The sequence below is a fragment of the Mus caroli genome, unplaced genomic scaffold (genome assembly GCF_978045245.1).
Source record: "Mus caroli unplaced genomic scaffold, Mus_caroli_1 scaffold_4, whole genome shotgun sequence".
In the NCBI taxonomy this organism is placed as follows: Eukaryota; Metazoa; Chordata; class Mammalia; order Rodentia; family Muridae; genus Mus; species Mus caroli.
The window spans coordinates 33,810,217-34,060,842 of NW_028227259.1; the positions used below are offsets into that span (position 1 = coordinate 33,810,217).

Sequence of the window (250,626 nt, forward strand, 5' to 3'; positions counted from 1 at the left end):
AATCTGAGAATGACCACCAGATCATTAGATATAATCCTTTAGTTATATCAATGGACATGCCATCTTCCAGAAATATAGAAGTTAATGCAATTCAGGTAGAAACCACTTTACAGAAAAAGGATCCAAAGCACGTGTTAGGGTTGAATATAGAGCAGAGGGTCATAGGTCTTCCAGAAGAAAGGATGAAGTCACATAAGGCACAAGGAATTCATGCAAAGCTGACACCCAAGCCACCATGTTCAGCCACAGACAGAATAAAGGTCACTCCGATGGCATTGCTTCAGGTTATGGATTCAATGGGAATAATCCCAGATTCACATTCAGAGGTATCAGACCCTGTGAGGAAAACAAATGATAAGACTGACTTATCACAGCCATCATACCAAGCTCAAAAAGTGAGTGTACCTCCCAAGTCATGAAATCCAGTAATTAAATCCATAAACGTAGTAAATCCTGAGTATCAAACAAGGGAACTAAAGATTACTAAACCATCAGGAATGAGTATGTATGAACATGCAGCAAGTACCAAATTGACATGGCCTGATGTTGATAATACCCAGGGGAACATTGTAGAATCATATTCAGAAATGGGATCTCAGGGGTTGAATCTAGAACCAAGAGTGCAAATTGAGGAATCAGAGTCATTGGTAGAAAAAAATCACTGAACCATCTGGACTAGGTGTAGAACCTATAGAGTTAACTACAGGACCCACACCACATATTATAGATGTGATCCCAAGACCACAGCTCCACAATGTAAAGTCTATGCAAATAGATAAAGGACTAGAGTTACAAAGTGATCTGAGGATTTAGTACAACAGTCATCTCTAGGAGTGTTAGATTCTGAAAAGGCAAAACCAGAGCCAGTTCTTCAGAGTTTATCACCAAAAGAGTTGGTTGAGGGGACACTGATTCCAACTGTGAAATCTGTGGATTTGAATTTGGGCCAAGAGCAGCCAGTTGTCAAATCACCATTGATTCCAGGGCCACACCTGCAAAGTGTCAGATTTCCAAAGTTATATCAAGGGCAACTTCTTCAAGGGGAAAATCCGGCAAATTCTATCTCAGGCTCCCCACATTATAATTTGAAATCTGATGAAGCAATATCATATTTCCCAGTACAAGAAATCAGGTCATCTGGTTTTATTACAGGGCCAGAGGTTCTAGAACCACATCTACAACATGGGAAATCTACTAAAGTAAGTCTAGGGCCATGTTTGCAAGATGTGAGATTTTCTGAGTCGATGCCACCATGGCTTCAAATATACACAGTTCATACAAAGTTTTCTGCTTCAAGAGAGGACATCTCAGGGATTTATGCCATAATCATTTTGGCCATTAAGCCAGGAGCCAAAGTTCAAAGATAGGAAGCTTGCTCTGCCTACACAAGGATCAGATTTTCACAACATGAAATTTACAACACAAGCCTCTGAACTACAGCATCCACATGTGATATCTGAGGACGTCAGCACAGGACCTCGAGAACAAGATACCAAATTTTCTGAACTGGCTTCAAGACCGAGACTTCAAGAGGTTAAATTTGGGGAGCAAATCTCAGAATTGATGTGTGATAGTGGAAGTACTATGACTCTAGAGTTAGGGATGCATGACCCCAAATTAGCAAAGATGATGACTGTAGGACTACAAGATACAAGGCAAGTGAGTTTTAACTCAGAGCCATAGCTTCAAGATGTCAAATTTTTGGATGTAATACAAAGAACTCCACTTCAAGGTGTGAAAACTTCAGAGCTAAACTCAGGGCCACATTTAGAATGTGTAAAAAATTTTGAATTGACAACACAGCCAGAGAGGCAGGGGATGAAGCCAGAATTGATAGGACAAGAGTCCCCATTTCACGATGTAAAATATGTCACAAGGAATCAATCAAGTACCAAGCTTTGAAGACAAAATGTCTAATAAAGTGGTATCTGAGACACAGGTGCAAATGGTGGAAACAATGAAATTGGCTCCTGGGAGACACTTAGGAAATGCAGATCATTCTGAGTTGATCAGAAGACCACAGACCCAAGGCAGAGCATCTTCTGATTGATAGAAGGACAACTTTTGGGACATATAAAGCCTGTGGAGAAGAACACAGTCTCAAAGCAAGAAGCTCTGACATCTGTGGCATTAACACCAGGGCTACATTTGGGAGACATTACATCTACAAAGTTAAAATCAAAGTCAGAGCTGGAGCATGTCAAATCTATGCTGTCAACCCCAGGGATGCAGGCAGGAGATAGGAAAGTTGAGGAGCTGCCTCCAGGCTCCAGCTTGAAGGGTTTAAAACATAGGTTACTTCCTTCAAGGTCAAAAATAGAAGATAGGAAACCTGTGAACGTAACTGTAGAAGAGTGTCTCAAGAGGATAAAATCTACTGTGGTATCCCCAAGTAGTTCACTGAGAGGAGATATGAAATCTGTGAATTTGATTCCAGGTTCAAGAATTCAAGATTTGAAAAACAAGGGGTTGGCCTGTGGTACACATGTTCAAGATGTAAATGCCATGGACTTGAAACTTGAACCAAAGAAGCAAGAGGAGAGTCCTGTGACTTTTGTACCAAGGATGCTGTTTCAAGAGAAGTTTAAGGAGGTGTTTCCAGGGCCTCAACTGCAAGGTGTAAAACCCAAGGAACTGACTTCACAGCCACAAACGCAAGATAGGAAACCTGTGATCACCCTATGTTTGAAACAGCAAAGTGTGAAACCTGTAACTGTAGCCAAAACGAAATCAAAGCCTGCAAATATGAAACCCGCAGATGAAATGAACTCTAACTTACAATTCAAAGGTGCAACCTCATTTGAATTTGTTACTGATCCAGTTGTTCAAAGTGTAAAACCTGAGAAGTTCCAAACAGGTAACTGTAGCCAAACACAAGGGATCCAAGGAGTAAATTCTTTTGTATACACTGCAGGGCAAAATCCTCTGTGTGAAAATTCTAATAGGTATAATCTTGGGCCACTTTTTCAAGGTATGAATTTTTGTACATTTCCATCACCACAAATTCTGTGTGTAAATCCTGTTTGGTGCAATACTAGAATACATTTGCAAGATATAAATTCTTCTGCATGTACTCTAAGTCAAGAATCTCAGTCTGTAAATTCTATTGGCTACAACCCTGGGTCACATTTACAAGCTCCAAAACTTCAACAACAACACTTGAAAGATTTGAAGTCTGAATTAACTCCAGGGTCAAACAATTTGGGTATAGCACCTATGGAATACAACCCTGGTCCACAAAGTCAAGATATGAATTCTTCTGGGTTTAATCCTGAGTCAAAACCTCAGTGCATAAGTTCTGTAAAGCCCAGTGCAGGGCCACAGTTGCAAAGCATAAAGTCCTTTGAGTTGACCCCTGACTCAGAGTCTCAAAGTACAAAATCTGTTCTGTTAAACTCTAGATCACCTTCTCAAGGTGTGGGTTCATCTAACTTAATGCCAGGGGCAAAGTTTCAAAAGAACCCACTTTTGAAGAACCAGCGTGGGTCATGGCAGCAAAGTGCACAACCTATATTAAGTTTGAGGCCTCAGTCAAATGGTGTGAATTCTTTGGCTTTACCAAGGTCACCACCTGAAGATAGAAAGTTTCCAGAGAGGAGCACACAAATACCGTTTTGTAAAAGTGCTGTAGAACTGACAACTAGCTGTGGTCTGAACAACTTGAGCAAGAAGTTGTTTTTTCCAGATCCTTGTTTTCAAAACCTTCAAACTGTGCAGTTGAAGCCAGTGCCACAGTCTCAAAGGGTGAGTTCTTCAGAATTGATGCCATGCCACAGTTCACAACATCTATGTCTTCCCTTGCACCAAAGCCATGTTTTCAAGATACAAACCCTAAGGAGCTGATAATAGGATCCAAACAGGAACATCTGAATTGCCAACTCTTTTCTTCAGAGGAGAAACCAATGATGGTATTGGCACCACAGTCCACCAGGAAGCTCTTAGCAAGACCAGCACTGACTAGTGTCAAATTTTCAAATTTGTCACTGAAATCACAGCAGCAAAATACAAAATCTTTGGCATTTACTTCAGAGCCAAAATGGCAAGGTGTAAAACAGGTAAACTTGTCATCAGTGTCTCTGCCAGAACCAGGAAAATCTGTGGAGTCACCACCAAAGTCAATTCTTCAAAACATGAAACCTGGGAACCTAATGCCCCAGACAATTGATTCTGTCACAAAATCCACTAAAGTCATATATAGACCAGAGCGACAGGTGGTGGACTTTGCAGGGATGAGCATGGATGAGCATGAAGCCTAGGTGTCAAGTCCCTAAATAAGCGAATTTTACTTCACCACCAACAGCCAGAGAAAGAATTTCTTAGAATGACTCCAAAGCCAGTAAATAGACAACCCGGATTTGTAGAAAAATCTCCAAGGCCATGTCCTCAAGACTTAGGACCTCTGGGGGTGGGCTCTAAGAAAAGATCTCAAAGGGAACAATCTGTAGTATCAACACCAAGGCCATTCTGTCACATCCCAGATTTTGTTTCAGGAATAACACCAGGGCCAGGAACTCAGATTCCCAAATCTAAAAATTTGGCCCCTATGCTGTGGCTGCAAAAAGAATTCTCTGAGTTGTCATGCAAGCAAACCAGTCAAGTTGAGGGAAATACAGACTCTGTAGAGCTCACCTTTGGTACAGGGCAGCCAGGAGAGGTAGCAGCTAAGCTAACAGAACCTCAGAATCTGAGCCTGGAAAGTGCAAGCATCACTCCAATAGAATCACTGGATCAAATGGCAAACTTTATAGGCATTAATCCAAAGCCAGGAGATCAAGTGACAGAATCTGCAAAGACACCCCTTCCAGTTCCTCAATCAGTTGCCCTCCCCAAAGTTTCTGCAAACGTGGAAGAGATTCCTGGACCACCACTTCAAGTTGTAAAGTCTGTGAAGATTCCAGAGAGTACCCCTCAAAAGTCAAAATACAATGATTTGACTCCCAGAATACATGATGTGATAAGTTCAGAATTTGTTCCAAGCCTTTGGCTACAAAATGTGCAATCCAATAAATTAACCCTAGCACCAACACATCAGGTTTTAGAAATAAAACGACAACCAGGCTTTCGAATTATAAAGACTGTATTAAATCCCAAACCACTGGTTCTGATTGTAAAATCTGAAGAAGTGGCATCAGGACTCACCATGAGATCAAGCATTAAAATAAAGGAGTGTTTGAGTTTATACCCAAGACCACATCTTCAAGGACTGGTAAAACTTGCAGGGTTAACTCCAAAGGCAGATATTCAAGTGACTTCTGCAGAATTAATATTTCAGCAAACATCCCCCCTTAACGAACCTACATTGTTAACTCATGAACAAAGGCTTCAGGCTGAAAAATCTCTAGGCCTCAAACCAGAATCTCGTAAAGTAATGAAAACCGAGGATTCAAATCAGAATAAAGACTCAGAGGTGATCACATCAGTACAATTACAGGCAGAGAATTCCTTATCTAGTTTCATACACTGTTGTGTCAGACCAGCAGATCACAGCCTGGGTTCGAGCCTGGAAAGGCATTTTGGAAACCTGGAAGAGAAGAGGGGCTTGGCGGCGAGAGAAAGAAATGTAGCTAAGACAACATTCTGATCAAAGCTCAATTTGACTTTTTTAGACACTCAGTTATAAAGGAAGGGGGAGGGAACCCAATTTCTCACCAAGTAACCCGGGGTCCAGTAGCAGGAATGAACACGTGTGTGTCTCCAAGCAGCAAAGCGACAGGGTATAGCATTGGGCGTGGCAGAACGAATGAGCAGGAAACTCCACCCTTGAGCAAGCAGGTACCAGGGTGGGGGAAGAGAGACCACATCCTCCCATTAGTTAACAAAAAAAAAAAAAAAAAGAAAGAAAAGAAAAGAAAAGGCTGGCCTGAGGCAGAAAAATTATCTATGCTCAATAGTTCTGCCTGAGTTCTTAGGGCCAAAGAAAAAACCTGTTTCTGTGGGATTCCCTATCTTTTCTTTTCTTTTCTTTTCTTTTTTTTAAAGATTTATTTTATTTATTATATGTAAGTACACTGTAGCTGTCTTCAGACACTCCAGAAGAGGGCGCCAGATCTCGTTGTGGATGGTTGTGAGCCACCATGTGGTTGCTGGGATTTGAACTCTGGACCTTTGGAAGAGCAGTCAGGTGCTCTTACCCTCTGAGCCATCTCACCAGCCCCTTCCCTATCTTTTCTAATGGTAAACTCTATCTGGCTAAGACTGTCCTTATTATCCTAGTAAACCACTAACAGAATAGCGCTGAGCTGTAGGCTCTGACTGTATAATGCTAATTAGTGCTGAATAGGTAACTTCCTGGTTGCATTTTAAGTAGGGCGTTGGAACCCTGGCTAAGTTTGACTGAACAAATTTGAAATACGCTTTATTAAGAATAACACTGAGTTGATATTCCTCCGCAATTTTGGATGACAGGCGGGGAAACAGGGAGAAGGGGTAAGACCGGCTCCTTAGTACAAGGCCAATTGGCTTTTTTATTCGGGTGGGAGGCAGTGAAGGGCTTGCCCTTTCGACAGTACGGTCTCCAACCTCTCTCCCCCGTATTAATTAAGTTTAAATAAGGCAACGCTTAACTGAGGTGATCAAATGATTTTTTCATCCGTAGATGAGTGGGCCTTTAACCTTGGCTTGGGTGGACATTGACCCAATTTCTCCCGTGGGTGTTGTCATGACCCACTTTTGTGGCTCTTGGTAAGAAACTAAGAGGCTGTGCACTCGCTGCTTTTTCTTAAAACGAACATTTTTTCCAGCACGGGCCCTCCTGCCACGTGTCTGGTTCTTGGCTGAAACACGTGGCAGCTCTTGGCTTTGCAGATAAAGTTTTTTCTTTTTATACCATCTTTATTATCTAACATAAAACATATAACATTTATTCATACAGACTGGACACGAACATACATGAATTGAACACGAGAACAGATTGGTGCACCAGACATTAAACAAGACACAAAAAGGGGACAGAGTACTCCTGCGTTTTGGGACAATTTCCTCCCTCATGATGCAGTTTTTATAACTGCGGCAATCCATCTGATTATTAATTTCCTTTTAATAAACCCTTTTTTTTCTCACACCTAACAATGTAGCTTTTGCGAGCCACGGCCTACCGCCTGTGCCTAGCTCTTTTTAAGCTTTACTATTGAACCTAAGTGAACCAGCGCTCGGGTTTAACGCTGTCTCAGCTTAGCCCATACCTTCTCTGGTATGAATTTCCTTTATTTTTTAATTATTCCATGGAGCTCTAAACCAGCAGTGTTTCTTTTAAAAATCTTTTGTCGTTTTTTTTCAGCCCCACGTTGGGCGCCAAATGTTGTGTCCGGCCAGTAGATCACAGTCTGGGTTTTAGCCTGGAAAGGCATTTTGGAAACCTGGAAGAGAAGAGGGGCTAGGCGGCGAGAGAAAAAAATATAGCTAAGACAACATTCTGATCAAAGCTCAATTTTACTATTTCCAGACACTCAGTTATAAAGGAAGGGAGAGGGAACCCGATTTCCCGCCAAACAATCTCGGGGTCCAGTAGCAGGATGAACACGTGTGTGCCTCCAAGCAGCAAAGCGACAAGGTTCAGCAGTAGGCATGCCAGGACAAATGAGCAAGAAGCTCCACCCTTGAGCAAACAGGTTCAAGCAGGTGGGAGAAGGGAGACCACACTCCCCTACAATAATAGGCCTTGGAAGTCTTTAATTTTGACTACCTCCCTTTTTCATTTATTGTCCGGTATTTTAATTCTAACTTTAAAATTTTTTAATTACATTTATTTACTTGTGTGTATGTACACACACACACACATTCACAGATACCATGGCATGCATGTGGAGGTCAGAAGACAACTTATGTGAGTTTACTCTCTCCTTCCACCATGTGGGTACTGGCATTGAGTACAGGCCATTAAGTGCCTTTACCCCTTGAGCCATCTCTCTAGCTTTTAGTTCTAATCGTTGCTGCTGCTGCTGCTGTGCTGGGACCAAACCCACGGCACTAGGCATAATGTGCAAGCAAGCATTTACCACTGTGCTTTTAAATTACATGCAGTGGGGTTCTAGAAGTAAGCCTTTAGTTTAGTTTTTTTTTTTTTAAGAAAAGATTTATTTATCTTATGTGTATGTTTGTTTTACCTACATGTATGTCTGTATACCACATGCATGCCTGGTACCTGTGGAAACCAGAAAAAGGTTGGGTCCCCTGGAACTAGAGTTACAGATAGTTATGAGCTGCTGTGTGAGGGCTGATAACCAAACCCAAGTCCTTTGTAAGAGCTAACCAGTGAGCTCTCTCTCCAGCTTCAGCTTTGAGTCTTTCAGTCTATAGTCCAGCTGCAAGCCCTTGATAGTCTTGAACTGTCTACACTCCTGCCTTTGCTAAGTGCCTCCATGCTGAAATTACAGCCACCATGCCTGGCTCATACACTTTTTTTTTTAATTCCCAAAATAAGCATCATTCATGTTCGTTTTCTTGCTCTTTCTCCCCGCCTCCACCCAATAACCTAGAACTGGGACTTGTTATGTAGCTCAGGCTAACCTCCTGCCTCTCTCTCCCTCCCTAAGTGCTGGTATCACAAGCCTGGGCCACCAGACATGGCTTGTGCATTGCATTGTTATTTTTTATGGACAGAACTTGGATTCATCACCAGCATGTTTGCTTCCTACCTTTCCTTCCTATGCTGTCGTCTCCCCTCGGAAATGACTTTTCTTCTTGAGAAATCAATTAGCAATCCCTTAGGTGAGAGTCTCATTAGCAGAAAATGAAAACCTTTCAGTTTTTGATGATCTGAACATGCTTTTGTTCTAAAAACAGATTTAGACTCAGTACCTAAGTTTAGACCAACAGCTAACTTTTCCTAGTGTTTTGTAACATGTTATCCCAATAATTCATGGGCTTGTTCTGAGAGACTTATTAGCAGCTTTTTTCTCTTTACCTGCTTTGAAGATTTTTTAAAAAATTTCTAATTGTGTGTGTGTGTGTGTGTGTGTGCATATACATGCACACAAATGAGGGCAGGTACCTGCTGAGACCAGAGGAAAGCATCAGATCTCCTAAGCTAGAATTACAGGAAGCCCTGAGCTGCCCGTCTTAGGTTCAGGGAACCAAACTCAGGTCCTCTGCCAGAACGGTGCACACTCTGAGCCCTCTTCTCAAGCCCTCTTTGGTTGCTTTTAAAACTAGTTTTCTTAGGTGTTTTGACACTATACTATATCTTTTCTACATAGTATTTTTTCCTTGTGATGGCTTCTTGCTATATAGGACAGAGTGGCCTCAAATTCCTGGGCTCAGGCAATCCCTGCCCTGGCCACCTGAGCGTCAGGGACTGTAGGCACAGGCCACTTCATCAGATTAGAGGTTTGGGGTCTATCTAGTGGATGGCTAGCAACTGCTCCTATGCATTGGAAGTAAAATCTCTAGTGCTGAGATGTACCTCTTGCCTTTATATATACATTTAAATGTTATTCCATTCGCCATATGCTGTGTTTCCTGTAACTGTGAACACAAATAGCCTCCACATTCTTGGGAACTTGTCAGCCATCCTCTCCCAGCATTCTAACCAGGCGTATGGAGCACTTCTCCTTCTGTCTCGTTTGCCTTTTCAACCTCTTTTGTGTTTCTTTCTTCTTGCTCGTGAACATTCTGGGTGATATCTTTAGCTCCATCCTTCAGTCAGTTCAGTCTTTACACTTGTGTGCTACTCCAGCCACCACTGAGGCTTTACTCCAGGAGCTAAAGCTAGGCTGGGAACTTGTCCATGCTCAACACCACAGGTTTCACTTTATAAAATTTCGTTTGATTCTTTTCCCAATATGCCCAGCCACTCCACAGTGTTTCCTTACTTAATTTCCCATGTCATCTCCATATCTTTAAACACGTAATATGTAATCTTACAGCAACACATTGCTTATTCTTTTTTTAAAAAAGATTTATTATTTAAATTTAGATATTTATTTTATGTATACGATAGGTGCTCTGTCTTCATGCACACCAGAAGAATTAGATCCCATTACATATGATTGTGAGCTAACATGTGCTTGCTGGGAATTGAACTCAGGACCTCTGGAAAAGCAGTCAAGTGCTTTTAACTGAGCCATCTCTCCAAACCCCATAACTGCTATTCTTAATACCTAAAATTCTTAAAACTCTAAAATTGCTTATAGTTAAAATTTATCCTTTCATACTGGTTGTAGTGTGTGTGTGTGGGCGCACATGCATGTTCACACTCCTGTTATTCTCACTGCATCTTCTGATATGATTTTAGAGCCCCTGAGAAATGACACTCAAGCTTGTCTTCTGGCTTTCTCATGTGGACATGCAGTCACCTGTGTACATATGCAGTCTACAGTCACACGAGTGTACACACACACACACATACATACACACACACACACATACATACACACACACACACACACACATCTTAGTCATGTAGTACTGCTGAAGAGCTGGATGCCACTCTGTTAGTATCCCTCCAGGCACTAGAGCTGACATCCATTAACTTTAGCCCAAGGATACTGCACAGCTCAGGCATTTTTATCAGCCTGGGAGACATACAGTGATAGGACACACTGTCACTGTCATTCCCTCGGTATGAAACCCAGGCTAGGTGAGAGCAGGCCTGCTCAGTAGCTGGGGGCATGGAAGTGCTAATCTGGAATTGGGTGGTGGGGTGGCCTGTTTCAGGGTGATGTTGTCGGTCTGGAGCGAGGTGGTGGGAAGACAGAGGTCATGGTGACAGAAGGCGTGACTACTGTGGCCTACACCCTGGACGAGGGCCTGATTGAGTTTGGAACAGCCATCGATGATGGCAACTACACCCGGTGAGAAGCTGCTGACAGCCAAATGGTGGTGAGCGAGTGTGGGTCTAGGGGACACCTGCAGTGACCCCTTAAACTGCCATGGCTCATGGGGTCATGTGATTTTAGGAAGACCCTAGACAAGAAGGGCAAATACCTGTGGCCTTTGTTCCTCCCCTCTTCCTACCCAGCACCAGTGTGCCCTGGCTTCTCTCTGTCAGATCCACCTTCACCCCTGCACTTTGCTTGCCTTCTTCTCCAGGGCTACAGCCTTCTTGGAGACCCTGGAGATGACTCCCGAAACAGAGGCAATGTGGAAAACCTTGAGCAAACTGGCCCTGGCGGCAAGGCAGCTTCACACTGCTGAGAGGTAAGAGCGGCGTGCATCTGAGATGCTGATAGCTAGGAGGCTTCTGAGTGCTCATCTGTGGGCTGTTCCTGCCCCGTGTGCAGGCACTGCCCCACCCCACCCCACCCCACCCCAGCCCCACTGCAATGCTATGAGCCCTCCTTGGTGTGCCCACCCTAGATTTGAAGACTATATCTTTTAAAAAATAGTTTTAAATTTTGTGTATAAGAATGTCAGGGTGTTGGTCTGTGCACAGGAGTGCAGGTGCCCACCAAGGTCAGAAGAGACTGTTGGATCCCCTGGAGCTGGAGGCTCAGGAGGTTGTGAGCTGCCTTGATGAGGTCCTGGGAATCAAACACCAGTCCTCTACAAGAGCTCCACACTTTGTTATCTGCAGAGCCATCCGTCTAGCTTTGAATATGCCTTAATATTTTTTCTTACTTTTCTTTGCAAGGTTCCCCTTTAAGAGGTTGGTTGTTAGCTGGGCAGTGGTGATGCACACCTTTAATCTCAGCACTCAGGAGGCAGAGGCTGAAGAATCTCTGAGTTCAAGGCCAACCTGGTCTACAGAACGAGTTCCAGGACAACCAGGGCTATACAGAGAAACCTTGTCTCCCAAACAAACAAACAATCCCAAGTACTGAGACTAAAGCCCTGTGCTGCCACTACCACCTAGCTAGTTACTCTTAATTGGGTCTGCATTAGTCACTTTTGTGTTGCTATGATAAAACATCATGACCAAGGCAGCTTATAAAAGATAGCATAAAATATGCTTATAGTTCCAGGGGGTTAGACTCCATGATGGTAGAGTGAAATCATGGTAGAACCAGCAAGCAGAGAGCACTGGAGTTGGCTAAAAGCTTTTGAAACTTCAAAGCTTCACCCCTAGTGACAACACCTCCTAATCCTTCCCAAACAGTTCCACCAACTGGGGACCAAGTCTTCAAGCCTCTGAACCTGTGGGAGGCATTCTCATCCAAAGCACCACAGTGTGTGTGAGGGCCTGTGTGTACGTCTTTCCACATGAGTGCTGGTTCCTGCAAAGGTCTGAGGTATAGGTTCTCCTAGAGCTAGAGTTAAGGGCAGTTGTGAGCCTCCTGATGTAGGTAGTGAGAATTGAACTTAGGTCATTGAAAAAGCAGTATACCCTCCTAACCAACTATTAAGCCATCTCTCCAGCCTGCCCAAGAATTCCTATCATGCCTTCCATGTCTGTCCTGGTTGTGGTACACAGGTAATAGACAGGTTTATGACTTCAGAGTCCTTCAGACAGACCTTGGCTCCACTTCCCAGCAGTGATGATGTCATTACCATGTAGCATGTAGCATAAGGAAGTGTGGCAGTGGTGATGGTGATGAAGAACAATAAGAGAATTAGTCCAAACGGCTTATGGGGATGTAAGTGCTCAGCACATATCAGCTGCTTCTAGAAAGTGACCTCCAGCTTTCCCATCCTCTCCCGTCCCCCCTTGCAACCACACAGGCCATCAGCAAGTCCTAAGGGCCCCATCTTATCTGTTCACTTTTTACTTTTTAAGGTGTATTTATTTTTATGTGTATGTCTGGTTTGCTTGCATATATATATATATATATATATATATATATATATATATATATAATGTGCCTGGTACACATGGAGGCGGCATCAGGTCTCCTAAAACTGGATTTACAGATGGTCGTGAACCTCCTTATGGGTCCTGGGAACCAAACCCTAGTCCTATACAAGAGCAACAAGTGCTCTTAACTGCCAAGCCATTGTTCCAGCCCTGATTTTGTTTTTATAGCTCAGGCTAGCCTAAATTGCATATGTAGCCATGAGTGACCATAGAATTCTGATCCTCCTGCCTCTACCTCTTAGAGCTAAGATTACAGGCTTGCACCACCACACCCTGTTTATGCAGTACTGGGTGATGTGTGCCACCAACACCTGGCAAAAACTTTCTTAAGATCATCAGTTAGAAGGCTAGAGATGTCCCTCAGCCAGTAGAGTACTTGCCTAGCATGCCTAAAGCCCAGGATTTGATTTCGAGTCCCACCTGTACCAGTCATTGTAGCACATGCCTATAATTTCAGCACTTGGGAGGTGGAGGCAGGAGGATCAGAAGTTCAAAGTTATCCTTTGACTATATAATGAGTTCAAGACCAGCCTGGGTTCCATGAGACCCTGTTTATAAAACAACAACAACAAAACATTGGTTTTTTTGCCCAGAATTTTCCAATAGCTTACTGTTATATTCAATATAAAATCCAGACTGCTTGCCATGGCCAGTGGCCCTGCAGGTATTTGCCTCAGCTTCTTTCTTAGTCCCGTTATCTGCTTGGTCTCTAGCCACACTGTAACCTTTGGCTCTGAGCATGCCCTACTCATCCTTGCTGGGAGTACTGCATGACCATCCCTTCCATCCCATCTTGCCAAGACTAATTCTCTTAAAAATGTTTCTATTTGCGTATATTAACCATGCGTGCTGATGGGTTTCCTTATGGTGCTGTAATGTGCTTTTTCATAGTCACCCCATCCCCGTCTTGTCTCTCCCTCGCACTCTGTCTGATCCCCTTCTTCTGAGATAGTCCCTCTTCTACCTTAATCTCTCTTTTTAATGATTCAGTGAGTTTCACTAGTGTCTCTTACAGGAGCACAGGCACCTTACCAGTGGCTAAAACCATGAAGAAATTGTCTCCTCCCCTAACCCCCACCATTAACGGCCCAAAGATCCTGAGGGAGGGGCAGGGTCTTTTGAGTGTCTATATCCCCATAACAGGATATTAATGGTCCCCACATGCCACAGCCATGTGGCCTGGAAGACAGCATCCCACAGCACACTGCGCTTTCCTCCAACTTTTGCATTCTTTCCAGTCCCTCCCCCAAGATGTTCCCTGACCTTAGTGGGGTACGTGTGTCCCACTCAGCGCCACACAGCAGCAGTCTCATCCTCGGCACCCTGCCCAGTTCTGCTTCCGCACTTATGTCTGCCCACTTCACAAAGCTGCTTCCTGACTAAGGCTGATGGCAGTGCTGATTGGTGGGCATAGCCTCAAGTATTTAGAAAGAGATCGAATGATAAATCATGTCCATTTTGCAAAAATAACAGCAGTGGCTTCCCCACTAGGGCCTGTGACTTCCCCAGTCAAGGACTTGGCCAGGTTTGCAGCCCCTGATGTGGATTCCCTGTTGTGGAGCAGGCCTGAAATCTAGCAAGAAAGTTCCTGGCCACCCCCTTAACAGAGTTCCACTTTGTAGCAATGACCATATTTTTGTCTGGCCAGGGAGGAGCTTCTCTTTGTGGTCAGATGCCAGCCAATGTCAGGGGCCTCCTCAGCCACTGGTGGCAGTGTCACCATTGCTCGTTTCACTTTTCATTCTCCCCCTCTTTGTCCGTTTACAATTATCTATCTCAACTGGAGTGGAAAATCCCAGAGAACAAGGCTTTCCTCTCCCTTGTCCCTCTCTGGGCTTTCTGTGACTGTAGCAGTGCGGGTGATGGTGACACACGAGATGCTCCTTACATGTTTGTCCAACGATGTTGCAATGGCAGTCCTGTGATACTATAACTGCTGTATTATTGCCTCCCTGCTGTAGGTGCTTCTCTGCTTTAGGTCATGTGGCCAAAGCACGGTTCCTGCATGAGACCAATGAGATTGCAGATCAGGTGTCCAGGGAATATGCAAGTATCATTTCTTGACTCCTTCAGTCTCCCAAGTTGTAACTTTGTTAGTTTTAGTCCCATGAGTTCTTGGTTTGTAGCCTCCCTACCTTCTTCTGCCCTGCCCACTCCTCATCCCTAAAGTTGGACCACTTTGGAATTGCGTGAAACCTCAGGCTGCTAAGTCCCTTAAAATCTTTAGCTTCCCAAGTCTGTTAACCTCCATGTCCTCCTGGCCTTCCTGTGTCTGCCTGTACTGAGTGAACAAACCTCGTTTTTTCCCTGCAGGGTGGAGAAGGAACAGACTTCTATCAAGTCCGAGCTCGTCTCGCCATGCTGGAGAAGAACTACAAACTTGCTGAAATGATCTTCTTGGAACAGGTAATGGGAGAAAGGGGACCAGATGGAGGAGGGGCTCCTGGGAGGAAAAAACAAAGAAAGACTGCTAGTCTGTGAGTCTAGGGAGAACTTTTAAGCTTAGAGAGTTTATCCCATGCCTTTCTTAGGTTCCTCCTCTGTGTTATCTTTATCTAGGCAAACATCTTCCTTTGGACTTCAATTTTTTTCTTCTTTTCAGAATGATGTCTCAGCTTCTCTCTACTCCAGAATCTGTCTTTGCAATCCTTGTACATAGGGTAGATCCAAGTTTTTATGAAACTCCAAACTTATATAGTCTGAGGAGCCTTTAAGCTTCTTATAGTTTATAGTAAATCCATCACTGGAGCCAGGAGTGTAGCTCAGTGGTTGAACATGGGCTTAACATGTGCAAGGCACTCAATGCAAGCATGAGTGCGCATACGCACACACATATACGCGCACACACACACACACACACGCATGCACACACATCTTAGCCAGGCTGAGCAGGCTAAGACTATTATTATTGACCCTCTGCCTTCCTGGTCTCCTTCCTGCTGCGTGGCACCCCTAGAATGCTGTTGAGGAGGCCATGGACATGTACCAGGAGTTGCACCGCTGGGAGGAATGCATCGCTGTGGCTGAGGCCAAGGTGCTGTTTGTGTCCTCTCATCATAAGGGTTCAGAATTAGGCCTCACCAATCCCAGAAATCTTCCCAAGGAAGCCATGGGATCTGGGCTTCAGGCTGAAAAATCTCTAGGCCTCAAACCAGAATCTCGTAAAGTAATGAAAACCGAGGATTCAAATCAGAATAAAGACTCAGAGGTGATCACATCAGTACAATTACAGGCAGAGAATTCCTTATCTAGTTTCATACACTGTTGTGTCAGACCAGCAGATCACAGCCTGGGTTCTAGCCTGGAAAGGCATTTTGGAAACCTGGAAGAGAAGAGGGGCTTGGCAGCGAGAGAAAGAAATGTAGCTAAGACAACATTCTGATCAAAGCTCAATTTGACTTTTTTAGACACTCAGTTATAAAGGAAGGGGGAGGGAACCCAATTTCTCACCAAGTAACCCGGGGTCCAGTAGCAGGAATGAACACGTGTGTGTCTCCAAGCAGCAAAGCGACAGGGTATAGCATTGGGCGTGGCAGAACGAATGAGCAGGAAACTCCACCCTTGAGCAAGCAGGTACCAGGGTGGGGGAAGAGAGACCACATCCTCCCATTAGTTAACAAAAAAAAAAAAAAAAGAAAAGAAAAGGCTGGCCTGAGGCAGAAAAATTATCTATGCTCAATAGTTCTGCCTGAGTTCTTAGGGCCAAAGAAAAAACCTGTTTCTGTGGGATTCCCTATCTTTTCTTTTCTTTTCTTTTTTTTTTTTTAAAGATTTATTTTATTTATTATATGTAAGTACACTGTAGCTGTCTTCAGACACTCCAGAAGAGGGCGCCAGATCTCATTGTGGATGGTTGTGAGCCACCATGTGGTTGCTGGGATTTGAACTCTGGACCTTTGGAAGAGCAGTCGGGTGCTCTTACCCTCTGAGCCATCTCACCAGCCCCTTCCCTATCTTTTCTAATGGTAAACTCTATCTGGCTAAGACTGTCCTTATTATCCTAGTAAACCACTAACAGAATAGCGCTGAGCTGTAGGCTCTGACTGTATAATGCTAATTAGTGCTGAATAGGTAACTTCCTGGTTGCATTTTAAGTAGGGCGTTGGAACCCTGGCTAAGTTTGACTGAACAAATTTGAAATACGCTTTATTAAGAATAACACTGAGTTGATATTCCTCCGCAATTTTGGATGACAGGCGGGGAAACAGGGAGAAGGGGTAAGACCGGCTCCTTAGTACAAGGCCAATTGGCTTTTTTATTTGGGTGGGAGGCAGTGAAGGGCTTGCCCTTTCGACAGTACGGTCTCCAACCTCTCTCCCCCGTATTAATTAAGTTTAAATAAGGCAACGCTTAACTGAGGTGATCAAATGATTTTTTCATCCGTAGATGAGTGGGCCTTTAACCTTGGCTTGGGTGGACATTGTCCCGATTCCTCCCGTGCGTGCTGTCACGACCCACATCTGTGGCTCTTGGTATCTTTTGGGGAGGGGAGGCAGAGCCTTAGATATTTTTTGTTTTTTAGCTGGAATCAGATACCAACCTCCTTCAAACCAGGTGTGTCGCACAGGGAACTCAGAAACGGTCAAGCTGGACCTTCCCCCGCAGTAATCTCCTGCGCCAAGCGGTAGCCATACTGTATTCGTATGATCACGAACCAGTATGCGCAGTTCTGAGTCCTGCGCAGTCTCTAAAGAAGACTTGTCAACCTCAGATTTAGCAAGGCCTAGACAAGAATTATGTCATTAGTAACACCACGAATTGTGGCTAAAATAGGAGCTGGAAGTCTTTCCTCCTCATCCCTGTTATTCCCATAGCCTGAGGAACTAAGGACACCTTGCAGTAATAGCAAGGGTGAAAAGCCAGAGGCCAGCTAAGGGACTAAGCCCGTCTATCAAAATAAGAACTAATCTCTGTAAATATTTGAAATTTCTACTTCCCTAGCTCTCTTGGTAAATCTAAATTCTATTCAGACTGAAAGCCACATGCTGGAATGTCCTTGGAAGGAATATAATAGTAGCCACCTGTGTGCTCTTGGGGGAGGGGAAGGTATGCCTGCAGGTCCGGCCAGAGAATGTAGATTGACCTGCTTGAAAAAAGAAAGAGATCTAGACAATGAGAGAGTAGCAATGCAAATTTTCTTTTTGGAGAAGTCCAGGTACTTTATTCAGATGCAAATTGTAAAGCTAAAGCTAGTCTCTGGCCTCCTGTAGGGGATTTGGCTCAGAGGAAAACAGCGTTTCTGGGAGCTTCCATTCCCAGCTGAATTCTAAGCACAAGAGGAATTTTAGTCCTCAAGGTGATACTTATAAGAAGATTTGGAATGTGTGTTCATCTGACTAATTAATCTCTCTGGCAGCCACCGTGCTCTATCTTTATCTCTTGAAAAAACACAAACCGAGCCCCTTCCCCAGATTAGAACCGGATCCGGACCCTTCCATTCGTTAGTCAGGGGGTCCTTCCATTTTACCAACGGATAAGAATTAGAAGTAACTGGATGCCAGTGGCAATCCGCTGCAGACTGACCTTTAATATCAGTTTGCAAAAAGTTTAGGACAAATAAGGCAAGATGAGCCTTTGGTGACCTTGGGGGATATGCTCTGAATTAACTTTGCTAGGTAATTTAGAATATAGGAATCTCTAATAATTGGACTGAATATTAGACCAGTCTAAGATTGAGTTAGAATGGCTGGTCACACTGAAGAAAAGTGAAAAATCATTATGACTCTATTAAATGACTAATTTTACTAAGTCTGAATATACAGTCTCTGATGTACTATTGCCATAAAGTTAAAAGGCTAGAAGCTAGTCTAAACTGGAAAAATGACAAGCAAGGATGGATCTAAAACATGAATTTAATCTTTTAGTCCTTTTAATCAGGACACTGAGTTAACTTACCTGTCAGCTCGGCACTCGAATTACTAATATGCTTCTGTAGCGTTCTGTGGAGAGAACCTGTTTTTTCCTTTCCTAATAAGGTAGCTGTTTTAGGATCAATCTATAAGCCAATAAGTAGACCCTTTTAAGATACTAAAAAACATTTATTAAATTTGACATTTTAATCTCAAATTTTGAAAATAAAGGTATGTTTTAAATAGTGTGCATGGAAATGCACTAAATAGTATATATGGGGATACAATTTCTCTCTTTTGTCTTTTAAGAGGTTAAAGTTTAAAATTTTACAATATCTAACCTTTTGAATTAATAACTTGTTGGACAAAACATTTTAAATACTTGGCTGTAAAGGGGCAGTGACTAATTGCACTTTCAATCATTTTTCTTAAGGAACGGTTGTAACTAGAAAGCTTGAAAAGTTATTAAGAGTCACACGTGTATAATTTATTTATTAACTAGAAATATGTATAAGCAATTGTAAATTTGAGAATTAATAGTATCTGAGGGATGAACAATTTTAAGTAATTATGAGCTCAGAGATATAGCATTGACTATTAATATACAAATTAAGGTTTGATTGTTCAGCATTTTAAAACACCATCTACAGCACACAACCAGATTATTTGTGCTGGAATAGGGGTAACTGTGTGTCTTAAGACTTTGTCCCACAGCAGCTAGTTGGGCCCACGTGGGCCAATGATCGGCTGGGAAGATGAGAAAAATGACTTTACAATAATGTTTTTTCTGGCCAAGGAATTGTCTTGGGCACAACTAATTTTTAATTACCAATTAATAACAATTATAAAAGCTTTCTTTATTTTTTGTAAAACCTTTTGTAGTAAACTAAAACACTAAGTAATAAAAGGATATTGTCTCTGAATCTTTTGGGTGAGAGCAAGGATTTAAGGTAAACTTCCCTTGAGAAGCATTAGTTAATAAAATACTTTCCTCTTAGGAAACAATATATACTGAAAGATTAAAACTTTTGGCTTCTTGTATAGAAGCAGAGACAATAAAAATTTTTCTTACATAATGTAAAGCTATATTAGCCATACCTAGAGGCAAAATTTTCTAGTGATTACCGGTTTACTAGAAGCAAAAATCTTTGAATTTAAGCATTATTCTAAACATCTGAATAGATCTGTAACACTTTTAAAAAGAAATTTTCTTGAACACAGGGAAAAACTTTTTCAGGCATTGTTTGCAAAACAAAAGAAAGGCCACAAGCCGCTCTGGGGCTGCCCAGAGCCCTGTATTGACTCAAAGGTAAAATACTTTTTAATCTGAGCATCAATCTTAAATTTGCAATCAAACTGCAAGCTGCAGTCAATGGAACAATGGCAGTTTTAACCATAATTTTTAAGTTTTTTGTGCAAGGTTAGGATAATACCTACAACTTTGGGAAAGCAAAACCTAAGTTTAAAACAATTTATCATTTTTAAAATCAATATTAGAAGCATTACTATCATATTACGAAGTTTGGATGTCAATTAATACCTATGAATACCTATTAAAGCAAGCTTTAACGCTTTAATAAAGAGGCATTGCTTTAAATCTTATCTTAAATTTTACTATTTAGGATAGGAATCACATTAGTTATTATTTAAACTAGAAATATCTTTAGAGACCCAGCCTCTAGGGCTGCCTTAGGCCAAGTGTCAGAAGGACTCTAAACTTGAGTTATCAAATTTAACATTAACCATCTGTAGCAATGTAACAATTATTAATCTTAACCAACAACTTATGAGCTGAATGTGAAAACATGTAGAGCACATTTTCAATAAAAAAAGAACCAAATGAAACAGTTAATTTTAGACCAATCAGAGAATATTAATTTTTGTAGCTACAATCATAGAATAAAAAAACACTTTACCATTGTCAAACACATTAATCATGAACCATTTATCAGACTTTTTACTCCGAAACTAAGAGGCTGTGCACTCGCTGCCTTTTCCTAAAATGAATAGTTTTTCCAGCAGGGTCCCTCCTGCCATGTGTCTGGTTTCGTGGCAGCTCTTAGCTTTGCAGATAAAGTTTTTTTTATAACATCTTTATTATCCAACATAAAACATAGAACATTCATTCATACAGACTGGACACGAACATACATGAATTGAACACGAGAACAGATTGGTGCACCAGACATTAAACAAGACACAAAAAGGGGACAGAGTACTCCTGCTATAAGGCCCAGAGAGAACGAAGTATGGCACTCCTGAAATTTCTCTCTGCTTTTTGGGACAATTTCCTCCCTCATGATGCAGTTTTTATAACTGCGGCAATCCGCCTGATTATTAATTTCCTTTTAATAAACCCTTTCCTTTCTCACGCCTAACAATGTAGCTTTTGCGAGCCATGGCCTACCGCCTGTGCCCAGCTCCTCTTAAGCTTCACTGCTGAACCTAAGTGAACCAGCGCTCGGGTTTAACGCTGTCTCAGCTTAGCCCATACCTTCTCCAGTATGAATTTCCTTTATCCTTTAATTATTCCATGGAGCTCCAAACCAGCAGTGTCTCTTCCAAAAATCCTTTGCCGTTTCTCAGTCCCGAGTTGGTTTGCCAAATGTTGTGTCCGGCCAGCAGATCACAGCCTGGGTTCTAGCCTGGAAAGGCATTTTGGAAACCTGGAAGAGAAGAGGGGCTAGGCGGCGAAAAAAGAAATGTAGCTAAGACAACATTCTGATCAAAGCTCAATTTTACTTTTTTAGACACTCAGTTATAAAGGAAGGGGGAGGGAACCCGATTTCCCGCCAAGTAACCCGGGGTCCAGTAGCAGGAATGAACACGTGTGTGTCTCCAAGCAGCAAAGGGTCCAGCAGTGGGCGTGGCAGAACAAATGAGCAGGAAACTCCACCCTTGAGCAAGCAGGTTCCAGGGTGGGGGAAGAGAGACCACAATACACAGCCCTTCAACCCCATTTCTTTCAAGCATTGATAAAACAACCGAATTAGGGCACCTTCAGGGTTCTGGGGTGCCTAAAGATTTAAGAGATTTTGATATGGAAAACCTTGGTTTGGGCATTTTGCAGTCTTCAAAGTCCTACACAGACACTATTATAATAAAATCTTCAGTTCTTCCCTTGGTCCTTCCAAATCTACCCTCTGATAAGACAGGGGACACCAAGGGAAACCCATATCCTGAGATCTGGAGTATGAATGTCTTATCTAAGGAAGGAATTGAAAAGGGCCAAATGGAGGAATTCCAGAGGTATTCTTCATATTCATTCAAACTAGTATCAGAGGAGTTTCAGGCTGGATTAGGGGCTCGAAGAAGCTCTATCCATTCTTTCTTGGGCATACAACAAAATGTCTGGGAATGTCATGTCTGTAGGCAGCGACTACCTAGGAAATACCTCTCCAGTATGCTAATGCTGGGGAATGTCCTGGGATCCATTATGGAAAGGAAAACTTGTTCTCAAGTCATTTTTAACAGAAGGATCCACTATGAACATCTGCCAGTCTATTCATAATTTATTTGGGGTTCCAGCTGAACTAATGGAATTTTCTCAAAGCCTGCTAGAGATGGTTCCAAGGACTGTTTCTCAGACTTCAGTGGTTAAAACCTATATTCAGAGACATATTTTATGTCACAGTAATGAGAAAAGAATGCCTTTAATGATGTGGACACGTGGCTCCACATCTTCCATAATACAGCAATACTCTGGTAGAAGGCTGGGAGTCAAGAAAGCAAGCTCAAACCTCAGCAATATACTCCAGGATGTCACTGAGCATGTGTCTGTCTCATGTACTGGGGCCAGGTTTCCTGCCTTGACGAAATCAGAGTCTAACTCTGAGATACTTTACACTAGGGAAGGTTCTCTTTCCAGGGAGCAGAGTAAAATTTCACCATGTGAAAATTTTACTAGGACTTCTGAGTCTCAGCATTCCCTCAGGACAGGTTCTTTCTCCCAGTCCAAGACAGATATCTCAGAACAGTCCCAACTGCTAAAAGAACTACAGGGAAAAATAGCAGGAAAACTCCTAAGAAGTCAAATACAGCACAAGATCCCTCTTCCTCTAGCGTCAGGTCTTGTCCTAAAGTATCCCATCTGCTTACAATGTGGTCGATGTTCAGGATTTAATTGCTGTCATCATTTACAGTCTGCTTTTGGACTGTACCTTCTCATCTACCCACAGCTCCACCTTTTAAACACCCCTGAGGACCATGGTAGTGAGATTCAGTTGCATCTTAGATTTAAATTACAAACTAGGAAAAGACCTAAAGTCTCAAAGTATCATGCAAGAAACCAAGCAGATCCATGGAAGGGTGCTGCATCACCATCACGAAGGAAAGCCAGACTCTCTACACCAGCATCCAAGAGTCCTAGAAGAGATTTCCAGTCCAGTTCTTCCCTGTCTCCTACTTCTGTACAAATCCACACTCAACAAAAGCAATGGTGCAGCCGTAATATGGCAGGAAACACAGCCAAAGACTCTGTGTTCTGTCAGTGTCATGATTTATCAGAGAGTGAGTACAGAAGCAATCTGGACGAAAGATCTGTTAAATCAAGCCCAAGAAAGACTTCTGTCTCAAAACATCCAATGAAGAAAATCATCAAGGGACTTCAAACACAAAGCACAAGGCTCTACAAAATCAGTACAAGCACAAAAGGCAGTCATCCTAGAACATTGAGGGGTCTATCAAGAAGCAAAATGGAAAACACCCAAACAAGCACTTCCAAGAGACAGCCTAAGAAATCCTCCCAGCCCAAATTTATCCAATTGTTTTTTCACAGCCTAAGGCAGGCATTCCAAGCAGCACACACAACTGTGAATTTTATAGGACAGAAACTTCAGTACAAGATGAGGCCAGATAAATTGTGGTCAATCAAAAACTTGCACCCCAAACAAAGATCTGAGGATTGTGACTTAATGGGAGATATCCATGGAGCCAGGACACCAGTTGTCAGGTACAGGTCATCAAGATCAATGCCTAAGCAAAAGGACAAGTTTCAGGGAGCAAGTGAGTGCTGTAGACAACCTCAAAAGCCCAAAGAAGCAAGCTCTCTCCTACCCAGACCCTTGCAATTGCAGAAGATCTTGGCTTGTGGAAGAGATGTCTTTAACCAAGCTACTTCCATCCCAGAACCTTTGAAGAGAGTTCAAAATGTCTACAGTATGGCAACAAAAAGCTGTAGTGATGAAATATCCAGTCGAGAGTCCAAGAACGGTTCTAAAGTAGGAGCCAAATTTCAGGCCCAAGAGAGGATTGTATCTAATCCTCTCTTGAAGGGAACCCTGCAGAGTCACTTGGGAAAGAAACCCATTAACAAGGAAGAACAACAAGGCTTCTTCATGGAGAGAACCCTATGTAATAAGCCACCTGAAAGGATCCATTGCAGGCTTCCTCAGAGAATTCACTGGCAAAGTCCTTATGAGAGGAGGCAACACAGTCCTTCTTGGAGAAGGCATAGTAGTCCCACTGACAGAACCCTTAGAAGTCTTTCTGAGAGGTGTCATCACAGTCCCTCCCAGAGAAAGAGTCTTAGCTCCTCTCTAAGAACCTACCACAGACTCTCTGACAGAATTCATAACAGTCCCTTAAGGAGGATCCCTCACAGTCACTCACGGAGGACCCCATGCAGTCCCTCAAGGAGGAGCCCTCACAGTCCCTCAAGGAGGACCCCATTCAGTCCCTCAAGGAGAACTCCTCGAAGTTCCTCAAGGAGAAGTCATCACATTCCCTCAAGGAGGCACGCTCAAAATCCCTCTGGAAGTAGCCATCACAGTCGCTCAAGGAGTAGCCATCCAAGTCCCTCAAGGAGGAGCCCTCACAGTCACTCACAGAGGACCCCATGCAGTCCCTCAAGGAGGAGCCCTCACAGTCCCTCAAGGAGAACTCCTCAAAGTTCGACAAGGAGAAGTCATCACATTCCCTCAAGGAGACATGCTCAAAATCCCTCTGGAAGTAGCTATCACGGTCACTCAGGGAGTAGCTGTCCAAGTACTGCAGGGAGAAGTCACTCCAGGAGGTGCCCTTGCAGCCCTCAGGGAAGATGCTGGCATCAGGACCCCTGAAACCTCTAACATCACATAGGCACAACCTCCACACCTGTTGCCAAAGTAACAGCCACCATATTCCCAGAATCCACTTGGATCATGTCCCACCTTTTGCTATGACTACGTCACCATCCATATATAAAGAAAAGCCCCCTTGATCTCTCTTTCTCTCCATCCCCTCCTCTTTCCACCACCACCTTGCCCCTCTTTCTCTCAATAAACCTTACATGGAACTGTTTGGCCTGGTGTGGTCCTTCTGAAGCCTGGCCAAGATCACAACATTTTCAGTCATGGTGTTTCAGAACCAATGGGGGCTAGATATCCTGATAGCTAAAGAAGGTGGTCTTTGCCTGTTCCTCCATGAAGAATGTTGTTTCTACGTCAACCAATCCAAAATAGTGATAAAATCCAGGAGCTCCAGTCAGACATAAAGAATTTCAGGGAATGTGAGACCTTCAGTTCTGGGATTTTTGAAAACCCTATATGGAAGTGGATATTTCTTTTGTAATGCCTTTTCTTTTTTCTTTTCTTTTTTTTTTTTTTTTTTTGACCAGACCCAAAATATTTACTTCTCAGCAAACTTCAGTACAGGCAGAATGGCCACTTGCAGCAGAAACTATGTGGGTTTATATTGAACTGAATTCTATTACTATTGAATATTATTATTTTTTATATTTTTTATGAGGTATTTTCCTCATTTACATTTCCAATGCTATCCCAAAAGTCCCCCATACCCTCCCACCCACCCACTCCCACTTTTTGGCCCTGGCGTTCCCCTGTACTGGGGCATATAAAGTTTGCAAGTCCAATGGGCCTCTCTTTCCAGTGATGGCCGACTAGGCCATCTTTTGATACATATGAGCTAGAGTCAAGAGCTCCGGGGTACTGGTTAGTTCATAATGTTGTTCCACCTATAGGGTTGCAGATCCCTTTAGCTCCTTGGTTACTTTCTCTAGCTCCTCCATTGGGGGCCCTGTGATCCATCCAATAGCTGACTGTGAGCATCCACTTCTGTGTTTGCTAGGCCACGGCATAGTCTCAAAAGAGACAGCTATATCTGGGTCCTTTCAGCAAAATCTTGCTAGTGTATGCAATGGTGTCAGCGTTTGGAGGCTGATTATGGGATGGATCCCTGGATATGGCAGTCTCTAGATGGTCGATCCTTTTGTCTCAGCTCCAAACTTTGTCTCTGTAACTCCTTCCATGGGTGTTTTGTTCCCAATTCTTAGAAGGGGCAAAGTGTCTACACTTTGGTCTTCGTTTTTCTTGAGTTTCATGTGTTTTGCAAATTGTAACTTCTATCTTGGGTATTCTAAGTTTCTGGGCTAATATCCACTTATCAGTGAGTACATATCATTTGAGTTCTTGAGGTGTTTGGGTTACCTCACTCAGGAAAATGCCTTCCAGGTCCAACCATTTGCCTAGGAATTTCATAAATTCATTCTTTTTAATAGCTGAGTAGTACTCCATTGTGTAAATGTACCACATTTTTTGTATCCATTCCTCTGTTGAGGGGCATCTGGGTTCTTTCCAGCTTCTGGCTATTATAAATAAGGCTGCTATGAACATAGAGGAGCATGTTTCTTTCTTACTAGTTGGAATATCTTCTGGATATATGCCCAGGAGAGGTATTGTGGGATCCTCCGGTAGTACCATGTCCAATTTTCTGAGAAACAGCCAGAGTGATTTCCAGAGTGGTTGTACAAGCTTGCAATCCCACCAACAGTGGAGGAGTGTTTCTCTTTCTCCACATCCTCGCCAGCATCTGCTGTCACCTGAATTTTTGATCTTAGCCATTCTGACTGGTGTGAGATGGAATCTCAGGGTTGTTTTGATTTGCATTTCCCTGATGATTAAGGATGCTGAACATTTTTTTCAGGTGTTTCTCAGCCATTCGGTATTCCTCGGGTGAGAATTCTTTGTTTGGCTCTAAGCCCCATTTTTTAATGGGGTTATTTGATTTTCTGGAGTCCACCTTCTTGAGTTCTTTATATATATTGGATATTAGTCCTCTATCTGATTTAGGATAGGTAAAGATCCTTTCCCAATCTGTTGGTGACCTTTTTGTCTTATTAACGTTGTCTTTTGCCCTATAGAAGCTTTGCAGTTTTATGAGGTCCCATTTGTCGATTCTCGAACTTACAGCACAAGCCATTGCTATTTTATTCAGGAATTTTCCCCCAGTGCCAATATCTTCGAGGCTTTCCCCCACTTTCTCCTCTATAAATTTCAGTGTCTCTGGTTTTAGGAGGAGCTCCTTGATCCACTTAGATTTGACCTTAGTACAAGGAGATAGGAATGGATCAATTTGCATTCTTCTACATGATAACCACCAGTTGTGCCAGTACCATTTGTTGAAAATGCTGTCTTTTTTTCCCACTGGATGGTTTTAGCTCCCTTGTCGAAGATCAAGTGACCATAGGTGTGTGGGTTCTTTTCTGGGTCTTCAATTCTATTCCATTGGTCTACTTGTCTGTCGATATACCAGTACCATGCAGTTTTTTTTTATCACAATTGCTCTGTAGTAAAGCTTTAGGTCAGGCATGGTGATTCCACCAGAGGTTCTTTTATCCTTGAGAAGAGTTTTTGCTATCCTAGGTTTTTTTGTTGTTCCAGATGAATTTGCAGATTGTTCTTTCTAATTCGTTGAAGAATTGAGTTGGAATTTTGATGGGGATTGCATTGAATCTGTAGATTGCTTTTGGCAAGATAGCCATTTTTACAATGTTGATCCTGCCAATCCATAAGCATGGGAGATCTTGCCATCTTCTGAGATCTTCTTTAATTTCTTTCTTCAAAGACTTGAAGTTCTTATCATACAGATCTTTCACTTCCTTAGTTAGAGTCACGCCAAGGTATTTTATAATATTTGTGACTATTGAGAAGGGTGTTGTTTCCCTAATTTCTTCCTCAGCCTGTTTATTCTTTGTGTAGAGAAAGGCCATTGACTTGTTTGAGTTAATTTTATATCCAGCTACTTCACCGAAGCTGTTTATCAGGTTTAGGAGTTCTCTGGTGGAATTTTTAGGGTCACTTAGATATACTATCATATCATCTGCAAAAAGTGATATTTTGACTTCTTCTTTTCCAATTTGTATCCCCTTGATCTCCTTTTGTTGTCGAATTGCTCTGGCTAGGACTTCAAGTACAATGTTGAATAGGTAGGGAGAAAGTGGGCAGCCTTGTCTAGTCCCTGATTTTAGTGGGATTGCTTCCAGCTTCTCACCATTTACTTTGATGTTGGCTACTGGTTTGCTGTAGATTGCTTTTATCATGTTTAGGTATGGACCTTGAATTCCTGATCTTTCCAAGACTTTTATCATGAATGGGTGTTGGATTTTGCCAAATGCTTTTTCCGCATCTAACGAGATGATCATGTGGTTTTTGTCTTTGAGTTTGTTTATATAATGGATTACATTGATGGATTTCCATATATTAAACCATCCCTGCATCCCTGGAATAAAACCTACTTGGTCAGGATGGATGATTGTTTTAATGTGTTCTTGGATTCGGATAGCGAGAATTTTATTGACTATTTTTGCATCGATATTCATAAGGGAAATTGGTCTGAAGTTCTCTATCTTTGTTGGATCTTTCTGTGGTTTAGGTATCAGAGTAATTGTGGCTTCATAGAATGAGTTGGGTAGAGTACCTTCTGCTTCTATGTTGTGGAATAGTTTGTGCAGAACTGGAATTAGATCTTCTTTGAAGGTCTGATAGAACTCTGCACTAAACCCATCTGGTCCTGGGCTCTCTTTGGTTGGGAGACCATTAATGACTGCTTCTATTTCTTTAGGGGATATGGGACTGTTTAGATCGTTAACCTGATCCTGATTTAACTTTGGTACTTGGTATCTGTCTAGAAATTTGTCCATTTCGTCCAGGTTTTCAGTTTTGTTGAGTATAGCCTTTTGTAGAAGGTTCTGGTGGTGTTTTGGATTTCTTCAGGGTTTGTTGTTATGTCTCCCTTTTCATTTCTGATTTTGTGAATTAGGATGCTGTCCCTGTGCCCTCTAGTGAGTCTGGCTAAGGGTTTATCTATCTTGTTAATTTTCTCAAAGAACCAGCTCCTTGTTTGGTTGATTCTTTGAATAGTTCTTCTTGTTTCCACTTGGTTGATTTCGCCCCTGAGTTTGATTATTTCCTGCCATCTACTCCTCTTGGGTGAATTTGCTTCCTTTTTTCCCTAGAGCTTTATGTGTGTTGTCAAGCTGCTAATGTGTGCTTTCTCTAGTTTCTTTTTGGAGGCACTCAGATCTATGAGTTTCCCTCTTGGAAATGCTTTCATAGTGTCCCATAAGTTTGGGTATGTTGTGGCTTCATTTTCATTAAACTCTAAAAAGTCTTTAATTTCTTTCTTTATTCCTTCCTTGACCAAGGTATCATTGAGAAGAGTATTGTTCATTTTCCACATGAATGTTGGCTTTCCAATATTTATGTTGTTATTTAAGATCAGCCTTAGTCCATGGTGGTCTGATAGGATGCATGGGACGATTTCAATATTTTTGTATCTGTTGAGGCCTGTTTTGTGACCAATTATATGGTCAGTTTTGGAGAAGGTACCATGAGGTGCTGAGAAGAAGGAATATCCTTTTGTTTTAGGATAAAATGTTCTGTAGATATCTGTTAAGCCCATTTGTTTCTTCACTTCTGTTAGTTTCACTGTATCCCTGTTTACTTTCTGTTTCCACGATCTGTCCATTGATGAAAGTGGTGTGTTGAAGTCTCCCACTATTATTGTGTGAGGTGCAATGTGTGCTTTGAGCTTTGCTAAAATTTCTTTAATGAATGTGGCTGCCCTTGCATTTGGAGCATAGATTTTCAGAATTGAGAGTTCCTCTTGGAGGATTTTACCTTTGATGAGTATGAAGTGTCCCTCCTTGTCTTTTTTGATGACTTTGGGTTGGAAGTCGATTTTATTCGATATTACAGTGGCTATCCAGCTTGTTTCTTCAGACCATTTGCTTGGAAAATTGTTTTCCAGCCTTTCATTCTGAGGTAGTGTCTGTCTTTTTCCCTGCGATGGGTTTCCTGTAAGCAGCAGAATGTTGGGTCCTGTTTGTGTAGCCAGCCTGTTAGTCTATGTCTTTTTATTGGGGAATTGAGTCCACTGATATTAAGAGATATTAAGGAAAAGTAATTGTTGCTTCCTATTATTTTTGTTTTTAGATTTGGCATTCTGTTTTGGTGGCTGTCTTCTTTTTGGTTTGTTGAGGGATTACTTTCTTGCTTTTTCTAGGGCGTGGTTTCCGTCCTTGTATTGTTTTTTTTCTGTTATTATCCTTTGAAGGGCTGGATTCGTGGAAAGATAATGTGTGAATTTGGTTTTGTCGTGGAAAACTTTGGTTTCTCCATCTATGTTAATTGAGAGTTTGGCTGGGTATAGTAGCCTGGGCTGGCATTTGTGTTCTCTTAGTGTCTGTATAACATCTGTCCAGGATCTTCTGGCTTTCATAGTCTGGTGAAAAGTCTGGTGTAATTCTGATAGGCTTGCCTTTATATGTTACTTGACCTTTTTCCCTTACTGCTTTTAATATTCTATCTTTATTTAGCGCATTTGTTGTTCTGATTATTATGTGTTGGGAGGAATTTCTTTTCTGGTCCAGTCTATTTGGAGTTCTGTAGGCTTCTTGTATGTTCATGGGCATCCCTTTCTTTAGGCTTGGAAAGTTTTCTTCTATCATTTTGTTGAAGATATTTGCTGGCCCTTTGAGTTGAAAATCTTCATTCTCATCTACTCCTATTATTCGTAGGTTTGGTCTTCTCATTGTGTCCTGGATTTCCTGGATGTTTTGAGTTAGGATCTTTTTGCATTTTCCATTTTCTTTGATTGTTGTGCCGATATTCTCTATGGAATCTTCTGCACCTGAGATTCTCTCTTCTATCTCTTGCATTCTGTTGCTGATGCTTGCATCTATGGTTCCAGATTTCTTTCCTAGGTTTTCTATCTCCAGCGTTGCCTCACTTTGTATTTTCTTTATTGTGTCTACTTCCCTTTTTAGGTCTTGGATGGTTTTATTAAATTCCATGACCTGTTTGGTTGTGTTTTCTTGCGATACTTTAAGGGATTTTTGTGCTTCCTCTTTAGGTCTTCTACCTGTTTAGCAGTGTTCTCCTGTATTACTTTAAGTGAGTTATTAAAGTCCTTCTTGATGTCCTCTACCATCATCATGAGATATGCTTTTAAATCCAGGTCTAGTTTTTCGGGTGTGTCTGGGTTCCCAGGACTGAGTGGGGTGGGAGTGCTGCATTCTGATTATGGTGAGTGGTCTTGGTTTCTGTTAGTAAGATTCTTATGTTTGCCTTTCTCCATCTGATAATCTCTGGAGTTAGTTGTTCTAGTTGTTTCTGGTTAGATCTTGTTCCTCAGGTGTTTATGTTAGCCTCTATCAGTAGACCTGGGAGACTTGCTCTCTCATGAGTTTCAGTGTTCAGAGTACTCTCTGCAGGTAGGCTCTCCTCTTGCAGGGAAGGTGCCCAGATATCTGGTGTTCGAACCTGCCTCCTGGCAGAAGTTGTGATCCACTCACAGAGTTCTTAAGATCCCGTGGAGGGTCCGGTGTATACCTTACAGGTGTCAGCCGACTCCGTGCCCTGGCTACCCTGGTGCTGGCGGGACCGGAAGGCCTGTTTCTATTTCTTTAGAGGATATGTAACTGTTTAGATAGTTAAACTGATCCTGATTTAACTTTGGTAACTGGTATCTATTTAAGAAACTGTACATTTCATCTAGGTTTTCCAGTTGTTTTGAGTATTGGCTTTTGTTGTAGGATCTGATGATTTTTTTTGGGTTTCCTAAGATTTTGTTGTTATGTCTCCCTTTCTAATTTTGTTAATTAGGATACTGTCCCTGTGCCATCTAGTTAGTCTGACTAAGGATTTGTCTATTTTCTTGGTTTTCTCAAAGAACCAGCTACTGGTTTGGTTGAAACTTTGTATGGTTCTTTTTGTTTCTATTTGGTTGATTAGAGTCCTGAGTTTGATTATTTCCTGCTGTCTACTCCTCTTGGGTGAATTTGCTTCTAGAGCTTTTAAGTGTGCTGTCAAGCTGCTTGTGGAAGCTCTCTCCAGATTCTTTTTGGAGGCACTCAGAACTATCAGTTTTCCTCTTAGGACTGCTTTCATTATTTCCCATTAGTTTGGATATGTTGTGGCTTCATTTTCATTAATTCTAAAAAGTCTGTAAATTCTTATTTCTTCCTTGACCAAGTTATCATTGAGTACAGTGTTGTTCAGCTTTCACAGGAATGTGGGTTTTCTATTTATGTTGTTTTTGAAGATCAGCCTTAGTCCGTGGTGATCTGATAGGGTGCATGGGATTATTTCAATATTTTTGTATCTGTTGAGGCCTTTTTTGTGACCAATTATATGGTCAATTTTGGAGGAGGTACCATGAGGTGCTGAGAAGAAGGAATATCTTTTTGTTTTAGGATAAAATGTTCTGTAGATATCTGTTAAGCCCATTTGTTTAATAACTTCTGTTAGTTTCCACGTGTCTCTGTTTAGTTTCTGTTTCCAAGATCTGTCCAATGATGAGAGTGGGGTATTGAATAGTCTCCAGTATTATTGTGTGAGGTACAATATGTGCTTTGACGGGGCCTAGCAAACACAGGAGTGGATGTTCACAGTCAGCTATTGGATGTATCACAGGGCTCCCAATGGAGAAGCTAGAGAAAGTACCCAAGGAGCTAAAGGGATCTGCAACCCTATTGTCGGAACAACATGATTTACTAACCAGAACCCCGGAGCTCTTGTCTCTAGCTGCATATGTATCGAAAGATGGCCTAGTCGGCCATCACTGGAAAGAGAGGCCCATTGGACTTGCAAACTTTATATGCCCCAATATAGGGGAATGCCAGGGCCAAAAGAATGGGAATGGGTGGGTAGGGAAGTGGGGGGCGCTATGGGGGACTTTTGGGATAGCATTGGAAATGTAACTGAGGAAAATATGTAATAAAAATATTAAAAAAAAACAATATGTGCTTTGAGCTTTACTAAAGTTTCTTTAATGAATGTGGCTGCCCTTGCATTTGGAGCGTAGATATTCAGAATTGAGAGTTCATCTTGGATGATTTTACCTTTGATGGGTGTGAAGTGCCCCTCCTTGTCTTTTTTGATATCTTTGGATTAGAAGTCGATTTTATTCGATATTAGAATGGCTACTCCAGTTTGTTTCTTGGGACCATTTGCTTAGAAAATTGTTTTCCAGCCTTTTACTCTGAGGTAGTTTCTGTCTTTTTCCCTGAGGTGGGTTTCCTGTATCCAGCAAAATGTTGGATCCTGTTTTTGTAACCAGTCTGTTAGTCTACGTCTTTTTATTGGGGAATTTAGTCCACTGATATTAAGAGATATTAAGGAAAATTAACTGTTGATTCCTGTTATTTTTGTTGTTAGAGTTGGAATTTTGTTCATGTGGCTATCTTCTTTTAGGTTTGTTGAAAGATTACTTTCTTGCTTTTTTATAGAGCTTAGTTTCCCTCCTGGTGTTGGAGTTTTCCCTTTATTATTCTTTGAAGGGCTGGATTTGTGAAAAGATATTGTGTGAATTTGGTTTTGTCCTGAATATTTTGATTTCTCCATCTATGTTGATTGAGAGTTTTGCTGTGTATAGTAGCCTGGGCTTGCATTTATGCTCTCTTAGGTTTTGTATGACCCTGACCAGGATCTTCTGGCTTCATAGTCTCAGTTGAGAAGTCTGGTGTAATTCTGATAGATCTGCCTTTATATGTTACTTAGTATCTAGTTTGGCTAGTGGTTTATCTATCTTGCTGATTTAAATAATCAGCTTTTGGTTTTGTTGATTCTTTGTATTGTTTTCTTTGTTTCTATTTGGTTGATTTTCTCCATGAGTTTCAATATTTCTTAGCTTCTATGTTTCTTGGGTGAGTTTGCGTATTTTTTTTCTAGAGCTTTGAGGTGTGCTATTAAGTTGTTAGTGTAAGCTTTCTCCAGTTTCTTTACCAGGACACTTAGTGCTATGAACTTTCCTCTTAGCTCTGCTTTTATTGTGTCCCATAAGTTTGGGTATGATGTGTCAACATTTTCAATAAATTCCAGGTAGTCTTTAATTTCTTTCTTTATTTCTTCCCTAACCGTGTTGTCATTGAGTAGAGAAATTTTCAGTTTCTACATGTATGTGTGCTCTCTGTAGTTTTTGTTGTTATTGAAGATCAGCTTTAGGCCATGGTGATATGATAGGATGCGTGGTATTATTTCAATCTTCTTGTATCTGCTGAGGGTTGTTTTGTGACAAATTATATGTTCGATTTTAGAGAAGGTCCTACGAGATGCTGAGAAGAAGGTGTATTCCTTTGTTTTATGGTGAAATGTTCTGTAGATTTCTGTTAAATCCATTTGGTTCATAACCTCTTTTAGTTCACTGTGTCTGTGTTTAGTTTCTGTTTCAATGACCTGCACATTGTTGAGAGTGAGGTTTTGAAATCTCCCACTATTATTGTGTGGAGTTAAATATGTGTTTTGAATTTTAGTAAAGCTTCTTTTATGAATTTGGGTGCTCTTGCATTTGGGGCATAGAGGTTTAGAACTGAGACTTTCTTTTGGTGAATTATCCCCTTGATGAATATGAAGTGCCCTTCTTCATCACACTTGATAGCTTTTGGGTGAAAGTTTATTTTATTGGATATTAGGATGGCAACTCCTGCTTGTTTCCTGGGATCTTTTGCTTGGAAGACCTTTTTCCATCCTTTTTCTCTGAGATAGTGCCTGTCTTTGTTATTGAGGTGTGTTACTTGTATGCAGCAAAATGCTGGATCTTGTTTGCGTATCCAGTCTGTTAGCTTATGTCTTTTTATAGGTGATTTGAGTCCATTAATATTGATGGCTCCTGATACGTTTGTTTTTGTAGGTGGCTTTATGTGCTTATGGCTCTCTGCTTTTGACTTTGTTGTGAGATGCTTAATATCTTGTCCTTTCTTTGGTGCAGATATCTTCCTTGTGTTGGAGTTGTCCTTCTATGATCCTCTGTAGGGCTAGGTTGGTAGATAAATACTGTTTAAATTTGGTTTTGTCTTGAATATTTTGGTTTCTCCATCTATGTTGATTAAGAGTTTTGCTGGGTATAGTAGCCTAGGCTGGCATTTGTGTTCTCTTAGAGTCTGCATGACCTCTGATCATGCTCTTCTGGATTTCATAGTCTCTGTTGAGAAGTCTGGTGTAATTCTGGTAGGTCTACCTATGTATGTTACTTGGCATTTTTCCCTTGAAGCTTTTAATATTCTTCCTTTACTCTGTGCATTTAGTGTTTTGATAATTATGTGATGAGAAGATTTTCTTTTCTGGCCCCATTTATTTGGTGTTCTATTTGCTTCTTGTACCTTTATGTCCATCTCTTTCTTTAGGTTGGGGAAGTTTTCTTCTATGATTTTGTTGAAGACATTTTCAGGTCCTTTGACCTGGGAATCTTTGTTCTCCTCTATTCCAGTTATTCCTAGATTTGGTCTTTTCATTGTGTCCTGAATTTCCTGAATGCTTTGGGTTAGGATTTTTTTTTTTTATGTTTTGAATTTTCTTGACAGTTGTGTCAATCTTTTCTACCATATCTTCTACACCTGAGATTCTCTCTTCTATCTCTTGTATTCTGTTGGTAATACTTACATCTGTAATTCCTGACCTCTTTCCTAGGTTTTCCATTTCCAGATTTGCCTCCATTTGTGTTTTCTTTATTGTTTCTACTTCCACTTTTAGCTCTTGGATTGCTTTATTCAATTCCTTCACCTGTGTTTTCCTGTATTTCTTTCAGTGAGTTATTGATATCCTCCTTAAAGGACTCTATTATCTTCATGAGATAGGATTTTAGGAAAGATTCCTGATTTTCAGGTGTGTTGGTGTATTCAGGGCTTGCTGTAGTGGGAAAACTGGGTTCTGATGATGCCCACATATTTTGGCTTCTGTTGCTTATAGTCTTGTGCATGCCTTTCACCATCTTGATATCCTTATTGTTTGTTGGTCTGGGTGACTGTATGGCATCTGCCTCTTTTGTCCCTGGGTTGTTCAGGTCTCCCGGTAGGTCTGCCACCTTGGCTATATCAAACCACCTGTGGGGCCTTCCAACTGAGGGCTCTTCACAGGGGCAGAGAAGCTGCTGATCTGTTGACCTGGCTGCAGTAGATCTCCTTGGAGGTCTTCAGACAAATGCTCTTGGTGCAGCAGGTCCTCTAGGATGGATCAGGATATGGAGTCTTCATGGGAGCAGACCAACTAGTGGTAATTTCTACAGTAGTAAGAAGTAGCGCAATTTCAGCTGGATCCATTCTGACTAATTGTCGAAGTCTCGCTTTTCCTTTTAGTATCAATTCAGAGACTTTCTCAATGTAGGTTTTTAATTTCTTACTCTGTTTATGTGCAAAAAAATCTCCATTCTAAGATATAATCTTCCCTCTACATAAGAATTCCTGTAGGGGAATGAGTAGAAGGTAAGATGACTAAGATGCAGGACATCTTTGGATCAATACAATCTAGATGTGTACCCTTCAACTTCCTTTCTACTAAAGCTAACTCCACTCAGCCTCAGCTGAAAGTGTTCTTAAGCCATTTAAATTGTTATCACCATGTAAGGTTTGAAATACATTGCTTAGCTCTTCAGTGGCCAAACCAATTGCAGGCTGCAGCCAGTTAATATCTCCCAGTAACTTCTGAAAATCATTAAAGGTCCTTAATTGGTTTCTTCTGATTTGCACCTTTTGTAGCCCAACCCTTTGCAGACTTGTTTTATCCCCTAGATAACTAATAGAATACCCTCTTTGTATTTTTCTCAGAGGTGATTGTCTATCCCCAGGAAGGCAAGGTTTGTTGTTGTTGTTTAACTTCATCAAATATTCTTTCCACAATATTTTTATCTGGATCAGTCAATAAGATGTCATCCATATAATGATAAATAATGGATTGGGGAAATTGTTTGCAAATCATCTCCAATGTCTGTTGTACAAAATATTGGCAAAAGGTAGGGCTATTTAACATTCCTTGTCACAGGACCTTCCAAAGATATCTTTTTATTGGGCAACCTCTATTGAAGGTAGGTACTGAGAGAGCAAACCTTTCCTTATCACATTCATGTAGAGGAATGGTAAAGAAACAGACTTTTCAGATCAATCACTATGATAGGCCATTCCTTAGGTAAAAAGGAAGACAATGAGATCCCAGGCTGCAAGGAACCCATTGGCTGAATAATCTTATGAATCAATCTGAGATCTGTCAACATCCTCCATTTGCCAGATTTTTTTTTTTAAATGACGAATATTAGAGAATTCCAAGGGCTGGTAGACTCCTCTACATGCTAAGCCTTCAGCTGCTCCTGGACTTGCTATTCTAATACCTGTAGTTTTTCTTTTGTCATAGACCATTGATCAAATCAAATGGGTTAGACAGTCAACCACCTTAGTGTCTTGGCAGCAGTGGTTCCTTTGGGTATAGCTAAATTGTCAGCCTTTGCTGTATCTTATTTATGGACAGTGTGGACAGTCTGTAACTGCCTTTGATAATGTTCTCTAACTAATTTAAGATGTTTATTAGGAGCCTGACAGGTTTCAAGGCTAGACACTGAAACTGAGGGGATATTAATTTGGGTTTTCCACTGCTATAATAAATCTCTTCCCCTTAAGTTAATGGCTATATCAGTCACATATGGCCTCAATTTTCCTACCAGATGTTCTGGTCTTATACATTTAAGCCATCTGGTACTTTACTTATTTGGGATAAGGGTTCAACTCCTTGAAATTGGATGTCTACTTCTTGAAGTAGCCAACTTACAGGCCAAGACTTTGGAGAGATAATGGTTACATCTGCTCCAGTGTCAACCATTCCTTCAATCTCAACATTGTTTACTAGCATTCTTAGCTTTGGCCTTTGATACTCTATAGAAGTTTGACAAAATACTGGTTTTGGGCTCCCTTTGAGGCCTTTTGAATTGTCTACAGAACTTGCCTCAGCCTTGTCTGGCCTTTGAACACCTCTTTCTGAGGCAGTAATTTTAATTTTCCTGAGGAAGCAAATTCTCCCTGCCTGGCATTGGGGCCTGCGAGAGGCCCCCCTGGGAGTTTTTTGGCAGGGTGTTGCCCAATTTGTCTGTTGTTGCTCTACATTCCCTAGTCAAATGTCAGCCTTTGCCATACCTTTGACATATTCCAGAAGGAATAGGCCCCCTTTTGGTATTACTGCGATTTTTCCTGCAGTCATTTCTAAGATGACCTCACTCATCACAATTAAAACATTTGAAATTGGGGCTAGCGAGATGGCTCAGTGGGTAAGAGCACTGACTGCTCTTCCAAAGGTCCTGAGTTCAAATCCCAGCAACCACGTGGTGGCTCACAACCATCCGTAATGAGAACTGACGCCTTCTTCTGGCGCGTCTGAAGACAGCTACAGTGTACCTGAGCGAGCAGAGTGGGCCAGAGCAAGTGGGGCTGATCAGAGTGAGCAGAGGTCCTAAAAATTCAATTCCCAACAACCACATGAAGGCTCACGACCACCTGTACAGCTTCAGTGCACCCATATACATAAAATAAATAAATAAATCTTTAAAAAGAAATTTGAAATCTTGGGTGATTTCTAGGTGTCTAGGGGGCAGGTTCTCTTATTACAGTCATATCAGGTAATTGAGATCCAACACCAGTTGTATATCTAATCCACTCATCTATTGATGCTGACCTTGCCCTCTGTGGTCTGATTACTTCCTTACATTCAGCATTTGCATTTTCAAAGGCTAGAAACTCTATTACTGCCTTTCTTGCTGATGAGTCTGATATACTCCTTTCCACAGCTGAGGTTAGCCTTTGTAAAAAGTCAGGGAAGGTTTCTTGTGGACCTTGTATGACTTGAATAAATGGTTCAAGTCTTTTCCCTGATTCTGCAACTTTGTTCCAGGCCTTTAAGGCTGACAAGTGACACAATACCAGAGTTTCTTCATCATATACAGCCTGCAGCTCTATCACAGCAAAGTGACCGTCACCAAGTAGTTGGTCCGTGAAAATCTATCTACCCTTGGCTCTATTTTGTTGTGTTAGCTCCCTCAGCTTGTCTCTCCAACATGTGAACCATTGTAAATTTGCAGCAGGTTCTAGTATTGCTCTTGCCATATCCTTCCAGTCTTGGGGAATTATTCTATTTTTAATAGCCCAAGAAGTCAGAATTTGTTTTACAAATGGCCATTGCATTCCAAATAATTGACACCTCCCTCAAATTTCTCAGATCTAACACATCCACAGGTTGCTGTTCAAATTCCTGATAACCTGTGAATAATCATTGTCTGGAGGTCTTTGTTGTATATTAACTGGATAGACTAAAGTTTGTTTTCTAATAACCTGTGGTTGGCTTTCTCTAACTTTATCTTCTGTCCCTACCTGAGTATTTTCCTTAATTGAAATTTTAAATTCCTTCCTTAATGTTCATGCTTCCTATCTCTCCTTTTGTCACTTCCTATTCCTTGAGCTCCTGTATTCTCTGTTCAAGGTTCTGCCTCCACGTTTTGATTTTTTTTCTTTAGATAGCAATTCTGATAGTCTGCTGCCCATTTTATTTTGATTAATTAATTTTAAAAGGTTATTCTCCAAGTCTAGTTTCCAATCCTCATTATTTTCTCTTTGCTGCTCATCCTGATCTGTGAGCTGCTGAATCCTTTGTTCTAGAATCTTTTCTAGCTCCTGTCTCCCACCTTCATTTTAATCTTTCTGTCTCTTATTCTGATCTATAATTTCCTGTGTCTTCAATTCTAGTGTTTCTTCTAGGCCACATTGCCAAATCTTAAATTTCTCTATTGTTCATGATATTCTATAATTTTCTGTATCTTCCATTCTAAGCCCTGCTTCCATAATTTTAGTTTCCCTTTACGTTGTAAGGCTAATATTGCAGCATCTACCTTATTTTGATTTGCTATCTTCAGTAAATTATCCTCTAGACTTTGATTCCAAATTTTATCTCTATCTCCTTGCTGTTCAGTCTGATCTGTGAGCTGCTGCATTGACTGCCAAGAACTCTGACACACCCAGAATCTCAATATCACAGGATCCCAGAATCACAGGATCACAGAGAAAGCTGGACTCGGAGGAGTCCTGAATCAACTGGGATTACAGGAAGGATAGGCTCCAATCAGATATATATCGAGTGCAGGGAACACTTGAGATAATCACATGGCAGGAGGCAAGCTTAAGAACAGAAGCAACAGAAACCAAGGTTACTTGGCATCATCAGAACCAAACTCTACCACCAGAGCAAGTCCTGGATACATTATCTAAATTAACTAAATCAGAAATGAAAAAGGAGACATAGCAACAGAACCTGAGGAAATGCAAAACATCATCAGATCCTACTACAAAATGCTATACTCAACAAAACTGGAAATCCTGGATGAATTGGACAATTTCCTAGACAGATAACAGGTACCAAAGTTAAATCAAGATCAGATTAATGACCTAAACAGTTCCATATCCCCTAAAGAAATAGAAGTAGCCATTATAGTCTTCCAAACAAACAAACAAACAAACAAACAAAAAGGACCAGGACCAGATGGATTTAGTGCAGAGTTCTATCAGACCATCAAAGAAGACCTAATTCCAATTATCCTAAAATTATTCCACAAAATAGAAGCAGAAGGTACTCTACCCAATTCATTCTATGAAGCCACAATTACTCTGGTACCTAAACCACACAAAGATCCAACATAGAAAGAGAACATCAGACCAATTTTTCTTATGAATATCAATGCAAAAATACTCAATAAAATTCTCGCTAACCGAATCCAAGAACACATCAAAACAATCATCCATCATGATCAAGTAGGCTTCATCCCAGGGATGCAGGGATGGTTTAATATATGGAAATCCATCAATGTAATCCACTATATAAATAAATCCAAGACAAAAACCACATGATCATCTTGTTAGATGCTGAGAGAGCATTTGGCAAAATCCAACACCCATTCAAGATAAAAGTCTTGGGAAGATCAGGAATTCAAAGCCCATACCTAACCATAATAAAACCAATATACAGCAAACCAGTAGCCAACATTAAACTAAATGGAGAGAAACTTAAAGCAATCCTACTAAAATCAGGGACTAGACAAGGCTGTCCACTTTCTCCCTACCTATTCAATATAGTACTTGAAGTCCTAGCCAGAGCAATTAGACAAAAAAAAGGAGATCAAGGGGATACAAAGGGGATACAAATTGGAAAGGAAGAAGTCAAAATATCACTATTTGCAGATGATATGATAGTATATCTAAGTGACCCTAAAAATTCCACCAGAGAACTCCTAAACCTGATAAACAGCTTCAGTGCAGTAGCTGGATATATAATTAACTCAAACTAATCAGTGGCCTTTCTGTACACAAAGGATAAACAGGCTGAGAAAGAAATTAGGGAAACAACACCCTTCACAATAGTCACAAATAATATAAAATACCTTGGTGTGACTCTAACTAAGGAAGTGAAAGATCTGTTGGATAAGAACTTCAAGTCTCTGAAGAAAGAAATCAAAGAAGATCTAGATCTCCCATGCTCGTGGATTGGCAGAATCAATATAGTAAAAATGGCTATCTTGTGGAAAGCAATCTACAGATTCAATGCAATCCCCATCAAAATTCCAACTCAATTCTTCACTGAGCAAATTCATCTGGAATAGCAAAAACTATACTGAATGATAAAAGAACCTCTGGTGGAATCACCATGCCTGACCACAAGCTGTACTACAGAGCAATTGTGATAAAAAAAATTGCATGGCACTGGTATAGTGACAGACAGGTAGATCAATAGAATAGAATTGAAGACCCAGAAATGAACCCGCACACCTATGGTCACTTGATCTTTGACAAGGGAGCTAAAACCATCCAGTAGGAAAAAGACAGCTTTTTCAACAAATAGTACTGGCACAACTGGCAGTTGTCATGTAGAAGAATGTGAATTGATCCATTCTTTTTTTTTTTGATTTTTAATATTTTTATTACATATTTTCCTCAGTTACATTTCCAATGCTATCCCAAAAGTCCCCCATAGCGCCCCCCACTTCCCTACCCACCCATTCCCATTCTTTTGGCCCTGGCATTCCCCTATATTGGGGCATATAAAGTTTGCAAGTCCAATGGGCCTCTCTTTCCAGTGATGGCCGACTAGGCCATCTTTCGATACATATGCAGCTAGAGACAAGAGCTCCGGGGTTCTGGTTAGTACATCATGTTGTTCCAACAATAGGGTTGCAGATCCCTTTAGCTCCTTGGGTACTTTCTCTAGCTTCTCCATTGGGAGCCCTGTGATACATCCAATAGCTGACTGTGAACATCCACTCCTGTGTTTGCTAGGCCCCGGCATCGTCTCACAAGAGACAGCTATATTTGGGTCCTTTCAGCAAAATCTTGCTAGTGTATGCAATGGTGTCAGCATTTAGAAGCTGATTTTGGGACGGATCCCTGGATACAGCAGTCTCTAAATGGTCCATCCTTTCATCACAGCTACGAACTTTGTCTCTGTAACTCCTTCCCTGGGTGTTTTGTTCCCAATTCTAAGAAGGTGCACAGTGTCCACACTTTGGTCTTCATTCTTCTTGAGTTTCATGCGTTTAGTAAATTGTATCTTATATCTTGGGTATCCTAAGTTTTGGGCTAATATCCACTTATCAGTGAATACATATTGTGTGAGTTCTTTTGTGATTGTGTTACTTCACTCAAGATGATGCCCTCCAGGTCCATCCATTTGGCTAGGAATTTCATAAATTCATTCTTTTTAATAGCTGAGTAGTACTCCATTGTGTAAATGTACCATAATTTCTGTATCCATTCCTCTGTTGAGGGACATCTGGGTTCTTTCCAGCTTCTGGCTATTATAAATAGGGCTGCTATGAACATAGTGGAGCATGTGTCCTTTTTACCGGTTGGGACATCTTCTGGATATATGCCCAGGAGAGGTATTGCTGGATCCTCCGGTAGTACTATGTCCAATTTTCTGAGGAACCGCCAGACTGATTTCCAGAGTGGTTGTACAAGCTTGCAATCCCACCAACAATGGAGGAGTGTTCCTCTTTCTCCACATCCTCGCCAGCATCTGCTGTCACCTGAATTTTTGATCTTAGCCATTCTGACTGGTGTGAGGTGGAATCTCAGGGTTGTTTTGATTTGCATTTCCCTGATGATTAAGGATGTTGAACATTTTTTCAGGTGTTTCTCTGCCATTCGGTATTCCTCAGGTGAGAATTCTTTGTTCAGTTCTGAGCCCCATTTTTTAATGGGGTTATTTGACTTTCTGGAGTCCACCTTCTTGAGTTCTTTATATATATTGGATATTAGTCCCTTATCTGATTTAGGATAGGTGAAGATACTTTCCCAATATGTTGGTGGTTTTTTTGTCTTATTGATGGTGTCTTTAGCCTTGCAGAAGCTTTGTAGTTTCATGAGGTCCCACTTGTCAATTCTCGATCTTACAGCACAAGCCATTACTGTTCTATTCAGGAATTTTCCCCCTGTGCCCATATCTTCAAGGCTTTTCCCCACTTTCTCCTCTATAAGTTTCAGTGTCTCTGGTTTTATGTGAAGTTCCTTGATCCACTTAGACTTGACCTTAGTACAAGGAGATAGGAATGGATCAATTCGCATTCTTCTACATGTTAACAACCAGTTGTGCCAGCACCATTTGTTGAAAATGCTGTCTTTCTTCCACTGGATGTTTTTAGCTCCCTTGTCGAAGATCAAGTGACCATAGGTGTGTGGGTTCATTTCTGGGTCTTCAATTCTATTCCATTGGTCTATTTGTCTGTCACTATACCAGTACCATGCAGTTTTTATCACAATTGCTCTGTAGTAGAGCTTTAGGTCCGGCATGGTGATTCCACCAGAGGTTCTTTTATCCTTGAGAAGAGTTTTTGCTATCCTAGGTTTTTTGTTATTCCAGATGAATTTGCAGATTGCACTTTCTAATTCGTTGAAGAATTCATTTGGAATTTTGATGGGGATTGCATTGAATCTGTAGATTGCTTTTGGCAAGATAGCCATTTTTACAATGTTGATCCTGCCAATCCATGAGCATGGGAGATCTTTCCATCTTCTGAGATCTTCTATAATTTCTTTCTTCAGAGACTTGAAGTTTTTATTATACAGATCTTTCACTTCCTTAGTTAGAATCACGCCAAGATATTTTATATTATTTGTGACTATTGAGAAGGGTGTTGTTTCCCTAATTTCTTTCTCAGCCTGTTTATTCTTTGTGTAGAGAAAGGCCATTGATTTGTTTGAGTTAATTTTATATCCAGCTACTTCACTGAAGCTGTTTATCAGGCTTAGGAGTTCTCTGGTGGAATTTTTAGGGTCACTTATATATACTATCATATCATCTGCAAAAAGTGATATTTTGACTTCATCTTTTCCAATTTGTATCCCTTTGATCTCCTTTTGTTGTCGAATTGCTCTGGCTAGGACTTCAAGTACAATGTTGAATAGGTATGGAGAAAGTGGACAGCCTTGTCTAGTCCCTGATTTTAGAGGGATTGCTTCAAGCTTCTGACCATTTACTTTGATGTTGGCTACTGGTTTGCTGTAGATTGCTTTTATAATGTTTAGGTATGGGCCTTGAATTCCTGATCTTTCCAAGACTTTTATCATGAATGGGTGTTGGATCTTGTCAAATGCTTTTTCCACATCTAACGAGATGACCATGTAGTTTTTGTCTTTGAGTTTGTTTATATACTGGATTACGTTGATGGATTTCCGTATATTGAACCATCCCTGCATCCCTGGGATGAAACCTACTTGGTCAGGATGGATGATTGTTTTGATGTGTTCTTGGATTCGGTTAACAAGAACTTTATTGAGGATTTTTGCATCAATATTCATAAGGGATATTGGTCTGAAGTTTTCTATCTTTGTTGGGTCTTTTTGTGGTTTAGGTATCAGAGTAATTGTGGCTTCATAGAATGAGTTGGGTAGAGTACCTTCTGTTTCTATTTTGTGGAATAGTTTGTGAAGAACTGGGATTAGATCTTCTTTGAAGGTCTGATAGAACTCTGCACTAAACCCATCTGGTCCTGGGCTTTTTTTAGTTGGGAGACTATTAATGACTGCTTCTATTTCTTTGGGGGATATAGGGCTGTTTAGATCATTAACCTGATCTTGACTCAACTTTGGTACCTGGTATCTGTCTAGGAACTTCTCCATTTCATCCAGGTTCTCCAGTTTTGTTGAGTATAGCCTTTGGTAGAAGGATCTGATGGTGTTTTGGATGTCTTCAGGATCTGTTGTTATGTCTCCTTTTTCATTTCTGATTTTGTTAATTAGGATGCTTTCCCTGTGCCCTCTAGTGAGTCTGGCTAAGGGTTTATCTATCTTGTTGATTTTCTCAAAGAACCAGCTCCTTGATTGGTTGATTCTTTGAATAGTTTTTCTTGTTTCCACTTGGTTGATTTCACCCCTGAGTTTGATTATTTCCTGCCGTCTACTCCTCTTGGGTGAATTTGCTTCCTTTTGTTCTAGTGCTTTTAGGTGTGTTGTCAAGCTGCTAATGTGTGCTCTCTCTAGTTTCCTTTTGGAGGCACTCAGAGCTATGAGTTTTCCTCTTAGAAATGCTTTCATTGCGTCCCATAAGTTTGGGTATGTTGTGGCTTCATTTTCATTGAACTCTAAAAAGTCCTTAATTTCTTTCTTTATTCCTTCCTTGACCAAGGTATCATTGAGAAGAGTGTTGTTCAGTTTCCACGTGAAGGTTGGCTTTCTATTATTTATTTTGTTATTGAAGATCAGCCTTAGTCCATGGTGATCTGATAGGATGCATGGGACAATTTCAATATTTTTGTATCTGTTGAGGCCTGTTTTGTGACCAATTATGTGGTCAATTTTGGAGAAGGTGCCATGAGGTGCTGAGAAGAAGGTATATCCTTTTGTTTTAGGATAGAATGTTCTGTAGATATCTGCCAGATCCATTTGATTCATAATTTCTCTTAGTTTCTCTGTGTCCCTGTTTAGTTTCTGTTTCCATGATCTGTCCATTGGTGAAAGTGGTGTGTTGAAGTCTCCCACTATTATTGTATGAGGTGCAATGTGTGCTTTGAGATTTACTAAAGTTTCTTTAATGAATGTGGCTGCCTTTGTATTTGGAGCATAGATATTCAGGATTGATAGTTCCTCTTGGAGGATTTTACCTTTGATGAGTATGAAGTGTCCCTCCCTGTCTTTTTTAATGACTTTGGGTTGGAAGTCAATCTTATCAGATATTAGAATGGCTACTCCAGCTTGTTTCTTCATGCCATTTGCTTGGAAAATTGTTTTCCAGCCTTTCATTCTGAGGTAGTGTCTATCCTTTTCTCTGAGATGAGTTTCCTGTAAGCAGCAAAATGTTGGGTCTTGTTTGTGTAGCCAGTTTGTTAGTCTATGTCTTTTTATCGGGGAGTTGAGTCCATTGATATTAAGAGATATTAAGGAAAAGTAATTGTTGTTTCCTGTTATTTTTGTTGTTAAAGTTGGCATTTTGTTCTTGTGGCTGTCTTCTTTTAGGTTTGTTGAGGGATTACCTTCTTGTTGTTTTTAGGGCGTGGTTCCTGTCCTTGTATTGGTTTTTTTCTGTTATTATCCTTTGAAGGGCTGGATTCGTGGAGAGATAATGTGTGAATTTGGTTTTGTCGTGGAATACTTTGGTTTCTCCATCTATGTTAATTGAGAGTTTGGCTGGGTATAGTAGCCTGGGCTGGAATTTGTGTTCTTTTAGTGTCTGTATAACATCCATCCAGGATCTTCTGGCTTTCATAGTCTCTGGTGAAAAATCTGGTGTAATTCTGATAGGCTTGCCTTTATATGTTACTTGGCCTTTTTCTCTTACTGCTTTTAGTATTCTATCTTTATTTAGAGCATTTGTTGTTCTGATTATTATGTGTTGGGAGGTATTTCTTTTCTGGTCCAGTCTATTTGGAGTTCTGTAGGCTTCTTGTATGTTCATGGGCATCTCTTTCTTTAGATTTGGGAAGTTTTCTTCTATAATTTTGTTGAAGATGTTTGCTGGTCCTTTGAGTTGAAAATCTTCATTCTCATCCACTCCTATTATCCGTAGGTTTGGTCTTCTCATTGTGTCCTGTATTTCTTGGATGTTTTGAGTTAGGATCTTTTTGCATTTTCCATTTTCCTTGATTGTTGTGCCGATGTTCTCTATGGAATCTTCTGCACCTGAGATTCTCTCTTCCATCTCTTGTATTCTGTTGCTGATGCTGGTATCTATGGTTCCAGATTCCTTTCCTAGGGTTTCTATCTCCAGTGTTGCCTCATTTTGGGTTTTCTTTATTGTGTCTACTTCCCTTTTTAGGTCTAGTATGGTTTTGTTCATTTCCATCATCTGTTTGGATGTGTTTTCCTGTTTTTCATTAAGGACTTCTACCTGTTTGATTAGGTTATCCTGTTTTTCTTTAAGGATTTGTAACTCTTTAGCAGTGTTCTCCTGCAATTCTTTAAGGGATTTTTGTGCTTCCTCTTTAGTGTCTTCTGCCTGTTTACCAGTGTTCCTTTGTATTTCTTTAAGTGTGTTATTAAAGTCCTTCTTGAAGTCCTCTACCATCATCAGGAGATATGCTTTTAGATCCGTGTCTAGCTTTTCCGGTGTGTTGGGGTGCCCTGGACTGGGCAAAGTGGGAGTGCTGGGTTCTGATGATGGTGAGTGGTCTTGGTTTCTGTTAGTAAGATTATTACGTTTACCTTTCACCATCTGGTAATCTCTGGGGTTAGTTGTTGTGGTTGTCACTGTTTAAAGATTGGAGCAGAAGCTGTGTTCCACTCACCAGCAGTCTCAAAATCCTGTGTCGGGTGTTGTGGGTAGCTGGTGAGTGTCCTAAATTAATTTTTTAAAAAAGATATCAAGTTAGGCAACAATATGAGATTTTACTTTTAATCCCATACCAACATTGATGTCAGTCAATATTATATGTGAGATGCCATCAATTAATTGAGCAAGTGGCATTATTTTTTAATTATTAATTTATTCATTCTTTATAGTCCAATGTCAGCCTTCTCTCTCTCCTCTTCCCAGTCTCAGAGAAGGGGAAGCCCCTCTTAGGTACCATCCTACCTTGGAACATCCAGTTCCAACAGGACTAAACACATATTCGCCACTGAAGCCCAACTAGGCAATCTAGTTAAAGGAAGGGGATTATGATGGTTTGTATATTCTTGGACCAGGGAGTGGCACCATTTGGAGTTGTGGCCTTGTTGGAATAGGTGTGACCTGGTTGGAGTAGGTGTGTTACTCTGAGTATGGGCTTAATACTCTCACCCTAGGTCAGTCTTCCACTAGCAGTCTTTGGATGAAGACATAGAACTCTCAGCTCTGCCTGTGCCATGCCTGCCTGGATACTGCCATGCTCCCTCCCACCTTGATGATAATGGACTGAACCTCTGAACCTGTAAGCCAGCCCCAATTAAATGTTTTTTTAAGACTTGCCTTGGTCATGGTGTCTGTTCACAGCAGTAAAACCCTGACTAATACAGAAGTTGGTACCAGGGACTGGGGTATTGCTGTGATAGGCCTGACCATGCTTTTATTTGAAAGAATGTGGACTTTGGGACTTTGGATTTGGAGAGCAGTGGAATGCTTTAAATGGGGCTTAATGGGTCATCCTAGTAGTGAAGACTCCGAGAGGAGCCCTTCGCTCAGGCCTCAGGACAATAGCAGACACCCAAGAACTCACGATAGACTGAGCTTGTTGCAAACCACATGAGGCTTTATTCGGGGAAAGCCAGAGCTCTGGGGATGACTCATATCCCACGCAGGGGTAGAGGAGTCCACCTCAAGAGGAAAGAGGTCCCAGTTTTTATAGGCCCTCAGGGGAGAAAGGAGAAGGGGGGGAGTAGGGGATTTCCAGATTTAAACAATGTCTATTCTCAAGAAATGGGTATGGGAGGGGTACAAGGAAAGAGTCTGGTGCAGGTGTAGCAACTCAGGATTGGTCGGGCTGTGGTTGCTGGGGAGATTTTCTGACTCTTTCTCAGCAACCAATATCACAAACACCTGGCAATGGGCTTCATCAGTGGGCACACACATGGGTCAAGGAATGGTCAAAACATTGGCAGACACACAGGTTCAAGGAGTGGCCAGAGCATTGTGCACCTCTATTTTTCTAAATCAGTGAAGCTAGTTCTGCTAACACTGACATCTATCTTGCCAATTTCAGGGCTTCTGTGCCCTTTTACATTCTGTCAGGATCTTTCAGTAGGAATATGGAAGACTTTGTTGCTGGGAGTAATTTGAATTGTGTTGACCTGGCCCAAGAGATTTCAAAGGAGAAGAATTTCAGAATGTGGCATAAAGACTGTTTTTGTGGCATTTTGGTGAAGAATGTGGCTAATTTTTGCCCTTGTCTGAAAAGTCTGCCTGAGGCTAAGGTGAAGAGACTCAGATTAATTGCATTGTCAAAGGAAGTTTCAAAAATCCCAACAGAGACTTTGTTCTCTGGTTAAGTCTTATGAAGAGAAGTTTGAACAAGCATAACAAGCTTAGAAAGGGAAAATATAAAATATATGGTTTGAGTATTAAAGGGGTACCAGGAAGTGAAATGGAGCAAAACTCTGTGTTCTAGGAGATAACAGATTAAGGGAGTGGGACCTTGGGGCAAGATCCTACCCAGCTAAATTTAGATCCAGGCATGGTGGTACACACCTTTAATCCCAGGAGACAGGCATGCTGATCTCTCCATTCAAGGTCAATCTACAGTGTAAGATCCAGGATAGCCAAGCTTAGGCAGTGAAGGATTTGGAAAACATAAGGCCAGTGATAATGTGATAGTACAAGGGAGTCATGTTCTAGTTTCTGCAAGCAGCAGAACTCGGCAGCTTCAGCCATGTGGCTCTGGCTCTAGAGTTAAGAATGGAAGGATCTACTGGTATAATTGATTATGGTCAGCTGGAGGTAAGAAATTAGCAATGATTAAGAAGAGACCAGCATCACTGAGGTGAAATCTTCTGGGAGCACAAAGAAGCTGTGTTCCAGAGATAGCCAAGGTTGTACCTCATGCTGCAGCTGGACTTGGTAATGTGTGAGAGTCACCCAGGTGGTACTGGTTTTGAAGGCATGAAGGTGTCATGAAGAACAGCTGAGGCTTGGCACTGTGAGAGGTCGTGGAAGGCCATTGGAGAAGGTGTAGCCTCAGCTATAGTTGATGGCCTATATGTAAGCCAGCCCCAATTAAATATTTTTTTATAAGACTTGCCTTGGTCATGGTATCTGTTCACAGTAGTAAAACCCTAAGACAGTGATCCAATGGCAGGTAACAGAAAAAAGACAACTCCTACTCTAATTGTTAGGGCAACCACATGAAGACAAAGCCACATATATGTGGCTAGGTACTAGGTCCAGCCCATGAATGCTCTTTGACTGGTGGTTCGGCCTTTGTGAACTCCCATGAACCTAGGTTAGTTGACACTTTAGATTATTCTTGTGGTGTCCTTGACTTTATTTCCTTGATGCTTCCTCAAGTTTTCACAAACTCTACCTGATTGATGTTCAGCTGTTATTCTCTGCATCTGTTTCCATCAACTGCAAGAGGAAGCCTGTCAGGAGATAGCTATGATAGCTGCTTCTTTGCCAGCATAGCAGAGTATCACTAATAGTGTCAGAATGTTTCCTCTCTTCCTGGGGATGGATCTCAAGTTGGGACAGTATTTGGTTGGCCAGTCCCTCAGTTTTTGCTTAACTTTTATCCCTGTTTATCTTTTATGCAGGAAAAACTTGAATTTGAAGGTTTTGTGGGTGGAAAGATCTCCCATGCTCATGAACCAATAGGATTAACATAGAAAAAAAATGGCCATTTTACCAAAAGAAATCTATAGGTTCAACACAATTCTTATTAAAATCCCACCACAATTCTTTACAGACCTTGACAGAGCAATTCTCTACTAAATATGGAAAAAATAAAAATGCAGAATAGCTAATGCAATCCTGAACAAGAAAAGCACTTTTGGAGGTCCATCTATGATTTCAAGCTATACTACAGAGCAATAGTATTAAAAGCCACATGTTATTGGCATAGGAAAGACAGGTTGATCAATGGAATATAATTGAAGACCCAGAAATAAACTCACACACATATGGACACTTGGTATTTGACAAAGAAGCCCAAACCATACAATACAAAAATGAAAGTAACTTCAACAAATGCTGTTGGTGGATATCTACACATAGAAGAATGCAAATAAGCCCACACCTATCATTCTGCACAACAGTATGGTAAAAATGATCAGAAAATGAGATACACTAAATGTAATAGAAGAGAAATTGAGGGACTGCCTTGAACATATTCGCACATGAGACAAATTCCTGAACAGAACACTCAGACACTAAGATCAAAAATTAAAATGTTGGGCCTCATAAAACTGAAAAGCTTTTGAAAGGTTAAAGACACCATCAATAGGACAGAACAGCAACCTATAGTTTTAGAAAATATCTTCAGCAACACTACATCTGACAACAGACAGAAATTATATAAAGAACTCAAGAAATTAGACACCAACAAACTAAAAACCCAATTGAAAAATGGGATGCAGAGCTAAACAGAGAAATCTCAACAGAGGAATCTCAAATGGATGAGAAACAGTTAAAGAAATGTTCTGTGTATTTAGTCATCAGGGAAATACAAATCAAGGTGACTCTGAGATTCCATCTTACACCCATCACAATGGCTAAAATCAAAATCTCAATGAACAGCACATGCTGGCGAGGGTCTGAAGCTGGTGGAGGTGCAAACTTGTACAACCACTTTAGAAATTAATTTTGTGGTTTCTCAAAAAACTGGAAACAGTTCTACCCCAAGACTCAGCTATACCACTCATGGGCATATAGTCAAAAGACGCTCCACCATACCACAAAGATACTTGCTTATTGATGTTCAATAGCAGTAGGTACCCAGAAACTGGAAACAATCTAGATGTCCCTCAATTTAAGAATGGATAAAGAAAATGTAGTTCATCTACACAATAGGATACTATTCAGCTATGAAAAACAAGGGCATCATAAAATTTTCAAGTAAATGGATAGACCTAGAAATTATCATTCTGAGCGAGGTAACCCAGACCTAGAAAGATACAGATGGTATGCACTCACTTATAAGTGGACAGTAGGTATAAAGTGCAAGATAACTGTGCTACAGTCTACAGATAAAAGGAAACTAAGAAATAAGGAGGGCCCAAAGAGGATGTGTGAATGTCATTCAAAGGAGAAAACAAAATAGTCATTGGAGGAGGATAAAGCGAGAGAGCTAAGTAGGGGAGGAGGTGAGGAGGTAAACTGGCATGGGGATCAGATGTGGGAAGAGCTGGGCAGGAGACGGTTGGGAGTGAGAATAGAAATTGGTGCAAGGCATCTCTGAGCAAGTGGGTTTTTAAATGACTATGGATAAAGATAGTGTACTCAACTGCTTTGGACAAGACATCAATTTTGTGAAGGTTTAAATTTACTTCTACTTCAACAGAAATGTAAAGATTCACATAACAGAGATTAACATAAAGTTAGAGTAAATGTTATTAATCACTAATAATCAAGTAGTTGGCTTAAACTTTGTATGCAATTTATATAAGAAACTTCTGAGGAGCGCAACAGTTTGGTCATTAATCTAAAATTGATGCTATCACTAAGACGGTCAAAACATCTTTGTTCATGTGAAGGGGTTAATGAATTCAGTGCTCCCCATAAAGACAGTCTTATTTGGAACTGGAGGACACTAAAGAGCAGAGCTTCTGTGAAAACAGTCCACTATGCGATGCTCTCAGCTGCACTGCAGTGAACATGACCAGCACCTTGTGTGCGTGCCCACTGTGAGGCTGCTGATCCCTTGGAGTCTGCAAGGGACTTCATCAGGTCAACTGGCCAATGAATGTCTACTTTAATAGTTATACATGAGAAGGCTCCTAGGATGAAAGAATATGGAAGAGGCTCTTTGTGCCCAAATACTGGATAATCATAGAAATGATGGAAAACGCCCATGCTAGAATTAGATTCTATAGGAGAAAAAAAGTAAGGTTCTAGTTTTTTTTAAAAATATCAGTCTAGTAATAACAGAATATGGGATCTTTTGTAACATATACTGTTTTCTAACTAATTGTCTATTTGATTACATTATACAGAACAAATTGTAAACAACATCACCCTATAAATTTCTATAAATCCTTAAATAAAGCGGTGAAGAATGCTAGAAAAATCTACCCCTGGAGATCCTTCATGTAACTTTGCAGCCAGACATGTCTTTCCTGCATACATTTATATTTCTCTCCTCTATCGAATCCATGTTTCAAATTATAACAAGTTGACATTTGGGTAAAGATGAATTCCAATGATGAAAAAGGCAAATTTTTCTGTTTTGGGAAATGACTGTTTATTTCCCAAATGGATGACAGCGAATGTCATCAAGAATAGCATTGGATTTCAGGGATGGAGAAGATGGACTCTCCATCAAACCTGAACCAGCTAAGAAACTTAGTAACCCAAAGGCTACCTCTATCCTGGACACTTGATCTGTGATGTGGTGTGTTTTGTTTTGTTTTGTTTTGTTTTGTTTTGTTTTGTTTTGTTTTTGTCTCTAGTGAATTCTTCTCTGCGTGTTGTCTTTACAAATGCTTCTCTGTGCGTCTTAATAGACACTGACAAGTTAGTGCTTTGTAATGAGATTTAGTTGGAAACCCTAACTGCACAGTGTTGAATGGGGTCTCAGAAATGGACTTGCTCTGGGGGAAAAGAAATGAACACACAAATAAGCCTGTCAGTGAACATTGCGGTATATTAGGAAAGTGTCTGAGGTTCTGTTCCCACTGATGAGTGGTGGTATATGCATCAAGGTTGCATAAGCAAGGGGCTGGCTAGAAGAAATCTCCAATGCAATTTTGGTCCATCAGAAAATTATTCTTTCCATATTGGGCAAAAATGCAGAGACAGACTTATATTACACAGCTATATGTTGTTCTGGCAGGCTAGAGTGCAAAATAAAAGTTGCTAATACCATCAAATAAACAAACAATAGCAAAAGCAACCAAATCACAATCAATTCCTTTGAGGAAGTTTACACAACATCTATTATAACGTATTACTATTGTTAACATCAATTCCATTCCCAAAAGGATAAAAATTAATTTTAAGATATTGTATTCAATTTCTTAAAATGGAGACATCATGTTTTCCTTACATTATACAGGACAGAAAACAAGTTAATGGGATAATTCCTCACAAGAAAAACTACTGATAATTATACCAATTGTTAACTTGACACAATCTAGGAAAAAGGCACAGTGAGGGATTTCTACACTGAATTAGCCCATGACTAGATCTGTGTGGGATTGTTTTACATTGATTTATGTGGGGAGACCAGCTCACTTTGCTTAGCACCATTTCCTAAACAAGGGATCCTGAACTGTATAAGAATGCAGAAGTCCATCTGAGCACAACAAGCAATCACCTCTCGTTCTTGTCTGTGTTGTTATGTGACAACTCCACTAAGTTTCTACCTTGACTTCTGTGTAATGATAGACTGTAACCTGGAGTTGTAAACTTAATAAACCCTTTCTTTAAAACAAAACAAACAAACCCTGCTGGGTACTGAGTGACCTAGAAGGACGTGTGAGACTTTGTATTTTCTTAGTAATTTTTGGATTGTTTTTTTTTTTTTATTTGTTGCTTGCTTTGTTTTCCAGAGAGGGTTTCTCTGTGTATCCCTGGCTGTCCTGGAACTCACTCTGTAGACCAGGCTGGCCTCGAACTCAGAGATCTGTCTGCCTCTGCTTTCCAAGTGCTGGGATTAAAGATGTGCACCACTACTTCCTGGCTCAGTAGTTTTTCTCAGTGAGCAGTGTGATTCCTCCGCTCAGAAGAGAAGGGGAGTGGGGGAAGGATTGTGGGAGAGGGTGACCCGGAGAACAGAACAGAATGAGAGAAAGAAAGAAAAACGAAATCTGAGTCCAGCTGTTAGGGGATGGTTTATTACATGGTCTATTCAGATGCTGATTTCTGTGCCCAGAGATCCCATTGCATCTCCCACCTCAGTGTTGTGGAAAGATTGTTTTCTATCACCTCTGATTGGTTAGTAAAGTGCTGATCAGCCAATAACTGGGCAAGACTTCCAGTCCCATTTGGGGGTCCCTGAGAGATGAAAGAGACAGAGACAAGACACACAGACTGATGGACAGACAGACAGGCACAGAGAGAGGATAGGTATGGAGGGACCAGGAGGAGTCACTATGAGGATGCATATGGAGCAGAGTCAGCTGATGAGCAAGACTCAGATTCAGATTGTGGGTAAGGGATCATGGCTGAGAAGCAGCCAACATTGCATAGTAGTGTGGGGTGCGGGTTGTGGGCAAATAAAAGGTGTGGGAGAGAGGACTCCTGTCTGGCCATAGCTCAGGGGCCCAGCATAAAAGGGGCTGCTTGGCCCCTCCTCTCTAGCCCTCTTGCTCCCTCTCTTTCCCTCCCTTCTCCCTGCAAACCACAGCCTATCACCTTTCATCTAGACTCACCATGCTAGAGTGATAGGGGAATAGGCCTTCCCCTAAAGAGCTGCATCTAATCTTTCCCAAGAAGGCCTCTCAGCAATTCCAGCCACCAGACTGGATCACCCAGTGTCTTCTCCCCTGCCCCTTCTCCCTTCGCCCTGGGGCTGACTTAACCCCGGGCTCCTACTTCCTTCTCAGCTCTTCCTCAGTGTCCAGTAACAATGTCCTGCGATGCCCAAGGGCTAGAACCTGTCATCCCTGGACTCCATGAGGCCCAGGGACACTGGACTGCTCCCTCTCCACCCCTGTGGATTGGGGTTCTGTGGTTTTCCACAGCCAGATACCCACCCAGCGACAAATAGCGCGTGTCAGTCCCCCGAGTCCACTAGTCCAGAGCGCCAGAGCTCTGGTGGGACAAAGGTCATCCTCCCCACGTCCTTTATTTCCCCAAGACTGGCGCCCCTCACCATTTTTTTCCATTGTAGGCAGTATGGAGGAAAAATGGTACTTAGAGATCATGGATAAAGGCAGAGTGTCCTGTCCTACCTGCCAGACAGTGGGGAAGACTATAGAGGGTTTAAAGAAACACATGGAAAACTGCAAACAGGTTAGCTATTTTGTGGCATTAGGGCAAAATAGGCCACCAGTGGTTACATACTCGTTGAGTTTTGAGGGATGGGTTCATTTTTGACATTGAAGTCATTATCAACACCCAAAAGCTTTTGAGACCCTTTCTTTTGCATGGCACACTATGCTGAACATAATCCAGCTATTACCCCGATGGAGTCCTCCCTCAATATATAATCCAGGAGACATACTGAGAGGAGTCATAGAAATGCTGAGGAGTTTGTATCTACTTTGCAGTTTGGTTTGGAGTACACACTGGGAAATCTAGGTGTCAGCCCAGCTCTGGTGTGTGGCCCAAGAAAGAAAACAAATTTATATCTCTGTTCTTTACTGTTCTCACACACAACCTGCCTACCCTCTACAAGGCAGAAGCAGGGATCAGAAGGGGTCTGGGAAAGGTGTGGTCTTTCATACTAATTCAAATTGCTTCTTTCTGGAAGCTTCTAGACTTAACCAGACAGAGCCAACACAAGGTCTCATGGAACCTAGAGCTCTTACAGAAATATCTCTCCTCAGGGGAGGTCCACTCTCCTCTGTCTTTTGTTCTACATACTGTTTCTGTGTTTCAATGTTACGTCTCTACTTTTGGCATGCTTCTCACATTCACAGTTTCCTCTGATCTCACCTGTTTTTTTGAGATATCTTCTGATTAACTTTATATTGTCTTGGCTCTCCATATTACATTCTTCTCCACACTTACACAATCATGATCTCTATTACAAAGACAGCCCTTTATAGCCTGGTGAATATTTCATGTCTTTTATCTCAGTTCTCAAAGCAATCTCCTAAGCCTGTGTGTACAGTTTTGCCATCTTACCAGCCACCTTAAGAGATAAGATACCATGTGGAAACCAGCAAAATGGCTCAGTAGGTACATGTGCCTGTTGCCAAAACTTGGAACAAACATTTAAATCCTATGACTTTCAAGGTAGATGGAAAGAACTGATTCTTGCCGGTTCTCTGCTCTCTATGACCCATGATGTATCAACACACACACACAGGTAATCTTTTTAAAATGTGGTAAATGTAATAGAAATAAATCCATCAGTAAATGCAGACGAACTTGATTAATTTCCTTAGTCAGAGTCAAAGAATTACTCCATAAATTTCTATTTGTGATATCGCTCAGAGAGTCAGCTGGTTTCTAAGTGAAAGGGAACATTATAAGCAAGTAAGACATCACTAAAAATGGCATATTGTAATTTTTCTTGTGGGGCATTCACCAGAGAAGACTGGATGGACATGGCTGTAAGCCAACAGAAAGTCTTTATTAGCCACCAAACAACTCCAATGGATGTTCTGATCCCAGGGTAGCCCCAAGCCTTTAAAGCCAAAACCATGTTCTGGGTTGGCACACTTCAGTTATCAAGAACAATTAGTGAGAAGCAGAAGCCAAAAATTGAGGCTAGTACATTTAGAGACTCCCAGAACTGTGGACTTTGATGGATTAGGCCTCTGTTTTAGTTTTTGGCAGGTGGTGCTATGTGGTGAGTTTTATGGCCTGAATGGCACTTCAATCATGGAGTGAGTTGTGCTAAGGTCTGGAGCCCTGCTACAACTTTCAGGTGCACATTTCCTGAGCTGTGAGAGATGGGGCTAAGAAGGTGAGAAGCAGGGGAAGCTAGGTAGTAGGAGTTCATCTATTCCGTAATGCCTTCCTAGAAAGTATATACTCCTGGAACTTTGCAGCAGTGCCCTCAATCAGTTTAAGGGTATTAATGACATTTGTTACTATTAAAATAAAGCAAATGTGCACTCCTTCCTTTTGTGTCAGGGCATCAATGTGTAAAGAGCCTAGATGACAATTCTGGAGCATTTGGTATGTACATGGTTTAATAACACAGTTTACCACAGAGCCAAATACATCTAGTGGTTGTTTTGATACTTTTTAACTTATTTTATGCTTGCTTAATTATGCATTATTTAATAATCTATGTTCATGATGGGACCACTAAGTAAAGATACAAAGCAAATGAAAACTGGTGTTGAAATCTCAGTTAATATGTCTACCAATGATCCTTCTGCATATGTATCTGCACATGACCTACAAACACCACAGACCTAAGTAATGTGTAAACACCCGCATGGTAAAATAACCACAGATACTGGAGAGAACACAGCATGTTCTTAAGATGTAGAGTTTATCCTCTGTGAAAAGAAGGTTAAAACAAAAGCTAAGTTGAATGCTTTTTAAAATGGAGCCCAGGGAGCTACTGATGGAACCTCGTCTTGTTCCATGCTGCTGCTTAGGGAGCTTGGTCACCTTCTCCCTGTACTGTGGATGTCAGAAACATGCATAAGTACAGACCAGATGACTAGAAACCTGGGACACATATCAGTAGGTATCTGGCTCCTGTTTTATGGACATTTACTAGGTGTGTAGATGCTTTTCTTTTGCCTTCTCTTTGGTCACATGGATCCTGTTCCTCCCCAGCACTCCACAGTCAGAACTGCTTGCCCATAGAAACCCCCCATTTTTCCCTGCTTTCTTTACAACATGGATGCAAAGGCTCCTGGACCTGTTTCCTGAGTTACTACTTATGGGATCTCAAGGATGTCCTTTTAATTTTTACGAGTTTCTGGTTGAATTGATGTGTGTGTGTGTGTGTGTGTGCGCGTGTGTGTGTGAGAGAGAGAGAGACAGAGAGAGACAGAGACAGAGAGAGACAGAGACAGAGAGACAGAGCAAGACAGAGAGAGAGAGAGAGAGAGAGAAAGGCACTCCCTACAGCCTACAGGAAAATCACTGAGAAGCAACAGTGAAAACTCAGAGGCTACTATGAGGTCCTAACTCACTTCACTGTCAGACTGCTAAAAAAACTGGGTTGGTAACAGTGTTGTGACAAAGAACTGTCCCCTATAAAGACCTCATTAAAAAAAAGAGAATCAAGATTCTTAGAGTGACACATGCTCAGAGGACACATGGTGAGGAGATGCTGATACACAGATAAAATTACTCTTGTTAGACGTCTGCCTGCTGCAGATAAGTACAGCTCCAAAGACCACATGTGTCACGAGAGAGTCCTTCTACATCAGTGGTTCTGAAACTGTGGGTCATGACTCTCTTCTGGGTTGAAGGCCCATTTCACAGGGGTCACCTAAGACCATCAGAAAACAGGGTTTATTTACATTTTGATGAGAAATCATTTTATGGTCGGGGGTCACCACAGCGTGAGGAACTTGATTAGAGGGTTGTAGCATTAGGAAGGTTGAGAACCACTGTTCTTCATCAATCACATGTGTTTTGTATGCCTCAGTATGTACACAGATTCTACAGGTTTATCTTTGTGTTCTCTAAAACTGCAACCCTATAGTCAAGATGCTCCCAACAGAATATGTGCCTAGTGACAGCCCTTCAACCAATATAGTCTCATGCTTTAGGTCCATGAATTTTGAATCAAAACAGCCCACATAAAATTCTCATTCTTTTAAAATATATACTCTTTTTAAAGTTTTCATTTATTTTCATTTTAGGTGCATGGGTATATTGTTTGCACGTATGCCTGTGTGAAGGAGTTGAATTTCTTGGAACTGGAGTTACAGACAGCTATGAGCTGTCATGTGGATGCTGGGAATTGAACCCAGGTCCTTTAGAAGAGCAGCCAGGGCTCTTAACCTCTGAGCCATTTCTCGAGTCCCAACTTCTCAGTCTTTGCCTTTAAGAGTTCTTCTCTTCTGTCTTAGCTTCTTTGAATTCAGCCATAATTTACTATATTATACATATTTCCCTACACTGATCTGCTACTCCCAAATCTATCCATCTATGCCCCCCCTCTCTTCTTTTTCTGATAGATATTTAGGCCAATGGTGGCTAGAAAATGCCTGCCTCACGAGGTGAGGAAGAATGACCTCAGAGAATGTTTCCACTGAAGTGTCCCGTAAGTGTGGAAAACCTGCTCCTCAATGCAATGTAAGTGACCAGAATTTACAAAGACATACACATGTTACTTGATTAAACCAATAACTATGAAAGAGATGGTAATAGACACTCCCAATAAATCTGATATATGCACACATACATATTGTTTGATCTGTGTTTTTGAGACAAGGACTCAAGTAGCCCTAGTGGTACTTGAGTTTGCTAAGCCTCTGAAGATGACCTTGAACTCCTGATCCCCTAAAAGAGTCCTTGAAAAAATTAACTATGGAGACTGGCACAGACTTGGTGCACCTTCCCCTTGCCCTATTTAGAACTGGAAATACTCTCTCTTGATTCAGTCTTACTCTTTTTGAGATCCTTTATTATGCTCCCATGCCCATCACTGTCTTAAATGATGTGTTTAAACCTACATGTTGTTGTAATAATGATCTGTATGCTAAGTTAAAAGGCTTACAGGTGGTGCAGGTGTGTGTGTGTCCCTGCCTAGTCCTGTTTACTATCCCTTCTTATTCTGTTTTTGTTCCCATGTTAAAGATAGAGTAAATGCAGTACAGTTTATGGTCCTCCAGCATCAACACCAACCTATAGTTAAGATAGAAAAAAGAGTATGAATTCTATTCTCCACATAGAGATATAGACTTCTGAAATTCCATGATTAGAATTATTTAGTAAAAGAAGAGGGGAATGAAAAAAAGATGAAATTTCAAGACCTGTAAGTCATAAAAAGTACTCAGAATTTGCTGGTTGTTTGTGAGCCTAGAGGCTGCCTGGGACTGAGAACAAAGGAAAAACAAACCCGGGCATTACTAGGAACAGCTTGACCATAAAGATAAAGAGGAATGTGAGGACATAACAGGGCTATCTGAACTGAGTCAACAACCATCTGGCCCAGCACCTCCCTCTGACCATTGCCCTTTGTTTTTTGGTTTGGTTTGGTTTGGTTTGGTTTTTGTTTTTTTGAGACAGGGTTTCTCTGTATAGCCTTGGCTGTCCTGGACTCACTCTGTAGAGCAGGCTGGCCTCGAACTCAGAAATCCACCTGCCTCTGCCTCCGAAGTGCTGGGATTAAAGGCGTGCGCCACCACACCCGGCTTGCCCATTGCCCTTTGACACAGTTTAAAGTCATAAACTACTCAGATACTCTGCTAGCATTGATAAACATCCAACTCACAGAACTCCTGCACATATTCTTTTGCTGCTGACACCTTGAACTGCACGTACATACAATTTTTCTGCTGATGTTTGAATAAGCCAATAGTGTTTTGCTATGCTGAATTCCCCACCCCTAAGCCCTTTACCCCATAAAAACCCCTAGCTTTCGAGCCTTGGGGTTGAATCCACCGTCTCCTGAGTGAGATACATTTCGACCTGGAGCTCCACCATTAAACTGCCTCATGTGTTTGCAGCAAGAAGGATTCTCGTGTTTCTTTAGGTGCACTCTCTCTCCCGAGACAAGAGTGGGGGTCCCCAAAAGGGGGTCTTACAGAGCTGGGTGTCCTGGAACTCACTCTGTAGACCAGGCACAGAAATCTGCCTGCCTCTGCCTCCCAAAGGCTGGGATTAAAGGTGTGTGCCACTACTGTCCGGCATAACATAACTTTTTTGATGTGTGAGTATTTGCTTGTATGTGTGCACACCACATGTATGCCTGCTGCTCTCTGAGTCTAGAAGAGGGTTTAGATCCCCTGGAACTAGATTTACAGATGGACGTGACCCACCATGAGAATGCTGAGAGTTGAACCTGGGTCCTCTGCAAGAACAGCAAGTACTCTTAACCACTGAGCTATAACATTTTCAATCCAGGAGAAGACATCCCCTAACATGCTCACTTAGAAGCTCCAAATGGCAAATTTACCATTTACTTCTAGCCCTTGGGAAATTCGAAGAAATTGGCCTTCACACTGGAAAGTATAAAAACTAAAGGAGTGTACCTAGAATCTGTTAACTGCAGGCTGACTGTGTGGTTCACAGTTTCTATTTCTTCCTTCTAATGCTCAAAGCCCAAGGAGCCATGCTGAGATGGGTGGGTCTTCCCATCTCAATGAGCCCAGTCCAAACTCTCCCTCACAGGCACACCTGCATGTTTATCTCTTAGCAGACTGTTGATAGTGTTGAGTTCACATCTGGAGAGGTTCTCAAACACCTTCAGGCCATGAATTTCAGTGTCTGGATTGATGGTCCCATCATTAAAGGTAAAGGGAATACTTTGATTAAACTCTTAGGCTTCAAACCCACCATAAGTCCAGATTGTGGTGGTGCGTGCCTGTAAGTGCTCCACTCTGGAGTTTGACATAAAAGGACTAGAATGAGTTCAAAGCCAGCTTAGGATATTTAAGTTTCCAGTCAGCCTGGGCTACTGAATGAAAGCACATCTCAAAAGTCCCTCCTGTTCAATTTAGAATTTCTACGTGATAAAAGATCTTAAGGATGGTGTGTAGATGGAGAGGAAAAATAAAGCGAAAAAACAGAAGATACAGTAATGAGAACTCCCGAAGGAAAGGGAGGGCAGAATGTAGCCAGACCTTACTTGCAGATCAGTAACAATGGAATATAAGGGAACTCAGCACTGTCTGCTCAGTTTCCCATGAATGTAAAAACTGGTCAGTTTCAAGTTTGTGTGCATGTGCATTTGCATGTTAGGATACATGTGCAGAGGTATGCCTGCTTATGGGGCCTGTGTACACGAAGGTCCAAGTCAACTTCAAGTGTCATTCCTCAGGTGCCACCCACATCCGTTTGTTTGTTTGTTTGTTTGTTTGAGACAAGGTCTCTCTTTGGTCTGGGGATTGTCAGGAAGTCTAAATTGGCTGGGCAGTGAGCCCCAAGAATACCTGTCTCTACCCTCTACCCCTGGTGCTGGGATTACAGGTGTGTGCCTCAGAACACAGATCTCTTACATAACTGTAGGGAGCAAAGTCAGGTCCTCATGCTTGCAAAGCAATCAAGTACTTTACCAACTGACATATCTTCTCATCCCTTAAAATGACTTTGAAGCAGTCTGTTCTTTGACTTAATAACTAGAAAGTTGTGAGAACTGAGAAGCATTGATATGTCAGTGTTATGACTGCAGAAGCGCCCCCCCCAATAGCTGAATTAAGTACATTAAAAAATGCCAAGTATGGAAAAGAGTTCTAAAGCCTGTCCCAAATAAAAGAGTTATCATATCCAAGTGAGCAGGAGGCAAAGAACTGGTGTGCTATTAGAAATACTGGGCACCAGGAAACAGAATAACATTCTTTTATGTGCTAAAAGAAAACAACTGCCTATCTGGATTTAGACAGTGAAACTACTCAAAAATTTAACATCAACTGAAAATTTTCATCAAGCATAAACACAGTACACCTACTTTGGAATGGCCAGAACTTACAGAATGACAATGATTAGAAATATTTGGGATTCGTTCAAAGAATCTTTGGATGGTTGCTATGACAGCAACTTGCACTGTAATATCCAAAATGAATTCAAGACCACGCAGTACCTTCCCCTTCGAAAAGGACTTTCCAAACTGAACTAACAGGCAAAGTACAGAGCCAGATAAGGAAGCTGGCTGACTAAACAAATGTAAAAACATAGTTTTAGCGGTCAAAATGGTTAAGCCTAAAGCTATCAAAACAATATTAGTTGTTCTCAGAGAAATAACCATAACAAGTTTAGAAATCCTCCTGCCCACCCCACCCCCCGCCCCACACTGAATTCTGACAAAGACCACAAACCACCCTGACCTTATTGCGAGAATTCCTGTGACATTAATACCTGTGACTGACCCATAAATTCAAAATGTACTGTTACTTTGCTGACCAAATCATAATAACCCACCATGGGGGCAAACAAAGTGAGTCACTAGGCCAAAGGGTTACTTAGTCACTATACAAATCAACCAATGCCTGAAAGGGTTACTTGCTACACCAATGAAAACCCTGTTGCTCAAATCTGCCCCTTACAAAGGTATAAAAAGTGTGTTCTTTCTTTGTTTTGGGTCTCTCCTCTGGCCTGAGTCCTAGGAGGGAGTCTCCAAGAGGTTGGATCAATAAAATCCTCATGCATTTTGCAGCAATGGCGGCGGTCTCTGTGGTCCTTGTGAGTAAGGGTCTTTTGACGAACTACACCAGCACGTCAGCATTTACTACAGCAATGTTCAAAACTATGCTATAGAATCAACAATGTCACAACAGTGGAGGAATGGATTTTAAATATGTGTGCACACACAATGGATTCTTTCTGTCATGAAGAAGAACAAAGTCACACCATTTCAGGGAAAGGGATGCAACTGGAGCTCATATTAAGCAAAATAAGTCAGCTCAGAAAGACCAACATCAAATGATTTTTCTCATTTGTAATTCCTAGATTTTATATAGATGTGTAAAATCACCTATGTCAACAGGCCTTTTTGAAGTAGAAACGAAATTACCTAGAAGAGTAAATGGAACTAATGGGGAGTGAGAAGGAGCAAAGTGGGGAGGAATGGGGGGCTGAGCTCAATGTTCAGCCTAACACCTGAAAATGTTCTCCTGTAACACAGTGCCATATACAGTAGATTTACACAGTGAAATTAAAATAGTTCGTGATGGTCTAAACCTAACACAATGACCAGTACATTATACCATAATAATAACAAAGCAGAGAACTGCCATGGCCATAGCACTGGTGCAGGAAAAGAACCCAACATCTATTCATGTTTTTAAAAAGACACTCAGAAATCAGAAATACCAGACAACTTCCTTCAACATGCCTTGGGTCCAATGTTGTCATCCTAACCACAAGGTAACAGTAGTTGCCATGTTAGTGGGAGGTAGGTTAGTGGGAGTCAGCTATGGCATGAGATGCAAAAGTACAAAACGTTGTAGAAAGTGAGTAGTAAATAAGATGTTCCTTGTTCAGGATTAGAAGGTTTGATGCTAAAATTGCAACAGTATCAAAGCAATCTATAGATTCTATAAGGATGCTGTATAATCCCTATCTGTGGAGAGCCTTTTGGGGTGCTGCTTGGCAGGAATCTGACATTGGACATGACAAGGAAGTAAGCTCAGGCAGGAATCTGACATCAGGGCATGATAAGGAAGTAAGTTTAGGCAAGCATTTAACTCTAGGCTATAATAGGGAAGCAGGTTAAGGCAGGAATTTTAATCTTAGGGTGGAACAAAAGAAGTAGGCTTCAAGCAAGATCTGGGGCTTGAACAAGGAAGTGGGCTCAATTATTTTAGTCATTATGACTAGCCCCCTTTAAACAGCTGTCTCAGGAATAATCACAGGACTTTGCTTACTGCCTTGCTAGTTCCTTATTGTACTGCTCACCCTTAATACTTGCATGTAAATAAAATGGTATAAAAGTGGATTGGAAACACTGAATTTGCCTTCAGTCTCAGGATTGACTGGGGTCATGTTACAATGTTGTCTGTCTTTTCCTTTTTAATCCTCACTCCTGCGCTGGAGAACCTGTTGGCTGACTGATGAGGTGTGGTCACCTCTCCAAACACCAATGAACTTTTTTGCAGAAATGAGACCCCGTCCTAAAAATAAAGGAATCACAAAGGTCCTCAAGAGCCAAAAAGAAATCTTGAAAAAAGAATAGTTAAATAACTCAATTTCTGGGGGCTGGTGGGATGGCTCAGAGGGTAAGAGCTCTAACTGTTCTTTTGAAGGTCCTGAGTTCAAATCCCAGCAACCACATGGTGGCTCACAACCATCCATGAGATCTGACACCCTCTCTGGTGCATCTGAAGACAGCTACAGTGTACTTAAGTATAATAATAAGTACATTTTTTAAAAAAAAAACTCAGTTTCTGTTTTTAAAACTGTGTACAAACTACAGTAATCAAAAATAATTGTACAACTGGCATAGGGACCGACTTTTAGGGTCAATGGAATTTAACACTGAAAATCAGCTGATTCTCTGCAAAGGCACCATGACCATTCAATGCAAAATTAAATAAATAAATAAATAAATAAATACACTTTAATAAATGGTTCAGGCACAACCTGAAGACCACAAGTAAATGAATGAAGTTGGGCCTTTACTTTGTATCATATTTAAAATGAATTTGAGCCGGGCATGGTGGTGCATGCCTTTAATCCCAGCACTTGGGAGGCAGAGGCAGGCAGATTTCTGAGTTCGAGGCTAGCCTGGTCTACAAAGTGAGTTCCAGGACAGCCAGGGCTACACAGAGAAACCCTGTCTCGAAAAACAAACAAACAAAATAATAATAAATAAATTAAATAAAATAAATTTGAGAGGGCTCTGACTGCCAGAGCAGGTGAGGGAACCATCTTGTGCCCCAGATCCCTCAGAGACCAGTCTACGCAGGTGAGAGTGCGGACTGCAGAAGGGACACAGCCTCTGGGACAGGCAGAAATGACAGAGCTTCTGGGACAGACCCCATTTCAGGCTCCAGACATCTGGGCACCTTCCCCACCAGAGGAGAGGTGTCTGCCTGGTAGGGCTCTGACTGCTGGTGGAGGTGAGGGAGCCATCTTGTGTCCTGGGTCACTTGGAGACCAGTCTGCACAGGTCAGCTCATGGACTGCAGAGGCAACACATCTTCTGGGACAGGCCCTGTTTCAGGCATTCATCTTCAGCCAGGAGACAGGTCTGAATGTCAGACCTCTGTGCACCTTCCCTGCAAGAGGAGAGCTTGCCTGCAGAGAGTACTCTGACCACTGAGACTCAGGAGAGAGCTTGACTCCCAGGACTGCTGACAGAGGCTTAACAGAATCACAGGAGGAACAAGCTCCAACCAGAGACAACTATAACAACTAACACCAGAGATTACCAGATGGCGCAAGGCAAAAGTAAGAATCTTACTAACAGAAACCAAGACTACTCACCATCATCAGAACCAGCATGCCTACCTCAGCCAGTCCTGGATACCCCAACACACCCAAAAAGCAAGATTCAGGTTTAAAAGCATATCTATTTTTTCCAATTTTTTATTAGGTATTTTCTTCATTTACATTTCAAATGCTATCCCAAAAGTCCCCCATTCCTTCCCCCATCCCCCGTCCCCTACCCACCCACCCCCATTTCTTGACCCTGGTGTTCCCCTGTAGTGGAACATGGTGTTCCCCTGTACCGGGGCATGTAAAGTTTGCAAGACCAAGGGGCCTCTCTTCTAATGATGCTGATAGAGGACTTTAAAAAGGGTATTAATAACTCACTGAAAGAAATACAGGAGGACACTGCTAAAGAGGTAGAAGTCCTTAAAGAATTACAGGAAAACACAACCAAACAGGTGATGGAATTGAACAAAACCATCCAAGACCTAAAAAGGGAAGTAGAAACAATAAAGAAAACCCAAAGTGAGACAGCTATGGAGATAGAAACCCTAGGAAAGAAATCAGAAAGATAGATCCGAGCATCAGCAACAGAATACAAGAGATGGAAGACAGAATCTCAGGTGCAGAAGATTCCATAGAGAACATGGGCACAATAAACAAAGAAAATGCAAAATGCAAAAAGATCCTAACTCAAAACATCCAGGAAATCCAGGACACAATGAGAAGACCAAACCTACAAATAACAGGAGTAGATGAGAATGAATTTTTCAACTTAAAGGGCCAGCAAATATCTTCAACAAAATTATAGAAGAAAACTTCCCTAACCTAAAGAAAGAGATGCCCATGAACATTCAAGAAGCCTACAGAACTCCAAAAAGAAAGAGATGCCCATGAACATACAAGAAGCCTACAGAATTCCAAATATACTGGACCAGAAAAGAAATTCCTCCCGGCACATAATAATCAGAACAACAAATGCACTAAATAAAGACAGAATATTAAAAGCAGTAAGGAAAAGAGGTCAAGTAACATATAAAGGCAGACTTATTAGAATTACACCAGACTTCTCACCAGAGACTATGAAAGCCAAAAGATCCTGGACAGATGTTATGCAGACCCTAAGCGAACACAAATGCCAGCCCAGGCTACTTACTATACCCAGCAAAACTCTCAATTACCATAGATGGAGAAACCAAAGTATTCCATGATAAAACCAAATTCACACAATATCTTTCCATAAAACCGCCCTTCAAAGGATAATAAAGGGAAAACATCAACACAAGGACTGAAACTACACCCTAGGAAAAGCAAGAAAGTTATCCTTAAACAAACCTAAAAGGAGACAGCCGCAAGAACAGAATCCCAACTTTAACAACAAAAATAACAGGAACCAACAATTACTTTTCTTTAATTTCTCTTAAAATCAATGGACTCAATTACCCAATAAAAAGACATAGACTAATAGACTGGCTCCACAAACAGGACCCAACATTTTGCTGCTTACAGGAAACCCACCTCAGGGAAAAAGACAGACACTACCTCAGAGGGAAAGTCTGGAAAAAATTGTCCAAGCAAATGGTGCTATGAAACAAGCTGGAGTAGCCATTCTAATATGGAATAAAATTGACTTCCAAACCAAAGTTATCAAAAAAGAAAAGGAGGGGCACTTCATACTCATCAAAGGTAAAATTTTCCAAGATGAACTCTCAAATCTGAATATATATGCTCTAAATACAAGGGCAACCAAATTCATTAAAGAAACTTTAGTAAAGCCCAAAGCACACGTTGCACCTCACACAATAATAGTGGGAGACTTCAACACCCCACTCTCACCAATGGACAGATCCTGGAAACAGAAACTAAACAGAGACACATGAACACTAACAGAAGTTATGAAACAAATGGACTTAATAAATACCTATAGAACATTTTATCCTAAAACAAAAGGGTATATATTCTTCTCAGCACCACATGGTACCTCCTCCAAAATTGACCGTATAATTGGTCACACAAAACAGGCCTCATTAGATACAAAAATATTGAAATTATCCCATGCATCCTATCAGATCACCATGGACTAAGGCTAATCTTCAATAACACTATAAAAAATAGAAACCTAACATTCACGTAAAAAGTGAACAACACTCTACTCAATGATTCCTTGGTCAAGGATGAAATAAAGAAAGAAATTAAAGATTTTTTAGAGTTTAATGAAAATTAAGCCAAAACATACCCAAACTTATGGGACACAATGAGAGAAGTCCTAAGGGGAAAACTTATAGCTCTGAGTGCCTCCAAAAACAAACTTGAGAGAACATACTCTAGTAGCCTGACAGCACACCTAGAAGCTCTAGAACTAAAGGAAGCAAATTCACCCAAGAGGAGTAGATGGCAGGAAATAATCAAACTCAGGCCAAGTGGAAACAAAAAGAACTATTCAAAGAATCAACCAAACAAGGAGCTGGTTCTTTGAGAAAATCAACAAGATAGATAAACCCTTAAGACCAGACTAACTAGAGGGCACAGGGACAGTATCCTAATTAACAAAATCAGAAATGAAAAAGGAGACATAACAACAGAACCTGAGAAAATCCAAAACATAATCAGATCTAACTACAAAAGGCTATACTCAACAAAACTAGAAAACCTGGATGAAATGGACAACTTCCTAGACAGACACCAGGTACCAAAGTTAAATCAGGATCAGATTAACGATCTAAACAGTCCCATTTCACCTAAAGAAATAGAAGCAGTCATTAATACTCTCCCAACCAAAAAAAAAAAAAAAAAAATGCCCAGGATCAGATGGGCCCACTCCTGCTTCCTGGCCCTAGCATTCCTCCACACTTGGGCATAGAGACTTCATAGGACAAAGGGCCTCTCTTCCCATTGATGTCCCACATTGCTGTTACTGTAAAAATGGGAAACATTCTACTGACTACAGCATATCCTCTGAATCCTCCAACAACAGCTTGATCCCGTCTTATCTTCCAATCTTTCCTGAAAGAACAACTTGGCAAATACAGAGAAATATGATTCCCCGGAAAAGGAATTGCCCGCGTCCAGGAACCGAAGCACACCACTGCCTACCTTTCAGCTGACCGACACTGAGAAGTCAGATCCTTTCCAGAATTTTGCTGTCCTTCCTCCCTTACAAGCACATGGCTCTTTTTTTTTTTTCTTGGTTTTTCGAGACAGGGTTTCTCTGTGTAGCCCTGGCTGTCCTGGCACTCACTTTGTAGACCAGGCTGGCCTCGAACTCAGAAATCCGCCTGCCTCTGCCTCCCAAGTGCTGGGATTAAAGGCGTGCGCCACCACGCCCGGCTACATGGCTCTTTTATTAGTCTAATTTACAATCCCTAGATCTGTTAGTCAGAAGAGAGCTGCAAGGACATATGTCTCAGAAGGTTTCTACTCTGCAGAAACAAGTGTTACCTCTGCCTGTGAAGAAGTCACGGAAAACACTCAATCATCTGATGGATGTACAAGGAGTTCCTGAACAAGAGGTCTCCCACACTCAGTTACCCACACCCATCCCTCAGAGCACCGAGCCAAGTACCAACAGATCTTCAGGTGTCCCATCGATTCATCTCCATGTGAACATCGGGGACAATTCTGAAGTAAATAGGACAGAAGCCAGAATGCTATGGCCATTTACCTCCAACAAGCAGTTAGAATCTGAAAATGACCACCAAATCATTAGATACAATCCATTAGTTATATCAATGGACATGCCATCCTCCAGAAATGTAGAAGTTAATGCAATTCAGGTAGAAACCACTTTACGGGAAAAGGATCCAAAGCACGTATTAGAGCTAAATATAGAACAGAGGGTCATAGGTCTTCCAGAAGAAAGGATAAAGTCACATAAGGCACAAGGAACTCATGCAAAGCTGACACCCAAGCCACCATGTCCAGCCACAGACAGAATAAAGATCACTCCGATGGCATTGCTTCAGGTTATGGATTCAATGGGAATAATCCCAGATTCACATTCAGAGGTAACAGGCCCTGTGGGGAAAACAAAAGATAAGACTGCCTTATCACAGCCATCAAACCAAGCTCAAACAGTGAGTATACCTCCCAAGTCATCAAATCCAGTAATTGAATCCATAAACGTAGTAAATCCTGAGCATCAAACAAGGGAACCAAAGATTATGACCTCAAGACCAAATCAAATCACAAATATCTCTAAAGTAACTCCTGTAGCATTGTTTCACATCGTGGATTCTAGAGGGATGATTAATGAATTATGTTCACTTGTCATAGAATCAACAGGAATAGCCCCAAAGCCACAACACCAAGTCATGGAATCTGTGGAGGTAGATAGATTGCATAAGCATCAAGCTATAGAACCAGCAAAAATGAATCTAGGGCCACACCATACGTTCTTCAAAGCTGGGGAAAGGATTTCAAAGCCTCAGAATAAAGTCACAGAAACATTAAACATGGACCCAGGGTCACAGAATCAAACCACAAAACAGATCAGGTTTACTTCTAGTTCTCTCCAACCTCCACAGCCATTATCTAAAGTCCTGGACTCCACAAGGGTAATTCCAGATCCATCAGAGAAATCCATACATCCTCTAAACGGATACTCAGTGGTACAGGGGTCACCCACTGGAATGATCACATCACTACAAGCTGGTTTGATTGTACAGTCAGTGGCTCAATGCAAAGAATCTCCAGAGTCGCCTTTTGCATCCCAGGTTCAAGTCAGAGACTCCATAGGGATGACACCACATCAAGGGACAGAGAATGTGTCATTGACTCCAAAACTGCCTCCTCAAGTCATGGACCCTTCAAACTTCACCCCATGGCACCAAGACTTAGACTGTTTAGAGGTGAGCCCAAGATAAAGTCACAAACTGAGAGAATCTATGGAGTTGGCCTCTGATATCTGGCCACAAAGGAAGAATCCTACAGTGAGAACACCATCACCTCATCAAGTAACAAAACCTATGACAACAGCCCTAGGGGCACCAGATCAAGGGACAGTACCTATAGAGATGAGCCAACAATGTCAACTTACAGAATCTGAAGTAGTGCAAGCTACTCCAAAACGTCAAGAAGTGGAGTGTTTGGGAAAAAGCACAACTCCACAACCTAAGGTTATGGAGTCAGTGAACATACCCCAGGAGTTACAGAATGTAAACTCTATGAACCTAGTTCCAGATCCAAGATTGCAAGGTATGAAACCTGTGGACATATCCAAAGATTTAGTTCCAGAAAAGCTTAAAGAAGAACTGCTGACCCCAAGTGTGATATCTACAGATTTGGCCCCAAAACAATATCAGCAGAGCATAGAGTCTGATGAATTAACCACCACACCACAATTGCAAACTGAGAAGCCTGCCTCATCATTCCCAAAGTCTCAGCTTTAAAATGTGAAGTCTGGCCAACCGAAAGTTGAACCACAGCTTCAAAATGTACAATCTGCAGAGTTGGCCCGAAATTCACAGGTGCAAAGTGATTCAGTATATGCAATTCCTGGCTCACAGTCTCAAGGTATGGAAGGTGTTAATTTGGCCCTACCACAGGAGGTACAAGAAGTTATAAAAATGGTGTCATTGACCCAAAGACTACCACTTGAAAATATAAAATCTGCAAACTTAGCCCCCAAACCATTTTCACAAAACCCCAGCTATGATAAGATAGCCTGTATACCACTGCTTGAACATACAAAGTTTCCACTAGTAGACTATAGAAGTTTTATTCCTGAGACCCTGGTGGAAAGTATGAAAGTTGATGAGTTGACCACACACAGTTATGCAGTAAAATCTTCAGATGTGAGCCTCAACTCAAGTTATTCTTTCCCAGAACCTGAAGGGATGACTGAACAGCAACAAGCCTCAGAAGCAAGGGTGACCTCTGATACTTGTCATCAGGTGGAAGAATCTGCTGAGTTGACACAAGCATCAGTAGGAGTGACTCCAGCACCACTGAGCCAAACTTCAGAATCTATGGAGATGAGCTTACCACCACTTGAAGATACTCTTGAACCTAGAACCGAAGTTGTAAAAGACATGAAGGAGAATCCAGAATTACAAACTGAAAATAAAAAAAATTCTGAATATGCTACTAGAAGTAGAAGTGCCAAACATAAACCCAGAAGTGATGGCCCCAGAACCACAGCCCGAGGATGTGGACTTTGCTCATGTGACACTAGAACCATGTTCAGAAGTTACTAACCCATCAGAAATGAGTCTGTATGAATACACAACAAGCACCGAATTGACATTGCCTGAAGTTGATGATACCCAGGGGACCATTGTAGAAACATATTCAGAAATGGGATCTCAGGGGTTGAATCTAGAACCAAGAGTGCAAATTGAGTGCAAATTGGAATCAGAGTCATTGGTAGAAAAAAAACACTGAACCATCTGGACTAGGTGTAGAACCTATAGAGTTAGCTACAGGACCCACAACACATATAGATGTGATCCCAGGGCTACAGCTCCACAATGTAGTCTACTCGAATAGATACAGGACTAGAGTTACAAAGTTAGTTATTTGTGGATTTAATACAACAGTCATCTATAAGAGTGTTAGATTCTGAAAAGGCAAAACCAGAGCCAGTTCTTCAGAGTTTATCACCAAAGGAGTTGGTTGAGGGGACACATATTCCAACTGTGAAATCCATGAATTTGAATTAAGGCCAAGAGCAGCCAGTTGTCAAATCACCATTGATTCCAGGGCCATACCTGCAAAGTGTCAGATTTCAAAAGTTATATCAAGGGCAATTTCTTCAAGGGGAAAATCCAGCAAATTCTATCTCAGGCTCCCCACATTATAATTTGAAATCTGATGAAGCAATATCATATTTCCCAGTACAAGAAATCAGGTCATCTGGTTTTATTACAGGGCCAAAGGTTCTAGAACCACATCTACAACATGGGAAATCTACTGAAGGAAATCTAGGGCCATGTTTGCAAGATGTGAGATTTTCTGAGTCGATGCCAAAACCTAAGCACCATGGCTTCAAATATACACAGTTCATACAAGGTTTTCTGCTTCAAGAGAGGACATCTCAGAGATTTATGCCAGAATCATTTTGACCATTAAGCCAGGAGCCAAAGTTCAAAGATAGGAAGCTTGCTCTGCCTACACAAGGATCAGATTTTCACAACATGAAATTTACAACACAAGCCACTGAACTACAGCATCCACACATGATATCTGAGGACGTCAGCACAGGACCTCGGGAACAAGATACCAAATTTTCTGAGCTGGCTTCAAGACCGAGACTTCAAGAGGTCAAATTTGGGGAGCAAATCTCAGGATTGATGTGTGATAGTGGAAGTACTATGACTCTAGAGTTAGGGATGTATGACCCCAAATTAGCAAAGATGATGACTGCAGGGCTACAAGATACAAGGCAAGTGAGTTTTAACTCAGGGCCATGGCTTCAAGATGTCAAATTTTTGGATGTAATATGAGGAACTCCACTACAAGGTGTGGAAACTTCAGAGCTAAACTCAGGGCCACATTTAGAATGTGTAAAAAATTTTGAATTGACAACACAGCCAGAGAGGCAGGGGATGAAGCCAGAATTGATAGGACAAGAGTCCCCATTTCACGATGTAAAATATGTCACAAGGAATCAAGTACCAAGCTTTGAAGACAAAATGTCTTATAAAATGTTATCTGAGTCACAGGTGCAAATGGCGGAAACAATGAAATTGGCTCCTGGGAGACACTTAGGAAATGCAGATCATTCTGAGTTGATCAGAAGACCACAGACCCAAGGCAGAGCATCTTCTGAATTAATAGAAGGGCAACTTTTGGGACATATAAAGCCTGTGGAGAAGAACACAGTCTCAAAGCAAGAAGCTCTGACATCTGTGGCATTAACACCAGGGCTACATTTGGGAGACATTACATCTACAAAGTTAAAATCAAAGTCAGAGCTGGAGCATGTCAAATCTATGCTGTCAACCCCAGGGATGCAGGCAGGAGATAGGAAAGTTGAGGAGCTGCCTCCAGGCTCCAGCTTGAAGGGTTTAAAACATAGGTTACTTCCTTCAAGGCCAAAAATAGAAGATAGGAAACCTGTGAACGTAACTGTAGAAGAGTGTCTCAAGAGGATAAAATCTACTGTGGAATCCCCAAGTAGTTCACTGAGAGGAGATATGAAGTCTGTGAAGTTGATTCCAGGTTCAAGAATTCAAGATTTGAAAAACAAGGGGTTGGCCTGTGGTACACATGTTCAAGATGTAAATGCCATGGACTTGAAACTTGAACCAAAGAAGCAAGAGGAGAGTCCTGTGACTTTTGTACCAAGGATGCTGTTTCAAGAGAAGTCTATGGAGGTGTTTCCAGGGCCTCAACTGCAAGGTGTAAAACCCAAGGAACTGACTTCACAGCCACAAACGCAAGATAGGGAACCTGTGATCACCCTATGTTTGAAACAGCAAAGTGTGAAACCTGTAACTGGAGCCAAAACAAAATCAAAACCTGCAAATATGAAACCCACAGATGAAATGAACTCTAACTTACAATTCAAAGGTGCAACCTCATTTGAATTTGTTATTAATCCGGTTGTTCAAAGTGTAAAACCTGAGAAGCTCCAAACAGGTAACTGTAGCCAAACACAAGGGATCCAAGGAGTAAATTTTGTAGATTTCACCCCAACAGAACAAGGGTGTCAAGGTACAACACCCATGAACTTAACTCTTACGTCTACACAGGATGACAAGATAACTGTAAAGTCACTGGAGTGGAAAGAAAAAAATAGCTTGAATCAGAAAATACATTGCCCATGGGGTCAGATCAAGAACCCAAACCAGCAAACATGAAACCCATAAAGATCAACTCTAAGTTACAATTCAGAGGTCCAACCTCATTTCAATTGACTCCTGAGCAGGTTGTTCAAAGTGTAAAAACTGAGGAGTTCCAAAATGAACTACAGGTGCCAAGTACAAAGCCTTGCCAGTTGACTCCAGGGTCCCAGATGCACCAAGAGAAAGTCTTGAAATCAACGTTGGAGCCACAGCTCCAAGGTGTGGAAACTGTGGCATTAAATATAGAACCCCAACTGGGAAGCACCAAGACTATGCAATGGATACCAATATCTGAGTTTCAAAGTGAGAAAGGTATAGGGTCAAACTCAAGGTCACAGTCTCAAGAAGCCAGACCTACAGAACTGAAGCCACCTGTGCTATGGAGAGGTGTGAGGTCATCTGAACTGACTGACAGGTCAAAAATTCAAGGAGAAATACCTGTGGCATTTCATCCACAGTTACAGGGAGTAAAACCTCTGGCAATAGGGTTGCAGGAACCCAAAAGGTTTAACTTCAGAGTCACAGCCTCAGGGCATCACAACCAAGAAGATAAACAAAGAGCCACAGGCTCAAAGTGTAAGATCTGTCCAGTGGATATCTCAACAGGAGTTTCCTGGTGTGAAGTTTTTAGGATCCAATAGTAGGTCACTATTACAAGGTGTCAAATGGACAGAACAGAAACCCTCCAGAAAATTGGGAGGTGGGAAGCCATCAGATATGACTCAAGGGCCGAAACTACTCCGGAAAATATCTGGGGATTTTAACCTCAGGCCACAAGAAGAGTGTGTGAAGATCCTTCAGTTGTCATCAGTACCAGAGCTCCAAAAAGTGGGAAACTTTGCATCATCTTCAGAACCACAGTCTCAGTGTGTGGAAACTCTGTCATTGCAGTGTGGGCTGCAGCTTGAAAATAAAAAATCAATCTTCCTAGATATAGGGTTGAAAAGTGAAAAATCCTCTGGGTTGGCACTTCAGACAAAGCCTCAAGGTATGATATCTGAGATGAAGTCTGAATCCCAGGGGCAAAGTGCAAAATGTTCTGATTTGACACCTGAAACAAAGTCCCAAAATATGAAATTTAAGTTAAGTCCCAGCCTATCTCTGAAAAGTAAACTATTTAATTTAATCATGGGGACCAAAATACAAAAGGTCCAGCTAGACTCTAAACCTGGGCCACAGTCCCAATGTATAAAATCAGATTCAATTCTGAAGTCAAAGCCTCAAGAAATGGAGATGGGACAACCCTCTTCCGGTCAGAAAAGCACCTGAGCAGCTGGGGCGCAGGGTCTGCTGACACTCGCCAACTGCCCACAACACCCGCCACAGGATCTTAAGACTTCTGGTGAGGGGAGCACAGCTTCTGCTCCAATCCAATTGCGCGGGACCTGAGACTGCATTAGTTAGGGAAGCAGAAACCGGCCTGAGTAGGACCACAGGCCTCATCCGGCCGGATCAGCGCCGGGGTAGCGGGAGCACAGGGTTGCCTGACACCCTCCAGCTACCCACGACCCCCGCCGCAGGATTTTGGGACTGCTGGTGAGTGGAACACAGCTTCTGCTCCAATCCAATTGCGCGGGACCTGAGACTGCATTAGTTAGGGAAGCAGAAACCGGCCTGAGTAGGGCCACAGGCCTCACCCGGCCGGATCAGCGCCAGGGTAGCGGGAGCGCAGGGTTGCCTGACACCCGCCAGCTACCCACGACCCCCGCCGCAGGATTTTGGGACTGCTGGTGAGTGGAACACAGCTTCTGCTCCAGTCCAATCACTCGGGACCTGAGACTGCTCTGGTTGGGGAGAGAGAAATCCGGCCCACACAGGGCCACAACCCTCTTCCGGTCAGAAAAGCACCTGAGCAGCTGGGGCGCAGGGTCTGCTGACACTCGCCAACTGCCCACAACACCCGCCACAGGATCTTAAGACTTCTGGTGAGGGGAGCACAGCTTCTGCTCCAATCCAATTGCGCGGGACCTGAGACTGCATTAGTTAGGGAAGCAGAAACCAGCCTGAGTAGGGCCACAGGCCTCACCCGGCCGGATCAGCGCCAGGGTAGCGGGAGCGCAGGGTTGCCTGACACCCGCCAGCTACCCACGACCCCCGCCGCAGGATTTTGGGACTGCTGGTGAGTGGAACACAGCTTCTGCTCCAGTCCAATCACGCGGGACCTGAGACTGCTCTGGTTGGGGAGAGAGAAATCCGGCCTACATAGGGCCACAACCCTCTTCCGGTCAGAAAAGCACCGGGGCAGCTGGGGCGCAGGGTCTGCTGACACTCGCCAACTGCCCACAACACCCGCCACAGGATCTTAAGACTTCTGGTGAGGGGAGCACAGCTTCTGCTCCAATCCAATTGCGCGGGACCTGAGACTGCATTAGTTAGGGAAGCAGAAACCAGCCTGAGTAGGGCCACAGGCCTCACCCGGCCGGATCAGCGCCAGGGTAGCGGGAGCGCAGGGTTGCCTGACACCCGCCAGCTACCCACGACCCCCGCCGCAGGATTTTGGGACTGCTGGTGAGTGGAACACAGCTTCTGCTCCAATCTTTAAATAGTGACAACGATAACAACTAACCCCAGAGATTACCAGATGGCGAAAGGTAAACGTAATAATCTTACTAACAGAAACCAAGACCACTCACCATCATCAGAACCCAGCACCCCCACTTCATCCAGTCCAGGGCACCCCAACACACCGGAAAAGCTAGACACGGATTTAAAAGCATATCTCCTGATGATGATAGAGGACTTCAAGAAGGACGTTAATAACACACTTAAAGAAATGCAGGAGAACACTGCTAAAAAGGAAGAAGACAATAAAGAGGAAGCACAAAAATCCCTTAAAGAATTGCAGGAGAACACTGCTAAAGAGTTACAAATCCTTAAAGAAAAACATGATAACATAATCAAACAGGTAGAAGTCCTTACAGAAAAACAGGAAAACACATCCAAACAGATGATGGAAATGAACAAAACCATACTAGACCTAAAAAGGGAAGTAGACACAATAAAGAAAACCCAAAATGAGGCAACACTGGAGATAGAAACCCTAGGAAAGAAATCTGGAACCATAGATGCAAGCATCAGCAACAGAATACAAGAGATGGAAGAGAGAATCTCAGGTGCAGAAGATTCCATAGAGAACATCGGCACAACAATCAAGGAAAATGGAAAATGCAAAAAGATCCTAACTCAAAACATCCAAGAAATACAGGACATAATGAGAAGACCAAACCTACGGATAATAGGAGTGGATGAGAATGAAGATTTTCAACTCAAAGGACCAGCAAACATCTTCAACAAAATTATAGAAGAAAACTTCCCAAATCTAAAGAAAGAGATGCCCATGAACATACAAGAAGCCTACAGAACTCCAAATAGACTGGATCAGAAAAGAAATACCTCCCGACACATAATAATCAGAGCAACAAATGCTCTAAATAAAGATAGAATACTAAAAGCAGTAAGAGAAAAAGGCCAAGTAACATATAAAGGCAAGCCTATCAGAATTACACCAGATTTTTCACCAGAGACTATGAAAGCCAGAAGATCCTGGACAGATGTTATACAGACACTAAAAGAACACAAATTCCAGCCCAGGCTACTATACCCAGCCAAACTCTCAATTAACATAGATGGAGAAACCAAAGTATTCCACGACAAAACCAAATTCACACATTATCTCTCCACGAATCCAGCCCTTCAAAGGATAATAACAGAAAAAAACCAATACAAGGACAGGAACCACGCCCTAGAAACAACAAGAAGGTAATCCCTCAACAAACCTAAAAGAAGACAGCCACAAGAACAAAATGCCAACTTTAAGAACAAAAATAACAGGAAACACCAATTTCTTTTCCTTAATATCTCTTAATATCAATGGACTCAACTCCCCGATAAAAAGACATAGACTAACAAACTGGCTACACAAACAAGACCCAACATTTTGCTGCTTACAGGAAACTCATCTCAGAGAAAAGGATAGACACTACCTCAGAATGAAAGGCTGGAAAACAATTCTCCAAGCAAATGGCATGAAGAAACAAGCTGGAGTAGCCATTCTAATATCTGATAAGATTGACTTCCAACCCAAAGTCATTAAAAAAGACAGGGAGGGACACTTCATACTCATCAAAGGTAAAATCCTCCAAGAGGAACTATCAATCCTGAATATCTATGCTCCAAATACAAAGGCAGCCACATTCATTAAAGAAACTTTAGTAATTCTCAAAGCACACATTGCACCTCATACAATAATAGTGGGAGACTTCAACACACCACTTTCACCAATGGACAGATCATGGAAACAGAAACTAAACAGGGACACAGTGAAACTAAGAGAAATTATGAATCAAATGGATCTGGCAGATATCTACAGAACATTCTATCCTAAAACAAAAGGATATACCTTCTTCTCAGCACCTCATGGTACCTTCTCCAAAATTGACCACATAATTGGTCACAAAACAGGCCTCAACAGATATAAAAATATTGAAATTGTCCCATGCATCCTATCAGATCACCATGGACTAAGGCTGATCTTCAATAACAAAATAAACAATAGAAAGCCAACCTTCACGTGGAAACTGAACAACACTCTTCTCAATGATACCTTGGTCAAGGAAGGAATAAAGAAAGAAATTAAGGACTTTTTAGAGTTCAATGAAAATGAAGCCACAACATACCCAAACTTATGGGACGCAATGAAAGCATTTTTAAGAGGAAAACTCATAGCTCTGAGTGCCTCCAAAAGGAAACTAGAGAGAGCACACATTAGCAGCTTGACAACACACCTAAAAGCATTAGAACAAAAGGAAGCAAATTCACCCAAGAGGAGTAGACGGCAGGAAATAATCAAACTCAGGGGTGAAATCAACCAAGTGGAAACAAGAAAAACTATTCAAAGAATCAACCAATCAAGGAGCTGGTTCTTTGAGAAAATCAACAAGATAGATAAACCCTTAGCCAGACTCACTAGAGGGCACAGGGAAAGCATCCTAATTAACAAAATCAGAAATGAAAAAGGAGACATAACAACAGATCCTGAAGACATCCAAAACACCATCAGATCCTTCTACCAAAGGCTATACTCAACAAAACTGGAGAACCTGGATGAAATGGACAAGTTCCTAGACAGATACCAGGTACCAAAGTTGAGTCAAGATCAGGTTAATGATCTAAACAGCCCTATATCCCCCAAAGAAATAGAAGCAGTCATTAATAGTCTCCCAACTAAAAAAAGCCCAGGACCAGATGGGTTTAGTGCAGAGTTCTATCAGACCTTCAAAGAAGATCTAATCCCAGTTCTTCACAAACTATTCCACAAAATAGAAACAGAAGGTACTCTACCCAACTCATTCTATGAAGCCACAATTACTCTGATACCTAAACCACAAAAAGACCCAACAAAGATAGAAAACTTCAGACCAATATCCCTTATGAATATTGATGCAAAAATCCTCAATAAAGTTCTTGCTAACCGAATCCAAGAACACATCAAAACAATCATCCATCCTGACCAAGTAGGTTTCATCCCAGGGATGCAGGGATGGTTCAATATACGGAAATCCATCAACGTAATCCAGTATATAAACAAACTCAAAGATAAAAACCACATGGTCATCTCCTTAGATGCGGAAAAAGCATTTGACAAGATCCAACACCCATTCATGATAAAAGTCTTGGAAAGATCAGGAATTCAAGGCCCATACCTAAACATTATAAAAGCAATCTACAGCAAACCAGTAGCCAACATCAAAGTAAATGGTCAGAAGCTTGAAGCAATCCCTCTAAAATCAGGGACTAGACAAGGCTGTCCACTTTCTCCATACCTATTCAACATTGTACTTGAAGTCCTAGCCAGAGCAATTCGACAACAAAAGGAGATCAAAGGGATACAAATTGGAAAAGAGGAAGTCAAAATATCACTTTTTGCAGATGATATGATAGTATATATAAGTGACCCTAAAAATTCCACCAGAGAACTCCTAAGCCTGATAAACAGCTTCGGTGAAGTAGCTGGATATAAAATTAACTCAAACAAATCAATGGCCTTTCTCTACACAAAGAATAAACAGGCTGAGAAAGAAATTAGGGAAACAACACCCTTCTCAATAGTCACAAATAATATAAAATATCTTGGCGTGACTCTAACTAAGGAAGTGAAAGATCTGTATAATAAAAACTTCAAGTCTCTGAAGAAAGAAATTATAGAAGATCTCAGAAGATGGAAAGATCTCCCATGCTCATGGATTGGCAGGATCAACATTGTAAAAATGGCTATCTTGCCAAAAGCAATCTACAGATTCAATGCAATCCCCATCAAAATTCCAAATGAATTCTTCAACGAATTAGAAAGTGCAATCTGCAAATTCATCTGGAATAACAAAAAACCTAGGATAGCAAAAACTCTTCTCAAGGATAAAAGAACCTCTGGTGGAATCACCATGCCGGACCTAAAGCTCTACTACAGAGCAATTGTGATAAAAACTGCATGGTACTGGTATAGTGACAGACAAATAGACCAATGGAATAGAATTGAAGACCCAGAAATGAACCCACACACCTATGGTCACTTGATCTTCGACAAGGGAGCTAAAAACATCCAGTGGAAGAAAGACAGCATTTTCAACAAATGGTGCTGGCACAACTGGTTGTTAACATGTAGAAGAATGCGAATCGATCCATTCCTATCTCCTTGTACTAAGGTCAAGTCTAAGTGGATCAAGGATCTTCACATAAAACCAGAGACACTGAAACTTATAGAGGAGAAAGTGGGGAAAAGCCTTGAAGATATGGGCACAGGGGAAAAATTCCTGAATAGAACAGTAATGGCTTGTGCTGTAAGATCGAGAATTGACAAGTGGGACCTCATGAAACTACAAAGCTTCTGCAAAGCTAAAGACACCATCAATAAGACAAAAAAACCACCAACAGATTGGGAAAGGATCTTCACCTATCCTAAATCAGATAAGGGACTAATATCCAATATATATAAAGAACTCAAGAAGGTGGACTCCAGAAAGTCAAATAACCCCATTAAAAAATGGGGCTCAGAACTGAACAAAGAATTCTCACCTGAGGAATACCGAATGGCAGAGAAGCACCTGAAAAAATGTTCAACATCCTTAATCATCAGGGAAATGCAAATCAAAACAACCCTGAGATTCCACCTCACACCAGTCAGAATGGCTAAGATCAAAAATTCAGGTGACAGCAGATGCTGGCGAGGATGTGGAGAAAGAGGAACACTCCTCCATTGTTGGTGGGATTGCAAGCTTGTACAACCACTCTGGAAATCAGTCTGGCGGTTCCTCAGAAAATTGGACATAGTACTACCGGAGGATCCAGCAATACCTCTCCTGGGCATATATCCAGAAGATGTCCCAACCGGTAAAAAGGACACATGCTCCACTATGTTCATAGCAGCCCTATTTATAATAGCCAGAAGCTGGAAAGAACCCAGATGTCCCTCAACAGAGGAATGGATACAGAAATTATGGTACATTTACACAATGGAGTACTACTCAGCTATTAAAAAGAATGAATTTATGAAATTCCTAGCCAAATGGATGGACCTGGAAGGCATCATCTTGAGTGAAGTAACACAATCACAAAAGAACTCACACAATATGTATTCATTGATAAGTGGATATTAGCCCAAAACTTAGGATACCCAAGATATAAGATACAATTTGCTAAACGCATGAAACTCAAGAAGAATGAAGACCAAAGTGTGGACACTGTGCACCTTCTTAGAATTGGGAACAAAACACCCAGGGAAGGAGCTACAGAGACAAAGTTCGTAGCTGTGATGAAAGGATGGACCATATAGAGACTGCTGTATCCAGGGATCCGTCCCATAATCAGCTTCTAAACGCTGACACCATTGCATACACTAGCAAGATCTTGCTGAAAGGACCCAAATATAGCTGTCTCTTGTGAGACGATGCCGGGGCCTAGCAAACACAGGAGTGGATGTTCACAGTCAGCTATTGGATGTATCACAGGGCTCCCAATGGAGAAGCTAGAGAAAGTACCCAAGGAGCTAAAGGGATCTGCAACCCTATTGTTGGAACAACATGATGTACTAACCGGAACCCTGGAGCTCTTGTCTCTAGCTGCATATGTATCGAAAGATGGCCTAGTCGGCCATCAATGGAAAGAGAGGCCCATTGGACTTGCAAACTTTATATGCCCCAATATAGGGGAATGCCAGGGCCAAAAGAATGGGAATGGGTGGGTAGGGAAGTGGGGGGCGCTATGGGGGACTTTTGGGATAGTATTTGAAATGTAATTGAGGAAATTATGTAATAAAAATATTAAAAAAAAAAAAAAAAAAAAAGAAAAACACAAAAATTGAGAAATAAAAAAAAAAAAAAAAAAAAAAAAAAAAAAAAAAAGAAATGGAGATGGAAGACTGTGAGTCAGGCCCACACTTCCAAGATCTGAAACCTTTGAAGACGATCATGGGTATAAAAGCCCAAGATGTCAAATCTATGAGCTTCAGTTCTAGCCCACACTTAGAAGGTATGCCATCTGAAGACATCACAGAAAAGTGTGTTCTTGTTATGAAATCAGTAGAAATCAAACCTAGTCTAAAATCACAAGGTCAGAAACCTGAGTTCATTCGAAGGAAGTTTTTTTTTTTTTTTTAGGCACACAATCTATAGGGCTAGATTCAGGCCTTAATTTGCAAGATTTAAAATATTCTGAGGTGACTATGGGCATGAAAGTTCAAGGTGTAGACTCTAAGGAACAATATATGAGAAGTGTAAAACCTTCTGAGGTGATTACACAGATAAACTCTCAAGGTGTAACAGCAGTTGACTTTGATTCTGGATCACAGACACAAAATAAAAAGCCTTCTGAGTTGTTTCAAGGGGAAAAGCTCCAAGATATGGAATCTACAGAGTTTAATCAAGGCCCAGTGTTAAAAATTATGACTGTGGAGTCAATACCAGAGACAAAGACTCAACATGGGAATCTGTAAAGTTAAACTCAGGCCCTCAATTGCAAGATCAGAAATATTCTAAGTCAACTCTAGGGACAAAGCATCAAGATGCAAGATCTCCAAGATCTCCAGAGGTCCATCCTGACCCACACTTAGAGGGTGTAAAGTCTTCTGATGGGATTTCAGGGTACATGGTTCAAAAAGAGAAATCCACGGCTCTTGTGGATTAGAAATCCATGGCTCTCCGGCCATTAGAGCAGGATGTAGAATCTTTTAAATGGACTTTCTCTAAGGCACTTGATGGGAAACCTTTGCAGTTCAAGGTACCCTCTGAGTTACAGGAAAGGAAACTATCTAAACTAAAACGAGAATTACATCTTCAAGGTATGAAGCCTGATGCTTTCAACCCTGGAGTAAAGTTGGAAAATGTGAAAGCCAATTCCACAAATCTGCAAACAATGAAGGATAAAGAGGTCAATTATGATGTAGACCTGCAAGTTGTGGGATTCTCTGAGTTGGCCTCACCAACTCAAAGTCAGAAATCAGAAGCAAGATGGGAAGCCTCACAAATTAAGTCAAAAGCAACAGCTTCAAACTATGAAATCAACAGTGTTCAATCATGAGCCACATCTGCAACATAATCAAGTCAACAGTCTTATGTACAAAGCGTCAAGTCCTGAAATCAATGGAATTCAACGCAGAGCAACAGTTGCCAGATGTGAAGCCCTCTGAGTTGGGCCTGGAAACAGGTACACTGTCTTTAAGTTTCAACCCTGGGCCACAGTTGCAGGAGATAAAACCTTCTGTGGTGAGCACAGAGGTCAAAATTCTGGAAGAGTCACCTCTGGAATTTAAGCATGAACCTATATTGCAATGTAGGAAATCCCGTGACTGGAGTCACAGTAAAAACGTTATGGCACCCAAAACCATACAAGATGTAGAATTATCTGAGTTACACCCTAGTCCAGAACTTCAGGGTATAAAATCTAAGGTGTTCTGCCCTGGGTCACACTTGGAAGATATGTATTCTGCATCTACATCCAATATAAATTCTCAATATGTAAATTCCAGTGAGTCTATATCTGTGCCATATTTGCAAGATACAAATTCCTCTGCATGCATTCCAGATCCAAACACTCAGCGTATAAGGTGTGAGTTCAATCCTGGAATATATTTGCATGGAACAATTTCTTCCTCATGGTTCTCAGGATCAAAATTGCAATGTGTAGATTCTATTGGCAGCAACACTGAGTCACATTTGCAAGACATGAATTCTACTGAATGCACCCCAGAGCCAAGTTGTCAGTGTGCAAATTCTTGTGCATGCATCCCAGGATCAAATCTTCAGTGTGGAGATTCTTCTGCATGTATCCCAGTGCCAAGTCCTCAGTGTGCAAATTCTTCTGCATGCACACCAGAGCCAAGTCCTCCCTGTGTAAATTCCACTGAGTGCAATCTTGAATCTCATTTGCAAGGTGTGAATTCTTTTGTATACACTGCAGGGCAAAATCCTCTGTGTGAAAATTCTAATAGGTATAATCTTGGGCCACTTTTTCAAGGTATGAATTTGTGTACATTTCCATCACCACAAATTCTGTGTGTAAATCCTGTTTGGTGCAATACTAGAATACATTTGCAAGATATAAATTCTTCTGCATGTACTCTAAGTCAAGAATCTCAGTCTGTAAATTCTATTGGCTACAACCCTGGGCCACATTTACAAGCTCCAAAACTTCAACAACAACACTTGAAAGATTTGAAGTCTGAATTAACTCCAGGGTCAAACAATTTGGGTATAGCACCTATGGAATACAACCCTGGTCCACAAAGTCAAGATATGAATTCTTCTGGGTTTAATCCTGAGTCAAAACCTCAGTGCATAAGTTCTGTAAAGCCCAGTGCAGGGCCACAGTTGCAAAGCATAAAGTCCTTTGAGTTGACCCCTGACTCAGAGTCTCAAAGTACAAAATCTGTTCTGTTAAACTCTAGATCACCTTCTCAAGGTGTGGGTTCATCTAACTTAATGCCAGGGGCAAAGTTTCAAAAGAACCCACTTTTGAAGAACCAGCGTGGGTCATGGCAGCAAAGTGCACAACCTATATTAAGTTTGAGGCCTCAGTCAAATGGTGTGAATTCTGTGGCTTTACCAAGGTCACCACCTGAAGATAGAAAGTTTCCAGCGAGGAGTACACAAATGTTGTTTTGTAAAAGTGCTGTAGAACTGACAACTAGCTGTGGTCTGAATGACTTGAGCAATAAGTTGTTTTTTCCAGATCCTTGTTTTCAAAACCTTCAAACTTTGCAGTTGAAGCCAGTGCCACAGTCTCAACGTGTGAGTTCTTCAGAATTGATGCCATGCCACAGTTCACAACATCTATGTCTTCCCTTGCACCAAAGCCATGTTTTCAAGATACAAACCCTAAGGAGCTGATAATAGGATCCAAACAGGAAAGTCTGAATTGCCAACTCTTTCCTTCAGAGGAGAAACCAATGATGGTATTGGCACCACAGTCCACCAGGAAGCTCTTAGCAGGACCAGCACTGACTAGTGTCAAATTTTCCAATTTGTTACTGAAATCACAGCAGCAAAATACAAAATCTTTGGCATTTACTTCAGAGCCAAAATGGCAAGGTGTAAAACAGGTAAAATTGTCATCAGTGTCTCTGCCAGAACCAGGAAAATCTGTGGAGTCACCACCAAAGTCAATTCTTCAAAACATGAAACCTAGGAACCTAATGCCCCAGACAACTGATTCTGTCACAAAATCTGCTAAAGTCATTTATAGACCAGAGCTACAGGTGGTGGACTTTGCAGGGATGAGCATGAAGTCTATGTGTCAAGTCCCTAAATCGAATTTTACTTCACCACCAACTTATCAAGATGTGGGATCTTAGAAATGACAGAAGCGTTGGGACATAAAAGCAAAGAAATGATGGAGAAATCTGTGAGGTTGGGGTCCAACCCAACACATAAAGTCATAGAATCACTAGAGATGCCCCTGAAGCTAGATCTTCAAGTACTAGAATTTTTTGATCTGACTCCAACACTAAGTGATCAAGATTCAAAATCCTCAGAACTAAACCAGATCCCAGAAACTCCTGAGTTACATTCTTGGTCATGGCCTCAATTTCAAGATTTCAAGGAGTTACACATAAAAGAAGTTACAGAATCTGAGAGAATGGCCCTGAACGTCAAGAGTCATGTTGCAGACATGATAGAGGTGACTTGTGAAGCAAGACAGCCAGCAAAAGAATTTCTTAGAATGACTCCAAAGCCAGTAAATAGAGATACCGGATTTGTAGAAAAATCTCCAAGGCTATGTCCTCAAGACTTAGGACCTCTGGGGGGTGGGCTCTAAGAAAAGATCTCAAAGGGAACAATCTGTAGTATCAACACCAAGGCCATTCTGTCACATCCCAGATTTTGTTTCAGGAATAACACCAGGGCCAGGAACTCAGATTCCCAAATCTAAAAATTTGGCCTCTATGCTGTGGCTGCAAAAAGAATTCTCTGAGTTGTCATGCAAGCAAACCAGTCAAGTTGAGGGAAATACAGACTCTGTAGAGCTCACCTTTGGTACACGGCAGCCAGGAGAGGTAGCAGCTAAGCTAACAGAACCTCAGAATCTGAGCCTGGAAAGTGCAAGCATCACTCAAATAGAATCACTGGATCAAACGGTAAACTTTGTAGGCATTAATCCAAAGCCAGGAGATCAAGTGACAGAATCTGCAAAGACACCCCTTCCAGTTCCTCAATCAGTTGCCCTCCCCAAAGTTTCTGCAAACGTGGAAGAGATTCCTGGACCACCACTTCAAGTTGTAAAGTCTGTGAAGATTCCAGAGAGTACCCCTCAAAAGTCAAAATACAATGATTTGACTCCCAGAATACATGATGTGATAAGTTCAGAATTTGCTCCAAGCCTTTGGCTACAAAATGTGCAATCCAATAAATTAACCCTAGCACCAACACATCAGGTTTTAGAAATAAAATGACAACCAGGCTTTCGAATTATAAAGACTGTATTAAATCCCAAACCACTGGTTCTGATTGTAAAATCTGAAGAAGTGGCATCAGGACTCACCATGAGATCGAGCATTAAAATAAAGGAGTGTTTGAGTTTATACCCAAGACCACATCTTCAAGGACTGGTAAAACTTGCAGGGTTAACTCCAAAGGCAGATATTCGTGACTTCTGCATAATTAATATTTCAGCAAACATCTCCCCTTAAGGAACCTACATTGTTAACTCATGAACAAAGGCTTCAGGCTGAAAAATCTCTAGGTCTCAAACCAGAATCTCGTAAAGTAATGAAAAATCGAGGATTCAAATCAGAATAAAAACTCAGAGATGATCACTTCTCTACAATTACAGGCAGAGAATTCCTTATCTAGTTTCATACACAGCCCTTCAACCCCATTTCTTTCAAGCATTGATAAAACAACCAAATTAGGGCACCTTCAGGGTTCTGTGGCGCCCAAAGTTTCAAGAGCTTTTGGTATGGAAAACCTTGGTGTTGATATTTTGCAGTCTTCAAAGTCCTATACAGGCACAATTATGATAAAATCTTCAGTTCGTCCCTTGGTCCTTTCAATTCTACCCTCTGATAAGACAGGGGACACCATGGGAAACCCATGAGATCTGGGGCATGAATGTCTTATCTAAGGAAGAAAGTGAAAAGGAGAAAATGGAGGAATTCCAGAGGTGGTATTCTTATTCATTCAGATTATTATCAGAGGAGTTTCAGGCTGGATTAGGGGCTCAAAGAAGCTCTATCCTTTCTTTCCTGGGCATACAGCAGAAAGTCTGGGAAAGTCATGTCTATAGGCAGCGACTACCTAGGAAATACCTCTCCAGTATGCTAATGCTGGGGAATGTTCTGGGAACCACTGTGGAAAGGAAGCCTTGTTCTCAATCATTTTTAACAGAAGGATCCTCTATGGACATCTACCAATCTATTCATAATTTATTTGGGGTTCCAGCTGAACTAATGGTATTTTCTCAAAGCCTGCTAGAAAGGGTTCCAAGGACCACTTCTTAGAGTTCAGTGGTTAAAAACTATATTCAGAGACATATTTTATGTCACAGTAATGAGAAAAGAATGCCTTTAAAGATGTCAACACTCTGCTCAACATCTTCCATAATCCAGCAATACTCCGGTACTAGATTGGGAGTCAAGAAAACAAGTTCAAAATTCAGCGACATATTCCAGGAAGTCACCGAGCAAGTGTCTGTCTCTTGTACTGGGGCTGAGTTTACTTCCTTGATGAAATCAGAGTTATTAAAGTCCCTCCCAGAGAAACAGTCTTAGTTCCTCTGTAAGATCTTATCATAGCTCTTTGATAGAAGCCATAACAGTCTCTTTAAGGGGAGAGGCCACAGTTCCTAAAGGAGAAGTCCTCAAAATCCCTCAGGGAGTAGCCTTCCAAGTCCTTCACGGAAGAGCCCTAGAAGGAGGAGCCCTTGTAGTCCCTCAGGGAGGAACCTTCACAGTCCCTCAGGGAGGAGCCCTTGTAGACTTCTAGAGAGAAGAGGGCACAGTCCCTCTGTGAAGAAGAGTCTACACAGTCTTTCAGGGAGGAGCCAGCAGACTCTATTCTCTGAGATGCCTCAGTCCCTCAAAAAGGAGCCGTCTCAGTCTCTCATGGGCGTCACTAGGCAGTCATTCAGAAAGGAGCCATGGTAGTTTCTCTGAAAGATCCTTTCCCCTTCCCTCTGGCTGGAAAGAACATAGTTCTGGAGTAAGCCCACTTCTTCTAAGCCCAGGCTACACAGGCATTGTTCCAGACTCATCCGCTGGAGAGATCCAGATGTAACTTGGCTAAAGTGTTCATGTCTTTCAGGGACCGCACCAAAAAAATCCAAAAGCTGGATAAGTCTGGAGGCCTGAAGTTAGTGGAAGAGGAGAGTTCTACCCCTCACCGGAGCAAAGAACGAGCTATCTGGGAGAGAAGGAGGAGAGAATGGGTCTTTAATTTAAGATCAATAAAGGGGCGATTTGAATTTCGTTTGCATCTGTAAAACCACTTGTGGGATGGGTGGGAGTAGGTGTGTAAAAGCTGGTTCAGGAGGATCTCTTAAATTTCAGACTCCTCCCATTTGCTCCAACCTTCACGCCCCAAAGGCCTGCCTACTGCCTTGTTGCTATGGGGGCGGGGTCTCAATGGAAGCCGAAGAAGAGTTATCACGTGACTCCTTTCCCGCCGCAGCCCCCTCGGAAGCAGCTAGGCGGAAGTAGGTGTTCAGAGCAGGGTTAGTCGCCGCTGAGACCACATCCGGGAGAGGCGAGGAGAGCGGAAGTGGCGTTGGTCTGTCCGGAGCCCTTGGGTGAAATTGTTAGGCGTGGAGGGGGAGTGATGTCTTCCCGACTCGGTGCAGTCACCGCCGTGAGTTTCTTGGTGTGACCATTATACTTTAGAGATAGAACTGTCGAGCTGAGAACACGCGGTCCTTTGCTTTTGTTTTGTACTCAGAGTTGTTTTTTTTTTTTTTTTTTCAGAGCCAATCCTAGGCCCCACCCTTTTATATCAGATCCACTTACCCCCTTTTTTCTTCCCATTTTAATTTTTATTGCTTAGTCCTCGTATCCTTGGACTGAGTTCCTCGACACATTGTAATTATTTATATTCCTTCAGCATCCCCAGTGCCTCCCGTTTCTTTTAATATATATATATAATACATATATATATATGTATCATATATATTTTTTCCCGTCTTTTCTTTTCAAGCCTCTATCTAGGATAGGGTTTTGAGAATGGACAAAGATGAAAACTCTGGTATTGTCAACCCGTCTTTACATTGTAAATAAATAGAATGGCACAGGTTTCCTAAAAAGTGTCTCCTTCAGTCCATTTGAAGTAGTTGCTCGGGACAGCTTCACATCTAGGCACAAGGGGGATTCATCTCTTTGTGGATGAGCTTCAAAGGTCCCTAGCACTCACTCCTGTGCTTGTGATTTGCTAGACCCCGGGACCCACATCCCTTAAGCAGCAGAGGAGCACCAGGATCGTGGGAGCTAAGAAGTAAGTGAGGTTTTCTGAGGACATTTTTGTAATGGTGTAGACAGTGCTGCTAAAGATGTTCTGTGTCTGCACTGTGGAGCATCAGAGCCACCAGACAGGTATGGCTTTGGGGCACTTGAGATGTGGCTAGTATAATTGAAGAACCGAATTACAAATTCTGTTTCATTTTAATGGACTAAAACTTCAATAACCATCTGTAGGTAGTGGCTACGGGATTGGACAGTGCAGATATAATCCTAGTGTGGGGGAAAGAAAACCTGGCTTGCAATAAAGATGCAGTCTAATAAAAATGGAGTGTGTGTTTCAGTTAGTGGTATTCCTGCATGTCCTCTGCTCCCACATTAAATATGTGCTCATAATTAATTTGATGGACTTGGGAGGGAAATAAAAACAGCTATAAGCAATCTTTACATTTCTAAGCTAATTGGTTGCAGCCCTGATTTATTGTTTTCTGTAATGAATGTGCTAAGTTTTGCCATGGCTAACACAAAAGAAAGATTTTATTAACTTGGCCCTCCCTGGTGAGTTCATTCACTTAGATAACTCTTATGAAATGTCTGCTCTGTACAAGCTGTGTAGTAGGTTGTGCACCAGGCATGAAAACAAAGCTGTCCGTTCAACAGATGAATTGGGTAATCGAGGCAATACAATCCAGTGTAATAGGAAAAGACTATTTTTTGTGGTAGGGGCTCACTATCTGGAAATTCCCTGCTACACTTAGGTTGGCCTGTAATTTGTAGTCCTCATGCATCTGTCTCCTGAGTTCTGGAATCACAGGCCTGTGCCACTACACACTTGTATTTTTGTTTGAGATGGGGTTTCACTATGTAGCCCAGGCTGACCAGGAGCTTACTGTGTAGGCCAGGGTGAACTTTAACTTTTGCAGTTTCTGCCCTCAGCCTTCCCAGTACCGCGATCACAGGCATGTGCTACGCTTTTAATTTGTGCACTGCTAGTAAATATTCTTATAGTGGAATTTAATGCCACTTTTGGGAAGCAGAGGGATGATTTCAGTATTACCAGAATAGTCCACACAAAGACAGAGGCTTGAAGATCAAAGAATAATTCCGTTAGATACTGAGCAGTCCCACCTGCCTTTCCCATGAAGTCAGTGTTTGACCTGATAGAAGAAGTTTATAATAACTAGCTGTGTGACATTGGCATGGAGGATGATAGCGGGTGGAGGATATTGCAGGGCATCATTAAGAGAAGGTAGCAGGGGGCTGGAGAGATGGCTCAGCGGTTAAGAGCACTGACTGCTCTTCCAGAGGTCTTGAGTTCAAATCCCTGCAACCACATGGTGGCTCACAACCATCCGTAATGAGATCTGACTTCCTCTTCTGGTGTGTCTGAAGACAGCTACAGTGTACTTACATATAGTAAATAAATCTGAACAGAAAAGAAAAACGAAAAAGAAGTACCAAAAAAAAAAAAAAAAGGTAGCAGGAGCCAGGTCCTTTAAGGCATGCTAAGATGTTGCAATTGTAATTATCCTGGAGGGGAAAGGTCACCTTTGAAGAGATGGGTTGAAAGAAGTGTGAAAACTGGTACCAAGACTATTTTGCTCAAACCTAAGGAAGAAAGTGAAATGTGGCCTCTGATCGTAACTGTATGTGAAAGGTAGCATGTGATTGTAACTATATTATAGATGCCAGGGATGAGAGGAGGTGAGAGTTCGGGGGGGGGGGGGGGGAAACAGTGTTGACAGGTTTCTGTCTTTGGCAACAGTTGGATTTTGGATTCATAAACCAAACTGGGAATTTCTGAAACAAGACCTGACATTACCAACAAAATGGATGGGCTTAAATGAAGAGCTGATTTTAAATACAGAATTAAGACTTAACCTTCTGTGAAAAGTGATTGGGAACATGTTTTTTGTTTTTGTTTTCTCCACAAGATGAGCGCATTCATCAGCTTTTCTAGGAATCATGGAAAGAATGGTGTGTGTGAGTGTGTACCTCGAGAAAATTGTTAAGCAGAATGAAGGCAAATGGGTCCGTCTCTTAATCAGAATTGGAGTCATTGGGAGTACTCACTTAAAACTCTTTGGGTTTATTTAGTGTTTGTGATGTTCTCACATGAATGTCTGTGCACCACAGACCCATGGAGCTCCGAAGAGGCCATCAGGTCTCCTGGAACTGGAGTGATGGATGATTGTGAAGCTCCCTGTGGGTGCCGGGAATAGAATCAGGTCCTCTGCAGGAGCAAGTGCTCTTAAGCACTGAGCCTTGCCTCCAGTGCCAGAAATACTTATTCTTAGTTATCTTCCAAGGAGACTGCAAAGTTTGAGAGCTGATGATTTAAAGTGAGACTTAAAAAGAGAGGGAAAGCATGGAGTGTATCATTCTGTAAAGATAAGTGGAATAGGAAAAGACTCCAAAGGATGCTGAGCCCAACCAGAAGGCTTCTTAAAAAATTAAGCCTACATAGTTTTACTTAGAAGAATGGGCTATGGAGCATATGGGAAAGTTCTAAACCTTCCCAGTGCTGTGGACCTTGTAATACAGATCCTCATGTTGTGGTTACCACCAGCTATACAATTATTTGCTTTGCTTCTGCACAACCAATTTTGCGACTGTTATGAATCATAATGTAAATATTGGTGTTTTTCAGTGGTCTTAGGACATACACAATTAGAACCACTGGGCTAGAGGCTCTTAAAAATTCTTAATCCAGGCTGGAGAGATGGCTTAGCAGTTAAGAGCACTGATTGCTCTTTCAGAGGTCTTGAGTTCAATTCCCAGCAACCACATGGCAGCTCACAACCATCTACAGTGGATCCAGTGCTGTCTTCTGGTGTGTCTGAAGATGCAGCAGTGAACTCACATATGTAAAATAAGTCATTTAAAAATTTTTCTTCTTTTAAAGATTTATTTAATATTACATCTAAGTACACTGTGACTGTCTTCAGATGCACCAGGAGAGGGCATCAGATCTCATTCCAGATGGTTGTGAGCCACCATGTGGTTGTTGAGGTTTGAACTCAGGAACTTTAGAAGAGCCGTCAGTGCTCTTAACTGCTGAGCCATCTCTCCAGCCCTTAAAAAAATTCTTAATCCAAAAAGAGTTGAAAGCAGGCTAACCTTCTCATCTGTGATTAGAAGCTGAGATTTGCTAAACCAGTGATTAATTATAAAGACATTAATCATGGCAAGCATTGCATCATAAAGGAGCACGTATTGTTACAATATCACTTAGTATCTTTTTTTTTTTTTACTTTCATGGATAATTTTATTATTTTTTTAAATATTTTTTTATTAGGTATTTTCCTCATTTACATTTCCAATGCTATCCAAAAAGTCCCCAATACACTCCCCGCCCTCCCCTACCCACCCACTCCCACTTTTTGGCCCTGGCGTTCCCCTGTACTGGGGCATATAAAGTTCGCAAGTCCAATGGGCCTCTCTTTCCAGTGATGGCCGACTAGGCCATCTTTTGATACATATGAGCTAGAGTCAAGAGCTCTGGGGTACTGGTTAGTTCATAATGCTGTTCCACCTATAGGGTTGCAGATCCCTTTAGCTCCTTGGGTACTTTCTCTAGCTCCTCCATTGGGGGCCCTGTGATCCATCCAATAGCTGACTGTGAGCATCCACTTCTGTGTTTGCTAAGCCCCTTAAATATTTTTTATTAGGTATTTTCCTCATTTACATTTTCAATGCTATCCCAAAAGTCCCCCATACCCTCCCCCCCACTCACCTACCCACTCACTCCCACTTTTTGGCCCTGGTGTTCCCCTGTACTGGGGCATATAAAGTTTGCATGACCAATGGGCCTCTCTTTCCAGTGATGGCCGACTAGGCCATCTTCTGATACATATGCAGCTAGAGACATGAGCTCTGGGGGGTACTGGTTAGTTCATATTGTTGCTAACCCTATAGGGTTGCAGATCCCTTTAGCTCCTTGGGTACTTTCTCTAGCTCCTCCATTGGGGGCCCTGTGTTCCATCCAAGAGCTGACTGTGAACATCCACTTTTGTGTTTGCTAGGCCCCGGCATAGTCTCACAAGAGACAGCTATATCTGAGTCCTTTCAGCAAAATCTTGCTAGTGTATGCAATGGTGTCAGCGCTTGGAGGTTGATTATGAGATGGATCCCTGGATATGGCAGTCTCTAGATGGTCCATCCTTTTGTCTCAGCTCCAAACTTTGACTCTGTAACTCCTTCCATGGGTGTTTTGTTCCCAATTCTAAGAAGGGGCAAAGTGTCCACACTTTGGTCTTCGTTCTTCTTGAGTTTCATGTGTTTCGCAAATTGTATCTTATATCTTGGGTATTCTAAGTTTCTGGGCTAATATCCACTTATCAGTGAGTACATATCATTTGAGTTCTTTTGTGATTGGGTAGTATTATTTTTAATACATAAAACTGCCTTGGGTTGATAGATTACACAACATACTTGAGAATTTTTTATGGCTGTTTTTATTTATTTATTTTATTTATTTATTTATTTAATTTTTAGGGGATATGGGACTGTTTAGATAGTTTATCTGATCCTGATTTAATTTTGGTACCTGTCTAAAAAATTGTCCATTACATCCAGATTTTCCAGTTTTGTTGAGGATAGGCTTTTGTAACAGCATTTGATGATTTTTTTTTTTTTTGATTTCCTCGGTTTCTGTTGTTATGTCTCCTTTTTCATTTCTGATTTTGTTAATTAGGATACTTTCTTTGTGCACCCTAGTTAGTCTGGCCAAGGGTTTATCTATCTTGTTGATTTTCTCAAAAAACCAATTTCTGGTTTGGTTGATTCTTTTTATAGTTCTTTTTTTTTTTCTACTTGGTTGATTTCAGCCCTGAGTTTGATTATTTTCTGCCATCTACTCCTCTTGCTACTCCTATTTGCTTCTTTTTGTTTTAGAGCTTTCAGGTGTGCTGTCAAGCTGCTAGTGTATGCTCTCTCCAGTTTTTTTTTTTTTTAATTGGAGGCACTCAGAGCTATGAGTTTTCCTCTTCCCACTGCTTTAATTGTGTCCCATATGTTTGGGTATGTTGTGGCTTCATTTTCATTAAACTCTAAAAAGTTATAATTTCTTTATTTCTTCCTTGACCAAGTTATCATTGAGTAGTGTTGTTCAGCTTCCACATGGCTCCTCTCAATTTTTTTAAGTATTCAACTTAATTTACTGTGTATGAGTGTTTTTCTTGCTTGTGCATCTAATCATTTGTGTGCCTAGTGCCCACTAAGGCAAAAAGAGGGCATCAGACCCCTGAACTGGAGGTATGGACAGTTGTGAGCTGCGGTGTGGATGCTGGGAGCTGGAACTGGATAGGTTGCCAGAGCAGGCACTGCTCTTAGCTGCTGAGCTATCTCTCCAGCACCTCAAAAGTGTTGTTGTTTTTTTAAGATTTATTTTTATCATTTATAATTATGCTATGCATTTGTATCTGTGTGGGTGTTATGTTTGTGACTGCCGTATGCATAGAGGTATGGGGGTTGGATCTCCTGGAGATGGCATTTGTAAGCCTCCCAGTTTGTGTCCCAGATAGTGAACTTGGGTCCTGTGGAAGAACAACAAATGCTCTTAACTGCTGAGCCATCTCTCCAGCTCTCCCATAAGTTTCTTGTGTGCTTTTGCAGTCTGTTTCACCCTTTACCCTGTCCCTAAGCACTGGTGACCTGTAACTGTACAGAGGTTTACATGTCCTACAATTTTATATAAATTAAGTCACATCTCACTCCCCTTGTCTTCAAAAAATTCTTTGCAGAACAATAATTTCCGTTGAAAGTAGTTCATTACCAAGTAGAATTCCATATTGTTACATCACAATTTGTGTAGACTTTATGAAAATTTGGGGAATTACAGTAAAACTGTGAGATTCCTGTGTCAATCTTGTGTAGGCAAGTGTTTTCATTTCATTTGGTAGACAGCTAAAATTGAATTTAAAGCCTGTGTTGTTTGGATCACATCACAGCATTATCTCTAATTGTTTTATTTACAAATTCTTTTCACACCATGTATTTGGATCCTATTCTTTCCCCTCCACATCTCCTCCCAGATCCTCCCAGCCTCTCAACCCACCCAACTCCATGCTCTTCGTGTAAAGTCCCTTTGTCGTTTGTATATGGTAAGGCTAATAGTTGTTTTGTGGGAGTTAATTTTGCATCTGTGCTGAAAGTGTTTATCATCTGTAGGAGCTTCCGGGGGAATTTTTAGGGTCACTGACATATACTATCATATCTTCTGCAAGTAAAAATACTTTGATTTCTTCTTCCCTTTCAGTTTGTATCCCCTTGATCTCCTTTAGTTGTTTTATTCCTTCAAGCACTGTATTGAATAGGTATGGAGAGAGTGGACAACCTTGTTCCTGATTTTAGTGGGATTGCTTTGAGTTTTACTCCATTTAAGTTGATGTTGGCTATGGGCTTGCTGCCTTTATTATGCTGAGCTCTGTCCCTTGTATTCCTAATCTCTCAGAGACTTTTATTATGAAAGGTGTGGGATCTTATCAAAGGCCTTTTCTGCATCTGGTGAGATAGATGATTGTGTAAATTTGTCTCAGTTTATTTATATGGTGGGTTACATTGACAGATTTCCATCTACTGAACCATCCCTGCATCTCTGGGATGACGCCTGCTTGGTTGTGGTGGATGAGGTCTTTGATGGGATCTTGGATGTGGTTTGCATTGAGTATTTTTGCATGTATGTGTATGAGGGAAATTGGTCTGTAATTCTCTTTGTTTGTTGGGTCTTTATGTGTCTTGTATATCAGGATAACTTTGGCCTTATAAATGAATTGAGCATTGTTCCTTCTATTTCTGTATTGTGGAATAATTTGAGGGATTTAGGCATTAACTCTTTTTTGAAACTCTCTTAGAATTCTGCATTAAGTCATCAGGTCCTGGGCTTCTTTTAGTTGGAGGTCTTTTAATTACTGCTTCTATTTTCTTAGGGATTATAGTCCTGTTCAAATTACTTATCTGATCTTGATTTTGGTAAGTTGTATATATTGAGAAAATTATCCATTTCCTGTTGTTTTCTTGTGGGTTTTGAGACAGTATTTTTCTCTGTGTAGCCCCTGGCTGTCCTGGAACTCACACTGTAGACTAGGCCTCAAACTCAGATCTGACTGCCTTTGTCTCCCAAGAGTTAGGATCTAAGCTGTGAGCCACCATGGCCTACCTGGAGTACAGGTTTTTGTTTTGGTTTGGATTTTTTGAGATTTATTTTTTTATGTGTGTGAGTACACTGTAGCTGTCTTCAGACACACCAAAAGAGAGCATTGGATCTCATTACAAATGGTTGTGAATCACCATGTGGTTGCTGGGAATTGAACTCAGGACCTCTGGAAGAGCAGCCAGTGCTCTTACCCGCTGAGCCATCTCTCCAGCCCTGGAGTACAGGTTTTTAAAGTATGGAGATGAAATTGGGAAACTTGGACTTGGACTTGGAGATATGGAGGCAGAGGTGAGGATCTGCATTAGCCAGAGTGACCTACAGGTTCCAGGGAATGACTGTTGGGAGTTGGGGGCGGGAATAAAGCAGTGAAGTGGGGGAGAGGGAACTTAGGAGGAGGGGAAGATCTGTGTGATCAACTGGAGATGGACACAGTGGTTTGGGGGTAGAGGGAGGCTGCAGCAAATGGTTGCTACAGAGTTGGGGATAAGACAGAGAGACTGGTTTTGGAAGAGCCAAGGGAGAGTTGAAGATCTGCAGTTAACCTACTGGCTCTCCTGATTGGAGTGCCAGAGGCCTTTGTAAAAATATTCACTTGTGTTTCTTGTGTGTGTGTTGAGTAAGTGGAGGTACATGTGCCTGTGTGTGTGCTATGGAAGCTAACGGTCCAAGGTAGGTGCCCTCCTCTATTTTTTGAGACAAGGTCTCTCAATGAACCTGGAGCTCACTAATGTTTAGACTGGCCAGTGAGCTTCTGGGATCCAGTTTACTTCTCCCCTTGCTCCAGTGGTAGAGTAATAGACACATTCATCCACAACTGGCTTTGATGTGTGCTGGGGATTGAACTCAGGTCCTCAAGCTAGCACAAGCAAACACTAAGCCAGCTTTAAGACTACCTCTGGGTTTCTTGATTTTAAGGATCCTATTTAAGAAACTTTTGCCTCCCATGATTGCAGAGATTTCTCTTTCATCAAGATTTTGTTTTGTTTTGGTTTTTGTTGTTGTTTTGTTTGTTCATTTATTTTGAGATAGGATTTGGCCAGGAGCTTGCTATGTAGACCAGGGTACCCTCAAACTCATAGAGGTCAAACTCATGGTTTTGTGCATGCTAATCAAGCCCTGAGCTATATACTTACCCAAGGTTCTCCATTTAATGCTTATTTCAAAGAATCAAGAGTTTTTCTACCAGTACTGAAGAGATTGCACAGAGGTTAAGAGCATTGGCTGCTCTTCCAGAGGCCCTAAGTTCAATTCCCAACAAGCACATGGTGGGTCATAACCATCTGTAATGAGGTCTGGTACTCTTTGGCCTGCAGTCATACATGCAGGCAGAATGCTGTATATGTAATAAATTTTTAAAAAATGTTTTTCTCCTAGTTTGTACATTAAATTTTTTTCTTCTTTGGTTAAGTTTGCTTTTCTTTTTAAGATGTCTGTAACTGAATCCTCATGTCCTTGACTTTGAGTCCTCCTGAAGGGAGCAGTTAGAGCTTTGTATTCCCTCCCAGGTGCCGTGTTACTTATCTCGCATCCTAGGATAAGTGCATCTCGGTTGCGCACTATACAATAACCCCAGTGTCTTTTATGGTTTCAGTTTTCGCCTGAGAATTATTTAGGAGCAGGTTATTAAATTCTAAATCTTTGAATATTTTGTTTTTTGTTTTTTAATAGCTTTTTGTTTTGTTTTGTCCTGTTTTGTTGTGTTGAGACAGGGTTTCTTTGTGTAACAGCCCTAGCTGTCCTGAGTTCACTTTGTAGATCAGGCTGGCCTCAGACTCAAAGAGATCCTCTTGCTTCTGCTTCTGGAGCGCTGGGAGTAACATGCCCAGCTTGTTTTAGAATAGATTACTGCTCTTAGTTTCTAACGTGATTCTGATATGCACATGGTTTTCCTCCCTTCAATAAAAATTTAACATTTGAGACCCAAAATATTCTCTGTTTTGGTGAATGCACGGTGTGAACTTGAGAAGAATGTATATCTTCAACACAGTATTTTGCAAAAGCTACTGGCCATGAGGGATTCTGTAAATGCTAAAGATTAATGTGATTCAGATCATTTATTCTTCACTGAAGTTTTGGCTTTTGTCCCATCAGTTGCCGAGAGAGATGACTATAGTCTTTAAGCTTATGGAGGTGTCTGCTTTGTCTAATGCTGTCAGTTTTCAGTATGTGTAGTTTGAAGCTCTATTATTAGCTATTGCAACAGATCATTATGTCTGCTGAATAATTTGACATTTTGTCATTAGGAAGCCTGTCTTTATATCTGGCAGGACTCTCTGTCCTGATGTCTGTTATATCGAAATTAAAATAGCCATCACAGTGATCCTGTGTTTGGTGATTACATACTATAGTTTCATTGATGCATTACTTTAAAATTTATTTAATTTAAAGATGTGTATGTGTGTGCTATGTGAGTATGTGTACATGAGTACAGGTACCTGCCAAGAACAGAGGCATCAGACCCCTCTGCAGCTGGACTTACAGGTAGTTATGAGCCACCTGATGTGGGTGCTGGGAACCGAGCTCAGGTCCTCTAGAGCTTAGTACACACTTTGAAATCATGAGCAATCACTTCAGTCCCATGTATAGTTTTTATTTATGTATATATATTACAGGTCACCAATAATAGGGAGCATATACAAGTAGGATATCTTTGTAGTGACTCTGTCAATCTTAACTGGTGTCTTAGTGAGGGTTTTAGCACTGTGAATAGACACTATGACCAAGGCAACTCTTAAAAAGACGACATTTAATTGGGGCAAGTTTACAGGTTTAGGGGTTTAGTCTATTATCATCAAGGTGAGAATGTGGCAGCATCCAGGCAAGCATGGTGTAATAGGAGCTGAGAGTTCTACATCTTCATCTGAAGGCTGCTAGCAGAATACTCAATTCCAGGCAGCTAGGATGAGGGTCTTAAAGCCCACACCCACAGTGACATACCTACTCCAACAGGGCCACACCTCCCAGTAGTGCCACTCTCTGGGCAGAGCATACAAACCATCACAACTGGAGTGCTTAGCCCAAAAGCCTTTGAATTCACATTACTGGGGTTGGATTTGGGTCTCCTTTCTTATTACTGACACTCTATCTGTGTATGCATTTGTGTAAAGCCTTTGAATTCACATTACTGGGGTTGGATTTGGGTCTACTTTCTTATTACTGACTCTATCTGCGTATGGTTTGTTCCCACACTTAAAAGCAGTATCCAGCCAGATGAGTGCTTAGAGTCCCATTTAAACGCCCTGCTAGTGACGAGTGCACACTGTTCCTGTAGAGGACCTGAGTTCAATTCCCAGCACCCACATTGGGGAATCTGTACTTTCTTTCTTAGTCTATTTGAGTTAATGTCTGCTTCTGCTTAAATGTAGAAATCTCACAAACTCATAGATTCCTTCCATCTCCTGCCACCTTCCCTTATATAGTAGTTTTGGATATGTTTTCTATATTACTGAAAATCTTATCAAACGATGTTATAGTTTTGCTTTAAATTATTTAAAACTTGTTTCCCAGACTATTTGTGTAAGCATACATTCTCATACTGGGAATGCAAGATATGCACCATCATTCCTGTCATTGCTTGCTTGCTTTTTTCTTCTCCTCTTCTCCTTCTTTCTTCTTCTTCCTCCTCTTCCTCTTCCTCCTCTTTCTCCTTCATCTTCCTCCTCCTTTTTCTCTTCCTCCTTCCTCCTCCTCCCCTTCCCCTTCTCTTCCTTCTTCTCCTCCTTCTTCCTCTTCTTTCTCTTCCATCTTTCTGTTCTTTCTTCTTCTTCTCCCCCTCCCACAGACAAAGTTGTACTCTGTAGCTCAGGATAGACTTGAACTTGAGACAGTTCTCCTGTCTCATCCTCGTGTTTACAGAGATGCTAGTTATAAACTAATACATCTGGCTGTCTGCTGCCCCTTCCTTCTCCCTTACCCCCTCTATTTAGTTCATCTATTCTTGAACTGCCAAGATGGCCCAGTGGATAAAGGCTAAGCCTAAAGACATGAGTTCAGTTCCTGGGATCCATGTGGTGGAAGGAGAGAACAAACTTTGCGCACAAGTAACTTTCTCCTTTTTATGTAGTTGAGGACCCAGGAAATAATGTCCGCTTCTGGGGTGGATCTTCCTACCTCAATAAATGATGTCAAGATAACCACTCACAAGCCTGCCCAGAGGCTGACCGAATCTGGATAATCCATCATCACACATAGTCCCTTTGGTGATTCTAGATCCTGTTGACCCAAATATATCAAGCATATTTTTTATCACATTTTTGTATATGTATGTGCATGTTTGGGTACCGAGGTACATGTGTGGAGGTCAGAAGACAACTTGCAGGGGTCAGTTATCACCACCATGTGGATCTGAAAAATCAAATTCAGGGAGTCATGTTTGACCGTAGGCAGGCTTACCTGCTGAGCCATCGTGCTGGCCCCCAAACACATCAGTCTTAATCTACACTCCTCTGCTATTGTCTTCATAGGTTCATGCTACCTCCTAACACGCAAATATACTCAGTCCAACTTCAAAAGTGTCTGGAGTCTAGCAGTTCTGAAACTTCTAAGTCTCTTGTGACATTTCAGGAAATGTCCTAACTCTGAGCTTCAGCATGATTAAAAACAAGTTACATCCTTAAAGCATGAAGGTATACAAAGTAAACATCCCCAGACCAAAGAGAAGAGCATCCTGCATCTCTGTGTCCAGCATCTTGGGCTCATGATGGAATCATCTGTGTTCCAGGGGGCTTGAGTGGCTTCTTCCTCCGGCTTTGCAATCTGAAGTACACATCCTCTAACTCGAGCAAGCCCACTCTATGCCTCTAGCTTGCTTTCCTCTCTGGAAATCCTGTGGTCTCCATGTCTTCACCTGCACAGCTTCACACAGGCCTCCTCTCAGGGAGCCTGACCCTGCCACACATTGCCATTTTCAGGGTGGATTTTCTCATTTAGATTAACCTAATCGCTGTAATCCTTCATAGGCACGTCTAGGCTAATCTAATCTAGAAAGTTCCTCACAGGTATGCCCTCCCTTGATTCTCCAGCCTCTTGAATGTAAACTCTGAGTAGTCTGGGAAGGCCTGGGCTGCAGAGGGATCAGTTGTATAGCCTGCTTGCTCTGACTGCCCTGGGTGTAAGAGGAATTGTGTACATTGTGTTGAATTGACTCGTAATTGTTAGTATGTTTTAACCCATGTACTGTTTTTTGTATGTGGTTTCTTTTTGGTTTGTTTATTTATTTATTTATTTATTTTGCTTTTTGTAAACAAAACAAAAACCAGTCTTCATAGTTTTGCACAAGTTATTAGCTTGGTTGTGTTTTTACAGTGTGAGAAAAATTAGTAGTAAATGTCTCCAGCTTCTCCTGTGTGGTCCATGACTTTGTGTTGTGTCAGTAATAGGGCCCAGTGCCCCATAAAGGATAACAGTTTCCAGTACACTATACCTCATGAGGATTCCCTGAGTGGCTCGTCATCCGCCTCCTCTTGTGAACCAGTCAGTGACTTCGCAGCAACCCTCCGAAAATCTACCTACTGGATGAAGATGAGAAGAATCAAGCCTGCTGCCACTTCACAGGTTGAAGGTATCCATTTCAGATTCTCAGCTCTGAGACAGGAGAGTGTATCTAGTGTGCTTGATATTTTGGTATGGTGTGGTTGTTTATCAGTAGTGAGGTGAGGGCTGGGTAATGGGTTAAATCGTGGCAATGTATGCCAGAGGGTCACAGTCAGTGGTTGACTTATAGCTGTCTTTTTGAGTGCTGCTTCTATAGACCCGTTTAAGCATAAGGAAGATCTGATGGTTTCTGAGGGAAGAGGGGACTCCATGGATTAAAAACAATTCACATCAGCCGGGCGTTGTAGCACACGCCTTTAATCCCAGCACTCGGGAGGCAGAGGCAGGCAGATTTCTGAGTTCGAGGCCAGCCTGGTCTACAAAGTGAGTTCCAGGACAGCCAGGGCTATATAGAGAAACCCTGTCTCGAAAAAAACAAAACAAAACAAAACAACAACAACAACAACAAACAAACAAACCAATTCACAGCAAGTTTCTCCAAGCTGTTCTGTGAGGGTGCATTTTGTGGTGATCTGTGCCTTGTGGTACTGTGATGAGGTTTTTTTGAAGGCAAGCCCAAATGACCATTTACAGATTGCTTTGTTGTTGTGTGGAATGTCAGGCACAGGTGAAAAGGAAAAGGAGAAGGCCAAAGGAAAGAGGAACGTCAAGCAAGAAGAAGATGAAGACTATCACGAGCTTCCTCAAAAGAAGCACAAGCTGTACGGTAGGGTCCTGGGCTGTCTGTCCTTCCATGGGAGACGGTAGGGTCCTGCACTGTCTGTCCTTCCATAGGAGACCGAGCTTCACCCTTTAAGGATGTAGAGAAAGCGCCTTTGCTTTGGAGGCTTGATTGGCTTTGGAGACCCTCGAATTTGAGTGAGGGAGTGACCTTCCCCTGCCTTCTTGTACCCTTTCGCTCAGTCCTGTGGAAAGGAAGGGCAGGAGGTTGAGGGAGTGGGGCCTACTGCGCGGAATAGAAGGAGAAGGGATTTGCGAGATTTCTAAGTTTCCATCTTATGTAGGGAGGAAGCAGCGGCCTAAAGCTCAGCCTCACCCCAAACCCCAGGCTCGTCGGGTCCGGAAGGAGCCGCCAGTCTATGCAGCAGGTATTCGTCTCATTGAATATTCGTGTTATCTCTGTGAGGGAGGATGATCCAGTTGAGGCTGTCACCTACCTCTCCCTGTCTCTTTCTTACCTCCCTTCTCTCCCTGTCTCTTTCTTACCTCCCTTCTCTCCCTGTCTCTGTGGGTAATTGGACCCAGCACTTCATCCTAATGGGCAGGCATCACCACCAAGCCTCGCCTGCGCTTCATGGAGATCACATAGGTTGAAGTTTCGGCACAGTATGCCTTCTGAGCTGCCTAGGTCTGTCCCTTGTACAATCCTGGGTTTCCTTGAATGTAGACAGAAAGCATTACAACAATGAAATTTAAAATGACATAAAAACATTTAGCATGGTCTCAGGCACGTGAAAAAAAATCTCAGATAGCAGTTTTGCCTATCTCAGTATCTTTTTCTTACATCATGATCTGAAAAGTTGTCCCCAGTTCTGATTCACTCCACCGGACTTGGAAGTGGACAGATGAGGTTTTTTTCATGGGGATGTGGGCCAAAGATTCTGAAACTCTACAGTGAATGGAAACAAGTTATGTTTGGAAGCCATGTACTGCAAGAATGTGTTCATTGTCATCCACCAAGACAAACCACTTACAGTATTGCCCTCAATTGTGGACTTACGCTGTCTGTTTCTGAAGAATGCTGCAGATTACAGTGTCCCATTCTTTCCATTGTAGGCAGTATGGAGGAAAAGTGGTACTTAGAGATCATGGATAAAGGCAGTGTGTCCTGTCCTACCTGCCAGGCAGTGGGGAGGAAGACTATAGAGGGTTTAAAGAAACACATGGAAAACTGCAAACAGGTTAGCTATTTTGTGGCATTTCATGACTGTTAGGATTTTTTTCTAACTATAGACTTCTGGTACCGTGTGCAGTCTATTATAGCTAACTTGGGGTAGCATTGAATGGTAGAGAAAACAGACTTTGCATGTACCGGCTTGGGCTTGCATGTTTATTTAATTGTACTACTAGTTGCGTTTTTAATGTGTGTACATGGAATGCAGAGAAAAGTGACAACCGCTTTAATGTGTTCATCATTTTATATCACTGTGCGCAGACACCTGACCCAAAGAGCTAAAGGGAGGAGCTTGCTCTACATCAGGGTTTGGGAGGGTAGAAGCCTTCAGTGGCCAGGAAACCAAACTGGCTTCATTGACTCATCTGCAAGTACCATGCACTTGGGTCAGAGCTTCTCACAGGGTGGTTGAGTCCGGACTGGAACAGGAGGGAAGCAGGGTCATAACCTACAGAGGCCTGCTCCTAAGTGACCCTGTTCCACCAGCCAGGGACCCAGTGTTCCACACACAAGCCTGTGGCAACATCAGGTTCAGGCCAGAGCACAATGAGGAAGGAGTGACGCGTGCTAGTGACTAGCCCAGCTTATGGTGTTTTGTGACTTTCTGTTTCTCCTTTGAACATTCAGGCACTGAGAACTGACCTTTTTTCCTTTCAGGAAATGTTTACCTGCCATCATTGTGGGAAACAACTTCATTCACTGGCCGGAATGAAGTATCACGTCATGGCCAATCATAATAGTCTGGTAAGAGTTTCCTGTGTTCTCTGAGAGCCTGTGTGATGATTATATATCCACATACACATGCATGCATACATACATACAAACACACAAATACATACTTATTTAAAGGAAAAGTTTTTTAAATTAATTTTTAAAAATGCAAGGGATATGGGGAAAACTTTATCTTTATCCACTGGTAGTGGGACTGTGAGTTGATGGAGCCACCATGTAAGTCAGTATGGAGATTCCCTCAAAGCCAAAAATAGAACTACCATTCCTGTGCACACAGCTAAAAGACTGTAAGACACTGTATCAGATACTTGCACACCCAGGTTTATTGCTGTATAATTCATGAGCACCAGAAATGATGTAAAAATCCCTCCCTTCTGTCCTTCCTTCCTCCCTCCCTCTCTTTCTTCCTCAGGTTTTGCCCAATAGTCCAGGCTGGCTTGAAACTCACAACTGCAGACTGGCCATGAGTTTGCAGTAATCCTTCTGCCTCAGCTTCCTTATACGCAGGAGCCTATGATCACTGTGTGTTTTATTTTACTGCACCCCTGGCTGGCCCTCAAACTCCCTGTGGAGCTGAGGCTGACTTTGAACTCCTAATCCTACTGTGTCTACCTCTCAAGGACTGGGATTACAGAAGTGTACTCTACCTACCTAGCTTCGTGTTCAGTTAACATGTGAGAATGTCAATCTCTTGATCATCAGGGAAAGGAATATTAAAACTATGGCAAGAAGCAGAGCAAATGTTAAAAGGTTTCACAGTGCACAGGCGTGTACAGTTCCAGCTTTTAGAAAGCTGAGGCAGGAGGATAGCTAATACAAGGCCATCTGGCAGAGTAGCAATGGGGACAATAGGCTGGGGCCCCTAAAGAGCTTGTGAGCAGTTATCCACAGAAGGAAATACACTCACAAGCAACAGTTCCACTTACAGACTGGAGACCCAGAGACAGCAGGATGAGGATGTGGGAACTGTAACAAGGGCATCATGTCCGCTTAGTGAAAATAGCAAAGACATCTCTAGCAGATTAGAGGATGGTGCATGCAAAAGACAGAAAATGAGTGTGATTCGGTTACATTGTACGAAATTCCCAGATAATCAATAGAGATATTAGGTTGGGAGGAAAGTAATAAATCTTTAAAAAAGAAAGCAAAAGAAAGAGGTATCCTAGGCTGGTTTGTCTGTGTCTACCGTGCCACCTCCATCTTGGTAGTCTTGTGTCAAATGAGAGACTAGAAATTTCCAGAAGGCTTCGAGGGCTGAGGGGAGCTCTGTGGAACCTGGGAAGAATGGAGTATCTGGTAGAAGGCTGGCATATAGGGGATCTAAGGCCCAGCTGCAGCTATGACATCTGGGAAGTCCTCCTGGGTAGGAATTCTTGGGGGTGGGTAGAGAGAGCACCCCACCACTGGAGTCTTCTCTGCTGAGAAAAGCATCTCGGAGGCTGTAGGCTGGACGGTGAGGCCATGTGAGGACCTCCCATCCAGCCCCAGCGGCTGCATTCAGAGCACTTGTTGCTGGTGCTACAGCAGAGGACGTTCTAATTGTCGCACACCCACACCTGGTGCTCCTTCACGCTGCTCGGAAGCCCAGATCAAACAAGCTGTAGCCAGTGCAGCAGGCCATCGAGAAATACTTTCCCAGTTCATGCTGCTGATCCTTGCTGTAGATCTTGGCATGAAGATGCAGGGAGAGGAGCTAGCAAATCACTAGCTTTTCCATCTCAGCTGGGGTTCTGTGTTTGGGTATCTCTTACTTAGTACAGGTAGTTCAGTGAAGCTGGCTCTGTCTCTGCCACATCATAGGAGACTGAGTAAGACTGTTCACTGCTGGAATAGCACAGGATAGAATTTTTGAGCTGGGTTTTCATAGGTACTTGTGTGTTTAGGTTCTCCCGTACTGGGGGTGGGGGTGGGTAAGAGGTCAGAACTCAGGTATCCATTGCATTTACTTCACGCCATCCAGAAAATGGAGCCAGAACTCAGACTCAACAACGTCAGTATGGCTCATAGTTAATTTCTTGATTGCTCTGGAGGGGGCTGTTTTGTTTTCTGTTCCTTAGATCATGTTTATTTGCTTCTTTTGATTCCAGCCAATTTTGAAGGCAGGAGATGAAGTAGATGAGCCAAGTGAGAGGGAGAGGCTGCGAACAGTTCTAAAGAGAATGGGAAAGCTCCGGTGCATGCGTGAGGTGAGAGCCAAGGCGGCAGACTGGGGCCTGGAGTCTCAGGTCTGTCTTCCTGTTGTTCTTCTCCTTGGTCACCCCTCTCAGGTTTCTTGCTCCTCTGCCCCTTGGTGGCATAGGGTGCAACCTACTTTTCCAGATGTCTTGCAGTTCTTTATTTTTTCTCCTCTCCACAAGTATATTCCCCATCGTCCTCTTTGCTCGAAGGGGCTTCTTTACCATCCTTTAGTGTGAGGAAGATGATTCTCAGGAGCTCACTCCGTGAGGAGATCAGTGTTGCTGGCTAGATAATATCGGGGTGGGATTGGGTCACAGTTGAAGTTATGACCTGGAGTAGGTGTGTGGTACACTTGCTCAGTGATCACTGAACTGATCGCCATCTGGCCCAGAGGCACGATTGCCAAGGGGAGGGGCTTGTGGGAAATGTTGGTGAGCGTCTTGTCTCGCTGTCTTTTTGTGGTTTGTAGTGCTTGGTGATTTCTGACAAATTTAGGGATCATGTGAAACATATACCGTTCTAACATAGGCTTCTTTCCTATGTTCAGAGTTGCTCCAGTACCTTCACCAGCATTATGGGATATCTGTACCATGTTAGAAAGTGTGGCAAAGAGGCTTCAGAGCTCGAGAAGTTGGCCCTGAAATGTCACCACTGTGGGAAACCGTACAGGTCAAAGGCTGGGCTTGCATACCACATGAGGTCAGAGCATGGGCCTGTGAGTATTGCTTCTTCTGTAGCTATTGAGGGTGTGTGCTGTGCCTGTCACTCCTACCTGTGTCTTCTGTGTGTCCCCAACACAGCTCACAAGGAAGTGTTTAATTGGGCTCATGGGTTCGGCAGGTTGAGTTCATCATGGCAGGGCATCTGAGAGCTCACATCTTGATCTACAAGTAGAAGGTAGAGGTGGAGGGGAGTGCTAATTGGGAATGGTAAGAGTCTTTTGAAACCTCCAAGCCTGTTCTCCAGTGGCACACCTCCTCTAACAAGCCCAAACCTCCTAATCCTTACCAAACAGTTCCATCAGCTGGGCACCAAGTATTCAAACATCAGAGCTCATGAGGGCCGTTCTAATTCAAACCACCACAACATGTATGTGTGTTTTTCTAAGTATAAACACACATATATTTTCAGGTGCACACACATGGAAGTGCACATATGAAAGTCTGAAGCTGACCTTGGGTGTCTTCTTGATCACTCCACTCATGTATAGAGGAAGGGTCTCACCAGTTCTTGATAGTCTAACTAGCCAGCTTGCCTTTGTGTCTGCCTCCTAAATGCTGGGGTCACTGGTGGCCTGCTGTGCCTACCCAGCGTTTATGTGGGTGCTAGAGATACAAACTCCAGTCCTTCTGTTTATGTGATAGCTTCTCTATCCGTTGACCATCTGCACACTCCCTAGTTAGTGCCTTTATTTTGTGTGAATGAGAATTTTCCCTGTGTGTGTGTGCATCACATTGAGTGCCTAATGCCCACAGAAATCAGAAGAAGGTGTCATGTCCCATTGTACTGGAGTTACATAGTTGTGAGCCACCATGAGGGTGTTGGGAATCAAATCTAGATGCTCTGCAAAAGCAACAAATGCTTTTAATTCTGAGCTATCTCCAACCCCCATTATATTTATTTAAAACTAAAACATTCTCTCTTATTTAGAATTTTTTTGTGGGAATCTGTCTCTAGTCTTCATTTTCTTGTGTGTGTCTTAACTGTTTTTATATTATATTTCCAAGCTTGTGTATTCATGTGCTCCTGAACATGTAAACATTTGTGTATGAATGTATAGGGGTGTGTGTGTGCATTTGAAGGACAGAGGACAACTTCAGGTGTCATTCCTCAGTAGCTCCCTACCCTTTTCATTGAGACAGGGTCTTTTTGGCCTAGGGTTTGCCTTTCTGCTAGGCTCTCTAGCCAGCCAGAAAGCCTCCGAGATCTACTGTCTCAGCTACTCTGGTGATGTGGTTACAGATGCCCCACCACACCTGTCTTTTTAATGTGGGTTTGGGGGAATCAAGCTTAGCAGACTGAGCTACCTTCTCCTGCCGCCTTACCCTCATATGTGGTGGTGTGTGTGTCTGTGTGTGTGCAAACATGTATGCTAAGGGTAGCATACATACCTGTGAGCAAGCATGCTGAAGTCAGGTCTTCGTTGAGTGTCTAGAGCTTGACTTTGTTAGCTAGACTGGCTGGCCAGGGAACTCTGAGGATCTCTATCTCTATTCCCCTGTGCTAGCATCACAGGTTTCCTCCTGCAAAGAAGGGCATCATGTTTAATCACTGGCTGTGACTGAAGCCACTTGTCAACCATGTTTTCATGTCTCCCACTTGCAGGTCTTCTTCCCAGAGTCAGAACAGCCAGACTGTTTAAAGGAGATGAGTTTGGAGGCAAAGGGTGGAGGCCGAGTTCAACGGCGTTCTGCCAAGATAGCTGTGTACCATCTGCAGGAGCTGGCCTCCGCTGAACTAACCAAGGAATGGCCGAAGAGGAAGGTTCTCCAGGACCTGGTACCCGATGACCGGAAGGTAAGGTCATGTGTCATTGGTAATCATATTGTGTAGAATGCTTTCCAGTATGGATTTGTGTGGCACCCATAGTTGGCAGCTCATGGCAGCCTGTAACTCCAGCTCTCTAGCTCCATGGCGATCTTAAGCCTTTCTCTGATCTCTGCAGGTACCTGTGCTGTGCTCCTCACACTCGAAAACCCACACATAGGCGCACAGATGTACATGATGAAAAATACAAAAGCCGGGCGTGGTGGCGCACGCCTTTAATCCCAGCACTCGGGAGGCAGAGGCAGGCGGATTTCTGAGTTCGAGGCCAGCCTGGTCTACAAAGTGAGTTCCAGGACAGCCAGGGCTATACAGAGAAACCCTGTCTCGAAAAACCAAAAAAAAAAAAAAAAAAAAAGAAAAATACAAAACATCACTTTCCCTCCCCCCTCCCCCCAACACATACACACACACACACACTCCGAGACAGATGTAATCTTGTGTAGCTCTGACTGTTCTGGAACTCACTCTGTAGACCAGGCTTGCCTTGAACTCACAGAGATCTGCCTGCCTCTGCTTCCCGAGTACTGGGATAAAAGGTGAGTGCCACCGCACTCTCCTGCTCCCACTCTTTCAAAATAGGTATGAAGCTTTGAGCATGTTCTGTTCTGATTGGGAGTTGCATTCTTGCAATCCAATGTTTCTTGTATTCTAGTTAAAATATACTCGCCCTGGGTTACCTACCTTTAGCCAGGAAGTCCTGCACAAGTGGAAGACGGATATCAAGAAGTACCATCGTATCCAGTGTCCTAACCAGGTGATTCTCCCCCTGTCCTATCAGTAAAGGCCTCTAAGCATCTGCTGTAGTCCTTACTGATTGCTTCACTGTGGAGGACTCGTGCAGCAGTTAGCTTGTTCAGAACTGGGTAACTCCACACACCTGTCAACAGTCATTAGGACAGCTCCACTGCCGTATGCAGCATCATTTGAGGTCATTCATGGGATCAGTGAATTAGTCCTTGGATGGGACTGCAATGTCTTTTGCTGCTGCATTCAGCATGGCCTGCCGTGTGGTCTCTATCTTTCTTCAGAATAGCTGGATAGCCAGTATGGGATGTATGTGACTAACTTTAGACACAAAACTAAAAGACTCAGTTCTTTTAAGGTCTCATTGCCACAATTTCTACAGCATCCTTCCATAGCGTCCTCTTAGTCAAAAACATCACAGATATATTAGTTATATTATTATACATTATTATATTTCTGTGATTGTGACATCATGACTAGAAGCAACTTACAGAAGGAAAAGTTTGCTTGGGCTCACAGTTCTAACGGGACCAGAGTCCATCATGGTGGGTGTCTTAGGGTTTCATTGCTGTGAAGAGACACCATGACCAAGACAACTCTTGCAAAGGCTAACATTTAATTGGGACTGGCTTATGGATTCAGATTTTCAGTCCATTAGCATCATGGTGGAAAGCATGGCAGCATCCAGGCAGACATGCTGCTGGAGAAGGAGCTGAGAGTTCTTCATCTTGATCTATCTGCAACCAATGAGAACTGATTCTTCCACACTGGGCCCACCCCCATAGTGACACACTTCTTCCAACAAGGCCTCACCTCCTAAGAGTGCCACTCTCTGGGCCAAGCATATCCAAACCATCCCAGTGGGAAGGATAGCAGCAGTGGTGAGCATGATGCGCTTTCTCCAGTAAGGATCCACTTCCCAGAGGGACCAAGTGCTCACACAGGAACTCTGGAGGTTTGAATGAGAATGAACCTATAAGCTCACGGATTAGGATGCCTAGTTCCGACTAGTAGGGGTGGCCTCCCTGGAGGAGGTATGTCTCTGGCAGGCTTGGAGGTTTCAGAAGCCCATGCCATTCCCAGTTAGCTCAGGCTCTGCTTCCAACTTGTGGATAGTGTCAGCTCTTAGCTACTGCTCCAGCACCATACCTGCCTGCCTGCTGCCATCCCTCCTACCATGATAGTTATGAACTTACCCTCTGAGCCTATAAGCAATCTCCCAACCAAATGCTTTCTGCTGAAAGATGCCTCAGTCAATGGTGCCTTAGTCAACAGAGTAAGATAGAAATCTATGGGGCGTATTTCTTACTTAGACCATCACAGGAGGGCTCACCCAGACTCACTGAGAGTGTGAGTGGACTCCACTTCTCCATGACAGAGTGGCAGGAATTTCACCTGTAGCTTCAAAATTGGCACCCGAGCTGATAGTGTAGTTCTTTTTAGAAGAAATAAATACAAAAGTTGGTATATTTATACCAAATTAAACGGAGTTAAAATATAACTCTGACGGGCTGGAGAGATGGCTTAGTGGCTGGAGAGATGGCTTAGTGGTTAAGAGCACTGACTGTTCTTCCAGAGGTCCTGTGTTCAATTCCCAGCAACCATTTGTAATGGGGCCCAATGCCCTCTTCTGGTGTGTCTGAAGACAGCTACAGTGCACTTATATTAAATAAATAAATAAATAAATCTTAAATACATATATGTATGTGTGTATATATATATATGTATATATGTGTGAGTATATATGTGTGTGCATATATACATATATATGTGTGTGTATATACACACACATATATATGTATATATATAGTTTCAGATAGATATACATCTGAAACTGTGTTCTGTTAAATATCAGTGAGCAGACCAGGGAAAGGAATAGCTTAGACTTCTGGAGCTTTATTCATCTTCTTTATCATCTTCTATTTATTGTTTCCTTCTTGCCTCTGTACATTTCATGTGTGTTGTTGTTGTTGGGTTGTTTGTTTGTTTTGTTTGGAATTTGGTTTATGGCGCTGATGATTGATCTTCTACCTCCAAATGTGGAATTGGTCAGTGTAAATGATTACATTGCTAAGAGAAGGGTTCTGTATGGCACAGACTCACTTTGGCTTCTCTTTTCCAGGGTTGTGAGGCTGTCTACAGTAGTGTATCTGGCCTTAAAGCTCACCTGGGCTCTTGTACATTGGTTTGTAACATTTTCTATCTACTCTCTTAAAGTATCCTCATTGGTAGTCTGGCATAGAAGAGGGCTCAGTTTAGGTGGACAGCCAAGCACTCTGTTGACCGTCATCAGAGGCTGCCTTTGGCTTCAGGATCATGGAAATTCTTGGTCCCTTTGGTTGGGCAGCAGGTGCATCTGGGATACAGAAAAGGTCAGCAAAGTCATGTCATACCTCTTGAAGGAACTGGAAGGAAAGTATGGATTTGGAATCCCAACCAGAGATTGCTTTCTTTGCCCTGGTCTTCACATACTGGGCCTACGTTGCTGTACTTAGCAATAATCTTCCTAAGAAGAAGTTGTTTGGACTGGTGAAGATCCTCAGACCAACCCACTGGGAACCTACTGGCCTCAGGGGTTGGAGGACAGGCTAGGGTGTCAGGCTAACATGCACTCATCTCCCTGAATCGTTTCCATGTTGACCCAGGTGCCCTACAGCCCATGAACCATGAGAAGTGGTGCCACTTTCCAGGCCCATCTAGAAGTTTCCCCTCACACAAATGAGCACCACTGAAACCCACACTTCAGGCAGGGAGAGGGAAGTCTCAGTTGAAGGCACCAAGGGCATTGTAGACATCTCAGCCAGATCTGAGTAGCAGCGCTGAGGACAGTGCCATTGGGAGAGTTTCTAAGTCCTTAAACTCAGTATTGCCAATGGGATTCTGGGTTTCCACGGTGCCTTTGCCACAGTGGGAAGCACTGTTCCATGGTCGCTAATGACCCTGGGCATTTGATGATTTGCGGAGAGGAATCAAGAATGCCAGAAGCAAGGTGAAAGGAAGCAGAGAAGGTGGAACCACGTGGCTCAGGACATAGTGGACGGAGGGGCATGACGGGCTGTGACGTGTACTGTGCACTCTGGCCGTGAGAGTTTGCCTTAGCTAGATTTTGTCAAATATATTGCCGTTTTGGACTATTTCCCACGAATTCTGATTAAGACGTTCCCCGTTCCTTTTCTCACAATCACTGCCCAAATTCTGAGATGATTCTCTTTTCTTTCTTTGAAACAGGGCACCTTCGTGGCTGGGAAGTACAAGTGTCTCCTGTGTCAGAAGGAATTTGTGTCAGAGAGCGGTGTCAAGTATCACATCAACTCTGTCCATGCCGAGGTGCGCGCCCCGCCTTCCCTAATGTGTGCAGTCCTGTGTGCCCCCGTCCTGAGGCTCTAAGAGTTGACCTTGCCCCTGCCTTCATGATCTAGGACTGGCAAAGAAATTTGTGCTGAGAACTTGCCAGAGTTAAAATGCTGTCTGAAATTACATGAGTGTAAATGAAATCTTCTGTGAAGAAAAATTAGATAAAGCTCACTGTGGCTGCCATGTTTGAGCCCCTATAATTCTCTTACCTATGATTTAATGGAACATTTGGGAACCAGGCTGAAGTTACATGTTTGATCTTGTTTTACAGCATTTTCTTCTGATAAACATTTAGATGTTTTAATGTTTGCCAATAACCTGGGGTCTTTAAATTATCATCAGTTCTATGTCATTTTAAAAACATACTTACTCTTTCTTGGGAGCTCTCCCCGAGTTCCCAAGAACATGGCTCTCCAAGAACAGCCATGTTGCTGGCTGGTGTTTTTCCGAGTGCCCCCTGCCAGTTCCTCTGCTAAGCCGCCCAACAACCAGAAATCCCACCTTATCCTTGGCCCAGCGATTGGCTTCTGCCATCTTTATTGACCCAATCAGGAAACAATTAGGGAATTAGATTTTAGTTATCAGCTCCTCCCTGTACAATCATCAGTGTGGATGGGTGGGGGAGCACCCCAGCACAAGGTGGTACACATACATGCATGCAGAAACACAACTTTACACACTAAAAAAAGAAGAAGAACGGAGGGAAAAAAGAAAGATATGAGAAGAGAAGAGAAAGGAAAGAAGGTGGCTGTGATCTGTGATTACAAAGTGCTTACCTGGCCTGCCACCTGTCTCCTCCTCTTGGGACAGGAGCAGGGTTCCCAAGCAGACCCTGACTGCCATTCTCCCTTCCCTCTGACTTCCTGTAAGTCACTCCATCTCTTTGAGCCTCATTATAGAAAATTATGTGGTACAGGAAACTTATTATAACGCATTCTTCTAGAAAAGCAAAAGCCTGAATCTGAGCAATCTAATCAGTCTCCCGGGCTGGGATGTCAACTCACGGGACACAGCTAGCACAGGTAGAGGAGCACTTCCACAGGACAGATCAGTGACGCCCCACGGGTGTATAGTGTGTGATGAATTTCCCAAAACGAAGAAGAGGAGGAGGAGGAAGAGGAGGAGGAGGAAGAAGACCCTGGAACTGTAGTCATGGGTGGTTGTCAGATGCCCAGTGTTAATACTGCGAACAGAAGCTGTGTCCTCTGGAAGATCACAACATGCTCTTAATTGCTGAGCCATCTCTCCAGCCCAGGTTTGGGTTTTTGAGACAGGGTCTTAAGTAGCCCAGGCTGTCCTCAGACTAGCTATATCTTTGAAAATGATCCCTCTGGCTCCTAAGTACTAAGATTCCAGGCATGCACCACCACACCTGATGATCACCTACTGAATTACCCAGAATCATGCATTACACAGTCCACATTTATGAGAGCTAATTTGTATTGCATTTCTCCAGAACAGAGCTCTAAGTTCTGTGTGCTTCTTCACTCCTATGCTATATACCTAATACTGCTTTTTCTCCATTCTTCCTGTCCCTTCATTTTGTCCTTTATGGGGTTCCCCTGCAGGATTGGTTTGTTGTGAACCCAACAACCACGAAAAGCTTTGAGAAGCTGATGAAGATAAAGCAGCGGCAGCAGGAGGAGGAGAAGCAACGGCAGCAACACGGAAGGCGGCGGTCTCTGAGACGGCAGCAGCAGCCATGCATGGAGCCTCCCGAGAGCCAGCTGGAGCCAAAGGCAGGGAAGGAGCAGGGCGGGAATGAGGAGCTGATGGGATCCGACCCAGAGCCAGTGCCAGCACAGCCCCAGAAAGCCGAACCCGCCAAGACCACTCACAAACGAGGGAGGAAGTAGGCAGCCGTTGATTGTGCTCTGCGGATGTGATGCAGTTGTCATGGGATATGTGCAGGGGAGGCCTGGGTCTGGGGCTGGGTGAAGATGCTTTCAGCTGTTGCTGTTGGGCTGTGACTCTGAGCTCCTCTGTGTAAATTTTACAGTCTTCCTGACTCGTTCACTTTCTCCCCTCCCTGCCTCAGTAGGTTCATATTCCCTTGGAGTCCTCTTGCTTTTCTGTTGCCCAGAGAGCTCCCCTGGAAGAGCAGCTGCAGGTCCCCACGTCCTGTGCAAGGTTAAGAATGAGTGCAAGGTTTTCTTCCTTCTTTCCTGTCTGGGTTGTGAATGTTCTTGGAATCCCCATTGATTTAACGGCTACTCCATCATTTAGCTTATAAAACAGTTCCAAACTAATTTTTTTAAAAAGCGTTAACAGATTTTATCCCTCTGTGTTTGTGACATAAGAGGACTAGAATGGAAAACTGCCACTTTTGTTACAGTGTGACTCTGAATCCCGGGAAGTGGAGCCTGACAGAGGCTGCTTGTCTTTAATTATGTTTTACTGTTAAGAGGAAGAAAATGATTTAGCACGGAAAAGCTAGGAGCTTGGTAGCTTTTACTCTTGGAGTAGGGACTAACTGGACCCACAGACATGAGAACAGCCTGAGGAGTCTGTGTCCCAAACACTTAAGATGTCAGGAGAGGGGCCCCACCCTCCTAGACTGCCAGCATCCCTCACTGTGTTGACTTGGTGCCCTGGCCCCTGGCAATGCCACTGAGGCTGCAAAGCAAGGTGTGCTGTCCCTCTCCCCTGGCTTACCTCACTTGTTAGGCCACGCCCACTTATGTCGTCCATGGCATTAGCTCACCTCTGTCTGAATGTTCTGAGAGTGCTGTCCTACTGTGCTGTATATGAGTTCTATCAGCTTTATATTGTGAGATTCTGACACCAGATGTAGATATTTTTCTGGAGCCGGAAAGAATGGTCTCTGTACCTCATGCCTGTCTGGTTGTGTTCAGTGGGCTCTTCCCCTGTGAGGGTGGATATCTTGAAACGTGGGTTAGAGTAAGTAGCCTTGTTGTCGTGTTCCTGGTTTCTCTTCCTCCTTTTGTGTAAATACTGTTCTTCTATATTCCCACCTACTATGTGGCCTGTGCCACTGACCAAGCTAACCTTGATATGGACGAACACTACCTTTCCAAACTCTGAAAGGCTATTTGCCACCCTTAAAGTCTCGTTCTCTGTGCTCTTCTAAATAGCTTTATCATGTGTGCTTTGTGAAGATCACTTTTCAATAATGGGGCATTAAAACTTGAATTGGGCACTGCCAGAAGGGTCATTTTGAAACAAGTCAAGGAAACAGTGTATGTGTGCTGCTCTCTGTTCGTGCTCATGCCCTCAGTGCCCTGTAAGTAGGTGAGGGTGAGGGTTGTAGAGAAGGGGAAATAAGAAGCTTATGTGAAGTTCTGGTGACAAGGACTTGGAGAATATTTGACAAATAAAATGACTCTCTCAGAAAGTCTCTGGTCCTCTTTGCTGCCACTCTGCTCTCGGACCCCTTGCTGACTCGTGGGACTCAAGATGGCAAAGAACGAGGGGAGTTCTGGGTCACCTCAGTGCTCCTCAGCTCCTGAAACCTGCTGGTCACTATGACTGCAGTAAAGGGAGCTGGTGGAGGATGTGGCCTGTGTTCTGTGGGCCTTCTGCAGCAGGCCATTTCCTTCCCAAGGCCAGGAAGCAACAAAACCTGTATAGAATATCCTGATCACACTATTCAGTTTTTAAAATTCATTAGAATAATATAAACAAGGGTGACAGTATTTGGTCCATAGAGGATGTTGAACAGTGTGTGTGTGTGTGTGTGTGTATGTATGTGTGTATGTGTGTGTGTGTGTGAGAGAGAGAGAGAGAGAGTGTGTGTGTGTGTGTGTGTGTGTGAGATGGGAATTGATGGATACAATTACTTAGAAAATGACTTGGCAATATCTAATAATGCTGAACACAAGAATAAGATCCAGGGCTGGAGAGATGGCTCAGCGGTTAAGAGCACTGGCTACTCTTCCAGAGGACCTGAGTTCAAATCCCAGCAACCACATGGTGGCTCACAACCATCTGTAATGAGATCAGATGCCCTCTTCTGGTGTGTCTGAAGACAGTTACAGTGTACTCATATGCATAAAATAAATAAATAAATATTATTATTTTTTTTTAAAGAATAAGATCCAGCCCAAGGTGCATTCTGGGGGACTCCTCTTGCCCACCTGGGCAGGGGACTTGCATGAGAACGACAAGAGGCTCCACATGTCTGCCAAAATCTGTTCTCCCAAAATTGCTGGCTAAAAAGACACGTGGCTAGACTCCATTTCCTACCTGTTGCCCTCTGGCCTCCGTATGACAAGTAAGCACACAGCTAATGTCTCTGTTGAGTCTGCAGAAGTGACATGTGTGCTGGGTGACTGGGTAGTACACAGGCCTGTGTTTGGTCCCTAACACTGGAGACAAGATTCTCATCTTCGTTCACTCCTCTGCTTCCTGGTGTCAGGTTGTAAGCTTTTCTGGTCTGCCACACCACCCTGCATATCTGATAGACTAACATCTCCAAAAGTATGGCTGAATAAACTCCTCTATAAACGGAAAAGAAAGGTAGCATGCCGTGCTCTGCTTCCTACCTTGGCCAGTTAGGTGCAATAGAGATGATGCCTAGGCTAGAAGTGTGCAGAGCAGAAGAGAGTGGACTGAGCTCCTGAAGGAGGGCCATTTGTCAAACAAGAACATCTAAGACAGTTATTTTTTTTCTTTGTTAAAAATCAAATCAAGGGGCTGGTGAGATGGCTCAGTGGGTAAGAGCACCCGACTGCTCTTCCAAAGGTCCAGAGTTCAAATCCCAGCAACCACATGGTGGCTAACAACCATCCGTAACGAGATCTGGCGCCCTCTTCTGGAGTGTCTGAAGACAGCTACAGTGTACTTACATATAATAAAATAAATAAATCTTAAAAAAAAAAAAAAGTAAAAAATAAAAAAAAAAGAAAACCATTAAAGAAGTGTTATTACTTGTGCAGTGCTGAAAGATAGTGCTCAGTGCTGGCCCAACACTTTTTTTTTTTTTTTTTTTTTTTTTGGTTTTTTGAGACAGGGTTTCTCTGTGTAGCCCTGGCTGTCCTGGAACTCACTCTGTAGACCAGGCTGGCCTCGAACTCAGAAATCTGCCTGCCTCTGCCTCCCGAGTGCTGGGATTAAAGGCGTGCGCCACCACGCCCGGCCTCTGGCCCAACATATGCAGTAATATCTACATACTGCCAACCCTCATGTGTGTTTTCTGAAGCCACCATGTGGGTGCTAGGAACTGAACCCAGATCCTCTGCAAGACCAGTAAATGCTCTTAACCCTTCATGTCAATAAAAAGAGACATGAGGCAGGGTCTTATGTATCCTAGTCTGGCCTTGGACTCAATACGTAGAGGAGGGTGCCCTTGAACTACCGGGCCTCCTGTCTCCACCTCCAGAGTGTTGGGATTACAGGTATGTGCTACCACTCTGTTAGTGCTGGAGACTGAACTCAGCACTCTGCACACTAGTTAGGTGCTCTGACAGCTGAATTACACACTCGGCCCTCTCATTAACTTAAACTTTTAGAATTCTCTCTGTCTCTGTCTCTCTGTCTCTCTGTCTCTCTCTCTCTCTCTCTCTCTCTCTGTCTCTCTCTCGTGTGTATGTGTGTGTGTGTGTGTGTGTGTGTGTGTGTGTGTGTACAGTCAACTCTTGGCTCAAAAGCTGGCTTGATTGCCCACCAAAGAGCATCCCCCTAACTCTTAGTCACCTCCTTACCTGCTTTCTATATTAGCACAAGCATTTCTTCACACCTTTTTCCAAGACTGAGTTTCTCTGTGTAGCCCTAGCTGTTCTGGAACTCGCTCTGTAGACCAGGCTGGCCTTGAACTCACAGAGATCCGCTTGCCTCTGCCTCCTGAGTACTGGGACTAGTGGTATGAGCCACCACCATGCCCAACTTTTCACGCTCTTCCACGAGAATTAACTTCATCACACGAGGATCCTTGTTGACTTCAGCTTTGCTTTCTGCTCGTTCCCAGACACGGTAGGTCCTGCTTTGACAACTCTTCACTGCTCAAAGCAAGGGTTACTCTTATCCCCTGGCTTTTAAGAAGCTGTCCATTTCATTCTTAAGACAATGGACAACATGGACAATTACACCAACTGTGCATTGGGGGTATGCAGAAGATAATTCTGACCCTAGCTTGGTGGACCCCAGGTTACCCAGAGAAAGAAACTGGAGTGGTAGTTAAGTTGTCCAGAAGCAACCACCTGGACTCTCCACCATTACAGAAACCCTTTCCCTTCAGCTTTCTCCTACTACAGGCAGTCTCTTGACAGACCCTACCACATCTTCTCAAGGTAATCATGTCTAGAAAGGTGGTTCTTCTGGACTCTCGTCATTCCCAATACCAACAGACACAGTGGTCTGAGATCCCGGACTCCGCAGAAACTGCAGTCTAGCCCCTCACCATAGAGACACCAAGTCACTAGAGAGACTTCTGTGACATTCCATGAGGCCATTGTGCAGGGAACATTTGACCCCAATCTGAGGGAAAGGATATAGTGGTAGGCCAGGGAGGCTTCTGTGAGCATCACCTGCTGGGGCTGACGGGTGCTAGTACCTAAGGAATGGGAAGGTTGGACAATGGAGAAGGTGTGTAGGGTACCTGAGAAAGAGTCAGTAGTAGCCGAATGGGATGTAGGAGGAGGGGCAAGACCCTGCTCTCCAGAAGTGAGAGAGGAGATGGACTCCCCTAACTGCATTTCACAGGACAAAAGTCCCAGGTCTGGGGGCAAATTCAGTCTACCTGCTAGGACTAAGTTAGTAGCTGAGACTAAGAAATTATTTGATGTCAACCCTAGCTGTGCGAAGTCCCATCCTGTGTGCCCCAGAGTAAAGACACCTCTTGAAAATTGTGTCCCCCAAAGGCAGACATGTAGCACCAGTTCTTTGGCAAAGATCCTCAGTGAGCACCAGACTCACCTCAGTGCACGCCTGAGTTCTGGAAGCAGGTAGGTACTGAGGGGGGATTGATGTGAATGGAAGGTCTCCTAAGCTTGGTAACAGGGATGGAAGAAGGGGGCCTGGGAGATGCTTCTGTGCCTCGGGCCTGCCACGTGGCATGAAGACCTGAATTCAAATCACCAGTACCAGATAACAGAGCTGGGCAAGGCAGCACATGCTTGTCACTCCTAAGGTTGGGATGGGGCACAGAAATAGGCAGATCTCAGATATTTATTGGCCATCCATCCAGACTAGCCTAATCACTGAGCATCATGTATAGTGAGAGACCCTGCCTTAAATAGGGTTTCTACTGCTCTGACAAAAAGCATAACCAAAAGCACATTGAGAAAGGGTTTATTTCATCTTTTTCTTCTGTATCACAGTTCATCATCCGAAGAAGTCAGGGCCAGGAGCTCAAGACAGGAACCTGGAGGCAGGAACTGAAGCAGAAGCCACAGAGATAAATTGTTCAGTTGCTTGGACTGCTTTCGTATTCAGTTAAGGACCACCTGCCTAGGGGTGTCACCTTACCCTCGAGGGCTGGGCCTACCCACGTCAATCAATCTTTAATTTGAAGAGAGACAGAGGGGCTGGAGAGATGGCTCAGCAGTTGAGAGCACTGACTGCTCTTCCGAAGGTCCTGAGTTTAAATCCCAGCAACCACTTGGTGCCTCACAACCAACTGTAATGAGATCTGATGCCCTCTTCTGGTGTGTCTGAAGACAGCTACAGTGTACTTAAGATATAATAATAAATCTTTGAGAGAGAGAGAGAGAGAGAGAGAGAGAGAGTTCTACAGATAATCTGATGGAGTCACTTTTCTCGATTCAGTTCCTCCTCCCAGATAGTTCCTGATTGTACCAACTTGTCAAAACTCTAACCCGCACTGACCCATGATGGAACCCAAAGGTTAAGTTTCCAGTTATTATTTTCTCACTTGTGCCTAAAGAACTGATAAAAGAATATTTCCTTCGTTCTTCCTCCAGGTTTGCCCAGAGTTCAAAAGGTTCTCCTCAACCATCAATGTATCTTACTATTCTAAATGAACTTTTCAAGTCAGAGAGGCTGACAGAATTAGAGAACGAGGTAAAAAACAAGACAATGGAGGCACTGGAGAGCCTGAACAAAAAAATAGAAGAGGCCAGGCTCCAGCAGGAGCGCCTGCTGCAAGACAGCAGGCTGCTGCAGCGTGAGGCTCTCTGTGTGGACGCTGAGAAGAACTGCTTTTTGAGAGTCCTAAGGAAGCAAAGTGAGCAGTGTAAAAAGAAACACGAGCAACTGTGGAATCAGTATGTTCAGGACTGTGGGGAGATTATTCGAAGGAAACAAGAACTGACACTCAGCTTCGCCAAGCAAACTGAAGAGCTTCAAACACAACTCTTCCAGGGAAAAATCAAGCAGTTCCAGTTGGAGCAGCAATTTCAGTCAATGGAGCACATTTCCTCCATACACAAGAGCCAGGAGATGAAAATCCAGATGTTAGAGAAGGAGCTGGAGGATGTGAAAGCTGAGACGGCTCGGAAGGACCACCAGGCACACTTGCAGTTCTTGCAGCGAAAGACACACCTAATGAGACAGATAAAGGAGCTTCGGTCGCTGCAGGCAAGAGACCATAACACCCCAGAGGTTAGGCAGAAGGCCCAGCTCTTCAAGTCCACAGCCAAGAAAGTGAATTTGGAATTTTGCCTTAGTGTCTTCAGAGAGAACCAGGAGTTACAGGAGGACCTATTGAAGCTAATCCAGGAGTACTACAAACTAGAGTCTATAAAGAGGAAGCTTGAGATGTGTAAAGAGTGGCTGAAAGAGGAACAGTGCTATCAAGAAGCCTTAGTTAGGGGGAGAGGACAGCTTAAGGCAAAGAGGGAGAGGAAGTCATACTTGTGACCCTTGCCCCCCAACCAGGATGTCCTGAGACCACATTGAACCATCCTTCCTGCACCAAATTAAGAATAAATCCAATGAAGTTTATTTATTAGCCAGAAAATTAAGACTCAGTCTGCTGCAATACTAAAAGCAGAGCTACCTCCTCATTCAAGGAGGAATCGAAACTGGGTGTTGTTCAAAAGAGCGAGTTTAGCCAGGCGTGGTGGCACACGCCTTTAATCCCAGCACTCGGGAGGCAGAGGCAGGCAGATTTCTGAGTTCGAGGCCAGCCTGGTCTAAAAAATGAGTTCCAGGACAGCCAGGGCTATACAGAGAAACCCTGTCTCGAAAAACCAAAAAAAAAAAAAAAAAAAAAAAGAAAGCAAGTTTAATAGCAGGAAGCTAGACTTGGATATTAAAGCCGATTGAGCAAACTGAGGAAGAAAACATCCCCTGAAGAGACGAATACGGAGCACCAGGGACCTTAAAGTCAGAGAGTAAAGGAAGTCATTAAACAAATGAACAAACTGCATATAACAAAAGTACAGCCAGCAAGATGGCTCCGGTGGTAAAGATGCTTGCAGCCAAGCCCAGTGATGTTGCAGTAAATCTCCTCCCAAATATGCCCCGGCAATGAAAACACAACTCAGTTAATATGAATACATGCTGTGCGCCTGGATTGGGCAGATCTACCGCTACACTACCATCTTCCACATCTACGAGACCCCTTATAACTTGTGGATTCTTCAGGCCATGTGCTTTTGCTCTGCTTTTCTTTGTCTTCCTCCTCCTCTGAATCCTTCTTCTCCCTCCCACCTTCCACTCCACCTTTCCTTTTATCTGCCCAATCACCAGGTTTTCTTTATTTTACAAATTAAGGTGGGAAGCAGGTTTACAGGAAATCACCTGAGTGCTGACTCCTTCCTTGTTCACAACCACTCACCCCACTCACCGGAGAACGGAATTAACATCAAACAGCCCCAGGGTGGTCCTCTGCACTCCCCATGAGCACCAGGGTACACACGTCCACAGGCATGCTTATTTACTAAATGTGAAATCACATTTTACAGAAGTATGCTGATGAGTGATCCGAGAATTTGGGGAAAGGAGGGGAAGGTGAAGCTGGTAAGAGATACAGAAAGGCAGAAGCCAGAGAAACCAAGAAAATAATGCTGCTGACTCCATGTCTGAACACACAGTGGGACCATTTACATCTGAACACACAGTGGGACCGCTTGCTCCAGAGAAGAAATGTCTAGGGATGAGGTTCGCAGCGAGGTAAATATCTGAAGTACAGCCTTTAAGGAGGTGGGAGAGATACATTATTCTTTCTTTTGTAAATTTTTTTCTTTTTATTTTTAAGACAGGGTCTCACTTGATAGCTGAGGCTGTCTTGGAATTCATTCTGTAGCCCTCATGTGGCCTGGGACTCATGGCAAGTCCACCTGCATTAGCCTTCCACATGCTACAATTACAGCCCCAAGCCACTGCACCCAGCTGCTAGGAACTTTAAAAGTTATTTTCTGAAGTGTAAGAAGTTACAGCTTCTTATCCTTGTTCAGAAATAAAATGTGCATTGTGCTCAGCATGGTATCTGCCACCCTCCAGGCTAAAGCAGGAGGACTGCAAGCTCAAGAGTGACATCATGGCCACTTTGGCAACATTATAAGCAATCTCAAAAATAATAATAATAAGAGATACAAAGTAATGGTAGAGTGTTTGTGTAGCCAGGGGAAAGCCCCTAGGTACAGTCCTCAGTACTAAAAAATTAATATGAAAATTCAGTCTCCATTCCTCTAGAGTGTATGTTTGGCATTTCTTATTCCTGTCCACAAACATATATTAGATATACACACATACACATTATATAACTGGAACACTTGATGTGCTCCATAAATTGATTTCTCCAGATACCCAGTATAGTTTAGGTTTATTCATAATTATTAGGAGAAGCCCTTATTAAATTTATAGCTTATATAACCCAGTGTTGAACACATTACTTTTTATTCTTTATTCTGGACAGACAAGGTTGTGTACTGAAGAGCAAAAACTTATAATTTTGGGTCTTATAGCATTGTGGTATCTAAGTTCAAGAAATTCAGGGCTGAAGTATGGACCCAGGTGGGTCCAGGCACAGCCTGACCCATCCTGTAGCTAAAAATGTCCGGCCAAGCCGGGCGTGGTGGCGCATGCCTTTAATCCCAGCACTCGGGAGGCAGAGGCAGGCGGATTTCTGAGTTCGAGGCCAGCCTGGTCTACAAAGTGAGTTCCAGGACAGCCAGGGCTACACAGAGAAACCCTGTCTCGAAAAACCAAAAAAAAAAAAAAAAAAAAAAAAATGTCCGGCCATAAAAGATAAAAAAGAAAGTGCAGGAACTAGCCAGGGCTATCAGGACGGACCAAATGGCCATCTGGCAGGATGGCGCCTCCCGAGCGGCGCCTCCCTATAGCCCACCATAAATCATACATTGACCAGGTATCCCGCTGACCTCGAGAAATCCCAAGCCCTTGTATTACCCTGTTAATTCGTAATCACCCCGCCGACATTTAAATAAGCCAATCATGTGTAACCGCGCAAATTCTTTCGGCTTCCTCCCTTTTTGGTTTGTAGTTTTTTTTTGTTTTTTTTTTTTTTGTTTTTTTTTTGCCTTTATAAGCCTGTAAAAAGTTTGGGCCGGGGTCGAACTCCCCTGCCCCCTGCGCGGTGCATGAGTTTCGACCCCAGCATGCTGGCTTGAGCTCTCCTTTGCTGTTTGTGTGTTTGTGTGCCATTAAAAGCCTCGTGTTGTTACAGCGAGTACGGTCTAAGTGTCCTACTGGGTGCGCGCCTCCCCGAGGAGGGACACCCCGAGGGGGTCTTTCAGTACCACAGTGTCTAAAACAAGACACTGGTTTTAAGAAACAAGAGGGTGTGGGCCTGGCTTGGTGGCACACGCCTTTAGCCCCAGCACTTGGGAGGCAGAGGCAGGCAGATTTCTGAGTTCGAGACCAGCCTGGTCTATAGAGTGAGTTCCAGGACAGCCAGGGCTATACAGAGAAACCCTGTCTCAAAAAACCAAAAAAGAAAAAAGAAAAAGAGAGAAACAAGGGTGTGTAATAACATAACAGACACATTTCTTGCTCATTAGTGGCTTCAGATAGGTGCTCCTGGTTACCAGGTGGGTTTCCTCCACAAGACCACACAGGGAAGCAACCATCTGCCTTCTGTGTGCACGCTTCTACTCTAGGGTCCTATAGGATCATCTGATGTAGCTGGGAAAGGAGGTTTGCAGGGATGAAATGCAGTATACAGTTCCAAGGCTAGAAGCAGCATGTCACCTTTACTAACATTCTACGGGGAAGAGTGCTGCTGGCCACCCATTTGCTGCTTGGAGAAAGGTGACAGGTGGCGAGTGGGACACACGCATTTGTCATACGAGTCTATCATTTAGGAAGATTGGAAAGGTTTTGGAGGACAGTGGTCTTCTCTGATGAATGTTCCCAGCATGCACTGTAACTTCTGCCACTCTTGTGAATCTCCCTTGGTACAGCAAAGCAAGGGGTATTTCTCCACATATACCCACACAACCCAGTCTTGTGGTACAGGTTCAACTTCAGCAATTACTTAAGAATCATTTTTAAATGACTGTGATTAAATCTGAGTATGCTAGGAGAAAGACCAAATCCAAGACTGTTTAAGAGAGGCTTTATGTGTCAGGCAGTGGTGGTGCACACCTTTAATCCCAGCCCCCCCCCAGGGGGGGGGAAGAGAGAGAGAGAGAGAGAGAGAGAGAGAGAGAGAGAGAGAGAGAGAGAGAGAGAGAGAGAGAGAGAGAAAGAGGCTTTATTTTAGAGATGTACCGGGGACTGGCTACACAGCTGTCTCACCTTATGCAGGGAATTTTTGGAGAGCAGCCTTTTTGAGGTCCCTTTTATGGGGAAAAGTTAAGGTTAATAGAAAATAGCTGTAATGTGTAACAGAGATAATTGGATGTTAGAAAAAAGTACAGGGGCTGGTGAGATGATGGCTCAGCAGGTAAGGACACTGACTGTTCTTCCAAAGGTCCAGAGTTCAAATCCCAGCAACCACATGGTGGCTCACAACCACCCATAATGAGATCTGACACCCTCTTCTGGTGAGTCTGAAGTCAGCTACAGTGAATTTATGTATAATAATAAATAAATCTTTAAAAAAAAAAGAAAAAAGTACAACAAAAGGAAAGACTAAAACAAGACTATATATTCTGTGAAATGGGAGTAAGTGATTACAGTACAGATTTGAGATTTCTTGAAAACATTTTATAAGGCAGTCATACATCTTGGGGTCATGAGTTCAGTGCAGGTTGGAAATCATGTTTTGTAGGGCACATTAGGTTTAGGACACAGAAACTTGTCCTTGTAAGGTATGGAGACTTAACAATGTGGCTCCTTTTCGGGCTTCACACTGTACCTATTTACATTTTGAAGCTGTGCTCCTCTGCTCTCTGTTGTGATAAACACCATGGCCAAAAGCAAGGTAGGGAGGAAAGGGTTTATTTCTCCTTCCATCATTGAGGGAAGCTGTCCTATTGCTGTGACAAGACATCATGACCAAGGCAACTCTTATAAAAGAAAGCTTTTAACTGAGGGCTTGTGTACAGTTTCAGAGGTTTAGTCCCCTGTCATCATGACAGCTTGCATAGCATTGGAGCAGTACCACATCCTGATTCAGAGAGAGAGAGAGAGAGAGAGAGAGAGAGAGAGAGGAGGGAGAGGGAGAGAGGGAGAGAGAGAGAGAGAGAAGAGGAGAGAGAGAGAGGAGAGAGAGAGAGAGGAGGGAGAGAGGGAGAGAGAGAGAGAGAGAGAGAGGAGGGAGAGAGGGAGAGAGGGAGAGAGGGAGACAGAGAGAGAGAGAGAGAGAGAGAGAGACTGAGACTGGGGCCTGCTGTGGACTTTTGAAAACCTCAACCACCTGAGACACTCTCTCCAACAAAGCCACACCTCCTAATCCTTCTAATCCAATCAAAGAGTTCTATTCCCTTGACTAAAAGATTCAAATAAAGGAGTCATTGGGGTGCACAGGGAGGGAGGACAGAAGGGGGAGGATTTTTTTTTTTTTTTTTTTTTTTTTTTTTGGTTTTTCGAGACAGGGTTTCTCTGTATAGCCCTGGCTGTCCTGGAACTCACTCTGTAGACCAGGCTGGCCTCGAACTCAGAAATCCGCCTGCCTCTGCCTCCCAAGTGCTGGGATTAAAGGCGTGCACCACCACCGCCCGGCGGGGGAGGATTCTTATTCAAACCAGTCCAGAAGTCAATGCAGGAACCTGGAGCAGAAATTACAGAGGGATGCTCTTTGCTAGTTCCTTCTCCATCCTCCATGGATTCAAATTCAAGACAATCGCCCACAAACCAGTCTGACCTGGGGAATCTCTCAGTTGAGACTCTGTCCCCACAGGTGACTCTTCCTTGTATCAAGTTGATACTAAAAGCTAACCAAGATAGAACCATAGTTGAGAGTTCCTATTAATATCAACAACCTATATGCATCCAGCACGGCATCCTCATTGTAGTGTTCTATTGAATTGTTAGAAGACTAAACAGTGTGGTCAAGATCTATTGTGTCCTTAGATCACTATTCTTGGGGAGTCAGGAGGCAGAATAGGTTCAGGTACAGCGCACGTCTCCCTCGTATCAAACTACTCAGGACCTGCAGGTCTCCAGAGCGAATCTGCTGTGGACAGAACTGCCTTCGGGACTTAGTTCAATCTCTCATCACCTTTTGTTTTTCAGACTGACCTTGATTTAGCTATCTTACTGCTTTAGCTTTCTGAGTGCTAAGATTACAGGTGTTATATAAAACAAATTAGCCACAGGTTTGAGCTTCTCCTGCTACTCCAATCCATTAAAAACAACAACAATAATTAAAAAAAAAAACAGCAATGGGCCTGCTTTTATTTCCAACATAATGGGTGGAATTTCTCTTGTACTTGGAAAATGACTGATAGTCATTTATACAGTAGCAATTTCAAAGCTTGCTCTTCTTTTTCTCCTCCTCCTCCTCTTCTGCTTTTGTAGAAAAGTAGGGAGGAGATCCAAGGTCATCGGAGAATCTCCCCATACAAAGCTTCAACTTGCCAAATTGCTGATGCCACAGCCAGGAGTTGGATTAGTAATTACAGGTGTTTACAGCCCATCTTTCCAATCCGAGTTCCATCCCTGAGACTCACATGGTGGGGAGTGAACTAACTGAACTGTATGGGTACTGCCAGAAAAATAATGTTACCTGAATCCCTGTTAGAAAGTAGCACAAGGCAGACAGTGGTGCCCAGAGAGGGTCTGAGCCAGGTAAGGACAATCACTATCCATTTGGTATGTTGAAATTTTGCTATGTTGCTCACTGATCCTGGAGCTCATTAATTTGGCTAAGCTAGCTGGCCACTGAGCTCCAGGGATTCTCCCATCTCTAGCTCCCTAGCACTGGGATTATTGTCACAATCCACCATGCCTGGGCTTTTATGTGAGTGCAGGGGTCTGAATTCTGGCCCTTAAGTTTGTGCAGCAAGCACCTTACTAACTGAGCCCTCTCCACAGCCTGCACATGCCATAATAAAATGAGATATCTATGTATAGACATATACAAACATTTTGTTCTTTAAGAGTTTTATCCACTCTCCAAGAATGTCAACAAAACCCAGGGCCACCCTTGACTTGTAGTCTTAAAGGGGACTTTTTAGGAGTTTTCTGGTTCCCTTGGGCCTTTGGTTCACCATCTTTTCTTCTTCCCTTGGTCAAATAGCCATACAGATGAGCAAATAAGACATTTGGTCACAGTCTCTGTCATGCAGGGCTTTCCCTCATGAGGTTCATCTCCCTTCCTCTACCCATATCTTTCGGTATTAATTATTCAGCCATACTTCAGCCACAAACACTGTACGGTTCTTTAGTCCCCTTTGCATTAGGTGATGATTGCCAGAAAATGTATCTTCCTCTGTTATTTAAAGTGCAGTATTCATGCTATCTCTCGAGTGTTATGCTAATTTTTACCTAATATTTTCTAGAACATAGCGTTTAATTTTTTTTTCTTCTTAGCCAATAAAATAAAAGGTGGAGTAACACCTTTGTTATAGGATCCTGGCAGATCCTGGCTTGGGATCCCACCTCATTACTCCCTTGGGGACACGAGCTTAACCCTTCCCGGGTCCTACCTCACTCCTGTCAACCCTTCCTGGTTCCCTACACTACCCGTCACTTGTGCAAAGCCACTATCGCATCTAAGTGACCCCTGCAAGTCAGATGCCTAAAAGCCAGTCAGGCACCCACTGCAGTAGGTTCGAGCGGTTTGGATAGTCTGGCCAATCGCAACCCTAAACTCAGAGAGGCCGAATCGTTCGACCAATCGTAGCCCTGTACGCAAGAGGACGGATTTTCTTACCAATCGCAGCCCGGAATTCAGAGAGCCCGCAGGCCGCAGGGCGATCCCAGAGCGGTGGGCGTGGCTGAGGAAAGATGGCGGCGCCCGTGGTTCCATCCGAACCCCAGGCTTCCGGGGCTCCTCAGCCCCCCGTGTGTCTGTTGGTGTTGGGAATGGCGGGATCCGGGAAAACTACCTTTGTACAGGTGACGTGCACCGTGCGGAAGCGGTAGTGGCGCCTCAGGCCCGGGAAGAAGGGAGGAAGTTGGGGGAATCGGAGGGTCCGGGCGCGTGGTTTTCTGGGGGCTGACCTGACTCCTCTCCTTCCCGAAGCCTCGAACCCTAGCCTGGGTCACTTGAGGCTGGCTCCTGGGCAACCTTAGTGCACACTTGCTACAGCTGAACTTGGCTTGCTGCGAATTGGCAGCTTTCCGAAGGCCCGGGCCTAAAGAGTAGGGGAGTGTAACGTCTACTACACTGGTTTGCGTGAAGAGTTGTGAAAGAATCACTTCGTTCGACCTACCACGTTCTAAGCGCTGAGAGTACAGCGGCAACGAGATCGACAGGGTTCTTGCTTTCACGGAGTGAGTGTTTTAGTAGAGGAGACAGGAAGAAAAAGCCCTTTGGAAGGTCAGAGTTAGCGAAGCCGTGATGGAGAATAGGAGACAGGTACTGGAACTAGATGGCTTTCAAACTCTTCAGTGTTGAACACGCTGAGGGAAGAAGGAGATTGTTACAGATTTTATAAGCATGGTCAGTAAAGGAATGGGAATTCTCGGATCCCTTTCCTATCCTTTGGTCATCACCCTCCAACCCTGGCTCCTTGTTTTTGCAGAGGCTCACAGGACACCTGCACAACAAAGGCTGTCCACCATATGCAATCAACCTGGACCCAGCTGTGCATGAAGTCCCCTTTCCCGCCAATATTGGTGAGTGCCTGCCCGCCTGCTGGCTTCCTTTCCTTTCCTTTCCTTTTCTTGTCTTTTCTTTCTAAGCTAGCTATCTACTTTTCTTTTCTGTGGATTTGCCAGAGTTCCCGAACAGGCTTCTTGCTTATGCAAATTTATCCCCCTCTTATGCACTATCCCCGCTCACCTCTCTCACGTCCTCGATGTGTGAAACCGTTGAATTGGTTTGAGAATGAGACATGACATTAGGTCGGGCTGTCACCTGACACATGAGTCCTTTGGTTTCTTTTGTCAGAGTTTATGAGATTAGCTGTAATTCACTCTGTAGGAAGGTTCCTTCCATTTCCAAAGTTGGGTGTGTGTAAGAATATGCACTGTTCTGAGGAGAGCTTTCTGATTGAGACTATCAAAAAGATTTAAGTATTGGTGTGATCCAAAGGAGCCTGAGGCAGAATATTTAGAGTTCAGAGTCAGTCCGACTTGCATAGCCAAACCTCGTTTGGAAAAAAAAGGTGGGCGTGAGGGGTAGATTTGTTATCAAAGTGTCTGTGATCCACTAACAGGGCTCTTGGATGTCCAGGCTTCCTGATTCCTAGGCCTTAACTGTCAGGGTTAGGGTATTAAGCTTTTTTTACCCCAAATATACAAATTGGGTGGGGGATCTTGTTTTGAGAATCATAGGTTAGGTCAGGCGGTGATGGCTCACGCCTTTAATCCTAGCACCCAGGAGGAAGACACAGGCAGATCAGTTCTAAGACGGCCAGGGCTACACAGAGAAACAAAAACAAACAAACAACAACAAAAATCATTGATCATTTTGGGAATATTGGGTAACAAATTTTCTGTTTAAACTAGAGGATAAGTATGTAATATTATTCATTTACAGACTGGTGGGTAGATTTGTTTTTATTCACTTTTATTTTATGTGTATGGGTGTTTTGCCACATGCTTGTCTGCATCTGTGTGTGTCTGGTTCCTGCAGAGGCCAGAAGAGGGCACCAGGAACCCTAGAACTGGATCTACAGAGAGTTATGAGCTGCCCTGTGGGTGCTGGGAACTGAATCTGGGTCCTCCACAAGAGCTTCAAGTGCTCTTAATCACTGAGCATCTCCAACCCCTGGTGGATAGGTTGTAGTCGATCTTAGTAGACAGGCTTATAGTTCCGATGTCTGTGAATTGCCTTCATTACCATGCAGCAGCTGGTAAGAAGTCTTTGCTTATTTTGTTTTTGTATGTTGGTATGCCTGTGCATATGTCCACTACCACTGAAATTGTCCAAAACCTGTAATGTTGTTTTAGACAATATCTATCATAGCTAAGAGCTTTTGGCCTAACCTTTTCTTTCTTGGTTTGTTTGAGACAGGTCTCTCTGTGTGGTCCTGGCTGTCTTGGAATTGCTCTAGATTAGGCCAGATTTGAACTCACAGAGATCCACTTGCCTCTGTCTCCTGAGCCCTCGGATTAAAGGTGTTTGCTTCCACGCCCAGGAGTGTAAAATTCTTCCTAGGGTACTACTTGGCAGTTATCTTTAGTCAGGAAGGAAGTGTGGAGGAAGGGATAAGAAAATGCTGGCAAGATGCAGTGGCACTTCTACAATCTCAGTACTCAGTCAGGAGAGCGAGGCAGGAGAACAGCTCGGGCCACTTGGGAAGCGCAAAGTCGGTCCCGACAAGTGAGGTCATGCTTCCGAAACTAAAGTCAGCCATTCTCTCTCTTTCTCTTCCCCCTCAGATATCCGAGACACAGTGAAATATAAAGAAGTCATGAAGCAGTATCCTTTCCTCATCGGCTGCGGGACTGACGTGGCCAGGCGAGCTGCTGTCTTTCACTGCTCTGGGGGCGTGGCTTTGCCTGTCAAGTTGTGAAAGTACAAGTAGAAAACTCACATCCTTTTAAGTAATCGTATTAAGAGGATAAGATGAATAAGATGAGTGTAGGAGAGATCAGAGATTTCAGTAATACCTTCTGTTTTCTTAACATCACTCGGACTGTAAGTGCTGTCACTAAAGATCCGAGATGTGTGGCCAGCTGTTACTGCCTGGGCCCAGTGAAGTGATGTTACGGTGGCGGGTGAGACAGTCATCAGTAAAGTTACTCACAGGAATTTAGACCAGGAAGCTCGGACAAATCAATTGAGCTGTCTGCTCATGCATTCGTTTCTGCATGACACCTGACTCTCTAAGCAACTCTAGGAGGGTCGCTTGCTCCGTGAGAAATGGAATTAAGAGTGTTACACGCAGCTGTGGCTGGCCTGAAACTCTAGATTACCTGCCTTCCTCTTCCTCCTGAATGCTAGGATTAAAGGTACTGAGCTACCTTGCCACGCCTGGCTACACACACGATTTTAATTGCTGATGCCCTCAACCTGTCACTGTTTGACACGTGTGTATTCACTATTGTCTTTATCTTGTGTGGCCGGTCCTAAAACAAGAGTTTAGCAAGTAAACACTGTGGTTGTGTGATTATCAAAGACTAGGTTGCCAGCACCTGTTAATTGAACACCAATACTATAATGTGTTGGATGGATGACAAACAGGTACTAATTGTATAATCTCATATGTGCAATTTAAATCCGTAACTGAATGTTCAGATATGGACTTGGGCCAAACGGAGGTATAGTGACCTCGCTCAACCTCTTTGCTACCAGATTTGATCAGGTATGGCGTCACTTACATTTACAGACGCGACACTGTAGAATTCTGACTCTTCACCTGCTCTAGCTTGATCACATTGGTATAGAAGAATGGCAGAGATGAAGAAATATAAAAAATAAGCAGGCGTTTTGTGTAGACCGGGAAATAGCCCACGAGTGAGGTGGGATAGTTCACATTTTATATTTATAAGAAAACAAAAGTCCAAAAGACCTGAATTCTTTCTCTGGCTTACTATCAGCTTATGGCGTCACACTGGGCCTGGAGATGAGGACACAGGGCACTGTGGTCAGCTACAGCAAGGAGTGATGTGATGGCACACTGATGCTTTCTCTCTCTCTCTCTCTCTCTTTTTTTTCTTTTTTAAAGATTTATTTATTTATTATATGTAAGTTCACTGTAGCTATCTTCAGACACTCCAGAAGAGGGCGCCAGATCTCGTTACGGATGGTTGTGAGCCACCATGTGGTTGCTGGGATTTGAACTCTGGACCTTCGGAAGAACAGTCGGGTGCTCTTACCCACTGAGCCATCTCACCAGCCCCCTCTCTCTTTTTTTTCTGAGACAGGGTTTCTCTGTATAGCCCTGGCTGTCCTGGAACTCACTCTGTAGACCAGGCTGGCCTCGAACTCATAAATCTGCCTGCCTCTTCCTCCCAAGTGCTGGGATTAAAGGCATGCGCCACCACCGCCAGGCGATGCTTTTTCTCTTAACAAGTATTTGTCATCCCTTATATATTTACTCGATCACTTACTTCCATGGGAGGGAGTTATAATCATAATAATCCGATTCTGCCACTGAGACATTAACATTTGACCAAAGCCAGGTCGAGTGTGCAAGGGACCACACTGTATCATTGACAGGTTGGGTCTGGGCTCTGGGCCATCTAGGTTGCAGTGCTGCGGCTGTGGCTCTGCTTCCTTGCATCAAGGAGTCCATTACTTGGTGTCCCAGGTTGTGTTTTGAGATGGTGCCTATCATACAAGCCATCCTGGTAGGAGCCTCCAGTGTTGTGTTATAAGAAGATCCTGTTATAAGTGACATCTTTTTCTTCTAGGTGATGAAATTTATTGAGAAGGCCCAGAACACATTCAAGTAGGTGATTTCAGTTGACTACTGGTTTATTGCCTGTCATCAGTATATTCTAGACTTTAGAGAAGATTGGGAGACCTTTGAACCCTGAAGCTGTTAACTGAGACAAAGTCATTAGAAATTAAAACAAAGAAAGGTGGACAAGGAAATCATATAACACAGAGGATTTCTCCAATTCCTGTGACCCCTCCATCACTCATGGTCCAATTTACATGACGAGGAGAAACTATCAGAGGAAGACTTGCTCACTGTTTGAGGAAGTACAGTCTGCCATGATGGGAAAGACATGAATTGTGTGTGTATATATAATCCTACTGTCATTTTTCACCATTAACTATTATTAAATTTTTAATATGTTTACTTTTTCTAAGGGAGAAAGATTTTTTTTTTAAAGATTTATTTATTTATTATATGTAAGTACACTGTAGCTGTCTTCAGACACCTCCAGAAGAGGGCGCCAGATCTCGTTACGGGTGGTTGTGAGCCACCATGTGGTTGCTGGGATTTGAACTCTGGACCTTCAGAAGAGCAGTCGGGTGCTCTTACCCACTGAGCCATCTCACCAGCCCCGAGAAAGATTTTTTTAAAAAAGAGATATTCTCATTATAAAAAAATTAAGATCATGGCTCGGTAGGCAGGGGCACTTGCCACCAAGCCTGATGACCCGAGTCTGGGTCCTGGGACCATGTGGTGGAAGTAGAGAGCTCCTACACGTTGACCGCGCTCTGGCTTCCATGCGGTCTGGCGCTTGCTGTGGCTCTGCACTTAGGCATGCACACTAAGTAAATGTAACAAAAAGTTATTTAAAAGGAATACATAATATTGGAAACATGAAACTGTCACTCTCAGTCCCAGTCTCAGTCTCAGATATATATTATATATATCCTGTTATCTAGTGATTGTCATTTTACCTATTTTTTATCTATTTCTGTGCGTAAAGTATTATTACAAAGATGGGAATCCCAGCACTCGGGAGGCAGAGGCAGGCGGATTTCTGAGTTCGAGGCCAGCCTGGTCTACAAAGTGAGTGCCAGGACAGCCAGGGCTATACAGAGAAACCCTGTCTCGAAAAACCGAAAAAAAAACAAAAAACAAAGATGGGGCTATAATTGAGGTAGATTTTTGTTTTCATTAGAAAAATAACAAAACAGGTTTTTGGGCTTTTTTTTTTTTTTTTTTTTTAAGATTGCATCCTGTGGCGTTTTCTTTATAAAATGTGTTATATTTACACACTGTGCATGGATCCCCATTATTTAATTCACACCTCTCCCCACTCACTCAGTAACCCTTGATTTCCCTTTCTGTTTCCCTGGTGCCTGTCCTGTATTTATTTTCTACCTTTCTTACTGGTTTATTTTCATGGGGATTGGACCCAGGGTAGTGAACATCCTAAGCCTATGCATAGCCTGTCTTCCATCCATGCCGCCAGTTTGCCTGTTTCTTAGCATATTTTTATTAAGATACAATTTACATGACTTCCAATTGTACAAATCAGTGGTGTCTAGTACATCCACAGTATTGTGCACAGGGCTGTATAACTCTCTGCAGTCAGTTTTACAATATTGTCATCAGTTCAGAAATACTCTATAGGCAATATTTCCCCACCCCCACTCCTCCATTTCTTCCTCCCCTCCCCTCGTTCCTCATCCTGTCACTAAGAAGTCAGGGAGTTGCTGTCTGGTTTTGCTAATGTTTCATCGGTAGTGCGGTACTTCTGTAATTATGAGCTTCCTTTCTGACTGTTTACCACAGCTTGCACTGTGCAGTTTCTTCTCATTAGCATATTCGATCTGGAGCAAACTCTCGGGAATATGCAGCTTTAGGGCATGGTGGGACTGTCTGGCAGTGCACAGAGGTTATTGCAGTCAGCAGACATTTAACATTCTCTGTGATAGAATATCTTCAGAATTGCCAAAGTCTAACATTCCTTTAATGGTCTCCTTGCCCCAGATATGTCTTGATTGACACACCTGGACAGATTGAAGTATTTACCTGGTCAGCTTCGGGGACAATCATCACTGAGGCCCTGGTGAGTGTTGGATGTTGTTCATGAAGGCATCCAGCAGGCTAGTATCTCAGGCTCTGTTCCCGCATGGGACTGACTGTGAGGGAGAGGGGCTCTGCACGCCCTGTCAACAGTGGAGGAAGAGAGTATGGGAGCAAGTGATGAGCCCTCTGATTAACCCTTCACTTACTGTGTGATTCTAGGCTTCCTCATTTCCAACAGTAGTCATCTATGTCATGGATACATCACGGAGCACTAACCCAGTGACCTTCATGTCCAATATGCTTTACGCATGCAGGTAACTAGACACTGGTGGGCGTAGGGTTGCCAGGTGTGCAGCTTCTTTCTCTTTCTCTCGTTTATTTCTTTCTTACTTAATTTATTTACTTTTATTTATTTATTTATTTATTTGAGACAGAGTTTCTCTTTGTAGCTCTGGCTATTCTGGAACTCTCTTTGTGGACCATACTGGCCTCGAACACATAGAGATCCAACTGTCTCTGTCTCCTGAGTGCTAGGATAAAAGGCATAAACCATCACTGCCTGGCTCCTTCCTTATTTGCTTATTTATTTATTTAAAAAGATTTATTTATTTTTATGTATATGAGTACACTGCATCTGTCTTCAGACACACCAGAAGAGGGCATCAGACCCAATTACAGGTGGTTGTGAGCCACCATGTGGTTGCTGGGAATTGAACTCAGGACCTTTGGAAGAACAGTCAGTGCTCTTATCTACTGAGTCATTTCTCCAGCCCCCTTTTTTTTTTTTTTTTAAAGATTTATTTATTTATTATATGTAAGTACACTGTAGCTGTCTTTAGACACTCCAGAAGAGGGCACCAGATCTCGTTACGGATGGTTGTGAGCCACCGTGTGGTTGCTGGGATTTGAACTCCAGACCTTCAGAAGAGCAGTCGGGTGTTCTTACCCACTGAGCCATCTCACCAGCCCTCCAGCCCCCTTTTTTATTTTTTTTAAAAGACGTTTATTATTTATTTGTGTGTATGTGAGCCTGCATGAGTTTATGTGTATCATGTGTATGCAGGAACTTGTGGGGGCTAGAAAAAGGCGTCAGATTTATTTGAATTGGAGTTACAGGTGGTTGTGAGCCACCACGTTTGTGCTGGCAGCTGAGCCTGGGTTCCCTGTAAAAATAGTAAGTGCTCTTAACTGCTGAGCCATCCCTCTAGCTTCACTGTATCTGACTGTATCCCTCTGTTGGTTTTTGTCCTGGATATAGTGCCCTGGGTTTGTGATCATTTGCATTTACTATTCAGTTGATTGGTGTGAGTTAGGGGAAGGCTAATAAAGGGAGACATGTTCAATTGGCATTCTCTCTCAGCATCTTCTCTCCCTCACCTGTCAGAGAAAGAGGTGGGAGTTACTCCCAGCTGGGAGAGACCCAAATCTGGATAGAATAGAGTCCTCTGGTGTACATGGTGTTTAAGTTTTGTATAAGTAGCAAAAAAAGTGTTACATTAAGAGACACTAGGAATAAAAAGTTTTATCCAAGCCAGGTATGGTGTTGCGCTCATAATCAAGTCAGGAGATGAAGGGGGCAAATTCCAGGCCAGTGTGGACTAGGGAGTAAGACCTGCCAATAGCATTAAGAACAATAATAGCAGAAAGATCTTAGCATCCAGACGTGGATTATTTTATCCCAAATGTTGCATTGGGAGAGCAAAGATGCTTCATTGGGTGACGTTGAAGGAGAGCGCTAAGGAAATTGACAAAAGTTAACTTGGGGAACTTATGATAGGTCTTGGAATAAACATTATATTGGATACAAGAAATCCTGATCCACCTAGAGATTTCATGAAAGAGAACATTGTTCCACAGTCATATTATCCTGAGTGGTCACTTTATAGTGTCCGAATAGCCCAATGTCAGAGGACTGGGAACCTAGCTCAGCAGTAAGAGAGTGTGCCGCACGTTCAAGGCCTGGGTCAGCCAGCAGGACTGCAGACACTAAATCAATAAAGGGGAAGGGAAGATGAACTTTGAAAACAACTCCTGATGCATACTCTTAAGTATATATAATTTTCTCTTGTCCCTTTACCTCAGTAAATGTGAGAAGTTTTCAACCTGTAGGAGAACATTTTTGGAGACTGGGGCTGGAGAATTGCTATAAATTCCAGGACCAGCCTGGTCTGCATACTGTTATGTTCTATGCTGGTGTAGGCTACAAACTGCTTTATGTGTAAATTATATACATTTACATGGCGTTTGTGTGGATTAAAGGAGATACTATATACACATATAGAAGTGGCTAAAGAGTAACCATCCAATAACGAGTACTCAATAAATGCTCATTCCCTCCATTTGGGTAAAAAAAAAACAGAAAAGGTTGTTAATAAAATATTAACAAAAGATCAATATCACCATCTGGTATGGGCTTGGAGGGTCAGTTTCTGGCTGGATGTTGGTGGTCATTTCCCTTTGGGAGAGAGAGACTGAATTCTGTCTGAAGGTTTTCCTGTTCTCTTAGTCCCTTGAGCTCAAGTACCTTTTAGTTATTTTTGGAAACAAGTATTCTCTCTATGCCCAGGCTGGCCTTGACCTCATGAACTTCCTGCCTTTGCCTTCTGAGTGCTGGAAGTAAAAATGTGTGACATTCATTATGCCTGGCTTAAAATGCTTTTACTAACTCTGGTTCCATGGTTGGTTTTTCTTTTTGTTTTTTCAGCATCTTGTACAAAACCAAGCTGCCTTTCATTGTGGTCATGAACAAAGTGAGTGGCACCAGCAGTCTGTGGGGATCTCAGCATGCCTTTAACAGCCTTGGCTGTTAGAAGGTTTGGCTAGCAGGTGTGAAGAGGACTTCAGGCGCTGCCAGCACATTTGATTTTCCTACAGAAAGTCACAGGCACATTAGGGAAGTGGAGGCTGCCACATGGAGTGGGTATTTAGTACTGTCTCTAAATCACCTGAAATGATTGTCGGGTAGACAGAGTAACCTGTCAACCCTAGTGTACCAGTCATCCCGCAGCATCGGGGATTCTGTGTCGGTGAGGAACAAGCAGTCTACTGCAAATACTGATAGATAGATGTCTTTATGGTTGGTTGTAGTGGTGCTGGAAATGGGGCCAGAGAAGGTAAATCTATAGCTGATTAGTTCTTGACTGTTAGCACTTAAAGAAAGGTTTTTTGCTATGGGTTGGTCCATGACCTTCATCCAGGTTGCTGACGACCGCCTTCTCTCTGGCACAGACTGACATCATTGACCACAGCTTTGCCGTGGAGTGGATGCAGGATTTTGAGGCTTTCCAGGATGCCTTGAACCAAGAGACTACGTACGTCAGTAACCTGACTCGGTCCATGAGCCTGGTGTTAGATGAGTTCTACAGCTCACTCAGGGTAAATTTTACCTCCTCCTCCTCATGCTGCCAGCGGCTGCGGATGGCGTCTTCCCGCAGCCTTACCTGGCTTTGAACCAGCGTTGAATGGAGTGCTTTACATTCTGTAAGTGACCTCCATACTTCACTGTGTCGTAAAAGGTAGTTCACGGGCTGGGATGCAGCTCGGTGCAGAGCACTTCTCTAGCATGCAAATTAAGGAGACCTGTGCTTGATCCCCAATATTTCAGAAAAAGGCAAAAAGTCTGGAGCTTCACAGGCCGCACAGGAGCCCTCGTCAGAGTTTGTGATGCGGTTAAGGGGTCCGGGGAGAAGTGACATAGGCCAAGGGGAGGTAGGCAGTTGGGTCTGATGGTCGTGAGGGGAGATGCAGTGAGTGTTTGTGGAGGGTGTAGCCTATGATTTACACTGAAGGAGGAATAAGGTTTGTATAAGTGGAGCTGGGTGTGGGTGGCCCAGAACACGCAGTGGTATTGAGAGGACAGAGAGGATGAGGTTTGGTTTGATGGGGAATGAAATTGTGCAAAATGCTCAGGTTTGATCCTAATTCTATTCTATTCTTTTCTTTCCTTTCTTTTTTTTTGGGGGGGGGGTTGTTTTGTTTTTTTGTTGTTTTGGTTTTATTTTTTGAGACAGAGTTTCTCTGTGTAGCTCTGGCTATCCTGGAACTCACTCTGTAGACCAGGCTGGCCTCGAACTCAGAAATCCGCCTGCCTCTGCCTCCCACGGGTCGTGCCACCACTGTTCAGCTTAGAGGTTTCTTTTAAATTGTTGCTTTTTGTTTTTTTTCATTGACTAATTTTTATGGATTTCTGGCTAGGTAGGCCGATTTATTCAGTTTGGGCTTTGCTTTTTCCCAGAGATGTCCTAAGTATCCAAATGTGTTTTATGACTCTTTTTAATGACAGAGTTCTAGAAGCAAAATGCTCAGTATTTTAAAATATACTGCTTCTCGGCAGGTGGTGGGTGTGTCTGCTGTGATGGGCACTGGCTTCGATGAACTCTGTGCTCAGGTCACCAGTGCTGCAGAGGAGTACGAAAGGTGAGATGGGGGAGGGGCAGTCGACGCCCTGATCTTCTTACCCACCATTCTCGTCTAGCAGTCTTTTTGTCAGCATTTACAGGTTCTGTGTAAGGTGTATTTGCCTTACACTTGTACTCGACCAGACCACACTCAGGAGTGACATGTTAAAAAGACAGAAGTGTGAAGTGTTGAGTGGACTGAGAGGCTACGAGGTGGGGGTCATCCAGCCTCCTCTGTAAAGATCCACTTGTTAGACATTACAAGCTTTGTGGGCAGCATCTCAGTTCTGCATTGTATGACAGAAAACCTGTAGATAGTTTAGAAACTAATCGCCTGCAGAAACAGGCACGCCGTGAATCTGCCACCCGTGCCGCTGTATTATTTGAGGAATATTCAGCGTCCTATTAGTTGCTGACAAATAGAGACACTTCATAAATGCCAGCTACAGCTGCTGCCATTGTCAGTGGGGTCCCATTCCCCTGAAGGAAAGTAGAGCTGGCATCTCTAACCCGAGAGCATGACCTCATAGACTGCTTGGTAGCATGCTGCTCATAAGGACCACATCATGGTTGCCAGGCAACATTATTTTCCAGCTGGTTAACCATCAAGAGTTTTGTGTGTGTTTCCGAGGCTGGGGTTGGCGTCTGTTCTGTTGTCACTCAGGCCCATCACTTCCTCACACAGTGGGCTTCCCAAGCAGCAGCCCATCTTCTTGCCTGCTTCCTCACACTCTCAGTCGGGGTGCCCCATCGTTAGTCTTTGCAGCACAGCTGTCAGTATAGCAGGGCACAGAGGCCTTTAATATTTAAAGCGTAGGCCTTCTGCTGGGCAGTCTCCCAGCTACTCTAACATCCTGCCGTGGCCAGCTCTACCTCTCTGCTCCACTCTGGTTCAATTGCTCACCTCCCTGTCCCTGTGTCTTCCCACTTCTATTTCTTCTCCCAGTCTCCCTCTCTCTTGTCAGAAGACGCGCCCTCCTTTTCTACCCAGCTATTGACTATCAGCTCTTTATTACAGCCAATCAGATACAATTCTAGATTGCCTTAGATAGGTGAGGAGGAGTGAGACGTTGCAGAATATGAGACAGGTGATGATGGCCCTAGAAGTAACAGTATCAAGATTCTGCCAGCATTGAGTACACAGACACACCTTCCCATGTGTACCCCATGAGTACACAGACACACCTTCCCATGTGTACCCCATGAGTACACAGACACACCTTCCCATGTGTACCCCATGAGTACACAGACACACCTTCCCATGTGTACCCCATGAGTACACAGACACACCTTCCCATGTGTACCCCATGAGTACACAGACACACCTTCCCATGTGTACCCCATACCCCAGCAGTTGTTGAGTTCCTCAGAGGTACGCTCAGCCTCGAGGACGGTGTACAGGGCACTTCAGGGAGGTCAGGTCTTTTGTCCGCTTTAAGAAAACAGAAGCAATGGGTTCAGGATGGGTGGTGTGGGTCATTCAGAAGAGGAATTTAGAAGGCGTGTCTTTTTCCAGGGAATATCGTCCTGAATACGAGCGTCTGAAGAAATCACTGGTAAGAGGTAGATGATGTGATTTAGAGCTTTCCGAAGGTCTGCTGAACCCGCTCAGTCCTAGCCAATCACCAGAGACTGATAGGGGAGTTCTGATTGGAGAAGTTGGGGACCAGCTGGCATGCTGGCCTGGGGTGTAACTAGCACTTGGTAGTAGGGATGGAAAGGAAAGTTTGGGGCCAGCCTCAGTTACGTGGTGAGTTTGAGGCCAGCCTGGACTACATAAGACACCCCCAAAACCAAGGGAAAAACCCTGACCCTAAACCCTAACCATAACCCCCCCCAACCATAAACCCTAACCATAACCTCCCTAACCCTAGCCCCTAACTCTTAATCCTAACCCCCCTCACTCCTAATCCCTAAACCCTAACCCTAACCTGCAGCCATGTGATCCCAAATCCCATCTCAGATACTCTTTTATTTACATCGGTAATTGTGTGTGTTGTCTGTGTGCAGACAGGCCTCTGAACAATCCCCGCCCCCCTTTGTATTTGAACATTTTTTTTCTTTCGCCTCATTCTTCTGATTCTGGGATTACAGGCACGATCCACTACACAGGCTTTGTATCTGAATTTTTAAATATCAGAATTTTGCTGAGATACATATACTAAGACCTTTTTCTGTCCCACCTCCCCCATTCTCTGAGGTCAGTTTAAAGGGTGGTTGTAGGATTTTGAAGAACAGAGCAGTCTCACAACTCGTACCCAAAATGTTCAAATGGGACTGCTGCACTGGGTCGGTCCTTTGTCACAGAGCCTTCTTGAGCTCCACTTGAGGGTTGTTGGGTCATGGTATAAGTTCTGAATGGTTTAATTCATGCGACAGGAAATCTGCTGTCTCTTGGGCCCATGCACCACACTGGTTCATCTCCATATCTGTCATCCTTTACCAGCCTCTATTGTTTTTATCATTTCAATCTCCTCCTCAAAGGCTGGCGTCGTGGGACTGGGGACTGGTTGAGTATCTGCTTAGCATGCACAAAACCCTGGATTTGTTCTTTATCACCAGACAAGCATGATGGTGACTCCTGTTCAGTCCAGGGTCATCTGTGCTTACATAGTGAGTTTGAGGGTGGCCTACACTGCATGAGACCCTACCTTTAAAAAAAAAATTACAAATGTATTTCTGTGGGGGGTGGAAAGTATATGTGGAGGTCAAAGGATAGCTTGCTAGAGTCAGTTCTCTCCTAACACGTGGGGTCCACAGATTGGATATAGGTCATCAGATCACAAGCACATGTACCCGCTGAGCCGCCTCAGCAGCCCAGGATCTCTTGTTTAACTTGAGGACAAATCTCCCCCCGCCCCCTTTACAGGCAAACGCCCAGAGTAATCAGCAGAAGGAGCAACTGGAGCGTCTTCGGAAGGATATGGGCTCCGTAGCCCTGGACCCAGGGCCCGGCAAAGGTATTGGAAGTGGATCCACTCAGCAGCAGCATATGTATAAACGAGCAAGAGAAGGATAGGGCATATGGAGACCTGCGTAACATGTCTGTAATGTGTCTGTAGCGTGTGTCTGTACGTGACCTGGGACAGAGGATACCAGAGGATGGTGAGCACACGCCTCACACTGCTCCCAGTCTTGTTTGAAAGGTTTTGTATTTCACTTTGGCAAGGGACTCTGGCGTTTGTTTGTTTGTTTGTTTGTTTGTTTACAGTGCATTGTCCCTGAATTTTAGATATACAGAAAAATTATGTCTTTAGTACAAAGAACTACTGTAACCACTGAAAGTCCCAGAATGTTAAATCTACGTTTTCTTTCTCTCCTTTTCCTGCCACATGTGCCTTTACATATCACATAGTATACATCACTTTTTCCTAAATTACTTAAAACTCATGCAGATAGAGATGCAGTGTTCTTTTATTTTGGATCTGTGTATTTTTTCTAAAAATAATGTTATAATTTTATAAAATCCCAGTGCAGTTACGAAAAATGAGATTAACATGGGCACAGTATTATCTAATACGTGGTCTTAGGTGTGGCCATTCCCTTCAGAGCAGACTTGGCTCATCAGGTGTGGGACCGAGCACCCTTGTCCAGTTCTGCCTAGCTGGCCTTGGACTGTGCGTAGTCTGCTGATTGCTTTCCTTAAATGCCTGCACATTCCTCAAATGTGGCAGTCTTAGAAAAGGCTTCAGTGTCTGCTCAGGCTGCTCTCCCTGTACTGTGTCCTCTCCCTGGCTATTCTTGCATTCACTTGTCCATATGGACGTCCACACCAGCTTACCTAGCTTCCTGGAAAGCTTTTGTGTCAAGGTTTCGTTGTGCTCCTAAATTAATCCAGGAAGAGCTGACATCTCTGTGGTCTTGCTTCTTCCTCCTCAAGAGCAGGAAGAATTTTCGTATTTGGCAGGTCTTGAGTCTTTCTGGAATGTTATCTTGCGTATGTTTTGCATATTTCTCATTACATTAGTGAGTGGATTTTATCTTCTTTACTACATGCTGTTTTACTCTGGTAACTGGTAGGGGTTTGTGCTGGTTTTTTCTTGGTATTTGTAACCTTCCCTCCTTCCCTCCCTCCGTCCCTCCCTTACTCCTCTTTCTTTCCTTCATTCTGTTATTTTTATCATTGACCCTCTGTGAGTGTCTAGGATGTGCTTATATTAAAATATATATACTCCTGGGGCTGGAGAGATGGGTCAGGAGCTAAGTGCACTTGCTGCTCTTGAAGAGAACCCAGGTTCGATTCCCAGCACCTACATGATGGCTCACAACCACCTGTGACTGCAGTTCCAGAGGATCCAACAGTTTCTTTTCACTTCCATGGGCAGCAGGCTTGCTTGTGGCTCATAAATATACATGTAGGCAAAACACTTGTACATAAGAACTAATGTAAAGAAATCTGAAAATACATATATATTCCCTGCCTCCTAAAGAGGCAAAATGACGGACTACCCACAATAAGCATGGTAGAGCTAAGCTGTGGTGGTGCACACCTTTAATCCCAGCACTCGAGAGGCAGAGGCAGGAGGATGTATGAATTCAAGGCCAGCTGGCTTATAGAGTAAGTTCTTAGACATCCAGGGCCACACAGAGAAACCCTGTCTTGAAAAAAAAAAAACAAACAAAAAACAGTATGGAAATTTGTTGCAGCTCAGTGAGACCCAAAAACCACATAAATGGACTTTATTTCTTTAATATAGTCTAAGTTCCATTTTATTTATGTATTTATTGTGGCAATATATTATATCTTCTATTTTTTTCACCTTTTAAGAACAGTTTTTTCTTGGGGTACTTTATTTCAAGAATGAAGCTTCTATTTGTGACCTTTGTTCACTTATGTCTCTGTCAGAGATCAGCACAGGGGAACCTGCCTGGGTACGCAGGAACTTGAATGTTTCTGTGCTGTTCTCAGCACAGACCTCACTATCTTCTGTGTGTACGCAGTGAGGTCCTCCAGAGTCACTCGTGGCTACCTGAAAAGGCAGATGTCAAAACTGCTGCTGCTGCTGCATCCAGATGAGTGTTGGAGGGGAGGAGAGTTTCTGTGGGTGACTTGAGACAACACCAAGTATATTTGGGTATTTCTTAGTTGGGTGTGGTGGGAAGCATTCACTGCTAGCTAGCACTTGCTGGCATCATCCTGTGTACGACCATAGGCCTCTGAGATCACCCACCTCTCCAACTGACAGGGTCTTCCTAGACAGCTCTGGCTGTCCTGGAGACCAGGCTGGGCTCAAACTCACTGCCTGCCTCTGCCTCCCAAGTGTTGGAACTAAAGGTATGTGCTACCTCGCCCAGTTGGCCTCTGAGATTTGTTTCTGTCCTGTTAATACCTTCAGTCCATCTTACACCCTCCCCAGCTAAGCTCCCGGCCTCACAGGCTCCTGGACGGTGGGCAGTGAGCACAGCCTCTTACAGTTTCAGGTCCTCATAGAAATTAACTTCTACTGAGTCCTGTGCCAGGAATTCTTGATTAGACTGTTGTCTCATCTCAGGGCTTAGTCCTCATTCACTGAGTAGGGAATGTTACCCTCCCCCCATTGCTTGAAGGCGGCCTGGCTGCTCTACCCTGACATTTCCCCTGTACTCTTTTTCAGGCCTCCCTTGAACCTGTTCTCCACCTAGAAGCTTTATTGCCCTGTCTTATATTTCCTCTTTCTTGGAATTTTAAAGCATAGCTTCCTCCTGTCTGTGAGCCAGTACAACAGAGTGCTGGGGTTCAGAGACATGTTTCTCATGTTTTCCCCAGTAGAAGTGAGGTAAACTCTATTAGGAATGACCAGTGGAGTTACATTTAGAAAACAAACTCTCGCCTGGCAGTGGTGTCCCACGCCTTTAATCCCAGTACTTGGGAGGCAGAGGCAGGGAGATTTCTGAGTTCAAGAACAGCCAGGGCTACACAGAGAAACCCTGTCTCAAAAAACCAAAAAAAAAAAAAAAAAAAAAACCAAAAAACTACAAACTCTCCCGCATGTCTGTTGGTCAAGCGCACTCTCATGCTGCCCTCTGATCAGCATACCAGCTCGGAGCTAGCTCAGAAGGCACACATGTGTACTGATCAGTGTTTTAACCCTAGGCAACGCATCTCCTGTGCTGGATCCTTCTGACTTGATCCTGACTCGAGGAACCTTGGATGAGGAGGATGAAGAAGCTGACAGTGACACGGATGACATTGACCACAGAGGTGAGAGGCAGCCGGTGGACATAGCAGCTGCCCCATCCACTCAGGAGATTGTCACTGTAGAGAGGAGATCCTGAGCAAATGGCCAGGGACAGGGGAAAGGGAAGATGGTAGAGCACACAGCGCCAGCAAAGGGTTCCATATGAAGAGTTCTGACCTTGCTACATGTTCTAATTTCTTTTTTTTTTCTTTTTCTTTTTTTTTTTTTTTTTGGTTTTTGGAGACAGGGTTTCTCTGTGTAGCCCAGGCTGTCCTGGAACTCACTCTGTAGACCAGGCTGTCCTTGAACTCAGAAATCCACCTGCCTCTGCCTCCCAAGTGCTGGGATTAAAGGCGGGCGCCATCACTGCCAGGCCGTGTTCTAATTTCATTCTGTTGGTGTGGCAAAATAGCCTGATGGAAAGCAATGCAGTGGAGAAAGGGGTTGTTTCCGCTCCTATTTGCAGCTTCCATGCTGTGGAGGGGTCAGGTGACATGCACAGCAGGAGCAGGGAAATGAATGCACGCCCCTCACTTGTCTTCGTGTGCTCAGCTTGGTGTCTCTGCCGCACAGGACAGGACCTCTGTCTAGCGAGTGGCCCCCACACTGTCTTGTCACTTCTCCTGAGGTTGACTCAGTTGGCAGGTGCTGCTGTTTCCGTGTTACCGGTATTTTGGTTGATTAGTGGTGAAGGCTGTACCCCAGAACTACTTACCTGCTAAAAGCATTGATACTGAGCGACATCCTGAGTCACTCACCCTGGGGGGGGGGGGGGCAGCAGGCTGTTTCCTGAGCCCTCCGGGTGACTGCTGTGCTCATTGCAGAACTTCACAAAGCTATTTCATGAGCCCCCTTGCTTCTGCTGGGGAAAACATGAGAAACATGTCTCTGAATCCCCAGCAATCTGTTTTACTGGCTCATAGACAGGAGGAAGCAATGTTGAGTTTTAAAGATGTGGTTTTTTTTGTTTGTTTCCTTTCTGTGTGTGAGTGTCTTGCCTGTGTATCTCTGTGTGGACTATGTGAATGCCTGGTCCCCACAGAGGTCATAAATCCCCTGGAAATGGAGGTACAGATATCATGAGCCACCATTTTGGTGCTGGGAGCAAACCTAGGTCCTATGCAAGAGCAACAAGTGCTCTTAACTGCTGAGCCACCTCTCCAGCCCCAAGTGTTTGAGAATTTGCCAGTCACCTGTGGTGGTGCTCGGCTGAGGCTGTGAGTGAGTGGACTCTTCTTTCTCTGGCCTGCCTGAGCAGACCTCATATTAGGAGTTTTTGACTTTGATGCGGCATGTTCTAGAAGCCATTTCATTGACTGAGGGTATAAGTATGTAATTCCTTAAAAGTCATTTCAGCCAGGTGTGGAGGCGCATACATGCCTATAACCTCAGCGTTGGAGAGACAGGCAGGAAGACTATGGGTTCTAGGCCAGCTTGGGATTCATAGCAAGTCCCTGTCTTGAAAAAGTGAAAAATAATTTTAAAATGTGGTCTCTCTCTCTCTGTCTCTGTCTCTCTTCTGTCTCTCTGTCTCTCTCTCTGTCTCTCTCTCTCTCTCTCTGTCTCTGTCTCTGTCTCTCTGTGTGTATGTGTGTGACAGGAGCTCTGATTCATTGTCTACTATGAAGGTTTTAAACACAGCACCCTTGTCTCCTGCAGTTACAGAGGAAAGCCGTGAAGAGCCAGCATTTCAGAACTTCATGGAGGAATCAATGGCACACTGGAAGAGGAACAAGTAGGCCCTCCCACCTGCTGTACAGCTCTGATGTGCTGAGTCTCCATGCAGAGGACATCCTTCCTGTGAACCAGGGCTGCAGTCAAGAGCAGTTTTCTCCCAAATGGTGACTTCTCTGAGGGAAACTGGACTTAGATGAAGTCTGGTTGAAGGCGGAGCTGGCAGGTGGATGCCCATTCTTGGGTAGCTCCTCCCGATATTTATGCAAGGATGTATTCTCACCGCTCTGGAAGCTGAGAGATAGCTGCTGAGCCTATAACTTCAAGTATCATCGTTTGAACTCAAGTATTTCTGCTGCTGCTGGACAGAGAGGATGTCTGTCCCAGAGACGCTTTGGATCTTGACTAGCTGGGTCTGTGGGCACAGCTCCTTAGCGCTGTGTTCCTACTCTGCACCCCAAATTGCTATGTTTGTACAGAGGGGCAGCACAGTGCCCTTGGCAGCCAGGTGTGATGTGATCTGTGCTCACACGAGGTAGTCCATTTTCAAGAATACTGTTAGAATGGTGACTTGGATAAAGATTTTGACTTTAACTTTGTGGTAAGCTTTCCTGTTATGATTTGATATTAGAAAGTATGTGATCACTAATAGATTTCCCACTATTAGTTATGACCAAGCCTTAAAGACATGTCTGGTAGGGCATAATGCATAGTAGGTTAGTTTCCCATGTCTGCCCACCTAACCGTGGCCAAAACCGTGTCCTTCTTATATTGTACTTAGAACGACACAAAGCATTGTTTGTGACCAGGATTTGGTCCATTCAGTCCATTCAGAGCTAGGATTTGCCCTGGTTCTCAGGAGTGTAGTCTCTGCACCAGCAGTAAAATCACGAGCCAGGCAGTTCTTACGGATATGGGGGTGGGGACGCAGCGGGCTGGCTTATAAGCCTTCCAAGTGACTACTGTGCTCTTTGCAGAACTGTTTCAGGTCAGCCTGTGACTGAACCCCAGGCCAAGTGAATCAGCCACCCAGTCCTCATAATGCGCCTTCTCAGGCTTCTTACCCGTCTTCCTTTTTTTTTTTTTTTTGGTTTTTCGAGACAGGGTTTCTCTGTGTAGCTCTGGCTGTCCTGGAACTTACTCTGTAGACCAGGCTGGCCTCGAACTCAGAAATCTGCCTGCCTCTGCCTCCCTAGTGCTGGGATTAAAGGCGTGCGCCACCACGCCCGGCTTTACCCGTCTTCATATGGTGCCTTTTCTCCAGGATTATTTCAAAGCAACACAGAATTAAATCTTACCATTAATTATTTAATATTCCATAGTTGGTGGGAAATGCTGATCTAAAAAGCCTCACCTTTTTCTTTTCTTTTTTAAAGACCTTTCTGCCAGGTTTCGTGGTGGCTGTCTTTAATCCCAGCATGTGGGAGGTAGAGACAGGTGGGCTTCTGTGAGCTCGAGACCTGTCAGGGTGACATACAGAGTGAGACTATGTCTTAAAACAGAAGAGACCTCTGCCCCCTGAGTGTGGGATCTATAGGACTGGGCTATCATGCTTGACCTATTCTTTAAGGGGGAGCCATACTACGCAGAGCGTAACTGACATACTCAGCTCTTTTCCGTGGTGCCCCTCGCCTTTTCTTTCTCTCCTGCTGCCAGCTCTCTAAGGGTCTTGTCTTTATATCACTTGTACAAGACCTAGTATATGATGTGGGGAAACTTGACTAATTAATGTTGCAGACTAGAATATCTGGATAGCTCTTCTGAGCTCTGAGCAAAATGGAGAACTCCCTTTACCAGCAACCTGTGGAGCCCAACACCCCTACCCCCTCTACTTGGGAAAGGCAACTTCCGCTTCCTGGATAAGAACCCACCCAAGAGAAACCAAAAAAAAAAACCAAAAAAAAAAAAAAAAAAAAGGCGGGCGTGGTGGCGCACGCCTTTAATCCCAGCACTCGGGAGGCAGAGGCAGGCAGATTTCTGAGTTCGAGGCCAGCCTGGTCTACAGAGTGAGTTCCAGGACAGCCAGGGCTATACAGAGAAACCCTGTCTCGAAAAACCAAAAAAAAAAAAAAAAAAAAAAAAAAAGAACCCACCCAAAAGTACCCAGCATTCATGGACTACCTCTCCATACAAATGAGCTATTCACAGTACTTTAAACTCTAGCCAATGATTTTACAATCACCCTGGAAACTCCTTCCCACTCTCCATGGTTCATATATATCCCTTGTCCTCCCTGAATAAAGTCCACAAGCCCACCCCAATAAAGGTGTGTGTGCCAGCTGTTACACTGAAGATTGGCTAAGATTCATTCAGTACTGTCTAAAGAGCTAGAAACTAAAATCCCTGGGGAAGCTGCCTCCTCCCTCCACAACGCTTCATCCTTTCAGCCTGGTGTGCAGCAGTACCTGGACATCCTGAGAGGGAGAAACGGAGGACACACTACAATATGGAGGTGCTTAATGACTCTTTCCTAAGTGAATTCAGTGTACTAACTGCATCTTGGCCACTTTGTTTATGAAAATGAAGATACGATCTGTCTTATTGGGTTTCTATTTCTGTGACGAGAGACCATGGCCACCGTGGCAACTCTTAAAACAGACATGGTGCTGGAGTAGCTGAGAATTCTACATCTTTGTAGCAGGGAAAGAACTGAGACACTAGACCTGGCTTGAGCATATGAGACCTCAACGTGTGGCCTTCTCCAACAAAACCATGAATACTCTAGCAAGGCCACACCTCCATTCCCTATGAGCCTTGGTCCATTTTCAAACTACCACAAGATTAAAACAGGATAGATTTAAGAGTGTTAAAGATTAATTTGAAAAATCCTATTTTAAAATTAAGCTGTAACTTCTTTAGGAGGTAGGACTATAGGAGGTTAGTCTAGAGTACATGATGTGACTGTCTTTGAAAACTGTTAAGTTGTGATGGCAAGATGATTTGGTGGGTTAAAGGCTCTTGCTATGAAAACCTGACATCATGCCTTCTGCCTCTGGCGCCCATGTGAAGGTTGAATGAGAGAACTGACTGCACACAGCAGTTGTCTCTGGCCTCTCTATACAGGCCACACACACCATGCACGAGCACACACACATATAAAAAATAAAAAACTTCACTCTGAGGAGAGCTCACCACAAACCTTGGTTTGTCATGGAGGAAGGGAGCATGGCCATCCTTTGTCATCTCGTGTGCCATCTGAGATAGGTGCTGTGCTTAGCCTTGGCAGCTGATTGCAATGGGCATCAGTTAACCAGTAACTGACCGGAGAGCAGAGGATGTGATGGTGAAGGGCTAATTGACAGATCTGTATGGCCCCTCCTACAATCAGAGAATGTCATGTGAGAGGGGTGGAAAGTAAGAACACGAGGATAGGGAGATCGAAGGGAAATAGAAAACAGAAAGATGTCCTTTGGATCTGATGCAGCACTGCAGCTGTGCTTATCTGTATACATCTGTATAAGACCTGCCCAAGATTGGCCTGTCAAGGTTTCATTGTGATGAGGGTACCTTCGAGGCGGCACCCCTCTGAAGTTGGTAAGCAGTGGTTGTAAAGGAGGGTGTGAGTGCTGCTGCTAGGTTGTCCTTGCTCAGGAAGTGTGGCACCCCTCTGAAGTTGGTAAGCAGTGGTTGTGAAGGAGGGTGTGAGTGCTGCTGCTAGGTTGTCCTTGCTCAGGAAGTGTGTTCCCTCTCAGCTTGAGGCAACTCTGATGAACCTTGGATCACACACACAGACATGAAAGGAGGAAGCTGTGCTTGGGGGAAGGGAAAAACTCTATGCATGCGTATGGGATGGTCAAAGAATCTTTAAAAAAGAATCTTTAAAAAAGAGAATAACTCAGATGACTTTTTCCAAAAATAATTTATTTTTGTGTGTGTGTGTGCGCGTGCACACGCACCATGGCATGATGAAGGAGTTGGTTCTCTCCTTACACCATGTGGGTCCCCAGGATCAAACTTAAATTGCAAATGACTTTACCCACTGACCCATCTCTCGGGATCCTCAAATGTCTTTTTAAACAAAACAACTAAAACAAACATCTGAAACAAACCAACAGCTGTCCTGAAGCAAAGCCAGATGCTGCGCACCTGGCAGCTGTGGCGGGCCCTGTTTGCCACCTTCACAAGGAGAAAAGGTGAAAGTGTGTGCGCCATGAAAGATACTTAAAAGTCTGGGTCAGCACAAGAGCATATGGAAAGTAGAAATGACGAGGCTGGCTGGAATAATCTAGAAAAGAAAGAACTGTGGGGACAGCTGCATATGGGTAACAGCTGTCCCCGAGGCTCTCACTTGGTAAAAGGCCTGAGTAGCATGAATAGTTTGAACTCTGACTGATGGACTTAGGTTTAGCTGTTACTATCTTGCTACTGGGTTCCCAATGACGACACAAAATAGACGAATCAATTGCTGACGTCTATAATAGCATATATTTACATGAATATATGCAAGCTTTGAAATTTAAGCAAAGCACCTCAGAGTCCCACCTCTGCAAGGAGCATCAAAGTGGCATGACTCCTCTCAAGCATGCCAGAGACACAGCTGAGAGGAGCTGGGATAAAACCAGCCGGGGACAGTAACTTTGGTCTGATTACCAGGCCAGTATCACAACTCATCTGTGAACGGTGGCTTAGTTGTTTTAAAAAAGTACAGAAACGATGCAAAGTGAACTGTTACTAGGTTAAGAACTGTCTCTGAAATTAGCAAAGGTCTACACTTAAGAATACAATCTAGAGCTGGGCATGGTGGCACACGCCTTTAATCCCAGCACTCAGGAGGCAGAGGCAGGCGGATTTCTGAGTTCAAGGCCAGCCTGGTCTACAGAATGAGTTCCAGGACAGCCAGGGCTACACAGAGAAACCCTGTCTCGAAAAAACAACAAAAAAAAAGAATACAATCTAATTACTACTTGTGGAAACATCCAGCCCTCAGGGCCTTCTGCTGGCTGGTGCAGGTCTGTCGCTCTGCAGTTAAATCTTCCTCATCCTCTTCCTGCAGCGCTGACTGAAAACAGGGGACGACCCCATGAGGCTGTCAGTGGAGTGGGAACCATAGCTGCTGTCTGAGTCGTCAGGGCTCTGAGGGAGTCCAGCCTCACTCATGCCTGACATTGGCTCCTCAAAGACATCACTGCCCAGCACCCCATGCGCAGACACATTGCCCTCTTCACTTTCTTGAGGCTCCATTTTCACGTGAGCCAGGTTCCAGAGAGGAGAAGCATTGACCTCGGCACCTAGAAATGAAGGGAGGGAAAGATTATGAGCCCACGGGGAGGCAGACACAGAACCTGCACATCTCCCCCTCACACAACTAGCAATCTCTGAGCTGCTTTCATTACAGCACCCCACGTGGGATGAGGGTGTCACTGTTCAAATGTTACCCCCAAATTACCACTTCCTTTCCACTTTCATGGTTTTCCCCTTCCCCTTATTCACCCCTACTTCTATACCAAAAAAAAAAAAAAAAAAAAAAAAAGCAAACTGGGTAGAAAGATTATGTTCAAAGGCAGATACAATTCCAGTTTACCCCCATAAAAAGTTCTATTTTCCTGTATTCATGCTTGCACATGGAAGCCACAAAAGGATGTGAGGTATCGAAGCATCTTCTTTCACTGCTCCCTCATTGCCGTGATCTGGGAACTCAGTTTTCATTAAGCTAGCTGGCTAGTGTTGGGGTTATGGGCACACAGCCATCCACCTCTTTTACATGGGTGCTGGGATTTGAACTCATGTCCTCATGCTTGCACAGCATCTCCCGAGCTCCCTGACCTTCTTTTCTTTTCATTTTTTGCTTTTTCAAGACAGGGTTTCTCTGTATAGCTCTGGCTGTCCTCTGGCCTTCTTTTCATTTGGCTTTTTCCCTTTTATTTGAGAATCTCTCTAGGCCTCTTTTGCATTTTGAAGACTATGTTCACACGTGATGCTGACATCAGCTCTCTACTTGTCTCTCCTGACAGGAGACATGGTTGTTGGTGTTCTGTCTTTCTATATTTTGGTAATGCAGCTCTGCTGTTAACTATTATGCCTCCTCAGAGAAAAACCTCTTAGCGCTTCTAAGGCTGACCTAATTTTGTTTGGGTCACATATGAGGCTGTGATATTTAAGTTTCTTATGTGTTTACATTTGTAAACAACTAAGTGTTCAAGCTAATTTGCAACTGAGCTGACTCGATAGCGAGTGAAGCGCAGCAACTGCAGCCTGTGGGAGCTCGTGCGAGGCTAGAGCAGGAGGCCTTCAATTCCAGACCTACCTAGACGGCAAGATGTCAAGTTGTGGGATGTAAAATCATGTCAGGATGTTTGATAAGGTAGAGTAGGGCGAGACCTGGAGACTTGGTGGTCACACACCCGAGGCTTAAGTGACTCCCAGCTCCCTGCCAGACTCCTGACTCGGAACACACATGCCACGTTTCTCACATAAAAGAGACACGACCAAGAGGTCTCTCTGTTAATGAGGTACCTAGAGGCCCGGAGGGCATAGACAATAAGCTTTCCTTCCCAGACACTCCTCCTTGTAAAAGGTATTTAACCTCAGGCCCACCCTGAGAAGTGGGTATGGTTTTATACACCCACTTTCCGTCATACAATAAATGCCTTAGAACCCTGGACTGTCTTTTCACTGGGATACGATGTGGGGAGCCATGGGAAAGGCCTTTGCCTATAGAGCCACAGCCTAATCTGTAGAAGGCCTCTCTGAACTCCCAGCCACAACCGCCAGCAAGCATGCTGCCCTATCAAGCCAAGGACTCTTTCCGTGGGACCAGCTGGAGCTCTCCTCCCCCCACCCACCTGGGGTTAAACCCAGCCCCGGCCCACACTCTTCTGTGACTCCCAACGGTGCCTGGATGTCCAAGAGCCTGAGAACCCCACAGCCCAAGCATTGTTGCAGGCCCAGGGTTGGGACTGCTCCCCCAACCCCTATAAGCACAGTCAAACTCCCCACATCCCACCCCCCCTGTGGTGGAGCAGATGAGGGACCCACAACCCTACAGCAAGACCCTGTCTCAAGAACTAAACAAAAATATAATTGCCTAAAAATAAAAAGTAACAAGCCAGTTCTGCAGGTTCCTAAAGTCCTCATGGCTATAACCTACAACAGAACAACTCCATCCAACACACAACAATTTCATTCCCTTTGGTCTGCAATTCTCTTGAAGTTTCTATCAAGGAAACAGCTCCTTAAACCAGAGAGTACTGTAAAGGATTCACCACAGCTCTGTTTGCTCCAGCAACTTCTGTTCTGCCCATGCCTGCCTTTCTCCCACTTGGAGTTGATTCAAAAGTGTCAGGAAGTGCTAAGATGGGCAGAGCCAGACGCGAAACGAATACAACTTTCTTTCTTACTTGGAGCCTGTGGCGAAGCCTCCACCTCCAGGTTGGATGGGAAGCGCTCACTCTGAGCCCCGAGGACCCCGATGGGTAAGGACTGATCCCCAGGAGCAAGGTCGGCCTCCAGCTCCTCACTGACAGGAAATGTGATGTCGCTCACAGGCTCTTCCTTGATCTTCACAGGTTTAGTGTCTTCTGTGGCCTTCTCGGGATTCACAATCCTTTCATAGTCTTCAGAGAGCTGCTTACTAATCTGTTGGCAAGCAAGAATTAGTTTTCCAGAGCTATCTCAGAATTAGATTGGAGAGTGAGCTTACAGTAACCGAGGAAAACTGGGCAGAGCCGGAGTTAGCAGGTAAGTTGTCCTTTCTTTCTGGTGTGTGTGTGCACATGTGTGTACATGTGCATGCATATGTGCACAAGCATGTGTGTGTGTGTGTGTGTGCGGAGGTCAAAGAGTCACCTCAGTGGCCATTCCTCAGGTACTTCCACTTCTCACTTGAGAAAGTGAGCTTCAGGAACCCGCCTGTCTGCCTCCCATCTCGCCATCGATGGATGGCCTTACAAGTGTATGCCACCACACCTGGCTTTTTACATGGGCCCTGGAGATCTGCACTCAGGGTCTCGGGCTTTCAAGATAAGCACTTTACTAATAGCCAGCCTGAAAAGTGAAATTTAAAAACTCTACGGCCAGGGCTGGGGTGCAGTGGGACTGCATGCTCAGCCTGTGCAAGGCCATGAGTTCAATCCCAGCACCATCAAACAACAAGGACAGATGCCACTGCCAATGGTAGGAAGTCATTTAAGGGTTTGGGTCTGCATTTATGATAGACACATAAAGAAAATATGTCAGAAAGTGTCTTATCATTAATTAAAAGTTACACAAGGCAAAAAAGCCAGAGCTGAGGCAAAATACTGCATTTCTGTCTATAAAAACTAACAATTATCTAGGCATCGTGTATGGAATTCCATCTCTTAGGAGGCTGAAAAGAAAGGAGGGGAGTAAGGCCAGCCTGGCTGCTCAGGGAAGCCTGTCTCACACGTCAGAAACCTCCCAAGTACCTGGCAGACAGACCCTAGAGGCAAACCTTGAGTGAAGCAAGCCATCTGCACCCTTTTGTCAGATGCTGAAGGTTACTGGTCACTACGTGCCTAAGCGTCAAGAACTGGAGAGACGGTGCTCTACTTGAGCCTCCTGGCATGCCACTGGCGTGTTTAGTTTTCAACACATTTAATGCTACCTGAAATTGTTGTGCTTATTATTTGTTTGCCTGTTTTTGCTTCCCATGAACACTTCAAACTCAGAAGAGTTAATTCCTCTTATAAACTACTAACTCCCACAATGCCTGACTCATAGCAAGTCCTCAATAAATACTTGTTGAATAAAAGAATGCCAACCACGGTACTTGAGACCCCAGGTACCCGTGTACTTCATTCATTCAGCAATGAGGAATGGGCTACCCACTGGGCCAGTGGTATGTCAGATTCACTCTGCTCCAAGTCCCTGTGCACTGCACCCCAGAACGTATGTTGTAGACTCTGCCCAGCCAGGGCACTTTGCCCACGTCTCCCAGGGTCTCCTCACCTGTAGCATGTAAGTGTGATAGTCCTTGATGCGGTGCTGCCAGAACTTCTGCAGGGAGAGCACACTGCCAATGCCCACTTCATGGAACACCTGTTCCATTACATCAGGGAAAGGAGTCTGTCCCAGCAGGGCCTCTCGGTCGACAGCAAAGCGCAGCAGCTTGGTGAACTTGAGGCAGTATTCATGTGCCACGTCAGTTAGGGTCTCCAGGACACTTTCATTAGCACACTCAAAGCCTGTGTGGGCCAGGATTGTGGCGACTGCTTGGTAGAGGAGCTGACGGCAGGAGTGCCAGCTCAGCTCTGTCACAGGTTCTCCTTTCCCGCTGAGAGAGGAGAAAGGGGTGACCAGCCTGTCTCACTGGGGTTTTACAAGCCATTCAAGAGAATTCTAGACAAACAGCCACCTTCGTCCTGCTCTTCTCAGAGCACAGGTCAGCAACCCAATATCATATTCCTGAGCCCCCCAATTACAGAGTTTGAAAAGGCAATGCGTGTCTAAAATAAACTGTACAGAGTAATAGTGGAGGAACTAGAATTAGACAGCTGAGTGACCAGTTCCTCTGGAAGAACAAGCGTTCTTACCCACTTGTCATCCCTCCAACCTCTCTGAAAATATACTGGTGTTATGCCTCCATCTGCAAAGGAAACTGTTTTATAAATCTCTGTTCTTTGGTTTACGTCACCACCTCCTGTAGCAGGTGGTGCCTGAAGAGGCCTCACTCATTTACTATTATCTGCTCAATAACAACCACGGCAAGTTATAGATAGCCAAAAAAGGAGACAACGACTAACTTTTCATTTAATATGTCCATGGCCAGTCTATCTGGGCCAAAGGTTAAAAGCACTGGAAATACCTAATAAAGAGCTAATTACTATCACTTAATTTGAGCCTATATGGACTTATTCCCTTGTAGTGTTGGGATTTGAACACAGGGCCTGTGAAATCAGCAGGGGTTAACCTGAGCTACATCTACAGCCTAGATATAGGCTTCTTTAATGGAAAGTGATGTTTTTGTACCTCATAGCTGCTGTGTATTATTTTTTTCTTATACAGTTTCTTAAAATATGTATAGAACAAACTAGGTTCAAGTCATGTGTGTATGCATGTGTGTGTGCATGTGTGTGTGTGAATATAGGGGCCTGATGCATGTACATGTATGCACAATACATATTGATGCCTACAGTGTCATTTCTAAGGAAATGACAAAAGCCGCCCTGATTTTTTCAGAAAGGGTCTCTTCTTGGGAGCTTACTGATTAGGCTAGGCTGGCCAGCCAGTGAGTCCCAGGCATCCTCCTGCCTCTGCCTTTCCTGCCCTGGGATTATAATCATGGACTACAGTGCCCAGCTTTTTAACTGGGTTCTCATGGCAAGCATTTTCCTGACTGAGCAATCTTCCCCAGCCACTCTCTTTTATTTTGAGGCAAGGTCTCTTTTTGTTATTTTGTCTTTTTTTTTTTTTTTTCCAGTGCTGAGGACTGAACCCAGGACCTTGCATTCTACCACTGAGCTAAATCCCTAACCCCAACGCCGGGTCTCTTATAAGACCTGGAGCTCACCAAGTAGGTACACTGTCTGACTAGAGAGCCTCAGGCATGTTTGTCTCTGACTCCCTAGTGCTGAGATTATAAACGAAAGCCACCACGACTGGGTTTATTTTTCGTTGGTTCTGGGGACAGAACACAGGGTTTTATCAACCAACTTACTAACTAAGCCATCTCCCTAGCCCCTAGGTTCTTCTTCTTTTTTTTTTTTTTTTTTTGGTTTTTCGAGACAGGGTTTCTCTGTGTAACTCAGAAATCCGCCTGCCTCTGCCTCCAGAGTGCTGGGATTAAAGGCATGCACCACCACGCCCGGCTAGGTTCTTCTTAAAAACTAAACTTTCTGGGCGGTGGTGGTGCACGCCTTTAATCCCAGCACTCGGGAGGCAGAGGCAGGCGGATTTCTGAGTTCGAGGCCAGCCTGGTCTACAGAGTGAGTTCCAGGACAGCCAGGGCTACACAGAGAAACCCTGTCTCAACAAACCAAAAAAAAAAAAAAATTAAACTTGACAAAAAAACTACAGTTGGAGTAATAACACAAATTTAATGGGATGAACGATATTTTATTGAATGAAACTACATTACCCTCAAAATATGACTATGCTGCTGACTGTTACAAGCTGGGGGGTTTTGTTTTGTTTTGATTTCCTTTTTGCTGGTTATACTTTACCAGCCCATTTTCACTAGTCATGTATCAGTTTATTGTTTCACTTCTAGTAAACTGTCTGGCATTAATAAGCACTCAGTAAATGACTATTGTGCTAGAAAATTTAAAAATACAGATAGTCGTAGCACATGTCTTTAATCCCAGCACTAAGGAGGCAGAGGCAGGTGGATCTCTATGAGTTTGAAGCCAGCCTGGTCTATAGAACTAGTTCCAAGGCTATACAGAAAAACTCTATCTCATAAAATAAAAACAGAAACAAAAACAACAACAAAATTATAGACTAGCTTCTGGCAATTTGGACTAATAACTCCACTAATGACTTAAGCAACATTAGTCTAGTCAATCACTCTCATCTCCAGTGTTCTCAGGTAGAAGCGGAAACTCTACTATAATCGTAACAGGATCGTGGGGGGAGGGGAGATCACGTAATAAAAACACCACAGCAACGCTTTGTCTTACCGGTAAAAGTCACTCTCTGGGTCACTGTGCCGGATCTGGAATGGAGCATTGGGATTTTTACAGTCTAAAGGCTGGAGGTCATCAGGGAGAGGAGGTGAGCCAGGGCAGGAGGGAAGAGGTTCACTCTCTTCAGCCTTCACACCCTCTGTCTGCTGCTGACTCTGGGTCTGAGCTGTGGCAATAAGGCTGCGCAGACGTCGGTTGTGTTGGATCAACTGAATGGTATGGATGGTGAGGCTACACGGTTCTGAGGGAATGTCCAGCATCGTGGGGGGCTTCGGCTTGTTGGCTGAGGGCTGGTGCAGGGGCGGGTCATGGACTTCCACCAGACGGAACTCCCGTGGGAGCAGATCAAAGGAACTTCTGTTGGTCTGTCCTGTCGGTATCGGTATCTCTCCCCAGTACCTCAGCATTTTAGAGCAAGCAGAGAAGAGCTCTCCGGCCTAATGTGAACGATATCCTAAAGGTGTGTGCTTACGTCTCTGGCAACGGTAGATCAGAAGCTTCTGTAGTGAAAAGCAGGAAGTCTAGGCAGTTCCCACATAAGAAGCAAGCTAAGATCACTTTAAAAAGGTGGTAGCAAAACTCTAGGTCAGACAATACTCTCCCTGAAGAAACGAAGAGAAAAGTAACTGTTAGATGCCAATCGCACCGCAACAGCTCCTCTTTGAATTACAAAAGGAGAATCAAAGTCACCAATAGGTGGAGGGTAGTAATTGGTGTGTGGGGCTCTTAACATATACACTGCCTATTTCACATCACAAACTCATCGCCAGAATACCCAGCATGCCTCATTCTAAATCCGTGACAAGGCATGAAACTAAAGTAGGAGGTCTGGAGTACTTCCAGAGTATTTCTACACAATTGTGCTAGACTAATAGGAAAAAGAGAGCAGCATTAAAACTGCTAACAGAGCTGGGCGTGGTGGGCACGCCTTTAATCCCAGCACTCAGGAGGCAGACGGATCTCTGAGTTCAAGGCCAGCCTGGTCTAGAGTGAGGTCCAGGACAGCCAGGGCTACACAGAGAAACCTTGTCTCGAAAAACCAAAAAAAAAAAAAAAAACCTACTAACAGGCAGCCAGATATGGTGGTGCGCCCCTTTCTTCCAGCACTCAGGAGGCAGTGGCAGGCAGATCTGAGTCTGAGGCCAGCCTGATCTACAGAGTAATATCCAAGACAGCCAGGGCTACACAGAAAAACCAGATCTCAAAAAAACAAAACAAAACAAAAAATACTAGTAGGTGTTTTTTAACCTGTGCTGTGTATGGTAGAAACATTCATGAACCTTTAATCTAGCCTTATGCTTCCAAATTCTGACATACACATGAACAAATAGAGGTTCTCGGTGGGTGTGTGCATGGAGGTCAGGAATCAGCCTCAGGCAACATTCCATCTTGCTTTTTGAGATAGGATCTCTCACTGGAGTCTAGGATTTGCAGATTATTCTAAGCCAGTGTGTTGCCTGTAGTTTTATTCTATCGCCTTTGCTCTGGGAACAGCCGAGCTCCTAGCTCCCCACCCAGCTTCCCTTGAATCTGTGGATAAGACAGACACAGACACAGACACACAGTTTATTCTTTTATAACTTGCCTTGCTGGGTGTTACTGTCTCTTGACTGGAAAAGCATGACCTTATTAATATTTTTAGCTCTGTTTCTCCACCTGCCCCAAACTTCAGTGACTAGTGCCACCTATGCCCTGCCAAACATCCACAGCCACCCAGTTCCCAGCCATAGGCCCAGCTCCCCCAAGACCTCACATGGTTGCTGCATTCTTCTTCCTCCAAAGCATGGCAGAAAAACCTCTCTCCTTCCTTTGTTGGCTACCTTTTCCTCCTGGAACCTGGAAGTCCCACGGGTACCTTCCTCCCAGCAATTGGCCCCCAGCTTTCTTTACTGACAAATAAAGAACCAATTGGGAGCCGGGCGTGGTGGCGCACGCCTTTAATCCCAGCACTCGGGAGGCAGAGGTAGGCGGATTTCTGAGTTCGAGGCCAGCCTGGTCTACAGAGTGAGTTCAGGACAGCCAGGGCTACACAGAAAAACCCTGTCTCGAAAAAAAAAAAAAAAAAAAAAAAAAAAAAAAAAAAAAAACAACAACAAGAAAAGAACCAATTGGGGAATAAGACCTTAGCATAAGAACCACCCCCTTCACCAGTGAGTCCAGGGATCTGACTGTTTCTGCTCTCCTCCCCCTTCACCAGTGAGTTCCGACTGTTTCTGCTCTCCTCCCCACAAGCTGAGTTTATAAGCACATGCACCCATACCTGGAGTTTTTTATATGGGTTTTGGGGATTAAGCTCAGGTCCTCATGCGTGCAATGGACTGAGCTGTCTCCCCAAAATGAATCTGAGAGACTTCTGTTGCCTTCTAACAAGTATTCCTTCCTCTAGTCCAGTGGTTATTTATTATTATTTGGGGATCAAATGACTCTTTCATAGGTTAAGGAGTATCAGATATCCTGTATATAAGGTATTTAAAATAGGATTCATAACTGTAACAAAATTACAGTTATGAAGTAACAATGAAAATAATGTTATGGTTGCATGGGGTCATCACAACATGAGGAACTAACTACATTAAAGGGTCAGACCTTTAGGAAGGCTGAGAACTGCTATTCTAGTCTTTCTCAGAATCTGATCTACACTTGGCCCTGTTGCTAGACTTTCTTCCTTTCTCTGTCTCTCTGTCTCTCTTTGTGTGTCTCTGTCTCTCTGTCTTTCTTTCAATGCTGAAGATTTAACACATGCTACAAAAGTATTTTATTACTGAGCTACACTTCCAAGCTTTTTTGTTTGTTTCTTTTGCTTGGAAAAAGTCAGAATTCTGTGGCTTATCATTCAATAAAAACTTACTAAGCGTCTTTAATTCACTTCTCCAGGTTTACTGCCTATATGTCTCCTCGGGTCCAACAAACATCAAATGAATACATTTTGTGATGGTGTAAGATCTTTGTCCTGAGGGAATAACAGAAGCAAAATACTGCAGTATAGCAGCATGCTAGCACTGCTACTTTAAAGGCATGAGTTTAGTGCCCTGCAGGCACGTGAGGGGCTTCCTGGACAAAATGACCTCAGTTCTAACAACATACCTACTCAGTTCCTTTCTTTCTTTCTTTCTTTCTTTCTTTCTTTCTTTTTACATTTACTTATTTTGGGTATGTGTGCATGGAAAAATCAGAAGACAACGTGCGAGAGGCAGTTCTCTCCTTTCACCATGTGGGTTCCATGGATTGAACTCAGGCATTCGGACTTGGCAGTGCCTTTTACCTACTAAGCCATCTAACTTGCCCCTCAGCTTATTTTCTTTGCTAAGATTGTATTTTTAAATAATTAATCTCGAGACAGGGTTTCCCTTTGAGGCCCTGGCTATCCTGGAGCTTGCTCTGTAGTCCAGGCAAGCCATGACTTCACAGACATTTGTTATTGTTGTCTGTTGGGGTATGTACTTGTGTGTTCCATGTGTATGCAGGTGCCAAGGATATCTGAAGAGGGCATCAGATCCTTCTGGAGCTCAAATTAGAGGTGGTTGTGAACTCCCCTGATGTGGGTACTGGAAATGGAGCTCAGATTCACCGAAGAGCAGCACACAGAACCATCTCTCCAGCTCCACCACTCAGCTTCTCAAGAACATCAGACATTTTTATAATTGACCCTTTGAGTTGTGACCTCTGCCAGGTATCCTCTGCCACCCTCTACATCTTTATCAGACTTGAATTTGTTCTTTAGGATACCTGAAATCACCATTCCCCCCAACATTTCCCCAACAGATCTCCTTTCTTTGTATATTTACATGAATTTGCTTTTATCCCTGAACCTTAATTTTAGTTGACTTATTCATCTGTATTCTCCCACTTGTTATGGCTGCCATCTTGGTATAGTTTCAGGCCTCTGTCAAAGAGTTATAATATTAACTATTGCTTAGTTCAATTTTCCATCAATTTTATGAAAAATTAACACTACTAACACTACTATTTTCAATTTTTCAGATGTGGAAGCTGTTGTCCAGGGTCATGCCAACATCATAAATACAAAGAGTAAAAAAAGAAAAGAGGTTTCGATGCTCAGGTTTGTAAAGCCACTAAACATCCTATCTCAATATTTTGTTCCGAATAATAAAAGAATGAACAATAATAAGTTGCTTCTTTCCTAACTTCATAAAAGGAATAAATTCGGGAGCTGCAGATAGGGGCTCCTTGTTCCGGATCTGCAGGCTTAGGCTTAGGCGCCGACCACAGAATCCTGGGAAGTCTGATTTACAGGGCAGCAGGAAAATGGGTGGCTCTGGACCGGAACCAGAAAATAAAGCTCAAATACTCACCGCCCTGCCCCAGGAGTGGTATACGCGGCTGCCTGACTCTGACAAGTCGGAGTGGAGGACTAGGTCAAGCCTAGGAACCTTGTTTATTGATTAATGGGCCAAGGCCACGGAAGCACTTCTTCCCAATCGCCCTCCGCCACAGGAAGTTATTACTAGCCTACATGCAACGCCTAAAATGTCCGTGTCCTGCACAGCACTCTGAGAGCCTCTCCCCGCTTTCTGGTATTGTGACTCCCTAGTTCTATTCACATGTTTAAAACTCTGCGAGTCTTGAAAGAGGAACTCCAACATTTCTGTCCAGAGAAGCCTCAGGGAAGTGGGAAGGAGGAGGAGAAGTGAGCAGGAACGTAGAGAGCGAGGGGTCGGGGTTTCCGAGGGACACATTTTGAGATTGCACCCGGCTAAGGATGGCTGATCCTACCTCTCAGCTAGACACGCCAGCTCCCCAGGATGTCAGTAACGAGTTTAAGAAGCCGGTTTTACCATTGCCTTCCGCAGTGCGGGGTAAGGCTTCGGTCTCCAGTCCCTCCGTTCCTGAAGATGTGAAGAAGGAATGTCTCGCGGCTCAGCTGGACTCTGGATGTGAGGAGCCCGAGGTCCCGCCACCGCAGCCGGACAGCGAGGAGACCGGGGGTCCACCGGTGGAGCAGCTCCGCTCCCCGCGGGTAGCTCCTGCTTCTGGCGGTCCGACCCGGGCTCCGCCGTACCGAGAGCCATCGTGGGGCAGCCCAGCCACGGCCCCCTACAGTCTCGAAACCCTGAAGGGTGGCACCATCCTTGGCACCCGCACCTTGAAAGACACGAGCTGCTGCTTTTTCGGGAGACTTGCTAGCTGTGACATATGTCTGGAGCATCCTTCCGTGTCTCGGTACCATGCTGTACTACAACACCGGGGGGCGGATCCCAGCGGAGACTCTGACAGTCATGAGCAGGGCTTTTATCTCTACGATCTGGGAAGTACCCACGGCACGTTCCTCAACAAAACTCGCATCCCACTCCGCACTTACTGTAGAGTCCACGTCGGGCACGTTATGCGCTTTGGAGGCAGCACTCGGCTCTTTATCCTTCAGGTAGGTAGAAAAATCTAAAATAAAAATCTTGGGACTTCACTGTGCTGGGATTCTGAGTTTTTTTAAGGTTTAGTTGAGAAAAAGGATTCTGGTAACCAATGACAAAAGCACAGGCCTCATTCTGGATCCACAGGTCTGTGTACGTTGCTGTGTCTCAGAAAGTAATTTTCTCACTTCTGAATCCATATAATGTATGTATTTTACCCATGATTCATTAGGGACCAGAGGAAGACCGAGAGGCAGAATCTGAATTAACAGTAACACAGTTGAAGGAATTGCGTAAACAGCAGCAGATGTTATTGGAGAAGAAGATGTTAGGTGAAGACTCAGATGAAGAAGAAGAAGAAGCAAATACCACTGAAGGGAAGAGCAGTAGAAGTGGTCAAGATGATGAGATGGGCTGCACGTGGGGAATGGGTAAGAAACTACTACTGAAAGTTCTGAGCTCATTCCTGGTGGCACCCTCAAGTGCTTTTGATCATACAGCTCAAAAGACCTACAGCTGAAGTAGGGTAAGCGTAATTTGCAAGCCCAGGGTCATTAACTTTAGTGATATAAAAATGTTGAATTATGGGCATTATACATACACTTTCTCACCGTGTAGTTTGCTTATTGCTTTTATCATTTAAACATATACACACACACACACACACACAGAGAGAGAGAGAGAGAGAGAGAGAGAGAGAGAGAGAGAGAGAGAGAGAGAGAGAGTGTTCTGAGTGCTAATTATCACCTGGAGGGCATGGACAAATTTACTTCATTTCTTTGGCTGAGAAATCAGTATTTGATATTTTTTCACCTCTCAGGCTATTTTTACAAAGTACAAAACATTCAAGAGGTTATTGCATATTGCATAGCTCCACATTTTTGATGATAGATATTCAGGCTTATAAAAAGATAGTTGGAGGGGGCTGTGAGATGGCTCAATAGTAAGAGCACTATCTGCTCTTTCAGAGAAAGCTCAGTCCTCAGTAACCACGTGGTGGCTCATAATCTATAATGCCATCTGATGCCCTCTTCTGGCATGTAAGTGTACATACAGATAGAGTACCCATATACATAAAACTTTAAAAGAAAAAGATAGTTGGGGCTAATAAAATCTTAGCACTTGGGAGGCAGAGGCAGGTGGAATTCTGTTAGTTTCAGGCCAGCATGATCTATTTATTGAATTTCAGGATAGCCAGAGTTACATTATAGAGAGATCCTGACTCAAAAAGCAAATGAGAGAATGAATGAAAGAAAGAAGTTGTGGCCCAGTGAGATTGCTTAGCCAGTAAAGGTGTGTGCTGCAAGTTGTGATGAGCTGAGTGTGAGCCCTGAGAAGCACATGATGGAGGAAGAGAATGGGCTCCTCCGTGTGCACTATGGCACTTGTATGTGTATGGCTGTAGATGTCAGGACAGAACAAATGCAGAAATACTTGTGCTAAGTGTAAAGAATAAGCCAGAAACCACTAGCGTGCTCGAGCTAGTGTCAGAAAAGGAATGTGTCACTGGGAACGTAATTAGACCTGTGCTATTCAGTACGGTAGCTGTTATCTGCATGCCCAACGTGGCTCATCCAAAGGCTTGTCTTCTAAGTGCAAACTACACATAGGATTTCAGTGTCAAAATGAAAAAGAGAAAAGAAAATATTACCATAGTCTTGTAATTATTATGGTAAGATGACATTTTAAAGTAGCTAATAGGGAACTCAGAATTATACTCATAACACTTACATTTCTATTGCACAGTACTAATTTAGATCTCTTGGAAACTATGAATTATTTAACTCTTGGGTGTTTGTGTTAGGAGGCATGGCCTGTGGAGGTCAGAGGACAACTTTCAGGAGTCATTTCTCTCCTTTGACTTTGTGGGTCCAGGGGTCAAAAGCAGGTTGTCAAGCTTGGCAGCAGGACCCTTTACCTGCTGTCCCACTTTATAGATTTTAAATAAGAGTTTCAAGCTGAAGCCAGGGTTGTGGTGGCAGTGTGCCACTTTAGTCCCAGTGCTGGGGAGGCAGAGGCAGGCAGATCTCTGTGAGTTCCAGGACAGCCAAAGCTACAAAGAAATCCTTTCTTGGAAAAAGAAAAAGAAAAAGAAAAGAGAAGAAAAGAGTTTCCAGCTAGAGCCTGAAAGAAAGGGAAGTAGTCGTGAGGAAGCTGCACACTGGCACTGGCGTGCAGGGCGGAGGCGGTTGGCTTTAAGGGAGTGTTGTGTTAACCTGTCTCTTTGTCAGACTGGAGAATTACTAATAATCAATATTGGAATCAATGAAGCCTGAGTAGGAGAGAAAGAGACTAGGCTAGGCTAGAGAGCTCAGTGTTTTGTTTTGTTTTTTTTTCTTTTCTTTTCTTTCTTTCTTTTTTTTTTTCCGAGGCGGGGTTTCTCTGTGTAGCTCTGACTGTCCTGGAACTCACTCTGTAGACCAGGCTGGCCTCTAACTCAGAAATCCACCTGCCTCTGCCTCCCAAGTGCTGCGATTAAAGGCGTGTACTACCAACGCCCAGCTCAGTAGTTTTTTTCAAAGTGTGGTGGGTAAATGTCTCTAAAGTGATGAAAAGAAGAAAAAGCCATGGAAACAAGTCTTGTCTGTTACACAGCTTAGAAAACATAGATATTCATAATGGTGACTTTGTGATTGTTCCAACTTCTGCCCTCAGATATCTTTCTGTTAATCACTTTCAGATACAGATAAATAAGTGTGTGTGTTTCTTCAAACATTGTCTCCATACAGTCAGGCAATCCTCCTGCCTCAGCCTCCTGAGTAATGACTACAGGTGTGTGCCCCCTGCCAACTCATCTAATTATATCCTGATTCGGCCTAGAAGGCTCATAAATGTCATTCACATACCCTCGTCTTATATTTGTTCTTTATGTCTCCTTGACTCCTGCAGGAGAAGATGCTGTGGAGGATGAAGCTGAAGAGAACCCCATTGCCTTAGAGTTTCAGCAGGACCGGGAAGCGTTTTATATAAAGGATCCAAAGAAGGCTCTTCAAGGCTTCTTTGACCGAGAAGGTGTGTGTGTAACTGTGGTTCTGGCTGTGACAGTAAACTGCTCACAGCAGTGCTACTTCCTAAAGCTTTGACTTTTGCCTAATACTTGCAAATGATTTGTCTGTTGTCTTCCTCATTATTTCTTGTTCTGTGATCAGTTTCAATAGCTTTCTTTGGCTCTGTTTTTATTTTTTGTTGGTTGCTGAGGCTCAGACACTGGGTGTGCTAGGAAAGTGCTTTCTCTATCACTGAGAGAGAGAGCTCTATCTCCAGTCACAGGTTTATGTTGAAAATAATAAAATTCTTGTTTGTCTGTCTTTCTGTCTTAAATACTTTTCTCCTAACTTAACACATTCTTCTCAAAAGATCTTGGATTTAGTGGTAGGGAAATAAAACAAAGCCTTAGAATTTATTATTCCTAGTTCACATGGTCTTTCATAATCAGTACTTTTTAATGTATGTGTTCTAGAATACCTTAGGTGTAATTGTCAGGAACACCATATACTTTCTTTGAGTCCTGCAGCTCCCTAATTGCTGGACTGGCTAGCCTCTGAGCCCCCAGAATCCTCTTGTCTCTGCCTCCCTAGGCTGGGATTGCAGGCATAGGCCACCGTGCCCAGCTGTCTTCCATGATTTCCAGGACATTGGACTTGGATGCTTATGCTCTCTAGGCAAGGCTCCCATTGAGCCCTCCCCACAGCCCTGTCTTTTACAGTTCTTAGTGTAGATTTTACCTTCATGTGATAAGACGTGTTCTCAGGGAGAATTGTTTCAGTAGATATTCTTTGAAGATACCCAGTCTTCACACATATGAACAGACACATACAATCACACACACATACACATACACACTCACAATTGATAAATAAAAGTATGTATGGAGAGATGATTGGTTTGGATGTTTTGTTCTGATTGTGCTGAGATCAAATCCTGGACCTTGCTCATGCTAGGCAAGCATTCTGTCACTAAGCAACAACCTGTGACCCCCATCTCCTGGAGACCAGGTAGGCCTTGTAGGTCTGATCTTCTTGCCTCAATTTCTGAATGCCTAGTATTATAAGCTGTATATATAAGTATACACAGCCAAGATTGATTTCCAGGAGGTGATCCCTGGCAATGCTCGCTGTGATGTTAGACCTTGAGATCTTGGACCTGATACAGTCCTTACTGGATCAAGTAGTAATTTTAGACCTGACTGAGACTGTTCTTTTCCTGCAGGAGAAGAGTTAGAATATGAATTTGATGAGCAAGGACACAGCACTTGGCTCTGCAGGGTGAGGTATGTTCTTCTTGTTTGTGTTCTAGCTGTGTTTTGAGACAGGGTCTTGTTTTGTGGCAGTCTTCCCTCTTTTGACTACTGAGTACTGGGTTTGTGTGCTCTCTCCTTGCTAATGTGTATGTTTGAAAGCAGCCAGTTTCAAGTTAACGTATGGTTGCAGAGAATAGCCTAAGAGTAACTTCACTCTGCACTTTAGGCTAGTTCCAAGTTTGGGCCTTGGCAGCTTAATAGCACTGGGAGCTGGGGTGAAATGAATGAAAGCGGGTACAAATGACTTGAAGTCCAACTGAGGCAAGAAAGAGTGAAGTTACCTGACAGCATGAAATGCAGTCATCATGGACACTCTTGATAGCTGTTTTCATGAGAGTCAGAGCTTACTGCTGAGCTCCAACCCCCTGTAAACCATTGCAGGTTACCTGTAGATGATTCAACTGGGAAACAGCTGGTGGCTGAGGCCATTCACTCAGGAAAGAAAAAGGAAGCAATGATTCAGTGCTCGCTGGAAGCCTGCCGGGTCCTCGACACACTGGGCTTGCTGCGGCAGGAAGCAGGTCAGTATTAAAAACCTCTTTTCTTTTACAAAACAAAGAAGGGAAATGTACTGCAGAAGCTGCGTAATCTCTCTACGTGGATAGTGTGTAAACTGTACAGAGCTTTCTGAAGCAGAGACAAGCATTCCCTCTCAATATCCTAAGACAGTTAGTTATATTGTCTTAGACATCTTCTGTATGTAGGTGAGTGTACATTTAAAACTAAACCCTAAAACTGGGGTTGGTGGTGCACTCAGGAGGCAGAGTCAAGCAGATCTCTCTGAGTTCCAGAGATCTGCTCAGAAACCCTGTCTCAGAAACAGAAACAAAAACCCAAACCCCCTGGCTCCTGGGCCAGACGTGGTGGTGCGCATCTGTAATTGACAAAGCAGGCACGGAGGATACTTGTGACTCAAAGTCATCCTGGCTCATGGATTCAGGTTCACATTTCTTGGTTTATTTCTATGTTTAGTGGTCGTCTTATTATTATCATCTTACCTTTTTATTGACTGATTTCTTTTTGTTTGGTTGTTTTTGTTTTTCTGAGACAGGGTTTCTCTGTGCAGCCCTGCCTGTCCTGAAACTTGCTCTGTAACCCAGGCTGGCCTTTGCCTGTGAAGTGCTAAGATTAAAGGCATACAAACAACATGCCCAGCTTTGTTTTTACTGTTTATTGTTGTTAAATATATGGTGCGTAAACCATGCTGCAATTTAGTAATATTAGGTATATTTATGTAATCATCACTACCCGGCTCAGAACTTTTCGTCATCCCTGGTGCAATTGTAGCCTGTGAGCATTAATTCTATTCTCCTTCCTACCATCCCATATGTCTGATGTTCTGTCTCAGTCTCTAATTTCGCTTCTTTATAAAGCGTGTGGAGACCAGAGGCTGGTGTTAGGTACCTTCTCCAGTCACTCCTTACCCTTTATTTTGAGGTAGAATCAATAATGAACCCCAAGACCTAGGTTTGTTTAGCTGACCAGCTTGCTCTGGGATCAATGTTTTCTGTGTCGGGGATTACAGGTAGGCTCCCTGCCCAGTTTGCATTGGGTACTGAGGCTCTGAACCTGGTCCTCACACTTGTGAGACAAGTACTTTGTGTATTAAGCCGTCTGTCTTCTCAGCACAGAATATAAACGGCATGACAGGCACCTTGTACATGTAACTTATTTCCCTCTCCTCTCCTCCTCTTCCTCTTCCTCCTCCTCCTCCTCCTCCTCCTCCTCCTTTTTTTAGGCAGAGTCTGTATCCCAGGCTGGCCTCAATCTTGTTATATAGCCAAGAACTTCCAACCTTCCTCTACCTTTACCTCCCAGTGCTGGATGATAGATTTGTTCCCTTGCACCTAGTTAGGTGCTGCTGAGGACCAAGCCAGTGGCCTACGCACACACTGCTAACTGAGCTACATACCAGCCTCCAGTTTTCCCTCCCTTTTTCTTTCTCAATCTCTAAATTAAACAAACAAACAAACTTTTTGTTATGAACTGTTTTATTTTTAGTATCTCGGAAAAGGAAAGCCAAGAACTGGGAAGATGAGGATTTTTATGACAGTGACGATGATACATTCCTCGATCGGACTGGCCTGGTAGAGAAGAAGCGCTTGAGCCGCATGAAGAAGGCTGGGAAGCTTGATGAGAAGCCAGAAACTTTTGAGTCACTGGCAAGTTGTTCATAGAAGTAGCTACTTTGATGTCATTATAGCTTTTAAAAACAACAACATAGAAATCTAATACTGAGTTACAACTTTGGTGGTCTAAATTCAATGTAAGGAAATAACTAGTTTTATTCCAGTTAGTGGAGAAAAGCGTTTCCTCGCTGCCATTGGCTTTCCCCAGGTTTGCATTGATCTGGTAATGAGCAGTCTTTGGATATGGCGTTACTCCCCAGATTCTCCCCCCATCCCACCCCCCCAAAAAAGAAAAAGTTCCAAGTTTGGGTGTTCACAATGAAACCGATGTTAGGCCCTGACATTTAAGAGAAGTCGGAAGAATGGTATTACCTTAGTCTGGAGTGGCACAACCATTCAGGAACTTGCCCTAAAGTGACATGCATTTAATATAATATTTAGCAATATTCCTAGCTTAAAACATTCAACGTCTACCAGTAACTTTTCAGTCACTCATTCTATTTGAGTTTTTTAATTCTAAAATTAGTTCCACTAGAATAAAGTAAACAAATGAAATATCAACTCCATCAGGAGCCAACTTAGATGGACTTCTGAATCAGTCATCTTAAAACCTCTAATAGTCTTGACAGTGGGAAGGTGATGGGGAGGAAAACACCTGCTGATCCTGTCGGTTTGGGCGTTATAGGTTGCAAAGTTAAATGATGCAGAAAGGGAACTCGCCGAAATTTCTGAAAGGCTCAAGGCTTCAAGCAAAGGTGAGACTGTCAGCCAATAGTTACTGAGTACCTGTCATATAAGTATGTACTGCATCAAAAAAAAAAAAAGAAAAAAGGAGGGGGGACTGGAGAGATGGCTCAGGGGTTAAGAGCACTGACTGATCTTCTAGAGGCCGTGAGTTCAATTCCTAGCAAACACATGGTGGCTCACAACCAACTGTAATGGGATCTCTGATGCCCTTTTCTGGTGTGTCAGCAACAGTGTGCTCACATACATTAAATAAATAAATAAATAAATAAATAAGTATGTGCTGCATCGTGTTAGGCATTGGGATATACTGGAACATTCAGGCTTTGGAGGTACTTTTAAGGAGCAATATAGCTTTTTAATTTTACACGTGTTTTTATGAGTGTTTTGCCTTCATATATGTCTGTGTACCAATGCATGTGTGGTACTCATGGAGGCCAGAAGAGGGCTCTGGGTCCCCTGGAACTGGAGTTACAGAATATTGTGAGCATTCCATATGAATGCTGGAAACTGAACTGAGATCCTCTGCAAGAGCAACAAGTGCTGAGCCACTTCTCCTACAGTGTAACATTGTAGAGCTAGAAAAATAGTCTTTTTAAATGTTTGGTTTAATTTCTTTTATTTTATAGTTGATGGGAGGGCTGGAGAGATGGCTCAGTGGTTAAGAGCACTGACTGCTCTTCCAGAGGTCCTGAGTTCAGTTCCTAGCAACCATCTGTAATGAGATCTGATGCTCTCTTCTGGTGTGTCTAAAAGCAGCTATACTGTACTCACATATAATAAATAAATAAATCTTTGGGCCAGAGCAAGTGAGCCTGGTGCAAGAAGGAAGGAAAAAAAAAAAAAAGAGTTCAAAGTCACCCTTGGCTTCATAGTGTGTTCAGGTCTGCCTGGAGTATCAAGTGATACTGTTCAAACAACCTCAGTAAATCTCTGCCCTTTGGGGCACCTTTAAAAAAGAAATAGTTGACGGGAATGAAGCCTAAATCACCTCCTAAGGTCTCACACAGCTATAGCTTTTTGGTTTTTTCCTGGTATCAGTGGCGGGGGATGGCTGCTCAGCTTTGCATTTGTGAGCCCTTTGTGGCTTGTTGGACTGAAGTTAAAAGTCTTTGGGCTGCCTTTGTAACGTGTCTTCTTCCTTTTGGACAGTTCTATCAGAGTCATCATCTCAGGACTCTTTAGATGCATTCATGTCCGAAATGAAATCAGGCAGCACATTAGATGGGGTATCCCGGAAGAAACTTCACCTGAGGACTTTTGAACTAAGAAAAGAACAACAGAGACTTAAAGGGTTAATAAAACTTGTAAAGCCAGCAGAGATCCCAGAACTAAAAAAGTAAGTATAAGTAGTTCTAGTTGAAAAACTTCGAGACAGTATCTCCTGTAGCTAGCCTGGCCTTGAACTTGTGCTCTTCTTTCTACTTTGACTTGTTGTGTAGCTGTGGTTTGCATGTGTAGAGGTCAGGGGTCAGCTTTTGCTGGTGGCTTTTTCTTTCCATCATCTGGGCTCTGAGACTAGACTCAGACTTGGGGTTGGTCTTTACCCACTGAGCCATCTTTCCAGCCTAATGTTGAACTTTTAAAGAAAAGTTTAGTCAAATTTTAAATTTTTATTCTTTGAGTATTTCATATAATGTATTTTGATCATATTCAGCCCCTCTCCTCCCCTCAACTAAATGTTTACCCAGAGGGCTATGTGTACAATTTAAAAACAATTGCATCCTGCTTCTCCTTCCCACATATAGATGTGCCACCACATCCAGTCTTGTTTATCTTTGTATTTAATAAGTACAGAATTATTAAATTATTGATTTTTTTTTTTTTTTTTTTTTTTTTTTTTGGTTTTTCGAGACAGGGTTTCTCTGTATAGCCCTGGCTGTCCTGGAACTCACTCTGTAGACCAGGCTGGCCTCGAACTCAGAAATCCGCCTCCCTCTGCCTCCCAAGTGCTGGGATTAAAGGCGTACGCCACCACTGCCTGGATTTTTTTTTTTTTTGTTTTTAGCACTAAGGGTCAAACACAGTCTTCACACATAGTAAGTACATGCTGTACCTCTGAGCCATGCTCCTGGTGTAGACAACCTTTAAGAACAAAAGGACAATGCTAGAGAGATGGCTTAGTTGGTAAGAGCACTGGCTGCTCATCCAGAGTCAAGAGTTCAAATCCCAGCACCCACATGGTAGCTCACAACTATCTGTAATGGGATCTGATGCCTTCTTCTGGGTGTTTGAAGACAGAGACAGTGTATTCATACATTAAAAAAAAAAAGGATAAAAGGACTATTTATGAACTATAGATTACTAGAGAATTTTCCATGGATATTATATGGATTCTTAATTGGAATGATATAAAGGGTTTTTTTAAAAGCATTTAAAAATAATTTTTATTTTTTGACAGTTTCATAAATATATCTATATGTAATATATTTTTATTAATTTTTTGTTATCTTTGATCTTTTTTACAGTCTAGTCATTATTCCCTTCCTGTTCTGCCCTCCCACAGTTCCTCATCCCATTCCTCCTCCCCGTTCCCTGGGGCCTCAAGTTTCTCAAGGGTTAGGTGCTTCTTCTCTCATCGAGGCCAGACCAGGCAGTCCTCTGCTGTATCTTTCTGCAGAGCAAACTTCTTTTAAAAGGAGCGTGCACAAAGGAGTCATACCTCCAATCTATAAAAACTTATGCAAGATAATAGGTAATCAGCCACAAAAAATGAAATATGCACACAAAGACCTGGGCATGGTAGTGCATGCCTGTAACCCCAGTATTTGAGAGGTAGAGGCAGGATAAGCCATCCTCTGCTACATAGCAAGTTGAAAACGAGTTTGGGCTACACTTGGCAATGTGTGTGGGTGCGTATGTACATGCATGTGTGTGCGGGCTTAAGGCAGAGACAGGTGGATCTCTGAGTTTCAGGCTAGCCAAGGATACATAGTGATACTCTGTCTCAAAAAAAAGCAAAAAACAACACCACACACAACCAAAACAAAAAAGAAAAGGAAGGAAAAAAATGAACAATTGGAGCTTGGGATATATAGTTGAATCATAGAGTGCTTGTAGGCTCTGTTCAGTTCCCAATACTGCAAGAAAAGGAAGAAGGAAAAGAAATGTAAGGTTATTTATTTAGGTTTTGTTTTTGAGACAAGGTGTCACTAAGTAGCCTTGGCTGGACTGGAACTCACTATGTAGACCAGGCTAGCTTCAGACTCAGATCTGTCTGCCTCTGTGGCCCGAGTGCTGAGATTAAGGTATGTGCAACCATATCTGACCTAGTTTTCTAGACTCTTGTCTTTACATACTTAGAAAATTATTAATATATAATATTGTTTACAGTAACAAAATATGATCCACCGCGTAAATGCTTATCAAGAGCAAAATAAAATATTATATAATAGAATACCATGTAGCTATTAAGATAAGGAAGCAAGTATTTTTGCAAGTTGTGGGATTGTTATCAAAATATAATAAATTGCAAAAGATATATTAACTATAGAACAGTGTAATATTTGCATAGAGGAAGAATGTGTAGGTAAGGAGGTCATAACTTCTGTATGTATATGCATATATGTATGTATGTATGTGTGTGTGTGTGTATATATATATGTGTGTGTGTGTGTGTGTGTGTGTGTGTATGTATATACATAAATTGACACCTAATGTCTGTTTAGTCAAGTTCCTTACAAATATACTTTGAGGTGGGGATTTGTCTACAAGTGACTCACTCTAGAGAAATCTGTATTGAAATAAAGAACAGGGAACAAGCTGGGCAAAGTTGTGCTTTCAAGAATTATAGTGGCACCACAGATATCCTAGAGGCCAGGGGCTTGGACTTTACCCTCCCCCACACCAACATTGACCATAGGCTTTGGGAACATAAGCAGTTCTGAGAAAGGCGTAGACATGGACCTTGGTGCACAACATCTTCAGTAGCTGGTCATTCTGTTAAAGAGAATAAGTGAGGGTTCCAAATGGCATCTACTTTTCTGTCTCTGGAAATATTTATAAAAGCTGACTGAGTGAATTGTCTCTGGGGAAAGGAACTGGGTGACTGGAGGACAACCGTTAGAGAGAAACTTGAGAGTGTATAAATTCTTTATACTTTCTTAGTCAATGTGTGAGTAAACTTGCACCAACAAGAGACTCTTGCACCAAGTAGCCATAGTGTTTTAGGTGTCAAATTATGGTTATGTGATAACAGTTTTAGCTTTGAGAGTTTCAATTTTTTAATAAGCAACTTGAAAACCACATTAACAGCTGCATTGCAGTCTGGACATGGTGGTGCACACCTGTAATCCTCACATGAGGGAAACTGTCCAGGTGGTTCTCAAGTTTGAGGCCACCTGCACTAGAATAGTAAGTTCCAAGCTAGCCTGGACTACAGAGCGAGAGCATGTCTGATGACGTGGCAGAATGCGCGGTGGCTCATGACTGATCCCAGCGCTTGGGCGCATGGTAAGCTGTACTATGCAGTATGACACCCTATGATATTAAACAGTATGCACTATTAAAGTTTCTTCACATAAGTTTTACAAATTCAGTTCTTCAAAATACTAGCCACATTTCAAGTGCGTAGTGCCCAAATGTGGCTGATATTTAATCAAATGGGCAATGCAATATAAACATTGCAAGTTTTCCATCATGGCATAAAGTTCCATTGTACAGAGCTACTTTAGGTTGTCAGTGACTGTTTGATATGCCCCTCATCCCTCTATGAAACCTTTAACTGTTATTATGTAAGCATCTAGATGGGTTGGTTATGTGCTGGGTGGTGATGGTACACACTTTAATCTCAGCACTGGAGTGCAGAGACAGGTGAATATTGAGTTTGAGGCTAGCCTGGTCTACAGCAAGAATTCCAGGACAGCTGGAGCTACACAGAAAAATTCTGTCTCAAAAAACAAACAAACACAAAGATGGGCTATACTTTTCTTTTCCTTCTCCAGTGACTGTTGTCACTGTAGTCACCATCTGACAGATGCAAAGTCCTGTGCCATGTTGGGAATTACAGGCTCAGTGGGCTGTGTCGCCTCCTCAGTAGCTTGCTGTCCTCTGGTTTATGTCTGGATACTCATCTTGTGGTCATGTCTGTTTTCTCCGAAGTGTCCTTGTCAGTTTCTTGGTATTTTTAACACTGTTCTGTATTGTGTGTATGTTGCAGGTTGAGGCGTAGTACAGTGTGTGGGGTCAAAGGTCAACTTTGCAGAGTCACTTCTCTCCTTCCACCTTTCTGTGGGCTCACAGGGTTTGAACAGGTGCTCAGACCTGACTGCCAAGTGCTTTTACCCGCTGAGCCATCTCGCCAACCCAGTTTCATGGCATGTAAGGCAAAACCTAAAACTTAATTAAAATAGATATTTATAATTGTTCCTCTTCCTAGGACTGAACTTCAGACTACAAATGCAGAAAACAAAACTAAGAAACTTGCATTGCCTCTCTTTGGTGCCATGAAAGGAGGAAGCAAATTCAAATTAAAAACCGGAACAGTAGGGGTAAGTTGTGAGTTAGAGTGTGGTGAACTCCTCGGCCTTGAGCTATCTATCCCTGAACTCGGCTTTCCGTCTTATTCCCTGGTCTTGTGGGAAAGTGCTGTTGGATTAGCATGAGCTTCTCTTGCTGAGATTAGTGAACTGGACTGCAAAGATGGCTCAGTCGCTCCTGAGTATGAGGTCCAGAGTTCAGGGCCCAGTACCCGATGTAAAGTGAAGCATGGTCCTGTGCAGTGTGACCCCAGCACTGAGGGCTGCAAAGGCAGGGTTGCTGGGACTTGCTGACTGACAGCCTAGCTGGGCTGCAGGGTCAGTAAGCAGTGAGGTGGAGAGTGATGGAGGAGGACAGCTGACACCTCCCCTGGCCTCGTGTACACACAGACACAGGCAACTTGGAAAGAACTCGGATATTTTTTTTTTTTATTAGTTTTTTAGTTTAGTTTCTTTTCTTTTTTTCTTTCTTCCTCCCCCCACCCCTTTTCTTTCAGCAGTCTCACTATGTAGCCCTGGCAGTCCTGGAGCTAGTTTAACGTTTCTAATGTGTGTCATATTCAGGAATGAAGTGCCTATGGTGATATTTTTCCCCATGATTTATTTTGCTTACTGCTGGAATATTGTTTTTTTCTCCTTATTTAAAAATAGTAGTTCCCTGAGAATTCTGTACATTGTGCTTTGATGATATTCACTCCCCTCTCCAACTTCTCCCAGGTCTGTCTGCGCCCCTGTCCTAGCCACCTAACTCTGTAACCTCCCTTTTCTCCTTTTGTCTCCGCCTCCTCCTCTTCTTCCTCTTCTTCCTCTTCTTCCTCCCCCTCCTCTTCCTCTTCCTCCTCTTCCTCTTCTTCCTCTTCTTTTCCTCTTCCTCCTCCTTGTTTTTGTTTTGTTTGTTTTGTTTTTAAAGGTTTGTTTGTTTGTTTGTTTGTTTTATGTGCATACATAGCTGTCTTTGGACACACCAGAAGAGGGCATCAGATCCTATTACAGATGGTTGTGAGCTACCATGTGGTTGCTGGGAATTGAACTTAGAACCTCTGGAAGAACAGTCGGTGGTCTTAACCACTGAGTCATCATCTCTCCAGCCCCTGTTTGTTTTGTTTTTAAGATAGGGTTCCTCTGTGTAGCCCTGGCTGTGGACCAGGCTGGCCTCAAACTCATAAAAATCTGCCTACCTCTGCCTCCCAGTGCTGGGATTAAAGGTGTGTGCCACCATCACCCATCTTCTTTTTAACCCACTGAACCTAATTTATGCTGTCCATATATTCTTGGATGTGTGTCCTTCTGCTGGGGCATAGTTGGCTGACTAGAGGGTGTACTTTTAGAGAAAACTCTCTCCCACTTCTAGCGCCCATCATTTGCCAATAGCTCCTCAGCTAGGCATAGAATTTTGTACCTTTCTCCCATTTCCCTAGCTGAGGCTGTAGCCCAATCTTACTGACACGTGTTCTCCCTTGAGGCTCCCTCCTCTCCAGTGACTCTAGCTTATTTCAAGTTGATTAAAATTAGCAACGTAATGACATAAATCTAAACAATTCAGCTTGCAATGCCTTGCAGGTTTATTTTCTAACAGTTCTAGATAGTTGAGGTTCAAGATCAAGATGCTGGCATAGTTGGTATCGTGTGCCTTACAGATGGCTGCCCTTTAATACAGTTTCCTCTCCCTTTCATAGTGTCAGGTTTACCATCTTAGGGCCCAGGGCTTCTCAGCCATTTGACTAAGGATGGCTCATTGTAACTTAATCACTTATCTCAAATGAGATGACATTCCAAGAGATCTTAGGAGTTGGGACCTCACACATGGATTTATAGGGGTGTATGTAAATCAGTTTATAAAAAGCAGCTATAGTGTTGCATATCTATCATTAACATACTGGGGAGAGAGACAGGAACTCAAGTTCTGGGCCAGCCTGAGCTATAGAGCTAAACAACAGAACAACTGAGATGGAAAGACCTTGAATTGTGATGGACTGTTGTCTGATACCAGAGGCCTGAAGTCCCAGTCACACATGTGACTGGCGTAAGGTTATGGAAAGGAAAGTATCCAGGTTTAAATAGAAGAAAAGTGTTTGTTGTTGTTGTTTTTAGAGATTTTATTTATTTGCTTTATATATATGATGAGTACACTGTAGCTGTCTTCAGACACATCAGAGGAGGGCATCAGATCATCCCATTACAGGTGGTTGTGAGCCAACATGTGGTTGCTGGGAATTGAACTCAGGACCTCTGGAAGAGTAGTCAGTGCTTTTAACCACTGAGCCATCTCTCCAGCCCGAAAAATGGTTTCTTAAAAGGCTTTTTAATGCTGGGCAGTGGTGGTAGATGTCCTTAATCCCAGTACTCAGGAGGCAAAAGCAGGTCGATTTCTGAGTTTGAGGCCAGCCTAGTCTACAGAGTGAGTTCCAGGACAGCAAAGGCTACACAGAGAAACCCTGTCTTCTTTTGGACTGAAAGCATCCATGCAGGCAAAATGCTATATACATAATAAAAAAATAAATATTTTTAAAAGGCTTTTTAAAACATTACTTAACTTAATTTTATATTTAAAAAAATATTAAGGGACTAGCTAGTGGCCCAGGACTATAATCTCTACTTGGGAGGCAGAGGTAGGAGGATCACTCCAAACTCGAAGTCATCCTGGTCTACATAGTGAATTTCAGGCCAGCCAGCACTATGTAGTAAGACCTTGTCTCAGAATATCTAGAGGGTCAGGGGAGGGCAGTAAAAATGATTTTTTTTCTTGAAAACATATATTTGATTTACTTCCCTGAACACTTTGTAATACATTAAAGTTCTTTGACATGATATGACAGGATTGGATCCTGCTGCTGTCATTCACCTGCAGTAGAATTCTGTTTCCCTACAGGGTGCTTCAGGTATCTTATATTTAACAATCCTAGAATCCTGTGTGCAGCACTGAAGGTGGAGCGTGACTTTGCATCTGCCAGGCAAGCACACCACCACTGCTCTGTATACGGGGTGTTGTGTTAATCATCTTTGTTGTTTTGGTTTTTGCTGTTGCAGATCCAGTTTAGGTTCTTATATATGTTCTCTGGTAATCTGTGGCCCCAGAAATTGCTGAAAACATTTGATAAGATGTATAGATGAACAAAATTTCCTTTGGAGGTCACACTCTAGCAGATTTCTGTGGGGCTCTTTATCCTGGAGGTTTGTCCTTTTACCTTCATGCAGAACTTCCTGTTTGTGGTTTTATTTCCCTTGTAGAAGTTGCCACCCAAGCGTCCAGAACTCCCTCCAGCTTTAATGCAAATGAAGGATGAACCTGAAGTAGAGGAGGAGGAGGAAGAGGAAGAAGAGGAGGAGAAAGTGAAGGAGGAGCATGAAGAACGAGTGGAGGATGGAGGTGTCAGGCTTCTTCAGGAGCCTGAGCTGGAGCTGGAAGCAGCAGTGGAGCACCCGAGTGCTCCTTCAGAGCCCTCGTGCTCCAAGGAGACAAAAAGCCATGGTAGTGTCTTTATTTCCCCTGTGCTGGTTAGTCGGGCAGTTGTGTTCATTTTGGTAGAGTAAAAAATGCAAAACCACACTGGGCAGTGGTGGCGCACACCTTTAATCCCAGCACTTGGGAGGCAGAGGCAGGCGGATTTCTAAGTTCGAGGCCAGCCTGGTCTACAGAGTGAGTTCCAAGACAGCCAGGGCTATACAGAGAAACCCTGTCTCAAAAAACAAAAACAAACAAACAAAAAAAATGCAAACCCAGTTGTGTTTGTTGTTACAGAGGATCAGAGTGTATGCACATGTGAAAATAGCAGGCTTTTCTCTTTAGCAAGCCTTACATCCAATTAGGCAACAGTTGGTTATTGCCAACAGAGAAGCTACTGTAATACCATTCGGTGTATCTTATGTTGGTCTGTGTTTTGTTAATGCTTGTTGTGGCTAATTAGGACTGTCAACTGCTTCCCTCCCTTGTCAGTTTGTGTAGTACTCTCTGGTGCTGTGGAAGGGAGGCTACAGGAACAAGGCTTCCAGAAGATCTAGCTTCATCCATCCAGTCTCCTGTCCTAAGGATGCAGTGTCTTTAGCAATAGGGACTTACCTTCAACCTTTGGGAGTCAGTGACGGGCAAATGGCAACAGCTTTATTGTTTGTGGAGTCACTTGGACTACCCTGACCGTTCTCTTGTTTTTTTTTTTTGTTTGTTTGTTTGTTTGTTTGTTTTGGTTTTTTGGTTTTTTTTGTTTTTTTGAGACAGGGTTTCTCTGTATAGCCCTGGCTATCCTGGAACTCACTTTGTAGACCAGGCTGGCCTCGAACTCAGAAATCCGCCTGCCTCTGCCTTCCGAGTGCTGGAGTTTCTATCTAGTGTCCAGGGCTGGAATTTTTGTCAGGTAGTGTATGGTCTTCTGAGAATTGATGTCAGCACAAATGAAATACTTTTATTTAAAAACACAGGTTTTAAAACTTGGTTTAAAACCTTAAAGCTTGGAGACTGAAGAGATGGCTTACGGGTCAATAGCACTGACTGCTCTTCCAGAGGACCCAGGTTCAATTCCCAGCACCCACATGGCAGCTCACAACTGTCTGTAACTCTAGTCCAGGGGATCTGAGACCTTTAGATCATGCAGGCAAAACACCAATGCACATAAAATTAAAACAAAAAACAAACAAAACCAAAAAACCCAAAACAACAACAACAAAATCTTAAAGGTTAAATAATTAGTAAATCCATAGTTGATGAAGGATTATTGTAGGCTTTTGGTCCTCTGTCTTCTTATTTTTTTATTTTTTTTATTTTTTTTATTTTATTAATATATGTAAGTACACTGTAGCTGTCTTCAGACACTCCAGAAGAGGGCGCCAGATCTTGTTACGGATGGTTGTGAGCCACCATGTGGTTGCTGGGATTTGAACTCTGGACCTCTGGAAGAGCAGTCGGGTGCTCTTACCCACTGAGCCATCTCACCAGCCCCCTGCCTTCTTATTTTTTAACATAGAATTATATTTTATGTAAATGAATTCTGAATCTTATTCAGAATCTAGAGCCTGCTTTTCCTATGTCCTTGAAGTATTACTTTTTAATTTTTAAAAATACATTTATTACCTATGCATTTATGATTATGTGACTACTGTGGCACACACGTGGAGGTTGGGGACAGAGACAGCTGGATCTCTGCTTCCACCATTGTGGTCTCAGGCCATCCTCAGGCTTGCTGGCAAGTGCCTTTACTGCTGAACCTTCTTACTGGCTTTGTGAATCAGATAAGGGATAATAAAAATATTATTTCTATAATATGATTTTCCTTTACTAAGGGTCATAGTGGTTCAACACACACACACACACGTCATGATTTTTTTTCTTTTAACTTTTTAAACATTAATTTTTAAATTTAATTGAAAACTATTAAATTTCCTTTATTGCGTGTGGTGGTGAGGCACGTGTGTTCCGTTTGCACTGGGAGGTGAGAGGATGGCTCTCAGGGGTCGTGGCTTCTGGAAATCCACTCAGGTAGTCTGTCAGCTTTGGCAGCAAGTGTCGTTACTTGCTAAGCCATCTCATTGGCCCTGTTAACTTTTGTTATTGTGAAAATTAAATACTAAATCTTGATACTTAATTCTGGTATCTTTTAAATATATATCCCTTGTAGTTACATTTGTAAGTTAGGTGGTAGATGCATACGTTTTTAAAGACTTTTGTTGTAAGAATAACCATTAAGTTTTACTTGAAAGCTTTTTTTAAACTTTTTTCTTAAAGATTATTTATTTATTTAATGTTTATGAGTACAGTGTAGCTATCTTCAGACACACCAGAAGAGGGCATAGGATTCCATTACATATGGTTGTGAGCTACCATGTGGTTGCTGGGAATTGAACTCAAGACCTCTGGAAGAGCAGTCAGTGCTCTTAACCGCTCTTCAACTCTCCAGCCCTACTTGAAAGTTTTTAAAAGTGGAACTGCAATGGTTCTGCTAGACTTGCGGAGGGCCCTTTACTGAGGACTTTAAGGTGAATTGAATCTGCTGTAGTCTAACTGAATGACATAGAAGTGTGTAACTGCTCTTCTTGTACCATGAATGAATTAATAACAATATGCCCTGGCACTGCTTTTTATAGAAAGTATATCTCAACTCAGCCAAGTGGAACAGCGTAAAGATTATCAAGAGATGGGCAAAATAGTAGCATCATGTGAGGACCCTTCAGGTAAGCAGGGTAGCTGGTTCTCGTGCTTCTTCACACATAGGTGCTGCCTGGCTTTATAAGGGGGAGGTGGCAGCCGCTGCCATGGGAGGCAGAACAGAAAATAGCGTAGAGGTTTCTGTTCAGTACCATCTTACCTGCCTATTACTCCACTCCTGGTCTATATCCTGGGCTTCCCCATCTGTCTCAGAGCATTCAGTGCCGCACACCTCTCTGACCAGATGGAAGGAGCCTCTCCAGCATTCCATCTCTCGCCCACTGCGTCCTACCATGGAAATGGTGGAAACCTGTAGTAAGAAATCGCTTCATAGGTTGGTTGATGCTTAGAAAGCTGCTTTTCTCAGGCTTTGCCTGTTACAGTTAAACTGAAGAACGGGTAAAGCAGCCCCATCGTCTTCTAGCTTCTGGCCTAGCTTTGGTATTTAAAGACTGACAGTGAAAGGTAATTTCCTTTTTTTTCCCCACTTTTTTTATTAGATATTTTCTTCATTTACATTTCAGATGCTATCCCAAAAGTCCCCTATACCCTCCCTCCGCCACTCACTCCCACTTCTTGGCCCTGGCGTTCCCCTGTACTGGGGCATATTAAGTTTGCTAGACCACCGGGCCTCTCTTCCCAATGATGGCCGACTAGGCCATCTTCTGCTATGAGTATGTGTGTGAATGAAATAAATATCTGTTTTATTTTTAAAATTATGTGGATGTGTGTGTGTGTGTCTGTCTGTCTGTCTGTCTGGGGATAGATGTATATGAGTGCTGCTGTTCTCAAGGCCAGAAGTACTTCAGTTACAAATGCTTGTGAGCCGTTTGATGTGTGTGCTAAGAATTAAACTCAAGTCTATGTAAGATTAATGTGTGCTTTTAACTGCTGAGACATTTCCCCAGCCCCTATATATTTTTCAAATGTATGTGTATGTGTGTCTGCGATTATATGCTACATGTATGCAGGTGCCTGTAGAGTCCAGAGGTGGCATCAGATCCCCTGGAGCTAGATTACAGGTGGTTGTTGGTTGCTTGACATGTGCTGGGAACCCAACTCTGGTCCTCTGGAAAAGCAGCATGCACTCTGAACTGTTTCTTCTTCTTCTTCTTCTTCTTCTTCTTCTTCTTCTTCTTCTTCTTCTTCTTCTTCTTCTTCTTCTTCTTCTTCTTCTCCATTTCCTCCTTCTTCCTTCTTCCTCCTCCTCATCTTCCTCCTCCTCTTTTTCTTCTTCTCCTTCCTCTTTTCCTCATCCTCCTTCCTCTTCATCTTTTTAAAAAAGATTTATTTATTTCATTTTTATGAGTACACTGTCACTGTCTTCAGACACACCAGAAGAAGACATCAGATCCCATTACAGATGGTTGTGAGCCACCATGTGGTTGCTGGGAATTGAACTTATAATCTCTGGAAGAGTAGCTAGTGATCTTAATCACTGAGTCATCTCTCCAGCCCCAACTATTTCTTCTTAATATACATTTTTTTTTACAAATATTTAGTTTATTTTTGGTTATGTGTGTGTGCATATATGCATGTTGGTATGTGCACATGAATACTAGTGCCTGTGGTATCCAGAGGTGTTGGATCCTCTGGAGCTGGAGTTACAGGGAGTTGTGAGCTCTGCCAGTGGGGGTTGGCTGCAAATGTGCCTAACCACTGAGCCAGCTCTCCAAACCTTTATATACGCCTTAAGGTTATAGACAAGCCAGTTACTGAGGTGTCTATGGCTTCAATTACGGCACCATCTCAGGGTTTCATTCTATAATATGTTTACTCCTGATAACAGCTGTGTATACTTTACCACCCTTAAAGCAGCACCAGAGAATGAATATAAAAAAGACAGAGATGAGCTGAAGAAAAAGAAATCTCCTGGGCCTGGCAAAGTAAGTACTTCAGTTTTCACAAACAAACTCCCTGTGGTGGCTCCTTGACTCTTGTGACCACCTTAGAGTGTTCAGCAGCGTCAGCTCCTTGCAGAAATCTGGGCTCTTCTTTATTTCGTTTTTTAATTCTTCATCCACCCCGCTCATGTACCCGACAGGCTGCCTCTTATTAATTATTAATTGTTTTTTCATATCTTGTATGGGGTGCAAAGAAATCTGAGGAGCATGTTCTTATCTCCTTCCTTTTGTGACACAAAAGTATTATTGATGTTCTTCACTGTTATCATGTTTACCCTATTGTGAAAATCGTATTAAAATATCAAGAGCTTCCTGCTTCTCCAGCTCCTCAGAAGGGGACAAGTAGGTTGTTCTGTCCCCTCCTGGGTTCATCGTGGGGTGACTGACTCACAAGAGGAGTCGCAGAGCTCGGTGTGCAGTTGTGCTGGCAGCTGTGGTTCCTTACAGCAGAGGGATAGCAGGGACAGTCAGCAACTGGAGAAAGCACCTGGGGCAAAATGTATGCAACCGTGTGCAAGGCTCAGAGTCCTAATGCACTAGAGACACAGATGTGCTTAGTTCCCTTAGCAGCTAGCTGTGGCAAGTGTAACTAAGTGGAGAAACTGATTTACGGACTCACAACCAAGATTCTATTGAGGGTGCATGGAAGGCATTCCCTGCTCAACATGTGTCCTCTTTCCATGCTGGCAAGAGGAAAGTGAGCACATTGAGTGACTGTGGAGACAGAGTGAGCCATCCTTGCCTGTCAGGACTTAGTCCAGCCAAAGGCCAACAGCCTCACAAAGGACAGCAAAGACAGACACCAGCTTTCTCTTACCACTCCTTTAATTTCTCTTTTTCAGGGGTGTGTGTGTGTATGTGTGTGTGTGCTTTTTTGTTATTGTTTTGTTGTTTTTGAGGCAGGGACTTTCCTTGTAGTGCAGAAGTGCCTCATACCCAGATGTTAACACTACTTTATAGGGTCTTATGTAACTGGCCTCAGGGACAGCTTAGTTAGTGAGGTGCTTGTGGGGCAGGTGTGAGGACCCAGGTGGGTTTGGATTCTCAGCACATGTCTTCAGTTCCAGTACTGAGGAGGCAGACAGGCCAAACAGCCTAGCCAAATAAGTGATCTCCACGTTCAGTGCAGAATCATCTGTCAAAAAAGGATGGTAGGTAGCTTAGTGCAGACTCTTACTAGCTGACAAGACTCACAACTTGAGTTTGATCCTGGACTCATTTGGTGAAAGGAGAGAACTGATTCTGGCTAGTTGATCTCTGACCTCCACATAATGCCCCAGGGTGTGCACACTCAAAAGCACAAATAAATATAATTTTAAAAGCTAAAAAAAAAAAAAGAGCCAGGTGTGGTGATGTACACCTTTAATCCCAGCACTCAGCAGGCAGAGGCAGGTGGATCTCTGTGAGTTTCAGGACAGCCTTATCTACAGAGCAAGTTCCAGGATAGCCAGGACTACAGAGAGGAACTCTGGAAAAAACAAAAATTAAGCAAGCAAGTAAATAAATAAATGAATAACTAGTGGGACATGTGCAGTACACATGCCTCTAATCCTAGAACCTGGGAGGCAGAGGCAAATGGATCTCTGTGACTTGGAGGCCAGCCTGGTGTATGTAATGTATTCCCAGCCAATTGGGGCTTCATAGAGACTTTGTCTCAAAATAAAACGTGGAGAGCAATTGAGGAAGACACTCGACACTGACCTCTGGCTTTGTAGGAATCAGAGTCATTCATAGAAACTGTTTTCTTAGTTTTGCTTACTGAGAGGCAGAAAAACAGTAATTCTTACAGCTGAAAGTCTTTAGAATCAAACATGATGGGACAAACTTGCAATCCTAGGTAGGATGATCACAAGTCCCCAAGGTACCTTGAGCTACTTAGTGACACTCTGACTGAACAAACTCTTGTGAGTAAAACAGTATATTTCTTCTTTGCAGTTTCCACCCATCCTTTCTTCCAAATATCCTGAGGATGACCCAGACTACTGTATATGGGTCCCACCTGAAGGTATAGTGTTTATTTTTCCTTCCTTTAAGAGGTGTGTGTGTGTGTGCGTGCACATACAACATGTATTCCTGTTGCCCATGGAAGACAGGAGAGGGTGTTAGATTTCCTGGATCTGGACTTATGGGTGATTGCAAGCTGCCATGTGGGTGCTGGGTACTGAACTCAAAAGATCTGCAAAAGCAGGAAGTGCTCTTTTTTTTTTCTTTTCCGAGACAGGGTTTCTCTGTGTAGCCCTGGCTGTCCTGGAACTCACTTTGTATACCACGATGGCCTCGAACTCAGAAATCCACCTGCCTCTGCCTCCCAAGTGCTGGGATTAAAGGCGGTTGCCACCACCGCCTGGCTCAGCAAGTGCTCTTAACCCCTGAGCCATCTCTTTCTATTTATATTAAATAGGTTATATATTTAAGAAAGTTTACAAAGTGTATATAGTAAGTCTCCCATTGATGGAATTAAAGGATGTAAAGAGACATATCAAGTGAGTAGAATTGGTGCATCCTGTGTAGATCCTCACTTACACAACTTTTAAAAGATTATAATGGCCTAGTGTATAGTTGGTAGAGTGCTTGCCTTGCATTCACAGAGCCTTGGGTTCAATCCCTAGTACTGCATACGCCAGGTATGGTGGTGTAGGCCTGTGATCCCAGCATTCAGCAGTAGAAATAGGATGATCAGAAGTTCAAGGTCATTTTTTACTACATAGCAAGTTTGAGGCTAGCCTGGGCTACACTTAGGCCCTGCTTCAAAAATCCATAAATAAATATGAAAAAATAATTTTTATAAAGTAATGAGACAGTCACACACATTTGAACACACATTTTAGTTAGGGTTTTACTGCTGTAAAGATGCTGTGACCAAGGCAACTCTTATAAGGACAACATTTAATTGGAGCTGGCTTACAGGTTCAGAGGTCAGTCTATAACCATCAAGGCGGGAGCATGGCAGTGTCTAGGCAGGCATGGTGCAGGAGCAACTGAGAGTTCTACATCTTCATCTGAAGGCTGCTAGCAGAATACTGGATTCCAGGCAGCTAGGATGAGGGTCTTAAAGCCCACACTCACTGTGGCACACCTACTCCAACAGGGCCACACTTTCTAATAGTGCCACTCCCTGGTCCAAGTATATACAAACCATCATAGACACCAACTGAATATTGACGATAGAAATTATTGTTAACTCTTTAGAGGTCTGAATGATGTTGAATGATGGTTTTTGGAAAATGTCCTTATATTCTAGACATGTTCACAGATGTAATGACATCTGAGATTTACCTTTAAATGTTCTGGTGGTTGAGAATAAGAACACTCGGATAGGGATTGGAGATGGAGAGGACTGGCACATTTTATTCATCACTAAAGCTGGGGGAGGAAAGCCCGTACTCTTTATGTTTCTCTGTTTATTTTTGCATATTAACTAAAAAAATGGATTCTGATTCATCAAATCATTTTTTTATCTAGAGATAATGGAATATTATCAGTTTCTTATTAACTCTTAATGTATTATACAAAATGCCCGTATAGAAGATGTTTTAGTACCTTTTCTATACAAATGGAGGTTTCTTTTCTACTCATTATTTGTTCTTAGAACAACTATTATTTTTGCTCATTTACTTGACATAGTTGTTTTGTGTGTATGTGTGTGTGTGTGTGTGTGTGTATACATACTCGCAGATGTACGCCATGGAATGCATTTGGAACTCAGGGCAATGTGTAAAGATTGATTCTGTATTTTCACTGTATAGGTTTGGAGATTTATTGGACTTGACAGCAAGTGAATTTACCTACTAAGCCACCTCACTGGTTCCTTGTTCTGTTTTCTTGGATGTTTTTAATTTTTATTAATTATTGTTGTATATATGATACGCAAGTGTGATAGAGATGGGGAACTGTGTGTTCTGTGGTGATCATTTGGAGATTGAGGCAGGAGGATTATGAATCCAAAGCCAGCCTGGTCAGACAGGTGTGTGGCACCATGTCTGACTAAATGCTACTACAGTTCTTTTTTATGGCAGACTTTTATTCAAATAGTTACCTCATTGGATATTTGCTATGTTTCTAGTCTTTTGCTACTCATTACAAACAATTCTATAATAGTAATCATACTAGATGAATTAAGTCAGTTTCAGAAAGATAAATATTACATGTTTTCTCTAGGTATAAAATTGTATGTGTATACATGACATGAGGCTGTTCAGAGGAGCAAAGGGGCTTCTGGGCAGGGGAGCGAGGAAGGGTGGTAGTAGAGTATGGGGGATACTCAAAGCACATTACTCCCATGAAAATATGTCTATGAAATAAATCAACTATGGAGAAAATTGATAAATGCTAAAATTGAAAAGCATAAAGATTACTGGACAAACAAGTAAACAGAATACACCAGGTACAGAGACACATCTGTGGGAGTGCTGACATTAGCATCCTGGGTCAAAGGCCTGCCCAGAATGGCACTCTAAGGATATGGTGCCAGCTCTGTGCTAGTGCACACACAGCGTGTAAGAGATGATTGCCTCTCCATCCACAGGCGAATCACGTGCAGCTTTCTTGGTGGATGGTGTTTCTAAGACACTAGTAACTATTACAACTTTAGGTCCTAGAAATACTTGCTTTCTATCTACTAAGAAATGTTAAGTAAAAAGAAACAAGATTGTGAGATTATGCCCAAAAAGTAAATTTTCAGAGCAAAGTGTTGTGGCACTTGCCCTTTGGGAAGCAGAGGCAGGCAAGGCCACAGAAAAATTCTGTCTTGAAAATCCAAAAACTTAAAAAAAAAAATTGTAGGTAAATATTCTGTTATAACAGAGACTGCCTTACTTGCTTTGCTTTTGACCTACTGATACCTGAATTGTTTTTTCTTGACTTTGGGAAAGTAAACACTTTTCTTTTCTTGTCTTTTCTTTTGATATAGGTCAAAGTGGAGATGGCAGAACCCATCTTAATGACAAGTATGGCTACTGATTGGTTCAGAGTCCCAGAGGAAGACCTTGTGGACCACAGGATGTTTGGGAGGAAACATCAAGTCATGGCCAGGAATCAGATGACCATTTGTAAAATCTGGTGACTGGCTTTTTCTTCTGTATCCCTGGTTTCCTATAACTCCCTGCCCATTGGATTCTCCTCAGTTTTGGTGTTTATATTTAAGTGTTTGTGTGTATATATGTAAAAAAAGAGCCATGTACACTAGAATCAGTAAAGTAAGAGGCATGACCCATTATGAACTGAGGTGATGATCATTCCCTTAATGTTCATTATGGTTATAGGCTGTGATATAACAGGGCCTGTGCTGGACCCTGCTGCCACTCAGGGTGAGTCCTGTAGTGAAAGTGGGCTATCCTTAGGTCTCAGTGCTGCCTACCAATGCTATAGATGCACAGCACAGCTCTCTGCTCAAGGGCAGGAGGAGGGAGTTTATTCTCATCAAGTGTAAGTGGCCAAAGATAACTTGTTCTGGTTCTGCTGCATTCTAACCTTTCATGGTCACAGAGTTCTAATACAGCAGCCAGTCAGCCTGGTAGTGTTCAATGTGGGAACGTACAGTAATACTTATGTTGGCTGACCGCTGCAGTTTATGCATGCAAAGGCTAAATGCTTTTTTAGCACCATGATCTAACCAACCAAGCCAGCTGGGCAATCCAATGTTGTTTTATATCTGTTTCACAGTGCTAGTAAGGTCCATTCTAGAGACCTGATAAAGATGAGTCCAAGCGGGCAGGAAGGCAATCTCAGAGAGCGCAATAGTTGAAAAGCCCTGACCATATTAATATTGTTAGCCATCATGATTGGGAGTCTTACTTCTCTCCTTCTTTACCATCTGTATGTAATGTTTACACAAATGTGATAGGAATATTTTATCTACAATTAAAATAGGAACATAGAATGATCTAAAGAAGCAAAGTTAAATTGGGCATAATGGCACAAGCCATTAATACCAGTCCTTGGGAGGCAGAGCCAAGCAGATCTGTGAGTTGAAAGCTAGCCTGGTCCACATAGTTAGTTCCAAGATAGCCAGAAGGAGGAGGTGGAGGGGAGGAAGAAGAACAGAGGTGAATGTTGCAGATGAGGGAAACGGGCATTTTAACCCCTCTATCCTATTCTTCAGCTAGGCTGGATATGATTTCATTTCTAGTTCGTGTGCTTTTATTTATTTATTTATTTTGGTTTTTGGTTTTTTGAGACAGGATTTCTCTGTATAGCCTTGGCTGTCCTGGAACTTGCTCTGTAGATCAGGCTGACCTCGAACTCAGAGATCTTCCTGCTTCTGCCTCCTGAGTGCTGGGATTAAAAGTGGACCACCATGTCCTGCTGAAATTTTATTTTAATGTTTGTATTTGAAATAATTTATTCTTGATTTTTTTTTAAATCCAGCTTTTCTTTTTGATTCTACAAGTTTCTACTTGTAGGGACTGTTGGTCTTTAATGTCTAAAGTATTATAACGCATCTTTGTGACTAGTAATGCTGTTTGGTATGACACAGTATTTTAGTTTGAGGAAGTAAATGGACAATTACATTACAAAAGGAATATGATCACAATACAGTATCAGTTACTCCTATAAATTGAAGTTTGAATATTTGATAGATTTGGTTAGATCCTATTCTTTGGAAAATCTAGCCACATTTACGGGTGGGCAGTCATCAGGACTAGTTATGCTGAGAAAAGAAATCTGGGTAGAGCTATAACAGACAGATTGTTTGTTTGTTTTGTTTTGTTTTATTTTTTTTTTTTTTGTTTTTTGAGACAGGGTTTCATTCCGTTCCTGGCTGACCTGGAACTTACAATGTAGATGAGATTTGTTGGAGATTGGTTCTCATGCTTGCAACTGGGAATCTGCTGAAGGTCCTTGTCCCTAATTGTTTTTTTGATCGGTCAATAAAGATGTCAGCAACCAATGGCTGAGCATGGGGCAGGACACTTAGAGTTGCGTGGGTAGGACGCAGAGAGGAATGGAGAAAGATCGCCATGACTCAGGGTAGAGGGATGGGACGTAGGAGCAGCAGGAAATAAAGCCAACCAGCCATATGAGATTTACCCATGGACGTGGGGTAAACAGGGGAATACGAATTCCCAGCCTTTGAGGTAGCCAACGCGTTTTAAAAATAAGCTAATGTGTGTGTGTCTTTCATTTGTGGATCCAGATAGCTCCTGAGCAGGTGTGGGCATGTTATCCCCCTGGGGGTACAAAGCACAACGAACGTGGTGTGGTGTAGCAAAAACACACTGCAACAAGGCTGGCCTCAAATCACAGAAATCTGCCTGCCTTGCCTCTTAAAGACAGGATTGGGATTGTTTTAAGGAGAAGATTGGGATTAAAAGTGTATACCAACCTGTCCACCCCACTTTAAATTTCTGTGGCACAAGAGATGCTTAGGAAACCTTTTATGTAACTTGGTTTTAGCTCCTAGTTATTTAGGTATTTTCTGTCTGGGAGTTCAGTGTAGAAAGATTGCTTATATGGTACTTTGTCTGTTTTATAGGATGCCCAGCAGCTGCTTTATGAAGAAATAATTAATGCTTTCTAAAAGGGTTTGATCCTAAATTAAGAGACCTATGAAGACTCTTTGGGTAAAGAAACTGAAAGCTTTAGTTAATTTTGAAACAAATTTTTCTAGTGTCATTTGTATATTTAACTATCAGTCCAGATAATTAAAGATTATAGATTAAATGAAAATGCATAGGCCCAATTTTACAAATGGAGTTAATATTTGACCATGAAATGAATTCTACAGTTACCATGTAATTTGTCAGGAATGCCCAAGTGCAAGGTCTGCAAAGGAAACCATTGTCTTCTACAACAGATAAGGCTTAATCCAAGAAAACTCTCAAAAACAGACTGGGGACAGCTGTGGGGAGAAGGGATGGAGGATTGGGTCAAAAACCTGCTGCTGCTGCTGCTGCTGCTGCTCCTCCTCCTCCTCTTCTTCCTTTTTCTTTTCTTTTTTCCTTTGAGATGGATGCTGTAAGGAGATGAGAGGGTGGTGAGTGATCTGTACACACCTCTCATGGTCTAGATCACTTGGGGTTCAGCAGGGCAGAGATGGCAGAATCAAGGGAAAAAATCACTTTAGTTCTAGAAATGCCAATTACTGTAGTTTGGAGAAATTATTACCATTTAACTAAAATGAGGGAGCTTTACAAAATAGCATGGCCATAGCTAATAAATTGAATTAATTCTTTCTAATATAAATTTTCCAAAGGGCAGTGGTGGCCCATGTCTTTGATCCCCAGCACTTGGGAGGCAGAGGCAGGTGGATCTCTGAGTTTGAGGCCAGCCTGGTCTACAGAGTGAGTTCCAGGACAGCCAGGGCTACACAGAGAAATCCAGTCTTGAAAAAATAAAACAGAAACAAAAAGAAAGAAAGAAAAGAAATTTTCCTACTGCATAGGCTGGCCACCTGACTTAACTCACGGGGGAAACACACAGACTTATGATGGACTGTCTACCATTCTGTTGGAGGCATTTGGATGCCGTCTAAAGTTTCAGTTGGGATAGCATCATCTTTGTTCTCTGAGCCTGTCCCCCTTTAAAGGCAAGGTCTCACTGTGTATCCCTGCTGTCTGCACTTCAGAGACTCACTCTCCTGCATCTCCTGAGTGCTGGAAGCAAGGTAGTTTAAGGGACGTTGTCACACCCACCTGAGCTTGGTTTTGGTGGTCTTGTTTGGTTGGTTGGTTTTTGGTTTTTCAAGACAGGGTTTCTCTGTGTATCCCTGGCTGTCCTGGAACTCACTCTGTAGACCAGGCTGGCCTCGAACTCAGAAATCTGCCTGCCTCTGTCTCCTGAGTGCTGGGATTACAGGCGTGTGCCACCACACTCGGCTTGTCTTGTTTTTAAATTTAAGACCTATTGCTTGAAGGAGTGAGCTGGGTTTTGCTCTGACGTCCGAGTGTCACTTAGTGTTGGTCTAAGGAAGCCCATCAGTCATAGAAACACAAGCTTTGTCTTTTCAGCCTGATGGCCCGAAAGATCTTTTGCAGCATACTTTTTGGTTTTGGCCTTATCTTTCTGTTTCTATTTTAGGATAAGCCTTCCCTTCAGGAATAAAAATCTGTATTTTTTTCTCTAAAAATCCTTTCTTAAAAACATTTTTTCCTTTAATTAAAACAAAACAACAACAACAAAAATATGTATACCTTCCTTATATTTAGTTCTTTCATTTTTCTTACAAATGTTCTCAACTTAGGTCATTTCCTTAACAAGAATAACTATTTTAATGAAACCCAGAAAGCTGTATGTATATAGGGGGAAAAAAGGACATCGTGCTGTAAATGGCGTCTAACAGTGATGACGGGAAAGAATGGGCTAATCCTCCTGATGATGTTTTTTATTTTCTTCTACCAACAAATTAAAATAAGTTCCCAGGTTTGTTTGACTGTTATGAAGTAGAAGGAATTTGGACTAAGTTTATAATACATGAGCTTTATAAATTGGTCTGAACCAAGCCATTGCGGGGCAGGGTTTATTTTGTAAATACAGCAAATCCTCGCACATCTAGTGTGCTTCAAGATGAGGGGATGGAAAAGACAGACAGACAGACACAGAGGAGCGCTGGGACCCGGGGACTGGGATCTCAGAGAGAAGCCAGCACCCTGGAGTGTGGTCATTATCTACAGTTGAACAGGGAGGTGGGGTTGTTGCAAATAGTTCAATTCAAAAGGCAGGTTTAGCTAATCCTGGTAGGCACAGTCTCTGTTGGCAAGCAGTCTTCAGGCCATAACATCCAGGAGGAGAAAGCTGTGGTGGACGTTTTCTGCACGTGCTATCAGTGTTCACACTTGGACCCCGGAGGAAGGCTTGGTGATCTCTCTCTTTTTTTTTGGTTTTTCGAGACAGGGTTTCTCTGTGTAGTCGTGGCTGTCCTGGAACTCACTCTGTAGCCCAGGCTGGCCTCGAACTCAGAAATCCGCCTGCCTCTGCCTCCCGAGTGCTGGGATTAAAGGCGTGCGCCACCACGCCCGGCTTGGTGATCTCTCTTAGCAGTATGCCATGACCATGTCAACAGCACACAGTCACAACTTTACTAATTCTGGGATTCCTCTGCTCTCCACAGCCTATGTCTTTGTATCCAGAAACACAGTTGTCCCAAGATGATAGAACTTTTCCTCTAAAACTTTGTTATACTACAAAGCAGTAGGCCAGGCATGGTGATGCACACCTGTAGTCTCAGCGCTTGAGAGGCAGATGCAAGAGGACTACCACAGTTTTGAGACCAGTCTGGCCTACATACAGAGTTCCACATTGGCCTGGGATACATTGTTGGAACCCTGTCTCAAAAGCAAAACACAAAGCAATAGTGATAGGATAGGTGGGTCAGGAAGTAGCTAACACTTGCAGTCCTGGAAGTGAAGCATTTAGAGTTGTGGGTGTCAAGGATAAGTGTGTTAACTGCCTGTGCAGGAGCTGCCTCCTGCCTTCAGAACCAGAAAATTAAGGGCCCGAGCTCAAACTGCGGAAGTAAAGGCAAACCTTGCAAGGCAGTTTGCCTGTGCTTTAATAGGGTGGGCTTTAGATCGTCATCTGGAGCAATCACCATTTGTTTTCAAAAGAAACAAGGAAACAAGTCCCCAGACAGTTAAACTGAGGGACAAAAAACCAAACAAAGCCCTGTATATTGGAGTCATAAATAAGAATGTCAGATCATGGACTTAGCCCTACAGATATATGACAAAATGACACATAAACACTTACCTGCAATCAGTAGGGGGCTAGAGAGATGGCTCAGCAGTTAAGAGCACTAACTGCTTGATTTTCCAGAGAGAGGTCCTGAGTTCAGTTCCCCAGCAACCACATGGTGGCTCACAACCATCTGTAATGGGATCCGATGCCCTCTTCTGGTGTGTCTGAAGACAGCTACAGTGTACTCATATGCATAAAACAATTTTTTAAAAAATCAGTAAATAGCAGAAATTATCAGAAAAGCATAATATGATTATATTAAATTAGAATGCACCCAGTACAAAGAACCAAAGTAGTAAATGTATAGTCATACTCTTGAGATATAAGAGGGGCCCAGAGGAAAGCAGAAAGGTCAAAGGATGGAGCTTGCTGTGTTAATATAATAGCCTCCCTTGTTTGAGAGCAACAGAGGGGACTGCTCTTGCACACGGAAATTTCTAATTAAATTAGGAAAAGCAAGAGAACATTGGTTTGTGAGTAAATAAGAATTTTGTATTCTTCTCCCAGGACCTCTCCACCTCCACCCCTCTTACATCTAGAAGAACCACCCCTAACTGTCTCTCCTTAGAAAACACTGAAAGTCAGGGCAGAGTGCCTCGTAAGTCTAGAACTCGGGAGGCAGAACCAGCCAGTTTCTGACTTTGAGGCCAGTCTGGTGTGTCTGTGTGTGTGTGTCTGTGTGTTTAGAGAGAGAGAGACAGAGAGAGAGACCCTGTCTCAAAAAAAAAAAAAAAAAAAGAGAAAAGAAAGAAAATAAGGCATCTAAGGGATAATGGTAAAATAAGATAAAGCAAAACCAAAACAAACAAATAGAACTAGGACCAAGCAAACAGAAAGAAAAGGAGAAGAGCCCAAGAAAAGGCACAAGAAACAGATACACCATAAAGATGCACTCCTTCACACATTCAGGAGTCCCACACAACACAAAACTGAAGACATAATACATTTGCAAAGCATGTAGGGTGAAAATAAAGGTTAAAAAGAAGCCCTACGTGTTCCCTCAGTCCCAGAGCGTCTTGATATGGCTCAAGAAATCCTATAATGAGTGTTTGCAGCCCAGCTTTTGTCCAGGAGTTAGATACCATCAGGACCTCTGCTCCCTCTAGGCTTCATCTAAGCTGTGTTCGCTTCTCCCTTGCTACAGATTGTGGATCTGGGTAGGGCTTACTGGAGAAGAGACCAGGAGAGGCCGAGAGGGAGAAAGGCAGCATGGGAGGGGAATCAATGAGAGGAGGTATAAGAAAAGTTAAACTACTCCACATTAATCTTTAGTTTGCAGCCTGTAAAATTTCTTTTTAAAGCAAAACCTATCACTAGCTGTTGAAGGTGCGTGCACCTGAGACAAACACTGCTGCTGAGCTGTTCTCACCAGCCCAGAAGTTCTCATGAATTTCCTCTTTAATGCCTTTAAAAAGTTTTGATAGCATTTCTAATTGAAAATTTCGTTATTTCTTTTGTTGTATACTTGTAAATTCCAGTTAAAATTGGCTGCCCGTTCATAATCTTTTTGTTCTGTCACCTGGGACTTCTAGTTTAGTAAGCAGGAGAATAGGCAATTTAGGTATGTCAAAAGTTACTTTGCCCCACCCCCTTTGATCAAATACTTGCAAATTAAATTACCATAACTATCAAACATAAAGCCAGCTGGAAGCTGGGCGTGGTGGCGCACGCCTTTAATCCCAGCACTCGGGAGGCAGAGGCAGGCAGATTTCTCAGTTTGAGGCCAGCCTGGTCTACAAAGTGAGTTCCAGGACAGCCAGGACTACACAGAGAAACCCTGTCTCGAAAAACAAACAACAACAAAAAGCCAGCTGGAGGGGCAAATGATGTTTCCTCCAAATACTCTCATCTATTTCTCCACTTACTAGTTTCTCCCATGCAAGTTGCAGCCAACTTTCTAGCTTGGTGGAATTTGCTGCTTACGAGAGTAGCTCCTTTGGTTCTTGTTCTGAAGTCAGTTCTTTCTTACTGTGTCATGTGTGGGGGTGGTCAGGACACCGGATGGTCACCCCTTCTGTGAGTCTTCGAAACTGAGGCAACAAGGTTTCTTACAAACCATGGTGAGGGTATTGTGTCTTGCCCCTCTGAGGGTGTTGTGCACCATGGGGAGTTCCACCTGCACCCTGTTGGGCTGGAGGGAACAAATGTCCTTGTCTTCCTAGTCTTTAGCATCAAGCAGTCATAGACCTGTAAAGTGAAAGGGACTAGGTTGTAAAAAAACAGGAGAGGATACAGAAGAACAAAACAACGTAGATAATTGAGGAATGGCAGGGGCAGAGAATGCTAATACATATTCTCAGAACTAGTTCAAGCTCCATCCAAATGTTGTGAAATGAAAGAGTATACACCAACCAATTCAGAATGAACCAATATACTTTCCACTAAAATCAAAGCCCAGTAAGAGCTCACCAGTGTCTACCTGATAAGGCAGCCCAGACAGTTGGACACACAGAGCCCTTCCAGATAGACAGCATGGACCTTACCACCTTCGCCAGTGATAAAGTATCCTGGCAGATCAGCATAAGGAAGGGTTTCAGTTGACTTACAGCTGGGGAGCATCTGTACCCTGAAGGGAGTCAAAGCAGCAGGAGTTTGAGGCATAGTCGCATCGCCTCTGCCACTAGGAAGCAGGTAGCGTGAGTGTCTGCGCTCAGCTAGCTTTCTTCTGTTTTAAACTACCCGGTTATTGGTTGTGTGTGTGGCAGGGAGGGACAAGGTGAGCATGGTGTGGATGTGAAGGTCAGGAGACTCTGGTCCTCAGGCTCAGCAGCAAGCATATTTACACAGAGAGTCTCACCAGTCCTTGCTCTCCTTATACAGTCTAGGACACAAATCTAGGAAATGGTGCCACCTATTATTAGTGTGCCATCCCACACAGTCAACATAACCCTCACAGTATGCCTAAAGGCTTGTCTCCTAAGGGAATCTAGATCCTATGCAGTTGACAGTTAACACTTAGGTGTGGCGTGGCTGCACTGTGCCTGTGACCCCATGCATGGGGGGGCAGAGACAGATGGATCCCTAAAGCTTACTAGGCAGCCAACCCAGCTGTGCCAGTGAGCTTCAGGGAGATGGCTTGTTCCAAGAAAAGGGCAGGCAAGATGGCTCAGTACTTCCCACTAGGCTTGACAACCCAGGTTCAATCCCAGGGACCCACATGGTAGGATCCTTCCATGTGTGTGCCATGGTATGTCCATATGTCTCCATCCCAGCAGGCACATCTCCATTATCATAAGCACAGGCCTCATAATGCATTCTAAAGGAAAGAGCAGCCTTCCCTAATCCAGAGACTTGCTGTGTGTGCCTGGAAACCACAAGCAAAGCGAACACGCTGCAGTGATGGAGGGCACGCCAGGGTCCCTCTGACTTTGCAGAGTCGTAATGACAACTCCAGTCATTATTTTCTGCTTCTGAAGGGTCCTGAGAGTAAGTAAGTGTTGGTACACAGTAGGATTCCCCTAAACTGGAAACAATATAAAAATGTATGTCTCTCCTGCTGAGGTATTCTGAGAGACCATGAGGTGTACATGAAGATGCCTTGAAAACCATAATTTGAAAGAAAAAAAAAGGAGTCAATGTGAGATGAAAACACACTTTCCTTAATTGAAGAAAATTGTAGCCCAGAGCTCTGGTACTAACCAGTACCCCCCAGAGCTGTCTCTCTAGTTGCATATATAGCAGAGGATGGCCTAGTCGGCCATCAGTGGGAGGAGAGACCCTTGGTCTTGCAAAGATTATATGCCCCAGTACAGGGGAATGCCAGAGCCAGGAAGTGGGAGTAGGTAGGTTGGGGAGCAGGGTGGGGGAAGCTATAGGGGGCTTTGGGGATAGCATTTGAAATGTAAATGAAGAAAATATCTAATAAAAAAAGAAAATTGCTAAATTTGATGACTCTAAATACAAAAAAAAGAGAAAATCATAATTTGTACATAGTTGCTAGGGTGTTATTTATGTCCTGTATCCCCCCACCTCCATCCTTTTTTTGGGGGGGGAGCTTCCCTCCCACGGTCACATCTTTCCCCATCCCTCCCACCTCCATGAAGGGGTGAAGTGATTTTCCCAGTGTATTCAGTCTTGACCCCCGGATGGCAGGGTCTGGGTTACTGTATCTGGTTTTTTAGGAATCTCCATGTTCCAGTTGGGTTGATTTCTCTGGGCAGACTGGAGTTGTTTAGAGGCAAATGGACTTCCTACATAGTATTCTTTTGGGGGCTGCCCTTGCTGAGAATCACTTCCCTTACAGCCAGTCCCTAAAATACATATTCTTAAAAAGGTTAAGAAGCGTGCAGTTTGTCTCCTCTGTGTGAGTTTATGATGCATGTGCAGGTGCCTACAGCGGACATCCAGGAGAGGATGTTGCAGCCCATGGGGTTGGTTGCTGGAGGCCGCTGTGAGCTATGGCTGCTGGGAACAGAATTCCTATCCTCTAGAAGAGCAGTAAGGGCTCTTGACTGCTAAGAGTTCCACCCCCTACCACCACCACCACCACCACATATGTCTAAATTTTGTTTTCTTGAGCACAGTGGCTTTGTGTGACTTTATGGCAGTAGCATCTAATAGCAGAAGTGACAGGGCAGTGAAGTGGACAGGCATCAGCAAAGCTTTGGGAAGGAAAAAAGCAGAGTAAATTATTAGCACAAGGAATGTCTCCTCTTCTTGAGACCCAAACTCTTTGAGATCAGAGACTTCTTACCATACAAAGTACCTAGCACATTCCATCAGTGGTTTTTGACTGCTTGCCATAAACATTCTTCCTAGAATTGTTCCAAAACAAATAGGAATTGGAATGAAGCTTAGCCCCTTGAAGTCTAAGCCCTTACTACAGCCCTAGAACTGGAAGGGTTAGCCGTCTTTGGAGCCCGTAGCTGTAACCTGAAGTCTGTTTTACCATTGAAAAGCTGCTGCCGACACCCACCACATAGCATGTGACAGGGACCAGCAGCTGTAGATGGCTTCCTGAAAAAATGGAAGCCAGAGGGAAGCCTGCCAGCTCTGTGGCAGTCAGAAGCAGGGATCTTCCTGGAGGAAGAGGGGGGCATGTTGGGGCTGAATCCCATACAGGATTTGATCCAACCAGATGCTGAGCTTCTGGGAAATGACATAAGGCCCCTTGACCTTTGGTGAGTGGGTCACGGTATCAAACCAGAATGGTCCTCATTTGTGACTAACCATTCTTTGACCCTGAGACTTGTCTCTTTAAGTTTTCACAGTGTCTCTGTTCTCTAGCAGACCTTGCCATGCCTTGGGTTAAGGGATGTGCCACACCATGCTTCATGGTGGATCTGACTTGGCATCGGGAGAAGAGTTAGCCGGCTTGGCATGTGAAGGGAAATGGCTCCCTCCTGAGGGCAGCTTCTTCATCCCTCTCATCTGGTTCAGATTGTTCAAGTAAAGCTTTGAGCCACACTGCCCTCACCCCAGGCCTCTTCCCAGGTTTCCCCTGTCTGCTCGCTGGCTCTGCTGCCATCGGATACACCACCCTTACACGGAGTGCCTGGCTCTGAAGCCTGAAGGTTCCCCAGGATCAAATCCCTGCGACGCTTTGCAATCCCCTTAGGCTCTCTGTACTTTTGGGCATCATGAGTCCAGGCGTGCTTTTATCATGCCCTTTATACCACTTGATGAGGTATGCCTGATAATCTAAATCTCCAACTTTGAGGCCAGCCTGGTAACTTCAAAGCCAGCCAGGGCTACGTAGTAAACCTTCTCTCAATAACAGACATCCCCCAAAGCCTCTTCTTTTGAAGTAGGCTGTTTTCTGAGAGCTCTGTTAAGCAAGCATGGTGTTATTTTGTAGAAGGGACTTGAACACCCCACATTTGGGCAGGTGCAGGGACCCTGGATAGCCATGCTTAACAAGGAATGACTGTACCTAGAGGTGTATGTATTTATTAGAAAATTGTGATTGGTAAAATTGTTTTTATTTTCTTCGAAGTGTCATTTTAAAAATAGTAGTTCACAGAGAAGTTGAACAGCCAGCCTGTAGTCCAGTTTCCTCTGTCCCTGTCTTCACACGTGTGGCCTCTCTGTTGTCAGCATCCCCCACTACAGTAGCTTCGCCCGCGCCCATGGAGGAGCACCGGCTTCAGGATGCTGACTTTAATTTGGGGTAGAAGTCTTCTGCTGGCCCTGGACAATGCTGATTTGGAAGGCTGGCTTTGCTTTCCTTGGTCAGGTTGGCTTTTGTCCCTCAGATCCCTTCAGAAGCCCATGCGGCAATGTTAGGGAGCAACCACACGAGGGCAGTAGAGAACCACGACTATTCAGCTAACTTGCAAAGTCTGAAGAAAAAGGCTCCAAGTCAGAAAAAAGGATCAAAGAGAATCAGTCTTCTGAAGGAAGTTGAGGGAAGCAAGTTGTTTCAGCTCAGCAGTGTCTTTCCAAACCTGACACCTGGAAGCAGCACGCTAGCCAGGGGACTTAGCCAAGGTCCAAAAGCTGTGCCCCAAATCCCTCTCCAACCAAAGGCTACTCCCCAAGTCTCTTTCCAACCCCTTGTTTCTGCCCTTGTTTTCTCCTTGAGAGTCATTCTCCAGTTACAGTGAGAACACTCAGTGGGAGATGTGGGCCATCCCATAGTGCTCTTACAACTTTATGGTTTACAGAGGATTCTCACACCTCTCCTTCCCCAGATCTGTCCTCTGTCGTTCTTGAATGGCAAAAAGGGGATAGCTGTCATTGCTGTTGAAGGAAACAGATTGGAAACTAGTGACTTTTTGGAAGACACACCTAGTTTGCCTTGCTAAACCAGAAACCCTGTTTTGGGCAAGCTGACTAGCCATTGAGCTCTCTAGATCTGTTCGTTCCTGCCCCAATTCCCCGCCCCTCCCAATGCTGGGAATACAGGCACATGGAGCTGTGTGTCCATCTAGGGGTTCAAACCTGGGTCCTCATGCTTATAGAGCAAGCCCTCTTCCATGCTGAGCCATTCCCATCCCCTGCTCCCAAAGTTGACTTTCAGTGTGGGTCCAGTTAAGAGCAGGGCTGGAAACTATAGCTTGCTCAGGTGGTGACATGCCAGCCAGATGCACACAAAGCCCTGGGAACATTGCAGCACACACCTAATCTCAGTACCCAGGACATAGATACAGGAGGATTCTTGGTTAATAGGGAGTTTGTGGCCAGCCTAGTATATGTGAGACCACGTCTCAAAACTGTTGTTGATAGACAGCAAGGCAAAGAGTCAGAAGTTTAAGGTTCCCAAAGTCAAGTTTTAAGAAACTGTGGTAAGGCAGGAAGATGTAACAAAACTATTGACAAAATAATTGCAAGCCTGAGTCTGCCTAAGCAACGGAACGCTGAACTGCTCACCTCCTCCTCCTCCTCTGTAGAGTGGGGTATGGAGTTCCTCCCCGCCTTAAGTCACATTAGAATGGTGCGAATGTGTGTTGAGGCTTCGAAGGAATTCATTGTGCTAGTGTCTGTCTATCCAGGCCCTACCTTCTCTTTGCCGAGGAACCCAATTACTAAGTACAGTTCAGTTTACTGCCCACACACTCTGAAGCGGGGAGGAGAGAAGGCCTGGAGAATCCCTGCAATCATTCTGGGAACAAGTCCTAGCACATGTCACTGTTTGCTCTGTCATCCCAATTCAATGACCTCATATGAGGAAGGGCGGAGCCGAGGGAGCTGTCCTCCAGATACCTAAAGAGGCTCCTGACATACTGTTTTCATTGGCAGAGAGCAGGCCCAGGGTTGGTGTTTGAAGTCTGAGCTAATCTTGGAAAAGAAGAACAGTACCTCCCACAGCTGGCCGGGCTTCTGGGGGAGCTGTCCCGAGCTGCCCCAGAGAGTGCTGGTGTGGGCACTGGAGTCCAGGACACACTGCCCTAGCCCCAAGTTCTCACCAGCCACTGCACTCCCTGAGTGAGTGCAAAGAGGACATTCCATCATTGAGGCATCCAGGGCCTGGGGCTGGGACAGCTCCTAAATTGATTGTTATGGGATTACTGGCCTGGATTGGCAGAGGGTGCAGTAATCTCGGAGCTGGAGAGCATCACCGACCTCAAGCATCTACCCTTGAGGTTGTCTCCTGTGGACCTGGTCTTTTAGGGAAACAAGTCAAGCCTGTGTCAAAAGGCCAGGTGGGTCCTCTCAGTTTCCCTCACCACAGGACTCCTCTTATCCATCCTTTGAATACTTAACAATGTGTTCAGTTGGTTGAGATGCAGGGCTGTGATTTTTAGTTTTGGTTTTTTTCTGTTTTTTGGTTTTTTTTTTAAGACAGTCTTGCTATGTAGCTCAGGCTAGCCTTGAACCCTCAGTTTTCCTCCTTCAGTTTGGAGTGCTAGGATTACAGTTAAACCTGCTTAAACTAAGGTTTGAATAAAGGATTTTTTTTTTTGGTCCCAAAATTGAACGTATCAATCTTTAATTTCTAGTCTTTTGGTGATAAAATACTCTCATAGCTACAAATAAGCATTTCAGATCAACTGAGATACCTAACATCACTATGCTGGGTTAATATCCAGTCAGAAAAAAAGAAACTCAACATTTTTAAATGTCCTGTTAATCCTGGTTGGACTTTGAGAGAAAGCTGCTACAGAGAGAGTGGGAGGGATGCCTAGGTCTCATTCTGACATCTGCATCCCGAGGCTGACCAGTTAGATGGGGCTGTGGCTTGAATGCAGTGGTTTAGAGCCAGGCTCTGGAGTGGAACTAACGAGGGTGGAGATGAGAACCGGAAATCTTACGGTTGAATGTCCCAATCTTTCCACATCATAGTCTGGAGAAATAGAGTCAGGAAATCCCATGGCAGCCCCTTTGGTTCCCATGGGCAAGAGGGGGAAAGAATACATAGAAGGATAAACCAAAAACTGCCCAGAGCTGGCCAGAAACCTGTCTCCCACCCTGGCAGCCCCACCCTTTAGCTCCAAGAGAAATCATTTATTTTGTATGATTTTTAAAAATTGGCTCATCTCATAAATGTTCCAGAGTTGGAACAGGCTGTGCCGTGGCTGAAATAAACCTGCTGAACAAATAAACAAGGCAGGCTGTGGGGTTGGGGGAAGCACAAAACAAGGCCCCATTGGGCCCGAGGGGCTCTGCAAGGCTGCCCAGAATCTAGGCTCTGTCTCTTTTCTTAGTGTAGAATCCAACATCACATATCTAGATCACATGGCCCATTTAGTCTCAGATCTCTTTGCTTTTTAGCGTAAGATGCCTCCTTGGCTATCTTGGTCTCCTAGACACTGATCCCTCCTCCAGAGCTCAGGCCAGCTGGGAGTAGACTGCTCCTCAACTGGGCTAGGTTGACGAGGGACTGGTACAAACAGCTCCATCCCCTGGCTAAGGGATGTCTGTCCTCTCCTCTGCGATGAAGGTTCTAGCTTGTCTCCTTATTGATAAATGAGGGGCTGGAGAGAGGCTCAGCAGGTAAGATTACCTCTTATTCTTCGAGAAGAGCAGCATTCAGTTCCCAGCATGCCCCGCAGGATTGTAACTCCAACTCCAGGACATCTGACATGTTCTTCTGGCCGCCTCTGACACCTGTACACACATTCACAAATACACATACATAAAAATACATTTAAAAAAGTAAATGGGTGGATGTACTTTAATTTTGTGAATATCCTATTCAAACCAAACTTTTAATGATTCTTTAATGGTTTGGTTTTTTTTTTTTTTTTTTGCATTTTATCTATTTAATTATTTTGTAAGGTGGTTGTAATACTTGGGCCACAGGGCTCGTATAGAAATCAGAGGGTAATATGTTGAGAGTCAGTTCTCTCCTTCACCATGTGGGTCCTAGGGAACAGACTCAAGTAGTTTATTCTTGGCAACAAATGTGTTTATCTCCTGAGCCATCTTGCTGGCTCCATTGATGACGCTTAATGAATCAACTATTCGTATGACAGCCCCAAAGTGAAGTTAGGATTCTAGTTTTTAGGCTGGTATCATGGTGATGGGTAAGGGTAGAAAGGAGAGGGAGTAGAGAATCAAATTGTGTAATAGCTGATTTCTCAGATGTCTACTGAGGTTGGGAGTGACTGGTGTTAGCTTTCTAACTTCACTATGAAAAAGCTAAAGAATTCCATGGCTTTCCATGATAAAAATGCTTGCGTTCCTAATGGAATAGCAACTCCATTTTTCCAGCACTTAGTTATCCCAGACAGCCCACCACCACCACCACTTCGCATCCACTTTCTTTCTTTTTTTTAGATTTATTTATTTATTTATTTTATGTATATGGTATACTGTAACTGAACACATGGTTGTGAGCCTTCATGTGGTTGTTGGGGATTGAATTTTTAGGACCTCTGCTTGCTCTGGTTGGCCCTACTTGCTCCAGATGCACCAGAAGAGGGCGTCAGATCTCATTATGGGTAGTTGTGAACCACCATGTGGTTGCTGGGATTTGAAATCAGGACCTTCAGAAGAGCAGTCAGTGCTCTTACCCACTGAGCCATCTCACCATCCCCCACATCCACTTTCTCACGTCTCTGATGACAACTCGGGGGGACCATATTGGTACCTCTGGTTTATACACAAGAAAACTTAACATTCAGAAAGCTTGCAATATTGGCCAAAAGCCATGTAGCTAGGAAATGAAGAGTCTAGATTCAGGCCAGAGAGACTAGCAGCCCCCCACCCCCCACCCTTCCAGAGAGGCTGGCAAGCCCCCCCCCCCCACACGCACACACACCCCTAGGTAGCTTTGATGCCCTTGACTTAGAGGCGCCAGCGTGCTCTGAGCAGCCATTGGCCAGCTCTGGGGCAAGCCTGGTGGCAGAGTTTGCAGACATTGACTCATCAGTTCCTGTAGCTGGGTACGGCTGCATCCCTGAGCTGAGAAAGGCAGGAAGCAACGCTGGTATTTTAGAATGGCTTTCAACAATAACCTTGATTGAGGGGATTTTCCAGTTAACCCTGGAGAATTCCAATAACCAAACGCTTATTGTGTTCCTGTTCTTTGAAAGGTGGTAATCCTTGGTATGTGTATGGTGATTCTCATTAAGCAGCCAGTTCAACCAAACAGGATTCCCTTATTAGGATAAGCAAAGAGCCATAGAGTTACCAAGCTGAAAGAAAGGACTTCCAGAGCATTTACCAGAATCCCTTATCATCAGGTGAAGGGATGAAGTTTATTCATCTAGCACAGCCTGCATTCCTGGCATAACCATAAGTCCCAGCTTTGAGTGCTTTCTGCTACATTGAGTGACTACAGGGTGACCTGTGAGCTAAGTTTAGCCTTCAGCCATGTTTGGTTTGTCCTGCACGATACTTGTAAAAAACTAAATTTGCTAAAAATGGTGGTACATGTCTTTAATTCCAGCACTTAGGAGGCAGAGGCAGAACTGTAGCAAATAGAAATCCTGTTTCAAAAAACCCAAAACCAAACCAAACCAAAGCACAAGCAAACAATTCTGGGAGAGCAGTTAACACTAGGCTTGAAATAAAGAGGAACTAAGTAGCAGGTACCCTTTAGACTAGGCACCTGGGGTCTAAATGCCACTTCACCCCCAACCTGGTCTGCCTTACCCACTTACTCATTTCAAGACCTGCTTGTCCCACCAGGCATTGGAATTGGGGTGCCTGCTTTTTGGTGAGGGGCATTTCTTTATTTTTTTTTAATATGATGAGGGAGACTAAAGTGGGCCAGATAAAAAGTCAGGGGAGATAAGAAGTCAAGAGTGCCCATCAGAATGTGAAGGGTCACAAGCAAATGGGAGCCCTAGAGAGTTCCCAAGGAGATACGGGCAGATTGGTGCCCATGTAGAGCTAGGAGGAGAACCCCTGTGGGAAATGGAGGATCTAGAGTCAAGAACAAGCCTACTTCAAGGGCTAGTAATGTCATTATTAGCCACTCTAGTTTCCTGGAGATAGGGTCCTGGTCCGAATTCAGTGTTCTAGAAATAGCTTATCTTACATCACTTCCTTAATTTGGGCTCAGTGTACCTGTTTCAAATCATTGGGTGGCTCATACAAGATACGTTAGGTTGAGTAATCTTTAAATAGAATTTCATTTCTCAAGGTTCTAGAGACTGGGAAGTCCAAGATTTCAAGGCACCAGCAGATCCTTACAAAGTAGACAAGTTCTCTCAAGCTATTTTCCTAATACTATTCTGGAAAGTCTCCTGGGAGACTTAGTTACCTCCCAGGGTTTCTGCCTCCTAGTAAGTAGTATGGCTAGAAATTAGCCTAGCCCAGTGGTGGTGGCATGAGTGTGTGTGTGTGTGCAGTGCACACCTTTAACCCCAGCACTTGGGAGGCAGAGGCAGGAGGATTTTTGAGTTTGAAGCCACCCTGGTCTACAGACACACACACAAATAAAATATGATAAAGATTTAAAAAACAAATTTTATTGGATGTTACATGTTCATAAAGGCAACAGCAGACAAGGTGCATGTGATTCAAAAGCAAAAAAAAAGACCTCCAGGAACCAAGACCTTTTAAAAGATGCTGCCTCTTTCACTTTCAGCCATGTGAGGAACTTAATCATTTTTCCTACATATTCACTTATCTATATATTGATTCACTTTACATCCCAATTGCTGCTCCCCTCTCCTCGTACCTCCTTCACACAGTCCCCCCACCCCCTTTTCTGAGAAGATGGAACCCTCCCTCCTCCCCCGGTACCCCCCCAACCTAGGTACATCAAGTCTTTGCAGGGCTAGGCACATCCTTTCCCACTGAGGCCAGACAAGGCAGCCCAGTTAAGGGTACAGAATCCACAGGCAGGCAACAGATTCAGGGACAGCCCTTGCTCCAGTTGTTGGGAGATCCACATGAAGACCAAGCTACATATCTGTTCCATATGTGCAGGGAGGTCTAAGTCCAGCCTATGTATGCTCTTTGGTTGATGGTTCAGTTTCTGGGAGCCCCTAGTGGTCCAGGTTAGTTGACTTTGTTGGTCTTCTTGTAGAGTTCCTATTTCCTTCAGGGCCTGCAGTCCTTCCCCCAACTCTTCCACAAGGGTCCCCAAGCTCCATCTAATGTTTGACTGTGGGTCTCAGCATCTGTTTCAGTCAGCTGCTGGGTAGCTCTCAGAGGAGTTATGCTAGGCTCCTGGCTACAAGCACAACAGGCTCCATATCCTTACTGCTAGAAGTCTCAGCTAAAGTCACCTCCAAGGACTGGGATGGGTGAGGCTCCCGGGAGCTTTACCATTTTGTCTGCTGTGAGAGAGAAGTCAGGAAAACCAAAAACAGAGCCTACTTAATTGAGTTCGGAACTTAAATCTGCCAGAACCCAATGCAGTGGGTGCCCTCACTGCCAGATGGCCAGCAGGTCCCCGAGAGTAAACCAGAAGACAGTTTTAGGAGGCTGTTGTTTCCCTAAGGACATAGCCTGTGCTTGGAGTACTTGCACATACAGAGACTTCTTTTTAAGCACATATTGATTAAATATAATGAGGAATACCGAGGTTGAGAGGAGAGATCAGGGAGGGAGGCGTCCATGCATCCCCAGGGCTTTGAACAAGGGCTCCCCAACTCAAGGAAGTGCACAAACCTAAAATTACCAGGAATCTACCTATGAGTTTGTTGTGGATAGTTTCTGGGATTCTGTGTAGCCTTCATCAGCATCTCTAAAGGGTCATTGTCCAAACATAGTTAAACAGACCTCGGACACGGAAGTGTTCAACTCCCATTGCTAGGTACAATGGCACAGCTTATAGCAGGTCCCTGTCAACCTCACTCCATCACCCCCTCAAATCCTTGCCTAGAAATCTATTCCAGCTAGCCTCCTTTTGCCCTACTAGGGGGAGGGGAAATCCGAAAGCTTATTTTTAGGCAGGCCCTGCCAAGACTCCCCGCAGTGGCTGGGCTGCTGCTGGGCCTGAGGGGTGCCCGCGCCCCAGGAGGACAAGCAGTGTGCGGGAGGGGCCTGCGGGCACGAGCGGATGTCACAGCTTACCTCAGAGCCCGAATTAGAAGCCTGAAAAAAAAATCACAGCAGGAAATAATGTGGTACCCAAAATAGAAACATCAACCGGGAGAGAGGCCGGGAGTAGGTGGCGTTTGAGGCTCCTGCAGCGTCCTCCCCAGAGGCCTCCTGACAACCGGCAAGCGGGTTGGCATGAGATTGCAACCCAGCCCAAGAGGCCACAAAGGCACAGGCTGGACGTTTCAGCGAGGGAGAAGGAATGGGCAGTAAAGTGGAGAATCAGGAGCGCCCGCCTCCTCTTCCCTCCCTCACGACTTTCTCCTGCCTTCTCCAAAGTCTTACCGCCACCGCTGACCCCTTCCTTCCTCTCCCTCCCCCACCCCCACGCATCATCCCTCAACCTCCTCCCCACACAATGACTTCTGCCTTTTTCCTCACACTCTCTAGTGCTCCTTCTTCTCTGATACTGCCCCCCCCCCGCTTCCTCCTTTCCCTCCCCACACCAAGCCCTTCATTTCTCCTGGTTGGTCTCTGCCCCAACCCGCTGCCCCGCAGCCTCCCGGTGCTTTTGGGTGCCTTCCTAGGTAACTAGTGGGAGCTCAGTCTAGCAGCAGCTAACTGAAGGTCAGCCTCCTGTGCCTGACTGCAGCCTGGCTGCACTGATCTCCCCTTCACCCCACACTCAGCACCCTCCACACCTCTTTAGAGAAAAGGAGGCCCTAGAGTCTAAGGAAGATGGCAGGGTCAGGACTCCTTCCTCTGGGGCCCTGCCTCTGGAGGGCTTGAAGGGAAGCAGAAACTTTGCAGGCAATCTTGGACCGTCTCTCCCTTCACAGCTGAGTTTCTGGTAGATTGCATGGTTTGCCAGATTTCCGTGTTTCTCATGCTGGCATGTGCCATTGGGCAAGGTATAAAGACGGTGAGAACCAGACTTAAGGTGTCTCTGATGCTCCCCTTAACCTTCACCAACCCCGACTGTGGAAACATCTGTGATCCCCTTTACAGTGGGAACTCAGATGCAGCAGGTGAGCTGGAGAACGGGGGACACTGGAGGATGGGGGACACTGGAGGATGGGGGACACTGGAGGATGGGGAACACTGGAGGACGAGGGGGACACTAGAGGATGGGGGACACTGGAGGATGGGGGACACTGGAGGATGTCTTTAATCTTAGCACTAGGTAGAAACAGATGATCTCTAGGAGTTAGAGGCCATCCTGGTCTACATGGTGAGTTCCAGGCTAGCCAAGGCTACATAGTGAGACCCTGTCTTTAGAAACAAAGGAAAGAAAAGTCGGAGTAGTAGGCATGCTGCATGTTTGTAAGAGTAGAAGGACCGGGATCGAGGCACAGGGAGTGCAGCCCCTCTACTGACCTTGAACTTGGACCAAGTTCATTGACTTGGTATTTCCATACCCGGTTTTCATTGTAACAAGAAGATTTTTTTTTTTTTTCTGAATGTAAGCATGAGATATTCCATTGCATATGTTGGGTAATTTCAATTATTAAAAATTCCCTAGGTGGGGCTGGAGAGATGGCTCAGCAGTTAAGAGCACTAACTGTTCTTCCAGAGATCCTGAGTTCAATCCCCAGCAACCACATGGTGGCTCACAACCATCTGTAATGAGATCTGATGCCCTCTTCTGATACGTTGGAAGCCAGCAACAGTGTGCTCATATACATTTTAAAAGGAAAGAAGAAAAAGAAAGGAAAAGAAAAGAAAAGGTCCTCAAAGCAAAGCATGGAGAAGCAGGTGGATCTCTGAATTGGAGCCTGGTCTACATGATAAGTTCCAGGACAGCCAGGGCTACATAAAGAAACCCAGTCTCAAAAAACAAAAATGTCTAGCTAAGTATCATGGTACATGCTTGTAATCCCAGTACTCTGCACCCTGGAGGCAGAAGCAGGAGTATAGCCACAAATCCAAGGTCATCCTGATATATATATATACACATTGATATATATACATTGATATATACATATATACATATACACACACATATATATATCAAGAGAAGAAGAGGAAGAGAAGGAAGAAGGGGAGGAAGAAGAGGAGAAGAAGGAAGGAAGGAAGGAAGGAAGGAAGGAAGGAAGGAAGGAAGAAGGAGGAGGAGGAAGAGGAGGAGGAAGAAGAAGAAGAAGCCGCCACCTCAGCAAGGACAGCAATGCCATATTCTTGTTGTCACTTGTTTGAGTACCTCCCCCACCCCACCAGCAGTTGTTCTAGTGAAAACAAGTGCTTGGCCAGTGTCAGACACTGTGTGCCCTCAGCACTCTCTGCAGAAGGATGGCACTCATTTATCCTAGTGCACCACCTACACACATGTGCAATGCTGGTGCCTGAACGCCTTGATGTTACTTCAGGGTTAGTGTCTTATGATTTCTTTTCTTTCTTTCTTTCTTTCTTTCTTTCTTTCTTTCTTTCTTTCTTTCTTTCTTTCTTTCTTTCTTTTTTTTGTCCTATGATTCTAAAGACATTATCTCATGTAAATGATGATTCCGTAGTTTGACAGAAAACTCATGGTCATGTCAGGCTTCTGTAGGATTCTAAAGCCCACATCCAGCTGTTTGCAATTTCTTTCCTCCAGATTAACTAGATCTGGCCATTTTTCTAACTACAGTAATACCTGGTAACTATAAATAGATAAACATGACGTAAAGGAAGCCCTTCCCATAATCCTCGCCATGGACTTTGAACATGTTTTGTTTAAGGTTCTTAGTCTCCCGATCATAGTCCCCAGTTATGTCTTGACAGACATCAGGACATACTCATGGTTATCACTGTGAGTCTGTAGTAGAGCAGACAGGTCAGAAGGTGTAACCATAGACATTGTGGTCACACATTGAAATTGAAGCTGCTTTCTTTAAGCCTCTCTGGCAATGAAAAGAAAAATATACAGTAAGAACAGCTTGTACAGGTGAGAGGCTGATTCATTTCATCCTCACGAAATTTGTTAACATATATATCCTGACTTCAAAATGTTACCAGCTACACTATCCCAAAGGCAGAGACAATGGAAAAAGCAAGATCTAGTACTGGGGTATGATTTGAATGGTCAAGTAAGCCATGAAAAAAATTAAGACTCTCTTCTTGCTGGGATAATATATAGCCATTAAAAATAACAAAGACAGGGCTGGAGAGATGGCTCAGTGGTTAAGAGCACTGACTGCTCTTCCAGAAGTCTTGAGTTCAATTCCCAGCGACCACATGGTGGCTCACAACCATCTGTAATGGGATCTGATGCCCTCTTATGGTGTGTCTGAAGACAGTTATGGTGTACCCTTATACATAAAATAAAATCTTTTTAAAAAAATAACAAAGATAGAAGTAGAACATAAGAGCAAATGAAGAAGGTACATAAAATTATTTATATTATGTGATTATAGTTGTGTAAAAAGTTACAAAATATAATTATGAATGGCATTGGTGATTATGCTGGTATGCTGAAATTAATACAGTATTTTTATTACTTCTATCATATGCTTTATTTCTGGAATTATCAGAAATTATCAAATAATTAAACTTTCTTTTTTCTGAGAGGGACAACAGACCTCATCATGTAGACCTGGCTAGTCTTAAATTTGTGGTGTTCCTTCTGTTTATGTTCCCAAGTTCAGGGACTGCGGGCATAAGCCATCATATCAGATCTGAATTTCTACTTCTAATTTTTTTTGAGATTTTATTTATTTATTTTGAGACAAGGTTTCACTATGCATCTCTGGTTGTCCTGGAACTTGCTGTGTAGCCCAGGGGAACTTACAGAGATCCCCCTGGCTCTTTGCCTCTGCCTCTGAAGGGCTGAGATTTAAAGCCTGTACCAACCATCCCCAGCATAACTGTCTTTGTTTTTATTCTGCATGCATGGGTGTTTGTCCCAATTATGTCTGTGTACCACATGCTGCAGTGCCTATGGAAGCCAGAGGGGACATCAGATTCCTTTGGTCTGTAGTTACAGAAGGTTGCGACTTGTCTGTATGAGTGCTCAGAACTGACCCCTGGTCCTCTAGAAGAGCAGCCTGTGATTTTAACTGCTGAACCGGCTCTTTATCCCCCAGTTCCTACTTCTAAAATTAAGTGGTTAGACAAGACCTAGCTGCCTAGAGCTCATCTGAGTTCTGATGGTGTATATTTTCTAATAGTCAGGTGCCTCTGCTGTCACTTGTCATAATTCAAGCAGAGTACAGTAGCACACTTAGGATCCAGCTGCTTAGGAGGCTGAGAGCGTTTTGGAACTGACCTGGGTGGCACAATGAGACAACACCTCTTTTAAAAACAGTCCCAACTCGGCTGAGCGCCTGCGGCTGGGCTGGGAAGTGCACGCTGTGTGCGCATGTGCAGCATGGTGAAGAAACAAAAAGGACCTTTCAGAAGTGGGTTCTCACCTTCCATTATGTATAGCAGTGTTTTACCTGCATGTATGTAAGTGCACCATGTTCGTGCCTGGTGTCTTCAAAGGCTGTCGGATCAGCCAGAAGTGGAACTATGGACTGTTTTGAGCTCCCAGTTGGATGCTGGTATGGAACCTATGTCTTCTGAAAGAACAAGGATGGTTTAACTCCTGAGGCACATCCCCAGATTTCTCGGCCACCAGTGTTTAGACAAACCTCAATAAAATGACTCTTCAGGAGTTGGTGCTTCAGACTGCCTCTGTCTATATGGATAGAACAGCTGTATGTTTTGACGAAGGCAATAACCAGCATCCAGTGTGCTATACCTACAAGGCTCTGTTGAGCAAGGCTTCAGAATTATCCGGTTTTCTGTCAGCACACTGTGACTTTGGAGGAATTCGGGAAATTGGTCTCTATTGTCAACCTGGGATAAACTTACCCTCCTGGATTTTAGGGATTCTTCAGATCCCCACAGCGTATGCGCCCATTGATCCAGACTCTCCACCGTCCTTATCAACTTACTTTATGAAAAAATGTGACCTAAAGTATGTTCTCATTGAAAAACAGCAGCTAAGTAAATTCAAATCTTCACATGAGACAGTTCTGAACTATGACACAGTTTCCGTGGAACACAAGGACCTGGCACTCTTCAGACTGTATTGGGAAGATGGTGGGGTGAGCACAGTGCTCAGTGACAGAACAGATCAGCACAAGGTGACGGATGGAGAGGACAGAGTGAGTGCTGAGAGCAGAACCCCAGAGAAGGAGCACATGGACATGCGGCATGACGGTTGCTTGGCTTATGTCCTCCATACCTCAGGGACCACGGGGACACCGAAGACTGTCAGAGTGCCCCATGCATGCATACTGCCTAATATCCAGCACTTCCGGTAGGTCCTGTCCTTGGAATCCTCCCTGGAGTGTGTGTTTTAAGCTGGGTGTCATGGGGACTGAGAGGCTAGAGACGGAAAGAGAACAAGTTTGATGCCAGTTTGTACTATGGAGAGAAAACAGGAAAACAAAGCAAAATAAAAATCTTATATTTTAAAGAAAAAATATATAAAAAAATAATAAAAACAGTCCCAACTCAATAGTCACACTGAAAATGGCCAAGTAAGACTAGAACTTCTTCTGGGTCCACTAGTCTAGGCTCAATGTCTTCTTGTGGCATGTTAATTTCTACAGCAAAATTATATTTAAGACTGTAAATAGATGAAAATTATCAACGTACTGTATTTCCTTTCTCCTCTGTGAATTTATTTTTTATTATTAACACAAATGAGGACATGCCTGCTCCACGAATGGTTGAGAAGAAGGGTTTTATTGTAGCTATGACAGCAAGTTCAGCCAGAGGCATCTGGGAGAAGTCCAGATGAGGGAGAGAAACCAGTGGACAGAGCTTGATCAGCAGACTGAATTGTGGGAAGAGAGTGGGGGGAGAGCAAGATGGGGAAAGAAGAGAGAGAGAAGAGGAGAGAGGGCAAGGGGACCAAGAGAGGAAGCAAGGACCAGGAGGACCAAGAGAGCACATGGCCACCATGGCAGGAATGGGAAGCTGGGGAGGGGACTGAAGCCCCTGTACTGAAGAGAGTTAGGGTAGAGGGCGGGGCAAGCAGGGCTAAGGGGAGTCACAAGTACTTAGTGAGCCTCATCCTGGGTTTCTTTGGGACCTGACAATTTGTTTGGTACAGATCTCAATATATAACCAACCCCATGTGGCACTCAAAGAAAACTGGATGTTTGGATCTATGTAGATAAAAACCTTTTGGCTTGGTATTCCTTCTGGGAAGTAGAACAGCCCAGGCTTGTGAGTCATGGGGTCAGATGTCCTCTACCCATCCCTACGTTAGAGGGTCCATGTCTCAGCCTGGATGTCGTGTTGAGTGTTGTATGGGAAGGAAGACTGATTTGTGGAAGAATCTCTTGTTGCTCCTTGCCCATGCCTCTGAAATGCTAAAGCCAGGATGGGAATTGTTCCAGTGTTGCCTGGAGAGCTCCTTAGAGGCCAGGGCTGAGATGTTAGCTCAGTACCTGCACAGGGAAGGGACAGATGAGTGGGTGAGTGACAAAGGTTGACGTGGAGCTCATTATGTGGTAGATGCAGGAGTGTTCACTGAACCCGTGAAATCTGTGAGGCTGGCAGTCACGAGAAGCACACTGTGAGGTCATCAGTTGGGAGGAGGAGGAGGAGGAGTGTGTGTGTGTGTGTGTGTGTGTGTGTGTGTGTGTGTGTGTGGTTAGAATGCTGTTGTCGCTGTGCTGGCAGAGCCTTCGTCAGAGCCCTGAAAGGGGCTGAGTGGGCTGTGACTCAGCCCTGTGACTCACTCACTGTACTGTGGGCTCCATCCTCTGGGTACATCCTCTGGACCATTGAGTTTAGTCTCAAGCAGAGGAGGGTGAGATCTGGGCCAGCACCCCTGGCTGACTCACCTCCTTGAGCTGAAAGGAAGGAGCCAAAGCCCAATTCTCTTGTACTCTCGTCACTCCGTGCCTCCCTGGGGCTTCACATGCAGACTCAGACTTTCTGAATGAATAGATTCTGCCTACTTGATTAATGATCCACCCCACCCCCATATTTTCCTGCTCAAACTGCATAGTTTCCCTGGTCCTTCCCTACGGTGGTCTCCTGAGCTTCTGGTATGAATTTGAGGTCAACCTAAAAAGATCCTTACAAGATTCTCAAGACCCCCTAGACATCATGGCTCCCCAAACCTTTCCAGTTTACCAACCAGTTTTCCATCCCTTGGCAACTTCTGGGGCTAGCAGGCTGGTGCTCACACTGCTCCTCGGGTACAGTAGTTACCTGCTCTGACCAAATAGTTGGCAGAAACAACTTAAGAGGGGGTATTATTTGCTTGTGGTTTCAGAGAGAGTCTAACCTTGGATGCCTGGCTCTACAAACATGGATGGAATATCCTGGCAGTGGGAACATGCAACCTGCCACTCTCCTCATGGTTGGCAGGAAGCAGAGGAAATTATAAAGGCCCACACACTAGGGACAACCTTCAAAGGCGTGACCCCAGCTACCTGGCTCTTTCCAACCAGGTTCCACTTAAAGTGGAACCTTCACAAACCAGCACCACTAGCTCAGAGCCAAGCATTTAATTCATGACCTGGCAAGGTTGCACGCTCAAATTGCAAAAGAAAGGCATAGAAGCCCCAAGAGGAGAGGAATTAGGAGAGAGGTTCATGAAGGGCATTGGTGGACAAAGGTAGAGAGGGCAGGGCTGCACAGGCGAACTGACAGGCATTGGGTTGGTGGTGGGCTTCGGACGGGGGACAGTGTTGTGACATGACAGGACAAGGAAGATGGCTGTATAGGAGTGGGAGTCAGGGACAAATGGATTTCTTAGAGTTTTAAGGTCTCAGGTATCACAGGTTGGCTTCAGACTCAACTATGTAGCTGAGGATGATTTTGAGCTCTGGATCCTTCTGCCTCCATCTCCCAGTTTTGGAGATTGTAGGTGTACATTATGTCGACTTCTATGGAAGAGAAAGGAAGAGCTACTGAGGGTTTTAAACAGGAGGTGCTAAAAAGTAACTCGCGGGCCAGGCGTGGTGGCGCCCGCCTTTAATCCCAGGCAGAGGCAGGCGGATTTCTGAGTTCGAGGCCAGCCTGGTCTACAAAGTGAGTTCCAGGACAGCCAGGGCTACACAGAGAAACCCTGTCTCGAAAAACCAAAAAAAAAAAAAAAAAAAAAAAAAAAGTAACTCGCTAAGGAGGTAGTATTGAAAGAAACTGGAGCTGGGCTGCTGGGGGCTGCTGGGGGCTCTGGAGATACTGAGGACAGCAGGGAGCTTCTGGGGCCTGCCCTCCACAGTTGGGATGAGACATTCAGAGTCTTCCTATAGGCAACAGCAGAGGGTACACTAGAGGACTGGGCGACACCCAGAGAGCTCTAGGAAGAGGGATAGGAAAGCTCTTGGGCTTATGTCCAGTCAGCGGGTGAAAACATGGGTCTTAGGCTATTATTCTGAATAAATCACACACACACACATACCTCACTACAAAGATAGCTGGAATGCTGCGTTGGTGCCATCCACACTCAGATGTGAGTGAAGCTGAGGCAGTACATGAGACGAACAGGGAAAGGACTAGCTACCATGGACCAAAGGCAGCACAGCAATAAGGTCATCCCCCCGCCCCCGCCCGGTCCCCAGGAGGATGTTCCCTGGTAATGGGTCTGACTTCATTTCTGTTGCTGTGATGAAATTCCCTCATAGACAGCCATTTCTGAGAGACGGGATTCGTTTTAGTTCACAGTTCTAGGCTATGGTTCATCCCTTTGGGGAAGTCAAGCGGTGGGAACTTGAAGCAGCTGATCACACCCACATCACCAGTCAAGAGCATCGCGAGAGCATGCTCGCCTGCATAGCACTCAGCTCTCCTCTTTCCTCTTCTATTAATTAACAATTAATTAACACAATCAGGACAGTGTCCCACAGACATGACCACAGGCCACCAAACCATGATCTAGACAGTCCCTCACTGAAACTCTCTTTCCTGGTGATTGACAATTCCAATTGGCAATTCCATGAAGGCACCTGCCCACCCATGGCTTCCTTTGATGTGGACAAGGCCCTGTGGAGGACACAGTGGCTTTCCTCAGATGGTCTCGGGTGTGATGAACTGAGGGAAGGCCTTGCTTCCTCCCTCTGTTCTCCTCCCTCCACCCAGTGCGGGCTGCACAGGTTACCCAGGAGCTGAAGATAGAGCCCACTGGGAGTTCCCAGAACTCGCAGAGGTGTGACTGCAGGCTCTGGGAAGGGCCCGGGTTCCTTGAGCCCTTTAGCCATGGAGGGATGTAGAAGGGCTAGGGCTTTCAGAAACAGTAAAATAAATAAAAACAGAGACAATACTAAATGTAATTTTGAAAGGCAGCTTATAATTTTTCTGCAAGTACATTCCAAATATTTCATGGGTGGCACCTAGTTAAAGAGTATTTGCTTGGGCCTGGAGAGATGGCTCAGAGGTTAAGGGTACTTGATGCCCAGGGTTCGGTTCCCAGAACTCACACGGTGGCTCACAACCATCTGTTATTATAATTCTAGGAAATCTGATGGTGCCTTCTGACCACTGCTGGCACCAGGCATGAATATGGAGCATTTACATACTGGCAAAACACTCATACACATAAAATAAAGTGGATAAATCTAAATTTTTAATTGATACTTTTCTGTAACATAAGTCTTATAGGGCAGCTGCTTTTTCTTTGCAGTCACTAAATTTCACAGCATATAGTGGGTGCCACACTCCCTGTGCAAACCAGAGCGTGGTGAAGTGCCTTCTGTGTAAACCAGTGGCTCGTAACCTGTAGGTTGTGACGCATGCTGCCCCCCCCCCATTAACCGGCCCTTTCACAGGGGTTGCCTATGACTATCAGAAAACAAGATATTTATATTACAATTTATAACAGTAGCAAAATTACAGTTATGAAGTAACAACAAAATTTCATGGTTGGGGAGTCACCAGAACACAAAGAACTGTGTTAAAGAGTTGTAGCTTCCGGAAGGTTGAGAACCACTGCTCTTGACCATAGTAAAAACGATCGTCCGGATATGGCAGAACACCTGGCAGGCAGAGGCAGGGGCATTGCTGCAAATTCTAGGCCAGTCTGGTCTACTTAGAAACTTCCAGGTCAGGGCTGGAAAGATGGCTCAGCAGTTAAGAGCTCATTTAGAGGACCCGGGTTCAATTCCCAGCACCCACATGGCAGCTCACAGCTGTTGGTATCTCAAGTTTCAGGGAACCTGACACCCTGATGCAGGCAAAACAGCAGTGCCATAAAAATAAATAATGTATTAAAAGTAAGTTCTGGGTCAGCCAGGACCGTTTACTGTAACAAACAGAAGAATTAACAACTGTGTCCTGTGCCTACCCTGGGACCTTATCTGGGACCCAGGGCCATGTAAGAGAAGGCCTGCCCCTCGCTCAGTCCAGCAGCCCAGGCTGCTGTGGCCGCTCACACAATGGCGCCACACTTGCCTGGATGAATAGACTGCCTTGGATCCAATGACCAGCCTCAGAGGGACCAGGCTCTCCTCTGAGAAGAAGCCACTCAAGCCCTACAGGGACTGAGACTGGACAGCCTGGGCACCAGGGCCGTGGAAGAACAGGCTACTCCTGGGCCTGAGAACTGATGCCTGTTTTAGTGACAGTCATACACAGCTTGCCTGAACTCTAGAGATGTCTCACGCTTCTGACTGTATTGTCCAGCCATCAGCCTCTAGGACTTTCCTTGCCCCTGTCTGACACAAGTGACGGTAGAGATTTCAGAGTAGCTCAGAAGAAAGTACAAAAGATGCTAGAATCTGCATCCTCCACTGGTGGTGGGCCTCCCTGTTTCCACTGGAGGGCAGGCCTTAAGACGATGCAGGCTGAAGGGCTGGAGAGATGGCTCCGCACTTAAAAGGCCAGCTGCTCTCCAAGAAATCCTGGCTCCCAGCGCCCATTCAATTGGCTTACAGTGGCCTGGCATTTTAGCTCCTGTGGGTCCTATACCTCTCTGGCTTCTGCAGGCACCTCATGTGCAGGTGCATACCCATAAGACCATAGCTCTGTCCTGGCCACAGGCACAAGGCAGAGGCCGGCAGCTCTCTTGGGCACACGTCCCCCGCCTGACCTAAATGTGAAATGGGCAGAGGAATCTTCATGAAGATCCACCTAGGGCAGCAAGACAGGGCAATGCTAGTGTTGTGGGGGTAAGAAGGGAACTTGGAGCAATAGAGAAGAGTGTCCCAAGCCCCAGCAGCCTCCCAGCATCCCCGTGGGCGCCTACCTAGAGAGCACAAGAGCCGGTCAAGCAGTGTCGGTGATGGTTCTAGCAGGCTTTGAAGAAGGGAGACAAGGAGGTGTGTGTCAGGAAATGTGGGTGTGGAGTTGAAATGTTGAACCCCTCAGCCATCATTTCTTCTCAGGATTATTCCAGAACAAAATAAGCTCTTCTCTGAGAAGGGTTATAGACACAAAGTTCTAGTGGCATGGATCAAATCAACCAGAGTTCTCAAGTCAAGCAGAAGGCAGGGCCTGGTGCCACCAATGGGACAGATGATGTTCCTGGGAATAAAAGTTAGTCTCTTCTGCTGTGGGGAGGAGGATGCCTAGCACCTCGTTCTCACTCTTTGTTAATAAACTTACACAGTCACACAGTACTCCCAAGGAACGCTGACAGCCTGTGTTTATGTGTTTATGTTGTCTCTGAGAAACTACAACTGTTATGTGGATTTTTAACAAAATGAATTTTGTTAATACAATATAATAATTGAAGCCAAAAGGAGAGGTGGATTCCTCCAATATGTTTCTCATTCCTGAGCTTTTCTTCATGTTCTTCTCCCTTCTCTCTTAAAACAGGGACAGTGACCTATCTGAGACCATCTCTGATGAGGTCCAGGCAGAGAAGCCAGCTTGTAAGATTGTGCCTGTCACTCTGAGAAGATTCCACTCTGAGAAGAGGGGTCACTGTTCTTCCCTGCTGTTTCCAGGGGTTTGGTCTTCTTCTCTGCTCTTTTTCCTAGAAGAGGAACTCAGGAATTATCTGAACCCTAAGCTTGGTGCCTGGGTCTAGGAATGTGTGGCCTTAGAGAGTAAGGTGGGAGGGGCAGGAGGAGAGGAGAATTGAGAATCTATACGAACCTTAGATATCGACACCATTGATCTGCTATTACTTCTCAAACTCTAGACCAGTAACTCACATACCGGCCTCCAGAATGTTTCAGACAAACTTACTTGAGCCAGAGAAAGTTACAATGACAGCGCAATACAACCTAACTTTCCCACATCAATCACAGCAGACTTTGTTCTCCAAAAATATGGCAGGTGTTCAGAAAGAAGGAAATATGTACTACCACAAATCCTTAAGACATCTTGGTAAAGGGGGAAAGCGATTTGCAGGATGATATATACAATATGGTCTCACTTTGGTGTAAACAAAAACATTGAAATAATAAGATATTACTATATGTAGGCTTGTAACATATGTTTCTGAATATATGCGAATGCATAGAAAAAGGTCTGGATTCATACTAAATTGTCTTGTTTATCTCCATAGAGTAAGACTAGGAGCTGGAATTGACAGAGACCAGATTTTAACTTTTTCAGTGATAACTTTTTCCATATACTTGAAATTAATTTTTAAAATTAAAAGAAAAAAAAAACAATGGCCACATTCTGAGTGACTTGGTGTGGGACATGTGACTGATTCTAGTTCAATCACTGTGGCTAAGGGAATTATAGAGTTAATAGTTGACATGACTGGTCCCAACTGGCTCCTGTGCCCACCCCTGTGAGTCTTGGAATCATAAACAGTTGGCAGACCCTTCCATGATGACACGTTTGACTGGTGAAGCTGGGCAGACAATGCAATACATCTCTACAGAGAGTGCAATGGCGTCACTACCTCCATGGGTTTGTCTCTGCGTCACCCATGGTGAAATACTATGATCAATGTTACTACACAGCGTAGGCTGAATGCCCCATAGCCTGGACATCTGAAGTCTGAGCTGTTCCACGGGTGGCTGAGATGACAACACGTTTGTTTCTGTTGCTCAGTGTTCATATATAGTGTAGATGAACTATACAAGCAAAACTATTTAAAATGTTGTTTATTAACTTATTTACTCAAATAAGTTCAGGCTTAAAATGGTGTATACAAAGTGTAGTGATTTTCATGTTCAGACTCATGTCCCATCCCAAGGATATTTCGATTATGTATATGAAAATGTTACAAACTCCAAAAATATTAGAACTCTGGAACACCTCTAATCTCAAGCAGTTCATATAAAGGACTCTCAATGTACCTTCAAAGGGGGTCAGCATCTGTTCTGGTCACTGGTGCTTCCCAGGAGCCCAGGCAAGGTCTATCTCTACCACAGGTACCCAGCTTATTAAGGTGGGAAGGAGACTGCACTGCTAACCTCTGTGACTACCCTGCAGGTGCTATCTATCCTAGGTGCACAGAGCTGACAAAGGCAGTTCCTTCCTCAAGACTTCATGCAGACACAGAGGGGAGAGAGGAGCAGGAAGTCAGATGACAGCTCAGGACAGGGTCAGTGCTTGTCATATCAGGGAGTGGCCCGGAAGTGCACCTGCACAGCTTGGCAATGACACACGATTAAGTGATGCTCTCCTTCCGGGGGGACAGGAATTGGCAGATGACCCTGAGCCTGTGTCAGAGCTGCACAGATCTCCATGGAAGAGGCTGGAAGGAAGTGAGAGAGGCAGGCCACTTAGGGTTCCAGCTCTTGTGTCAGTCACACTAACTTGTCAGGATCCTTTCTGTGTCTGAAAATTATGGATTTTATTATTATTATTATCTATTTTTGTGAGTGTGGCATACGCGTCCACCGGTGAGCAAGTGGAGACCAGACCAATGTTTGGAGTCAGCTCTCTATTTCCACAGTAGGTGTCTCGTGAGAGCGTAGCAGGGACTCCAACCCAGGTCATCAGGCTTGGACAGAGGGTGCTTTTACTGGTTGAGCCATGTTGTTGGCCCATTTTTTAAAAGCCTCTCTCTTGCTGGACATGGTGGTATATGCCTTTTAATCCCAGCACTGGGTGGGTGTCTATAAGTCCCAGTCCAAGCCTGGTCTACATGGTGAGATCCAGGAGAGCTAAAGCTACAAATTGAGACCCTGTCTCAAAAACAAACAGAAAAGTGTTTTAGCCGGTGAACACTGCTCTGCTCCAGCTCACTGTAGTCATGGAAGCATCAACAAAACCCCAGAGAGCTGTGTTCTAAGGAAGCTCACCACAAGGAAGGAACAGCAGAGGATCCGAGCCCTGGGGGTCCAACAGCAGGGAACATGGAGCTTATTGAAGGAAGAGGGAAAGAAGAGGGGGTGATCTGAGGGAAAGAACAAAGAGGAGCTAGGGACGGGAGAAGCTAAGGACAGAAAGGGGATGGTGGGAGGGTTGGGGGGAGCAGGGTGTGCGGGCATGTGCAGGAATGAGTAGCAGCAGTGTGAACTTCTGCTGTGGAGCTCTGGAAAGAAAATGGAGTCTCAGAAGCCAGCCTGAAGGAGGATGCTAAAGGCATGAAGGCTGGAGAGCATAGGGTACAGAGGTGGAGAGGGACAGAGTTCCCCAGTGGTGGTGCAGGGAAGGGGGTGGGGGACAGGAAGGAGCTGATTCCCTGCCCAGGGTGTGCTGTGTGTGTGCGTGTGTGGGTGTGTGGTGTGATATGCACATGCATGTGTTGGGGATTGAACCTAGCAGAGTGCATCCATGCATGCTCGGCTGGCACTCTACGGGGAGCTACAGACAGCCTCGGCCTTTTGCTTTTCTTCCTGCTCTGATCCTAGTTGTGCTGACCACCAGAGTCCAGGCTGCATTCTCTAGGTTTGATGGATTTTCTAGTTGAAGAGACTTGAGCATTTTAATTGCTACAATCAAAGTGATGTAGTTATTGAACCTTGGGCTGGGTTTGGATGACTGAGTTTCCCATAAAGACCTCAGAGGAGAACGGGCTGGCAGAGACCACAAGCGTCACAGCTCTACAGCTCTGAACTGAACAGATTCCAGGATACTTTTTTTTTTTTTAGATGTATTTATTTTTATGTGCATTGGTGTTTTACCTGCATGTAAGTCTGAGAAGATACCAGATCCCCTGGAATTGGAGCTACAGACATTGTGCTATAGACATTGTGAGCTTCCGTGTGGTCCTGGGAACTAACCCTGGGTTCTTTGGAAGCAGCAAGTGCTCTTAACCACTGGGCTATCTCTTCAGCTCCCTACCCTGCCTCCCCTTTAAGGCAAGGTCATATGTAGACTATCCTGGCCTTGAACTCATTATGTAGCTAAGAATGGCCTTGAACTCCTGATCCTCCCATCCATCACTGGAGTACAGGGTTATAGGATGTCTTCCCCTAACTTTCTGTCACCCTGACCCTTTACCAGTCCTACTGCCACCAGCCCATTAATTCCAACAGTTGAGACCCTGCAATGATCCACCTCCACCTCTTGCTATGGTCCTTACGCCGTAGATAAATACTATTTGTTCAACAAATATTTACTTCCAGGGATGCTGACTGCTGTGTGGTTCTGGGCCTTCACCCCTGACATCCTCCAGGGCAGGGGCTGGGACCCTACAACTACCTTCCCTCCTGAGAAGAAGGCTGACCAGAACCTTTATCTTTAAGGAGGAAAAAGACCAGGAATGGCATTTGTGTCCCTACCATTATGCAGATGAGACACACTCTCTTCCCTGTATAACATTTCTGCTGACATTTACAACCAGTTGGGGTATTCAGGGCCAAAGCCATTGTCCAGGGAGCTAGTGGAGGCTACCGAAGTGACAGCCCCAGGCTTGAGCTGGGGACTGGCCCAGGGCACATTCTAATGAGGTAGAGGGAGGAAGCCCTGCTGGAAGAGCATCTGTGGTGGTTTGAATGAGCTTGGTCCCATAGGCTCATACATTTGAATGCTAGGTCTGCAGGGAGTGGCAATATTTGAGAAGGATTAGGAGGTGTGGCCCTGTTGAAGGAAGTGTGGAAGTGTGTCACTGGGAGGTGGGGCGATAGGCTTTGAGGTTTCCAGAGCTCATGCCAGGCCCAGCATCTGTTTCTGCCTGTGGATCAGGATATAGCTCTCAAATCCTTCTCCAGCACCATGCCTGCCACCACATCAGAGTCATGGTGATAACAGACCAACCCTCTGAAACTGTAAGCAAGCTCTACAATTAAATACTTTCTTTTATAAGAACTGCCTCGGTTGGGGCTGGAGAGATGGCTCAGTAGTTAAGAGCTCCAACTGTTCTTCAAGAGGTCCTGAGCTCAAATCCCAGCAACCACATGGTGGCTCACAACCATCTGTAACTAAATCAGACGCCCTCTTCTGGGGCATCTGAAGACAGCTACAGTGTACTTACATATAACAAATAAATAAATTTAAAGAAAAAAAAAGAGCTGCCTTGGTCATGGTGTCTCTTCACAGCACTAGGACAGTTACTAAGACAGCATCGGGGACAACAGAGTTCCAGTTTCTGGGGCCAGCTCAGCCCCTTACCCACAGTGTGACCTGACATATCCTTTCCTTCTGTAGGTCTGATCTTCCTGATCATTATAGATGGGCTTCAGGGCACTGTAGGCAAAATTCCCTGCATGTTTATATCTTGGGGTGGGGGGTATGCAAGGCTACCATTGTTTTACAGAGGAATTTATTGTCCTAACAGAAGTTTGGTGACCTCTGTGGTCCCTTGAGCTGGGTGCAGGGTAGAAGGAGGCTTCTAGGGTCCAAGAATACCCCTGTAACCAGCCTCATATCAGAGATTCTCCTGCATCAGTGTAGGGATTACTGGCATGAGCCATCTTACCCTGTGACATCTAACAGTTTTGTTGAGGTGTAAGTCTCGAACCATATAATTCACTCAGAGTACACAGTTCATGGTCTTTCAGTAGACACATGCTGCCATTGCCATAGCTACTTTTAAAACATTCTCACCATCCCAGCCACCTGAGCCCTGAGCAACCACTAATCTATCTTGTAGGTTTCCCTGTTCTGGAGCTCCCATGTAAAGGAATTCTTATGCTATCCCTACGAATCATCCTTCCAGATCATCAGCCAGATCATGACATGTACCAGTACCTAGCATAATCAGCAGCGACTGCTGACCTGCACAGGTTAGTTAGCCATTTACCAGTTGATGGGTGTTTGTGCTGTTTCTCCATGAATGAGCATTTGATTCCAGTTTCTGAGTGGATGGACCTATGTTTTCATTGGGGCAGGGCATAGACCTAGGAGTGGAATTGCTAGTTCACACTGTAACTGTGTGCTTAACCATTTGAGGAGCAATGAACTACAAGGTATCACTTCTATTTCTGAACCATTTTGTATACATTGATGTTTTGACTATATAGATATGTCAAATACACACACACACACACACACACACACACACACACACACACACACATATATGAGGGTGTCAAGATTCCTTACAGCAGGAGTTACAGACAGTTGTGAGCTGCCATGTGGTTGCTGGAAACTGAACCCATGTCCTAGGGGAGAGCAGCCAGTGTTCTTAACCGCTGAGCCATTTAGCAATGCTGAACCATTTTGAATATGAGTTGCAGACATACCCATTATCCCTAAGTACTCCAGAGAAAACAGGAGTTAGACCAAGGACATGCCGTGCCATAATCAGAGGTCAGCGATCAACTATGGAACATTCAACATGGATGCTTTGTTTGTTTGTTTGACACGCTGTCATTTTAGTTGAGGCAGGTTTGAAATTCTGCAGTCAAGACTGGTTAATACAATGTTACTACTCAGATATACCTATTATTATGTTTAAATGTTACCACATACACCCTTCTGTAATATTGGACAGATCCCTTGCTGGTCCTGGTTTTTCTGGTTTTATGAGTGGACACTCAGGTCAAGCCACTGCTTGGTGACAAAGAATCCTTAATCCCTCTCTGCAGAGGTGTCCTCTCATGGGCCCAGGGGAGCACCTCTGCAGACAGTTCCTCACCTCCCAGGATTTACTAGCAGTGTTTAATCAAAGAGAGACCACCCATGGGCTTTCACTCCCTCAGGACAGCTTAAGTGACCTGAGCTAAGAGGCCCAGAGACTGAGAGGGCCACAGGTCCCAGGCAGATGGGACCCAGCAGGCAAAGGATTTCCCCTGGGTCCAGAGAGGCCCCAGGGTCATCCTAGACCGAGCAAACCTGGGAAAGGCTGCTGCTGGGGAGTGGCATCAAATCCCGGAAGGCAGCAGGGCGGGGAGCAGGAAGCCTTCAGTTTCTGGAAAGGACCCTGATGCAAGACCCACTGAGCCCACTGGGCCAGTCACGGCCCGAGGCAGCTTCTCTGCCAGCTTCTCCTGAAGGACCAACTGGACTGTTGTTGCTCAAGGAGGCTGCAGCCAGAAGGTCTCCTAGAATAGGTGCTTCGAAAGGCCACACCAACTTTGCAAGAGGCGGCCACACTCTCCCTTATTTTTTATGCAGGAATGCCCTGGGGACGCTACCCAGCCACCCAGGGTTCAAGCCTTCTGCCTGCAGTGACAACTGTCCCGTTTTTGCTTCTCATCCCTTTCTTCAGAAAGTCTCTATGCCTCTGCCTTCTGTCTCTCTCTGGGAAGTGGTTACGTGGGACTTCTAGGTGTTAGCCCTGTTCCTAGCTGGCTTCTGGTGACTGCAGAGCTGAGTTAGGCCTGACTCAGTTTATAATCTGAGTGATAAGAAGGAGACAGACAGAGGGTGGAGAGCCAGGAAGATGTACCTGAGACAGGAGGAGGGGAACTGGCATGAGTCTGCCAAGAGACTGAGACCATAGGAACTTCAGAGTCCATACTCAGAAACCTACAGACAGGTTTCTGTCTGTCCTCATGGGGTTTTGAAAATTGGGGAGTTCATGAGAAAAATCCAGATTTCTAGGCTGAGTGTGGTGGCAGACACCTGTGTCCCCAGAACTCGGCATGAGGCAGAAAGGTTATGTCATTTGGGCAAGTCCCAAGCCAGACTGCGCTACACAAGAAGACCTTATCTCTTAAGAATAAAAACATACACAAACAAACCAGATTTCTTATTCTTCTGGACAAATTAAAAAAAAAAATCTGGTGATAGCAAGCCCATGTTTCCCTTGTATCGGAAGCCAAGCTGGGAGGGCCCTATGGCTTTTTCTTGGTCCTCTTTATTTAAACTTTCTGCCAGTCCAGGGACACCCGTGACCTCCTTGATCCCCTCTAATTCCCTGGGGGGTGGGGTGGGGGGTGAAAACATTAGCTTTATCTCAGGAAAGGAACTCGGAGAGAGTGTGGCTTCCCACGAGGCCACAACCAGGGAGAAGTAGACGGAACTGGACTCCCTGATTATCCAAGCTGTTTTCTTCCTCTGCTTTTCTTGTGTGTGAGATCTGGTACTTCCTGTCCAGCTCAGTGGACTCCAGATATATACACTGGGTGACAACTCCTTTGGGGGACTTCTAGGCCACTGCAGAGTCTTGAGCCATGCTAAGCAGCTCTAAGAGGCACTAGTGAAGTACTTTACCAAACCACAGTGCATTGTGGCTTAGAAGCCTACAGCAAACAATAGGACACGGAGGTCCTCCACAAGGGAGCACTGACCTCTGGCCTCTCTGAGTGGTGCTGTCCCTTCCTGGCTCCCTCCTGGCTCTGGAAGTGATTTGCTCCATATGGCCATAATAGAAGTGGGTGGTTGATAGTCAGGCCTCCTTGGCCCGCACCTCCCAGTTCATCTAGCCCAGTCAGACATCCTTGAATGAAAGACCTGGTTAGATGTTCAGGCTTCCCTAATGGCTTCTAGAAATGAATTGAAAAGCAGAAACTTCAGGTCAGAGGGGTCAGTGTGAGCTGAGGTAGCTGCTACAAACAGCTCTTTAGTAAGTTTGTTTATTTTAAAATATTAATTTAATAAAAAAATGAGCAGGTTCTATTTATACATTTAGGAACACACACACACGTACAAATGTAACAACCACTAATGAAAAAGAGACCACTAATGAATTTGAAATAGAGCAAGAAAGGTTTTGGAGGGAGTAAGAGGTGTACTATAATCTCAAAACTACAAAAAAGGGCTTATCTATTTTTTATTTAATTTCTGTGGATGTTTTGCCTGCATGCAGTGCTCGTGGAGGCCAGGAGAGGGTGGCAGATCCCCTGATTTGGAGTTAGAGATGGTAGTTGGTCCTCCTGTGGGTGCTGGAAATCGAACCGAGCCAGTGCTCTTAGCCCTTAAGCTCCAACCTCTCTTTACAGTTTATAGAAGCTCTTATCTTCATGTAGCCTGTGGTTCTCCAGCCTTGAGAGCCACACAGTTCACGGGTGCTCATACAGGGGAGGCACGGAATTGCACAAGTGCTTTAAACCTTGAACAACTTTACTTCGTCTTTTGTTTATTTTTGCGGCAGGGTTTCTGTAGCCCAGGCTTGGGCTGCCTGTGTGGCTGAGAATGATGTTAGACCTTTTTTTTTTTTTTTGGTTTTTTGAGACAGGGTTTCTCTGTATAGCCCTGGCTGTCCTGGCACTCACTTTGTAGACCAGGCTGGCCTCGAACTCAGAAATCCACCTGCCTCTGCCTCCCGAGTGCTGGGATTAAAGGCGTGCGCCACCACACCAGGCTTGATGTTAGACTTTTGATCCTCCCTCCTGTCTCTACTTCCAGGGTGCGAGGGTCATAGGTATGCACTACCACGCCCTGCTGATGCAGTGCTGGAGCTCAAACCCAGGACACTTGGCATGCTAGGTGCGCACTCTGCCAACTGAGCTACACCTCTAGTTCAACAGCATCTTTCCTTTGTTTTTATTTCCTCATTGATGAAAACAAATCAGAGGGGTGCTGGCTCACGCCTAAAATCCTAGCACATGAGGAGCTGAAGCAGAGAATCACCTCAACCCGGGCTACAAAGTCAGACTGTCTCAGAATAAATAAATAACCATAAAATAATAAGATAACATTCTTGCTTAAGCAAGATTGGTGAGTGCAGAACTCTTAGGATTGTGTTGTGGGTGGAATACCTTAAATGTATGTCACGAGGACTAATGACACAACGTACGGACGATCAGAGGCCCTGGAGGAGAGTGGTAGGCGATTATTAAGTGCTTTTCAGTTGAGTGAACTGTACACTTGTTCATAACGAAGTCTGAGGGGTACACACAGGAAGAGGGAAGCAGTGGGACTCCCTGTGGCTTTTGTTGCCTTTCCTGCACATTTTCTGCGTCTCATGCCAAGTTGCCCTTTATCCCAAGCCTTTGGACTTCTAGCCGCTGGAAGCACAAAGTTATCTGTAGATCATGGAGTGCTGGGCCTGGGCTGTGTAATGACCAGCCTTCCGCTTACTTGAAGTTTCCGCTGGGAGGCTGGAAGCCGCAGCATCCAGATGGCTAATTGCCTTGTGCCTGTTTCTGCAAATCACAGTGATTCACTGTCCCTGCCGAAAACACGCTCTCTTTTCAAAGATTTAATGGTTTCCAAAATTAATTTAGCCTCATCTGTTGTGCCTCTGCCCTCCTGCACTGTCCCCTCCCCCTAAGACCCCCTTTCCTTTCTCCCTGCCTTCCCCACAGGATGCAGCGCTCTGTCCCATGAAGCTGTCGTTCACACTCCAGGGCCCTTTTCAGGTCACCTGAGCACAAACTGAGCTTGGAGCTGTTGGAGAGAGCCTAGGAGGGCAGGGCTCGTGCTAGCGACTGTTCCCACAGTCTTCCATGCTCAGCTACCCAGCCCTGCTCTGACCGACACCCCCAGATGTCGGAAGAGTTCTGAGCAGCTACGCATCCACACTGATTTGTTTCTAAAATTCCCAAAAGTCATCAGAGGGTCAGAATGATGCTGATGGCAGCTCTCAGCCTGACCGGATATAGACTCACCTAGAAGACAAACCTCTCCATGAACTGTGAACAGAGCCATCCGTGACTGCGGTCCGGAAGTGGACCTGGGCACTGCACTCATTCCTCTCTGCTTCCTGATAGCTGATGTAACAAGACCAGCCACCTCAGGCTCCTGCTCCCATGATTTCCCTATCATGACAGACTGGACCTTCAAACTGAGAGCCAGAATAAACCCTTCCTTTAGCTTTCAGCAGGCCTTCCACCATAGTAACAAGACAGGGGACCAACATAGATACCATCTATTGATGCCTATGCGATACCTGGAGTTTTAGTTCCCCCTTCTGTATATTCCCATATAAGTGTACTACACATTTAATTAAACAAACTCAATGCTTATGTGGCCTTCACTCTGCACATATCATGACCACTACTGAACAGTGGTGCCGTTTAACTACATTCTCTCCAACTACTATCATGTTTAACCACCTTGCCTCCTGAGCTAACTATCGGCTTTGTTTTGCTAACTCAGAAGTAGCTGTTGCGAATATTTCCCATGTGTATGCATTAACTGTCGAGGACAGTTTTTCCTGAATGGCCCCTTGTATCATCTGGTAATCTATCACCACCCCGCCCCACGCACCCCCGCTGCTGGAGGCCTCCTGGACTGACTGTCATCCTGACCCAAGTTGGACGGGCTCCTCTCTGCACCTGGGGCTCAGGTGTCATCACAGGATGCCGCGTACTCAGCAGCACCCTCTGGATTCCTCCTCAGACTTTTAGAGTGCCCTTGTTTCTTGTCTTGGCTTAGCCTTCCATTTCACTGAATCATATCTTTTACTATAGTCCTAAGAAAAGGTGCGTGGGAGGTAAAATCTTTTGAGTTCTTACATATCTGAAAATACCTTTGCCCACGCTTAGCCTTTATTTGGCCAAGTGTAAAATTCTGGGATAAAAGTACTTTTCACTCAGAATGCTGGGTCCCTACCACCTCTTTCTTCAGCACCATGTGCTTCTGTTGGAAGCTCTGATGCCACCTGCATTCTTACTCCTTCCCACAGGCCTTGGCTTTTTCTTCCTAGAAGCCCTTCGCTCGTCCCACTACCTGGACATTCTGAACGCCGAGATACTGCTTGGCATTTTCCTCCGTTCTGTGTGACACTTAGTGGGCACATTTAATTTGAGATTTATTTCCTTCTTTTCTGGGAAACTTTATTTCATTATTGTTGGATTGTTTGTTTGTTTTGGGTTTTGTTTGTTTGTTTTGTGGCAGAGTTTCTCTGTGTAGCCCTGGCTGTCCTGGAACTCACTCTGTAGACCAGGCTGGCCTTGAACCCACAGAGATTCATCTACCTCTGGCCACCACCTGGCTCATTATTATTGTTTTAAGATAGAGAGTCATTATATAGCCCAGACTGCCCTACTTGTGATCCTCCTGGCTCAGTTCTTCCTCAGCGGGCCAGAACTGGGATTCCTTGGGACTGAAGACATAGTTCAGCAATTAAGAACTTTTGCTGCTCTTGTAGAGAATTGGAGGTGTGCATCACCTGCACTGAGCAGCTCAGGACTACCCATAACTCCAGCTACAGGGGATCTGATGTCCTCTCTAGGGGAACTTGCACACACACACACACACACACACACACACACACAGAGAGAGAGAGAGAGAGAGAGAGAGAGAGAGAGAGAGAGAGATCTTTAAAATGTGTAGGGGCTAGAGAGATGGCTTAGAAGTTAAGAAGGCTTTCTGTTCTTAGAGAGGACCAAGTTCCCAGCACCTATGTCAGACATTTTATAAACAACCACCTATAACTCCAGTTTAGGGGGAACTGATGCCCTATTTGGCTTTTGCAAGTACGAGGCATGAACGTGATACACATATATACTTACAGGCAAACACTTAGAATAAAAATAAATAAATCTTTACAAAAAGAAAAAAATGGGTTCTTGGGAAGTAAATAGATTCCTGAACAATTGACTTGCGACCTCTCTCCAGATGAAATGGTTTTTTGGAGGTCCACTAACAAGAACTGTGCCTGCCTCCCTCAGTGACAAACTCCTTTTTGGTTCAAAATTCATGTAGCTGATCAGGAAGTGTTTGCCTTTGGTGGGAATGGGAACTATTGTCCATGTTCATCTTTGGACTGCTGTCGAGTTGGGCTAGTTATGATGAAGATGTGGCTTAGAGGGAAGACAGCAGAGAAACAGAGGACTGGGGATGTACCTCGGTCAGTAAATTGTTTTTCCAACCTGTCTAAGGTCCTGAGATTAGTCCTAACTAGCACTGATGCTAGCTAGGAATCAAGCATATGTTAACTAGCTAACTACCTATAATCCCAACACTAGGGAGTAGGTGACTAGCTCAAGTTACATGAGATACTGTCTCAAAAAACAAAAATAAAACATCCCCACCTCTGCACCCCCTCCTATAAACAAACAAACAAATAAACACCATCGGAGATGTAGCTCACTTGGTAGAAAGCCTGCCTAGTGTGCACAAGGCCCTGGGTATTGTCCCCAGCACCATATTTACCCAGGCATGTGGTGCAGCGGAAGGATTAGAAGTTTAAGGTCATCTTCAGCTGCATAGTGAATTTGAAACCAGCCTAGGTCATGTGAGACTCTGTTTCAAAAAAAAAAAATCCAACCAAACAAGCAGAGGAGAGGGTAGTAAGAATATTGATAACAGGGCCTGGAGAGATGGCTCAGCAGGGTGAGTACATGCTGCTCTCGCAGAAGACCTGGGAACCACACGATGGCTCACAACCATCCATAACCCCAGTTCCAGTGGTTCCAATGCCTGCAGATATGCATAGGATGCACATGCATGTGGCTCAGGTAAAATACTCATATACATAGACCAAACCAAAATAAAATAAACATTTTCTAAAAATAGTATTAATAATAAAGCTTGTAGCTGGCATGGTGGCACATGCCCCAAATCCCATCATTCAGGCCACAGAGGTAGGATCTTCATTGCAAGGTCAAGGCCACCCTGGCATATGTCACAAGTTCCAGACCAGACAGGGAGATTCTGTCTCAATAGAATAACAACACTTATAATCCATGATGATAATAATTACAATGCCAAAAGATTTTCACATTGTGTTTCATTTGCTCATTAAGAGTATGTGCTAGAGAGACGGCTCAGTTGTTAAGAGCACTGGCTTCTCATCCAGAGGACCTGGGTTCAATTCCCAGCACCCACATGACAGTTCACAACTGTCTGCAACTATATATAGTTCCAGGGGATCTGACCTTCCCTTCTGACCTCTGTGGCACCGGGCATACACATGGTGCACAGACATACAGGAAAGACATCAGTACACATGAATAAATAATTTTTAAATGTTAAGAAGTAAATATCAAGATCATTAGATCATGGGTAGTTGGCTCTGGCAGGCAACTAGAACACAGTTACCACCTGCCATTTTGGAGAAACCTGCTCCAAGTCTTAAGCCAGTATTTATCAAAGGAAACAGGCCATGTGTAGACTCAGGACTTCCTGAGTGGCGCACACGATGGCTCCAGTGCACTGTGAAGAAAGGGGTACTTGGTGCTTCTGAGTGCCTGCAAAGGAAGGACTCATGGAGCAGGAGATGCCCCATAGCAGACTCTGCAAAGCAGCAAGAGCAGGATTGATTGGGCAGTGTGGCCTCTGATGAGGGTAGTGTATCACAGCAGGGGGGGGGGCAGAGCAGACTGCTCACATTCTGAGCAAGGGAGCGAAGAAAGAAAGAACTTATAGGGTCTGTTCTAAGAAGACCCCCAGTGACTGAAGATCACCCTTTTAAGGATTCTGCTTACAAAATATCATAGCACCATCCTTTCAATACAGCCACCTAGGGGAGTAGGCCTTTGACATTTGCATCTTTGGGGTCCCTAGTTATAATCAAGTAGGCCACTTGGTGCGCAAAGTTTCATGGACAAACACAGAAAAGAGCCATGAGTTTGTGTGAGTTGATTCTTTTTTGTTGTTGTTGAGACAGGCTCACACTATGTACCCCTGGCCAGTCTGGCATTCCCTGTAGACCAGGTTGGCCTCAAACTGGAATTCATTCTCCTGCTTCTGTTTCTGCTTCCCACATGGTAGGCTTGCAGGAGGATCTTAGCTAATGGTTTACCATACCCCTGATTAATATGTACAACTCACAGTGACAGCCCTGAAGTGGAGTGTATGCATCTTTACTGCCCAGCACAGACAGGCTACTGAGTCTTTGGTATCAACACACTGATTTTCTGTGTGTGTGTGTGGAGGGGGCACTTCTCCATATCCTTCAGTCAGGAGATTAGAATCAGGTAGAGTATATAACTCAGACCTGACAGAGCCTCAGACAGACCTGCATGGCCCAGTCTGGACCAGTGAGACTTGTCTCTGGCACTGTTGCTTCAAGTTTTAGAAAAGAACTGTATTTTTTATCAAGATTGAAAATAAGTATGGATAAATGTTAGCATCTGTTTATTTACTTGCTTCATTCTATGTATACAGTAGAACCTGAAGTCAGTGTTTGCCAAAAGTGATATTGATTCACTTAGGATGAGCTCTGTGGATTTTATTCACTTATATATTATTTGTATATTTTGTATAAAGTGTTTATTTATATCAAAACAGATTTTGATATTATAAATATTACTTTAAAGATGCTTAATACCAAGTAATATTTCCTAGTATATATTATGCTTATAACATTACTATAAAATAATATTATTGTACTTTTTAAATTTACATTTTATTTTATTTGTTTGTTTAGTGTGTGTGTGCACAAATGTGGAGGTCAGAGGAAACGTTGTAGGAGTTGGTTCTCCCCTACTCTGTGGGTTCCAGGAATTACTCAGGCTGTCAGGTTTTGTGTCAAGTATTTTTACCTGCTGAGCCACCTCACCAGCCCATAAAACTAGCGTGAGCTTTATACTAATTCATACTGAGACAGAAACGCTTTGCCCCTCAGATGTCCGTCCCATCTCGTCTGAAAGCCAGCCAGTCTGTCAGGATCTGCACTCCGGTCCCTGCAGATCTGGTTTCCTGTTACCACTTCTCTAAAAGAAAGTGTTCTCCCTTGAGTGGAGATGTGGCACAGTTGGCACAGTTGCTTGCCCGGTGTGCACGAAACCTGGTTTCCATCCTTAGTACTGTACAAACCAGATGAAGTACTGCAAGCTGAACCAAGTAAGGGTGAGCTTGAGGCTGGCCTGGGTTATGTCTCGAAAAACAAAAAACAAGACAGCAATCACAACAAAAGCAAAGAACTCACAAAAACAACCCCTTTTACACCCAGTTCTCTGTAGAAACTGAGGCTGGGGAATTCATGGGTTCAAGGCCAAGCTGGGCTACATAGTAAAAGCTTGATTCAAAATATATAGATTTTTTTAAAAAGCAGTTCAGGGGCTGGAGAGATGGCTCAACAAATAAGAACACTAGCTGCTTTTCCAGAGGACCTGGGTTCAATTCCTAGCAACCACATGGCAGCTCACAAGTGTCTGTAACTCCAGATCCAGGGAACCTGACAACCTCACACCAATGCATATAAAATAAAGTTAAATAAATGAAAAGAGCAGTTAAAAAGAGAGTGTTAGACTTAAGAGGCTTGGCTGGTGTTGCCCACACCCCTCACAAAGTAGTGGAGAGTCTCTGCTGATCTGGAGGGACTCCCTCCAAGTGGTAGTCCAGAGGAGCTGCAGTGAGCATTTTACAGTGACCTGATTTTGTAGTCTTCTAGAGAGAGCTCAGTGGTTCTCGGATAGACTTAGAAATTCTTGGTAGCCATGCCATCAGCAAAGGGTCGGGGGCCAGCAGCATTGATGGGCTGCTTAAAGGCCTGCCTTTGGGCTCAGCAACTTCAGTTACCAATCAGGAGCATCCCAGCACGGCCCTTCTCTGGGTTCCAGTCATCCACTGGCCGAGCCCCCTCCAGCAAGCAGGTAGGGCTTCTCCTGCTGGTTCCCAGTATAGACAGGGTCCCGGCCTGAAGCTTGGCATTAAAAGCCTAAAGCATCCTCTTCCTCTGCTAATTTAGCCCCAAATCTAAATTTCCCATTGTCTCACTTACATTGTTTCTTTCCCAGAAGAGGACGCTCTGGGTTTGTCCTTGTATAACCCAAAGACCTATTAAAATATTTTTTTCCTAAAAACAAGGGGGTTGTTTCCAGAAAAACACACACTACTACCACCTCCATAGAAGGCAGAGAAAGCAGACTAAAAACCCACACTCCTGCGTCTTATGACTAGTCTGTCCCCTGTGTTTGCATCAGCTATTTCAGAAACAGCAGAGGCCACTTTCTGCACTTCCCATTCATTATAAATCTATCTCGAAAGCTAAGTCTGAAAAGGAGGCCACGGCCAGGCTGGAAGGCTTTATGGGAACATTTCAGTAGGAGGCGCAAGGTCAACAGAATTCGGTTTCCCTAGCACTGGGATCTTCCTTCTTGGAATCGTATGTGGGGACTGAGGGCCAGGTATCAGCTAGCTGCAGGCAGGATCAGGGGCACCTGGGATGGCGAGTTCTCAGATCCCTTCAAGCCTCAGAACTCTGTACCTGTCAGCGGGCCCAGGCTGCTCTTCAGGTGTGGGTTTCCACTTGCCTCTTCCTGCATTGCATCAGCGGTGGGGGAACCCAGCCTCCCACCCCCGCTGTGCCCACAAGTCCTTCCGGCTCGCAGAACCTCTCAGCTACTGATAACACCCTTTTGTTCTTGAATGATCCACACCCTTCGGGGGAGGGAATGAGAAAACCTCCAGGGAAAGTGCCGCGCGCCTCAGATGCCGGGAAGGAAGAAGCTGGGGTGCTCCCTTTTAGGGAAGCTTGTTCCCTGGGGCCACCACCTGGCTCTGGGCTGGGTTTCCAGGCAGCGGAAGTTCTCAGGCAAGGGGCAGAGAGGAGCTCTTTAGGGGAGTCATTAGGGATTGTTTTCCAAGGAATTCTCTAGTGAAGTGTTGGGTGTCTTCCAGTGGCTTCCCACCAGACTCACAATCAGGCCAAACTCCAGGTTTCTGTGAACCTTGCCCCAGACTTCAATTCTCTTCCCATACCCAAGGAACTCTGGTCACTTAGAACTACCTGCTATTATCCTGGACTGGCTCTAATTCCCGTGCCTCTGTGACTCTTGCATATACTGTCTGTTTTGGTACATCATTTTAAACATTTAATTTTAATTTGATGTGTGTGAATGGTTTGGCTGCATGTGTATCTGTGCACCACATGCGTGCATGCCTGATGCCAACAGAGGCAAGAAGTGGGCTTCTGATCCCTCTGAGCTGGAGTTACAGGTGGTTGTGAGCTATCATGTAGGTGCTAGGACTCAACGCTCATAGCCGAACTCCTGAGCCGTCTCTCCAGCTCCCCACTTTTTAAGAACCCTTAAAGTCCCTCAAAATGCGACTTAAAACCCTCAGGTGCTCTTCACAGCCTGGCTCGACTCCCCGGACCAGGCTGGGTGCTCTGCACTCGGAGGCTCCGGGTTCCTTTCCTGGCTTCTGACCTGTTAGGGTAATTATTAGGATTCGCATGCTTATCGCTTCCTAGCTGCTCCTCTAGGGCTGAGACTGTGCCAGGCAACTTTGCAAGCCGAGCCCTGATGTGTTTTCAAGTAATATTATGGAAGGATAAACACTATTCCGTTTAAGAGACTGTTCCATCAGCATGAATGTTCCTTGGCTCCTGGTGACATCTGACTTATATATTAACTCTCTCTCTCTCCCTCTTCTCTCTCTCCAACTCTGGACCTTGAACCCCAAAGTTCTGGCTCCAAGATTAATGTTCTCTTTCGTTGATACCAGAGATGCTACCACAGTCTGTGAAGCATAGTAGCAATAAAGTCTTACATAACATGGACTGGCCTAAAATTCATTCTGTAGCTGAGAATGGCCTAGAACCTAGATTCCCCCGTCAACACTTCCTGAGTGCTGGGCTCACACTGTGTCTAGATTACTCAGTACTATGGATTGAATTCAGGGTCTCACGCATGCTGGGCAAACACTTTACTAAGTTATATACGTTCCCAGACACCAAGATGCTTTTTAAAAGCTGAGTTGGAAGCTGGGCAGTGGTGGCGCACGCCTTTATTCCTAGCACTCGGGAGGCAAAGGCAGGCAGATTTCTGTAAGTTCAAGGCCATTCTGGTATACAGAGCGATTCCAGGACAGCCAGGGCCACTCAGAGAAACCCTGTTTCAACCCCCACCTCCCAAAGCTGAGTCTGGGTACATAACAGTAATTCTAGCCTCAGGAGGTGAGGGACTGCTGTGAGGTGGAGGCCAGCCTGAGCTACATAGCCAGACCCTGTCTCCAAGACCCAGAAGAAAAAAAAGAAAGAATTTGAGATGCCATCCCAGATCTTGAAAACTCCTGGAGTGGTGCCCAACAGTCTTTTTAAACCAAACCCACAGGTGATTGTGTGGCAGGCTCAAGATGGAGAGCTATGGTTTATACCACAGCCGCCCTAATGGCTTGCTGAGAACCAGGGGAGGGCGCTCCAGGACAAACTTTTAGCAGTAAGCACAACAGTCTGGCAGTGGGAAAGGGAATCTGTGAAACAGGATGGAGGACCAGAAGCTTGAATTCTGAGCTGCTCCAGCCTGTGGGCAGCATTGTCTCAGTGATGTCACGCGCATCCTTGGTTAACCAACTGACCTGGTCCTTAGTTTTTCCATCTGCAAAGTGAGGGTTCCTGCTGAGTCTTCTCAGCTCTCATTCCCTCCTTCCATTGGGTTGTTCAGCTCTCCCTTAAGAAGAGTGTGCTGCCGCCTGTGCCAAGGGATAGACTTAGGATAGAAGGCTAGCGTTTGCTTATCTATGCTGTGAAAAGGTCTCACACCAGGATGTAGACCAGGATGGCCTCAGACTCTTGATGTTCCTCCTCTGCTGTATCAGCCCTCTCGAGTGTTTGGATTACTGGTAGGAGCCACCATGCTCAGCACGTGACCGCTCATTTAAAATTGTTTTTAAAATTTATTTTTATTCCTGAGTATGTGTGTGCCTGTCTGTCAGATGTGTGCCACATGTGTGCAGGTGCTCTTGGAGGCCAGAAGAGGGAGCTGGAGCCTTGAACTGGAGTCACAGGCAAGTGTGCGTGGCCTGCTGTGGATCCTAGGAAACGGACCTCAGTTCGCTGCAGAAGCAGCCACCTCTGCCTGCAGCCCACGACTATGCTTGTTTGCTTGCTTGCTTGCTTGCTTGTTTTTGAGACAGGGTTTCACGATGCAGCTTTGGCTGGCCTGGAATTCCTTATTTAGACAAGATTGACTTCAAACTCTCAGAGATCCACTTGCCTTTGCCTCACATGCTGGGATTAAAGGTGTGGCTACCACACCCTGCTTCTGACTACTCCTTTTTATGGATCTTTTCCATTCTTGGAAACAGCTGAAAATGTCAAATCTTGTGGGCAGCCATCTTTTTTACCTTCTTCGTTGGGGGCAGGATGTGAAAAAAGGAAACTTTTGAGTTGACGCATATAATTGTGCTCTAGTTGACACACATGACTGTATTCTAGTTGACACAGGTGTGTTCTAGGCGACACATTTATGACTGTGTTCCAATTTACACATGACTGTGTTCTAGTTGACACGTATGACTTTGTTCTAGTTGACACATATGACTTTGTTACACAACGTGGAAGATGATTTGGTCACATTGGTCTGGATCTCTGTCCACTGCTTTGGGCCCCTTGCTGAGCCAGCTCCAGTCACCCTCCCAGTCTGCCTGCTGCTCCTGCTCACAGGGCCACCTCCTTCTGGTTTTTCTGAGCTCCTGCACTTTCCTTGTTCTGCAGCACTGGCTTGCCTAATTCGCATGTCCTCTTTTACTTACTGTTCCTTTGAGAAGGGTTGGGGGTGCCAGGGTGGCACAGCTCTACAGGGGCTTGTGACTAGTGGGGACACATTGACACATCGAGGTACTCTCCTACTGGCTTCACATGAGCCCTGGAGCCAACCCCACAGTGGGTAGGACTGTGTCTACAGGGCGCTGAGGAAATCTAGCATTCAGCCAACAGCTTGAAGCCTCAGGTCTACTTGCCTAAAAGGAAGGAAGGATGCTTCCTGTCCCTCTGAGACAATTAGGAACACTTAAGAAGGAATGCATCGTAAAGGTAGAGCGAGGGGCAGAGTGAGGTGGCACAGTGGGTTCTGGTGCTGGGGAGCTTCAGCACACAGGAAACGATGAGTTCCAGACAAACCTAGGATATATAGACTCTGTCTCAAAAAGCCATCTCCTTCCCCAAACCCCAAATGCATAGAGCAGAGTCAGAAAGGGGGTTAGAAGAAATTGGATCACCAGCAAGAGAACCTGGTTGAGCACTCAAGTCTGGAGGGGCTCTCAGCTCTCAGAAGGGGCTCGAATCGAGTATGACCTTCAACAGAACTGCAAGTGCTGCGCATCTCTGTCTAATCCATGAGCTTGCAGCCCAAGTTTCCCAGATTGTAGGAAAAGTTCAAACACAGTTTTCGAGGTGGCATCGGTAGCCCTTGATCTCACAGGTGAAAGAAGTAGTTCTTGCCTGCCTGGAACTCAGAGATCTGTTGGCCTCTGCCTCCCGAGTGCTGGGATTAAAGTCATGCTCCACCCGGCAAGAAGTAGTTCTTAAACAAGGACCTCAGAAAACAGGGAGCCAAAGCCCATCCTGATCAGGACTTGCTCACCTGTGTCTACACAACCCGAGGCTACATTTCTTAGGAGCAAGTGACCCAGGGAAGGTGGCCACCCTTCCACAGAATACCAGCTAGGACTCTAACTCAGATCTCACTCTGGGATCCCCTCAGCTCCCTGGGTCTGGTGATCTATGTAGGAAGAATTCAGAAAATGGGCTGGTAGGTAAATGTCTCATCAGGTGAATATGTTTGCAACCCAAGCCTAGCAATGTGAGTTCAAATCTCTGGAATCCCTATTAACACAGAGAGAAATGATTCCGTAAAGTTGTCCTCTAGTCCCATACGAGCCTGTGACAAGCACGAGCATGCCCGCAAACATAACTAAAAAACATCAGACAAGCAGCACAAACCTCAACCTAGAAGATAGAATCTAGCACGGGGAAGGTGAGAGGGGGCTGAGAGACCATTGTTGAGGGAAACACTGAGGGGGCGAGCTGGACAATGCCCAGAGAGACCAGTATTTCAACCTACATTTTAGGTTGGCTTTATGCTCTTTCTTAAAGTTTCTGGAACAGACAGCTTCCTAAGGGCATTTCCTTATCTAGGTGTTTGACAGGCTCAATTGGATTAGCTCCGAAGGGACAATTAGTGTGCCTTTGCTCTTTACCAGAAAACCTCTAGCTAGATAGTAATCATATGATCGTTTGGACAGTTTCAGAATGTCATGGCTCCACCCGGGCCTGCTCTTCTAACCTGTAATCTAAGTCCTGCAGCTTTGGTCCCACACTTTACAAGATGCTGATGATGAGGGAGGAGCCCATCCTTGGCCTTCAAGCCTTCTAGAACCTGACTAACAGCAATGCATATCAGTAAAAGACATGAACTGGGTATGGTAGAGAACATCTGTAACCCAGCACTTAATAGGCTGAGGCAGGAGGATCACTGTGTGATCAGGGCTAGTCTTGTTTACAGAGTGAGACCCTATCTCAGCAAACATCTTCATGATAATAACAATAATAATAATTTAAAAATAGAGAATTTGTGTGTAATGATAGCTAATATAGCCTTTGAGTTTAGTATATTGTCATAGGTTCTTTTTCTTTTAATTAAGAAAAAGTTGTGGGGGACATGCCTTTAGTGCCAGCATTGAGGAATCAGAGACAGGGGGATCTCTGAGTTCCAGGACAGCAGGGTTACATGGGGCTGGGATGATGGCTCAGCGGTTAAGTATACTTACTGACTGCTCTTCCATAGGACCTGGGTTCAATTCCTAGCACCCACATGGCAGTTCACAAGGGTCTGTAACTCCAGCTCTAGGAGATGTGACTCCCTCTTCTGGCCTCTTCCAGAACTGGAGTTGTGAGCTACCTGATGAGGTGTTGGAAGCAAACCAGGGTCTTGCAAGAGTAGTAAGCACTGTTAACTACTGCGCCATCTCTCTAGTCCTAAAAAGCCTTTTAAAATATTTTTAACATTTATTTATTTGTTTTGTGTGTGTGTGTGTGTGTGTGTGTGTGCGCGCGCGTGCACGTGCATGCTTGCACATCATCCCCAGATGTCACAGGCCTACATGTGGAGGCTAGAGGACGACTTGCAGGAATCTATTTTCTTTCTCTACCATGTGGGTACCAGGGATGAAGCAACGTCAGGAGAGTGGGGAGGACTCTGGCAGCTGAGCACTTCTTTTTCCATGGATTTGAATCTAAAGAGAGACTGTTGGGTGGAGCCTGGCTGGAAGGAGAGAGACAGCCTCCCCCAGATTTCCAGCTGCCCCGAGTGGTTGCCTCACAGGCTGTTACTTAACTCTCCTTACCACTTCCTGGGGTGGGGAAGGGAAGGGCGGAGTGTAGCAGCTGATGCAACAGGCCAAGCAAAGCTGCTGTTGTTCTTTGAGGACAGAGGCAAGGCCAGCAGGGTTGGGCTGTCCTGGGCTGCAGCTGCTAAGACTCCGCTCTCTGAAAGGTCTCAGCTTCCTCCTCTTGCTGTCTTTCTTACTGAAATGGGGCTCACCCTCTGATCCTCTAAATTTCTCCGTTAGGATTCACCTGCATTCATTCACAACTTCATTAACTTGAAGCCATGTCTGCTGGGAACACACGCAGTGGGGTGTTCAGAAGGGACAGGCTGATTGGAGGACCTGCTCCCACTAGATCATGCTTCTCAGGAGTTCTTCCAGGGGGAAATGGATCCAGCCAGAGGGGTCAGAATGTGTCAGATCCAAAAATGTCTTCTGTCGTGCCAAAGGCTTCAAAACACACCCTGGGGAATGCACTTTCTGTTTAAGGCCACATCTAGCCATTAGAAATGAGCTATGTGTCATTTTCCCTTTTCCATTACACATACAAACATACACACACACACACACACGTGCAGCTGGGGTGATGTCTCAGTCCAGTGTGTCTTAGATGTGCGTGCATGCGTGTGTGTGTGTGTGTCTGTGTATACATATATATGTATGTATGTGTGTGTATATACATATATGTATGTATGTGTGTGTATATACATATATGTATATATATATATATATATATATATATATATATATATATATATATATGGGGCATGATGGATCAGTGGGTAAAGGGCACTTGCCACAATAGTGTAGCAATCCCTTAAATTCAATCTCTGGGGCCTAGATACAGGTAGAAGGAGAGAATAAACTTCATAATGCTATCTTCTGACTTTCATTGAAAAGAAAATAAGCTGTGGAGGTACAAAGAATTTGGCTGACCAGTAAGTTCCTAGGATCTATTGTATCTTCCCATGCCCAGTGCTAGGGGTCCAGATATGTACTACCATGCCTGGAATTATTATTATTATTATTACTATTATTAATAGGCATTCAGATATAGCTCCTTGAGCAAGAGCAGTAAGTGCTTTACCCCCTAAGCCATCTCAGCAGCACCTAGAACATATATGTTGAATGTAACATATAGAATTCTGTCCTGTGTGGGAAAATTCACTTCTAAATCTTTCCCCAAATCAGTTCATTCTGAGATGATTAATTTGGTTAATATATGATTGGCCCCTTTTCTCCTTGGCATCGAATAACTAAATTTAGAAAGAAGCCTTGAGCAAGGTAGCTTATAATTTAAGTGCACATTTTATGATTATACACTTGTTCACATACAGGGGTATGCAATCAAATGTAATCATCTGGACAGCCTGAAATAGAGCAATTATGGTGTTAGTGCAGTGGGGCAGGAGCTGGGGGCCTTCCTGTGTCAGCCATCACCCTGATTTATAGATGGTTTTATCTCATTAACCTTTAAGTCTGGAGCTCATGAGTGACTCTCAGAACTGCAACCTACATGGAGGCAACCATGTAGTTCTCCACATACCAAACTGAATTGGCCCAGCCAGCCCAAGTCATAGACAACATCTCCGGAAAGGCTTCGCCTCCGGCTGGAAAAGGACCCCACTTCTCGCTCTTACCAAAGGCCTTGCCTCCTTTTGTTTCAGGTCACTGGTTGAGGGAGGACCCTGGCTTTCCCTTCTAGCTGAGTACCAGATTACATTGAAGCCATTTGAATCTTTAAAGGCTGCTTCCTCCAAAGAGATGGTGGCTTAGTTAAGATTACTACTGCTGCGATGAAACACCGTGGTGATCAAAACAACTCGGGCAGGAGAAGGTTTATTTGGCTTATGCTTCCACATCAGAGTCCATCATCAAAGGAAGTCAGGACAGGAACCCAGAGGTAGAAGCTGATGCAGGGGCCATGGAGGAGTGCTGCTTACTGGCTTGCTCACTCATGGCTTGCTTCGCTTGCTTTCATACAGAACCCAGGGATAGCGCCACCCACAATGGCCTCGGCTCTCCTCCATCAATCAGTAATTAAGAAAAGAAGGCTCTACAGCCGGATCTTATGGAAGCCGTTTCTCAGTTGAGGCTCCCTCCTTTCAGATGACTCTAGCTTGGGTCAAGTTGACATAAAACTAGCAAAGGCAGACGGAAATAGATGTGGATTGTTGTGACAATCCTTGTTTGGATCCGATGTTGCAGGGTCTTGTGGACTGCGACAGCCTAGGAGAGCACCACTTTGCACCTGCCAGGAGGATTAGGGCAGTTGCAGTGAAGGGTGCCTGCTGCCACCGTGGCTGGAGACAGACTGTCTTCCCTTACCCTGTTCTTGCTTCTGGGACTCAGCACTTACAGAACTGTCACAGGACCAAGCTCCAGGGCAAAAGTGGTTATAGCTTTTCTTCTTCGTGCAGCCCAACAAGTCTCCAAGTGAGTGAGTGAGCTTGCCACTTTTTGTGACTGGGTTGAGGTGATGGTCTGGGTGGACCAATGAAAGGAATGTAACAGGAAGTTTTAATTTATGCAAGAAGCAGGAAGCTCTTCTCTGCATTGAGCTGTGCTGGCTATAGCTGCTAAAGGAGACTTCTGGTCAGAAAAATGGCTACCTCTACAAAATACTCCGTTACTTTTAAGGCATTTAGAGTTAAAATTTATTATTATTTTCTGCATAATATGTGTGCATGATACATATGTGTGTGCATGTGTGTCTCCTGTGAATGTGCTGAGGCTAGAGGACAATACTGTCATGTTACTCTTCTCCTACCTTTAGCTGGGTTCCAGGGTTAAACTGAGATCCCCAGGATTGAGTGGCAAGTACTTTACCCATTGGACCACCTTTGTTTGTTGTTGTTATTGTTAGAGACAGTGTCTCAGGTGGCCCGGGGCTGGTCTTGAACTTGCTAATTAGCTAAGGACCATGGCTGGCTAGCTTATTTCTAGACTTGTTATATAAAGGTAACCTTCATATGGGAAGAAAAGAAGATTCATTCATGTTACACTTCAAATAATTTTCCAAGACAGGGAAGTGCTTTGGATAGAAAAACCTAAGCCAATGAATGGCCTCCACTGTGGTTTTTCTGAACTTCCCCGATCTTGGTGCATGGCAGGATATAGATGTGGTATTCTCAGGTGTGGGGCTTCACCTTCCCTGGTTGAGATGGGAGTTGTTAGGGTCAGAGCCTGGGACCTGGCAGCCATAATGAACTAGGCTTATCTACCTGTCCCCAGTGGAGAATTAGTGAAAAGCAAAATAGGAGATTTATTTAATGTGGTCACACTGGGAAGAACAACCAGAGGCTCAGTGCAGTCTCCACGGGTGTCTTAGGTCCTGACATGAGGTTTGGGTTTAAGGGTTCCGTTTAAGAGGCAGACAGGGCGAACGGATCCTTGTCTGCGCATACTCCCTCTCACCATCGTTCACACAGCTCCATTTTCTCCTGCACAGTGGCTGACAAGTTGTGAGAACTCTGTGAGACCTCTTTCCTGTCCCCTTTGGCTGGCACAAAGCTTCAGCCCTTTCCTTCTTTCAGATTGAGACTCATGGTGAGATTCTAACTTCTGGGGGCGGGGTCCTTTGTCTCAATAGTTTGGTGGGTACTGGGAGGGGTGCACATGTCTCTTTAGGGCATCTTCATCCCCATCAGGGTTGCTAAAGTTCCTTTTGTGTTAATTCCACACGAAGAACAAACTCCAGGGCTGGCAAGTGGAGACACCAACTGTAATCCCTTTTCCTTGGTTTAGTTTGAAGATAGGCTGGATTGTCACATGCAAGAGGATTTTCATGTGGGTTGTCAAAGTGCCAAAGTGCTGTTCTAATGTCTTTTGACTCATATCCAGCTAAGTGACTCAGTTCTGGCCTCCCAGACCCTCCACAGGCTCCCTCTCCCTCCCTCAGGGGTGCAGGTGTGTCCCCATGTGGGGCAGACGCCAGGAAACTAACCACAATCTCCTGGCTCAGAGAGCATGCTCCTGCCTTGAAGGCAAAACAGGGTAAGAAAGCAGGCAGGCAGAATCCCAAACCACAGACGCTCCAGTTAGGTCATTCCTGTGAACATGACAACTGCTTGTCTCTCTGGGTCAACAAAAAGAAACACAGACACATTTGAAAGGGGTTTTAAAAGACTCAGTTTGCAGGAGTGTGTCAGTCTCCCCGGGCTCTTCCAAAGCAAGAAGTTAATTAGCTCTCTTTCTCAACACTGCCCACCCCCTCTCGATCATAGGGGTCTGCAGCTGAGAAG

General features: G+C 43.8%; 9 protein-coding genes and 1 pseudogene across 17 annotated transcripts in view; 8 read left to right on the plus strand and 2 right to left on the minus strand.

Moving 5' to 3' along the window:
- The window catches only part of LOC147005122 (uncharacterized), a 29,032-nt gene extending 4,394 nt beyond the window's left edge, over positions 1 to 24,638 (plus strand). The window contains 10 exon segments of the mRNA XM_085836325.1: positions 1 to 655; positions 657 to 796; positions 799 to 1,246; positions 1,248 to 1,878; positions 1,880 to 2,022; positions 2,064 to 3,781; positions 3,784 to 4,223; positions 4,301 to 5,462; positions 21,510 to 22,039; positions 22,041 to 24,638. The exon segment at positions 1 to 655 is cut by the window's left edge and continues 704 nt beyond it. Of these exon segments, the coding sequence (XP_085692451.1) occupies positions 1 to 655; positions 657 to 796; positions 799 to 1,246; positions 1,248 to 1,878; positions 1,880 to 2,022; positions 2,064 to 3,781; positions 3,784 to 4,223; positions 4,301 to 5,462; positions 21,510 to 22,039; positions 22,041 to 24,638 (8,465 nt within the window).
- LOC147005123 (intraflagellar transport protein 172 homolog) lies at positions 10,576 to 17,403 on the plus strand. The gene is made up of 6 exons (XM_085836083.1): positions 10,576 to 10,790; positions 11,029 to 11,136; positions 14,692 to 14,776; positions 15,044 to 15,136; positions 15,687 to 15,938; positions 17,389 to 17,403. Exons 1-6 carry the CDS (start codon positions 10,699 to 10,701, stop codon positions 17,401 to 17,403), a joined length of 645 nt encoding a protein of 214 aa, XP_085692209.1. The 5' UTR covers positions 10,576 to 10,698.
- A 14,103-nt stretch (positions 24,639 to 38,741) lies between the features above and the next one.
- Positions 38,742 to 39,591, minus strand: LOC147005124 (uncharacterized; annotated as a pseudogene).
- Positions 39,592 to 63,611: 24,020 nt separating this feature from the next.
- On the plus strand, positions 63,612 to 89,366 carry LOC147005125 (uncharacterized). Its single transcript, XM_085836326.1, is given in 20 exon segments — positions 63,612 to 63,635; positions 69,164 to 69,389; positions 69,693 to 72,382; positions 72,384 to 72,697; positions 72,699 to 72,797; positions 72,799 to 74,771; positions 74,919 to 75,047; positions 75,050 to 75,614; positions 75,616 to 76,364; positions 83,534 to 83,742; positions 83,745 to 84,084; positions 84,087 to 84,573; positions 84,575 to 84,695; positions 84,697 to 86,425; positions 86,428 to 86,946; positions 86,949 to 87,400; positions 87,402 to 88,246; positions 88,248 to 88,368; positions 88,370 to 88,686; positions 88,688 to 89,366. Coding segments are annotated over 20 exon segments (12,588 nt in total).
- A 917-nt stretch (positions 89,367 to 90,283) lies between these two features.
- Positions 90,284 to 118,568, plus strand: Znf512 (zinc finger protein 512). 6 transcript variants are annotated; one of them, XM_021162320.3, is made up of 14 exons: positions 90,284 to 90,441; positions 91,019 to 91,077; positions 103,569 to 103,756; positions 104,351 to 104,455; positions 104,754 to 104,837; positions 105,526 to 105,650; positions 106,301 to 106,387; positions 108,463 to 108,561; positions 109,101 to 109,268; positions 110,879 to 111,070; positions 111,753 to 111,854; positions 113,967 to 114,029; positions 115,073 to 115,171; positions 116,767 to 118,568. In XM_021162320.3, exons 1-14 carry the CDS (start codon positions 90,412 to 90,414, stop codon positions 117,052 to 117,054), a joined length of 1,689 nt encoding a protein of 562 aa, XP_021017979.1. In that variant the 5' UTR covers positions 90,284 to 90,411; the 3' UTR covers positions 117,055 to 118,568. The 6 variants fall into 6 exon arrangements, with proteins under 6 accessions (XP_021017979.1, XP_029333541.1, XP_029333542.1 ...); XM_029477681.2 differs by having other exon boundaries at positions 103,575 to 103,756; XM_029477682.2 differs by lacking the exon at positions 91,019 to 91,077 and having other exon boundaries at positions 90,285 to 90,441.
- Positions 118,569 to 121,716: 3,148 nt separating this feature from the next.
- Positions 121,717 to 124,015, plus strand: Ccdc121 (coiled-coil domain containing 121). The gene is given in 3 exon segments (XM_021163495.2): positions 121,717 to 121,740; positions 121,742 to 122,100; positions 123,079 to 124,015. Coding segments are annotated over 3 exon segments (1,320 nt in total).
- A 7,381-nt stretch (positions 124,016 to 131,396) lies between these two features.
- Positions 131,397 to 150,787, plus strand: Gpn1 (GPN-loop GTPase 1). Its single transcript, XM_021163496.2, has 14 exons — positions 131,397 to 131,530; positions 132,160 to 132,253; positions 133,964 to 134,003; positions 134,823 to 134,889; positions 135,941 to 135,978; positions 137,926 to 138,004; positions 138,184 to 138,278; positions 140,669 to 140,714; positions 141,193 to 141,339; positions 142,298 to 142,380; positions 143,878 to 143,917; positions 145,231 to 145,321; positions 148,435 to 148,542; positions 150,179 to 150,787. The coding sequence occupies exons 1-14, from the start codon at positions 131,420 to 131,422 to the stop codon at positions 150,256 to 150,258; spliced, it is 1,119 nt and encodes a 372-aa protein (XP_021019155.1). The 5' UTR covers positions 131,397 to 131,419; the 3' UTR covers positions 150,259 to 150,787.
- A 3,246-nt stretch (positions 150,788 to 154,033) lies between these two features.
- Supt7l (SPT7 like, STAGA complex subunit gamma) lies at positions 154,034 to 166,213 on the minus strand. Its single transcript, XM_021162926.3, has 5 exons — positions 166,089 to 166,213; positions 161,770 to 162,377; positions 159,101 to 159,425; positions 157,531 to 157,768; positions 154,034 to 155,421 (listed from the first exon to the last, which is right to left on the minus strand). Exons 2-5 carry the CDS (start codon positions 162,180 to 162,182, stop codon positions 155,159 to 155,161), a joined length of 1,239 nt encoding a protein of 412 aa, XP_021018585.1. The 5' UTR covers positions 162,183 to 162,377; positions 166,089 to 166,213; the 3' UTR covers positions 154,034 to 155,158.
- Positions 166,214 to 166,454: 241 nt separating this feature from the next.
- Positions 166,455 to 197,643, plus strand: Slc4a1ap (solute carrier family 4 member 1 adaptor protein). 4 transcript variants are annotated; one of them, XR_015046911.1, is made up of 15 exons: positions 166,455 to 167,158; positions 167,377 to 167,575; positions 170,034 to 170,156; positions 171,354 to 171,414; positions 171,826 to 171,965; positions 173,446 to 173,606; positions 174,259 to 174,328; positions 175,470 to 175,656; positions 179,695 to 179,806; positions 183,023 to 183,263; positions 185,867 to 185,953; positions 187,743 to 187,813; positions 189,767 to 189,836; positions 192,741 to 192,889; positions 195,306 to 197,637. XR_015046911.1 is itself a non-coding variant. In XM_021162683.3 (14 exons), the coding sequence occupies exons 1-14, from the start codon at positions 166,496 to 166,498 to the stop codon at positions 192,788 to 192,790; spliced, it is 2,235 nt and encodes a 744-aa protein (XP_021018342.1). In that variant the 5' UTR covers positions 166,455 to 166,495; the 3' UTR covers positions 192,791 to 197,642. The 4 variants fall into 4 exon arrangements, 2 of the variants coding, with proteins under 2 accessions (XP_021018342.1, XP_021018343.1); XR_003836753.2 differs by having other exon boundaries at positions 187,717 to 187,813; positions 192,741 to 197,643; XM_021162683.3 differs by having other exon boundaries at positions 192,741 to 197,642.
- A 19,001-nt stretch (positions 197,644 to 216,644) lies between these two features.
- Positions 216,645 to 224,368, plus strand: LOC110294175 (beta-alanine-activating enzyme-like). The gene is made up of 2 exons (XM_029477336.2): positions 216,645 to 217,610; positions 224,072 to 224,368. Exons 1-2 carry the CDS (start codon positions 216,946 to 216,948, stop codon positions 224,283 to 224,285), a joined length of 879 nt encoding a protein of 292 aa, XP_029333196.2. The 5' UTR covers positions 216,645 to 216,945; the 3' UTR covers positions 224,286 to 224,368.
- The last annotated feature ends 26,258 nt before the right edge of the window (positions 224,369 to 250,626 follow it).

Bases quoted from the DNA above. Each gene is read 5' to 3' on its own strand.
- Gpn1 (XM_021163496.2), top strand. From the start codon at position 131,420: ATGGCGGCGCCCGTGGTTCCATCCGAACCCCAGGCTTCCGGGGCTCCT. The intron at 138,279-140,668 runs GTAACTAGACAC...TTGTTTTTTCAG, and splicing joins AATATGCTTTACGCATGCAG to CATCTTGTACAAAACCAAGC. The intron at 140,715-141,192 runs GTGAGTGGCACC...TCTCTGGCACAG, and splicing joins TCATTGTGGTCATGAACAAA to ACTGACATCATTGACCACAG.
- LOC147005123 (XM_085836083.1), top strand. From the start codon at position 10,699: ATGGTGACAGAAGGCGTGACTACTGTGGCCTACACCCTGGACGAGGGC. The intron at 11,137-14,691 runs GTAAGAGCGGCG...TCCCTGCTGTAG, and splicing joins CAGCTTCACACTGCTGAGAG to GTGCTTCTCTGCTTTAGGTC. The intron at 14,777-15,043 runs GCAAGTATCATT...TTTTCCCTGCAG, and splicing joins ATCAGGTGTCCAGGGAATAT to GGTGGAGAAGGAACAGACTT.
- Znf512 (XM_021162320.3), top strand. From the start codon at position 90,412: ATGTCTTCCCGACTCGGTGCAGTCACCGCC. The intron at 105,651-106,300 runs GTTAGCTATTTT...TTTTCCTTTCAG, and splicing joins ACATGGAAAACTGCAAACAG to GAAATGTTTACCTGCCATCA. The intron at 106,388-108,462 runs GTAAGAGTTTCC...TTTTGATTCCAG, and splicing joins TGGCCAATCATAATAGTCTG to CCAATTTTGAAGGCAGGAGA.
- LOC110294175 (XM_029477336.2), top strand. From the start codon at position 216,946: ATGACTCTTCAGGAGTTGGTGCTTCAGACTGCCTCTGTCTATATGGAT. The intron at 217,611-224,071 runs GTAGGTCCTGTC...CTCTTAAAACAG, and splicing joins CCTAATATCCAGCACTTCCG to GGACAGTGACCTATCTGAGA.
- Supt7l (XM_021162926.3), bottom strand. From the start codon at position 162,182: ATGCTGAGGTACTGGGGAGAGATACCGATACCGACAGGACAGACCAAC. The intron at 159,426-161,769 runs GTAAGACAAAGC...CTCCTCTCTCAG, and splicing joins CCAGAGAGTGACTTTTACCG to CGGGAAAGGAGAACCTGTGA. The intron at 155,422-157,530 runs GTAAGAAAGAAA...CTTCATTTCTAG, and splicing joins GGCTTCGCCACAGGCTCCAA to GTGCCGAGGTCAATGCTTCT.
- Slc4a1ap (XM_021162683.3), top strand. From the start codon at position 166,496: ATGGCTGATCCTACCTCTCAGCTAGACACGCCAGCTCCCCAGGATGTC. The intron at 167,159-167,376 runs GTAGGTAGAAAA...ATGATTCATTAG, and splicing joins CTCGGCTCTTTATCCTTCAG to GGACCAGAGGAAGACCGAGA. The intron at 173,607-174,258 runs GCAAGTTGTTCA...TGGGCGTTATAG, and splicing joins CAGAAACTTTTGAGTCACTG to GTTGCAAAGTTAAATGATGC.